Consider the following 288,358-nt stretch of genomic DNA (forward strand, 5'->3'; position numbering starts at 1 on the left):
CAATAAGGTGGTGGAGTACCTCAGCCTTTGCAATGCGGTCAATAATGGTCTCCAGTGTTTCATGGGGGTAACACTTGAGGACTCCCTCCACCCAGCAGAATCTGGACTCAATGACCTCCCTCATCGTCATGTTCAGGTTGTTATAATTTTTCTGTGCAGCAAGGTTCTAATACACACACACACACACACACACACACACACACACACACACACACACACACACACACACACACACACACACACAGATAATAAAACTGAGTTCAGTCTGGCACCAGCTTTTGCTTTTGAATCTGGTTTCAGTAAAACACACATATTAACGACTAAATGCAAGTATGAAATCAAGAATCAGGAGGATTTTACAAGTGAGTAAAGATCAAAGAAATGAACAAGGAATCACAAAATGTACTCACAATGACATCAAACCTGGAGTACAGCGCCACCACTCTGCCTGCAGAAAAAATACAAGGAGACAGAGGATGGGGGACAACAGGCACCACTTCAGTTTTAGACTGAAGACCTTCTAGCATTCACCTTCTCTGAGAGTGAGGACTGGACTGAGTCTGATCATGGAGACAGGTGTTTAGCTTATTTTTGTACTACCTTGCTCATTGACAACAGGCAGGGCTGATACTCTTCTCTCCACAAAAAGGGTAAGAGCATCATAGACAGTAGCAGACTCCTGAATCGTTGCAATCTGGCTAAAGGTACCGATTGGTACTTCACTGATCTGCTTCCGCAGAAACATTGGTTTGGGAATCATGGATCCCTGGAAGAAAAGACAGAACGATCTATTCAGCATGGATATTTTCAGATTAATGTCTTCTCTGCATGTTTGCTTACAAAGATGTGGAGGAACTTGAGTATTCGTTTGTGAGTGAGGATGTGAAGGACGTTTCCTGACACCGGGTCGATCACGGGCAGCCGGTGGATCTTATTCTTTAACAGGGAGTAGATGGCATCAAACAGGCTGAAGAGACAAACATATCTCAGGTCATGCTCTGACACATGATTCTCAGCTTATTAACAACTACTGCAGCATTGTTTTCTCCACTACAGACAGAAGATGAGGAGGTCATCATCCCCTCCTAAAGCCCCATTGATTAATAGCAGCATCCAACTGGTCCCTTTGTATAGATGCAGCTATGGTCACTTTTTGTCCACTCATCATGAACAGAAATGTTATTAATGTGGGTTTTAATGATGTTTTTGAGCAGTTATTCTCCCACTAGAATGATTTAAAAAACACAGAACTTTAAAGATTTCTAAAAACATGAACTGGATCAGGAATTTCTCTCAGTAAATACACACGACTGAATAAACCTCTTGGGACTGGAGCGGCCCAGTCTCTAGTCAGTATGGTTTGGTTCTGATGTTTAATAACCAACAAAAAAAATAAAGGGAAACAGCACCCTGCAAAACTTTTTGAAACTTGTGATAAATTGGGTAAAACGTGTTTTTCTCACCTGGACTCAGGTGTGATGCTGATCAGTCTGTTTACTGAGTACTGGAGATAGATCTCTGCACAGACAGAAGCAGGAGATGAAAACACTCCTGAAGTGAATGCAAAGTTTTATTTCAATAAATGGTAAATGGCCTGTATTTGACATAGAGCCTTCTAGAGTCCTGGAACCCCTCAAGGCGCTTTACAACACAGTCATTCACCCATTCACACACACATTCACACACTGGTGGGGATGAGCTACAATGTAGCCACAGCTGCCCTGGGGGCGCACTGTCAGAGGTGATGCTGCCATAAACAGGCGCCACCAGTCCCTCTGACCACCACCAGCAGGCAAGGTGGGTTAAGTGTCTTGCCCAAGGACACAATGACAGCGACAGACTAAGCGGGGCTCGAACCTGCAACCTTTCGATTACGAGGTGAACACTTAACTCCTGTGCCATCGTCACCCAGGAAATGTGTTGTTGTTATACACCCCCCCCCCCTCTTTTTTTCTATTGTTAATAGCAACGTCAGTCTGCTCTCTAATTAAATTTTTATAATACAAAATATCAAAGCAAGATAAATAAAAGATGTTTAGTTTTAAAATGATTAAATTCTGTGTTTCTGTGAACATTCAAGTGTAACTTTCATTTGCAACCTTAAATGGTCCCTAGTACTGTCTCTGCTTGTGTCCCTGAGATGGACTGAAGACCAGTCCCCGGTGTCCCCTGGCTCTTGCCCAAAAACTGTTGGCGTTAGACACCAGCTCCCCATGACTCTACTGAGGAATAAGTGGTTGAGATTATGAACGAGTGAGAGAACTAAAACCAACTGTGTGTAGATGAATATCAGATGGGACCATTTTACTCTGAGCTAATTAATAGTTTCTTCTTTCTATAAAACAGGATGAGACGCTGAGTTTTGCGTTAAAAGAGCCTTCTGGCACCAAACAATCTGCTACAAAGCAATGGTTTATCCTGACGCATCCCCTTAAAGAAAATCCGATGTTTTATGAATTAACTACTCAGGTGGTTGAGATTGTCAGACCTCTCCATGTCTCTATCTTGTGTTCTTCCAGTTCGTAGATCTGAACCTGCAGACAGAAAACACACAGCTCATGTCCAACAGTGGTGGGTTAGTTAGAGCACACCTCCATCAGGTGTTTACAGCTCAGCTCACCAGAGGAGACCTGTAGTAACGATGAAGAATGTTGATGAAGTCAGTGATGGTCAGCATTCCTGCACACATGAAACCAAACTGGATCATTATCCAGCAAGAAGAACCTATGAGAACAGAGTCAACACCTTGGATAGCACATGGTTGTGGGTCGGATTCAAAATGAACCAAAAACATCTATCAGACCTGAACTCCTGCAGCAGCACGGCCTCAACACTGAACATCAGGCAGGTTGGTTCAGACCTGACCTTCTGATGATGGTGTAAGAGCATAGCTGCTGTCCAGATCTAGATTGTGACTCATCTGTGAGACATCCCATCACTGACGAGTGTTTGTGCAGTATTGTGTTGTTTGTTAAATTATGCCAAAATTTCTTATTACATTATAAAGTATTACTCTATAAATAATCATGTTTATTTACCTTTAAACCTCGTATTCATGTTATGTGTGTGTGGGAATATGTTGCCCTCTGGTGGCCAATTGTAGAAAGCTCCAGAGATTAATACACGCTTCGCCTAGCCTGGCCTGACAGACTTGTCCTCTGTGTAATTCTGCACAGAGAACTAATGCCTCCCCTAAGAAAGCATGGGGCTGGCTGGTCAGGCTACTTTATCTGTGTCGCAGCCTTTAAACTTCCAAAACGACAAATCTCCTACATAAGTAATTTCAGCAATTTAATCAGTAATCCAGTTTAGACTGAGAAACCATCGAAAGGCTCAGGAACCCTTTGCTGTTTTGGATTCATTGGCTGATTAGAGTGTGACACTTTGAGTCTAGAAAATTGAACCTTTTCACAATAATGTCTGAGATTTTGTAGTTTTCATAAGCTGTAAGTCATAATCATCACATCTATAAATAAATACAGGCTTTAAATATTTGTCTTTGCATGGAATGAGTCTATCTCATGTGTTAGTTTCATCTTCAAAGTTGAATTACTGAAATAAGTGAACTGTTACACCACATTCTAATTTTTCAAGTGTCACCTGTAAATGTATTGGTTTAGTGGAGACACTGGGCATATTGGGAAACATTTAATGATGTGAAATAAATTCTCCACAGAAGACACAATTAAAAAGGTATGTGTGAGAAAGAATGAGGCTTGAGAATTAGCGTATTTCTGTAAGAACGAAACATACACTCTGATTTTCTGTCTGGTTCTAATTCCAGTTTTCAGATAAACCTTCTGACCAAACAGAACCACGGTCTGAGAACCTCCACTCCAGTTATGACCTGAGACAGAACCAAAGGCTGACTACAGGCTGTCTGAGACCATTCTAACTACATGAGTTTTATTCTCCCATCAATGCTCCTCCAGCTGATCAGACATGTAACTGCAGAAAACAATCTGCTCACCCACAAAGCTCTGAATCTTGGTGTTCCACAGCGGTGCTGCCCTTACACCGTTAGCCACCAGAGCAAAGAAGGCTTTCTTCACCTGACCAGAATACACTTTCATTAAATCAGACCGGAAAACACAGTAGCAGCTGACAGAAAGTTGACACAATGATTTTCTTCATCTATTATATGTGCTATCTAACATGATGGATGTGATGAATCATACACTCTGTCTTTAGAACATGGAGCTCATGCAGTAGTTTGGATGGAAGCACCCTACCTGCAGCGTCGTGTCAAAGATGACCAGTTTGGAACTGGTGGGAATGGCATCGTAGCAGGTGTGACTCTTCATGAAGTTCATGTAGGTGAAAGTGTTGGGGTCTGTGCTAGCAGGAAGGGCCAAAAGGTTTGCTGCAGATGTACAAACACCTAAGAAACAAAGTGCACTCATGTCAAACACGAGGGTTTCTGATACTTGGTGAGAGCATCTTGTGTGTGTGTGTGTGATTCTAAGCCAGCGGAGATGTTTGACGACTTCATTCTGTTCTTTCTGTCCATCCATTTTTGTCTGCTTATCCGGGATTGAGTCGCGTTGGCAGCAGTCTAAGCAGAGTAGCCCAGACTTTTCTCTGCCTAGCCACTTCAGCCAGCTCCTCCGGGGGAATCCCAAAGTTTTGCCTGGCCAGCTGAAATACATAGTCCCTCAAGCGTGTCCTGGGTCTTCCTTTAGGTCTTCTCCCAGATGGACGTGCCCGGAAAACCTCACCAGGGAGGTGTCCAGGAGGCATCCCAACTAGACGCCACATAGCCTCTGACATAGCTCTGACACTGGTCATATGGGGACGTAACAGCCTGTTTCAGAGGGCCTGGTACCACATACTCCCAAAGTACCCCCTACAGGGCCTCCCAAGGAAAGTGGTTGAACGTCTTCTCCAAATCCACAAAACACATATAGATTGGTTGGGTGACCTTCCACACACCCTCCAGGATCTCCCGAAGAGTATAGAGATGGTCCAGCATTCCACAGCCAGAACAAAAACCACATTACTCCTCCTGAATCCGAGGTTCGACTAGCTGATGGACCCTCCTCTTCAGAATACCCTGAACAGACTTTACCAGGTCGGTAGTGTGACCCCCGGCCTGTAGTTGGAACATTTGAATTGAAGTCCCCCAGGAGAGCAATGGAGTCACCAGAACCCTCCAGCACCCACTCCAGGGACTCCAAAAAGGGTGGGTAGTCTGATCTGCAGTTTGGTGCATAAGCACAGACAACAGTCAGGACCCATCCCCTCACATGCAGACAGAGGGAGGCTACCCTCTCATTCACCGGGGTAAACCCAACATACAGGCACCAAGATGGGGGGTAACAAGTATGCCCACCCCTGCTCGGAGTCTCTCAGTAGGAGCAACTCCAGAGTGATAGAAAGTTCAAACCCTCTCAAGGAAACTTTTTCGGGAGCCAGAGCCGCGTGTCGAGGTGAGACCAGCTATATCCAACTGGAACTTCTCAACCTCACACACCAACTCCTGCTCTATGATTATATTTCAATGTTCTGAATTTTTTTTTTTTTTTGCATGAAATCAATATTTGCCTTGATGGCAAACATCTGGTGGAAAATTTGTATCAATAGCTCACTTGGAAATACCCTTACTGATAAAATGCTGATGTGTGAAATAGTTATTTGTCTGGAGTTCTGGAAAAAGGTGGTGCCTAGGTGAGTAGCTACTAGAGCTGTACACTATCAGAAACATCCGATATTCTTCAATATTGGAATGAGAGTGTGTGTTTTAGACACACAAAACATGACATTTTCTTTTTTGTTTTTTTACCTCTGTTCATAGCGAGGATGTCGTCATCGTCGTCATCATCCATCTCAAATAGGGGAACCTTTAAGAAGAGAAGTCAAACTGTCAAAATAGAACAAGTAAAAAGCTGCCTGGAGATCCAAACAGGAAAACGTTACACTAGATCTGACCTCTGAACTCAAACTGGACCTGTTTCAGTTGGTTTGTGTTTGATTAAATCAATAACACAGATCGTTCTGTCATGGTCAGACTGAAACACATCAGCAGCTTGTGTTCGTGGTAACGACTGGCTTGAACACATTAGACGGTTCTGCTCACCCTTTTCTCTTCTTGGGTGCAATGTCATTTCCAACAGGTCAGAGTTCAGAAATCCCAGAGTTGTTGAACGCAACATCAATGCTTGGTAAAGAAATTATCCTGAAGCTGAGGAGAATGTGTCTGTAGTTTTGTTTCACACTCAGCTGTTTGTATTTGCAGGTATTATTCTGGCTCATCCCTTTAGTTACACGTAATGCCACAGACTTAGATTGCTGGCGGACAGACGGAATATATTTCCTCACTCTGCTAGAGTTATTCTACATGTTTACATTTACTGTTATTGCTGCCATTAATTTTCTTTTCATTTCTCCTCCATAGAAATAAGAACTGGTCAACCCCTCTGGGTCTCTTTCCTGTCCTCTCAGACCCCAGCTGCTCCATCCTGGTTCTTGTTCTGAAGCAGATTGTTGCTCTTTGAGATGTTGCTGAGGTGACGACGCTGCTGCTCTCATCAGCATCAGCAGGAGGAGGATTAAGGAGACTCAAGAAGATGTTCGGTTCTGCTTACACACAATCTGTTACCATGACACTCTCATTTACAGTTCTCCTCCACACGCTCACGATGAGTCTGCCCAGAGTCAGAACCCTGCTCAGATGTGTTGACCAGCCTGTTTCCTGTACAGGCTGAACAGAGCAGGCCTTCGTCTCTGCAGCCTGAGTCTGGGCCTAATTTAGATCTGCCCTTTAGGCTAGCTTCTGCTGCAGACGCGCTCTGAGTTTAAACCTCAGACCATCTAGAGTTTCACACAGAGCTACTTGGTCCGTTTCAGTGCCACACAATCAGCACGCACCCAGCAGCTTTAGATAACACAGGGGCAATTATGTGAAAGCAGGAAAGTTTAATAAATCACAGAGGAAGCTAAATCCATTCTCTTTCAACAGGCATGAACAGTCATCACCAGTTTAAGGGTCTGCGGGTCTTTTGTGTTGGGCTCCTTTGGAAGCTCGAGAGAGCCTCAAGCAGAGGAAGAAGCAGGAGGCAGAGGCAGCAATATTTGGGAGCTGCGGTGTGAAAGTCGTCATTAAGGGGAGAGGGGTGGGTGGAGGATCAAAGCAGCAAGGTCTTACCTCTGCAAAAGGCTCCATGTCTTGGGAAGAGGGACAGAACTTCCCGTTTGACCACAGAGACCTGCTAAACCCTGAACATCAGACCACAACAACCTGTCCAGAGGGAGGAGAGACGTTCTGCCACCATCTCAGAGGAAGGGGTGATGGAGGTGGAGAGAAATGAGGAAGCCCAAAAAATAAGTAACAAGGAAATCTTCCAGCTGGTGTTGGACAACTGGGTCAGAGCCTGGTATCTAAATGTGGACTGAGAGGCCCGTTGCACTGAGGGGAGGGGTGGGAACAGCTGGCAGAGGCTCTGGATGCTCATGTGGTGTCAGATAGTGAGTGGGTCTTCATCAGCCAGCAGCGGCTCAACATGGCAGCGAGCTGCAACACCTCACTCGCGGTGGAAAACGAACTGATGTTTGGCTCTTTATCTGGTTTGATCATCCAGCCTGACGATGAGGTGAAATGACACAAAAATTAAACCAAAAGGAACTCATTCATCATGTACTGTTTAACACTTTGTCTCTTCTTCAAAGAGAAGATTTTTTACTTACCGTGGTAAACCTGTCTCCCTCCCTCTTCCATAGTCAGTGATGCGAGTCACAGTCAGTCCTAAAAGGTAAAGCTCAGAAAAGCAGCCAGTATCAGCAGAAGAATCTGACGGTACCACCGGAGAATGTTGATGCTGCTTCTGCGTTTTATGGAGATGTGATGAGTTCTAAACAAGCTTCACGTCCTGTTTCAGAAGAGAAAACCTTACACCAAATCTATGGAAGCTTGTGTGAGCTCTGAGCATCTGAGAAACCAGTACTCCTACTGCTGTGAAAAACACAAAACAGAGCTCTCATCATTATTACTATTTCAAAGTTCCCACTTTTTTAAATGAGCAAACTTCAGCTGGAAAGCAAAGACCTGAGAGAACGTTGTGCATTAGCCTCCATTTGAACCTGCTAGGGAGACAAACTGTTGATGTGAATGAAGTGGAACGAATGTTTCTTTTCAAAACCTTTGAAGAGTTCAGATGGGTCAAAGGTTACAGTTACATGTCCGCCTGAGCAGAGCTCCAAAGAGGGCGGGCCTTTCTCACCTGTTGTTTGAGGGGATTGTTTACAATTCTCACCTACTTCCCTGCTCTGTTTCGTGTGTGCGACGAGCTGCAGGATGCAAACCTAAGCTGAGACCAGCACAACGACAGGTGACCTGTGATAGGTATTTTAGATTTATCCCATATTACCTTAAAGGACGACACACACACAGAGAGAGAGATTATTTGTAATGTCCATGACTCGTCATGCGAGAGCTGGGCGCAGAAACCCCTCCAAGGAGCTAACCAGCCCCCCTCTGTTCCTGGGGAAAGCCTTCAGGTCACCAGCTCTGCATCCCCGGCATCTCCACCAAAATGTTAAGAAATTACATGTGGGGTAATATTTAATCTCCATAACCCTGGAACCTGAAATAAACACTCTTGACAACAAGGATGACAATTTACCCTGAGTCCCCAAAATAATGGAGAGTTAACACAGGGAAAAACCTCCTCCGAGGCTTTTCCCCCATCACTCCCAAGTCTCCTCAGTTTCCCAGGGGCTTTATTCAGCAAAAGGATGGAGGAGAAGGCGGGCCTTCTCAGGTTACAGAGGTACAGTTTTCAGTTGGAAACCCACAATCAACATCCTTGCTCAACCTTTCATGAACAGCAACAGTTGGCAAAAACAGAGATTCATGAAGTGTTGTTAACACAAAATGGGCATCTTTTAGGCCTCAAAAAGGTACAATTATAAAAATACCCAACAACCTGCTCTTTGGTTTTTAGCACTGGCGCACCTCCAGAATCATACAGGTGAACGTTCCGCATCTGTCTGTTCTGGCTTTAAACACTCTTACATTTGAAGGTGTAAAAAGGAAACATTTGATTTCTAATGAACTGTTTTAATTTCACACCTCAATTATTGTATTGAGGTGTGTATTGAGGTGTGGGGAAATACTTACAAAACCACCTTACAGCTGTTGTGTAATCTTTAAAAAAAGCTATAAGAATAATACATCATGTAGGATTCTACGAGATACCAGTAACCTACTTTTAAAATCTAATCTGCATAAGGTCATTGATATTGTAAAATATAATTCAGTGCTCATAATTTATAAAGTAAAAAATCAACTTCTTCCACAGAACATACAGAAACATTTTAGGGAGAGAGGAGGAGATTATATGCTCAGAAGTCTAAATAACATGAGACAACCACGTGTACGTACCACACTAAAGAGTATGACCATTTCAGTCTGTGGAGTGGTTTGGTGGAGTAGTATAGGAAAACATAAAAGCATGTAAAACTGTTGTACAATTCAAAAAATTATATATAAGAAAACTTACAGAAAACTACTAAATATCAAATGAATCATGATAGACATTAAGGGCTGTAAGAAACGCAATAAAAGATAGAGATCTAATTTAGATTTTATTTAAGATGTAAATGTGCGTTTATATGAATTTTTGTAAAGGTGATAAATCAAATTTTGCTTATTGATTTTGTTCATGGAGTATGTGTAGAGATGTTTATTTGGATTTTGAAAGTGGAGAGATATGTTAAGGGATAGGGGAAGGAAAAGCTTTGAGCTTCTCCCCATTAACCTTTAAGGACCAAAGAGGAATCTCTAAATCAGGGGTGTCAAACTCATTTTAGCTCAGGGGCCACACTGAGGGAAATCTAATCCCAAGTGGGCCGGACCGGTAAATTAAAAACAACTTCAGATTGTTTTCTTTGTTTTAATACAATCAATATAAACCAAAGCTGGAGCCTGAGGACAGTGTATCCAAATTAGTACAAGTACAACACCTGAAGTGTACTTGAAAATTTGAAAAAATAAAATAAATAAATTAAAATAAAATTCCTTAGTGATTCAAAGAGCTTACAGATAACATGGCTAGATCAGTTTCATGCGGCACTTAAAGTATATTTGACTCATTTTACTTTACATCTTTTAGCTTTCACCAGCACATCAATATCAGGAGTCACATCCTGAGTGGCAGCCAACTTCAGGATGTGATTCAAGTTCTTGTGTGAGCCTTGAGTGCAGTTTTGTTTTATTTATACTCATTACAGAGGAAACTTGATCACAAAAAATAGTTTATTTTCACTCTACATTGTAAAGTGTGAAAATAAAGTTTACACAACCATCTCGCGGGCCAGAATTAACCCGTTTGCGGGCCGGATCCGGCCCGCGGGCCGTATATTTGACACCCCTGCTCTAAATCCTCTAAATAATTACTTTAATTTTATATTTGTATTTTAATTTTTATATTTTAATTTGTTTGAATGGTCTGAAGTGAATAAATAAAATAAAATAAAATTCTGTAAGAAGAACCCAGACTGTTTCAGGTTACTAAGACCAGAGTTCAGGACTAAACACTGGTCAGCACACCGACTTCTGTACCATAGATCACCAAATACGATTAATAACACGATTCACAAAAATAAATGCACCAAAGGTTTTCTCGAGTTTCTTTATTAACCCTTAAAAAACATCACCAAATTTGTACAGAAAGTAAATTTTATTTTCAACAGCAACAAAAATCTGTTGAATCAAATGTGCACTTGAGTTAAACTCTGTCAGCGGAGGTCAGAGGTCACCAGATGGAAGCATCAGGAGAAACGGACCAAGAGCAGCTTCACACCAGCTGGTTTGGAGATCAAGCTGTTTTTTCTTCACTGTGCAGGTGGTGGACGAAGTTCATTAAATGATCGGCTCACTACAGGGACACCAGATTACTATCAGTGAGAAAACTGTTCCATCAGATTAATCAATTACTGATCCAAGAATCAGATTAGTTCCTACATCAGATATATGAGCCTCAAACTTCTGTCCGGTCAGTGAAACGCTGCAGATTAAATCTGTAGGGTTTTTTTTTTCAGCACCTGCTCCGTCTGAACACTCTGTAACTGTAAACAATAACAACTCACGTAAACACAGATGACCTGAAGTAACCTCTGCTGAGGTGGCAGATATTATTATGGTCTGATAATATCAGGGACCTTTGGTGGAATATAAACACCACCAGGATTTTGTTTTCTGGTGTCACTGAATCAGAACGTTAGTATAACTCACCAATACACCTGAGTTAGACACCCTTTAGAACAAAATGATGGTGATAAGCTGCTGTTCTTCTGATGCTCTACCTTCAAGTCATGTGGAAAACTAGGTTCTTTTGCTAACTTCATTCGGTGTTTCACTATGGGAATCGCCCTGGTGTGACCTCCAATGACATCAAGTCTGTCCCTGACAGACCGGTTGTGCTGTGCCCAGGCTCCGCCCACTCAGCATATCCACGGCCAACCAACCCCTCCTACTCATACTCGCTTTCTTCCCGTGAGACACTACTTTGCTCTTTCAGTGATTTTCAGGCTATCTTGGCTAGCTGCTCAACTGTTCCCAGGCGTACCGTGAGGATACGTTACCGAACGCAGTCCCATCGCTGTCTGGATTTGCGCTGAGTAAGTGCTTCCAAGTCACTTGGTACACTTTGCTAGGAACAGTCACCACTTTGTGCCTAAAGTAATGGAGTCATCTTATAGCTGCTCCCCTGTGGAGCTGCTGGCTTTTCACCCACCTCCTTTTTCCTCAGCAGGAGAGCAGAAGCTTAATTGTCTCCGCCCGGTTCGAGCTTTAAGGGCTTATATGGACAGGACTGCTGGTTTCAGAAAATTAGAACAGTTCTGGGCCACGCCCCATAAAGGCAAGCCTGTGTCTAGCCAGAGACTGGCACACTGGATTGTAGAAGCAATCAGCCTTTCATATAGGTGTACGGGTGCTGAACCCCCTGTGGGGGTGAGGGCTCATTCTACAAGGAGCACGGCCACATCTTGGGCCCTGTTTCATGGTGTGTCAGTCCAGGATATTTGTGCAGCAGCTAGCTGGGCCACGCCGCTAACTTTTGTGTGGTTTTACAGGCTGGATGTGTCTCAACCTTCACTGACGCATTCAGTACTGGAGGCAGGATGCACAGCTTCTGCCTAGTGGTTAAGCAGAATTTTGCTGCAGCTCGCTTCGGGATGGACATGCAATCCGGGAGTGGGCTGTATCTCCCATAGTGAAACACTGAACAAAGTTATAAAAAGAACGTAGGGTTACGTTATGTAAACCCGGTTTTTTGATAACAGAGTGAGGTGTTTCACCAACAATTCCCTTCTTGCATTAACGGTAAGAAATCTTACGAATGAATAGGAGGGGTTGGTTGGCTGTGGATATACTGGGTGGGCGGAGCCTGGACACGGCACAACCGCTGTCAGGGACAGACGTGATGTGTTTAGAGCTTTCGTAGTTGGTCACGCCAGGGCGATTCCCATAATGAAACACCTCACTCTGTTATCAAAGGACCGGGGTTTACATAACGTAACCCTACGTTCTTTAGAACCATCCGGCTATAAAAACCAGGCGATCTCATCTGAGAAATGGCAGTTCAACACACTTGCACGCGCACACACACACGCACGCACGCACACACACACACTTCATAAGGCTTGTAGGACTGTGATAGCAGCAGCTAAAACAGCATTGCAGCACAGCTGTTAGGAGGAAACCGACCTGTGTGTGATCTGTAAACACTGCAGAGGCCTCAGTGGTAAGACACGAGAACCTAAATCTACAGAAACTAGGTCTATGTCCTGTAGAACCAACAAAAACCTGGTCCCTGGACCTGTAGAAGCTCTAACTGGTCTCACCATGTCTGCAGAAGTCCTGAGCTGGTTCTGGTTCCAGCTGATCCCTGGATGTGACCCGTGTAAACCTGACAATCTAACAGTCTGTCTAGTGAGGGTCCAACAAAGAGATCTTTTAAAGGTCAGAGTACAAAACCCGTTCCAGGTGAGTCCTGCTTCTACACATGGCTGTTGGACTGGGTGAGGTCTCCAGGTTCTCCTGAGAACTTCAGTGTTCACGTAGCCCTTTGATGGTCACAGCTGGGGCTCTGAGCTCTAGTCCAGACTGTCTGTGTTAGGTACCAGATTTCAGAGGGAGAACTGCTGGGACAGCAGGTTCTGGGTGAGGCTGGGTTGAGGGCTGGAACAGGCACTGCTGCTCACACTTGATCCAGGACTTGATCCAGAACTCAGCAAACCAGGCAGACTGGACACTGTCGCTACCTCTGAGTCCAAAAGGTCCTCGTCTGTGGCCCTTTGGTGGCTGACCAGAACCCTGGAGGTGAATAGAGAGAAAACTGATGTCATGCTTCAGTGGGCAGGATTCTTTGCAGAACCAGACTTCACACCTCTGTAGAACCTCTGAAAGAACAACAGAACCAACAGACAGGGGTCTTTCTGCAGGGACTCTGCACCCTTTTCATGTGGTTTGGATTAGAGGTCGACCATTACTGGCTTTGCTATTGCTGATACCGATGCTATGGTCAGCCGATGGCTGACACCATGAGATTTTCCAGGTTATTTTCATGCTAAAATGTCACTAATAACATCAGTAGATGCAAAAAAAATCTGAGGCTGAATCAGTTTTTGTAATTTAGTGCACTGCTCAGTGTTAAAATGAGACATTTTACTGTAGTTAATCAATTAACTGATCAAGTACTAAATATTCAACAATGGTGTGCGTGTGCGTGTGTGTGTGTGTGTGTGTGTGTGTGTGTGTGTGTGTGTGTGTGTGTGTGTGTGTGTGTGTGTGTGTCCCACCAGGACTGGTGCAGGTTCCATTGGTCCAGAGTTTAAACCTCAGGTCAGAACTCCCGTTCATGACCCTGAAGATGATTTAAAGGTTCAGTCACCCCCTGGGTGAAGTCTTATGCACCCACACTTCCTGTTTAACTAAAGTTGGTGCTGTCTGGCAGACCTACAGAGCAGTGCTGAAGCGGTGACTGACAACAACCCCTACCCCCACCCCGCACGCTCTTGGAGTTTTATCTGCCGATGACCCACTCAGAGTCACTGGACCTTCCCACAGTGCAATGGAAAAGTCATTAATGCTGTGTGTGTGTGTGTGTGTGTGTGTGTGTGTGTGTGTACCTGGATGGGCTCATCACGGTTGGTTTCTCTCGTTCTGACCAAAAATTATAGTTACCCCTGGACCACTAGAGACACACAGAAACATCATAGTTATATTAAAAGCACCAATGACCCATTAGAACCATCCCAAAGCATCCTGAAGAAGAAAGTGGGCTAGCTGAGGCATTAGTCCACGGTTCAGAGCTTTTGATGGACCCGAGCTGTAGGACAAATATTTTTTAAAAACATGTTTAACAAATGTTTTTTTCTAGTTTTCAAATATAATTCTGGATAAATTAGTCCATCATAGGCTTCAGGAAACATTACCTTATGTAACACACAGAGATCAAAACAGGTTTATCCTTGGACGACAGGGGTTTCATAATGTTAGAAGAGTTCTTAATATTATTCAGGGTCTGGAGGAAACCTCAGATAAAGTTCTCCTATCTTTGGATGCTGAAAAGGCATTCGATAAGGTGGAATGGCCTTCAATGTTCTGGAACGTTTTGGGTTTGGGAACAATTTCATAAAATGGGTTCAATTACTGTATTTGAATACAGCAGCTAAAATTATAACGAATAAGAACATCTCACAGCCAATTAAAATAAAGAGGGGATGTCGTCAGGGCTGCCTGCTCGCCTCTTCTGTTCACTTTTGCAATTGAACCGCTGGCAATAGCTAAAAGGAATAATGCAGCGATAAGTGGTTTCTAACTGTGAGCACAGGGTAGCACTATACGCTGGCAATATTATCTTGTTTCACACTTGAGGAAGACTATTCCAACTATTTTAGATCTGATTAGTGCATTTGGTAAAATCTCAGGCTATACAATAAACAATACAAAATCCTCTATCCTACTGCTTAGTGAGAAAAACCTCTTTCTAAAAACAGCCTAAACAAAGGAGCTATATCAGAACTATACAATTTATTATTGTCCAATTCGCCTGAAAACTCAGACTCTAAATGGATGGCATGGAATGAAGATCTAACAACAAGTAGTTCAAAAGAGGATTGGGAATCAGCTTGTCATAAAGCACATAAACAATTGGTAAATACTCGATTTAGACTCCTCCATTACAAGTGGCTTATGAGAACCTACAAGACTCCAGAAAAACTGAATAGATATAATCGAAATGTGCCTGATATTTGTACAAAATGCACTGATTCTAAAGGAATGTTGTTCCATTGTATGTGGCAATGTCCTGAGGTGGAACTATTTTGGGAGGAGATCAGAAGAGCATTAGAGACAATTATTTTAAAAGATATTCCAAAAAATCCTATGCCTTTCATTCCAGGCATTTATCCCAAAGAACACAACTTTACAAAAAATGATCAAGTAATGATAAACATGTGCCTACTGCACGCCAAAAGAACAACTGCAATAAAATAGAAGGAAAGGCACAGACCTAAACTAATGCATTGGGTAAAACAAATGCTCATGGTGTTTCCCTGGGAGAGAATTACTTGTCTTAAAAAAGGAAAACTGCCATTATTTGAGAAAATTTGGGGACCATTTAAAAATTTTGTGGGAAATTATCAACTAATGAAAGACAATGGAGACTAATTTCAGATACAACTGGAAACCACCATAACGATTTCCTCTGAGACATGTACCGTAAATCCTCTAATACAGGCCCGGGCCTGTATTTGACTCAAGCTCATCAAGCTCCAGGCCTTTATTGGAAGGAGGACCAGAATTAGAGGCAGACCTCTATTTCTATTTGAGCAAAATGAACTAATGGTTCGCTGGAGTTTTTGACAATTAAAATTGCGCCCACATTTTCAAAGTTAAACACATTTCTTTTAACAACGGTAGTTTCTGCTTCAGCCCTCTCCCCCCTCCCCCGCGCAGCGGCCGCAAACTCACTGATGCGCCTGCAGCCTCTCAGAGTTCCTGCTGCTCTCAACATTAAAATAATTATTTCATTTTCTGTTCCTCACTTCTGATTACCTTCAGTGGTGTCTGTTTGTTGCAAGCATGCGCAAGCTGGTTAAGGTTAGGATGGGGGTGAGGGGAAGGTTTAATTGCAAGAGGGAAAAGGTCGCAATTTGGTTAAATGTCTGTTTTACGGCAGGTGTCAGTACCGACGCTCTGGCACAGCGCGTTGCACCCCCCCCCCACCACCCCCATCCCCCGAAGCGCAGGACCTTGTCACTTGCTGACAGCAGGCTGCTGTCTTTTTCAAGGACTGCATCTTGCCGGTCATTATCATGTGACAGCTACTAGTCGATGACAGGCATAACAAGTCACTATAGTGAAGTCGACTAGTTCATACAACCCTTATTGCTCCCCAGTGTTCTGCAGCATAATCAGCACGATCTCTTTGAACTTGATATCAAATTTTCGCCTCCTCTTCGTCTCCGCACCTGCCAAATCGCGGTCTGTCACTGGCAGGTCAAAAGTGAGACGGATGACCCCCCTCCCCCATGGTACTTGCTTGTTACCACATTCCACCCGGCCACAATAAAATACCGGCCATTATTCACCTCCGCTGACTCCGACACCGGCCAAAATATGATACCCGGCCGTTAACTGAATACAGGCCAATATTAGAGGATTTACGGTATCTTATTATATCTGGCTGTTTAATTTATAACAGGATAGAATGTTATTATTGGCAAGTTCCTTTTCTTTTTTCTTTCTTTGTATGTTGGTATATGCAGCGTTAGTCTTTTAGTTTCATTTTATCATTATTATTTCTCCTATTTTGCTGTAAGACATCGTGTTCAGATGTGCAATGGAGATTTCTTTGCGTATAAAACAATAAAAACATTGTTGGAAAAAATTTAGCCCATCACAAAGATATCACTAAAAGTTTTGCTCCAGAGCTTTTAAACAGAGCTGAATATATAACCAAGGACCACAATGAGGATAAATGAATATTTTCTATTCATAATTTCATTTATATCATCTGAAGGCTTTGAGGTAAAAACACAAACTAGACCGAATAGGATGTTCCCGGTTTCTCACCATGTGAGCGGGGTCACTGGTTCCCAGGTGGACTCCTTTTTCACAGAAGCTCTTCAACAAACTGATACCTGCACACAAGACACAACCCGTCTCACAAACAAGACACAACCCGTCTCACAAACAAGACACAACCTGTGTATACATACATATATATATATATGGGTTTTATATATATATATATATATATATATATATATATATATATATATATATATATATATATATAGGTTCTACTTTAACTACCACCATCTTTACAGGCAACAATACGTCCACAGAGAGAGCCTGTTGGAGCTGGTTTGGTACGTACATTTGGTCCGATTGTTCCAGTACTTCTGCTCCCACTGATCCAGCAGGATGTTCGGGTATCTTAGACACTCAAAGAAACGAAGGTAGCGTGATGACGATTGTGATGGGAAAATACGTTCAAACTCTCCTCGACGACTCAGCTCATCTTCACTCTCTGCCAGCACGTGCACGTCCTCCGGAGTCAAAACATCCAACACCGAGGAAACGAGATCCTGACACAGAGGAAACAAAATAAACCTTAGACTGCAGAACAGCACAGATTCAACCAGACCATGGACTGGTTTGAGATTTTACCTGGTCAGCAGAGGGCTGAGTGAGGAAGAAAGCTCGTTTCACTTTCTCATCAGCAGACAAGTCAGGTTTGGTCCTCTCCCTGTTACACACGCGCACGCGCGCACACACACACACACACACACGGCATATAATAATTTGTTTACCAACTCTTTTTTAACTCCAGGTTCTGGTGTGGCTAAATAAGGAGCAGCACCTCCTCCTTACCTATTAGAGGAGCTGGAGGCACTGGTGCAGGAGGAGATCTCCTTTTCTCTCTGAGGAATCTGGAAGCCAGCCAGGTTAAGAAGGTCTCTGATCATCTGGCCTTTAATGGAAATGTCCAGCTCTGAGTTGGAGTGAAGACTGAAGAGATGCAACAGGCAAAGATGTTATCAGACTGTGTGTGTGTGTGCGCGCACACGTGCGTGCATACGTGCGTGTCACCTGGGGGAGATGTTGACCTCCAGGATCCAGGGTTTCAGGTTCTCATCCAGCATAATGTCGAAGCCGAACAGCTCGTGGCAGCTGTACGTTGTTTTAACGTGCATTTTCAGGAGGTTGTTGACATATGGCTCAGAGCTGAAACACACACACAGAAGACAGGAAGTGAGTGTTGAAAACAGGAACCAGCTCCCCAAAAACAAACATGGATGTATGAACAGATGTATGGATGATCCAAACTACCTGCTAGAGTAGTACTGTACAGACGGGGAGGACAACAGCACTGACAGCCAGAGAGATGTATTTAAAAAGTAACAGAACCTGTGTTCTTGTTCTGATGTTTCACTTCTCCAAGAGCCTTCTTCAGCTCTAACCCAAAAGTGTGACGTAAAAAAAATTTCAATCAGCAGTGAGATCTCCATGATCGTGAGCTAACTCACAGATCAGTCTCCCTCCCGTCATGAGACAGGGTATCAGATTCTGAGCTGCCGTGTAAGCACTGGACAGCTGAAACCGGAGACCACCTTTGTTTAACTTTGATCTTTGTTGTTTTACAAAGATCTGTGGCCTCTGTCCAAACAATGAACATTTCTGTCCTCATGACCGTCTCATCTCTGAGATGTAGGTCAAGGATTGAAGTTCTCCGTTGTGGCGACGGAAATCTGTCAGCTGGACTAATCCGAAAAAAGTTCTGTCGAAATCTCTCTCTCTCTCTCTCTCTGCTAATTGAAATGCTCACCGGTGTTGAAAAGCGTTCCTCCACCGCCCAAGCTGCACAAACGCGCGCGCTCATTGCTGCGGTGCACACAGACAGCACGCGCATCAGGCGCCAATAAAGCTCTGATATCACAATGAGAGTTAACGTGATGAGCGGAGCCAGGACCCAAATTCCTGGTGGGCCGATCTGACGTCTGTGTTTTTTGTCGTCTCTTTTGTTTTTTTTTCGGGCCTGTGTTCAGTCATGACACTCTGCTGACCACCTGCTGATGAGAGGATCTCTTCTGTCAGTGGAACTGGTGAGCTGCTGAACAAGCTTTACTTCCTAGAAACACTTTCTATGCCCAGACTGTAGTGACCTGTTATTTGTAATTTTATAATTAATATTACGTGAATGCACTAAACCCAAAAATAGATTAAATATTATTAATCATATTACTATCAAATGTAAATAAGTATAAAAGATAACTAATCTTAATGAAAAAATTATATTAATAACTTTAATTTTAATATTGATTACATTTCATTTCTAAGGTTTGGATGTCTGTGAACATTACAGAATATTCAGATTGGTGTAAAGAACATATTATTAATAACAGGTTTATGTTTATGTTTATTTATTTGGCAGACGCTTTTATCCAAAGAGACTTACAATTTATAACCTGTAGGGCATGTTGTGATCTGTGGGGGAAACCGGAGTACCCGGAGGGAAACCCACGCATGCATGGGGAGAACACGCAACTCCACGCAGAAAGGCCACAGCCGAGCTTCGAACCTGCAACCTTCGTGCTGCGAGGCAACAGTACTAACAACTGTGCCACCATGCAGCCCACAGGTCATGATCTAAAGCTGGTCTGAGGTATAAAACTGCCCTGGGTCTAAAGCCCTGCAGATGTATTTAGTTTCTATAAACACCAACAACAAATAAACAACAGCAGCTGGATTCTACTTTGTTCCTTAAACTGAGTCACGTAGTTTTGCAAGTTCTGCAGCTCACACGTTCAACGGGGAGCTCTGCCAGCAGACTGGTTCTTTTGGTATCTAGTGCAGTTCTGGTACTGAGCAGCATGGATGCATCAGCGGATTTCACTGTAGTCTGTGTTCATAATGGATTAAGAAAGGACAGGAAAACATTGTTAACTCAAATATATCATTATAATGAACATGCATAGATACTTTATCATACATACCTACCAGCCTGTAACTCTACTTTACCCCCCAAAATGCACCAGACTGATGCGTTTAAATATAAAATGTCCACTCATTATTTCCGGGGGGACATGCTCCCGGACCCCCTTAGAGTACTTTAATACTTATCATCTTTTTTACCTCAGAGAAATCTCAACACCCACAGTTTTAAACACTATGTGAACGGGTTATTCCAAATTTTTCTGAAACAATACTGACCTTAAAACCAATCAAAACCCGAACAGCGGCTGCGTGTAAACAATGTGAGCAGTGAGCACACACCCCAATAAATTTCAGTCAGATGAGAATTTTTTGCTTCAATCCCTGTAGGCAGAATCTGCTCCAAGGTTCAGGTGATATGTTTCTGGAGATGTTTAAAGCTTCCATACCTTTTCTTTGTTTAAGGAACCTTAATCCCACATTGAAAACAACAGACTTCTATTTTATTAATCAAGCATGTTAACAGCTACCAGCCTGGCCAGTGAGATGCAGGAGCCAAGATCACCCAGCCCTGGTGATAAGTCTGACACCGCCCCTCCTCCTCCTCTCTTCCAGGCTGCTGAGGAGCACAGCTGAGCTGAATCCTCCTGATGACCCACACCTGGGATAAAAAGGCTGTGCCTTCAGCAGTGCAGGGGTTCTGCTGTCCTCCAGGCCTCAGTTTGGTTTCCAACCCCCCCCCCCCCCCCCCCTTTTTTTTTTTGATGAGTTAACTTTAAAGTTTTAACTCTGAGTTATGAGCTTTTAAAGGGTGAAGCTCTTAGATGATCCAGAGGGATCTTTTGATGTTGTTGATTAAAAGGTTAACTTGGTTTGATGCCATTTTATTGACTCCGGTTTTAAACACCTTTTGTGTTGGTAAAACTTTAACAATAAGTTTTTACCAGGTGTTTTAATAGTTGGTAATTGGTGTAATGTTAACTTTTTTTTTTTTTTTTTTTTTTTTGCTTTGTGTTATCTTTATAATGCTCGCCATCTATTTGCTCTTGTTTTTAGAACCTTTTACAACAATTAACCATTTTAACTCCACTGTCGTATTTCTTATGTTGCCCCCCCCTTCGCATTTTAACACCTCCTGTCGGGGACGTAACAAAGCAACGGACCGAAACACCAGCAAACTCACGCTATGATTGTTTTGATCACTATGTCTTTGATCTTGCCCCAGATCAGGGTGGTGTTGATGCCTTTTGAGCCCAGATACAGCCACAAGGCCTTCAGAGCCCTGGACAAGCAAACAAAAACAGTTAGTGAAGAAAATCCTCCTAACAGCAGACATCTTTATGATGATAACACTGAACTTTGACACCTTACCACTTGTGTCCCTGGCAGGCCTTGTTGTCGCTGTTGGTCTGATACTCAGAGTTCTTCTTGTTTACGCTGTAGTTGGTCAGGTGCATGAACTTATTACCCAGAGTCTTGGTGGAAGATGAATACCTGCAGAAACACACAGACTCGCCCTCAGTCTGCATTCTCTCTCTGACCTGTTCAGATGTCTAGAGTTCTGGAGACTCACTTGCAGCTGGCAAAGCGGACCAGTCCATCAGAGAACATGTAGATCCTGAGTGGGTCATAGGAGGGCACGTAGACATAGATTCTCAGGTCAAACTTGTTTCCCCCAATCAGGTAGGGCTTCTGGAGGTACCTGAGGACAGAGACCTTTCAGAATCGAAATATTGGCACAGCTTCTGATGAACAGGTTGGTCTATTTAGCTCCAGTTTGCTTACTTCTGGACCAGCAGTGGCCTCTTCTTGGGCATTTGACTCCACTTGTGGATCACTTGGATCCCCATCCCTCTGGCTGATGCAGGCTGGCAAAAAGAGAACAGAAAACATGAAGAAAGGCTGACAACAGCTCTGAGTGGGCAGTGTTTCACCTGCATGACCCAGTCTGACAGATCTAGTGTGCTGCTTCAATCCCTGTGAGGTCTCTGGGTGATCCAACTTGTTCTGAGCCTCATTTCTGTAGTCAGAGTTTCTCCCTTATCCTCCAAACTAAAGCATGTTGGTGTTGCTCTCACAAGTGCTAAGGCCAACCACGTATTAGAAACAATCATTTAAAATGGTCTAAAGCCAAGGATAACATAACCCTCTCTACTCTCTGTTCACACGCAGCAGAATTTACCGGTTTGACGATCCACTTCTGTGTGGAGCCGCCGTCCTCCCAGGCCTTTCGGAGAAGCTTGATGTCCTGAGGAAGGATGAATGTCCGTGGGAGAAAACTGAACTCCTTTTTACCAAAACGAAGCTGCATCTTTGACAGATTCCTCCACAGACGATCTTTCCTGCCGATCTCAAAAGTTCCTGGGAAGTGGTTCAGCTACCAAAACAAAATGTAAGTTTAGCTCTGGGATTAGAACACAAGTAGAGATAAGATGGCAGCGCCTCACCTTCTGGTGTTCGCCAAGTGCTTTGAAGCCTGGAGACTTCATGTGGTGTCCCCAGCAGCCTAACCAGTCATGGCTTCCTGCATCAGTAACACATTCATCGGACTCACTTTGAGTTAGGAATCACGTTTGTAGCTCAGGGGCTACACTTCATACAGGAACAATTAGATATCAATGGAAAAAAGGATTTTTATCTATTTGTTTTTATTAAGAACAATTAGAGTAGAACTTACCTATGATAATATAAGAGTAAGTGAATTTATTTCTATAGCATTTCTCACAGATACAAACCATAGAAACAAAATCAAAATTAAATCAGAAAAAACAAATGAAAGTTTCAATTTAAAAGATTAAGAAAGAGAATCCCATCCAGAGGGTTCTGTTACAAAAGTGGTTCAGAACATCAGGGTCCTCATTTATCAAAGGTTTGTAGGGACAGTCCTGTATTCAATCCTACAAATGACACGGCCAAAATCCTGCTTCATGAAACATGCAGTGGCCACTCATACATACCGCATTCGACTGATGATACAGTGGGATGCGAAAGTTTGGACAGCCTTGGTAATCTTCATGATTTTACTGTATAAATGTTGGTTGTTACGATAAACCGCTTCAGTTAAATAGATCATATAGGAGACACACAGTGATATTTGAGAAGTGAAACAAAGTTTATAGGATTTACAGAAAGTGCAATAATTGTTTAAACAAAATTAAGCAGGTGCATAAATTTGGGCACTTTTGTCGTTTTGATTCTAAAACCTTTAGAGCTAATTATTGGCACCGAAAGTTGGTTTGGTAAGCTCAGTGACCCTTGACCTCCATACAAGAAAGAAAAAAATTCTTTTATATAGCGCCTCTCAAGATAAAAATCACAAGGCACTTAAAAAAATTAAAAAAATATCCATCCATCCATTTTCATCCACTTATCTGGAGTCGGGTCGCAGGGGCAGTAGCCTAAGGCGAGAGGCCCAGACTTCCCTCTCCCCAACCACTTGGGCCAGCTCCTCTGGAGGAATCCCAAGGTGTTCCCTGGCCAGGTGAGAGACATAGTCCCTCCACTGTGTCCTGGGTCTACCTTTAGGTCTCCTCCCGGTTGGACGTGCCCAGAAAACCTCACCAGGGAGGCGTCCAGGAGGCATCCTGACCAGATGCGTGAGCCACCTCAACTGGCTCCTCTCGATGTGGAGGAGCAGCAGGTCTACTCTGAGCCCCTCCCAAATGACTGAGCTTCTCACCCTATCTCTAAGGGAGAGCCCAACCACTCTTCGGAGAAAACTCATTTCAGCCGCTTGTATCCGCGATCTCGTTCTTTCGGTCACTACCCAAAGCCCATGACCATAGGTGAGGGTAAGAACGTAGATTGACCGATAAATCGAGAGCTTCACCTTCTGACTCAGTTCTCTCTTCACCATGTCAGACCGGTATAACGCCTGCATCACTGCAGATGCAGCACCAATCCGCCTATCGATCTCACGTTCCAGTTTTCCCTCACTCGTGAACAAGACCCCGAGATACTTAAACTCCTCCACTTGTGGCAGGACCTCATCCCTGACCCAGAGAAGGCATTCGACCCTCTTCCGAATCAAGACCATGGTCTCAGATTTAGAGGAGCTGATTCTCATCCCAGCTGCTTCACACTCGGCTGCAAATCGCTCCAGCGAAAGTTGAAGATCACGTTCTGATGAAGCCAACAGGACCACATCATCTGCAAAAAGCAGAGACCTGATCCTCAGGCCACCAAAACGGATGCCCTCCACACCTTGGCAGAGTCCAACTCTCACTGGGAACGAGCCTGACTTACTGTCGGCAATGCGGACCAAGCTCTGACACCAATCATATAGGGACCTAACGGCCCGCATCAGAGGGCCTGGTACCCCATACTCTCAGAGTACCCCACACAGGGCCCCCCGAGGGACGCGGTCAAACGCATTCTCCAAATCCACAAAACACATGTAGACTGGTTGGGCAAATTCCCACGCACCCTCCAGGATCCCCCTAAGGGTATAGAGCTGGTCCAGTGTTCCATAGCCAGGACGAAAACCACATTGCTCCTCCTGAATCTGAGGTTCAACAATCTGACGGACCCTCCTCTCCAGAACCCCTGAATAGACCTTACCAGGAAGGCTCAGGAGTGTGATCCCCCTGTAGTTGGAACACACCCTGCGGTCCCCCTTTTTAAATAAGCGGACCACCCCCCCCGGTCTGCTAGTCCAGTGGGACTGCCCCCGATGTCCATGCGATATTGCAGAGCAGCGTCAGCCAACACAGCCCCACAACATCCAGAGCCTTAAGGAACTCCGGGCAGATCTCATCCACCCCTGGAGCCTTGCCACAGAGGAGCTTTTTAACCACCTCAGTGACCTCAGCACCAGAGATTTGAGAGGCCAACCCAAAGTCCCCAGACTCTGCTTCCTCACTGGAAGACGTGTCGGTGGGATTGAGGAGGTCTTCGAAGTATTCTGCCCACCGATCCACAACGTCCTGAGTAGAGGTCAGCAACACACCTTCCCCACTATACATAGTGTTGGTAGCGCACTGCTTTCGCCGCCTGAGGCGCCAGATAGTGGACCAGAATCTCCTCGAAGCCGTACGGAAGTCTTGCTCCATGGTGTCACCAAACTCCTCCCATGCCCGGGTTTTTGCCTTGGCGACCACCCGAGCCGTGTTCCGCTTGGACTGCCGGTACAGTCAGCTGCCTCTGGAGTCCCACAGGCCAAAAAGACCTGATAGGACTCTTTCTTCAGCTTGACAGCATCCCTAACCGCCGGTGTCCACCAGCGGGTTCGGGGGTTGCCACCACGACAGGCACAGACGATCCTGTGACCACAGCTCCGGTCGGCTGCCTCAACAATGGAGGCACGGAACAGGGTCCATTCTGACTCAATGTCCCCTGCCTCCGCCGGAATATTTTGGAAATTCTGTCGGAGGTAGGAATTGAAGCTCCTTCTGACAGGAGACTCTGCCAGACATTCCCAGCAGACCCTCACAATACGTTTGGGCCTGCCTGGTCTGACCGGCATCCTCCCCCACCATCTGAGCCAACTCACCACCAGGTAGTGGTCAGGTGACAGCTCCGCCCCTCTCTTCACCCGACTGTCCAAGACATGCGGCCGCAGGTCAGATGAAACAACAACAAAGTCGATCATCGAACTGCGGCCTAAGGTATCCTGGTGCCAAGAGCACCAGTGGGAGCAACTCCAGAGTGGTAGAAAATCCAACTCCTCTCAAAGAAACTGGTTCCAGAGCCAGAGCCATGCGTTGAGGTGAGTCCGACTATATCTAGTCGGAACCTCTCAACCTCACACACCAAATCAGGCTCCTTCCCCACCAGAGAGGTGACATTCCATGTGCCAAGAGCCAGCTTCTGTAGCCAAGGATCAGACCGCCAAGGTCCCCGCCCTCGACTACCACCCGTCACACACTGCGCCTGACCCCTTTGGCCCCTCCCACGAGTGGTGTGCCCATGGGAAGGGGGACCCATGTTTCCTCTCGCTAACGTGCCCCATCTCCAGGCCTGGCTCCAGAGGGGAGCCCTGGTGATCCACGTCCGGGCGAGGGAACACGGTTTCCATTTACTAAAATATAAAACAGATTTTAAAAAATGATTTAAAATATGTTTTAAATGAGAAAAAAATGTGATTAAAAATGTAAGGAAAGGGAAAGAGAAAATGAATAAGAAAGAGGGAAATCAGTGGCTCCCAGGAAAGGTGGAGTTGGTAGAAAGAGCAGAATAAGGAGAAGGTAGTGATGAAGGTCACACAAAACCAGCTTGAACAGGTGAGTCTTCAGCTGCTTTTTAAAGACCACTGAGGCCACTGATCTCAGGCTCAGGAGGGGAGAGTTCCAGAGTCTGGGAGCCACAACAGCAAATGATCTGTCACCTTTGGTCTTTAGTATGGTGCACTGCATAACCAGTAGGCTTTGGTCACTGGACCTCACTGGACCATATGTATAAATATGGTAGGAGATTCCTTTAAAGGAGTTCAGAATGTGCTGAAGAAGAAGCAGAGAGAGGAGGAAGAGTAGAGGCCCCAGCACAGAACCTTGTGGGACACCATGGGTGAAGGAGGTGGTGAAGGACCGAAAATTGGAGACAGCCTCTAAGAAAGAAAGCTCAGACAGATATGAGGAGAACCACTCCAGAGCAGTTTCTGATAGGCCTACCCAGTCTCTCAGCCTATCCAGTAGCAGGTGATGGTCAACAGTGTCAAAGCCGCAGTCAGGACTAGAGCAGAACAGTCCTCTGCATCATTGTAAAGGTCATTAGAGACTCTAAGAAGAGCTGTTTCAGGAGAATGAGCTCTAGGTTCTCCAGTCAGGTGCTCTATGAGAACCTGACTGGAAACTATCATAGATGTTTTGTTCATCAAGAGCAGCTGTGAGCTGTTTAGCCACAACCTTTTCCAAGATGTTGGAGATGAACGGAAGTTTAGAGATGGGTCTGAAGCTACTATAGAGAGAAGGGTCAAGACTCGGCTTTTAGAAAAGCAGGTGTATTACAGCATTCTTAAAGTAAGCAGGGACCTGACCAGAAACCAGAGAAGCATTAATTATAGAGAGCACACTGGGACCGATGGACTGAAAAGCACTTTTAAACAAAGATGAGGGTAAGATGTCGAGGGGGCATGCGGAGGTCTTCATAGAGTTAACCAGTTTGGTTAACTCAGGCAAAGAAACAGGAGCAAAGCTATCTAGGATGATGGGCCGGATTGGAGTTGGGAGAGGCAGAGATAAGGCTGAGGGAGAAATGCTAGATCTGACCTTATTGACTTTGTCCACAAAGAAAGACAGAAAGTTTTCACAGTCTGCAACAGAGTGGATGGAGGCTGTAGGAGAGACAATACTGCTGATGGTGGTAAACAACACTGTTGCTCTGGGACATCAGGTTGGAGAGTTAGAGGTCAGAAGATCCTTTAGATGCAGCAAATGGACGTGGAGACGGATTTTCTTCTACAAACACTCAATTTTTCTGCATTGGCACTTTAGGCTGTGAATGCTGTTGTTAAACCAGGGAGTAGGGTTCACTGCAGGAACTGATCTGGTTCTGACAGGACAGGTGTTGTCCAAAATGGAGAGGCAGTGCTTATTAAACTGAGAAGTTAATGAATCTGGGTCCGTATCAGAAGAACAAGGTGGATTAAAAGCAGCAGAAAATTTGCTAGCTGTGCTCTTCTTAAGAAAATGAGAACTAACCAGACGGCGAGCAGGAGTTGGGGATGCAGAAACTGACAAGTTAAAGAAAATGCAATGGTGATCTGAAATATAAACGTCCTCAGGACAAACACTGTCAGCATTTAGACCCAGGGTAAAAACAAGGCCTAAAGTGTGTCCCCTGGTGTGTGTGGGGCCAGAAACATGCTGGGTAAAGCTGAAGGAGTCCATGAGGCTGGAGAAGCTCATGGCAAAGTGGTCTGAGGGATCATCAACGTGGATGTTAAAATCACCAACAATCACCAGTCTGGACAGCTTCTCAGCGGAGGATAAGAAGTCACTACACTCCTGAAGGAAAGAACTGTTTGGACCAGGTGGATGATAAACCACACCGCAGTAGAATGGGTCCTTACACTCAACTTTACACAGGTAAATCCAGTTATGAGAAAGAGTATTTGTAAGTTTCCCTCCTCTCAGAATATTCTCTGAAGAGCAGCAACATGGGGTCTCTAAACAGCTCTCACATGACCTGAAAACAAAGATTGTTCACCATCATGGTTTAGGGGAAGGATAAAGAACAAGTAGAACGTTCTGGAATGGCCATCTCAGTCCCCAGACCTGAATATTACTGAACATCTGTGGTGTGAGCTAAAGAGAGCTGTCCGTGCTCAGAAGCCATGAGACCAAAATGAACTAGAGATGTTTTGTAAAGAAGAATGGTCCAAAATTCCTTCAACCAGAATCCAGACTCTCACTGGAAGTGTTTAGGGGCTGTTATTTCTGCAAAAGGAGGATCCACTAAATATTTAGTTAATTTATTTTTTGTGGTGCTCAAATTTATGCACTTGCCTAATTTTGTTTAAACAATCATTGCACTTTCCGTAAATCCTATAAGCTTTGTTTCACATCTCAAATACTTTAACACTTTCTGACAAATCAAGATAGATGAAATCTCACCATTCCAACTCAACCTCTGAAAAACTGAATTACTTGTCATCCCAGCGAAACCATCCATACGGCACAACATCTCAATCCTAAATGATTCCTTATCTCTGGCTTCTTCAAAGGCAGTTCAAAATTTGGGTGTTATGGTTGATGACCTTCTGACCTTTAACCCTCTTATGACCATATTTATAACAGGGCCACCTGGTATTTTTTTAATGTTATGGCTGTAAAATTGTAATAAAAAGTGCAAGGTGTGTGTAACTCTTCTCCTTTTTTCAGAACAACCTCAGCTTTCAGTGTATGGTTTGTATTTAGAATGTATTTCTATTAAAGCCTTTAAAAAATCAGCTTAAAAGTGAAAAAAGCAAAAAACGGATTTGAATTTTTTACATTTATTACTGAACAGGAACTTCAAAATGACTTGGGCGAACAATTTGGAATGAACAACTTAAACTTTGAACTGTAATGCATCTATTCTTAAAAAAGTTTGAACCTTGGTATCTTTGGTAAACAGGTTTTAAGACCATTTATTTTTGTAAACTTTCAGATGTTATTTATTTTAGCAAATAGTTGAGGGTTGTTCAAATAAAAATAAAATAAAGACTGAACAAACATTCATACCCTGGTTCACTGGAGATCTGTCCTTCTACGTGGTCACTGTCTTCAGATATAAGCCTTTTGGGACACTTAATAGATTGTGTTGATTTTCTTTGAGGCATTTCCATAATTTCATGCCGGCTTTTTATGCTAATTAGCTTCCCCGTTCCGTTATCCGCTTTCACCACAGCGCTGTAAAGCAGGATTTCCCCTCGTAGCAATATTTTCCATAACTCTGATTGCTTCAAGCTATAAATCGTTGGAAAGCGGCTTTTATGTACTTTTTGGAACTGTTGGTATTTTTTGAATCTGATCAGCCATTCAAAAGTTATAAAACGGAGCATTTTGGATGACAAACTCAGCACGTCTCTGAATCTGTCTTGTGATTTGTTGAGCTCAAGACAGGGAATCCCGGTGGCTACCGTAATGTATTGTATATGCACGAAAAGCCCTATTTTTAATCTTTTCAGCACTTTTGGAATTTTACAGATATCTTGAAGGGTTCAGGAATTATGGTAATGAGAAGTGCGCATGTCAAATCCTGTTGGCGGCGACAGGTTGGTAATAAGAGGGTTAAGGATCACGTTGCCTCTGTCGCTCGTTCATGCTGTTTTGCGCTGTATAACATACGTACCTAACACAATATGCCACCCAGCTCCCAGTGCAATCTACTGTCATCTCCCGCCTTGACTACTGCAATGCCCTTCTAACTGGTCTTTCAGCCTTCACTGTGAGACCTCTTCAAATGGTCCAGAATGCAGTGGCACGCCTGGTCTTCAATCAGCCTAAAAGAGCACATATCACCTCTCTGTTCATTGAACTCCATTGGCTAACGCTATCTGCACACATCAAATTCAAATCGCTAACAGTAGCATACAAAGTCCTGGATGGTACAGCTCCCATCTACCTGAATCCTCTTGCAAAGGCTTACATCACAGCCCTGCCGCTCCTGTCATCAAAGGATTGCCGGCTAGCAGTGCTTACACCACACTCAGGACAATCCGGATTAGTTTCATGTGTCGTTGACCTACGAAGCACTACCAGAACAGCGGCGTCCTTGTTGATTTTCAAGAAACCCCTGAAGACCCAACTCTTCAGAGAGCATCTTCTAAACTAGAACGCTCCCTGCACCCGTCCCCCACTCTCCTGCACACTCCATGTTCGCTTCCCTCTATGATTCATTATGCTGCCTCATTGCCACCTGGGATTGACTGAATAGTGTTTGTTGTTAGCCTCAATGGCAACCTGCTGGCGTCATTATCACCTTTAAGTCGCTTTGGACAAAAGTGTCTGATAAATACATAAACAAATATCACTGTGTGTGTCTCCTATATGACATATTTAACTGACATTTTTATCATAACAACCAACAATTCATACAGGAAATTCATGAAGATTAACAAGGCTGCCCAAACTTTTGCATTCCACTGTAAGAGTAAAGGGACTCAGATCTGAGAAGTGAGATAGGTTAACAGCTGGACAACTCACTCTTGGTGGCTTTGAAGTGTGACCTGGCGATGGTGTGTTTGACGATGTTGGGAGTTACAGTGCTCATCTTCCATTTCAGCAGTCGTCTCTGCTCTGCAGGTAGCAGCTCCACTGAAAGTCAACACACACACACAGACACGTGTCACAAAGCTGAGAGGATTCAGCCGCTAGACCACCATCTGACTGGGCTTCTGGGGGTCATTGAATTGTTACAAACTAAGATTTTATTTTTTATCTGGCTGTATGTGGAGCAATAGCAAACTAACTGTGACAGGTGTGTAAATTGTATTAAACAGTTTTGTCAGAAAGTATCTTCATTAGTTGTCACTTTACTCCAGATCTGGTCTTAAACTCCTTATAAAGCCAGTCTCACATTTCTCTATTTCCTGATGAGTTCCAGGTGGGTTTCTCCCAGGAGAACAGAGCATGACCCATCTTGGAAAACTAGGAGTGTTTTGAGAGGAACACTGTCCAGCAGATCATTCTATTGTGGTCAGAGTTCCAGCAACACCAATAGACAACTGAGAGAAAGCCAAGAACCCCTGGGAATGTTTAAAAATAATGAAAATGGAAAGTTTTGATAATGCTGTTTGCAACATTAGTTAGACAAGTAAGGTCTGTCTTTAGGAATGGAGTAAAATCAGTCAGAAATGAGAAATCCTTAAAGAAGTCTTGATTTTGAACTTTGTAACTTGTTACAATATACAGTGCTCTGCATAAATGAGTACACCCCATTGTCAGAAAACCTTTAGTTTCCTTTGAAAATCAACATTTCCTATGAAATACCATACAACAAAATACTCCCACAAATGTGGCCCATGGGCTGCAAACAAGATTTTTTCATTTGCACACAAAAAGTGATTTTCCTAACAAATCCATTCAACCCATGATGCAAAAGTGAGTAGACCCCAGTTATAGTCTTAGAAATATAGTCAAAGAAAAGCCCTTCCCATTTCATGCTGTCAGCAACGGCTCCACATGGAAGAGAAATGTCACAAAATCTGATGTAAGGGAATTAAATGACTGTTTTCCACCTAAAAGTCATCCCCCCCCCAACAAGAACTAATCTGCATGAGATTTTGTTCAAGATTTCATGCATTTGCTTCTAAACTGTTTTCCTTTCCAGCCCAAGAGAAGAATGAAGACCAAGGACTCTTTTTTAATAAATCAAAGAACTCTATTTTTAATAAGCTAATCAAACAAAGTGTTAGTCAATAATAAAATGTGAACCAATTTGTGAAATGAAAATATTTATTACTTGATATTATAATCCTACAGAATATAATAAGTAATAAAACTTTAAATGTTTCCACTAGAGACTGATCACACGTAATGTTAAGTCACATGACACATTTCCTTTTCTGATCCAATCAGAATCTGCCAGATCTGACAGAGGCGTGGTTTTGGTGGTGCTTGGTAAATCTGTCATCTTTTCATTCGACCATAAACCAAAACATCCGAAGTATAAACTACGCCCACGTCATCTTTAACGCCAGTTCAAAGTGTTCTAGAGAAGTTGTCGGAGTGGCCAATCCGTAACTTTACTCTTCAGCAGAAAGATCCAATGACAAGCTGGATAAAATCTGTTGCTGCTCCAACTGCTGCAACGGTTCCTTTCAGAATAAAAGCTGAACCATCACAACCTCATTTTGGGTCTTGCTAGTTGCCAATAAACTGTCGTGACCCGGAAGTATCTCAAAGACTGGACTGGTTGGCGGCCGCGGCTGTGCTACGGGCTTCGGCTCCAGAAAGGTCCAAGCTGGACCTCTACACCTCCTGATCTAGACGGGGACTTCCGCCAAGGGTACGTAGACCGACAGAATAGCGTCTCAATGTGAGTTATGAATCTCCAAATCAAAGCTTAGCGCGAAAACATCACCTTCACTCCCATCAGAACTAATCGTTTCTTCTGATTTGCTGGTTCTGAACAACATTCCACACTACACCATTCTCCGTCTCACTTCACCTTAGTAACACCATACATTTAGTGTTTAAAGTTAGTCTAGTTTTAATTTGTTTAGTAATAAATCTTTAAACTTTTAAAACTTGACTCTCTTTTGTCTCTGAGTTATTACGAAGTTGTTACATAATCCCTGCAACAAAAAGTTCCAATCTTCTGGTTACCCAAAGATCCATAAAATTGATTTTATATTTGATATGGAATCTTGTAGCGTCAAGAAGGTCCTCTAATTTGTGACAAAGGTCACATTTTCCCAGCTGGGTCAGCTGGGTCGACTGTAACTTTGCCCCACAGATTAAACAAGCGAGGAGCCATGATGTCTGCTGAATATCATCTATATCTGCTGCTGTTCCGTCTCAGATTGAAGGACATTTCAAGATCACAATAAGAATTTTTAAATAATAATTTTAATAAACTATGACTTTATTACGGTTCATTATAATCATCATAACTAATCTCTTGGTTCAGTATAAATGTATTTTTGATTACTGAAATGACTTCTTATGCTTTGGGAATAATAATTATTATTCATGATAATCAGTAATGTGTGTTCAGTAAACCAGAAGGTCATTTGCACGTAACCAGCCTCATTCAGAAGGGTGTCCAGGGTAAAAGTAATCTGCCATCACATGTCTTTGACTCATGACCAAAGCTTTCTTGTTCTGAGAGTGGGCGTGTTCTGAGGGGTTTGTTAAAACTAACTTTCCAGCAGCAAAACTTCAGTTCGTGAACCAACCACCATCCTGAGGATAAGGGAACGGCCGCCCTGAACCCTCTACCTGCTGTTCTGTCAAGCTGAAAGAATAGCTTTGAATAAACGCACGATAACCAGCTGACGCAAAACTCCTTCAGAGTTATTGATTTTGAGACGCAAATAGTTTCATCAGTCGTGTGACCCACGGAGACATCCCAGGACTGATTTGGTTGCATTGAGGTCCTTCTACCAGCCTCGTGCCTGGAGGAAATCATCTCCACCTGACATCTCGGATCCAGAAGGGGGTCTCCTGAAACTGGGTGAGGTAGACACTTTCGACAGATGACGTCTGATGCCGTTTCTCTAAGTAACAACCGAGTTAGCTGCAAAACCATCATTTCACCCAGAACGAGCTTCTCTCTCTGAAAGAAACCTTCTGAGAACATTCACGCATCCAAACTCGTATTTTAAATTTAGCTTTCTTTCAGTCACAGGTTTGCCTTTAAAACAAGTTTTAATATCAAAGCTGGTAAATTATCCTCCATGAGATGTCATTTTTAATTGTCATTTAAATTGTCATTTCTGAATTGTCGTTCCAAATTGTCAAGTTTAAAATTGTTAGTAATAAATTCTTAACTTTAAAAACTTGACTCTCTTCTTGAAATTAAACACAGAATGATAAATATTTCGGGTTATTGAAAAAGCAAAGATTCCTAACTTCTGATTAAAAAATGAACTTTTGCAATTAAATTTAATTACCTTAAATTAAACATTAATCTTTGGATTAAATACAGACCAAGCAGGTCGGTGTATGAACTTCTATCGATTATATAAGTATCCTGGATATTTATACATGATATAAGCTTCATATGCTAATGTGCTTGATCATTCTCAGAATCTAACAACTGATAGCAAACAGTGTTGATTCTAGTATGTAGAGATACGCTACAATCTCATGTCTTATGGTTCATTAAATAGATGTAAATTAAATTCTTACACCTTAATTTCATGTTATAGAGCAGGGATTCCCTAAGTGTGGTGCGCGCACCCCCAGGGGGTGCGCGAGCTGCCGCTAGGGGGTGCGCGAGGTGAAAAGTGTAATGGCTGCGGAGCTCAGAGAAGTCTGTCACATGTCACCATTAGCGTAGCCAGAATCTCATTTGTGGGTGGGCCTAAGAAAAAGTAAGTGGGTCCAATAAATGTACTTGAAAACAAGTATATTTTTGCGCGTGCGTGTGTGTCCTCCGCATGTGCCCTAACTTCATAATAACAATGCGCCAAGCTTCAGCGCTCTGGCCTGCGCACGCCGATATTTTCCGTATTTGATCATTTTTAACGGTGTTGGAGGAATCTGAAGGTGGCGAGTCATTCTGGCAGATTGTAATTAACACCTGTCTCATGCAGGTGTTCTGACATTGTAAACCTCACACACAGAACATTGTGGATGTAACTAAATAAATCAAGAAATGATTCCCATTCAGGCTATTAACAGCGCGCTGAAGATCTGAAGTTCAGAGTGCGTCTGTCAGAGGTCAGACGCGTTCCGGCTGAACCACGGCTCACGGGTGCACAAGTGAGCACATCTGGGCTGGGCAGAAGTAATTTTACAACAATGGTTTAAATAGCGCCAATAACGAGACGCGGTGACTGGAGCGGCTCATGGAGTTGTGCCGCACACACACACACACACACACACACACACACACACAGATTCAATAAGCGTGCACGCTGCGCAAACTCCGGCGAGCCGTCAGACTGAAGACAGAAATGAGCGCTGCCTCCTCCGTGATAAAAAATTTAAGAGGTTTTATAACATTTTTCATTCCAGGTCAAATTAAGATATTAGCTTCTATTTTGGGATGACGTATTAAAATCGAGTCCGCTCCAGCCAGTGACTCCGAACCTGACTACAACTCATGTTACTGCAGCATTTGTTATTCCAGTCCACATGGCAGCGGATCGCAGATTCAACCACACCATAAAACAGCAATAAGTCGGTCTGAGGCAAAAGTGAACCTCATGGCTACATCTTTTCCATCTTTTCCCCTATAGACATTTGATTACGCACAAGTAGGTGATCAGCTCAGGTTTACGCAGAGCAGAAGGAAGGAGAGCGCTCTGGCCGCACAGGTTAAACGTTCCTGCTTTAAGAAAACGTTAAATTGCATTGTTTATGTGCTACCTGGGCACTCTAAATATTTATTTAAAATTAAATCAAAGGAAATTGTAATGGTATCGAATGTTTATTAATTACTATTTAAAAAGTGAAAGTGATGGGGAAAAAGGTTGATCATATACTTTTAACCCTGTCTGTTTAGCTTGACGTCGGATTATATATATATATATATATATATATATATATATATATATATATATATATATATATATATATATATATATATATATATATATATATATAGCCATGCCCTGATGTGGGGGCTGGGGGGTGCATCGACATGGTCGGGACATAGAAGGGGGTGCGCGGCTAAATAAGTTTGGGAACCGCTGTTATAGAGTTAAACAAATGTTCAATAAAACCGGCCTTGTGAAAATCCTGTAAATTGTTCTTTTGTTCATTGAGTTACTGAATAAATTTGTACTTTTTAAAGGGAGTGAACTCATTTATGCTGAGCAGTGTAAAAACTGAGATGGAGTAAATCTCCAACTGGTTCACTATCTTCACTGAATACAAGTTTAACTGCTGGAACAGTTAAAGGTAGGATGCTTACGAAGGCCCAACCACCAAATATCCTAGACTAGAAGATACAGGATGACGAAACTGGAATGTTGACATTTTATTGAGTGTTTTGATTGCAACAGAGTTACAAAAATAATAAAGCAAATGAATGTTATGTTGTGTGTGTGTGTGTGTGTGCATGCGTGCGCGCGTGTGTGTGTGAGAGAGAGTTCTGACCTTTCTCATTGGCTGTGCTGAAGTAGAGTGTTGGAGGCATGAGTGGGAACAAACTGGGCACAAGTGCTGCTCGCTCCTCTCCATTGTCATCTTCCACTACCATCGGTTCCTCAACGCTGACGGGGAGGAGCAGCAACACGTTGTTAGAACACACTAAAGCAACCTCAGACCAGAAAACACACAGCTGGTGTGTAAAACTACTGATAAAACCTCCCTGAAGTAACACAGCTCCTCCTCTGACTCACTATTTTGTGCTAATTTTACCCTTTTTGTGATCATTTAAAGCCAAATGAATAAATATTACATAACTTAGACACGTCGGCTCTGAATCATACAATTACCACAAGTACTCACATGACAGGCATAGATGGGGGACGGAAAATAAGCTCTCCTGGTTTTTGTAGATTAAAATCTTGCAACGTCAACCGCTTCAGCCAAATCCATCAGAACCCAACCCAACAGAATGTTAGCATCCAGGCAAGGGAAACATGAAGACTAGGTGTGTGTGTGTGCACTACTGAACAGATGAACAAACCTATTTGGGCAGAAGGTGTCAATGACACTCCTGATTTAGAGAATCAGAGGCCATGGAGGCTGGGGAGACAAAGCAGCAGAGCTTTCCACCAGGCTCTGCTGCTTTCAGCACCCTGCAACAATACGCTGACACAGAAAAGGGCCAGGCCAACAGGAGCCCTCAGGTGTTGGGTCAACAGTCAAAGCACTGATGCAGAAGAAGAATCTGCTGCATAAACCCAAGAGTTCAAAAGAACATTCATCACTAAAGTGTGTGAGACACCTGAGGGGAATCAACTGTGCGGTTGGGATCTTTTAACAGAGGCGTTATTTTCACCTCACAACAGATCAGACCATAATAGGGCTGCTGGTGGAGTACTGTTTGTACTGGTTAAACACAGGCTCAAAGATCTGTTGTGAGACAGAAAAGACCAGAACACAAAGATGTCTCCGGCTCAATGGGACAACTACGGTTTGGTCTTCATCAGACCCTTGGAGGAGCTGGACCTTCTGTAAAACCTAAACCCAACTAGAGAACCAGAGTGAGAACACTTTGTGGTACAACAGAACCTTCATCAGCAGCAAAAGCCTTCAGGAACCATCCTCCATCTTCTGTAGAACATCATTTAACAGTCTATGTGGTTCTGCAGGAGAACTGACCTCTGACCTGACATTTTTGTGAAGGTTTCTACTAGTGAATGTCTGTAGGACGGTGAAGGACCAGCAGGTCAATGGTGCTCTGATCCAAAACAACCTTAATCCCTGTTCCTATCTTGGCTCTGAAGTCAGAATAAACTCCCAAAAGAAAACACGAGTGGACTGTTCACTCACGCAGCTAGGAGAAACTCATGTTAAGATTTCTGTATTTACAATTTATCAGATTTAGAATAAAAAATATCAAAAGGTGTGTGTGTGTGTGTAATTTACCTAGCAGGAGGGGTGGATGCTGTGGATGAAGCATCAATAACAGAACAGTCTGAACCATCTGAAGCACATAAGACACCCTGAAGATTAGTTCCAATGTTTACACAGACATGTACATAAGAGATCATTTGTGCGTGTGTGTGTGTGTGTGTGTGTGCACGCGCGAGCGGGACACCAATGTATAAAAAGTGTTTGGTTTTATTAGGGTAATCGGTTTTTATCCCATGTTTCATATTTATTGTGAAGAACCAACCTTATGAACTTTGACCTGATTATAAGAGGCAGTAATGCATCTACAGACTGTTCAACTGATTTAGAGCATAGATGCTAACCAATGTGAAAACAGTATTTCTGGTAAAGCTGATGCTTGCTTGAATATAAAAGACCAACAGTTGGCCTTGACAAGGTGCAAAAACTTCAACAATAGAAATCAACCAACCTCCTGTCTTATAGTGCCACAGAGGGCTTCACAGAAATCTTCATCAGTGTTTTGGTTCAGCAGTAATATATATGGCAAGCAAAGGTGGTAACAAGGTAACTCCAGGTAACTTGGAGGAATGAGATATCAAGTTCAGTTAAAGTATCAACATTTCTTATTTTATTTGAGAAAATCTGGTTTTATTTCAAATGCTTTTATTGTGAAAGAACAGGAAGTGTAGACGTGAGTGTACAAACAAACAGGCATGGCTGTCTGTGACTCTACTGGTGGTTCCTGACACCAGACCCGTTGTCGGTACAAGATCTGCTCGGGTGCAAAATCGGCTCGGGGTCCTTCGACTGCCGATGACGTCAAAGTACGGCAAACCCACTCGGACAAAATATACACATCTATACTGTTGGAAAGAATTTAGCAGTTTCGTTGTTAAAATAGTGTTTCTTAAGACTTAAGTTTGTGTTTATAATGGTATTTGTAAACTAAAACACTATATTGTATTCATAATGTTGAACTCCTCTTTGAGCACATCCCTTGAAGAATCATAGGTATTAGCAACACCTGTGAAATTGTATTTGCAGGAAAGAAGTGTGTCCCGTTTATTGAAGTATTTTGTGTTTAGAGTTTTTGACGTCTTGTCCATGCGTAGTTCAGTTACGCTCATAGCTGCTAAACAAAACTCTGGAGTTAAAAGTTTTCTGGCTTTACTAAAATGCCTGTCTGTACTTATTTGATTGATGGTAGTTTTACTTTCTATTAGACTCCAAATGTAATCATTTGGCACGTTTCTAATTCATAATTTGTAATAATGTAATCGGCGATATTAGCATTAGCATTCCTATGGGTTTTTCCACGTATATTAGCATTGCGCTAACCACTCGCTGCCAAATTGCAGCCTTTGCGATTAGAAAATCTCCTTTTGTCACATCGCAATTTAATTGCACACGCAGTTAATCGTTCAGCCCTAATATACATGCAGCTCTATGCTAAAAGTGTATTTTCAAAGAGGTAATGATGGATTTCTTTGTAAAAGTTGTCCATCTTTCCAACAGAAAGATTTGCCTGGACTAACGTAACGTGATAACAACGTAACGTGATTACGTAATTCTGTAAGGTTCATGTTCAGCCAATCAACTACTTAGACGTCATCGGCAGTAGGCGGACCCCGAGCCGATTTTGCACCCGAGCAGATCTTGTACAGACACCGGTTCTGGTTTACCTGATCTGTGTAGGAACGTGGGTCTGAGATGTTTATCTCACCGTGGTCGCTGAACAGGTTCTCCAGCCAATCAGGAGGCTCCTCCTCCACTCCATCAACCTGCATCTTACATCCAGACCTGAAAACACACACAGAACCAGACCCTAGACTCAGAACTAGAACCCAGAAATGGATACTAGAGGAGGAACAGCTGACTGAAGAGCTTCTCACCTCCACGGCTGAGCTTCTTCAATCACTTGGTCCTCTGTAGTTGAGGGGGAGGAGGAGGGCTGTCCTCTCCTGGTGAGCTGGATAGCTGAGATCTGAGAGGTCACAGAACCTACTAAAGCTCCAGCTGGACTCGGGACCACATCTGCAGAACCTGGACCAGAGTCAGGCTGGACATATGACTACGATCTACACTAAGCTTCATGCATGTTTCACACTGAAGTGACAGAACTTCATCATGACTTTACCTTAACTTGATCAGAACCTCAGCATATCAACAGAACATCAGGACCATCAAAGATTCCAACACGCTTTCTAAGTTTTCTAGTTAAAATCTATGTTTGGGAGGATTTTGTGATGCTTAGGAGAAGGGTACACACAGCCACTAGCCGTTTAGCTAAACTGCTGTAAGACAGAAAAATAAAGTTTTAATGTTTTTAATCAAAGCGACTCAGAAGACTCCGAAATACTGGTTAATAAACTGTAAAAATGCTGTTTAGAAATATCTCCTTTTACACCACCAGCTGGTGTTTAAGGATCCTGCTCTCGGGATGTTTAACAGTTACCGACTAGCAAGACTTGACTGTTGTTTAATAGTGTTTAGAAAACAGATCAGTGACAAACTCCTGTGATCATCTGTGGTGAAAAACTGTCTCCCTGCTCCGTGATCCTCTACAGAAACTCACAAGAAGGTGATTTAATGACTTTAATGTCATGCTGGTTTGTAGTCTGCATGTCTGGACAAAAACCAGTACACATCTAGATTACACATCCCTTAAGTGTGACTCGAGGTCTGCAGGTTGTTCTTTAACTCTGTAGCTAGAGGGTCAAAGCACTAAACGATTACCTTTAACAGCATCTAGCTGAGCAGTTCTGAACACAGATGGCAGGGAATTGCTCCTTCCCAGGGGGTTCGGATTTGGGGGGTCCTGCCTGGTCTTGCAATGTGGAGCCATCCTTTGGGTCTTGCTGGTTGTGGCTCGAGAAGCTCCTTTAATGACCAGCTGGCTGTTTGAACAGCTTCTTGCTGCCTGGTTCTTCAGTATGTTCCTGCATTTTGTTGCCGTTTTGGCTGAAGTGCTCCTTCGTGCAGCGTTTGTTGGTCTCGTTGTGCTTTTTGTCTTTGGTTTCTTGCTGATGTATCTGGAGGTAGAGGAAGCTGTTGCCTGAGTTTTACCGACACTAAGGCACGGGAGAGGCACGGGCGGTGAGGAGAGACGGTCTGCAGCCTCTTGCTGAAAAGAGCAGAAGACTTCATGTCAGCTTCACGCAGGAATCAGGGGGCTTCTGGATTAACCTGACCCAAACCCTCAGATTCAACGTGAACTCACCATTATCGGACTGCTGCACTGCTCTGGGACCTGAAGCCCTGATGCTGTGTCACCAGGAGGACTCCTCCTCTTGGAAGGACTGAGCCCAAGCTGAGAAGATGGGTTCTGAACGGACTCCTGAGCCCCCCCTGTCAGCTGGAACTCCTTGCAGACAGAGGAAGGCCAGGAGAGTCCTGAGGGTTCCAGTACCTGATTTGAACTTTGAATCATGTTACTTTGTTTGAGCTGAATCAGAAATCCATCAGTACCAGAACTTTGAGTGCAGGTGTTTGATCTATTTATGTCTACCTTCTCCCAGGTAACAGAACCAGAACGCACTGATATCTGAATCGAGGGAGGGGCAGAAAAAATGAGAGAGCCCACTGGTTCGGTTTGGGTTTTAGAGCTGGGTGGTTTAAGGGGTTTGTGATGGGAAGCAGTTTCCGTGGCTGCACCTGGAACAGGGGCAGAGGTGGGGGGGACGTTGGCACCAGGACAAACCCGGTGTATCCCTCCGGTCCAGGGGGAGGACTGGTTGGTCGGCATGACACGGCAGTTCTGAGTGGTGTCACAAAACAATCACAGTAGCTTCTTCAATAACGTCAGCACCAACTGGATGGATCCTGAACATCTGAACTCATCACTGGTGCCAGTGTGATCAGACTAGCAGAACTCCCTCTGGTGCTGGTCCCAGATAGTGTCAGGACTGTAGGACCGCACACATGGAGAGGCTGGGGGGGTTATGAGCTGCCATGCGCTGCTTCACAGAAGTCAACGAGTGAGTTTGATTCAGACCTGAAACAATTCCACAAGAAAAGGACAGTTAGGATGACACAATACTGTCTGATCAGATACTCGGTCACAAAACAGTTAGAAAACACGACACACACTTCAGATACAAAACAAAACCACCAACAACAACAAACAGGCAACTGGCCGCCAACGAGGGATGCACCGATGGATTGGCATTTGATCCCAATCGGCCGATAGCGCCCCTATCGGTTTTGATCGGAGTTTTCAAAATAGATCAAAGCAGACCATCAGGTGGGTTGTCACGGTAACCGGTGTAGCTGTAAACCCCGGTAAAAAAAAAATAGTTGACAATAATAATAACCGTCTTGTTTTTAAAAAAACTATATTATCTCGGTGGATTACCGTGGCTGCGGTGTAGGCGCGGTGACCCTTACCAGCCACCGTATCATCTGCTGAAGTTGCCGGCAGCACATGCGCACTTTGTTGTTTACAACCAAAACTTTCTTGAAGCTAAAGCTGAAATAATGGCCAAAGGAGGAGACGGCAGCGCTCAGGACATTTATTATCCCTCAAAGAAGACAAAGTGGGAAGTACAGGCATTTTTTTGATATTTGAAAAATGCCGAGGGACAGTTGATAGAAGACGGCTATCCTGTTTGCAGCACGTGCAGAAAAAGTGTCTGTGAAAGGCAGCAACGCTTCAAATCTCATGACACATCTGAATGACCATCACCCACAACTCTACAGTCAACGCAAGGCAAGCTAACGTTAGCGTTTTAGCTAAAATGCGTGATCCGAGGATTTGGGTTGAGGGAGAATGCAACGAGTAGCTATATAAAGCAGCCGCAGCGCCGCTACCTGCATATAAACCGTGTCGCGGACACCGCCATGTTGAAATGACACTATGCATTACGGGGCTCCCAGGGGCAGATAAGAGTTGGTCTCTCTCCGAGAATAATTATGAATTTAACAACGATTACTGCCTGATGACATTTTCCCACATCTGCAAAGCTCACTGGAAGGACACAAACCGAGGACAATATTTTCCTGATATAGGATTTATTACTCAAGTAAGGGTAAAAAGTATCTGATTAGAAGGCTACTTGAGTACTGAGTATCATCTGAACTAATATTTTTAAAATGGTGACATCAAACAGACATAAAATAAGAAGTTATGGGCAAATATTGGTATTTTAAAGACTAAAGGGAAAAAATGTAAACAAATAAACAACATAATTACAAAATAACACATTTTAGGCAAAATTTAGACACAAACTGAGGACAATATTTCCTGACATACAGGGTTTATTTAATTGTGTGAAAATGTAGCAAGTTTAAAAAAAAAACTGCGATAATACCGAAAACCGTGATAATTTTGGTCACAATAACCGTGAAGTTAAATTTTCACACCATGACAACCCTAATACAGACCATTTTAGATTAGGTTACATTTCCTTTATTCCCAGATTATGTAGTTTGTAGCACTCATTATAATGTTGTAGAAAATTTCTGGCCAATCCACGTGATCGGTATCGGTGATCAGCATTCTTTGATATCGGTATCGGTGATCAGCAGCAAAAAACCTGATCGGTGCATCCCTACCGCCAACAACTAGAAAACCCCACCCAGCAGATAACAGAAACCAGACACCAACAACCAAAACCCAGCAACAGCATCCACTGGTTACGACAAATAAAACAAACAGCGACACTAAACTTTTCATACAAAAAGCAGATCGGTCGCAATGAGATGTATCTGTTACCTAAATCATTTTCTATTTTTCAGGCACAATTGAATACTCCACTATGTGTGTACTTTTTAGCAAAAGCAGAGGTCTCCAAAACCACTGGAGTGATCATCCAGGATGGGGCACTTCTGTAAACTAAACTGTATGATGATAAAATAAGCAGTGTCCTATTTAGTAGAGGGACACGGATCGTAGCGGGGACTCTGCCAGAATATGGGCCATGTCTGGTTTTATTACAGAGAACAGGTCTCCAAAAACCAGCTGATTGTGATCTGAAGGACAAACAACTCAAAACAAATGATGGTGGAAGACTCTCCATCCTAAACTGAGGGGAATATGCGTCAGTTTTACTCAAAGTTGATGTTAAAAGGTTAAAGTTTGATGGAGAGGACATGATAAAGCACAGATTGTGTATTTGGTATGAAGATTTAGGGAGTTTCTAAAAGCACATCAACAGTCATGTTTCCTCAGACTCCCTCCCCACTTATAAATCCAGAATCAAAACCCACCTGGTTAAGACTGTTTATGACTTCAGCTTTTACTGCCCTCATCTGGTTTAGTACTTTTTAAATGGTAATGAAGACTCTATGGTTTCTGTTGTTTTCTTCTTATTGTTGTTATTGCTGCTAAGTGGCCCTGTGCTCCTTGAAATGTGCTTATAAGTAAAATGCATTAATAATAATAATACTTTATTATTGTTATGCTGAATTTTGTTTCATAAATGTGGTTCTCAAGTGTAAAGCAGAGAGCTTTTTATAGTATGTATTGAACTTGTGACTAACACTTAACAGGGACACGTTTTATTTTACGTTTTTGGACAAACTTGATTTTTTTTCCCATGACCATGGTCTAGGCTTCACCTGTTTACATCTTCCTCTCAAACGTCCTCGGTTTGTCAGAAGACAGATACGTCATGCCAACATAAAAGAGCTTGTTTTGTCGTGAGCCTTAAGCTAAGTGACAAATCAATCACACCTAATCAATAAAAACTATTTACATTTCTCTTGGATCGGTGTTCCCCGCTTAGAGCGCGCTCCCGGAAGGGGGGGGGGGGACAAAGTCTGACAAAGATCCCTACCTAGGCGCAACACCTGTGTGAACACCGGTAAAGCAGAACACACACGTGCCTGCTTCACCAATGATTCATTTAAAACAAGTAAAATGATCCAGGACCAACAAGAACGTAGTGTGTAACAAACTTGTCTGTCTATCGCTACAACCAGCTTTCCCTTATCACCGCTAACCGGTGTCCTCGTTCACATAGCGCTAGCTTAGCAACACGCTGGTAACGGCTAATCCACAGACCAGTCTGTACACAAGAGGTCTCGAATCAGCACTTCAAATAAGCTGAATGTTCTTACAAACGTTCCTCCGTGTGGTGTTCCCAACTTCCCGTTCCGTTAATCGAACCAAACAGCAGCTACTCGGTGGACTTTCCCCACTTTAGATCTCTGGATGAAATGAGCGAGTGAAGCATCACGGTCGCAGATCGTTTATTTTTCCACGAGGTCCAAAGTAGAGAAACGCGGCACGCGCCACTACATGAGATACAGCGCCCTCCAGTGGAGGAGAAACATAAAGGCCCAGCCCTGCGGGCACAAAGGGCTCTCTACCCCCCTTCCTTGTCACTCCACAACATGCCTTAAAGCATCAGATACTAAATGGAAAGTAAACGCCATGTAAAAATGTTTTTCTTCTACATAATAAATAATTAAATGTCAATAATGTGAATGCTACTACTACTAATTGTAATAGTAATAGATTGAGATTGCTGTTTATTGTAGAAATAATGTTCTTGGGACTAATACTGGACCTTAAAATCAGCTGGGAATCCAAAATAAAGTTAGATAAATACTGGAAAAGACGATTGCAGTATTTGGTAAAACATATTATGTCCACTTGCGGTCCAAGTCCATTTTACCTTGGTTCCCCAAATTCCTTGAAACGGCCCTGAGTGTTGGACTGAGCTTTGGAGGTAATCTGAATTGTTTCAAATATGTAAATAGATTGTTAAACAGTTAAACATGTGTTAAACATGTGTAGTGGACTTTTAACTTTTCAAGCACTTTGTTTTCTTTTTTTTCATTTGACTACTTTCCTGTCTTTCTCTCATCTTCCTGCATCTCCTCTCAACCCTCTAGAAAAAACAGCTTCCAGGCTGTCGGACTTTCTCACCTCATGAGCTACTTTTAAACTAAGCAGCTCAACGTGATCTTAGCAAAGTGCCTCAGCCACGGCAGAGGTGAAATCACCGGAGTACAGGTTACGAGCTCCGCTGAGGTGGTGCGCGTCAGACACAAATAAAAGACAAAAAGTAGAAAATATGAGCAGAAATGAATAACTGCGTGTCAGTCATTTTGTTTTTTGGCGCCACTTTGAGAATGTTACCCTGGCTGGAGCACAGGTCAGCAAGAAGCATCTGGAGGTCATGAATAATCAGCGCGCTCCATACTTGAGTATATGCTGAAGCGAGCGCGAGAGAGGTGCATATACTGTACTTGGGAAAAAAATCTAAAATTAAGTATTTTAAATGATCATCTCAGTGGTGTGTGCTGTGGCCCGATGGCTTATTCAGTTATGTTTTTCTGTTAGACCTCTTTAAGTCCCCTTCCTTGGGCTGTTCACATGGGCCCTCAGTGGGCATGGGCCCGTACCATTAATGCCCATTAGATGATCTGGCCTTGATCTTGGCTCAGCACAGGTTGCTAGGAGATCAGAGGTGGGCTCTGGGCTAACCAGGACGTAGCTCATGTCATTCATTTCTTTTCAGGTCTGTAAGCCAGATTGATGAAGTCCGTCTCTCTCGGGCCACTACTACCCTCAGGAGTGAGAGCTTTGTGAGATTCTTTATAAACAAACTTGGAAGAATGTTTTTTCTCATGCCACCTTTTATTCTAAGTTTGGGGCCAACATAACCTTTTACTGAGAAATAGTGGAGTTTTGGTGGTTTTTGTTTAATTTTACGCAGAACCTCACATGGTCTAATTCACTGGGATTATGGTACTAGCACACTGATGCATTAGCTCTACATCTGTAAACCTGAGTCATGTTTGTGTTTACTGACGCCATGTTGAATCAGGTTGACTAGTTAATCAGCTGTAGGTGTAGAGTTACACTAAAATCTGACACCTTAAACACACAAATGCAAAAACATGTGACTGCCTCTCACCAGCAGCTGAGAACCAAGGTGCTTCATGAATAATGTGATCAGAGTCAATAACAGTTTAATATTTATTAAGACACTGATGCGAATGGATCGGTTATGACTGGAAATATAGAAGAAATATTTGTGAAAATGAATACTAATGCAAATAAATCAAATCTTAAAACTTTGTATTTCTCGTGGTCATTTTAATTCTATCTGAACACACACAAGTCTTATTGTTTGATTACTGGGCGTCAGTGCTACAAGGAGAAAGATAAAATGTGAGACAATGCTCAGATTATGTGAGTTTTAGGGCCTTTTGTAGTTTGAAAGTAAGCAGAGTTTGATGAAAGGGAAAATTCAGAAAACAATATATCATAAAGTGTAAGATAAATGTCAAATTAATACAAAACTTGGATATTCTCTGATGTTGGAAAATTATGAAACTGAGAAGGAAAAAGTCCAAAATTTGGTAATTAAATCCTTAAATTTACCAAAAAATAAATAAAAATACCTTGGATATTCTGATATTTTTAAATCACATATTAAATTTTAATAAAGGATTCAAACTTGAAGCAGAGGGCAGAAAAGTGTTTGCTTGAGATTGTTTAATCACAAGTTTGTGAGAAACCATTTTAATACTGACCAGAAAATAAATTCATGAAAAACACAATTTGTAAAAACAGGAAGGGGGACTGTGTTGCATTCAATGACCCTTCAGGGGGGTGTTGTCTCTTCTCACAAATATATTAATCCACAATATCAGAAGTCTGAATTTTACCCAAAACGTAGACTTTTTTCTTCTGACATCAGAGGATACCCGAGTTTGTTCAAAGCATACGATACTCTCTCCCTTTACCCTGGCTCTGTCTAGAACTGCCTTAATACCCTTCCCATCAGGTTAAAGTTGGTGTTTTGTAATTCAAAAGGGAATTTTGGAGACAATTGCATTCAGTTTTTTCTGTTCACATCATCCTGAGGGTCTTCTACAAACCTCCTGTTCACAGACAATGATTCATACAGCAGCATCAGAGATGGCTCAGAGGTTACGGCTAGAAAACCTAAAGCTTAAATTCACTGAGCTCATTGCGTTCCTGGAGTCTGTAGACAAACCAAAACGGCACGTGACATTTAAAGCAGACATCCTACAAAGACCACATAATGTGGATTTACAGTAATTCATATGAAATAAAGTACCAAACTACTTGTCTTCATTAATAACTTCAGTTAGAAAACATCACAAACCTTTCACCATCTGAAACCAAAGTCCTTACCTTTCTTCACTGGAAATGTTTAAGGCAGCTTTTACTCAAACATCTCAGCAGCTGTGTGGAAATAAAAGTAACCGTTTTTCCTTAAGTGAACATTAAAGAGAATTGCGTCCATGTTAAAATGTATTTCTGTGTAAAAGCTCCCAATAGTTCCCATTAGCTTCCTGCTCAGAGAAGGTGTTAACATCCTCCAGGACCTAATCAACAAAGGCCCAATCCCAACACTCACACTGCGCCCTACGGTCTTCTGTGAAGTGCACTTGGAGGAAGTGTGCAGTAAGGCTTCGAGTGCGTGGTGCACAAGTGTGCAAATAATTGCCAAATTGGGACAGGGAGCATTACGTTATCGACCGCAACACATGCCGGGATGCTGGTTGATGTGCTACTTCTTAAAAAAGATCGTTATTAACAACTTTCAAACAAACAACCAATTATTTGTAATAAATTTACATTAACTGTTGCTTTGTCTAATGAACTACTTTCATTTGAAAATACTTACTTTCAGAAAAGGAACTTGAGCCTTTCCCCCCGCAGCAATGAATTGTGGGTAATACCCTACACTTAAGTCTGCATCGATGTGGACTTGGGTGAAGTGCAGATCAAGGGTGCAAAAGGGGCATGATCGACTTCCGCACTTGAGAATCGGGACTCCCTATGCACTGACACCCCTGGGATGGCGCAATTGAAGGGTGCAAGTGTGGAAGTGCAAGTATTGGGATTGGGCCTATAAGAGCTAGCTCAAGCGAACACGTAAAGGTGCATCATGTTAGAAAGAAGCAAGACTGACATCCTGTGATAACATTTGGTTGCTACAGCCCATTTTCCTAACCTTTATCACTACTGCTCCATGAGTTTAATGGCTGTAACCAGCTACGGGTCAGTGCCAGAAGATTCTAGATGACAAAAGAAAACTCATACACAGTAAGCTGATAAATACATTTGACTGACAAGCTGTTGCTAAGTGAAGTAGATTGAGATTTTTTTAAACCCCCCATTTTAATTCTAATTCACCGTTAGCATTGTTAGCTCAACGTTAGCCTCTAGCCTTCTTCACCTAATAGAGAAAAACAAAAATATGCCGTGGCTTCTTTGGGGTATAAGAAATAACTTCTGGGTTGCTCCTGTTTACTGGCTTAGGATCTTCACAAAACACTGCGTTTCCCAGCTGGTGTTGAATTATGGACGCTGGTGCTGCAGCGTTAGACCAGCACAGATTCAGTAACCCTGCAGACTCAGATTGTAAAACACAGACTACTAAACACTGACACCCCCCCCCCCCCCCCCAGCTGGCAGAGAAGGAAACTTTCCTTCTAACATGATTAAGAATGTTTTATTATTATTTTACATAAACATTCTTATTCATTGTAGCTTTAAGCAGTGCTCACGGCTAGTAATGACTAGTAGGTTTGCAGCAAAAACCAAAGTGTGATGCACACATCTAAACAGCTTAACTCTCCTACATTTCCCAGAAGTCCACATGACATTATGGTATAAAACTTTACACCATGGCCAGTGTTGCTGACAAATGTTTGAATGTGTGTTAGAGTAAAATAAATAAGAAAATTAATCAAACATTAAAAGAAAACGCTCATATTCGGTTTGAAAAAGAGCAGGAAGAAGCTAAAGCACATTGAATCCTACCCCAGTTGACTCATCCAGTACACACACACCATGCACTTACACAGAACTCTGCGGTTGCTCACAAGGACTCCAGTTATTTTCACAGAATTGTAATGTTGTTTGCTTGGAAAACGATGGAAGTTTACATTATCTAACAACATAAATATCAGGAAGAGCAGCTAAATGCAGCCCTTCATCCAGAAGTTGAGTACAGCTGGCAGATCTGCATATTTCTGCAGAAAAAACAACAACCTTGGAACGTGAAACTGGCAGCAGCAAAGGGGAAGTGAATCGATGGTAAATTTAGTAAATTAAATCTGAATCAGACAATTCTTTAGCTTAGATTAGCCACTGATTCTGGATAGCTGTTAGCTCTTGATGTAAACCCCATTTCTCTGAACAGAGGCCTTGCTAGGGGTTCACATAGGAGCTATTTTACTTTTACTCATAAACACAATTCAACATGGCCGACTTTTCCCTGAAACAGAGATGGCACCTATCTACCGTACTAAAGAATACAAGCTACCCGTACTCCTGCTCACACAGTGCCAAACCAAAGAGGAAAACTGCAGTAAGTTTGTACTTTATTTACTTTAACACATATACGTCCATTACAAAAAAATGGCTGTTATTTTGGTAACTGATGAATTCCGCCCCACCCCCACACCACTGGCCGTGTTTGTCCGGTAACGCTCTTATCCAGCTGAGGTGGCTCATCAGTGATCATCCAATCACTGGAGGCCTTTGTTTTCCGAATGTTCATGTAAAAGTTTAGAAGAGGACTTGAGCGCAGAGGAAGAAACAGAAAAGGTGGTGGGGAAGCGAAGACGCCGCCCGTCTAAGATCTGAAGACCTGGTTTTCAACTACCCATTCTCCTTCCACAAAACTAAATGAATACTATGGTCAGGCATGCTGGTAGCAAACACCAGTCCAGAGTCATTGCCTCCATCCAGCCCATTCAGCCAGGAGGTGACGCCTGCCAGGAAGCTGGATCCCCGTTTGGACTTCCTGTAGGCTGGCAGAGGCCAGCGGCCTGAAATTGCTTCTGTCCTCAGGTCCATCACATACAGGAAGTGGTTATCAAAAAGGAGGGCAAACACCTCACCGAAGCTTAGCAGAGACAGGTTGGCAGGATCTTGCATTTTTATCACTCTGAGAACAGAAGGAGAGACGAGGTTTTAGAGCGCCAACAGAAATACATCGATTGTGTTCTCCAGGACTTTGCTACAGGTAGAGTTGGGTCACTTTAAAGGACTGGTCCCTGATCTGGTCCCATCAAAACATGCAGTAATGCAGCCATCTCAGTCTGGTTCTTGTTTTACCTCCCACCTCTCTGGTGAGCCTGTCAGCTAGAGATCTTTCTGGTGTGCGGATTCTGCAGAGCACCTGAAAGGGCTGAGTGGTTGGAGAGCTCGTCGATTTAAATGAGAATCACTTAAGCAGTTTGTCCACCTTCTTTATCTCTTCATTTAAACATTGTGTCCAAACAAAATGTTCATTTCTATCAGTTTTAATACTCCCTGTGTCTGCACTGCCTTACCTGATAATTTCAAAGCTGGCAAAGTCCCACTGATAGACTCCGAGGTCAGAGCTGCAGACGATGTAGCGACCATCAAACTGCAGGCGCGGCTGAAGGCTGATGCTGCGGTCCTCTGACACCGACAGCGTTTTCAAACACTTACAGTTGATTTCCCTTCCTAAAGGCCAAACCTGCAGAGCGAACGCAGGGTTGGTTCCATCCTACAGACTCTTCAGGTTCGTCAGCTTCTATTTGACAACTTCAGAGTGTAAAAAGCAACTAACAAACACCCTGAAGAAAAGAGATCTTTACCTTGATTTCATACTTATCAGCACTTAGCAGGATGTAGTCACCAGGACTGTGCACCACTGATTCTACCTCACTCTTTTGTAATATCACCTGATGAGAGAGAACACGAGCTGTAGCGACGCCAAAAGCATTAAAGAGACACGCAAGTGTGTTGATTCAGGAAGCTGAGCTGACCTTGGTGACCCACTCGGTGTGTCCAGTGAGGGTGTTGAGGCAGGCGCCAGCAGACAAGGACCAGACCTTGACGGAGAAGTCTGCAGAGCCACTGACCAGAACGTCCAGCTCGTCGTTGTAGTCCACACTGAAGACTGAACACACACACTTTTTATGTCATTGATGACCTGGTAATAAGGGTAAAAGTCCCAAAATGAGGGAACACATGTGCACTGAAGCGTCACTGTGATCCCTAGAACTACTCAGTTCACCACTATAGTGCACCTGAGTGATGATTCAGTCTTCCCTTCAGGCTTAGTTTACATAAACCCTCGACAGCCAAACAAATGTTTTTCTGCTTGATCAAAACATTAAAAACACCTGGGCTTTCAGGTTGGACTGTCTTCAGCTCACCACCATTCAGTGAGTTTTTATTAACATCATCTTGAGTTGAGAAATGCTGACAGTAGCTACGTTTACATGCACCAAATTCCCCTACCCGATTCAAATCTTGGTTGACTGGAAATACCAAATCTGTTTACGTGGACACTAACTGAACTGATCCGACCATGCCGTGAGTTTACATACACCAAGCATTCAGTCAGATTAAATAGGTTGAGCATGCGCAGAGTTGTCTTTCCCGGGAAAAAATAGTAAACAAACGTCATCTTCTCCGCACGTCTTTCCCCTCGCATTTTATTTTCTAGCTTTGTCGGCTGACTGTTTTTTTTTCTCCCGTTATGGACCGTCTTCGCATTTTTACCTGTATGCTTTTGTTTGACTGATCACTTTAACTAAGCTGCAGGCTCAGCGGTTCGTAACGCTACTGCTCCTCCGCCACAGGAGAGGAGAGCAGGACAGTTTCTGTTTACCTCCCACCATGTTTTCCACTTGTCCTGAGCGGATGCAAACACATCACGGCGAAGTTGTACACTTGCACAGAGGGAATTATTTTACTCCAGGAAACTAAATGAGTGGGTACATGGACGTCAGTCAGATTGATGATCGGACAAAACCACCTCTCTGGGCCATATTGGATCAGAATATTCTGACTGACAAGTTTACATGAAGAAATTTAGATCTGACAGGGCGTTCATTCCAATTCCTTGTGCCCGTGTAAACGTAGCTACTGTGATCTGCTATCACCCAAATGTGATGTGAATGACTGAGTCAGAGCGGTTTTAGTGTCGGTTAATAATAACTAGCGGTGGCTGACATCTTGGATCTGGTTGGCTCTAACAGTTAACCAGCTGTAGATGTTCAACCAATGATAATGCAGACAATAACGGTGTTTCCACTGACCTGCGCCGGTGTGCCCACGGAACTGCTGGATCTTAGCACCTGTACTCCACTCCCAGCATGCAACAGTATTGTCAAACGACCCCGTCACAAGCTTCTGTTCATCAAACTTCACTGTGGCGCATGTGTGTGTCTGAATTCCATAAATGCACTGTCCAGTGCGTACATCCCATAATTTGGCAGAAAGGTCATCAGAGCCTGAAAGAGAAGGAGAAACACAGTGAGATGTTCTAGAGAGAAGAACCTGCGTGCTGCAAAACGTTTACAGGTTAAACACCTGTGCAGAGCAGGCCGTCCTTATAGTAGAGGGCATACACTCGGGCGCTATGGCCGATGAGTGATGATGTCACAAAAGCCTCCTGGTCCTTCAGCTGCATCATGCGCAGTTTAGCCTTCAGGTAGACCCCCTTCCAGTGTGCTGCATCCTGGATGGACTCGTCGGTTTTCCAACCCAGCTCCCGGCACACACCCTGCCACACCTCTGTACACGAGTTTATCACCTAGAGAACACACACGCACGCGCACGCAAACGCACACACAGCTTAGTAAAAATCAAACATTCTACCTCTGATGTGCTAGGGTAGCTACTGTAACCATCACTGACTCATTAAGTCACCATGGTAACCACCATGGCTAATCAGTCCCCATGGTAGAAATATAGATATATGATGAGGTAAAGACAGAACAGAAAAAAGAGAAAGTGCTGATTTATTGTGAAGTCTCCATATTCCATAGTACTCCCCAACTCCGGTCCTATGGTTTTTATACTGTGTGTCTCTGTTGCGCATGTGCAATGGAAATGAAGGGTATTACAATTTCATTAATGACCAGAGATATTAATGATCCATACCTGGGGCATGGGTCCCATCTCTGGACACTGGGCTTTCTTAAATCAGAAGAGTTCTTTTTATTACAGGGAAATTTAAATTAAACACTTTGCATGAACTGAGAGACAAGAGAAGAGAGAGAGACCTCGGAACGTTTAAGAAAAATTTATTATCTAAATTATTTTAAACAATTAACAGGACTAACTCTCTAGTGATGGATGTGAATGGAATGGAATGAGGTGGAGTGTGTGTTGGTGCGATGTCAGTTCAGAACCTCCGTCTGGAGAAGCGAGTCTGAGTGGGAGATGATGTTTTGCTCCTAACTGATCGACGTTTGAACTTTAGTCAGGAAAGACATGAGACGCTATCTGGTGCCGTTCTACATTACCCGTCAGGGACTCCCGTGTTAGATCAGGCTGCCAGGTCCTCGGACCCTCCTCTGGTGCTGGAGCCGATGAAACAGCGTCGACAAACCAGTCTATGGATAGTCTCCAGGTAAAAACGTCAGATGTTTCACAGAATCAAAGGGAGCCCCCTTTGGGTCAGCGAGTTCCGCTTTTATTCTGAAGGAACCGTTGTTTTGTTGGTAACAACGACAGGATTTTCCAGCTTGACAGTTCTCAGCTTAAAAGTAAAACGTACAGATGGCCAGTCCGTACTTCACTTAGCGATGATGGACATCAGATGATCGAGAGCTGGCTGAATACTGAACTCAAAATGGCGTTGTTCTGTTTTATTAATCTTGGTTGTTTACGATTCTGGACGAATCGCAGCGGACAGATTAAATAAACACCACAGAGACTCTGCCACGCTTCAGAATGAAGGTTCTGATTGGATGAGTAAACAATGTGTCATGTGTTGACATTACGTGGATCAGGACGTCGAGTGCAGTTAGACCAAAGTCATATTGCTCATTAAACATATTAATCATAACATTGTGATTTCACAGATCGGTCACATGGTTATTATTGACTAACAGTTGTTTTGATTAGCTTTATTAAAATAGTTATTGGATTAATTAAAAGGAAAGCGTTCTTCTTTCTTCTGTCTTCTTGCTGGAATGTAAACATTAGAAGTGAATGCATGACCTTGGCTGTTCATGCATACTGACGCTGTGTCACAAGGACAGCTGTTAGAGGGGAGAAACGGTTCCTTCATCACGTTACACATGGTTGATGTATAATTGGAATTCTTTTTCAATCCTGCTGGTCATAATAGACAAAAATCATGGTAGAACAGCAAACTTGTTGCTAGTGAAGATGCTTTGGTGCCTAGTGTAACATTATTTGATCCCTTTCTTTGTAAGGAGCCCTGGGTTTGTTACTTTTGCTGTCCAATCAAATATAATAAAACTAAATGAGCAGAGTTTTACTAGTTGATATGGGAGGGCGTGGGATTACCTTGTTCCATTGTTTGCAGACCAGGCAGCAGGTGAGCAGGGTTTGAGGATCCAGCCACCGTAGCAGGTAGAAGGCCAGCTCCAGAGGAAGCAGTCGCAGGAAATCCCGTTTCAGCAGCGTCTCCAGCCCATTAGACAGATGACGGAGCTGGGCAGCACCACTTAAAGATATGAGGTGGTCCAGAGACTGGTTGCGTTGCTGATCATTAAGAGAAAGGAAGGTGGCAGAGACCGACTCCAGCCACCTCTCAAAGGCCGTATTGTCCATGGGCACATGACCTGCGATACCTGTCACATTAACACACCATCACTAAGACAGCCCAGAGTACATACAGAACTCTAAGCATGACCCACACATAACCCTTAAATTGACCTAAGCATAAACCGTCTTTATCCAACACTAAACCTCACCTAACCTAACTCTGAACTAGGTATGGCACTAGGACTAGGAGATGGTGAGGGAATGAGAATCAACACGTGTCAGAGACAATGAGAACAGAGCTTTCATTCCTGAACCAGTACTTTGTTGTTAATCTAGCAGAGATATTCTATAAAATTAATTCGTCTGCAGCACAAAAGTGATTAAAATCTGTTCAGAAATGTTTTTTGGCCCAGAGGTTCAGTCTTAGCTTCCTTTTAGGATAGACTTAAAACAGAGAAATGGTTTGGATGCATGGTGTCGCAACTTACAAGATGGGAAAAGGCTACAAACAAGTACAGTGGGATGTGTGTGTGTAAAGTGTAAAAGAATTATAATCACGACTCCAACATAAAAAATTTTTATATGAAAATTTAAATAACCCAAATACCCAAAACAGACACACACACACACACACACAAAGAAGGGTGTCTTTGAGGGTGATGAAAGACACTTAACTCTAGATCACCATGGAAACCGAGACTAGATCACAACGGTAACAGAAACTGAACTTAAAGTAACCACGGTAACAGACTGTTTTCCAGAAACTCTCCAAGTAGAGCTATCATATCCAGACTATCTTCTCATTGATCCTGGAACATTTTAAATAAACTTCAGATTGTCGGACAAAATCCAAACTCTGCCTCCATCATCAGAGCCAACCAGCACAGAGATGCTGATTAGAGTTTTTATCTCGCTACTGTATAAGGTCTATTCAGGGATGGTTTTGCATGTGTTTTGTTTGTTTGTTTAACCAAAAGTTTAAAAAATCATTCTGTTTAATCACAACTCTCTTTATGAACTCACATGATTATCACTATAAACAATCTGTAAGGAAACGCAAATCCCTAGATTACAGCTGGAATATAATGAAAACACACACATTATTTAAACTATAAAAACTCTAAATAAAACTGGAGACCTTTGTTAATTATTTAGACCTGATTTTCTGACTAGTAAACAGTTAATGTCAGATTTAAGGCATTTGGGCCTCTGAACATTTGAGGATATCTCATCAGTGACAATATTCTGATTCTGCAGATGGTTCTGACCCAAACCAAACAGCAATGACACATTCAGCTTTGGTTCCAAATGGTAATGCTGGTTTTCCAGTCAGAATTATGTTTCGTTCACTCTACAATAACAATTCCTGCTGGTCTCTACAGAATCAAGTTTCAGGGTGAGTGAAGGTCTTTTTTTCCTGTAATTTTATTTGTTCCATCAGTGAATTTTGAGCAGAAAAAGCAGGAAAGGCTGCATGGAATAGGACTTCTTGTGTGATCACAGTCTGATTCTAAAGCTGAAAGATTGTTTTAACAACGTTTATTCAGAGCCACCTTTGTAGAACCTGTAATCTCTTCGTGGAGGTTTTGGTTGTGCCAAGCCAGTGTTGCACTGGCTGCACTGGGGCTCATTAGATCTCCCCTAACCTCCATCTGCCTACTGTACAGATGCTTATATCCAGATGTCTGCTGCTTTGGATCAGAATCAATCAGAATATTTTACACACCTCAGTAACAACCGGGTTATAAACTTTACTTCCAGAAATTCGTTTTTTGATTTTATTTTTATCTAGCTAGACTTTATTTTATTTTTAACTTTCCACTCTGGATTTCACAATAACAAAAGACACACACGAATGGTAGACGTCCCTGCACACCGAGGGCTCGGTTCTGGTCCAAGCAGTTTCAGATCATTAAAGACTCGTCTAGAACTGTCCCTGGTTGAGGTCCAGATCAGAAACTGGAGTGATGCTGGTCCTTTGAATGTGCTGATTTATAGAGTCATGCTTCGTTAATGTGGCTGGAACCAGTGCCATCTAAGTATCTCTGTGACCAGTAACACCAAAACACCAGACCGTGTGTCCACTAGCTGATCTAAGAATAGATAAAGAGAACCTCACCGACCTGTTAATGACAGCAGGTCTCTTTCAGCCCTTCCTGGTTCAGTCTGGACACATAGCAGCGGAGTTAGCTTTAAGCTAACCTGGTCCGATCCCCCAGTTAGCCTCTGTTAGCTAAGCGCCGCAGTAAAGTGGGTCGATCAACATCTAAATTACATGATGTAAATCAACAAATGTGGCGGGCATTTCTCCACGTTAACATGTTATGGGCAGAATAATTAGTTCAGCTTCTGACAGCATAAAAACCACACCATAATGGAAACGGGTCTGTCCAAGGGGAATATTTAACCCTCCGTCTTGTCTTAAAGGATCAATCACAGGGGAAAATGGAAAACAGTGCATAATCATGTATGCTCCGTTATTTTATGTGTAAATATGTATTTATTTAATAATTTTATTGGTCTACGTTTCATACCGATTCTATCAATGCTCAGTAACACCACTGGCTGTAGCTTTCTCATTGATCGAGTTGCCTGTAGGACAAAAAACAGGGGTTATTTTCACTTTAGATCCTAGCTGATTTCCGGTGTCTCGCAAATATGGAACGGGATGAAACAAGTGTGAAATAAACGTCCAGGGCTAGTTTCCTTTTGTTTTGAGAGATTAATGGCTCAATTCCTCGACATGTTTGTTTCAAAGTAACTGGAGCTAAAATCTAAACTTTGATCGGAAGTCATTCCAGGGGCACTGGGGGCTGAGCTGAGCCCCACAATTCTTACATTTTAATTTGACTGCTGTTGAGTTTTAAGTCATTTTAGGAATAGACTAAAAATGATGCACCAGTTATTTACCCAGTCTTTTCTAAAAAGGTGTAAAAATTAGGACAATAAAATTTACTTTTTGTCATTTAATTTGAACAAAAGCCCGGAGGCTAAAAATGTTGCAAGCAGTAACAACTTGAATCAGCTCACAGCTGAGTTTTTATTTAATTTAAATTCTTCCTGGTGAACAAAGGCACACTGCTTGGATTGCAGCAGTACAGCTCTCTTTCCAAGAGGTTTGGTTGTAAAAACACTAATAGGCTCCTGGAAAAGACTGTGAATTTGGGCCAAAGTTCTCTATTATTAGATGATTTCATGTATTTATATGAACTTTATTTAATGAGTTCATACCAGAAGAACAAATTAATGTAAAAAATATTTAGATGGAAGGTTGAGGCAGAAGTTAAATAACTTACTGAAAACAAGGAACACCTGTTTAAACTGAAATCTACTGCATCAAATATGAGGACAATAAAACAGGTTAAGTCTGGCTGGACTGCAGCAAACGTCCAATCAAATAATAATTGTCATCGTTTCTACACAAACACATTGAACTATTACGCTGACAGGAAATGATAAATGATCAAATCTATTAATTGTAAAACTATAAAATTCTAAAAAAAAAAAATAGACAACGATTTGGAGAATTTGTTTTGTTTTTTTAGAGTCTTTCCATTTTACAATTTCCACAGCACTTTGTTCAAACACTAATTTAATTTATTTTTATTGTTCTTACTGAAATGAAAACTCAAAAGACAAACTATTCAGAATCAGAAACTTTTATTGAAAGTCAGAAATGTACTGACCTCCAACAGAAGATCATTGGAATCAACAGAAAATCAGAATGAGTGGGTTCAGAGTTAGATTTGTGGTTTGTGCTAAATCTCAATGACACAACAAAAAACAAAAACAACAACAAAATGCCAGAGTACACAGCCCGTGCACTCTGCAGACATTTAACAAGCACAAAGACAGATCTTTGGTCAGAACTCGCTTTGGTCTGAGGAGGGCCCTCTGAAACATTCTGTCTCTATTGTTCCTCGACAAGAAAGAAAACAAACACAAACAGGACGAGTTCATTAGTTTTACATTTAAATAAGTAAAATATAAAACTATTCTGGAGTGCTGATATAAAAACATCTTTAGTGGTGGAGGAGAACATCTGTGTTTCCTCACATTAACCTTCACTGTAAACAGCTGCTCCTCTTCATCGGGGGCAAACATCACACATCATTAAAGGAAGATGGATGCTGCCTCTCTGATACAAGACACAGCCTTCTGGATGTCTTCATCCGTCTGTTTGATGGTCACCACCACTCGGATACTGAGACAAACAGGAGGGGGAATGTATTTTAGATTCACCCTGACACCATCCAGGTCACTGCTTCACCTTTTGACCTCCTCTTTCTCAGGGTTTCTAATCATTTAGACATCATCACATTGCTGGTGAATGACATTTTCAACTTAAATCTAATGAAAATTACTTAGTATGCAACATATTGTGAATGAAAGTGTCAAGACTATTAATAATTAAAGTAATGGGTACAATTCACTGATTGTTCCATACCTGACTTATTGTGTAGAAATCTGGGGAGCAACATTCAAAAACTACACACAACCCTTATTTATTTTACAGAAAAGAGCTCTGAGAATCATCAATTATAGTGGCTGTAGAGATCTATCGAACCCATTGTTTATTAAATATAAATTACTGAAATTTCATGATTTAAAAGACGGAAAAATCTTACAAACCATGTATAAAGCCAATTTAGGTACTCTGCCAACAAACATTCAGGGGATATTTGAAAAGAGAACTAGTAATTACACGCTGAAAGAAACTGATGTGTTTCCAAAACCTAGATTTAGAACTAAAATTAAGGGTGGAATATGTCTGTAAATGGTGTTAAATTATGGAATAACCTTAAAAGGGAAATTTAAAAAACTCTGTCACTTATTTTCAAATATGTACCAAACTGAGTGTACTAACTGATTATGAAAATGTAAATTAAATCAATGATCATGATCGCACTGGAATTTAGAACAGGAAAAAGTTTAAAATGAATCCGTATGTGTGTCTGACAACTGGAAATTGTATATAAATTGATTATTTCTTCTGGAAAAGGAGGCAGAAATTATAAGATTTTTTTCTTCATTCTGCTCCTTTTCGTTCAAATTTGATTTTTTGTTATGTATTTCTTATTGTTTATATGTTTTATTTTGAATGAAATAAAAAATAAAAAAGGCTAATTTTACTTTTAAACAGGAAGTCTACATCCATTACTGTTCCTTTCCCTATAACACTGGGTGAGGGTGTAAGGGACAGTCTGAGTCACGCCTAAAGTCTCCCATGATTAAACTGAGTATTTAGGTCTCTGCCATCTAGTCTATTTTAAAAACAAAACTGCATTTGGACTGTTATTTAACTTATTGATCATTGAACATTTGTTAAAGAAAACATTTCACAATAATGGAAAAATGCTTAGATAGGTCTCCTGTTAAAAATAAACACTTTTATAAAACCAGACTGAAGCAAAAGATGCACACAAATGAGGTCAACTAATAAAAAACACACAGCAGCAACAGTTTTGCAATCCGAATAGAACCCAGCAGTGAGTTGTCAAATGCTATCCGTTTTTTGTTCTTTTCTTAAACAGTTTTAGTAAAATATAGTTTTTCACCTGACATGTTTCAGCTAGTATCTCTAGCAGTCATTAGAGATCTCTGAATAGATCCATTCTCATAAACACACCTGCCAACACTTTTTACTCTGAGACGTTTAGATGTGGACGCATAAAGAAACAAACCAGCTAACAGATATGTTGATCCTGGTTTAATCATAAGGCCTGTGTCACACAGCTGCTCCCCTGATTTACCCGTCTGTGTCCCGAACCTCAAGTCTCACTCAAGCCTGTAGTCTTAGTTTTTGCAACTTAAATGTGACTCGAGTTACTTCTAGTTCAGAGTCTCATCAGTGACCTGCATGCCTCACCAATGTTTTTTAGAGACATGAGGGAAGAGCACTACTGAGCAATGCCAAGTTAGACATCCACGAACTAAAACAGCATAATACTGATGAAATAAAACACCTGATAGGGACAGCCTCTTACCTGGGAGGGGGGAGGAAGCGCTCCTCTTTTTCTAGATACCTGGCGACTGTCAAAGCAACATTTCTGTCTAAACACTGAAAGAGAAAACATAAAACCTGATGAGAAGAGAGTCCGGTCTCAGTCTGCCCCAGTAGTGAGTGAGGTAAATGGTAAAAAATGTTGTTTAAAAAAATACAATAAGTCACTTAACCGCCTACCAGATACTGGATCTGTTTACTCATGTAAAAACAGAATCTAGAACTGTAGTTCTGTGTCCAACAGCCTTCAGATTTAGAACAGTACAGGTCTAATGTCATGGTGGAGTCATTATAAACATGAATCCATTCATGAATATTATATTTGTTACTAGTCGCATCAGCAGCAGCATGTGACTCAGGCATACAGATCCATCTGAAACAGACCGGACTTACATAGTCAACAACAGAGCGGAGCCGTTGCAGGTCAGTGACTCTGGAGCCAGAACCTCTCTCCAACTGTAGATGAAGAGCTGGAGCAAACGACACTCCCACTACCTTCAGACTGGGGATTCTGTTGAACACAGTCAACACGTCACAAGTCTAAACCTGTTCCAGGTCAACACGTCACAAGTCTAAACCTGTTACAGGTCAACGCGTCACAGGTCTAAACCTGTTCCAGGTCAAGGCGTCACAGGTCTAAACCTGTTCCAGGTCAACACGTCACAAGTCTAAACCTGTTCCAGGTCAACACGTCACAGGTCTAAACCTGTTCCAGGTCAACGCGTCACAGGTCTAAACCTGTTCCAGGTCAACACGTCACAAGTCTAAACCTGTTACAGGTCAACACGTCACAAGTCTAAACCTGTTACAGGTCAACACGTCACAGGTCTAAACCCGTGACAGGTCAACACGTCACAGGTCTGAACCTGTGACAGGTCAACACGTCACAGGTCTAAACCCGTGACAGGCGAACATGTCACAGGTCTAAACCTGTTCCAGGTCAACACGTCACAAGTCTAAACCTGTTACAGGTCAACGCGTCACAGGTCTAAACCTGTTCCAGGTCAACACGTCACAGGTCTAAACCTGTTACAGGTCAACGCGTCACAGGTCTAAACCTGTTCCAGGTCAACACGTCACAGGTCTAAACCTGTTACAGGACAACACGTCACAAGTCTAAACCTGTTCCAGGTCAACACGTCACAAGTCTAAACCTGTTACAGGTCAACGCGTCACAGGTCTAAACCTGTTCCAGGTCAACGCGTCACAGGTCTAAACCTGTTCCAGGTCAACACGTCACAAGTCTAAACCTGTTCCAGGTCAACACGTCACAGGTCTAAACCTGTTCCAGGTCAACGCGTCACAGGTCTAAACCTGTTCCAGGTCAACACGTCACAAGTCTAAACCCGTTAGTTCAACACGTCACAAGTCTAAACCTGTTACAGGTCAACACGTCACAGGTCTAAACCCGTGACAGGTCAACACGTCACAGGTCTAAACCTGTGACAGGTCAACACATCACAGGTCTAAACCCGTGACAGGCGAACACGTCACAGGTCTAAACCTGTTACAGGACAACACGTCACAGGTCTAAACCTGTTACAGGTCAACATGTCACAGGTCTAAACCCGTGACAGGCGAACACGTCACAGGTCTAAACCTGTTACAGGTCAACATGTCACAGGTCTAAACCTGTTACAGGTCAACATGTCACAAGTCTAAACCTGTTACAGGACAACACGTCACAGGTCTAAACCTGTTACAGGTCAACATGTCACAGGTCTAAACCCGTGACAGGCGAACACGTCACAGGTCTAAACCTGTTACAGGACAACACGTCACAGGTCTAAACCTGTTACAGGTCAACATGTCACAAGTCTAAACCTGTTCCAGGTCAACACATCACAGGTCTAAACCCGTGACAGGCGAACATGTCACAAGTCTAAACCTGTTCCAGGTCAACATGTCACAAGTCTAAACCTGTTCCAGGTCAACACATCACAGGTCTAAACCCGTGACAGGCGAACACGTCACAGGTCTAAACCCGTTAGTTCAACACGTCACAAGTCTAAACCTGTTACAGGTCAACACGTCACAGGTCTAAACCCGTGACAGGTCAACACGTCACAGGTCTAAACCTATTACAGGACAACACGTCACAGGTCTAAACCTGTTACAGGTCAACATGTCACAGGTCTAAACTGTTACAGGCGAACACGTCACAGGTCTAAACCTGTTACAGGTCAACAAGTCACAGGCATAAACCCGTGACAGGCGAACACGTCACAGGTCTAAACCTATTGCAGGACAACACGTCACAGGTCTAAACCTGTTACAGGTCAACATGGCACAGGTCTAAACTGTTACAGGCGAACACGTCACAGGTCTAAACCTGTTACAGGTCAACAAGTCACAGGCCTAAACCCGTGACAGGCGAACACGTCACAGGTCTAAACCTGTTACAGGACAACACGTCACAGGTCTAAACCTGTTACGGGTCAACATGTCACAGGTCTAAACCCGTGACAGGTCAACACGTCACAGGTCTAAACCTGTGACAGGCGAACACGTCACAGGTCTAAACCCGTGACAGGCGAACACGTCACAGGTCTAAACCTGTTACAGGACAACACGTCACAGGTCTAAACCTGTTACAGGACAACACGTCACAGGTCTAAACCTGTTACAGGACAACACGTCACAGGTCTAAACCTGTTACAGGTCAACATGTCACAGGTCTAAACCTGTTACAGGTCAACACGTCACAGGTCTAAACCTGTGACAGGTCAACACGTCACAGGTCTAAACCCGTGACAGGCGAACACGTCACAGGTCTAAACCTGTTACAGGACAACACGTCACAGGTCTAAACCTGTTAAGGGTCAACATGTCACAGGTCTAAACCCGTGACAGGTCAACACGTCACAGGTCTAAACCTGTGACAGGTCAACGCGTCACAGGTCTAAACCCGTGACAGGCGAACACGTCACAGGTCCAAACCTGTTACAGGACAACACGTCACAGGTCTAAACCTGTTACAGGTCAACATGTCACAGGTCTAAACCTGTTACAGGCGAACACGTCACAGGTCTAAACCTGTTACAGGTCAACACGTCACAGGCCTAAACCCGTGACAGGCGAACACGTCACAGGTATAAACCCGTGACAGGCGAACACGTCACAGGTCTAAACCTGTTACAGGACAACACGTCACAGGTCTAAACCTGTTACAGGTCAACACGTCACAGGTCTAAACCCGTGACAGGCGAACACGTCACAGGTCTAAACCCGTTACAGGCGAACACGTCACAGGTCTAAACCTGTTACAGGACAACACGTCACAGGTCTAAACCTGTTACAGGACAAACACGTCACAGGTCTAAACCTGTTACAGGACAACACGTCACAGGTCTAAACCTGTTACAGGTCAACATGTCACAGGTCTAAACCTGTTACAGGTCAACATGTCACAGGTCTAAACCCGTTACAGGCGAACACGTCACAGGTCTAAACCTGTTACAGGACTACACGTCACAGGTCTAAACCTGTTACAGGTCAACATGTCACAGGTCTAAACCTGTTCCAGGTCAACACGTCACAGGTCTAAACCCGTGACAGGCGAACACGTCACAGGTCTAAACCTGTTACAGGACAACACGTCACAGGTCTAAACCTGTTACAGGACAACACGTCACAGGTCTAAACCTGTTACAGGTCAACATGTCACAAGTCTAAACCTGTTCCAGGTCAACACGTCACAGGTCTAAACCCGTGACAGGCGAACACGTCACAGGTCTAAACCTGTTACAGGACAACACGTCACAGGTCTAAACCTGTTACAGGTCAACGCGTCACAGGTCTAAACCTGTTCCAGGTCAACACGTCACAAGTCTAAACCTGTTACAGGTCAGCGCGTCACAGGTCTAAACCTGTTCCAGGTCAACACGTCACAGGTCTAAACCTGTTACAGGACAACACGTCACAGGTCTAAACCTGTTACAGGCGAACACGTCACAAGTCTAAACCTGTTCCAGGTCAACACGTCACAAGTCTAAACCTGTTACAGGTCAACGCGTCACAGGTCTAAACCTGTTCCAGGTCAACACGTCACAAGTCTAAACCTGTTCCAGGTCAACACGTCACAGGTCTAAACCTGTTCCAGGTCAACGCGTCACAGGTCTAAACCTGTTCCAGGTCAACACGTCACAAGTCTAAACCCGTTAGTTCAACACGTCACAAGTCTAAACCTGTTACAGGTCAACACGTCACAGGTCTAAACCCGTGACAGGTCAACACGTCCCAGGTCTAAACCTGTGACAGGTCAACACGTCACAGGTCTAAACCCGTGACAGGCGAACACGTCACAGGTCTAAACCTGTTACAGGACAACACGTCACAGGTCTAAACCTGTTACAGGACAACACGTCACAGGTCTAAACCTGTTACAGGTCAACATGTCACAGGTCTAAACCCGTGACAGGCGAACACGTCACAGGTCTAAACCTGTTACAGGTCAACATGTCACAGGTCTAAACCTGTTACGGGTCAACATGTCACAAGTCTAAACCTGTTACAGGACAACACGTCACAGGTCTAAACCTGTTACAGGTCAACATGTCACAGGTCTAAACCCGTGACAGGCGAACACGTCACAGGTCTAAACCTGTTACAGGACAACACGTCACAGGTCTAAACCTGTTACAGGTCAACATGTCACAAGTCTAAACCTGTTCCAGGTCAACACATCACAGGTCTAAACCCGTGACAGGCGAACATGTCACAAGCCTAAACCTGTTCCAGGTGAACATGTCACAAGTCTAAACCTGTTCCAGGTCAACACATCACAGGTCTAAACCCGTGACAGGCGAACACGTCACAGGTCTAAACCTGTTACAGGTCAACATGTCACAGGTCTAAACCCGTGACAGGCGAACACGTCACAGGTCTAAACCCGTGACAGGCGAACACGTCACAGGTCTAAATCTATTACAGGACAACACGTCACAGGTCTAAACCTGTTACAGGTCAACATGTCACAGGTCTAAACTGTTACAGGCGAACACGTCACAGGTCTAAACCTGCTACAGGTCAACAAGTCACAGGCCTAAACCCGTGACAGGCGAACACGTCACAGGTCTAAACCTGTTACAGGACAACACGTCACAGGTCTAAACCTGTTACGGGTCAACATGTCACAGGTCTAAACCCGTGACAGGTCAACACGTCACAGGTCTAAACCTGTGACAGGCGAACACGTCACAGGTCTAAACCCGTGACAGGCGAACACGTCACAGGTCTAAACCTGTTACAGGACAACACGTCACAGGTCTAAACCTGTTACAGGACAACACGTCACAGGTCTAAACCTGTTACAGGTCAACATGTCACAGGTCTAAACCTGTTACAGGTCAACACGTCACAGGTCTAAACCTGTGACAGGTCAACACGTCACAGGTCTAAACCCGTGACAGGCGAACACGTCACAGGTCTAAACCTGTTACAGGACAACACGTCACAGGTCTAAACCTGTTACGGGTCAACATGTCACAGGTCTAAACCCGTGACAGGTCAACACGTCACAGGTCTAAACCTGTGACAGGTCAACACGTCACAGGTCTAAACCCGTGACAGGCGAACACGTCACAGGTCCAAACCTGTTACAGGACAACACGTCACAGGTCTAAACCTGTTACAGGCGAACACGTCACAGGTCTAAACCTGTTACAGGTCAACACGTCACAGGCCTAAACCCGTGACAGGCGAACACGTCACAGGTCTAAACCCGTGACAGGCGAACACGTCACAGGTCTAAACCTGTTACAGGACAACACGTCACAGGTCTAAACCTGTTACAGGTCAATAGGGCTGCAACAAACGATTATTTGGATAATCGATTAATCGGATGGGGTCTCGACACGATTAATCGATTAATCGGATTACATGGGGAAATTTTTAAAAACTGCTAGGGAAACGTTATTTCTCTCCTTCCTTCACTTTATTTAACACAACATTATTAGAAAACAGTTCAATAGCAGAAAAACAACATGCCATCACCTAAATTGTCGTATAAGGTGTATAGACAGAGACCCTAAGCTACATCTATCTGTGACCTAAAATGCTTGGTCCAAGTTAAACAGCTTAAGGGCAATTCTCATCTGTTTTGTTTGATCTCATCTGTTGACATTTATTTTAAATGTAATTAAACATAGGCCGTGAATTAATCAAAATTGATCACTATTTCCAAAAATGACTGAAAAAATACCAAATAAAACAAAAGTAAATGAATGCCATCCTCCTTGCGATGATGCCCTGGGCAACTGCCATAAAGTCACATCAAGAAATGCTGCTGATCATTCCAATGATCCCAAATAGACTCACATTAGGCCACATGAAAGCAACTGAACCCAAAAATATATTAACCAGTATATAACTGCACTCTCACACAACACGCCTGCAGCAACAGTTAGGACTCCTCCCTCCCTTTTAAAAGCGTTTTTGCTTCTGAGGACATTGTGGTTGTAAAACCACATGCTAGTCTGGCCCCGGTGTGATCAACCAGTTTCTGCGGGAATGTGACGGCGGAACCAGGGCCAGATTAACACTTTGTTGTACCCTGGGCAACAATATTCAAGGGCTCCATCATCACGACCCAAAGATCACCATAATGTGGTCACATACAGAATATTTTACTGTAATATGCAGTAAATATACTCAATACTTGAATGCCTGACAACACGTAACCCGCCCAAAGTAACCTTTGACCCACCTCGTGTGGACTGACCAATGAGGAGAGGGTCTTAACTTGAGGCCCTCTCTTCATTGGTCAGTCTGCATGAGACTGACTCTCAACTGACGTTCAGTCGTAGGCAGCGAAGCGTCTCTGTGCAGCGCAAAAGCCCGGGTGGACAGTTTGTTTAATGTAGGGTGATCATATTTCCATTTCCAAACAAGAGGACAGGGGATCTGTGCCTATGACGTCACACTATGGCAACGCCACACAAACCATGTTGGGACCCATTTTTTGTAAGAACTAAATTAATATCAGATTCTGCCAATTAAAGGGCTCTAAAACAATTCATATGTAAATATTTTGCATATTTAATGCAAAATCTAATTTTTCTGCTTTAGTGCTGCAACAAGGTTTTATTAATAATAAATTATAATACCTTTTGTTTTACTACAGCATCGGTAAGCTTCCTGTGCACAGATTATTAAGGATGCTTGTTTCAGCTGTGAGATTAGACGATAGGATCAATGAAAAAATAAGTTGTCACACACTCCATGGAAACTTTCAGAGAATCCACAAATAGTGGCTTTCAAATGGTTTTGTTACTTTTTGCAAGTTTATAAAAGAAGCAGATGAGACAGCATGTCTGATAATTTAGTTTTTCATTTGATAATATTAGAACATGTCAGTAATGTCTGAGGGGCTTTTATAAACACCATATAACTAACACTACTGGAGAGGGCATGAATTACACAGAGGCTTCTGGGGAGCCCAGTTATTGGGGGGGTGGGGGGGGGGCATTTTGCCTTGGCCCCCAAAATGTCTTGAAACGGCCCTGGGTGTGTGACTGAGTTTTGAAGGTGATCTGAATTGTATCAGATGTATAAATATGACATGTGTATAACTTATTGTTTTTTACTGGTAAAAACGTGTAGTGGAGATAAATCTACCTACATTTTACTTTTCAACACTTTGTTTTGTTTTCTTGTTTTTATTGAACTATTTTCCTGTCCTGTCTGTCTCTCATCTTCCTGCATCTCCTCTTAATTCTCCAGAAAAACTGCTGCCTGGATTCTTACTTTTTCACCTCATCAGTTACTTTTAAACAGATCAAAGGGATCTTCTGACCATAAAGCGGAGAGCGCGTTTTCGATGCTGCGTGAGGTGAAATCACCGCAGCACAGGTGATGAGCTCCGCAGTAGCGCGCTTCAGGCACAAATAAGACAGAAAATAGAGAACATGTGCGGACATGAACGATCGTGTGCTAATTATAGTTTTTTGGTTGCGCCACTTTGAGAATGGACCGTGCGCTGGAAGCAGCTGCCTGGATCGCTGTGCAACAATGCGGAACCGGTTCGCAGCAGCGCAAGTATGCCGGCTCTCCCTCGCGCTGATCTGCCGCTACCGGCTCTCCCTCACGCTGATCTGCGGCTCTCCCTTGCGCTGATCTGCCGGCTCTCCCTCGCGCTGATCTGCGGCTCTCCCTCCCACTGATCTGCGGCTCTCCCTCGCGCTGATCTGACTTGCTCTGGTCTGCGCGCAACGGCGGGCGGGAAGGGGGGGGGGGCGCTTTTGGAAGAGTTGTGCGACACAACGAATCGATGACGCAATTCGTTGCCAACGCTTTTAGTAATCGATTTTCATCGAATTTATCGATTCGTTGTTGCAGCCCTACAGGTCAACACGTCACAGGTCTAAACCCGTGACAGGCGAACACGTCACAGGGCTAAACCTGTTACAGGACAACACGTCACAGGTCTAAACCTGTTACAGGTCAACATGTCACAGGTCTAAACCTGTTACAGGTCAACATGTCACAGGTCTAAACCTGTTACAGGTCAACATGTCACAGGTCTAAACCCGTTACAGGCGAACACGTCACAGGTCTAAACCTGTTACAGGACAACACGTCACAGGTCTAAACCTGTTACAGGTCAACATGTCACAGGTCTAAACCTGTTACAGGTCAACATGTCACAAGTCTAAACCTGTTCCAGGTCAACACGTCACAGGTCTAAACCTGTTACAGGACAACACGTCACAGGTCTAAACCTGTTACAGGTCAACATGTCACAAGTCTAAACCTGTTCCAGGTCAACACATCACAGGTCTAAACCCGTTACAGGCGAACACGTCACAGGTCTAAACCTGTTACAGGACAACAAGTCACAGGTCTAAACCTGTTCCAGGTCAACACATCACAGGTCTAAACCCGTGACAGGCGAACATGTCACAAGTCTAAACCTGTTCCAGGTCAACATGTCACAAGTCTAAACCTGTTCCAGGTCAACACATCACAGGTCTAAACCCGTGACAGGCGAACATGTCACAGGTCTACAGGGAGTGCAAAATTATTAGGCAAGTTGTATTTTTGAGGAATAATTGTATTATTGAACAACAACCATGTTCTCAATGAACCCAAAAAACTCATTAATATCAAAGCTGAATGGTTTTGGAAGTAGTTTTTAGTTTTAGCTATTTTAGGGGGATATCTGTGTGTGCAGGTGACTATTACTGTGCATAATAATTAGGCAACTTAAAAACAAATATATGCCCATTTCATTTATTTATTTTTACTAGTGAAACCAATATAACATCTCCACATTCACAAATATACATTTCTGACATTCAAAAACAATACAAAAACAAATAAGCGACCAATATAGCCACCTTTCTTTGCAAGGACACTCAAAAGCCTACCATCCATGGATTCTGTCAGTGTTTTGATCTGTTCACCATCAACATTGCGTGCAGCAGCAACCACAGCCTCCCAGACACTGTTCAGAGAGGTGTACTGTTTTCCCTCCTTGTAAATCTCACATTTGATGATGGACCACAGGTTCTCAATGGGGTTCAGATCAGGTGAACAAGGAGGCCATGTCATCAGTTTTTCTTCTTTTATACCCTTTCTTGCCAGCCACGCTGTGGAGTACTTGGACGCGTGTGATGGAGCATTGTCCTGCATGAAAATCATGTTTTTCTTGAAGGATGCAGACTTCTTCCTGTACCACTGCTTGAAGAAGGTGTCTTCCAGAAACTGGCAGTAGGACTGGGAGTTGAGCTTGACTCCATCATCAACCCGAAAAGGTCCCACAAGCTCATCTTTGATGATACCAGCCCAAACCAGTACTCCACCTCCACCTTGCTGGCGTCTGAGTCGGACTGGAGCTCTCTGCCCTTTACCAATCCTTCCACGCGCCCATCCATCTGGCCCATCAAGACTCACTCTCATTTCATCAGTCCATAAAACCTTAGAAAAATCAGTCTTGAGATATTTCTTGGCCCAGTCTTGACGTTTCAGCTTGTGTGTCTTGTTCAGTGGTGGTCGTCTTTCAGCCTTTCTTACCTTGGCCATGTCTCTGAGTATTGAACACCTTGTGCTTTTGGGCACTCCAGTGATGTTGCAGCTCTGAAATGTGGCCAAACTGGTGGCAAGTGGCATCTTGGCAGCTGCACGCTTGACTTTTCTCAGTTCGTGGGCAGTTATTTTGCGCCTTGGTTTGTCCACACGCTTCTTGCGACCCTGTTGACTATTTTGAATGAAACGTTTGATTGTTCGATGATCACGCTTCAGAAGCTTTGCAGTTTTAAGACTGCTGCATCCCTCTGCAAGATATCTCACTATTTTTGACCTTTCTGAGCCTGTCAAGTCCTTCTTTTGCCAAAGGAAAGGAAGTTGCCTAATAATTATGCACACCTGATATAGGGTGTTGATGTCATTAGACCACACCCCTTCTCATTACAGAGATGCACATCACCTAATATGCTTAATTGGTAGTAGGCTTTCGAGCCTACACAGCTTGGAGTAAGACAACATGCATGAAGAGGATGATGTGGACAAAATACTCATTTGCCTAATAATTCTGCACTCCCTGTAAACCTGTTACAGGTCAGCATGTCACAGGTCTAAACACAATATACAGTACAGGCCAAAATTTTGAACACACCTTCTCATTCTATGTGTTGTCTTTATTTTCATGACCATTCTCACTGAAGGCATCAAAACTATGAATGAACACATGTGGAGTTTTGTACTTAACCAAATAAGGTGAGATATCTGAAAACATGTTTTATATTCTATCTTCTTCAAAACAGCCACCCCTTGCTCTGATTACTGATTTGCATACTTTTGGCATTCTCTTGATGAGCTTCAAGAGGTACACCTTCAAGTCTGTTGGAAAACCATTCCAGGTGACTACCTCTTGAAGCTCATCGAAAGAATGCCAAGCATGTGCAAAGCAGTAATCAGAGTGATCACAGCAAAGGGTGGCTAACTGGTTTGAGTCATTTTTTAAATTTTATTTCCTTTTACCTTGAGTTTTTAGAAAGGTGCTTCAAATAAAATGTATTGTTATGTTATTATTATCATTATTATTATTACGTGTTGGTTTAGTTGTATATAGTACAGCCACAAACAGTTCTAACACATTTCAAATATGATCTCATGGCCAGATTAAATAGCTAAATAATCCACATCAGGCCCACAGGCCACAACTCACACCCTGTCTCTTTTAAATCAAATATTTAAAAATCTGTTTGTGTTTTACTGATACCACAATGCCAGTTTGGCACTGATAAACTTACCCTTGTAGAGCACTGTAAACATGCTCACACTTTTTTCTCAAGACAGTGAAAATATCTGCAGAACAAGAGACAGAAAAACCCATCTTCATCAGAAAATAACCCTCAGATCAACTTGAACATTATGCAGTATTCAAAGGACACAGCATTGAGGTACCTGGATCCTCCTCCATGATGTTCAGAGCCTCAATGGCTGCAGCAGCCAGCATCGGTGGCAAAGAGGCAGAGAAGCAGTATCCCTGTCCCGACAGACGCTGAAACAGACAAAAAAGCAGATTTCTATTTCTGTTGAAACTCGGAAACAAATAACTGGTTTATAAAACGGAAGTCATCCATCTACAGAATGTCCTGAAACAGCTGCTGAACACAATATGATTCAGTTCTCACCAGAATCACTTTGAGTAAGCCAAGAAATCTGTTGTAAAACCAGCTAATGGTACCAATTAACATGTCCACACGTGAAGACAGACATATTATACATGTTACACTGGATTATGGCTGACCCCCTAAGAAGAAGATTCTGGTTCCACAGAAGTTTTTTTAGACCTAATCAAGAGGTAAAATATGAAGTGACAACAATTGCAATTCCTCCCTCGTCCGCTAGGGGCTGGCTCCGGAAAGGAGCAGGTTCCCATGTTAAAATGCTAACTTCACAGAAGAAATAAACATGTTTACAGAATGGTTACGAAAACATTTTTGGTTTAATAAATCTAGTTTACTGTTGTGACAACTCTGGGGTGGTTGTAACTCACCTGTTTACATGTAATTAAAGCTTGAAATTACAAATACTTAGGTCAGGGGCGGATTTATCAATTTGGGGGCCCAAGGCGAACACAGACATGGGGCCCCTTACACTAAATTTTCGACAATCTTGCCTTTAACTGGATTTGCGAAACTCTCCCCTCTTCTGACATGAGTTATTTTCCCTTTTTATTAGTCCTCCTCTTTTTTTCCTGTACTTCCCTCCCTTTGAGTGCCTTCAATATTTGCTGTGCTTTCTTCTTCCTGTCAGTGCTCCTGTGCTTTAGCCTTAGTTTTTTTTCTATTTTCCATTTTAGTCTATGGTTTCCTCCCTTTAAACGTTTTCCATTGTCTTTCCTTTTCTGCTTCCTTTTGATGTTTACATCGAAAAACGACGTCACTTTCAGAAGTGAAGATAAAAGCTTTTATGAAGCATGATGCTTCTTTCTCTTATTGGAGCCACTAGGATAACTCAATTTCATGCTTAATGTTTTGACTATCACTTTGCGTTTGTTACGAACACTCCCGCCTCTCTTCTTCTTATTATTTGTGGTCTTATGGGACTTGGCAAACAACAATTTGGTGCATTACCGCCACCAACTGGATTGGAGTGGAATGACTACCAATCACTTCCTGTTTGTGCATCACCGTCTTAATAACCCTCTTATGACCATAATTATAACAGGGCCGCCTGGTATTTTTTAATCTTATGGCTGTAAAATTGTAATAAAAAGTGCAAAGTGTGTGTAACTCTTCTCCTTTTTTCAGAACAACCTCAGCTTTCAGTGTATGGTTTGTATTTCCAAACCACTTCAACAATTCATGAAAAGAAATGTGAAGCCACTTCTCCTCCAGCTTCATTGGCTGCCAGTCAACTTCAGGGTTCATTTCAAGATCCTGGTTCTGGTATACAGGGCCTTACATGGACAAGCACCATCTTACATTGGTGATCTTCTTAGTCCCTACACCCCCAGCAGGTCCCTGAGGTCCAGTGATCAAAGCCTACTGGTTGTGCAGCACACCAGGCTAAAGACCAAAGGTGACAGGTCATTTGCTGCTGTGGCCCCCAGACTCTGGACCTCTCTCTCCCTGAGCCTGAGATCAGTGGACTCAGTGGTCTCCTTCAAAAAGCAGCTGAAGACTCACTTGTTCAAGCTGGCTTTTGTATGACCTTCTTCACCCCTCTCTCTTTTTTCTGCTCTCCCCACCTATTCCACCTTCCTCAGGGTCCACTGATTTCCCTCTTTCCTATTCACTCTCTCTCTTTTTTAACATTTTTTCTTTTAAATCACAATTGCCTATTTTTTGCTCATTTTAAATATATTTTTAAACATTTTCTAAATGCTTTTTTATATATTTTTTTTGTTTATGTGAAGCGCCTCGTGATTTTTATCTTGAGGCGCTATAGAAATGATATTTTCTTCTTCTATTTAGAATTTATTTCTATTAAAGCCTTTAAAAATCAGCTTAAAAGTGAAAAAAAAAACGGATTTGAATTTTTTACAGTTATTACTGTAAAGGAACTTCAAAATGACTGGGCAAACAATTTAAACTTTGAACTGTAATGCATCTATTCTTAAAAAAGTGTGAACCTTGGTATCTTTTTTAGCAGTTTTTAAGACTTTATTTTTGTAAACTTTCAGACGTTTTTATTTGATGTGGTAGACCTTGAAGCAGTTTCTCTCCAGCTGCAGGCAGAGTCCTGCACACCTCACACCGCCATGGGGTGCTTCTCTGGCACACCGTGCACTGCTATACCAAAAGCTTTTGTTTTAGCAAAAATAATTATTTATTGTAAAAAGATAAATAATGCTGGAATGATGCTGAATCTTACAATTAGCAAATAGTTGAGGGTTGTTCAAATAAAAAAAAAAAATAAATAAAGACTGAACAAACGTTCATATCCTGGTTCACCGGAGATCTGTCCTTCTTCGTGGTCACTGTCTTCAGATATAAGCCTTCTGGGACACCTAACAGATCGTGTTGATTTTCTTTGAGGCATTTCCATAATTTCATGCTGGTTTTTATGCTGATTAGCTTCCCCGTTCCGTTATCCGCTTTCACCGCGGTGCTGCGCTCCGTTTCAATCAGGCTGTACAGCAGGATTTCCCCTCGTAGCAATATTTTCCCTATCTCTGATTGCTTCATGCTATAGATCGTTGGAAAGCTGCTTTTATGTACTTTTAGGAACCGTTGGAATTTCTTGGATCAGATCAGCCATTCAAAAGTTATAAACGTGAACATTTTGGATGACTCAGCACGTCTCTCAATCTGTGTTGTGATTCGTTGCGCTCAAAACAGGGAATCCCGGTGGCTACCGTAATGTATTGTATATGCACGAAAAGCCCCACTTTTAATCTTTTCAGCACTTTTGGAATTTTAATGATATCTTCAACGGTTCAGGAATTATGGTAATGAGAAATGTGCATGTCCAATCCCGTCTGCGGCCACAGGTTGGTAATAATGTTGTGGCGTTAACAGAGGGGTGCCGGTGGTCAGGGCTAGGGGGCCCCCCAACACATGGGGGCCCCAGGAGGCCGCCTACCTATGCCTAATGGTAAAACCGCCTCTGACTTAGGTGCATGTCTGTTAGGTAGCAGATGAGCTGTTAGCAGTAGCACCAGCAGCTTGCTCCACTGCTTACTAGTGATGGAAATTGCGGCTCTTTTTAGAGAGTCGGTTCTTTTGGCTCAGCTCACCAAAAAGAGCCGGCTCTTTCGGCTCCCAAGTGGCTCCTCAGATTTTCTGTTGCGTAGAGTACATTTATAACCAAAATAATGCTAAAATATATGTCAAATAATGTTTAAAAAAAGCAATATATCAAATATTTATCATTTCTATGGATTTAATAACTGAACACTTTAAGAAATCTCCACTTTCTGACTGCTGGCGCTCATTTTCTCACCGTCTTTGTCGCGCTCTCCTCCCTCTCGCTCGCCTTTTTCCTCCTCCTCATTCCCTCTCGTCTCCCTCCTCCCACATGTGCTCTGCTGTGTGTCTTTCTGAGTATGATCCTCCCTCTTCCCCGCCCCTACTGCTCTGTGTGTAGACAGTCTGGACACACAGTTACACATGTTGACCAATCGCCTGTAGCTTTCACCAAGGCAGGGGGGAAGGGGGGAGGGGACGGCTCCCGTCGTTCACTACTGCTTACTCCAGGGATTCCTCAGCTTCGGCCTCATGTTAAGTGATGGAGGCTGTAACCTGCCCTGTAATTTTGTCTTCTCCTTTACCTCTAAACTGTAATTCTATCTGTGTGTATTTTAATTGTGTTGTTATGTTGTTTTCATAACATGTCCTGATAATTGTAAAGCCCATTGAATTGCCTCTGTGTTGAAATGTGCTCTATAAATAACGCTGTCTTGCCTAGAAGGCAGAAGGTAGCAGAGTCGCTCATCTGCATTTTTCTGGCTAAATGCACCCTGATACATCTTCTGTTAGCTTAGTTAGCTCGTAGCTACATCATCTCGGAGTTTTTTGGGTGTCGATCATCTGCCCCCAGCCTCACAGCCCACTCTGAGCTCAATTTTTGTATTTTCCAGGAGTGACGAGTCGTGTGACATGGGCCAAGATGGCAGTGGTGGAAATCGACCACTGAGCTTCACTTCAGCTCTTCAGAAACCCACGGGTGATAGCGCAGAGGGTTCATCCATCTTATATGTACAGTCAATGGTCACAGTGAGTGAATGTTGGAATAATGGCCAGGTCTACACTAGTCAGCCCAGAACAGCTAATCATCACCTGATGGTCGATGACAAAGGAGCGTCCGCAGCAGAAGCCTCCAATAGAGGCCACAGCATTCTCCATGTTGGCACTGATCAGGTCAATGTCATCCATCTGCAGGAAGCACCAAAGTCTTGGTTGTTATCTCACACTCTCCCAGATCAAGACTAGATGAACCCAGCTCATGTCGGACAACAGAGTACTCACATTGACCCCAAAGTGCTCTGTGACTCCTTTACCATGTTCTCCCAGCACACCAAACGACAAGCTCTCCTCCAGAAAGATCCGCACTTTATACTTATACTTGAGCTTCACCTGCAGGTAAGCAGCAGTCAGAAAACCATGTACTTTAGATGGTGTTTTCACTAATGAGGAGCAACTAGTGTGATATGTGCATCCCAGACTCTCCACAGAGAAAAGACTCAAAGAGCAGAACTTACCAGGTCAGGTAATGGACACACGTCTGAGGTGTTCATGTAGAGTCCCTCAACCACTATAAACTTCCTCGTCACACGAGCTTTACGAGGATTCTGAAACAAACACAAAACAAGCTGTGAGGGTCAGAGAGTTTACAGATAAAGTACTCATAAAGGGTCCAGACTGTCACACAGAACCAACCTTCTGGTCCTCCAGCTCCTGCTCCTTTAGCAGCCGCTCCAGATCCTCCATATCATTGTGTTTGAAGTACTTGATGAAGCTACGAGATGCCTGGAGACCTTTCTGGATGGAGAAACAGGCTGCTTCATCTCTGGACACAAACACAATGAGACAAATCTTGTGAAACATGACAGTCACGTTCAGTGCAGGCAGCAGAGAGCTGATGAGCCCAGAAGCACACCTGGGGATGTCTCCCAACACAGCTGGTTTTTAAACTGCAGCTTTATCACGCCATTTTCAAAAAATTCAGAAGGAAGGAGCACCACAATTTAGTGAAAGACAAAAATAGAAAATACGGACATTAAACACAAGAGGAACAGGATAAGCTAATAAGGTGCCTTATGAGATAGGAATAGGACAGAATATACTTTATTAATCCCACAGTGGGGAAAGTCTCTTGCTACAGCAGCACACACACTTAGAGAAAAGGAAGAACAAATAATAACAAGATTACAGATAAACACACTATGGCAATAACAAGTAGAAGGGAAGATCTTTCATTTTCTGTGTCATTGAAAAGGTGGATTAAGTCTGTGTTGCTTAGTTGTTATTTCACTGCTGGCCCACCATCTAAGGCGGGGCTATTCGTTTCCAGGCCTGGAGGGCCGGTATCCAGCTTGTTTTAGGCCCTGTCCACACGTAGCCGGGGATCTGCCAAAATGTAGATATTTTTCTACGTTTTGGCCTGTCATCCACACGAAAACTGAGTTTTTTCACACAAAAACGGATCTTTTTAAAAACTCCGGCCAAAGTGAAGATCTGCGTTTTCTCCGTTTTGGGTGTCTGCGTGTGGCCAGACAAAACCGGAGTTTTAAGGTCCGCAACGTCACTTTCCGCGACAAAAAAATGCTGACATCACGTGTGCGACCTGTGTTTACACTAGCCGACAGCATGGATGCCCTCAGAGCTGCGCTCGCTTTATCAGTTGTCCAAGCGCTTTCTGCTTGTTTGTTTTTGCAAGCGGCATTACTGCTCCTTGCGGAAGACCACAGGCGAAGGACGAGGTTAAGAACGGGGGAAGTACTGCCGCCTACAGGTCTGGCATGTCCTTAACAACGTATTTATCCGGGTACGTGTGGACAGAGTTTTTGTTTAAAACGAGGTGGTGTGGATGCAAGTTTTTGGAAGGGCGGACATTCGTTTTTTTTTTAAACCCAGCTACGTGTGGACTAGGCCTTAGTGGTTTCTCTGCCCCAGCACACTTGATTGATTCAGTGGCTGAATCACCTGTGCAGCAGCTCATCAGGCTCTGCAGAAACCTGTTAATTACCTGCTGATTGAAGTCAGGTGTGTTGAAGCAGAGTTAAAACTAAAACCTGCCGGAGTCCGGCCCTCCAGGCCCAGAACCGAAGGCCCCTGATCTAAGGCAGTGCTTCTCAACCCTGATCCTCAGGGCCCCACTGTCCTGTTTTCCACGTTACCCTTTCAAACACCAGTGTTTCCCTGCTGCCACGCACCTGACTCAAATGAATGATTAACAGGCATCTGCAACACTTGATGTCCAGAGGAGGCGATGCAAATATGCAAATCAGGTGTGCTGAAGCAGAGACATGCAGGACAGTGGGACCTGAGGAGCAGGGTTGGGGAACACTGATCTAAGGTGTCTGAAGAAGTCCTGGTCAGTCTCTTAGAACAGAGCTTTTTCTGCATCCAGCCTGAAATAAACCGACTTCGTATTATAACTGATTTATCTGCCAGGTTCACATTTTCCTATAATTGTGTTGCATTTGTCTGGTTTTTAAAACCCAGTTTAATCGTTTATTATGTCTGGATTTATGCCTTCATGAGTTAATCATCTAAATTTTATATAGAAGCTCATCAGCTCCGCTTCTGTTGTTTCCGCCTCTGATTCTGCATGCCGTGGGTCAAAAGAGTACCACATGACAAAGCTGGGCAGCGTGAACCGCATTTATATTTACCCATTTTTGGAATTGCTGAAATTTTTTATCCTCCCAAGGATGTCGGTATTTCTCCTTCAACAAGTAGAAAATTACAACAGTTTAACCGCCCAACACTCACACAAAGATGATGTCGCCCCTCTTGGAGTAGGCAGGGATTGCACTGGCTATGGTGGCAAAGCCATATGAGTAGATGATGGCCTCTTCTGTCTTCATGAATGCAGCCAGACGGCTCTCCAGCTCCAGGTGAACATCTAGGAAGCAGAAACCACACAAAACACTTTAAAATCCAACATGAGGATGACTAGATCCACTGCAACAGAGCACCAACATCATCGAGCTGATCAGAGGGGCAAACATTGCACAGGGCTTGCCAGAAGGCCTCTCGGACCGGAGCTTTAAAATCTATTCTAGTTGATGAAGCACCAGATGCAGCCGAGTCTACTCACCAAAGGTCCCGTAGAATCCCCGTGGACCACAGGTACCAACACCATACTTTTTTAGCGAGGCCAGAGCTTTCTCCTGTAACACAGAAACAAAGCTTATGAACTTGTTCAGTGGTGAGGAAAAGCGTTGGAGGGGAGTTGAGACCTTAACGCGCTCGTTGTCCAGCAGACCCAGGAAGTTGAAAGAAGCAAAGTTCACACACTCCTTTCCATTGATGATGATTTTATGGCTGGGAGGTCTGAAATGAAAACTCAACTTAGCATTTATGTAGCTGAAGAATCACAGCTGTGGTGTTTTTTTAACAGGAAAACATTCACAACATGCATCTAGCTCTTTCTAGAGAACTAGCAATAAGTTAACACGCTAACTGACCTGTTAGCACCACGTTTGTAAATAAAATAAACAGTCAAAGTCATTTTAGGTCAGATGAACTAGGGACTTTCTGTCTTAACAATTTCCTGTCTAGACCAGAACCAGCAGTGTCTGTTCTTAGCTACGGCACATGAACACTTATCTTCTGTACAAAACCTTTTTAATTAGCAGCAAACTGAAACCAAAGTTCTCTGAGAACTTAAACACAATTAAAATGAATCCAGTTGCATTGTTAAAACTCAACCGGTTAAAACATCAACCAGGGACACTCTGAGGAACAAACCATCATACAACCTCCAGTTGAATGAGGAAATCCCGTTTTCCTATGATAGGAATCACTGGCTAAACTGCTTGTACTCCTGTCTGCTCCTATCTCTGAGTCTTATGTGGAGATGAAGACCTGGCTTGTTTTTGTATCCACCAGATCTACTGTAGCATGTGCTTGGTGACATGTCATTTCTGCTGCAACCACTGTGAGATTGCCTGTCCCTAGATTATATTCTGGATTACCTAAACATTTATAGCAGGGGGCACCAGCCTGGGGGCACCATGTTGCCCCCAGACACCAGGCTTGTGACCCACAGGCTTTTGTTCAAATAGCATAAGTGTAAAATTACATAAAAAATGTCTGCTACCATCTTTTATAATCACAAAGGCATTAATATAAATTAAAAAACTACACATTTCTTTAAAAAAACATTAAAATATGTTTATTATACATGAAGTTTAGCTTAAGTCTGATCTATTCCAGTTCAAAGGTCACCATTATATCAACCTCGTAGCCCTTGCATGGCTCAATAATTGTGAAGTAGCTCTCAGCTTCACTAAGTTTGGTTACCCCTGATCTATAGCAATGTGTATTAACTATGATTCATGCGACCAGAAGCTTCTCCACATCAATAAAGCCTGCAGAACTGGGAAAGCTACTCTGTTTATCTGTTCATCTCCACGGCCGAGGTACCAGTGCACGTGCTTTACGTAACACGGTAGTTGGAACTTCCAGAAATAGATTTACGTTGTGAGTCGTGCCATGTCTCCACCTCAACTTTTCTCCAGAGCACGTCCATATAAGGGAGCGTGCCGTCATTGATTAGCACAACCATTTTCAAAAGATACTTTGCAACCTTTTCATATTTTCTTGAGTCAGTATGTGCTAAAACAGTGGTCCTCAATAGGCGGCCTCTTTGAGGCCCCCGAACCCCATGCCCCCCCACCCCCACCCAGGACGACGGGTGAACGGGAGGTGTGCTGTCATTTAGAGGGCTGGTGTGATGAACAGCCAGCAGCAACGTGAGAGCAGCAAAGCAATTTTACAACACAAAGTAGGACACAATTATACTCAACTGTTAGCCTGACCAGCCAGCCCCATGCTTCCTTAGCGGACGGACGAGTCTGGCAGGCCAGGTTACTCAGCTGTAGCACTTTTATTTCAAAGTAGTGCATGTAACTGCTACTTCTGCTCAATATCAAATTAAAAACTTTCCATTAAATAAATTTGAGCAGTTGAAAGTTTTTCTTGACTTGGGTCACGGCTTGTCATTAAATGGGTCTCAAACCCAGACCAGTTGAGATCTGATCTCATCTCGAGGAGCTGATGGGACCCTGGTGTCAGAAGGTATGTAGTCTAAATAACAACATCTGGACCAAGGATGATAAACTTCTCCATCATGATCATAAATACTTCAACTGCATGTGAGGTGGATTGGTTACTCTACATAAGGGTATTTTACCCTGTGACAACATCATAGGTGATGGCAGGGTGCTCTTTGGAGACTGGAGGAACCAGAGGCTCTGGCTGCCATTCCTCAATCAGGTCCTCCTTTTCCTGAAAGAGAAAAACACGTCAGCTGATTGGTGGACCAAAAGCCTGAAGACCAGAGAAATCTGTGCTAAGTTTACCTTCTCTGTTAGTTTGTAGGTCTCAGGAAGTTTGTAGGTCTTAGAGAACAGAAGCCGAATGATCCACAGTATTAGAATTCCCTCCAGAATCAGATGGTATGCAGGAGCCTGGAGCAGAAAGGTCAGCAGGAGAGTGGTGGTTTAGGTAGGCTGAAAGATCGGCAGAACGGACCTCTGCATGCCCCCTCAACACCTTACCCTCATCTTTGTTTAAAAGTGCTTTTCTGTCCATCGGTCCCAGCGTGCTCTCTATAATTAATGCTTCTCTGGTTTCTGGTCAGGCCCCTACTTACTTTAAGAACGCTGTAATCCACCCGCTTCTTAAAAAACAAGTTTTGACCCCTCTCTCCATAGCAGCTTCAGACCCATCTCTAAACTTCCGTTCATCTCCAAGTTTTGGAAAAGGTTGTGGCTAAACAGCTCACAGCTGCTCTTGATGAACATAACATCTATGATAGTTTCCGGTCAGGTTACCGTAGAACTCACTCTACTGAAACAGCTCTTCTTAGGGTCTCTAATGACCTTCTGACCCACAGTGATGCAGGGGTCCTGCTGGACCTGACTGCAGCCTTTGACACCGTTGACCATCACTGTCTACTGGAGAGGCTGAGAGACTGGGTAGGCCGATCAGGATCTGCTCTGGAGTGGTTCTCCTTTTATCTGTCTGAATGTTCCCTCTCTGTGGCGGTCTCCAAGTTTAGGTCCTCCTCTACCTCACATAACCATGGTGTCCCACAAGGTTCTGTGCTGGGGCCTCTGCTCTTCCTCCTCTATCTGCTTCCTCTTCAGCACATCCTGAGCTCCTTCAAAGGAATCTCCTACCATCTTTATGCAGATGACATCCAACTGTACATCTCCTTTAAGCCCCATGAGATGTCTAAGCTGCAGCTGTTACACACCTGCTTAGATTCTATCAAAACCTGGATGGCTGGGAGCTTTCTTCAGCTGAATGAAGATAAGACTGAGATCCTCATCTGTGCCCCAGACAAGCTGGTTCCCAAAGTCAGAGACTCTCTTGGTCAGCTTGCTTCTCACACCAAACCTTCTGTCAGGAATCTTGGCGTGACCTTTGACCCAGCTCTCACCCTGGATTCTCATGTCAGTTCTCTAGTTCGCTCTTCCTTCTTCCATTTCAGGAACATTGCTAAGCTGAGTCCCATTCTGTCCTGCTCCGAACTTGAGACAGTTATCCACACCTTCATCTCCTCACGCTTAGACTACTGTAACTCTCTTTTCACGTGTCTGAGCAAAACCTCCCTAACGGTCTACAGGTGGTTCAGAATGCCTGTGCTCGGCTTCTGACCAAGTCCTCCAAACACACCCACATCACCCCGCTTCTCCTCCAGCTTCACTGGCTGCCAGTCAACTTCAGGGTTCATTTCAAGATCCTGGTTCTGGGGTCATTTATCAAACATTGCGTAGAATCCTTACTAAACCCGTAGTTAAGCTCAGCAAAAAAAATGTACTTACGCCAAGGAGGTTTGTGATCGATCAAGCATGGAGTACGCACAGCTGAACGCAATCTCCGCTTCATAAATCGGAAACTATCTAGAAAGGTTCTCAGCTGCATTTTAGTCACATCCCGCCCTCACCACGCCCACTTACTGCCATAAATAGTCAATGCAAAGTGCCTTGTGGACCTCATGCATATACATAAGCAGGCTGTTGCAGCGCTCCGCCGATGACATGACAACCGTAGATCAAGGCAGATCAAGGAAGCACAATTTCACAGAATCAGAAATTGAGGTACTTGTGGATGAGGTGGAGAAATGAAAGGAAGTGCTTTTGCAAAAACAAATAAGAGGAAATCCATGGAGTGGCACAGCGTTGCTGAAGCCGTCAATGTTGTGAATTCGTCAGAGAGATCTGTGGTAGATATAAAAAAATTGTCCAATCGGGATTCGATCCCCAGACTCCCAGGTGAAAGTCATGCGCGCTACCCAGTCATCCAAACAGAGATCTCCCTTGTACAGGTAGCCAGGGCGCATGATCAATCGAATCACAGTGACACGACACACACACTGTCACAGACGCATGACATTCTGTCTTAATCTGTCCCCCTGCTGATATTCTGCATTCCGTATTCTGCGCTTCAGGCTGTGTGTATGTGTGTGCGTGCATGTGTGTGTGTATGTGCGTGTGTGCGTGTGGGGGGTCTTGTTCTGTGTGAAAACGAAGCAGTACAAGTGATAATGCTGCAGGATTTCATAATTTTATCATTCTCAGCAGCAGTACTGCAGGTGCTCTCCATGTCCAAAATGTGCATAAGCCAGGTCCTTAGTCAACTTAAAGTTGCGCACATTTTTCCGCTAAATTGTCTTTCATAAATCCCAAAGTTTGCGTGGAAAGTTGCTTACGCAGTTTTCCAACCCCGTTTTGTGCGTAAGCAAGCTTGACAAAAAGGGCCCCAGGTCTATAGGGCCTTACATGGACAAGCACCATCATACATTGGTGATCTAAGACTCTACACCCCCAGCAGGTCCCTGAGGTCCAGTGATTAAAGCCTACTGGTTGTGCAACACCAGGCTAAAGACCAAAGGTGACAGATCATTTGCTGCTGTGGCCCCCAGACTCTGGAACTCTCTCCCCCTGAGCCTGACATCAGTGGACTCGGTGGTCTCCTTTAAAAAGCAGCTGAAAACTCACCTGTTCAAGCTGGTTTTTGCATGACCTTCATCACCACCCTCTCCTTATTTTGCATTTATTCCGCTTTTCACAGGATCCCCTGATCCACTAATTTCCCTCTTTCCTGTTTCTATTTCTGTCTCTTAATTTTTTATTCACAGTTTAATTTTTTTCTCATTTTAAATACATTTTTAAATCTTTTTTATGTATATTTTAAATTTTTTTGTATTTGTGAAATGTCTCATGATTTCTATCTTGAGAGGCGCTTTATAAAAGATCCTATTCTTTCTTTCTTACACAATCACTCACACCTAGGGATGATTTAGAGCCCCGCACCAACCTAAACATGCATGTTTTTGGTCTGTAAGGGGAAACTAGAGCACCTGGAGAGCATGGAGAGACCTTGCTAACTTTGTGCAGGAAGCTTGTAGCCTGGAATTGAACTTGCAACTTTCTAACGGTTAGGCAGCAGCTATAAAGTGCACCACCATGTAGCCAAATTTCAAATCAATATTACATAAAAAGAGATGGGCAGATAGATGAGTTAGTGATACAATCCGACGGGCTTTCCTGACTGTTAGCAGGTCTGGGTCCACTGGAGACAAGAAATAAAACCATGTTCTATAAAATCCAAACATCTGAAGGCAGAAACAATTGTGCTTCAAGTCAAGCGCCATAAGCTGGTGGAAACAACAGGGACGGGGTGGAATACCTTGACTAGACCTTCTAGCAGCAGGTGTTTCAGAATCAGAATGAATGAAGTTTGCTGCCAAGTCAGTTTTTACACTCACAAGGACTTTGTTTTGTTGCAGGGGACGAGCAGTCAACATACAACATAAAACACACACACACACACACACACACACACACACACACACACACACACACACACACACACACACACACACACACGTGTATGGACGTACTTAGAGCGCTACTGAAGGGCCCTCACTCCTGTGCTGTTCCTAAAGTCCTTGAGTTTAAGCTGTTCTCTTTATCAGCTGATAATTTAGAAGCCACCTCCTCCTTCCTCTTCTGTCATCCAGGTGTCCAGGCTCCTCAGATTTAAAGAGACAGTACTCCTCAACATTCATGATGCCAGCCTGAAGTAAAATCAAACGCGAACACATATTTCAGTGGTACGTGAGGCTGAAACGAGCTACGGACGGATCAGATGACAGCTTCAAAGCAGACCGCTAAGTATTCATTTGTCTCATTTCTCCTCTCATTTTCTCACATGAAAGCACCAGATGTACTGAAGCCTTCCTCCTCCCACCCCAGTTCGGACCTGTTTGCATCCAGAGATCATACTCCGGGGTTAGGACCATCGGACAAGTTGGACATGTCAGATGAGTTATAACAGTCTCACAAGCACCTTCCGGTGATAAACTCCACCTCTGAACGGCTCGGTTTAGTAGGTGTACCGCTTTGTTGAAGTTCTAATGGAACCATGACTCGCTGGGAGGCGAAACACAGAAATATTACCTCATAAAAGGCTTGAACCATCTCCACCAAGACCCACTGTTGTCCGGATGCCATGTTGTTTCACTCACTTCCTGAAACGTCTTCTTTCTCTTCTTCTCTGCCAGTGTTTCTGACGTGGAAAACGCCGCCATATTGGTAAGGTACATTTGTCAGAGCCGTGACTGTGTCTTTTGGTGTCTTTCAATATGGCTTATTAAAGCATAATAATAGCAATAATATTCTACAAACAAGACTGAAAGGCTGATTAGTTTCAGGCACATAAATGTTTCTATAGACCAGCTGACCAGAGGAGATGTTTCCCGAAGGTTGGAGAGGAGGTTTTGAGGAGCAACATTAAGCTGGAGGTGGCGCTGTCAGGTTTACAAACAAGATAACCCATCAGTTTATTGAAATATCTCTAGGATTTAGTGTGTAAATTATGACAAACCAAGTAAACCATTTAAATCATTTTAGATTGTAGAAACTACATTTCCACTAGATACAACTAGTTTGTTTGGGATTACTCAGATAAACATGGATTATCACTGTTTTTATAGTTATGCTATTATATTCAACACTGTGAGTTTGTAAGAGATGACTTTATTCTGTGCTGATTTTGTTCATGTCTCATAAGTCCTCAACACTTCTACATGTTAGTTTGCACATGAAGTGTCTTGCCATGTAAGAGCAAAATGAGAGTCTGTCAGCCACAGTAATTTAAATTAGGTAATTTTCACTGATGCCTGACCAAACTATCAACATTAGATTGTGATCCTGACTCTCTGTAAGACTATTGCACTCAGATAAAAAAAAACATTCTCCACTCTGGAGCCGTCCTTCACCTTCCCTCCCTCTGATGAAAGCTCTTAGTGTCATTGAGTGCACTTAATGATCTAGTTTTTTCAATTATATAATTGTTTTATTCTTTTATTATGTTATACATTTTGAAATAATTAATGCTTGTTTAGGAGTTCCAATGTTATATTCCATGTTGATGAGTTAATGTATTACATTTGCCGCCTTGGACAGAAAAGGTTTATTTTCATATCAGAACATTCCAAGTCTGTGGTTCACTGCAATGTAAAAGCAGAATTAATATCTGTCTCTTCATCATTAGATGTGTGTCAAGTCCTTGCAACAAAAACGTTGTATCCTAACATAACAACATTCTTAATACGGCTTAGATTAATTTGGGCTATATAATTTGTTTTTTTTATTATGTTTATACATTTTGCACTCATTTAAAGGAATAAAGAAGAACTTGACCAAATTTGGTTTTATTGAGTTGATGATACACACAAATAACACAGATAGTTATTTAAGAGCCCTCAGGACAAACTGAAACATTTTAAACAATATTTATAGTGATGTAGGCAGAGAGTTGGAGCGGCACACTGAGGGGTTCACTTGAAGCATGATAAGGCGTGACATCCACAGACACACTTGATTCTTGTTAAGGCCTCATTCTTACGAGCTCTTCTTCTCCTCAAAGATGATGTTTGCTGTGGCTTTCTTAGCTGTGGGAACATTAAGATACAAAGAACAGCAACTGTTGAAACTCATGACTTCTCAACAAAGTTTGACCTCATAAAAGCAGGATAAAAGAGGGCCTGTTGGACCAGAATTATGAAAACAACTCTTTCATTTGGAAAAAGGCTGGAAGAACTCAATGTATACCTTCTTCTTTGAATTTGTCAGCCGCCTCTGATGCTTTATCCTTGATGTTCTTCACAGCATCATCAATTTTGGCTTCATTCTTTAGGAACAGTGGACGAATGATGCGGTTATAAATCTGGACTGACCCATTGGGATGAGTTGGAGCCATGCACCACACCAGAAAGGCACACTGGGAATGAACACAAGTACCATTCCTTTAATCAGTGAAATACATGACTGTTACTCCTACAGCATCACATTAAAGCTAACCATCATTAGCATGTGTCTAAGTTGTCACATTAAGTGATGCCATTAACCTCATTTAAAGCTGCAACGGCAAATCTGTAAAACAAGCTAGCTTATAAAAACACAAACACGGTCATGGAATTCTCACCCCTCCTGTCGACATCGTCCCTAGGCCACATCCCCCTGATATGGGAATGCGCAATGCCACAGTAAAAGAGAGAGAACGCTAAACACCGGTCCCTGTTTTCTACGTCCAAACGTCTTTTGTTTTCCACAATGTCAAATTGCATTTTTCTTTTTGGGACTCTGGTAGTTTGTCCTGAAGTTGAAGTGGTAGCAGCCGACTGTTTCTCTGATATTATGTAGCAGAGAACCTCTCACACCAGTGGTGTTCTTTTGCCTAATATGTGAATGCATAATGAATGGAGTACCCAGAGAAGTGTGAAAGTGCAGTGGTTCGGTGAGACTGACAACTGGATGGTCCATTAGCTGCTTTTCCTCCAAGCCATTGTATTGGCTGAGATTTTCAGAAAAATGTGTGAGAACCATTTTAACTGATATTCAACTGGGACCTCATTTCTAAAGTTTGCTTATGCTCAAAACAGGTTCGGAAAACTGTGTAAGCAACTTTCCACGCAAATTTTGGGATTTATGAAAGAAAACTTAGCGGAAAAATGTGTACAACTTTAAGTTGACTAAGGACCTTGCTTACACACATTTTGGACATGGAGAGCACCTGCAGTGCTGCTGCTGAGAAGGCTAAAATTATGAATTCCAGCAGCATTATCACTTCCTTGATCTGCCTTGATCTACAGTTGCCATCATCATTGGCGGAGCGGTGCAACAGCCGGCTTATGTATATGCATGAGATCCACAAGGTACTTTGCATTGACCAATTATGTCAGTAAGTGGGCGTGGTGAGGGCGGGATGTGACTAAAAAGCAGTTTAGAACCTTTCTCGTTAGTCTCTGATTTATGAAGCGGAGATTGCGTGCAGCTGTGCGTACTCCATGTTTGATAGATCACAAACCTACTTGGCGTAAGTTCATTTTTTTTGTTGAGCTTAAGTACGGTTTTAGTAAGGATTCCACGCAATGTTTGATGAATGAGACCCCTGATGTTTTGTGTGTTTGATCTATATCCAACACAAAAGTAGCCTGAGGCAATCTGTATGCGCCACAAAAGCATAATACAACAATGGCTGGCGGACATAGTAACAATGTACACATTCTGCTCAGTTGCTGACTTTTTGGTAAAAAGACTTTGAACACAAAAAAGGCAACGGGCAATGAGGCAGCAGGCAGCCTATTAGTGACTAGCAGTCTCCGATATCGTGTTTTTGGCCTGGCTTAGTACGCTTGGTACCACATTGAAGCAGGTACTTACAAATAGAATGGGGTGGAGGCAACCTGGTACCCATTGCAGTTGGAAATAGCTTGAAACCACTTTGAGACAAGCTGTGCTGAGTAGGTACAAATGGAATTGCAACTTAAATAACAAAATGTCTGTCTATCCATCCTTCCATCAATGCATCTATCTTTTGTATCCGTTTCATGCTGCTTGATTTCAGGAAAAGGGATGGGATGGGGATTGAATGGGGTGAAGCAATACTTGTCAGTAGATGAAAGGTGAGACACACCCTGAGTAGGTCACCAACTCCCTACTATGAGGACCTTTTTACTGCCTACGTCATCAAAAGAACTCTTGAACCCACTAGAGATGGAAGTGAAGTGCTACCCCTTTCACTCACTCTAAGAATGATAAGTCAATAACATTTTAAACTTTCTTTTTTAAGTTCTAAGAGCATAAAATTTGGGTTGTTGCATGTTTGGATGCCAGAATTACTCTTCCACAAACACTGGACGGAAAAGTTACCAGATACCAAAGGGAGCGTGTCAAAATAAAACTTGGAAACAGCAAGCTACCAAACATGTTGATGAAAGACTGGGGACATTATCCCAAATACTTGTGTTTGTTGCACTCATTTTATATAAGGTATGTACTATGGTTACACTGGCATGGTTGATTTATGTGAGTACTAATATCTACAGTATACTGTGTTAGCTGGTTTGCTGTTAGCGGATTAGTCATATCTAAGTTCTGCCTTTTCTATTTTTCCCATTGTAACAAAGAGCTAAACTTTGAATGAAATCGCTGTGTGGCTGCAGCATGACCCAAGTCTGAAATATCAAAAATGACAAGATTACAACATTTATATGCTTTCATTCATGGTTCAAATGAATGATTTGTTAAAATTTTACAATGTTTTTTCCCCGCTGCATATCAGTAATCTACTGAATAAGGTTAGATTGTCAGAATAGATATAGGGATCACATTAATATTGATGGTTTTTGATTCATTTTAACCTTGATTTGTTTTCAGTTAAGATCATTGAGATGAGTGTGTAATCCTAGCTAAGTTGCTTTAATTATTGCACCTAAAAAGAAGTCTGAACTAACATTCGTCATTTTTAACTCTTTGTAATAAGTGGTGAACTTATCCGACCATCCGAAAGCTGTTCCAGTCAGTAACAAACAAGAGCGCTGACTGTTGCTGAATGGGTGTGGTGAGCAGTTACGGCTGACTCATAGAGCCAGTCAGCCTGGTGGCGTGCCACCGAAAGCAAGTTAGACGTTCAGATGGAGGAAATTAGAAAATAGGTGTGTCTCCTTTTCACCTATGACTTATATTGGTCATCAAGGTGAGGCTGACCTACACAGGTACCACCGGCCCCTCTGACCGCCACCAGCAGGCATGGAGGGTGAAATGTCCCAGCCAAGGACACAACAACTGACGTGGATGGAATCTGGGTTTGAACCTCCAAACTACTGATTATAGGTCAAACTCTGAACCCTTGAGCCAATATGGCAACGTTTATCCTGTTAGCACATTGCTAAAACTAGCAAGTACATGTCGTAACCCTGGATCAGACAGGTTGATATAAAGCAGTGGTTCTCAATTATTTTCCATCACACTCTCCTAAGGGAAATAAAACACGACTCAGAAAAAAAAAAATAATAATAATATTGGACCATCCAGTTGTCAGACCGGCCAAACCACGGCACTTCCCTGGGTCCTCCACTTATTACACACTCGTATTTAGCAACAGAACACCACTGGTGTGAGATGTTCACAGCTCAAAAATATCAGAGAAGGAGAAACAGCCGGCTGCTACCACGTCAGTATTTTGACAAACAACCAAAGTCCCAAAAACAACATTTGAAGTCACAGACAACAAAAGATGTTTGGAACTACGACATGGCAACTGGTATTTAGCCCTATCTTGTTCCCTCCAACATCGCGGGTTTTCGGTTCCAGCAGAAGCATCTCAGGGAAGATACCCGAGGGGACGGGTGAATGTTCTGTGACCAATGCGTTCAAAACCCAGCCTTGTTCTGTAGATTCGCCATAACAGCTTTAAAAAGCACATCAGGGTTTAGCATTCAGTTAGCATACTAAGCTAACTGCTCGGTAGCCACACTTTTAATGGTAATGGAAGTGTTTCCCCTGCATTGGCTCGCAGCATCTCACTGATAGGGAAGCACTGATATAAAGTAATGCTGAATGTTTTCAGCTTATTACATTATGAAGGTGTGCAGTGGGATTACCTTCCCAAAGTAGTAGAACGGGAACCAGGACAGGAAGATGTCAGCAAAGAACTCTGCTACGCTGAATAGTCCATAGACCACCCAGTAGGTCAGCCATTTGGTGTCGTCCTCCTTCGTGGCACTCTCAATGGCCTTAATGCTGACAAACAGAAGAACAAAGAACCACTAATGGGGTCTACTGTTTTTTTCTCATGTAATAATTCTAGTGGGTGCTACTTCTTCTTCATCTTATATACTGCATCATTACAAATGTGGTGCTTTTATGGACTAATCACAGCTTTACTATAGTTTATTATGTGTCATACATGAGCTGGCTGTTTTCCTTGCTTTTGCTCAGATATTCCATTTATACTGTTGGGGCAATCCAAATGGGATTACCTATGTTTTTATTCATTTATGTTCTTTTATTGTTATGTACTGTTTTCCCTAGAATACCATCATATAACTGGCCAACAGGAAAACAGATGAAAATTACCTTTGGCTAATTTTGGGATGTTACAGATATACTCCTGTTAAAAACATCCGCTGTCCTGATAATAAACCTACCACTACTACTACTACTACTACTACTACTACTACTCTAAAAAGAAACACGGAGGAATCTGTTAGATGTTTTTCTAAACTTCAGAACCCTTAAGAACATGGAAGAGATCACATCAGATTAATGTTGCAAAACTACATTTCTCACTGCAGGAGAGTGATCAGTGAACAGGAAATGTTGTTGATATGGCAACAGCTTCCACTCTGAACACATAGCCAGTGATGTCATCTCATTATTCATCACATGATGTGGCTTAAAGATTCTGTCAGCCATGTTAAAGTTTCCTTGATGACTCAATAACTTCCTGAGCAGTATTTGTTCAGAGAAATGGGGACTGATGCTCGGACTAGATGATAACCCAGAAACATATTTCGACAGGATTTATTTATTCTTTTAATGTTAAGGGCCAACAAGGACAAAGATAGACACTCACTTCTAATATTGGAGGTCAAAAGTCACCAATCAGTTAATCTAATCCAAGTAAATCATTCTCAACGTGTTTAGGTTATTTTATTTGTTTTTGGACTGTGCGTGCGTGCGTGCGTGCGTGCGTGTGTGTGTGTGTGTGTGTGTGTGTGTGTGTGTGTGTGTGTGTGTGTGTGTGTGTGTGTGTGTGTGTGTGTGTGTGTGTGTGTGTGTGTGTGTGTGTGTGTGTGTGTGTGTGTGTGTGTGTGTGTCCCCTCTTACGATGTGTAGGCAGGATAAAGGAAGCCGATGAGGTTGCACAGCAGGGAGGCTCCGTAGCCGATGACCAGGTAGACAGCGATGACCACGAGCACACCTGGAACAAACCGACTGTTACTCCCCTCGCAGTAAAAGTAAACACGGCTGACGTCATACACATAACAAGGATTTACTTAAAGTCCCCCCAAAGGAGAGAAAGACCGTTCTGATATGTAGCTGTAGCTACTAGTTCGTTAGCACGCCTGTTTACCAGACTAGATGGCGCTGTTTTCTTTCCTCCCTCCCGATGGTTCCCTGACTCACCAAGAGCGATGTACGTCCTGTTTACTCCGGTCTTAGCTTCGACTTTACCCAGAACATCAGTCAGAAGATTCTTTTCGTGGAGAAACTTCTCAAACCTTTCTTTGAGCTTCTGCGCCATGATTGAGTGAGCTAAGATTCCTTCTTCCAGCGATGCGGATGAAGCGGACACGCCCCTGTAACCACACCAAACCGCTGCGATGGTGGTGCCAAGTTACACTTCATCAGCTACATCACATCCGGTCAGGACCTTCAGAATAAAGTTCATGCTTCTCCAACTGAAGCGCTGCACACAAAGCAGCTTTACCAATAAGGCCACACGTCACGTGACAATAAAATGGTTTCATAGAAGCAGTAAAGCTTGATCACACATGCAGTCAACCATAGATTACCATAAAATCAACAACAAAAACATTTGAAATTGCTGACGTTGTCAACTCATACTGACCCTAGTGCAACATCTGTAAAAGAATATGGAGGAATCAGACAATGCTGACAAAGTTGAGGACGCTGCGGGACACTGGAATGCTGTGGGACAGTGGGAATCTGGGTGGTGATGATGCTGGGGAACTCTGGGACGCTGGGTGATGAGCATGCTGGGGGACACTACTCCCAGTAAGATTCAGACTAAGTTAGCTCAATGAATATTCAAACTCACACTTAAACTGAAGAAGTCACACATGATCTAGCCAGGCTCGTCCTCTGTTTAACTCTACAGAGGACAATGGGGCTGGCTGGCCAGCTACATTATCAGGCTCTGGAACTGATGAGCAGCGATCTGCTGGATGAGATGAAAGCAGCAGTAAAGGAGGCAAGGAAAAGTTCATCACACATAATCATGTGACCATGGATGTGACCATGGACCAGGTGTAGAATTAGATACAGACTACATTGGCGTGCAAGCAGCAAAAGCAATATGTATGGTCCCAAGTAGGACAGGTGAAAATAAAATAAAAAAATTAGAAAATGGTCGAAGAGTGAAAATGCTGGGTTATTTTTCTAACCCAACTGCTGGGTTAAGGCTGAATTGTTAGAGGTTGGGTCAGTTTAACACATCATTGGGTTAAAAATTCTGACCCAGCGTATTGGGTTAAAAAATGCGGGAAATAGTAAGATCCTCCCCTTTGTCTGTGAGCCCGCTTCACCATTTTAAACCAGAGGATGACATGGACATTAATGGAGCTTCACACCAGCAAGGATTTAAAATAAGGTAAGACGTTACTAATAAAGAGTTTAAAGATTAATTTCATTAAAACTGGACATGTAGTTGATAAAGTAACTGATTTTTAACCTGTCTGTTCCAAAACAATCAACTCAGTTTTGATTAGGTAGCTGGCTACTTAGCTTCCTAGCATCGATATATATATATATATATATTTAGATAGAATGTAACACAGAATCCACAGCACAAGTGCTCTGGAAAATGTTGTGATCTTCTGTCCACACTCCCTGACATAGTGAGGCTCTACTGGGGGACGTTAGGCCTTCTGGCTATTTTATACCAGTGGTTGCATCCCTGCTAACAGCAGAGGGCCTTTATGCTACAGTCATGTGAATAATGTTGCACATTTTAATTTTACAGACAAATGGGTGGATGTGGCTTTGTTGTTGCTGCCAGTGCTTCTCCAAACTGCACCATACAAGTTGAAGGAGAGCGTTCCGACCAAGCAGAGGTTCAGCAGGCCTTCACTGACTTCCAACCTGTAAGTTCTGTTATTTTTTACTTCAGTTATCATTCACAGCCCACTCCAAATATGTTTCAACATCTGTTTGTGAAATCATAACCTTTATGCCTAAATCTGTTCTTTTTTTCCTCTATCCCCCTCAACTTAGACTGGAACCAGTCTGGTGAAGAACCTGAATGGGACCACAGCGGAGCACCACATGTCCTTATGGCTGCAGAAGACCATCGATGTTCCCAAGAATTTGTGATCATCAATGGAATTGGAATACCCATCTGTTCTTAAACATTTTTTGTGTTGATGTCAATTATCCAAAACCACGTGCACAGATTTGGGGGTTTATTCAGACATTTATCTTTACATCATGAATCTAATGAAGCATGTTGCTATGATGTAACGTTGATATTCTGCTGGCCAAAGCAGAATTAAGGTGAGTGTTGGGTGTTGATGGACATTTACTTCTCTACAGTTCTTCCATTGAAGTTGTTTAACATGTTTAAGACATTACAAGTTACGAAATGTTTAATATTTGTCATTTAAAAAAATGCAATTAGTAGTCATTTACAAAACAAGTTTGAATATGAACGCATGTTTAGAGAAAGTAGAAAATGCAACTTTATTTGTTATCTTTGTATTTTGAAAATTAACATAATTTTTGTGATAAAGATTTGACTGAGACATGTTCATTTTGTTTTATTGAATTATTCAATTTGTATGTTATTGTATTGTATTTACTATAAAATTGGGTCATTTTAACCCAAGTTTTAGTAATATAATAACCCAGAAGTTGGGTTTTATTTTTAACCCAGTTTTGGGTAGTCCTAACTATACAGTTGGGTCATTTTAACCCATTGATTGGGTAGAAAGCATAACCCAATAAGCTGGGTCAAACTCATAACCCAACCCTGCTTGGTTAAAATAACCCAGCACTGGGTCGGTCCCTTTTTGACCCAGCACCTGGGTTACAAAACAACCCAAATTGGGTTATTTTTAACCCAGCAGTTTTAAATGTATACATTTATGTCAGTAATTTCAAGGTGAATATGAGATATACTCTTTACAGAGATATTTCAAGCCTTTTTCAATTGTGATGATGATTATGGCTTACAGTTTATTCAAAAGCTCAGACAATAAGAATATTTGTATGTTTGTTTACAGTCTCCGTGTGTTTGTTTGGTTTATTTATTTATCTTTTTTGCTCCTGAACGTTACAGTGCAGTTTTCTCTCTCTGACAGAAAAGACTTTTGGAGTTGGAGACAAATCCCTCACGATGTCATAGGAACGACTTCGGGATGCTTCTTTGTCTCTGAAGCCGCTTCTACAGCTCGAGCATGTGATTGGTGCATGGATGTGTGACGTCACACATGCAGCCGGACCAGTGTTTTGAGGGTGAGTGAGAACCAAATCAGTTGATGGGACGGTTCGGAGCGCTCCGGTAGACCTTTGGACTCCAGCTTTGTGATTTGGACCTGCAGGTGGAACCGCTGGTGGACCGGAAGCCGCCCTAACCAGGTACACTTTAGAAGTTCTCTGATGTAAAGGACAGATGTGGTTTTGGAGAACCAGTTTCTGATCAGAATAAGGTTCGTCTCAGACTGGCTCGTCTACTCTGAAGGTTTAGGGACCAGAACAAACTGTCTATGTCCAGGTGTTTGTCCTCTAGGGACCCAAGCTGAATTTGGGTGAGTTTGAGCGGATCTGGACAATAAATAGGATAAGAGTCCTCCCTGTCCGGTAGGCGGCGCTAGAACCCCATACCTGCACAGGTGCGTTACTGTGGCTTTGACCATCATCAGGCCGCGGAGGCTTTGGGTCAAACAGCAAGTCCAGTGTTCACATCTGTTTTCCTACCTGAGAAAAGAAAAACATTATTAATATTAATAAAAGCAGATGCGATTATGTTCAGACAAAAATAAGGAACATTATGCCAGTAGACCAGTGATCAGACTCAGTGGAATTCCTCTGGTGATGGATGACAGATGAGATTTATTTATTTTAATGGAGGGATAATTTCTCCAGGCTGGCCAGGGAGTGGATCATGGGTTTTGTTGGGGCTGCTGCACCCAGATCCAATAAGTGGACAAAAACAGATGGATGAACAAACAGATGATCTACATTTTTACACAATCACCTGACTTCGAAGCACTGTCCTCTATCTCGTTTGTCCATTTTAGGTGACAGAACCTGTCATAGTTCATGTTACTCTCAGTGTTACCTCACAATCTTTGGGTTTTTATTCTTTTGTGTTCCTGTATGTGCAGCACGAACATCTCCCCATGAGCACAGTCAGATCTTATGCTGGTGGAGTCAGATTGGATTGTGTGGGCCTCTTCTCCAGCTCAACCATGATCAAATTATTGAAATTTTGATCTATTAATCAGCAACCCTGGACCTCATCATTTGGACTTACATGTTCATGCAGCTTTTGTTCTTTTTTCAATAATAACAACATAGTGAGTCTGTTGGGTGTTTTTCAGACTTAAGGTTATTAGAACCTTGTAGAAGACCAGATCAAGCTATCTGGTCCTGAAACCTTGGACTGAAGGAAGATGCTCCTGGATTTGAATAAGGCTGCTGAGTCAGAGATTTATCTTCAACCAACTCATGTCCCCCCCACACACACACTTTTTCCAAAGTCAAGTTTTGACCCCTGCACTTTTTACCATTCAAAAACAATATTACGCTATATTAAATTGACAATGGTTGAGCTCTAGGACCACGCGGAAACAATCGTTTGTGTTGAAGCCGGTTTCCCATTAGAGCATACTGTAAAGATACCCCCCCCCCCCCCCTTCTAAAGTGAAAATTATGTCCATGGTCTCACTGCTAAGAGAAGACACACATTCTCTATTTGATCCTGCAGGGACCTCGGACCCAGACCCCATTGGGTGGACTGAGGTCAGTAATGTGCTGCATCTTGGATCTGGATGGCTCAGAAGAACTGTTTGTTCAGAAGGACAGGTGTGCTCACCACTGGTGGCTGCAAGTGAAATCAGATAGGACCATAAACTCCTGCTCTGACATGCTGTCTGGAGACCCAGACCCACTGGAGACAGAACCAGCCATCCTCTATCATGAATCCGGTTTTAAAGAGGCCTTGCTGAAGATGTGGTTTTCTAAAGAGATTATAGCTCATTTTAGCCAGAAGATCTGTGCAACAGCTGGAGCGATGAAGACCACCAACCAGCTGTTCTGCTACCATTAGAAAGAGAACCAGACGTACTGAGGACACAAATCAAAAGCCTGTTTTGAAGATCAGATGATTTCTCCACCTACTGGATCAGGACTTAGAACCTGTTAGCGAATGAGTCCATATATACTATTTTGACTTTAGGCAACATCAAAAAATAAAAATCTAAATGTAAACAAATATGATGCCAATTTGGCAGCAGGGCCAGTTGGGATTAGCAGCAGGGGCTCACAGTAAGAGGGTTGCTGCAAATCTCAGCTGGGGAATTCCTGTGTCTTCTCCGGGAGTGTGTTATGGTTTTCTCTGGTTGCTCTGGTGTTAGCTTACCGACAGATTCTAAATGATCAGACTGTGGCTCAGTGATGGCCCAGTTAACCCCCACCCACTGACCACTAGGCTAGACACACTGGGTCCCTGCTGGTTAATCTAGGATTGATCCGTTATAGTGAAGCCTATGAATACAAGGTACACCTCTACTGATGTGAAACAATATATTTCTTCGTGTCCTGTCTGGCTGTGAAGCAAACAGAATTAATGTCTGAACGATGGTGACAAGCCTTACAGATTTACTCTCAGGTGGAGCATCAAAGCTTCTGCTTTAATGTCACGCCTGATACTTAAAACTTTATTGTTATTGTTTTTTGGATGCTTTATAATTCAGACCAGACACAGAGACAGAGCTGAAAGAGAAAGGAAGAGACAAAATGAAGGGGGGGGGGGGGGGGTCCACAAAAATAAACAATCAATGATGAACAAGAGTCCACTTCTAGACCTGCAGAAAGAGAAAAACAACACACAATTAAAGCTGCAAGCAGCAACGTTCGGCCCTTGCAGCTCCGCACTGCTCCGGCCTGGCCGGCAGCCCGGGGCACCAGGGCACGTCCGCGGAACAGAAACTTCGACCACCCCGACACCAGAAACCGCTAACGGTCACCTCGTCTGCACCTTACCCTGACTCATTATACCCTCTGAGCCCACCATTATATTACACGTCTCACTACTAGGGCATACTCTATCTTTACCACACTGGTGGTGTAATGACACAGACCAACTTTAGTGTTTTTCTAATCACGTTTTTTGAAGTTACTGTAGGTTAAATTTATCTAGGGGGTGCTGTAACCAACCACAGAAAAATCCCATTGAGGTCAGCTTTGGTTGACAAAGATGGTTTTCTGTTATTTTGGCATCAATCAGACGTTGTGTGTTCTTTCTAGAGCCAGTGAGCTGAAAGGGGCGGAACTACAGGGATTTGAACCAACAACCACATCAATGTGTTTGGTGCAGTCACGTGATGTCACAAGCCAAGTATAATGCCATTCTGACTTTGTCTTTAGAAGTTAATAAAGTTTGAACCCATCTAGGGGGCGCTGTGACCATTTACAACTAAATCCCATAGAGGTCATCTTTGATCATCAAAGATGGTTTTCTGTTAATTTGGCATCAATCAAACGTTGCATGGGTCATCTAGAGACAAAAAGCTGTAAGTGGGCGGAGTTAAAGTGATTTGAACAAGTGAGCACATACATGTGTTGATTGCAGTTGAGTGGTGACGCCCACCAAGTTTGATAGAGTTTGGAGCTTTTTTGCAGAAGTTACAAAGGTTTTATTGTATCTAGGGGGCGCTGTCCCAAATTTAGGAAATATTCCATGAAGAAGTTTGTAGGTTGATAACAGTCATTTGTGTGCAGTTTGGTGTGAATTTCATCATGCATGTGTTATTCAGGGCCTAATATCTGTCAGGGGCTGAGCTAAAGCGATATCAACCAGTTACAACAGGATTGTGTTGGGTGCCTTAGTGTGATGACACATAGCAAGTTTGGTGCAGTTACGACCTCGTCTGTAGGAGTTATTACAATTTTAAAGGTATGTAGGGGGCGCTGTGGTGATAGTATATAATGTTCACCACCCTTTTGTGTCTCGTTGGCTAAAGGGCATGATTGTTCATTGCCATGTTCAGTCTCGGGCAGATCGGAGGCTGTTTGTGGAAGTTACAGTCAAACGTAAGGTCACGGCGTCACGCCAGAATTCGCCATGGTATCAAAGCCCCTCCCTATCTGGAAAGCTATCGGATCTGAATGGTCATTACAGCATCTTGAAGACAGTGCATGACCTTAGTGTCATGTTGACTAAATTAGAGGGGACAAATATGGGCATTTCATCATAAAACAATAGACTTCCTGTAGTCAGGGGGTGGGACTTAGGTGATGTCAGCTGTCCACATTGTTATTGTCTTCAGATGTGGTCAGTGATCACACAGACAAAGTTTGATATAGATCTGATCATGCACATGGGAGTTATTAAGTCAAGTAATGTAATGGCGACAGGTCAAAGTTTGAGGCTTAGCCACGCCCACACCTTTCAACTTTTGAAAAATCCGACGGTTGAAAATTTTCCCCTATGTCTTAAGAGTTTATAGCAGAAGTTTGAAGGCAAGTGGTGAAAAAGAAGACGAGGCATCATTCTCCAAACAACATGTGGGAAAACCACTAAATCGAGTACTTGGACCAAAATGGCCGACCTCCTGTGCGACTTTGGGCTTGGCTCCAGGAGAATTTTTTGCAGGTCCTGAGACACTTCATTAGTGTACCCAATTTCGTAATCCTCAGTCAAAGCATGGCTTGGGGCTGACAGTTTTAATGGCTCCAGGGGGCGTTATTTCAGAAAATAGGCCACGCCCACAAACTTCAGCTGTTTATTTCTATTGGGGGTCAGAGTAGGATCATTCACCAGAATTTTTGTGGCGATATCACGATAACTGAAGAAATGAGAGGCAAACGTATTTCCATGTCGTGATGGCGATTTTGGCCATGCTCCCAAAGCCCCGCCTTTTTTCAAAACCTGCCAGTACTGGAGACCCAGTGACCTCAAGTTGTCTACTGCTATTTGCCAGAGATTCCTGGTGATTGGGTAAAAGGAGTCCAATAGGGAGCTGTGAAAAAAAGAGTGGTGTGGCAACAGGTCAAAGTTTGAGGCTTAGCCACGCCCACACCTTTCAACTTTTGAAAAATCCGATGGTTGATTTTTTTCCCCTATGTCTTAGAAGAATATAGCAGAAGTTTGAAGGCAATCGGTGAAAAAGGCGACGGGGCATCATTCTCCAAACAATGTGTGCGAAAACCACTAAATCGAGTACTTGGACCAAAATGGCCGACTTTTTTGTAGGTCCTGAGACACCAAATTAGTGTACCAAATTTCATAATCCTCAGTCAAAGCATGGCTTGGGGCTGACAGTTTTAATGGTCCTAGGGGGTGCTATTTCAGAAAACAGGCCACGCCCACCGGATTTTCACATCAGATTTTTTGCGGGGCTGGACTAGGATCACTCATCACAAGTTTGGTGGCGATATCTTTAGAAATGACGAAATGGGAGGCAAACGTAAGACCACGGCGGTATGCCTGACTTCACCGCGCCGCCACAGCCCCGTCCTCTGTAGAAAACTCCCATAAAGTGACGCCAAGCAACCGCCACTTGTCTTGAAATACCAGCTACAAATTTGTGGTGATTAAGCGAAATGGGGCGATTTGGGACCTATCACAGTAAAACTTGAGCTTCTTGGTCCTGAGGGGGCGGGGCTTGTGTGATGTCATCAGCCGACCATTCAATTTAGTTTGTGGGTGCATGACGAATGACCACAACAATTTTTATAACTCTGTTCCGTTCCGTTATGAAGTTATAGCAATTAAAAAAATTTTGGCGAGTAGTCAAACTTCGAGGCCTGGCCCCGCCCCTTCAGCATATACGAAAACTCAGAATCCTTGTCTCATTTTGTTTGCCCATCCCTTCTGAGCAATTTTACACAATTTTTGAGATGATCATGCGAAAAATGGTTGAGCAATCCAGTCAGAGACGGACCCTGAAATCGGCCAAAACGGCTAAAAATCGCCATTTCAACACAAAATGGCCGACTTCCTGTTTGATATTGACCAGGGTTGCAAGAGACTTTTCTGTGCAGACTGTTGAGTACTACAAATGTACAAAATTTCATAACTGTACGATAAACTAAGCTTTATGGAGAGGGGTATTTTTCACTTTCTCAATTCAATTCAAAGATACTTTATTAATCCCAGAGGGTAATTAGTTTCAGTGCACACAATTCAGAGCATCTGTCTGCATTCCTTCGTGGGGGTTTGTTATTAGCATCTCGAGGCTGCTCTGGCATCAGATTTGGATAACAAGACTTTGTTTGGGTCAGGCTGAGGTAATTTTCCTCTCTGCCTTCAGTCTTTACTGATCATTCCAGTCCTTCAGTGAAGCCAATTTTGGGTTTTAAGCTTGTCCATACTGTCCGGTGACCCTCTCCGAGATGACATCCATTTTGCGCACTAATACCGGTATCGCAGCTAGAACATTGTCCAGCTTACAATTCACATTGAGTAGCGTCCCAGTCTGAGGTCTCCACACGGACGGTGCTTTCCGTGGGTGCGGGTCGCCCTCCAATCGCTCCCGTCTTCCCAAATTTCCAGAAAACCAGATATCCTCCCACTCCAATCAGAAGAAATCCAGTGATCATCAGGCCAAATATCCACACATCTTCGACGCCCTCAATGGACAGCTGGGAGAGGCATACGATCTTCCACTCCTTCCAGGAATCCAGCATATATCCCACCGGGTGTGTCCACTGCGGGCATGTGGGAGCCCCCTGCTCCGTTCTCATTGTTGAAAAAATCTTATCAATCGCGTTGAATGACCAATTTATCAGATCCATAGTTAAAATTAGGGTTTTTCAGAAGAAATGCAGAGAAGCACTCTGTGGGCAGACAAGACAAAGAGCCTTGGGAAAAAAGATAAGGGAGCAAAAAGAGAAGCGTCTGTACTCTAAGAGTGCCAGGAAGAAGCTGTTCAGGGGGCCCTGTTCAGCCAATTTCTTTGCGTTTTTTTGGAACCTTTAAAATATCAAATTTTTCACCAGGCCTGACAAGTTTGCGAAATATTGTGAGTTTTGGGGTATGATAAGGTCCCCAAAAAGCCATTCAAAAGGGCACCGGAATAATAAATAATAATAAACAGAGCAAAAACAAGAGGCCTTCGCAGCACTTTCGCTGCTTGGGCCTAACAATACAACAGGAGCAAGCTATCACTGCGTCAACCTGATGAGAAAATTTGAAATCAACATTGTTTTACTGAACAATCACACGATAATAAATCACAGTGCATTAAGTGCCAACCATAGCCTTAAGACATGTGTTGAAAATGCCCAAGTCCATACTTATGAGAGCACCATGTCAGCACCTGTGTGTGTACACACGCTTGTATATGTAAGGTTTCTCTATAGGAGCGTCCAATAGAGAGTGTGAGGGGCCAAAGATCTGCCCCTCAAAGATGTGTAGGAGATGAAGGTAGCTCCAAGTCCCAGGGATCCAGGAGCTGACCCAGAGCGCTGGGACCCCAGGGAGCCTGTAACCAGAACAGCCCCAGCCAACAATATACAGTATTTCTAAATAATGATAATATAAAAAAATTGTCCTAAATTTACCGGTTGATCTTTGTTCCTACCCTCACCTATGGTCACGAGCTTTGGGTAGTGACCAAAAGAAGGAGATCATGGATACAAGCGGCTGAAATTATGTTTTCCCCACAGGGTGTCTGGGCTCTCCCTTTGAGATAGGGTGAGAAGCTCTGTTGTCTGGGAGGGATTTGGAGTAGATCTGTTGCTCCTACACAGAGAGGAACCAGTTTAAGTGGTTCGGGCATTTGGTTAGGATACCTCCTGGTGAGGTTTTATGGGCATGGAAGGAGACCTAATGGGCCATTCCCATCTGTACCGGGTCGGCCCGGGCCGGGTAGCCCCAGTCGGCCCCAGCCTGGCCCGGTTGATTCCACACATCCTTGTCTTAAGCCCATGTGGGCTGATTCTACCCACCAATCAGAGGCTTGCTCTAATGGAAGGTGTGAATTTGCTGTCAGCAGTGGGTGTGTTGGCCCTGGTCGGCCTGAAGCAGACCCCCTCGAGAAGAGGGCTGAGAATGAGCCTTGGTTGGCCCGGAAAAATACCAGGCCACCCAGATATGTAAACAACCTACTCTACCCGGCCCGGGCCGACCCGGTACAGATGGGAATGGCCCTTAAAGGTAGACCCAGGACAAACTGGAGGGAATATGTCTCTCGGCTGGCCAGGGAACGTCTTGGATTCCCCCGGAGGAGCTGGCCCAGTTGGCTGGAGAAAGGGAAGTCTGGGCCTCCCTGCTTAGGCTGCTGTCCCGAAACCCGATCCTGGATAACTGGAGGAGGATGGATGGAAGGATGGATGGATAGATGGATGGATAGTACAAATGAGATAATTTGTTACAGAATAATGAACCCAAACATTTAAATTTTTGTTTTTCTCAATTATTTTCTGAAAGCGTCAACTCTTTCATTAATGCTCTTGGAATAATGTTCAAATCTTGATGTTTTTGTTCAGCAATTTACAAATCATACATACAGGTGCAACTCAAAAAATTACAATCTGGTGCAAAAGTTCAATTATGTCATTAATTTAGTTTAAAAGGTGAAACTAATCTATGAGACAGACTCATTACATGCAAATCCAGATCATTCAAGTCTTTATTTGTTATAACTGATGATTATGGCTTACAGCTGATGAAATACCCTCATTCAGAATCAGAGTGTCAAAGTGTCACACTCTAATCAGCTAATTAATCTAGAACACCTGCAAAGGGTTCCTGAGCCTTTAGATGGTCTCTCAGTCAAAGTTGAATTATTGATTATTATTGATCCATCGTATTCTAATTATTCCTGTTTTAACTGTACATGAAAGGGCCCTGAGATTGTGTTTGACCTTTCTGCTTTAATCATAAATCCAGATTTTTTTTCTGCATGTGAATTTGAGCTCGAATCCTTTGCTAAAGAACAGCTGAGTTTAGGGCTGGTTTTTACTCTGTGATCAGATAGTCCCCATCACTGAGCCAAACTTTTACTGATTATATAAGAAACGATTATTGTTGACCTGTGTAGTTAGAATGCTGACTAAAATCTCCCTTGCTCTGTTGATTTAATGCAGCTTATTTGTTTATGTATTTATATTTATTAGCACCAGTTCACACCAACAGTCATCTTAAAGCACAAAACAAAAAGCAACAAACCCAACTGATACCATATCGAGTTGATTTATTTTAGTACAATTAACCCAGTTGTAATTAAGGCAAGGCAGCTTTATTTATGTAGCACATTGTGTACACAGAGGCAATGTGCTGATCTCATGTATAGATCCTAAAATGTCCTTAAGGGAAATTGTTTCTTTCTAAGGAAATCTGCAAATGGAATCATCCATCCTGAACAGCACAGTTAGAAGAGCTACAGCAGAAAGTTCAGTTCAGTTCAGTTCAGTTCACTTTATTTCAAACATATACATTCACCAACATTTCATAAAATCATTCCACGCAATTGTTTGAAAAGGAGTAGGGAGACGTGTATACTTATTTAGCCCTACCCCCTCAGGTTTACATCCTCATCATCAAAATTTAAACAACAAAACAGTTACAATGCCTTGAAAAAAAAACACAAAAAAAAACAATAATAATAAATAAATAAAATTCTCATGTTCAACTAGAACTATATTTAGATTTTCTAATTTGTAGAATAGATTAAACATCAGTTTGCATGCCGTCCTGGGTTAATTGCATTTTCTTCATTCTTATACTTATTTAACATTTCTTTTTTGAGTTTTATTAAAATATAAAGCTAATAATAATATTTAGAATAAATGCTTGTCTGAATTATCATAAAAAAAAAACAAATTTGAGAATGTGATACAAGAAATTTGATAACTTATAAGATGAAATATCACACATTGGGCCTTTAAACTGGTTTACATTACTACTATCCTTTATTTCTTCTGTTAACTCATTCCAGAATTTAACGCCCGCTATTGAAATAGACATCCTTTTCAATGTTGTTCTTACTCTTTGTACTTTTAGATTCCACTTCCCTCTAACATTATACCTCCCTTCTCTTTCTAAGCACCATTTACTTATTTCAGGAGGGAGCATCCCTTTCCTTACCTTATATATTATTTGCACTGTTTTAAACTTCACCAGGTCCTGGAATTTTAAAGCTTGCATCTTAATAAAGAGTGCGTTTGTGTGAGCCCTATACCCCTCCTGATTTATTAGTCTAATAGCCCTTTTCTGCATTATGATTATAGTCTGAATATTACTTTTATTTGTGTTTCCCCAAACCTCTACACAATAACTCATGTATGGTAATAATAAAGCACAATATAACATATATAATGTTTTCCAATCCAGAAAATGTTTTACTTTCCCCAAGACAGCAATGACCCGTGCTAACTTTCCCCTCACATAAGTGATGTGTGATTTCCAACAGGCCTTATGATCAATGATCACACCAAGAAATTTTATGGTATTAACCCTTTCTAGATATACATTATCAACACAAATTTCAATGTTAATATCTTTCTTATGATTTCCGAATAACATAAATTTTGTTTTATTTAAATTTAAGGACAATTTGTTTCTATCAGACCACGTCTTTAATATCTTTAACTCCTGTGTGATCACCTCCACAACCTGTTGAAATTCCCCACTTGAACAAAGTATATTGGTATCATCTGCAAAAATTACAAACTTTAGGATCTTCGATACTTTACAAATATCATTTATATACATTATAAACAATTTTGGTCCCAATACTGATCCTTGAGGTACTCCACATTCAATATCCATCAATTTAGATTTAAACTCATTTATTTGTACATATTGCTGTCGATTCATCACATAGCTTTTTATCCAATCCAATACCACACCCCTAAACCCATATTTCTCCAGTTTGATTATTAAAATTTTGTGGTCAACAGTATCAAATGCTTTTTTAAGATCTAGAAAAACTCCAAGTGCATACTTCTTGTTATCCATACATTCAGTTATTTCTTCCATTAAATCCTTCAATGCCAAAACTGTTGATCTGTTATTTCTAAACCCATACTGGCAATTTGCCAACAGATCATGTTTTTCCACAAAGTTATCAAGTCTTTTTAGCAATAGTTTTTCCAGTATCTTAGAAAACTGGCAGAGTACCGACACTGGTCTATAATTTGTAAAACAATGCTTTTCACCTGATTTATAAATGGGAATATTTTTTGCTACTTTCATTTTTTGTGGAAAAACCCCTTCCTGGAAAGACAAATTAAAAATATATTGTAGCGGTTTTACAATACCATCAATTACTCTCTTTACTGTTACCATATCAATATCATGAAAGTCAGTACTTGTTTTGTTCTTAAGTCCACTGACAATAACATATATCTCCTTCTCTTCTACTGCTCTTAAAAACATTGAACTTGCATTCCTTTCAATGTTTCCTCCAGTCTCCCTTTCTATCATATAAACCTTTATTTCTGCGGCTAGTTTTGGCCCTATATGTACAAAAAAATCATTAAATCCATCTACTACTTCGTTCATTTTACTAATAGTATTTGTCCCTTCCATAAAATACCCAGGGTAGTCATTATTCCTTGGTGCATTTTTTATTATACTATTTAATACATTTCATATCCCTTTCATGCTATCTTTATTATCTTCTAACTTTTTGATGAAGTATTCTTTTTTACTAGTTCTCATTATGTTAGTTAATATATTTTTATACTTTTTATATTTCTTTTCAGATTCTGTAGTTCTCTTTTTAATGAATTCTCTATATAAGGTGTTCTTTTTTTTACAGGCATTTTGCAGTCCCTTCGTCATCCATGGTCTTCCTGTATATTTGTCTTTCCTGTTGACTTCAATAAGTAGGCTATTTTTCTCTAATAAGGCCATGAATATACTTAAGAATGCCTCATAGGCTTTATTGACATCCTTATGTTTATATACAATAGTCCAATCTTGTTTTATTAACTCATTTTTGAGACACTGCATTGCCTTTTCTGTTCTAATTGTTTTATATATCATCTTGCATACATTTCTATGAACTTTATAGCAACAGTCATAAGTTACAAAGACTGGTAAGTGGTCACTTATATCATTTATCAATATCCTGGCTTTTATATTTTCTTCCATTACATTTGTAAAAATATTATCTAATAGAGTTGCACCATGAGTGGTTATTCTCGTCGGTCTTGTTATCAGGGGAAATAATCCCATACAATACATTGACTCAATAAATTCTTCAGTACTCTTATTATGATTTGGGTTCAATAAATCAATATTAAAGTCTCCACAAATAAACAATCTTTTCTGATTCAGATTTGTGTACAAGTCCTCCATAATGTCCTTAAAAGTCTCAATCTTTGATCCTGGTGTTCTATATATGCAACTAACAATGATATTTTTCTGTTTGTTCATATTTATTTCCACTGTTATACATTCCATCACTCCATCTACCACCCTCGTCATTCTACTCATTTTTTCAAACCTTAAATTTTTATCAACATAGAGTGCCACCCCACCTCCTTTTTTATTTGTCCTATCTAGATGGAGGAGCTCATATCCCTTCATCTCAAAATCCTCTTCTTTTCCAGTATTTATCCAAGTCTCTGATATTGCTATCACATCAAATGGTTGATTAAACTGTGCTATATATGCTTTAATAAATTGAAAGTTTGCATATAGACTTCTACTATTGAAATGAACCATAGTTATATATTCTTACTCCCCTCTATGTTCCTATTAAATTGTTCCATTGTATAATAATTACAGTCCAAAGGAAATCTCTCTTTGAACAGGAAGAACCCTCCAGCAGAACCAAAACCAGGATGGGTGGTCTTCTGCCTGGACTGACTTGGGTCTGAGACGAGAGGACAGACAAGAGACAGAGACAAGCTCAAAAGGGTTGGACTGATTTATATGACCTGATAGTTTCTCTCGGGGTTTCCTGAGGAATTCTGATCTACTCTTCATTACTTCTCTGAAGGTCCACACCCTCAGCCAGGTTCTGGTCTGGACTCTGATTGCAGCAGCGTAACACCTTGATTCTCTTTGAGATCAGCTGAACTTTTTGGGATTATGGTTTAGTTATTTTACCTAGTTTGGTCCAAGCTTCAGCTGTCAGACAGATGGTTTTGCGTTAGGCTCTAGAATCCAGATGAGTTCATGATGGACCGAGTGAGTCCTGTAGCTGCAGAACCAGCCCACACCATCAGCCCTCCACCAACGCCGTGCTGATAGCTGGGATCAGCTGTTTGTGCTGCATTATGGGTAAACATCTCTACTTTGGTCTCACTGTTGCAGAAGTCTTGTGGTTCAGATGAAACAACTCCAACCTGAGCTTCAGAGAGGAGAGTCTTTCTCCTGTAACCCCTCAAACAAGCAAGGCTGGTTCAGTCCAACCGTCCTGTCATGACCTTTGGCCTTTAACATGCTAACTGAGGTCCTTAGTGCCTGAGATTGTCAGCTGGTTGAAATGTTTTCTAGTTGTGAATAATCTCTTCCTCTGTGGGATGATGGGCTCCAAATGACCCTGGACCCTTCTCAGATTGACAGGCAGCAACAGCTGCTTCTCTACGATGTTTTGGTGTCTTTTTGTGGCTTGGTGTAGTCTTCTCTCTAAGGATACATCAGTGGGAATTTCCAAACTCTGATTCTGCCTTTGTTTATTTAGTCAAGTGAAATTCAACATCTAGTATAGTTGTCGTGATAATCTCACATTTATTTCTCATTTTAACACCTTAGGACCACCTGAGTTCCTGCTACTTCCTGATATGTATAACCTGAGATCTGAAAGAGGATACACGTAAACTGAAATAATGACCATAGTCTTCTTTCTTACTCTCCTTTTTTTAAAATCAGTTGAAATTATTCATTAAAATATTCTACTTTATGTTGTTTCTTTGCCAAATATTGTATTGGAAGACTCTTCAAGCCCTTCAAATGCTGTGCTCTGAAAGCTGTTTCAGCATCCTTCCACAAAGAAACGTCTTTCAGACTTCAGACGGGTCACAAGGCATCAGAATGCAATCAAGTTATTAAAAGCTTTATTAGCCATGACTTTTTTTCTAATCACAAATTAAGTTCAGTTTCTGATTTTAATTCTCTCTCTCTCTCTCTCTCTCTCTCTCTCCTCTCTCCTCTCTCTCTCTCTCTCTCTCTCGCTCTCTCTCACTCTCTCTCTCTCGCTCTCTCTCACTCTCTCTCTCTCTCTCTCTCTGTCTAACACACACACACACACACACACACACACACACACACACACACACACACACACACACACACACACACACACACACACACACACACACACACACATTTTCATCTCTAGCTCTTAGCATAATAGCCACACTGCCTGGCAAAAAGTCACCACCAGAAGAAGGTCACACTCTGATGTTTATTTACGCTCGTTAGCTTTGATTTCGGCTCATGCTTCAGTTAGCTTCTCCGGTGTCACATGGTTTGTTTCCATCCATTGTTCCATTAATTTTTCACTAAGATCTTGTATTGATGGTCAGGCTTTTTAAAGGTCATTTTCACCCCTTCAGGGACTCTAAAGGGGTCAACCAGCTTTTCGCCCCAAGCATGACTCCACCTCCTCCTTGCTAACATTGCAGCCTTGTTGGGACACGGTGGCTGTCCATCACTCCATCCATCTGGACCATCCAGGGCTGCACCGCACGCATTAGTGAACAAGACCATTTGAACATTTAGTCTTTGTGCATTCCTGGGCCCATTTCAGCAGTTTCTCTTGGTTCATGCATACCTGAAGCCTCTGGAGGATTCCACACTTTGATGTTTGTGGGACTCCAGAGGCACCAGGAGCTTTTGGGTACCCGTTTGCTGCTTTATAATGTTATTTTAGCAGCTGCTCTCGCAATCTGGTGTATTTATTCGGCACAAACCTTCCTCATTGGACCTTTATCTGATCAAACCCAAGTGTCCTCTGAAAAAGCCACAAATCTCTTAACAGTACGATGATCATGCCTTATTCAAAGCTTTCAGCTATTTCATGGTTTTCAGCAGCAGACGCATCCATTTTTCTTTCCCAAATTACTTGAAAATGGTCTGGTTACTAATGTGGAATGTCCTTTTTTAGTTGTTTTCCTTTAAATGGGTTCACTTGGTAAACAGTTACATATCTATTACGAAAGTGCAGAACTTCAACTTAATTACTTGTTTAGCAGATTTTACATATTTTGTCCCATAATTAGCATTCCAGTTGTATTTCCATTGATTTTGCTGTGTATTCTAGTCATTCCTGAGTTTTCATAAAGATGTTAATACATTACTTTTAAATACTTTAGCTTTGCAGATGTTTACCTGGTGCTCTGTCCTTGTTCTGTTAGCTACCGCTGAGATGGGTATGTGGCTACGCTGGTGTGGAGCAGCCCTTTTGGCTGTGACCTTCTGCTGCCTGCCTCTCTGCTCTTCCCTTAACTTAGAGGATCCAAACGTTTGCAGTCACTGGGAAAGGTGAGTTCCGATAATGCAAGCCTTCCTCTAAAATCCCACGACTCCTTCTAATCACACCTGCAAAAAGTAACGCAACAAGTCAGAGAGCAACCTTTTCCACCAATCTGAAGGTTAATATAATAAAAAACAAAGAAATGCATCTATAAAGTTTTACTGCATAAATAAATAAATTGTTTTTAATTAATGAAACAAGACAATGGTTAATAGACCAGCTTGATACAGCTGTTTTCATCAGTTTTATTACAGGCTAGTTAGTACCTTGGGCTCTTCTTTAAGCATCTCTGTGGCACATATGACTTTTCTGCAGGTACATGTTTGGGGTCATGAATATTTAACTGCTACAGTCAGAAAAGCTTCTGTATTTGCTTTCGTGTCTGGATGTGTGTGTAAAGAATTTGCACGACACCACGGTGCTAATAACACAGTGGTTTGTGTAAAGATGATGTTTGACCCAGTGGGCTTTCCCTACATCCTGCAACTTCCTGGAAACTCACTACTGATGCTAGCCTTTTTTTTTTTCTTGGATGGTTGATTGGTTCTTTTTTTTTTTTTTTTTGCATATACAGTACTGTAGTTTAAACTCTCATAAATCAACAGCCTAATGCTTAAACATTTTTTGATTCAAGTCAAATGGAGGTCACACAGTCACACTTCTAATACCAGAAGGCAGAGCTTTGCACAGCTGTCAGCAAATCTGAGGGTTCCCACAGAAACAAACGTACAGTCAACCAAGAGTTGAACCCTCTGCTGCTGTTTTGTTACAGGCTGTTTTCCCTTAATAAAGTTAGAGCACAGCAACAACACCAACAGCTCCGACAGGCTGCCTTTTAATGACTAATCCAACGGAACAGCTGCACACCCAAAGCAAACTCTCTCTCTTTCTTTCTCTCTCTCTCTCTCACTCTCTCTCTCTCTCTCTCTCTCTCTCACTCTCTCTCTCTCACTCACACGCACACACACATGTGCACACAGCTGTTGTTGTTACAAAGTAAAGAACAGACGCAAAGAAAAACAGTGTTTATTGGGATTAATAAGAAAGTTTTTAGTTAAATTTTGTGACATAAATGAATTTAACTGTTTGTTGTTATCCTGATGTAGGCGTGAACATCAGCATGACCCCGGTCTGAGCGTGTGTGTGTGTGTGTGTGTGTGTGTGTGTGTGCGCATGTGTGTGTGTGTGCGTGTGTGTGTGTGCGCGCACGTGTGTGTGTTATCCTGATGTAGGCGTGAACATCAGCATGACCCCAGTCTGAGCGTGTGTGTGTGTGTGTGTGTGTGTGTGTGTGTGTGTGTGTGTGTGTGTGTGTGTGTTATCCTCTAGCCCCTGCCTTCTGCTGTGTTTGGTCTAGTGAGGGAATCTGACACCTGAATGAATCTTCTTCTGTTTGCAGAGACAACCAAATTCACCTCCTGACTGTCTCATGAATTAACCTCATCAGATTCTCAGTTCAGTCACTAGCGGGTGTTAAACAGAGCTTTGCTGTTTCAGGGATTAAACTGTGTTGTTGTACACACAACGTGTAGCTAATAACAGCAGCTGGTTGGATTAAAGGTTAATGGTTGATGTGCATGAAGGAGCAGGTAGGAAATCGTTTAAATGATAGAAGTAATTAAAATGGCTAGGTAGCTGCAGGTTGGATGTTTGACCCACTCAGAGCTCAGCTGTCAAATGAACTTCCTGTTTTTACACTGTTCTGATTGTCTGGAATATTTGTCTTGATTAATTCTTAATGTTGCATAGTTACACGGTGACGGTGAAGGAGTCGTACGCTCACCAGTATGACCAGGTTTACTACACCAGCTGTACGGACATTCTCAACTGGTTCAAGTGCACCAGACAGAGGTGAGTGAGTGAGTGAGTGAGTGAGTGAGTGAGTGAGTGAGTGAGTGAGTGATCAGGTCATGAAACCTCAAGATTTAACATTTAGAAACCATACATGATTTTATAAATATCTGTTGTCATGGTAACTCCGTCTACCTGTAAGTGAGCTTTGACTTATGTTTGAGGTGATGTATGATTGTAGGTCTAGCCTTACATGTGACCTTTGACCCTGTGTATTTACAGGGTGAGCTACCGGATTGCGTATCGTAGCGGACAGAAGGTCATGTACAGGAGAAAGTCCCAGTGTTGTCCAGGCTTCCATGAGAACGGGGATATTTGTGCTCGTATGTCTTTACACACACTCACGTGCGCACGCACACACACACACACACACACACACACACACACACACACACACACATCTCTCTTTGTCAGCAGTCCATAGGATGTGACAGGTGTGACGCCATGGTGGTCAGCAGCAACAGTAACCAGTGAAAGTTGCTGAAGCCAACTGGTAGAGTTTGTGTGTGTGTGTGTGTGTGTGTGTGTGTGTGTGTGTGTGTGTGTGTGTGTGTGTGTGTGTGTGTTTTAACCCTCTCAGGCTAAAAATAAGTTTTGATAAAAGGACGAACAACTACGGGCTGCGCAGTGGCGCAGTGGTTAGAGCTGTTGCCTTGCAGCGAGAAGGTCCTGGGTTTGATTCCCGGCCTGGGATCTTTCTGCATGGAGTTTGCATGTTCTCCCTGTGCATGCATGGGTTCTCTCCGGGTACAGTCCAAAAAATAGAAGACAGTGTTAGAGCGCCTCAGGAGCTCAGAGAGGAGTTTATCTCTGAGTCAAAAGGCTCTGTTGTGTGAAACTCTGTCACATGCTGCTGCTCAATGGGACAAATCCTGCAGGCTACTGAGGGTTGTTCCGATTAGGAGACAAGTGAATCAGCATAAAGAGCACATGGACTCCTTCCTGTTTTTATTCTTCAGCCTGTTAGAGGTCAAATGCAGCAAGCTGAGTTATTGAAATGTTTATTATAATATAGACAGATTTAATTGTAGATGTTCTGCCCTGTTGCTCTGCTTTTGAGAGGAAGTAATATGTTAGCTGTCTTAATATTAATTATTCTTTATGTTGGTGTCCTCCCGTTTTGTTTCTAGAACATGGTTGTTGCTCTTATGAAAATAAATGTTGAATAACAAACCACATTTACATTCCATATTCAGCTCTGTAATTTGCTAAAGCAAAGTTAATTCCTGTGTCTTATTGCACAACTAGTTTTCTATTAGATATTTAAAACCAGGGGCTCCCAAACGTTTCAGCTTCTGACTCACAAACTACCAGAGGTGTGGACTCGAGTCACATGACTTGGACTCAAATCAGACTTGAGTCATTATTTTAATGACTTCTGACTTGACTTGATAAAATCTATAAAGACTTACGACTTGACTTGGACTTGAACGCCAATGACTTGCGACTTGAATCGACTTGCATCTATTGACTTGATGATAACTTGAGCATATTTGATATTTTAGCACAAAAGTGGCTCCACATGGACAAAAGTCATAAATAATTCTTCGTTCTGGGTGTGATCTTGTACGGCTAAATGCAGCAGCACTTTGTTTAGAATCAGTTTCAGTTGCACTTTCTGCTTGTTTGAGCAAATAAATGAAGCTTTAAGAAGCTTTATTTCTGGAATTTATTTATTATCATTGTCATTAAATCGAAGTTGGACAGATGACTTGATTATGACTTGAAAATTCTAAGTAAAAGACTTGGACTTGACTTGGACTTCCACATCATTGACTTTGGACTCAACTTGGACTTGGTTGTCTTTGACTTGAACTTGACTGGAAAGACTTGTGACTTGCAAAGCAGTGACTTGGTCACACCTCTGCAAACTACAAACAGCAAAGATGTTCAACCCCCCAAATGTCAATCAATCAATCAATCAATCAATCAATCAATCAATCAAAGCTTTATTTATAAAGCGCCTTCCGCAACCCTGTCAGGAAGCCCAAAGCGCTGTCTCTGGGAAGCTGAAGGAGCACAGCCAGGTGACCCAAAGCCATCCTATACTCGTGAACACGACCTGCCGTTTGACGGTCTGTCTGGGCTAGAATAAACAAGAAAATACAAACGCCTTCCAACAGGATTGTTATGCCAACTCATTACCATCATTTTAACCTGGAACTCAACTGCAGACCTCCAGCTTCACAACCAACTTTGGGAACCGCTGCTCTAAACTCAAAAAACTAAGGGCATGACTTTGAGCATCTGTGGTTTTAATGGACAAGTTTAATAACTACAATCTTATTTTTCCTCATGTATTTCTGGTCTCTCTTCCTGTCTCCATGTTCAGCCTATTGTGTAGAGAGCTGTGTTCATGGCCGCTGCTTGGCACCAAACACCTGTCAGTGTGAGCCGGGCTGGGGGGGCTCCAACTGCTCCAGTGGTAAGTGCTCCAGCTGCTGTGACCCATCATGCCTCGTGAGACTGTTTTTCTGTAAAAACCACAGGAGGGAAACCAGACTTGTATCATGTTACTGGTGTCTGATAGGTTTGTTAACGCTCTCTTACATTAGTCTGTAAAACCAAGCAGACCAGGGTTAGGGTAACGGCTCATGATAGTACAGAAAGTCAGATTATTGTAGAGATAGTAGCAGATATTATGCTGCTGCAGAGCCAATGTTAGCTTATCACAGAGATATTAGGTAATGACAACATCTGAGCTAGAGCTGTAATCAGTAACAAATCATAACTGAGATATTGACTAATTAGTGGATAAATATTAGTATGATTAGGGATTTAATTATATTTTGTTTAAAGAATAAGTCACATTTTAATTAAAACATTCAACATAAGAGGATTGATTTTTCTATGATTAAAGAGTAAGTTCAACGAGATCGGTCACTCTGAGTTTAACATACAGGCTGAATTTGAAAATAGTCTTCTTCTCCTGTTTCCTGCATTAGCTGTCAATAGAAAATAGTCGAGTAAACGCTCAGATTAGAAAAGCCACACAGATCTACATCACTCTGAAAATTTTGCATTCATGGACTCACCCATCTTGGCTCGTGACGGGGAAGGCTGTCGTTGGTTTAATATCCAGGGGCCTCTTTTATCAAACGTTCGTAGAGACGTTCCTATATTCTATCCTCCATATGAACAACCCAAAGTGTGATTTATGAAACATGCGGCGGCCTATCGTACGTACATTCCTCCGCAATCAGCTGTTGATAAATCCCACCTGTGCATACTCAGGTGCTGTGCCCGTTGACAGCCATTTGCATAGAGAAACACCCTCAATTAACCATATTTGGTCATGCTACATCCTCAGCTTGTGAGGGGATTCCCTGTTTTTTTTTTTTTTTGTTTCAGGAAAAACAAGAAGAACTTTATTGACAATGAGATGGAAACACTGGCAGCTCAAGCGCAAAAGAGTCAAACAAGTTACAAAAACATGGTCGGGACAGAGGAGAGGTTTCTGTCAGAAATAAATAAAAAAATGGATTTGATCAATTGTAGAGTAACGGGTTGTCGTTTGCATTTGAGGAGTCTTTCTGTTTGGAGTTAGATTTATTTGGAAATGTTGTCTGAGAGTGCAGCCTCTGAGCTGTCATTCAGTCTGGTTACCTTGGCAACGTGGTGTGTATGATTGGGGCTCTGAGTCTGCAGAGGAGGCTCTGGGAGGTTCTCATAGCTGTAAAATAAAATATGGACTGGGATCGGATTCGTGAGGTTTATCTGTTGCACCACAAAGGGTCCCACATCACAGCGTAGCAGAAGGATTTCCTTTTAGATCAGAGCGCTCATGGAGAACACATTCCCTCCAGTGTGCACGTTCTGTTAAATCCTCTAATAACACAGAACAGCCATGATATAATGCCAGATTCCTGTCGGTCACAGGTGGCTTTTATTGGTTTTAGCACCAATTATGCGAAAAAGCGTAATTTTTCCACTGACAACATTACATACTGGATAAATTAAATTTGTGGATGAGAAACACATTTGGATGACTGAGACATTCGGTATTGCACTTCCCCGTTCTGCCACTAGATGCTGTTCCTACGCACGGTCAGAGATATTCTTACATTTAGGAACGTTTCTACGCACAAGTACAAAATGATAAATTCCACACAATGCATAGAATTGTTCCTACGCACGAAATACGCCCAGATCTGTGTGCAAGTATGTTTGATAAAGGAGGCCCCAGGAGAGAGCAGAGCGTGTCTCTGCTAGTAGAAACTAACCGTTAACCTTAGCAACTCCACAACATGGCAGAACTCCTTCAGGCTTGTGTTATTTGTGGCGATAAAACATGGGAGTGGAAGAGTTGTGTTGATGTTAGCCAATCAGAAGCAAAATGTCTGAATATCAGGAAATGAGACTCTAAATGCTGCTGTCACCTGCTCACCTCTGCTCTGGCTCACTTCTAGTTGCTGAAACAGGAGCACCACCGCTTATATCCCACAGAGAAAGACTGGCAAGGCATTCATTTGTACCAGAGGCCACTGCTAATGTATTCAAAAACAAGTGAACTTGGTCTTTAAGGGGATTCTTCTTATCATGATTAAAAGAAAAATGATCACATATTAAAGTCATTCCAGCTTCTCTTATATTCTTTATAAATTTGATCGTTTGGTGACCAGAGACACACAAACCCAGTTACACATAAGTAAGTCTTGAAGTGCATTCTACTCCTCTTTAATCACTGATTGCATAAGTGCTGCTGGGAGCTGAGAACGTGATCTTGGCGCAGTGGTGGTGTGCTTTTCTGTGTACTTGTGAATTAGTGGGATGTTTTAGTTAGTATCTGATCATAAAGCTCCAGGGACAACACATCAGCATGGAAATCTGCTGGAATGCTGTGATGTGTTTTTTTTTTTTGTTTTTACTGACTCTTTCTCAGTTCCCATAAGTGCACCATTCTTGGTTGGCTTGGTAATCACTACACAGAAAAACATTCCGTCCTCCATCTCTTCACAGTGTGGAGAATAATGAGCCAAATCTCAACAACTGGCAGCTCAGGTTACTGGATCATCGTTGCTGACTGTTTTCTCCCTATCACGTCTCCGTGGTCCATGTGAAGAGCCGTGCCGAGTCGTCGTAAACAAATAAAGTTACAGTAGAGGAGAAATCGTTGATTCCTCATCAGCAATTTGTGATAAATTCTAGATAACACTGAAATGTCATAATTCCTCCAAGGAACAAGTTTTTAAATTTAAAAAAGTGAAATCTTTCATGAGACTGATTCGCCACCCTTGTGACTGAACTGTGACACAATGCTGTCTTTTTTATTGACCACAGACCAATGAAAGAGATTAGCCTGTTTTCCAGGAAGTAGACAAGGAGCTTGGTCTTTCTTCAATCTAGGTCAGGTTTCACAAAGGTACCGGGATGGCAGACTTGAATGCAGGAGAGGTTTACATGTGCACTTTAGTGTCTCAAATCTCTTCCTCCTCTTTGTCCCCTATATGTCTCTCTCCTCGGACACCACAGCAGCTAAAACTGGGCCAGACTGCCTGAGGACAGAGAAACATGCACTTTTATCTCCTCAGAGCAGAGCCCTCTAATGCAGGAATAAAAAGGGTCTGTTAATGACATGGACTTCTTCAGAATACTAAAATAGTGTTGTGATCTGTGGTCTGCACATACATAACAAATGTAGCATCATTATGAGTCGGTTTACATGAATAGATGTGGACATGTGGAACTTTTTTATTTGAACTAAAAGTCTTTTTTAATTTTTGAGGTAGAGAAGAGAAAAGTTTGTTCATTGCAGCTCTAATTTCTACTCTTTTATATCGACTATTCAGTCTGAACAAGAGGTTAACGCTGCATTGGCAAATCTGCAAAACAAGCTAGAATTAAACGTTATTTTTCATGCCTCTTAACAACGTTCTAACATAGAATAGCTATAACTGTTTTATGGAGGTTAAAAAACGAAAACAAATTAATAAAGTGGTTCTCTCGCATTAGTCTAAAAACTTCCACCAATAACACATTTCAGATCAAAAGAAAACTATCCGAATGTCGGTCTTGTCAAACTGCCGCTCTACCCTGGGTCCTCCACTCATCACACACTCACGTATTCAGTAGCAGAACACCACTGTTGTGAGAAGTTCTCCGCTCAATAATATCAGAGAAGGCGATACAGCCGGCTGCTACCACTTCAGCTTTAGGACAAACTACCAGAGTCCCAAAAAGGAAAACACCATTTGAAGTTATAGGAAACAAGACATTTGGACCTAGAAACGGCAGCTGGTGTTTAGCGTTTTCTCGTTTCCTCTGGCAATGTGGGTTTCGGTGTCAGACGGACGCGGTTCGAGGAAGATAGTTGACGAGAGTGGTGAGAGTTCTGTGACTGTGTTTGTATTCAAAAGCCACCTCTGTTTTGCAGATTTGGGTTAGGCTGGGTTGGGTTTAGTCTATAAATTGCAGTTTTAAGGTGACTGAAGTCTGGTCATTGGCTTAAGGCTTCAAACATGGGGTAGAACACTTACTTGTTATAACCTAAGTGCATCTGAGTTCTCCCTCTTTGTTCTGTGCTTCTCTGTTCTGTCGTGTCAGAGCTCCTCAATACCACCTAGTCAAAACTGGTATGAACCAGGTTTTCGGTGGGCCAACCAGGCAAACTTGATTATTTTAAGTAGTTTGAGCTCAAACATATAGTTACAACAAACTAGGTTTTGTTGGTGTCCTCCCGTTTTGGACACCGCAGTGTCCATTTGGTTTGTCATTCTTGAGAACAGGATCTTCTGGTCATTTCTCCCACTTTGAACAAAGAAAATTTGATCTGTATTCAACACAGAACTTCCTGTGCACTCTTCCAGCCTCATGGTCATGGCGCTCCATGTGCACTTTGATTGCCTGCATCATACTTCTGCTGGACTGTTTCCGTGGCACCTTTGCAGAACCTTTAGAGTTTGCGCCTCATTGGGTTTCTGCTGACTGAGGCATTAACATCATGGCAGCATGACGTACTCATCATGAATCTCAGTTGTTTTGTCTTGTATAGTGGTTTTGACATGCAACATAGCTCAGCGCACCTCCTTTTTGCTTAGTGAACAGTACTTTATGAATGGATTGCAATATACCTGTTGGATTGGACTGAATTAAGTCTCTGGGTGCTGAAACCCTCTGTGCATCAGAAGGACATTTTCTGACTTGACACACATAAAACCCCTAAATCTAAATCTGGTTTTAGCCCTCTGAAACACTTCACTGTGATTAAATTTTTACCCAGACATCTGTGAACAATTTGGATGTTGTTTATAAACATCTTTTGACCTCTAAAATGCTCAGAGGAGTTTTTATTTTGAATGTCAGAAAGAAAAGAGCTAATTGTTTTCACAAGCCTGCACCAAAATCAGTACAAGGATATACACGACTCATGATAGTTTACTTCAGTCGGACATTTCTTAATGAAAAGTTACAATTCCTCCCAATCTTGATGCAAACCTCTATGATGCACCATAATGAAAGGTTTGGCTCTCTTCACTCCCTGCACGCTTCCCAGTAATTTTCATGTTCTGAGAGTGCCATGGCTTCTCCATGTGATCTTCCATAAATCAGGCTGTAGGTGTGGTCTCATTCAGACTCCAATCATCAGGCCAAGGTTAACGAGGTGGGTTCAGGTCAGAATCTGCCCAGCCACAGCAACCAGGTCTCTGATTACTTCAGACTCAGATGGTTTTCACGTTATGGTTTCAAAGGGTTTTCTCATCAGCTACATCCTGGTTTACATTAAGAGAACATGTGATTATTACAGGATTTAGTCCTGTTCCTTCACAAAGGAGCTGGAGCCGTAACTATGGGTCTGTTTAATCAGCAAGAAGAGGTTTGGTTTAATACATTTGTGTGTGTGTGTGTGTGTGTGTGTGTGTGTGTGTGTGTGTGTGTGTGTGTGTGTGTGTGTGTGTGTGTGTGTGTGTGTGTGTGTGTGTGTGTGTGTGTGTGTGTGTGTGTGTGGAGGGGTATTTTGATTATCTCTTTGTGGTTAAGATTCGGTTAGGTTATTAAAGGCACCTATGTCGAGCTGCATCTATCGCATCAGCTTTGAAAAATCCACCACATGCAGCTTGCTCAATGTGTTTCTTCTCTACTTCTCAGCCTGTGACAGTAACCACTGGGGTCCCCACTGCAGTAGCAGATGTCAGTGCCAGAACGAAGCTCTATGCAACCCCATTACTGGAGCCTGTGTCTGCTCCCCTGGATACAGAGGCTGGCGCTGCGAGAGCCACTGTGATGAAGGAACCTACGGTAATGGATGTCAACAGAAATGTCAGTGCCAGAATGGAGCTACCTGTCACCATGTGACTGGGGAATGCAAGTGCTCACCAGGATACACCGGAGCTTTGTAAGTTACAGTAGATGGAGCAACGTGCTTTAATTTATGTTTCTAATGTAAATGTTGACAGGAAGGTAAATGTCCAGGGTGTGGACTGAACATGGACAAACAGGTTTAGGCTTGTTCTTACTCTTTATTTGCCAATTCAGAGATAAGTTTCTCTGGTGCATTCCATGTTTTGGACCTGATTGGGGGAGGTTGGAGGGGCTGTTTGCACCAGTGTGCGGCTTCCTCACCTCTGTCAGTGTGCCCTAGAGCAGCTGTGGCTACAGTGTAGCTCATCACCACCAGCATGTGAATGTATGTTTGCATGTGTGTAGCATTTACCAGATACACCGGGGTTCACACACACACAGAGAGCACACAGTTTTTGCTTCTCACAGCTTTATTTATTCCTATGGAATTGTGTAGCTGCAACGCTGCTCTGCAGACTCAGAGCCACAAGCCTTCTCACGTTTTCTTCATCTCTTCTCCTTCTGCGGCACTGGCCCTTGTAATCAGCCTCAAGCTGATTGGTAATTGGCACCTAGTGCGCAGCGACGAGCTCCCAGCGGCCCCTCCCCTCCTGCGCACCGCCACAGTGGGTAGTCTGGTTGTGTTGTAAAGTGCCTTGAGGTTGAAAATCCCAGTATGTGCTATATGAATACAGGCCATTTATAATATTTTTATTTGCTCCATAGTAAAGATGTAAACTGACAGAACCATGGAGATGTTATAAATCAAGGTGTGTCCTGCAGTCAGCATCACAGTTGTCTTTAGGCTAGTTCTCAGTCAGTCTGCATGTTTAAAGGGTGAAAAGTAGTCACAGTGCTGTTTGGTGTCAGGGTGTGTACCACACTGAACTTGAACCACAGAAAGACAAGAACAGGGTTGTCTCTGGTGATTAGAAGACTATTAATGACCATCTAAAGGCTAGAAGAATGTATCCACACAGCTTGATTTTCCTGTCTACAGTTAGACATAATATTACTATGGGTAGAGGTTACTAGAGGTGTGCCCCAGGGCTCTGTCCTGGGGCCCCTTCTCTTCATTATCTAACTTCTACCGCTAGGTCACATATTCCGGGAAATGTGAAATTCATTTCCACTGCTGCAGATGACACTGTAGCATTAAGGATTGGCTACATATATTAAATGATCAATAAGATGTGATACTCCACAAAAATATGAAATATTAATCTGATTGGTCTTTGAATGTTTAATCAGAAGACTTTGGTTTCTTTGAGTTCAGGGCGCACACACACTTCACATTAATTCAGACAGAGTCATGAATATAGTTTATACAAATGACTTTTATTCTTTATTCCTAAACTAAATGATTTTACACGGTAAATGGCCTGTATTTGATATAGCACCTTCTAGAGTCCTGGAACCCCCCAAGGCGCTTTACAACACAATCAGTCATTCACCCATTCACACACACACATTCACACGCTGGTGGGGATGAGCTACGATGTAGCCACAGCTGCCCTGGGGTGCACTGACAGAGGCGAGGCAGCCGAGCACTGGTGCCACCGGTCCCTCTGACCACTACCAGCAGGCAACGTGGGTTAAGTGTCTTGCCCAAGGACACAACGACAGCGACAGACTGAGCGAGGCTCGAACCTGCAACCTTCCGATTACGGGGAGAGAACTTAACTCCTGTGCCACCATTGCCCACATGACAATGTATGAATGGAGTGATGGTTGTACAGATAACAGTTGATGAATGAAATGATGGAACATGAGCTAGATGTTTTAGCAAAACCTTTCTTAAGTATCTGAGAGGATAGAGATAGTCAAGTCTGGGTTTAAAATCAATTAGGCTATATGGTTTGAGAAGCTAAACTTTATTTGTAAAACCATCCAATGCTAATGTGCAGAGTCTACGATATCCTTGTGTGACTGTCGCTCCCGGCTGTCCAAAAGAAAGGCGTCCCAAGTGGTGACTTCACCAGACATCAAGACCACGAGAATCCAAAGAGTTGTAGCTCCCTTTGAATTCAGCTTTCACTGGCCATGAGATGCATCAGGGTCTGCAGGTTAGATGTCTGTCTGAGGTGTTGGGTGGCTCTTAAAAGAGCTGTTGTGTCTGAAATCACTCACAAGTGTTGCAGAGAGGCTTTGACCTTTGGGTCAAAAGATAGGATGGTTCCAAATGCATGCTCACAAAGAAGAACGGAAGAACCGACTAGATCAGGAAGTGATTCCTGGTTTTATCAACTTTTGTTGATAAATTTGGCAAATCAGAATTTTAAAAAGGCATTAAAGGCATTACCAAAATACCTCAGAAGTCACACCTTCAGTCAGACACTGAGAGAGGTTAACTCTTAGTGTGAAGTACAAATGTTAAAACAGTTATGTGCAGCAAAAATGTTAAACATTGATAATAATCTTATAATGTGTATGAGTATACTGATAGATTAACTTGTTGAATCAACAAATACTGATCTGCTGTAGTTTAAGATCTGAAAAGAATCACTGCAGGAAAAGTATTCATTTTAACACATTAAGGCACACATTATTCAAACACTTTGGGATTGAACAAGAAATGATTATGTGACACTTATGCAATTATCAAATTTTAAAAAGTCATTTATGGTTCAAGGAAGATGAACTTTATTCAGAGAGTGGAGGTCTCATCTTCTGCATGAGACCTTGAGCAAAGATATTATGGCTCCCTTGTTCGGGAACAAGGTCTTGAGCAGTGCTTTCTTGTTTGGAGACCAGACAGATGGGGTGTTTGTGTCTGCAAATTAAAAAGTTAATTTCTGGTCATTTTGATGAAAACTTGACCTTTGAGTACGCTACAACACCCAGCTCTATTTGCCTTCCAAACCTAAAGCCTCCCTCCCTCCTCTGTCCCCCTGTTTAACTGAAATTAAGTCATGGTTCTCCACTGACTTCCTCAAATTAAACTGTGACAAAACAGAAATCTTCGTTGTTGGAACAAAATTCACCTTATCCTAAGCTGACTGTTTTTGTCTCAGTGTTGACTCCTCTACTACCTCTCCCTCCCCTCAGGTTAAGAGCCTGGGTGTCGTCCTTGACAGCAATCTCTCATTTAAATCTCATATCGGTAACGTCACTCGGTCAGCGTATTTTCATCTTCGTAATATTAATCGCCTGCGCCCCTCTCTTTCCCCATTCTGCTTCTATTCTCATCAGCTTAGTCTCTTCCTGAATTGATTACTGTAACTCACTTCTGGTTGGTCTAACTCAAAGAACCCTCCACAAGCTCCAGTTAGTTCAAAACTCTGCTGTGGGTCATCACTGGCACTCCCCTGTCTCACCATATCAGTCTGGTCCTTCTGCATCTCCATAGGCTCCCAGTTAAACAATGGATCAAGTTCAAAGTCCTACTTCTCACTTTCAGAGCTGTGCACAGTCTTTCTCCCCCATATCTATCTGATCTCATTCAAGTTGTTTCTCCAGTCCACTCCCCATATTTGTCATCTTCTGTCCACCTTGTTGTTCCTTCCTTCCGTCTTACCTCAATGGGCCTCAGATCCTTCAGTTACTCTGCTCCCCGTCTCTGCCACAAGCCATCTGGGACTCTGACTCCCTCCCATCAAATCTAAACTAAAAACTCACCTTTTCAAGACTGCATACTGTTTATGACATAGTTCAATATTTTGTTATTTGATTTTTGTTCTGTTTTACCTCAGGTTTTTATGAGTGATTTGTTTTTAGCTAATTTCACTTTTAACTGGATTTTTATTATTTTATTGTACATTGGGTTCCCTGAAAGGTGCTTTAAAGAAAATGTATTATTATTATTATTATTAACATTATTTATTCAGAGGTTTAAGGTCCATACAACAGAACAACATCCACAGAGATTAGATGTCAACTCAATGGTTAATGGCCGTCTGTGTCAGATACAAAGAAAGATATGGATGGATAAAGCCCGCCTCTTTCGGCTGGACAACCTGAAGCCTAAGGGAGGCGGCTCCTTTCACTCCTGTCTTGGTTGTGTAATTAGCATAATTCATGTCGTCACTACTGAAAAATCAGATCACAGAATCCTTCTCTGTTAGAAACAAACTTGACTTAGTGGAAGATGTCTGAGGAGGTCACCGCTGTTGGAGCAACTCCTAAATAATGAATTTCTGGTTCCATCATTTTGATTTTTTATTATTCTCTTAATCCAGAAATCAATAACAAAGTCTGCTCCCCAAGAAACTGGATGCTGATATGATCTCAGTGGGTGAATCAGAATGAGGACCACAGGAAACATATGTTGGTTTTCTGGTTTTATTGAATTAGTTAGGCCTGTTGTCCGTAGTATTATTTTGCTCCTGTCTCATTATGATAATCGCTTGCCTGTGTGTGCGTGTGCGTGCGTGCGTGCGTGTGTGTGTGTGTGTGTGTGTGTGTGTGTGTGTGTGTGTGTGTGTGTATGTGTGTGTGTGTGTGTGTGTGTGTGTGTGTGTTACATCTTGCTTTCCTTCTCCATGAGTAGTCTTGTCTTCTGTGTTTGTAGGATGAGCCCAGTTGTGCTGGAAGAGCTAACCTGGCAAAAACATGATTTTGTTTTTGTTTCGATCTAATTTTTATTCACAGAATGTTACATTTTGTCATTCTTTACTTTTTGTTCTTTTTCCAAAGCACCATCATCATATGGGACAAAGGACGCAAGCAACCCTTAATTTATTTTTATTTATCTATTCCTTTATTTTTATGAAAAAACCCACCGAGATGTCAAATCTCATTTCCATGAGCGATAGGCCACAGTTACCCGACTCTGTTCTGCTTCCTTTGCAGCTGTGAACGCCTATGTCCTCCAGGGAAACACGGGCAGCAGTGTGAGGAGAGGTGTCCGTGTCAGAATGGAGGAGTGTGTCATCATGTGACTGGAGACTGTTCCTGTCCTGCAGGATGGACGGTAATTCAACCTTATAAATCTGACTTGATACATAGCTTTTTGGGTTCCAGGTGCCTGATGATCAGTCTGCACATTTACCAACAGTAGTACACAGCTGGTTTCAGAATAAAACAGAAAAATATCATCTTCTATCTCATAGCCTTTACCTTTAACATGCGTGTCTATCATTTTCTCTCTAATCTCCTGAGACAACTCTTTCCTTCACTTCCTCTGGTCCATGTTGAGTGTGGTACACACCACGTCACCAAACAACACAGTGACTACCTGGATCCCTATATACAGGTCCACTGACTGAATACACGGTTATAGACACCTGTGATGCTAATTGGTGGGCACACCTAGAATTAACACGTCCCTGTGGTCACATTATTTTCAGGCTTTTCTAGGGGTGCCATCCTTTTTGTCCATGCCTGTTCCATGAGTTTATTTATTTTTTTGTAATTCTGTTTAAGCATACATTGAAAAGCAATGTCCGAATTTCATTGGTAATTTTTCATAGAATTTGTGTTTATTATTACTTGTGTCAGATTCAAGTTTTTTTTGTGACCTTTGTGGGTCTTTCTTTCTTGGAACGAAGGGTACCAACAGTTTTGTTCACGTCTTTACCTCCTCCTCTTTATCTGCCATGTGTTTATACCATGTTTTATGTGTTTATATCATGTTTTATGTGTTTATATCATGTTTTATGTGTTTATACCATGTTTTATGTGTTTATATCATGTTTTTATACTGATTTTCTACCTCATTATATTACTGTGCTTTTGCATGTTTTTAAATGTGTTTTTATCATGTTTTTCTACCTGTTTATATGTTAGTCCTATGTAGGTGAGAGCACCCTGAATTTCTTTGTCTTTGGGTGTAATGACAGTATTCTATTCTATTCTATTCTATTCTATTCTATTCCACATCACTTTCCACTGTCATGTTGATGACACCCAGCTATATCCATATTCTTCCCCAAATGACTCTCTGCCCATTGCTTCACTGACCAACTGTCTGGATGAGATAAAAACCTGGTTTGCTCACAGTCTTTTAAAACTAAACGGCAATAAGACCGAAATTCTTCTTGTCGGAACTAAGTCTATGATTACTAAATCAGTTTTTCCCTTTTTCCTATTCGACAATAAGATCCTATCTCTTTCATCACAGGTTAAAAGTCTGGGTGTCAACTTGGATACAAATTTGTCTTTCTCTGCTCACGTCAATAATGTGGTTTGTTTAGTTACTTTCAACTGCACATTATCAATCGGCTACGACCATCTCTTACTCGGAACGATGCCAAAATTTTAGTTAATGCATTAGTCACACCCCGTCTTCATCGTCGTCTTCCTCTGCTTATCCGGGTCCGGGTCGCGGGGGCAGCATCCCAACTAGGAAGCTCCAGACCGCCCTCTCCCCGGCCACCTCCACCAGCTCCTCCGGCAGGACCCCAAGGCGTTCCCGGACCAGATTGGAGATGTAACCTCTCCAACGTGTCCTGGGTCGATCCGGGGGCCTCCTGCCAGCAGGACATGCCCGAAACACCTCCCCAGGGAGGCGTCCAGGAAGCATACTGACCAGATGCCCAAACCACCTCAACTGGCTCCTTTCGATCCGAAGGAGCAGCGGTTCTACTCCGAGTCCCTCCCGAATGTCCGAGCTCCTCACCCTATCTCTAAGGCTGAGCCCGGCCACCCTACGGAGGAAACTCATTTCGGCCGCTTGTATCCGCGATCTCGTTCTTTCGGTCATTACCCAAAGCTCTCATCTTTCTGGGATCTCACAGAAACTCCTGCAGAAACTACAGCTGGTACAAAACTCTGCAGCTCGCGTTATCACCAAGACTCAGCTTAAACAACATATTACACCGGTTCTCTCTGAGTTGCACTGGCTGCCAGTTGCTTATCTTATTCAATTTAAAATGCTCTTACTGACATTTAAAGCTCTAAATAATCTTGCACCCCTTTACCTAACAAACATTCTTCTACCTTATACCCCATCGCACACTCTGTTCATCTAGCAACTCACTGACTATACCACAAGATTGTTTGTCATCTATGGGTCTTTGGTCCTTCGGCTCACAATCCCTTCGGCTTTGGAATAAACTCCCTTCCTCAATTCGCTTGACCACCTCTGTACAACACTTTAAATCTCCTCTCAAAACCCACTTATTTAGGCAGGTGTATGGTGTACTCTAGGTGATTTTATCTATTTATGTGATTGTCAGTGCTAAATTTTATTATTTCAGCATTGTTCTATTGATGCTATTTTCATGTTAGTTTTCATTGACTGTTGATTTTGCACTGCTTGCACAATTTGTTTACTGCTTTTACTTTTGTTGTTCAGCGACCTTGAGGGTCTGAAAAGCACTTGCAAATAAAACGTATTATTATTATTTTTATTAGTATATCTTTAAATGACTCTTAAGATACTGTTCTTCTGTTGCTGATATTTCCAGGGATCTGTGTGTGGACAGCCCTGTCCAGAAGGACGATTTGGACTGAATTGTTCCCAGGAATGTCAGTGCCACAATAACGGCCTCTGCTTGTCAACCACTGGACAATGTCTCTGCAGTCCAGGATACATGGGAGACCGGTGAGGGGCAGCTCTCCTAACCTTTGTAGTGATGTCATCCTCTTTCCCTTCATCATCTTGAAGCTGTTTCAACTTAATTCCAGTTTTATGTGCAACACATGAAAGGATAAAAAATATCTGTCTGTCTGTCTGTCTCTCGATGTATTCATTAAGTTTATTGTCCATCTATCACAAAACAGATCCAGACCTAAAAATACATTTAGAGTCAATAACATCACGTTTTACCTCGTAGTCACACACACACACACACACACACACACACACACACACACACACACACACACACACACACACACACACACACACACTGTAAGAATGTATTTTTTTACATAATAAATACGGTTCTGACACACCACTGAGAGGACAGAATTCAATCAGGATTACCAACTGGTTTTGTCACAGAACGGTCTCAGCTGAGCCCTGCTCCAGGCGTTCAGTCCCATAATTACCAGCATCACATCATGTGTGCTGTGTAATTAGATATCTTATAGCAGGGAGACACAAATAACCCCACTCTGGCTCATATAGAAATAAATACCGGTTTGAAGCGAGCCAAACATCACAGAATGGTGCTGATGCAGACGTGACACGCCTAGATCTAGATCTCTTCTGGGATTAGGTGAGAGATTAATTCAATTCAATTCAATTCAAGTTTATTTATATAGCGCCAAATCACGACAAGAGTCGTCTCAAGGCACTTCACATAATAAAAATTCCAATTCAGGTCAGTTCATTAAGCCAATCAGAAATAATGTTTCCTATATAAGGAACCCAGCAAATTGCATCAAGTCACTGAGTAGTAACAAAATAAAATTATCCCATTTTCATTCTCAGGTATTTGTTTCAGCTGTAATGTAGAGAGAAATTTCAGAGCATCAATCCAGTCTTCTCCCTGCAGACACAGTAATCACAGGAAATAATTAAGGACTGGATAAAAATGTTCTCAGGATATTTCAGCCCTGTTAAAGGATTAATGTTCCTCCCTGATGACTAAAGGGTCCAGCAGTTGTTCTAAGTGTAGTCCCCAAAGGGCCAACGCCAGACAGCAATCATCAGTTTGGGTTTTAATAAAGAGCTTCAGGACTATTTATTTATTTATTTGTTTGTTTGTTTGTTTGTTTGTTTGTTTGTTTGTTTGTTTGTTTGTTTATTTATTCATTCACTTCAGACCATTTAAACTAATTAAAATCAAATACAAAATAAACATTTCTTATTTAGAAGATTTAGAGATTCCTCTTTGGTCCTTAAAGGGCAATAGGGAGAAGCTCAAGGCTTTTCATTGTCCTATCCCTCAACATCTTTCCATTTCCAAAATCCAAATAAACATCTCTACACATACATCATAAACAAAATCAATAAGCAAAATTAGAATTTTCACATTAGCAAGAAATCTTATAAACACTTAAACTTTTACATCTTAAATAAAATCCAAATTCTAAATTAGATCTTATTGACTTTGATTGCTTTACCAAGTCCTTAATGTCTATCATAATTCATTAGCAAATTAGTAGTTTTCCAAAAGTTTTCTTCTATTTAATGTTTTGAATTGTACAACAGTTTTGCATTTTTTTTATGTTTACCTCTACGCTGTTCCACCAAACCACTCCTCGGACTGAAATGGTCATACTTTTTTGTGTGGTACGTACACATGATTGTCTCATGTTATTTTGGCTTCTGAGCATACTAATTATAACATATTAAATCTGCAGACGTAAAATAACCCACCACACCCTTCTTCATAAACGTGCTAATGTGGTCGTCAGCGTCTGATAAGTGGCTACAGAAAAGACTCAACCAGTTGTTATGTGTGTGTTGACCGTGCATTGGTGTGTGAGCTCACATACCTCAAACTCACACACATACAGAAGGCTGTGTTTGCTGTCAGTGATGTTTCTGGATGTTTGTGGTTCTGAACAGGTGTCAGGAGGAGTGTCCAGTTGGTAGCTACGGGTCTGGCTGTTCCCAGACGTGTCGCTGTGAGAATAACAGCAAGTGTTCCCATACCAGTGGGCGGTGCCTGTGTGAGCAAGGATTTATTGGGGAACGGTGTGACATCCGCCTGTGTCCTGAAGGCCGTTACGGCCTCCAGTGTGACAGGAAGTGTCCCTGCCACAGTCCAAACACTCGCAGGTATGCAGTGTATCACACAGGACACAACAAATACCTTCTCTTTACCTAAACGTTTAAATGGGATTGTGATAGCTCATATGTACCAGAGCAGAGGTTTAACGTTCCTGAGGAAAGGCTGGTCTGCTAGAGGTGGAAAAGGCATGCAAACCCATGTATGTTGCATAGCAGCAGTGCAGAGGTGCACTGCACTGAGCTGACCTATGTGCAGAGGGCAGGACGGTATGCTGGGGGCACACAGTGTCCATACCTCCAGTCACTGGCAATCTTCTGGCATATCAACAGTGACCAGGTGGAAGAGAGTCTGATCCTGGGGGTGTTCCAGTAGCCAGCTTGATCCAAATTTTAAAAGTTATCGAGAGCTAAATGGAAAAGCAAATTTGTGTCGGTTCAAAATTGAAGCTAATGTTGATTTAATTTACAGTCGGTTCACTCAGGTATCAGGTCACAGAGCAACTGCATTGGGTCTGAGCGTGCTGCTCTTCTCTCCAGCATCTGGCCAAACTGTCACAGCAAGAGGTGGCACACTGGCTTCTGTGTGAACGCTCCATTAGACTGCAGCAGCTGCTGGCTGCATGTGTTCTCAGAGAACAGATGCTGTGCTTCTGCTTAATGGTGCTGCTTCTCTTTCTCTCTCTCTCTCTCTCTATCTCTCTCTCTCTCTCTCTCTCTCTCTCTCTCTCTCTCTCTCTCTCTCTCTCTCTCTCTCTCTCTCTCTCTCACTCACACACACACACCTTTGCATAGACTCACAAACTCACTGGTTCTTCCTCACATCTGGTGACATGGACACCATGTGTTGTGCATGTGTGTGAACTCTGAGACAGTAATCGAAGGATCGATATCTTGATTCCAGATGGTCACCAGAGCTAATCACCATTAGCAAACCCCTAATTTTACTGCTACTGAGCTAAATGTTGCTATCTGAGATCACACATCCTCTTTCCTGAGTTGGTGATTGTTCCATGATCACTGAGCAAAACAACCACATTTCAGATGAAACATGATTCAGTGAGCGGTAAAGAGGAACAGGGGTTTGTGAACAGGAACTAATTTTAAGGTTTCAGCCTGAATCTGTGTTGGATTTGTGTTAGTTACACAGCTCCGAAAGAGGATCCTGTTGGGATTCTGGACACATGGCTCTAATACAGAAGTCTGACCCCCCCCCCCCCCCCCCCCCCCCCCCCCCCCCCCCCAGCCTGACCAGAGTGTTGATCTGCTTGATGAAACCTGGTCTTCGATGTGTCCTGACTCTCACTGGCACTTGTGCTTTTTTATGTTTTAGATGTACTTAAAGAACATGGGTGTAAAAGTTCCACATGAGAACATCACGTGTCTCTAGCGGCGCCTCCCATTGGACAGGTCATCTACCTGCGCTGCAGCTTTGTGATGAGTAATTTTTATGTGTTTTTCTTTCTTCACCCAGTTGCCACCCAATGTCAGGGGAGTGCACGTGCCAGCCGGGCTGGGCAGGACTCTACTGCAATGAGACGTGCACACCGGGGTTTTATGGCAAATCCTGCAGTGAAGTGTGCCAGTGCCAGAATGGTGCCGACTGCCACAGCGTGAGCGGGGAGTGCATCTGTGCTCCAGGCTTCATGGTAAACTCGGCTGTCATTCCCCAATGCACCTGCAGAAGGTTTCGTCTGGTTTTCACTCAAATAGGTTCGACTTTTCACAGAAACTAAGAAGATGAAGGACATTTCAGCTCACACGTTCATTTAGAACTCACTAAGTAGCAGAAATCTATGGGTCTGTATGAACATCTAGTGGCAGCAGGTAGAAACTACAGCAGTGTGCTGCAGGGATGCTTGTTGGTTTGTTTTCTGGTTCAGAGGTTGAGAATATAATATATATTTTGTTTGTTGATGATACCAACCTGGTTGAATTCTTCTCAAGGCTGTCACCAAGCTGCTTTATATTCAACATCGATCAGTCTCTCATCACCAACAGGAAGTTTACTAATAGGTCAGATAAGTCACCACATCCCCAGAATGCCCCTCACTAGAATGACATCCGGTTTTACCTTTAGTTTTAGTGATAACCATAATAATCTATTTAATAAAAACGTTAAAGCTTTTCTAAACATTGTCTTTAGCTGATCAGCTTTGACTGGTTCTTTTTAAGGTAGTCGTGGACTTGAAGGTAAGTTTTAGAGGTGAGGAGCAATCTGATGCTTCTGAAGGATCCAAAGCGGTCCAGAGTAGACCTAAGAGCCTGTAGCTTTGTGTCTGAGTTGTAAACAGACCGAACAACCTTGACCTGTTGGTGTGTTTTTGTCTCAGGGTCCCAGATGTTCAGTCTCGTGCCCTGCTGGGAAGTTTGGAGCAAACTGCTCATCCAGCTGTAAATGTCAGAACAAAGCCGAGTGCTCGCCTGCCGACGGATCCTGTTTCTGTAAACCAGGTGAGAGCAGGATGAGATTTGAGTGGAAGTGAAGAAAAGAATGAGAGAAAAAGGAAAATGTGGGACGGAGACTGGGCTGGAGTGTTCTGAAGTGCTTTTCCATTGAATCTTAAAACATATTTAGTATGTTTCCCGCCCAGACTTGCAGATTACAAACCATCAGAACTTTAACATTATTAAATTCACTTAATGAGAGTTTCGGTAGAGGATCACAGAGCAGGGAGACAGTTTACTGTATCACCACAGGTCAGGGTTTGTCTTCCTGGTAACAGATGCGTTAATCTCACCTGTCTGATTTATAAACACTGTTTTAAATATTGTGAACGCTGTCTTTTCTAATTCAACGTCACTGTGAATGGTTACACATGACCAAGCTCTGTAGCACCTGCTGACAATAAAGCATGGATCAGTGTTTCAGTATTTATTTATTCAGCTGAAAACTCAACTGATGGCAGCTTGACGTGTTGTTGTGACTTGCAGTAGGGGTATGTGGTTTCTAATTTGGGCTATTGGATCACTGTCCAGCTGAACTTATTTTAGTAGAGCAACAAAGTTATACTGATGACTGAAGTTAACGTCTGACTTTTTCCTGCTCAGGTTGGCACGGGGTGGACTGTGGTATACGCTGTCCCAGTGGCACTTGGGGTCTGGGCTGTAACCTGACCTGTAACTGTGCTAATGGAGGAGCTTGCAGTGCACTGGATGGTCGCTGTAGCTGTGCTCCAGGGTGGAGAGGAGACAGGTGCCAGCTTCGCTGCCAGGTAGGGCCACCAGGATGCAACATACATGACTTTTAATTAATTCAAGATAATTATAGTTCATCTCTCGGACTCTGGTGACTTCTATATTCATAATCAGTAAAGTTTCAGCTTAAGTTAGAAAAGTAGAAATTACGTTGCTCAGTTCTGATTCTTGGGCTCAGGTTGTGATGTATATGACCCTTCTTTTCCCATAATGTGTGTTGTTTTTTTATTTTGCTCTTTACTGTCCACTTCACCTGACTCACTCAGGATCTAGGGTGTCTCCACAGCTCATTCTTATACTTCCTGTAATTTAGATCTTTGTACTGATGTCAAAAAGCCATGACTGAATGTACCCGTAAAAAGGGTCAGAGATTGTACAGTTCTGGGGTCTCATTTATCAAACGTTGCGTAGAATCCTTACTAAAACCGTACTTAAGCTCAGCAAAAAAAAAGGTAGGTTTGTGATCTATCAAACATGGAGTACGCACAACTGCACGCAATCTCCGCTTCATAAATCAGAAACTATCTAGAATGTTTCTCAGCTGCTTTTTAATCACATCCCGCCCTCACCACGCCCACTTACTGCCATATATAGTCAATGCAAAGTGCCTTGTGGATCTCATGCATATACATAAGCCGGCTGTTGCAGCGCTCCGCCAATGACATGGCGACCGCAGATCAAGGCAGATCAAGGAAGCACAATTTCACAGAAGCAGAAATTGAGGTACTTGTGGGTGAGGTGGAGAAATGAAAGGAAGTGCTTTTGCAAAACAAAAAAGAGAAAATCCACGGAGTTGCAAAGCGTTGCTGAAGCCATCAATGTTGAGTTCTTCAGAAAGATCTGTGGCAGATATAAAAAAATGATCCAATCAGGATTCAATCCCCAGACTCCCAGGTGAAAGTCATGCGCACTAACCAGTCAGCCAAACAGATATCTCCCTTGTCCAGGTAGCCAGGGCGCATGATCAATTGGGTCACAGTGACAGGACACACACACTGTCACAGACGCATGACATTCTGTCCCCTGCTGATATTCAGCATTCTGTATTCTGCACTTCAGTGTCATGTTCTGCATCCTCCTTGTGTTCCCCAGCCCACTCCAGGTTCTCTCAAGGTTTCCCTCACGCTTCCCTTAGTCACCCCACTTATCATTAGGTTTCCGTCATGTTTGGATCATTTAGACAATATCTCCCTTTGGTTAATTTTTGCTTCCTTCCCCAGTTAGGTCTGGTTTCCTCCCCTGCTCCGTTCTGCTCCTCCTCTCTGTTATTAGTCTCACCTGTGTCCAACTCCCTTAATCACCCAGCCCCTGTCTGCGTCCAGTGTGTTGTCGGTCCATTGTTTGTGTCAGCGTTGTCTCGTTTCCCTCTCCTGGTCTCTTGGTCTCTAGGTTTGCGCTTTAGGATTTTTGGATATCGGTTTTTGGCTTCCTGCCCTTTTGGATTTTACTTTTGGACAATTATTCCTAATAAAGCATTTTACGTTCTCACTACTCCTGCCTTGTGTCATCCTGGGTCTGCATCTTGGGTCCTAACCTCCTCCTGGCTTACATTGTGACAGAATGGACTGACCAACCCAGGACCCAGCAGAATCTCCAGGATCTCCGACACCACGGCAAATGTACAGGTACAATGGTGACCCGGAAACCTGCTGGACTTTTATACAGGTCTGTGCTGGCTGCTTGGACATGAATTCCTCTGAGTTCAATAAATTATCATTCATGGTGCTTTGTTCGGGAGGTAGAGCCCTGCGGTGGGCCGCCCTCTACTTGGACCTTCACCCCATAGAAGAGGTCTCTTTTTGGCCTGTCGCGAAGGAGCTTCTGGTGGCTTTCGGCCTCAACCTGCGACCTCCTACCATACGCATCTCCACACCTTTGATTGGCCGAGCCACCACACCTCTGCTTGGTCCCGGCAGCGCTACCTCATCATCTCCAGTGGGCTGTCACCCTCCTCATCTGCGGCAACCGGCGCCATCTCAGCACCTCCGATGGGCCGAGCCACCACACCTTCACCTGGTCCAGACAGCGCTACCTCATAGTCTCCGGTGGGCTGTCACTCCTCCTCCTCTGTGGCATCTGGCGCCATCTCTGCACCTCTGATGGGCCGAACCTCCTTAGGTCGAAGACGTCGCAACCGTCACCAGAAGTCTCCTGAGGTCAGAGCAGCACCGGCTGTCCAGGTGTTTCCTGCTCTGACACCCCTGCCTGAGTTCCACCCGCCATCGCCGCCAGCTCAGCCTAATTTCCTCCTCTTCCCAGAGATCTGAGCTGGTCAGCCTGTCCAAGAGGCTCCGCCTGCAGCGGCTCCGCCTGTCCAAGAGGCTCCACCTGTCCAAGAGGCCCCGCCTGCAGCGGCTCCGCCGGTCCAAGAGGCTCCGCCTCTGGCCCAGCCAGTCCGAGAGTCCTCGTCTTCGTCTGCAGAGCCCACTCCTGCAGAGCCCACGCATGCAGAGTCCCGGTCTATGCCTGCAGAGTCCCCGTCTCTTCCTTCAGAGTCCCCACTTCATCCTCATCCTCCAAAGTCCCCACTTCATCCTCATCTTTCAGCATCCCTCAGTCCTCCTCCAGCATCATTCATTCCTTCTCCAGCGCCCCTCAGTCCTCCTCCAGAGTCTTCATCCCTTCCTCCTCTTCCAGAGTCTTCGTCCCTTCCTCCTCTTCCAGAGTCTTCGTCCCTTCCTCCTCTTCCAGAGTCTTCGTCCCCTCATCCTCCAGAGTCTCCTGCGCCCTGGCTCCTGGTTACCCGTCGCCGACCTCCCAGAGCCTCCAGGTCCTGGCTCCTGGTTCGCCGTCGCCGGCCTCCCAGAGCCCCCTGGTCCTAGCTGCTGGTTCCCCGTCACCGACCTCCCGGAGTCTCCATGCCCCGGACTCACTGGGTCTCTCTTTGCCCCTGTGGTCCCCAGTTATTCGTCCTGTACTGTGTTGTACTTGTCTTGGGTGCGTCTGGTATCCGCCCATTGAGAGGGGGTACTGTCATGTTCTGCGTCCCCCTCACGTGTTCCCTTGTGTTCCCCATCCCTCTCTAGGCTCCCCTTATGTGTCTCCTTGTGTTCCCCAGCCCACTCCAGGTTCTCTCAAGGTTTCCCTCACGCTTCCCTTAGTCACCCCACTTATCATTAGGTTTCTGTCATGTTTGGATCATTTAGACAATATCTCCCTTTGGTTCATTTTTGCTTCCTTCCCCAGTTAGGTCTGGTTTCCTCCCCTGCTCCATTCTGCTCCTCCTCTCTGTTATTAGTCTCACCTGTGTCCAATTCCCTTAATCACCCAGCCCCTGTGTATATAACCCTGTCTGCGTCATAATGTGTTGTCGGTCCATTGTTTGTGTCAGCGTTGTCTCGTTTCCCTCTCCTGGTCACTTGGTCTCTAGGTTTGCGCTTTAGGATTTTTGGATTTCGGTTTTTGGCTTCCTGCCCTTTTGATTTTACTTTTGGACAATTATTCCTAATAAAGGATTTTACATTCTCACTACTTCTGCCATCCTGGGTCTGCATCTTGGGTCCTAACCTCCTCCTGGCTTACATTGTGACATTCAGGCTGTGTATGTGTGTCTGAGTGTGCGCGCATCTGTGTGCACGCGCGTGTGTGGGGGGGGTCTTGTTCTGTGAGAAAACAAAGAAGTACAAGTGATGATAATGCTGCTGGAATTCATAATTTTATCCTTCTCAGCAGCAGCACTGCAGGTGCTCTCCATGTCCAAAATGTGCGTAAGCCAGGTCCTTAGTCAACTTAAAGTTGCACACATTTTTCCGCTAAGTTTTCTTTCATAAATCCCAAAGTTTGCGTGGAAAGTTGCTTACGCAGTTTTCCGAACCCGTTTTGTGCGTAAGCAAGCTTGATAAATGAGGCCCATGGGCTCTTTGATTGAAATGCAGCTAAAGCTTTTTAAAAACCAAGTCAACATTCATGTGAGAGGGTGTGTTTACCTTTGTGATCTTCTTCAGGAGGGGACCTACGGTTTAAACTGTAAGGAACGCTGTGACTGCAGTCATGCTGCTGGATGTCACCACTCCACTGGACACTGTCGCTGTCTAGCTGGATGGACTGGTAAGAACAAACGCATAATTCATCACAACTGATTCCATGTCCTCTTAAGGACCTTTGGGAACATCCATCCATCCATTTACTTTACCTGCTTATTCACGCAGGGTCGCGGGGGGCTGGTGCCTATCTCCAGCAGTCTTCGGGCAAACAGGTGGGGTACACCCACTGGTTGCCAGTCTATCGCAGGGCAACACAGAGACACACAGGACAAACAACCAAGCATGCACACACACCTAAAGACAATTGAGATTGACCAATCAACCTGACAGTCATATTTTTGGACTGTGGGAGGAAGCCGGAGTACCTGGAGAAAACCCACAAATTAAAAATACAGTGATCCCTCGCTACTTCGCGGTTCATTTATCGCGGATTCACGACTTTGCGGATTTTTTCTTTGGAGCCTTATTCAAGGGAAATTCGCCGGTATTTTTCACCGATTCGCGGTATTTTCCTATGCGAAAAATCAAGAAATTCCTGTTTTTTTTCATCAATTTCATCATAAAATGCACTTTTTGTAATAAAACTATTAAAAAAAAACAAGTAAAAATGTTTTTCTATGTAAAGGGAGGGTTTAAAAGTCTGAATACTGAATACGTACCTGTTAAATGAGTACTGTAAATATGGTGTCCCTACTTCACGGATTTTCACCTATCGCGGCCAGGTCTGGAACGCATCTACCGGGATAAATGAGGGATCACTGTAAAATTATGTTAAAGGAGACTGACCTATTGTATCCATTAGTGCTGCCATGTGGGTGTCTACTGCCTCTATAGATACTCCAAATGTGAATAAAGCCCGTCCACCCGTTGGGTTTAGGAATTGCGTGCCTAAAACTAGACGTTCCAAACAGTCCCCATTTGTGATGTCACAATAAGGAAGATTGGGGGGATTGATGGGTGTGTTCATTTATTTTGTTTATTAAAGTGACACAGCCCTGAAATGACTCATTCTAGAAGGTACTAAAACTGTCTAGAATAAAACTGCTGAGATCACTTTAAGTGAGAAGGATTTAGTGCAAAAAATGTAATCAACATGTTTGGTATTGACCATAGAGCTATTATAACATTAGGTCTTAAAGTGACCATGTGTATTTTTCCTGGCTGAGCCCGGGCACCCTATGGAGGAAACTCATTTCGGCCGCTTGTATCCACGATCTTGTTCTTTCTGTCATTACCCAAAGCTCATGACCATAGGTGAGGATTGGGACGTAGATCGACCGGTAAATCGAGAGCCTGGCTTTCTGGCTCAGCTCCCTCTTCACCACGACAGATCAGTTCAGCGTCCGCATCACTGCAGATGCCGAACCAATCCGCCTGTTGATCTCCCGATCCCTCCCACCCTCACTCGTGAACAAGACCCCGAGATACTTAAACTCCTCCACTTGAGGTAGGACCTCTCTCCCGACCCGGAGTTAGCAAGCCACCCTTTTCCGGTCGAGAATCATGGTCTCAGATTTTGAGGTGCTGATCCTCATCCCAGCCTCTTCACTTTCAGTCGTGAACCTACCCAGCAAGAGCTGGAGATCAGAGCTGGATGAAGCTAGGAGGACCACATCATCCGCAAAAAGCAGAGACGAGATTCTCCTGCCACCAAACTCGACACACTCCACACCACGGCTGTGCCTAGAAATTATGTCCATAAAGGTTATGAACAGAACCGGTGACAAAGGGCAGCCCTGGCGGAGTCCAACCCTCACCGGGAACAGGTCCAACTTACTACGGGCAATGCGGACCAAACTCACGCTCCTCTGGTAAAGGGACTGAATGGCCCTTAACAGAAAGCCACCCACCCCATACTCCTGGAGCGTCCCCCACAGGGTGCCCCTGGGGACACGGTCATAAGCCTTCTCCAAATCCACAAAACACATGTGGATTGGTTGGGCAAACTCCCATGCCCCCTCCATCACCCTTGCAAGGGTATAGAGCTGGTCCACAGTTCCACGGCCAGGACGAAAACCACATTGCTCCTCCTCAATCTGAGATTCAACTATCGATCGGACCCTCCTCTCCAGTACCTTGGAGTAGACCTTTCCAGGGAGGCTGAGGAGTGTGATCCCCCTATAGTTGGAACACACCCTCAGGTCACCCTTCTTAAAGATGGGGACCACCACCCCGGTCTGCCACTCCACAGGAACTGCCCTCGATGACCACGCAATGTTGCAGAGACGTGTCAACCACAACAGCCCTACAACATCCATAGCCTTGAGATTCCCAGGGTGAATCTCATCCGCCCCCGGTGCTCCGCCGCTGTGTAGTTGTTTGACTACCTCAGCAACTTCTGCCCCCGAGATTGGACTGTCCACCCCCAGATCCCCCGGCTCTGGTTCCTCCACAGAATGCGCGTTGGTGGGATTGAGGAGCTCCTCAAATTATTCCTTCCACCGTCCGACTATAGCCCCAGTTGACGTCAGCAGCTCCCCATCCCCACTGTAAACGGTGTGAGTGAGTTGCTGCCTCCCTCTCCTGAGGCGCCGGACAGTTTGCCAGAACCTCTTTGGAGCCGATCGACAGTCTTTCTCCATGGCCTCACCAAACTCCTCCCACGCCCGAGATTTTGCCTCGGCAACTGCCACTGCTGCACCCCGCTTGGCTATCCGGTACCGGTCTGCTGCCTCCGGAGACCCACACACCAGCCACGCCCTGAAGGCCTCCTTCTTCAGCCTGACAGCTCCCCGAACCTCTGGTGTCCACCAGCGGGTACGGCGCCGGCCACCTTGCGACCACAGCTAGCAACAGCCACCTCAACAATCGCAGACTGGAACAAGGCCCACTCAGAGTCAATGTCCCCCACTGCTCTCGGGAAGCGGTCAAAGCTCTGCCGGAGGTAGGAGTTGAAGACCGTCTTGACAGGTTCTTCTGCCAGGCGTTCCCAGCAGACCCTCACTATGCGTTTGGGTCTGCCAGGTCTACGTGGCATCTTCCCCTGCCATCTGATCCAATTCACCACCAGGTGGTGATCATTTGACAGCTCCGCTCCTCTCTTCACTCGGGTGTCCAAAACATACGGCCGCAGGTCAGATGATACAACTACAAAGTCTATCATCGACCTGCGACCTAGGCTGCCCTGGTACCAAGTGTACCGATGGGCATCCTTATGTTCAAACATGGTGTTCGTCATGGCCAAACTGCGGCTTGCACAGAAGTCCAATAACGAAACACCACTCGAGTTCAGGACACGCAGGCCGTTCCTCCCAATCACACCCCATCCAGCTCATGCTGTCATTGCCCACGTGAGCATTGAAGTCCCCCAGCAGGACAATGGAGTCCCCTGATGGAGCACTATCTAGCACTCGTCCCAGGGACTCCAAAATGGGTGGGTACTCTGAACTGATATTTGGCCCATAAGCACAAACAACAGTCAGGACCCGTTCCCCGACCCAAAGGCGCAGGGAAGCTGCCCTCTCGTCCCCCGGGGTAAACCCCAACACACAGGCAGAGAGTCTTGGGGCTAACAAAAAGCCAACCCCAGCCCTCCGCCTCTCACCTGGAGCAACTCCAGCAAAGAAGAGTGTCCAACCCCTCTCAAGGACTTGGGTTCCAGAGCCAATGCTATGTGTCGAGGTGAGTCCGACTATATCTAGCCGGTACCGCTCAACCTCTGCCACAAGCTCCTGCTCCTTCCCCGCAAGCGAGGTGACGTTCCATGTCCCAAAAACCAGTTTCCTTGTCAGGGGATCGGACCGCCAATGCTCCCGCCTCGGTCTGCCACCCAATCCACATTGCACCGCACCCTTCATATTCCTCCTACGGGTTGTGGGTCCACAGTTGGATGAGCCCACGTATCCAGTTCGGGCTGGGCCCAGCCGGGCCCCATGGGCGAAAGCCCAGCCACCAGGCGCTCGCTCACGGGCCCCAACCCCAGGCCTGGCTCCAGGGTGGGACTCCGGTAACCCTCCGGGCCGGGTACTCCGACTCTTTGATAGTTCATGAAAGATCCTCTGAACTGTTTGTCTCACCCTTCACCTAAGACCAATTTGTCATGGGAGATCCTACCAGGGGCACAAAGTGCCCCAGACAACATAGCTCCTAGGATCATTAGGGCACTCAAACTCCCCCACCACGATAAGGTTCAAGGAGGAGAGTTTAACTGCTTGTTACAAATCAGTAAATGTGTTTTGTCCTCATGGGCTGTAAATTGAAACATGGCGTCTAACATTGCATCGCTAAAAATCAGACTTGCTCCAATGTATTTTAGACCTGATTTTTATAGTTATATGTTGAGAAGCCACCAGTATTTTTCAACAACTGGGCATCATTTAATTCATTTAACAATTTGATGGATATTTCCAGAGATTTATGGTAAAAACTACACATTGTCTGTAAAGGGTTTTCTGGAGACCAGGAATTCAGCCACACAGGAGTTTATAAAATATATAAAAAGATACTTTATTAAAGGAGTAAGGGTTTGGCCATGAGCTGGGTCTCTGCAGCCAAGTACTGTTGGAGGGGTCAGTGTAGAGGGAAAATGTGGCAGAGACAGGGGGAAACGTTGGTTTGGATTGGAGAGTTCCCCAGGATGTTCCTTAGACAGAAAACTCTCCCTCCTCTTTCTGTCTGTGAATATGTCTCCTCTTCTGTGACAGACAAATGTTATCCACAAATACTCAGTCCATAGGCAGGGTTCAGAAACAGGCAAAGGACATCAACAGAGAGGCAGAAGCAGGCATACTTAGCAGGAGGAGCAGACTAGGATCAGAAGCCGTGGTTCAAAACAGGGTCGGAGTCCAGAGGTCAGAAAAGCAGTCAAATCCTTTAAGGGCTAGGCAGAGACAATCCAGGAACGTGAACGTGGTACTGGGCTTGGTAGATCAGAACGATGAATTTCTGGAATGCTGAGACAAAAGGCTACAGACAATCTTGCAGAGAAGCAGAGATCACTGAAGGTTTAGAGGAAAGAACAGGTGTGCTCCATGATGTAATCAGGCAGAACTCAGGTGAACTATGATGCTGATTAGTGCAGGACGGGCAACCAACACGACAGGCAGAATATGAGGAACATGAATCATTACAATTGTCACATTAAAAAAAGTAGTAGTTCACCCTAAAAACTATAAAAGATGAGATGATAAAACACTACCTCATTCAGTATTAGACTAGGTGTTAGAACGAATGTGAAAGTGTCATTGTGTGTGTATGTGTGTGTATGTGTTTTTGCGTGTGTGCATGCGTGTGTACAGGTATCCACTGTGACAGTGTGTGTACAGAGGGCCGCTGGGGCCCTAACTGTTCCCTCCCATGTTCCTGTATGAACGGAGCGTCCTGCTCTCCAGATGAGGGAACCTGTGAGTGTGCTCCTGGATTCAGAGGAACCAACTGCCAGAGAAGTAAGAACCAAACCTGCACCACATGGGTCAGAGAATGACAACACTCTGCTACATCTAAAACAAAAAAACATGAATACTGAAGAAAGAACCAACCATCCAGACCTCTGAGCAATTATTTCCATTCAATAATTCCACTTCACTTCACCGGATCCAGTGGTGTCCCGTTCTGGTGCTGGAGGACCACTGTCCTGCAGGTTATAGGCGTTTCTCTCTTTAAGAACACCTGATTTCAATAAATGGTTGATTCCCAGGCTTCTGCAGAACATCCAACGCCTGAATCAGATGGAGAAGGAAAGCAAACAGAACATAGATCAGTGGTTCTGAGGACCACCAGTGGAGTCCGCTGTAACATCTCTCCCTGACTAGAGGCTGATTAACAGTTCACAGGTGAACTGCTGACCAATGTCCCCTCTGAAGTCCCGATGCTTAGTTTTATTTGCAGGGACACCAGAGTTTAGAGAGATTTCTTAGCTGAAAGATGTTTTTCATTAATCCAGGACAGAGCAGAGTCAGAGATAGCACCACGGTTATAAACCGGTTATAAACTACTGTCTGATACTGGTTAAACATTTAGTCAAGTTGCATAATTTAACAATATTAGCCTTGAAAGGAAGGCAGAGCTGAGTATTGTCAGCAGAAATAAAACCCACCAGGAAACTGTTTGTTGTGTTTTCTGTGTGTAGTCTGCTCTCCGGGGTATTTTGGTCACCGCTGCAGTCAGACCTGTCCTCAGTGTGTCCACAGTAATGGGCCCTGCCATCACATCATGGGTCAGTGTGACTGTCTGCCTGGATTCAGGGGGACGCTGTGTAATGAAGGTGAGTCCCCCACACAACACTCAGTGTGTTTACATGCAGTGTCAGTCAAACTGTTGTCTTAGGCTTTTTAACTGCATGTACACACCTTGGTCCGGCTGAAGTTGAAACTAACTAGACCACTCCTAATCGAGCTTAGGCACCCAGAAAATTGAACTTCTCAGCATATAAACAACGTCCCAGCTCAGCCGAGCTATGGCCAGCCCAAGCACTCCCCTTTCAAGAAGTGATAAGGCAATGGTGATATCATCTCCACGAGACTATGGGTGAATCTGATGGGTAACATCATCAAACGGTACACTACATAACAAATGTACTGTGCTGTTGTGTTGTTGTCACCACCAACTGTCATGGAGTCGAACACACTTCATTCAATAATTTGATTTTCTAACTGACATCTTAAACCAGGATAAAGGCTCCCACTCAGGTGTGTGTGATTATTTCCATACCTGGACTTAGATGTGCATGTAACCACACTTACTGACCCTACAGAGTAGACAGATTCCAAAGTCCCACACCCAGGGCCGTGTCAAGGCATTTTGAGGGCAAGGGTAATGGACCCCCCACCCCATCTAACAGGGCTTCCTCAGAAGCCAGAAAGGACCAATAATCCAGCCCAGTACTGAACCAAGATCACAAACATGCTTGCTGTGACCTTTCAAGCCTCATAGAGTAAAAGAAGCATAATTCTAACAATGTGAATAAAACAAAGCATCAAAGCTCTTATTGTATTTTTAGAATGCTGCTCAGAAGTTAAGTTAAAAGAGTAAATGTACATGTTCCAGATTTCTGAAAGATTTTTGGTTTGAAAACAAATCCTTTCATTGATGGTTACCATGTTAGCTCCTGTTGAGACCCTACACCTTCAGTGAGGTAACCGGGATGAAGAACATGAATGTGAACTGTGTGCAGTGTGTCCTGGTGGTCGGTTTGGGAAGCACTGTGCGTGGAGCTGCAGCTGCACCAACAACGGTACCTGTAACCCCATTGATGGGTCCTGTCAGTGTTATCCAGGATGGATCGGCAGTGACTGCTCCCAGCGTGAGTTTTCCCTCTAAAACCAGAAGAATATTTTCAGTGTTTCTCTCTGAGCTGACACTGGCTCTAGCATTTAGTTATCTTATTTGTGTTGCAGCATGTCCACCGGGTCACTGGGGGCCCAACTGTATCCACACGTGTAACTGTCACAATGGAGCGCACTGCAGTGCCTATGACGGAGAATGTAAATGCAGCGCTGGATGGACGGGCCTGTTCTGCACACAGCGTTAGTCACACACTGGTCTCCAACAGCCGATGTCTCTAAAACTAAACACAAGTAGTAGACATCTCCCTAACGGAAGCAGAGGTTACAGAAGATGAATGAATAACTGAATCAGTGTTTACTGGGCCGTGGAAGGACTGACTGATAGAATTTTGTTAGGATGTTTGATAGTTTTCTCCTCTGAAGCCAAACTGTCCGTAACAGAATATTTCAGAGTAAAGCTTGAGATTTTTCCAGTCTGTGATAACAGGGACCTTTTTGCAGGCTGCCCTCTGGGCTTTCATGGGAAGGACTGTTCTCAGACCTGCTGGTGCCAGAATGGAGCCGATTGTGACCACATCTCTGGAAAGTGCTCGTGTCGCTCCGGCTTCATGGGACAAAACTGTGAGCAAAGTACGTTTGGACCTTTTTAGTATCCACAGATGTACAGTTATTAATAAGAAACTCAACAAAGTTGACCCAGGTGTCAAAAGTGTTGTTTATTTTCAGAATGTCCTCACCGTTCATACGGGTATGGCTGCCGCCAGCTCTGCGACTGTCTGAATAACTCCACGTGTGATCACATGACGGGAACATGTTACTGTAGCCCCGGATGGAAGGGAGTGCGCTGTGATCAAGGTCAGGATGTTGTTGTCTTTTTTCACATTAAAACCATAAATCTTTTGTTTTTTTTAGCATGTCCTGTCCAGCTATGAATCAATCAAAATTGATGTTTGAATGCCAAAAACAAGCCTTACAGTTTTTCTCTCACAGGTGGAGCGATATAGATTCTGCTATATTGCCTCGCCTGATACCAAAACTTCATTAGAAATATTTTCGGTTGTTTAAAATATCAATGGAGATGAAAGTGAAAGAGAAAGGGGGAGAGAAAAGGAAGAGATGTGTGTGTGTGGAGGGGGTGGGTCCACAATAAATGATGAACAAGAATCTGCTCCTAGACCTGCAGAAAGAGAGAAAAGGGGACACACAAAAATACAACAAAATCAAAATATCACTGCGCCATAATTCATAGTGTATTTAGTGCCAACCACAGCCTTAGCGTGGAGACCCCAGGGAGACTGCAACCAGAGAAGACCCAACCCCCCTCCCGAAAGGCGCAAAGGATTACCCCGGGGGGTGCAACTTGCAGCCGCGTCAGAGCCCCGGGACATAACATTATAGACAAGTCCCCAGGCCCACCTGCAGTCGCCCACCCCAGAGCAGGCCGGGCTCAGAACCCAAGGATGTTGTTGTCATTTGGGGTTCTTGCATTTATTTTAGAGCTTGATTTTATTCGTTAATTTAGACATGTCTTGTTTTGTTATGTATTAGATAACTTCCTGTGTTCAGTTTTGGATGCATTTTACTTCCTGAGTAGGTCAGACAGCCAGCTGCACAGAAGAGCCTCTCTTCTCCTGGCTTATTGGAGAGGGAGGATTTTTATCTTATCTTTATCTTTCTTCAAAAAAATAGAAAAGATTTTAAAAAGGAATAATGTTAAGAATTCCCTATTATTTCTGCTCAACTGGAATTAAATGGCATGTTAAAAAGATGGGTCTTAAAATAGACTTAAAATCATTCCAAGTTGTACTCATCCGTACAATAAAGCAAAGATTGTTCTAGAGTTTGGGAGCAACATCAGAAAAAGCTGTCACCTCGGGTCACAAGACGACTTCTAGACTTGTTTAGAAGCAGCTGGAATTCTGACCTCAAACTTCTTCTGGGAACGTTTATATAAAATCTCTACTAGATAAGGCGGATAAGGAGGTGCCTTAGGGTGTTTCTCAATGGCAAGGCGCCTGGCCTCTCAAGGCAATGTCTTGCTTGGCCAGGCGCCTTCCTTCTGAGGACACCAAGGGCGTCAGTTTGTTTTCAGAATTGCTGGGGACAATAACCATACACTTGAGTGGGGTTTAAAAATTGCTGGGGACAATAAAGTAGGCTAGCACAGGGGTCGGCAACCCGCGGCTCTGGAGCCGCATGTGGCTCTTCCATTCATCTGATGCGGCTCTCTGTGCTTATAAAATAATGAATGGATATTTAAATAAAAAGCTTTATATTTTACTGCATTAATTTTACACCTGTATGCCAATTCCAAATGTAAAGATTATCTGCGTAAACCTGAACAGGTCCAACCCGGTCTGCGGTGGTTGACCGGTCACGCTTGTGCGTAATCATATCGGCACTTTATGAGCTGAAGAGGAGGTGAGATTCTGGGATTCTCCTCAGACGGCTCCTGGATGTGTCGCCACATTGGAGACAGGAACAAGCACTATTCAACCAAAGTTTCATAATCAGGGAACATTTTCTAAGTGACAAGTCTCTCTGAGAGACAGGGTTTGGAAAACACTCGCTTCAGTGGGAGGAACCTTCCCACATGCGCTCTGGTTCTCTGGGTGGCTCTGGGGTTAATCAAGTTTAATTGTTTCTCTTTGCAACAATCTTCACAGGAAGGCAAAACAGTTAAACGGCAGGTTACATATATTTCCATTTGACTGTTTATTTTGACAGATGAACTCAAGGATGTTGCTTGGTTTGAAAGAATTACCCAGACGCACACGGATGCTCATGGATGAGCTGACATTTTAATTGTTAATGCACATCGCGGAGGTAAAATATTCCCATCAGAACATCAGAGCTTTATACTGGACACTGTGTTCAGCGTGGCTCGGAGCGCCCACGGTGGACAGTGAGCTGAAGATCTGATGGGTTTGCAGCTCAGTGCAGAACCACGGCGCATGCGATAAGATTTCCTCCCACTGAAGCGGTCTGGAAACCCGGTCTCTCTGAGGGATGTCACTTGGAGAAATGTTCTTTTTATGAAATTATGAAACTTTGGCTGAACAGCGCTTGTTCCCGTCTCTAATATGGAGACGCATGACGCGTAGAGACATTTGATCACGCACAAAGTTTATGTGGAGCAGAAGCGGTCGGGCCACGGCAGGTGAAATGTTCCTAGCCTACATGAAGTGAAAATGTTTAATTGTAACATTAATGTGTTACTGGGCACGCTGGTCTGGTTGGTTAGACCAGTGTTTGAAGTGGAAAACACACACACACACACTCACACACACACACACCAATTAAAATAATGCTGATAGCGTGGACTAGAAGACAGGTGATGGTTTACGTATTTAAATGATGATCAGGCTGCTGTAAAATGTAATCTCCATCCACATCCAGACACAATTATCCTCTATTCTTTCTCTATTTGCTCTGCTCTTGTCTGGGCTGATCAGCTGACGGAGCGCGCGGCGTGCCTAACTAGCGGCTGATGCACATTTTACGCATTTGGAGAGGTGGACTGGATGCTTTGCTTTTACTGGAAGATGATCCACTTAACGCACGGGTGTAGACTAAATATTAATGACAAATGAATGAAAATTAAATTGTGAGTTTTTACTTCATATTTTATAAATAAAAAGGACGGGGGAACACGTTTATGACGTCTTTTTAAACTAAATTTTCTAGCGCGACCTGCCTGCTTCACTTAAGTCGCTGCTTATTAAGGTCCGTCCAGAATTACCGTGGGAAACGGGTAATAATGGCTCTTTGATGGGAACAGGTTGCCGACCCCTGGATAAGATCTGAGCTGGTAAAACAAAAATCCTCATCAGCAGGCGTTTTTGAAAGTGGGGGGGGACACAGCTGCCAATCACAAATTTTGCCGGGGACATGTCCCCGGCGTCCCCGGTTAAAATGACGCCTATGGAGGACACTGTCCTTCCTTGGTCAAAGCAAACTGCTAAATGGAACAGACTTGCATTACGTCACGTGACACAGGAGATAACGTTACATTTTATACATATAAGTTTCAATATAAATATATAACATGACTTGTACTTTTTAAATTATGTATATATTTGTTAAATTAAATATGCTAGCCTTCTGCAGTGGACCTCTAAGTGTAGAGAAGATGCAGAGAATGCTGCTGATCGCTAGCCTGGCAAGCCAGACTAAATAAATGTATTATTTATGTATTATTTGCAAACTTTGCAAAGCAAGAATTTGGTCTAGTTCACTAGGCTAGTTGATCGCTGCACCAATAGGTTAACAGCTGGGTTTGTCTAAAAGCATGGTAAATCTTCTGGAGGAGTGCTGCATCCTGCTTTAGAGGATCAACTTTGTCACCATCCGTTAGCAGAGAGCTCTATAAAAACTAAAGTACTTTGCTTCTTCTGTGTGCAGTAGGTGTGGTGGTTGTTGGAAATCTAAACAGTCTGACCAGTACAGCTATGCATGTGGACACCTACCAAATAGGAGCCATCACAGGGATCATTATCCTGGTGCTACTGGTGCTTCTTCTCCTGGTCCTTCTCATCATTTACAAGAAGAAGCAGAAGGGTAAAGCCTCCACCATGCCAGCTGTGTACGCTCCAGCTGTGAGGGTCACGGCGGATTACACCACAGCAGGTAGATTACACTGATGTGTAAAAAGGACCATTCATAAAAGATGGACTTAAGAGTGTTCTCTGAAGCTAGTCTCAGAACGTCTTACCTGCATCACCTCTAATTATCTAATCTGTGATTCATTCCTTTCATCTGCAGAGGCCAAACTAGAAACTTAAAATGTTGATATGGGATCTTCTTCTGAAAGAAGGCGCATTCACACTACAGTCAGCTCAGTTTGGCCCTGGTAGGGTCAGTGCATTTATATTTGCATTGTGCGTGCGGAGCCGACTGTTTTTTTTTTCAGTCCTGCTTCCTTGTGGTTGAGGCAGGGACAGCAGTAGCTCAGGAGGTACAGCGGGTTGTCCATTAATCGGAAGGTTGCAGGTTTGATTCCTGCTCCGACCGGAGAAAGCTGCTGTTGTGTCTTTGGACAAAACACTTAACCCACCTAGCCTGCTAGTGGTGGTCAGAGGGACAGGTGGTGCCAGCATTCGTTAAGCTTCGCCTCTGTCAGCGTGCCCCAGGGCAGCTGTGACTACATTGTAGCTCATCATCAGCAGTGTGTGAATGGGTGAATGACTGATTGTGTTGTGAAGCGCCTTGGGGGGTTGTAGAACCCTAAGAAGGAGTTATTCAAATACAGGCCATTTAACATTGGTTCTTTTTGAGCTGAGCTGACCATAACACCCACCTTTAGACTGACTGGCCGGCTGAAGTGGTCACTCTCACGCCTACCTAGGTTGTGAGAGCACCCGATTGGCCTGGCAATGTGTGTGTGAATTAAATAACAAGCACTTACCCTAATGTTCCTTCATGCTTCCAAATGGTTTCTTGGATGGCTTCCTATACCTCTTCTGGGCCTAAAGCCTTGCCTTGTGAAGCCTTTTGTTTGTTGAGATTGTTCTTCAAAAAGATCCACAGTCGGAGTACCGAAAATAAAAGTACCTCAACGTACTCCGTTGTTTTTAACCGTCTCATCCCATTTGTCTAAACTGACCCGCTTTTGTTTACTAACCTACAAATTACATCACAAACACAGTGGCGTGTCCAGATCTTTTAAAATGGAGTGGCCCAGGTGAGGCACTACTTTGTGCATATGTGGCACCAGTGGTTATGCTTTTTTGTTTTACCTCAAGCCTTTTGTGGACAATGAAAAGCCTATTTAAAGGGAATTCTGTGTGGTGACACCTGGGGTGGCCAATCAGATTCCAAGGGTGGCATGTGCTGCCCCAGGCCACTCCCTGGACACGCCCCTGCACAAACATATCCGCACCACTTCAGTGGAACCCGCCTATGTCCTCAACCACATCCATGTTCCCGAGGCCATGTAAGCATAACCGGGCCAAGCGGGGGTGGGCTGTGTACACGTGGGTCAGGCCGATCCAACCATAATGTAAATGCGCCAATAGTGTGCTCTGCTGATACTTCTTGCCCTTCTTTAGATGCTCACTCTCCAACCAGTGAGGCCCATCCAAGCAACTACTTTTCTAACCCCAGTTACCACACCCTACCCCAGTGCATCAGCCCCTCCCACATCAGCGGTGGCCTGTATGGACAGGTGGGAACACTGCAGTTCAGAAGAGTGAAGTGATGGAAAAGAAACATCTGATACTCATCCATGTGCCGTTACACTGTTTTTAGGCCAATCATAGTCATCTGTTTGCAAATATGAAGCCTGTGGATCATCTTGGTGGTCACACTAGCACTCTACCTGCAGATTGGAACCAAGGTGACTGCTTCTCTGAACTCGGTGAGTCATCAAGTCTCTTGGGGTATAATTGTTGTTTGTTGCAGTGTGATAACAGCCAGTAGAGGGGCACCTGTCTTCTTGTGGTCCCTGTAATTTTGAGAAGACATTCATTGGTGCACTGCTGATGTGTGTTGCTGAAGTTAGCTGCAGCCATGAACGATGTCAACAGAACAAAGAGCTGCTATTGCTGAGATCGTGGTGCATATGAAAGGAATTTATACAGATGGGATATTATGGGGAAACATACTTGGCTCGTTAAAGTAATCACACGCAAATGTCTCGCTTTGTGTCGTCACCCACAACTGGACAATAAACAACACTCATCTTGCTTTTTTTTCACTTTCTCATGTAAAACATAACTACAAAAATGTGAATTTCAGATACTTTGTTCCTTATTTGATGATTTGTTGGTACTGGCAGAATGAATCTTGCTTGTAATAATGTGTCACACCGGTTTTCATCCTTCCTGTTGTCTCCTAAATAATGTGGTTTCTCCATCCCAGGAGCCTGTGGAGTAAGCAGGCCTTACATGGGGGGCCCTTTGAGAGGTAGGTCCTCCCCACTAACATCTTTATTTATAAATGTATTTGTTTTATATATTTTATAAGGTTATCTGTTCATAATGGTTGTTTTACTTCTTGTCATCCAGATGCGCTGCAGGCTACAGCCTATCATGGAAGCTCCATTTCACTTAGCAGCTCTGAAAACCCATATGCCACAATAAAAGACCCTCCGCTGCCAAACTCCAAAAACTCTGAGTGTGGCTACATGGAAATGAAATCACCCAGAAGAGATTCAGCATATGCAGAAATAAGCAACAGCAGCCCAACCGGAATGTCTATGAAGTTGGTAAAGAGCCTTTTTCTGTTTTGTCTCGTCAGCTTTTGACTCAGAATGCTGATCTACAGCTAGTTAGTGTCAGGGGTCTGCAGTATTTCCGGTGAAAATACCTTCAGGAATTAATCTTTGTACAAAGAAAACTGAGGGATGTTTTGTGGTTTTATTAAGACATAATAAAAAAAATATCTGGTTTATTGGTTCTTCCTGAGAAAACCATGAGGTAACTTTTATTGCTTGGTGGGCCCTCAAGGTCTGTAATTGGAGTGTTTTTCTGTTATGCTTTAACCCTCTGGAGGCAGGCGTTGCAGATTTGCAACGTTAAAACCTACCTACCTGGTTACTCCACGTACGTATTTCATGAGCATTTTTAACTCAGAAGTACCCCTGAAGGACTTAGTTGCTCGTCCTTTTATCAAAACTTATTTTGAGCCTGAGAGGGTTAAACAGTTTTAATAAACATTAAATAAAATAGGCACATTTGTTTATTATTATTATTATTATTATTATTATTATTATTATTATTATTATTAGGGTTAGGGTTCCAGCAGAACTTTAGTAACCAAACTTGCCAAGTTCAAAGGGAATATTTCTTCAGCTTGCATGTGCACATAGGTGAACACACTTTTCTCTGAAGCATTAGATTGCGTTATTTTGTTGAACTTTAAAAGACATGTTTTGATTCCAGAACCGACTGTGAACACCATCCTGCCATCTGCAGCAAACAGCAGCCATCTGCTCTACGATTGACCAACAAACAGCCTAGTGTCCCGTCAGCACCACCTCCTGCCACCCACAGGAAGTCCTCCATCACAGCTCAGAGAAGAACCGGACTGTAAATAACAGCTTAGATCCAAAAAGAAGTCTAGTGCCAGCACTAGATGGTGTATATACTTTATCTCTACAACATATCTTCTGTTTTATTTTGTAATCGTTGACATATATTTGTAATGTAAATTGACATTTGGTTGGTATTTTAATGATGTGTTTGGCCTGGTTCAGACCCAGCACCAACGTGTGTCCTGAGTGACTACATTCTGCCCTATTTCTCATCAAGATAATGATAAATGACCTGCAGTTGCAAATCGCCTTTCTAAGCCAAAAGACTCCAAAGCACTGTACACTCACCCTTGATGGTGGTGAGCTACAATGTAGCCACAGCTGCCCTGGGGCACACTGACAGAGGCAAGGCTCCAGAGCACAGGTGCCACAAGTCTCTTCGACCTCCACCATCAAGCAAGGAGGATGAAATGTCTTGCCCAAGATTATAACAGCAGAATTCCTTGTAGGGAGCTGGGATTGATCCGGCAACCCTCCGATAACTGAGCAACAAACTCCTGAGAGACTGCTGCCCCAATGTGTATGTTAGCAGAAATAAATTGACCCATATGGGTCTGCTGGTGGTTTTGAAAAACTGATTGCCTGGTGTCCTCACAGGTGGTTTTTGTGTTTTGCTAGGTAAATGAGCAGCCTACAGCTCACCCAGGTAACAGAACATCAGGGGTCTCATTTATCAAACATTGCGTAGAATCCTTACTAAAACCGTACTTAAGCTCAGCAAAAATAAATGTACATACGCCAAGTAGGTTTGTGATCTATCAAACATGGAGTACGCACAGCTGCACGCAATCTCAGCTTCATAAATCAGACACTATCTAGAAAGGTTCTCAGCTGCATTTTAGTCACATCCCGCCTTCACCACGCCCACTTACTGCCATAAATAGTCAATGCAAAGTGCCTTGTGGATCTTATGCATATATATAAGCCGGCTGTTGCAGCGCTCCGCCAATGACATGGCGACCGTAGATCAAGGCAGTTCAAGGAAGTGCAATTTCACAGAAGCAGGAATTGAGGTACCTGTGGATGAGGTGGAGAAATGAAAGGAAGTGCTTTTGCAAAACAAATAAGAGAAAATCCACGGAGTGGCACAGGGTTGCTGAAGCCGTCAATGTTGTGAATTCTTCAGAGAGATCTGTGGCGGATATAAAAAAAAAGAAGGTCCAATCGGGATTCAATCCCCAGACTCCAGGGTGAAAGTCACACGAGCTAACCAGTCACCCAAATGGAGATCTCCCTTGTACACGTGGCCAGGGCGCATCATCAATCAGGTCACAGTGACAGGACACACACACACTGTCACAGATGCATGACATTATGTCTCAATCTGTCCCCCTGCTGATATTCTACATTCCGTATTCTGTGCTTCAGGCTGTGTGTGTGTGTGTGTGTGTGTGTGTGTGTGTGTGTGTGTGTGTGTGTGTGTGTGTGTGTGTGTGTGTGCGCATGTGTTTACGCATGCGCATGTGTGTGCATGTGGGGGGTCTTGTTCTGTGTGAAAACGAAGCAGTACAAGTGATAATGCTGCAGGATTTCATAATTTTATCCTTCTCAGTAGCAGCACTGCAGGTGCTCTCCATGTCCAAAATGTGCGTAAGCAAGGTCCTTAGTCAACATAAAGTTGTACACATTTTTCCGCTAAGTTAATCCCAAAGTTTGCGTGGAAAGTTGCTTATGCAGTTTTCCGACCCCGTTTTGTGCGTAAGCAAGCTTGATAAATGAGGCCCCAGATTAGTAGGTAGTTCTTCAGTCTGGTTCAGAACAAACACTCGGACAAGTGGGTGCAGTGTGTTCTGATTCACCTCTGAATGTGGCACGGGTCTTCAACCCAACCTACATGTTTCCACTAGCAGAGTTCACTTGTGATCCCATTATCAGTGATGGAATGTAAAAAAGTACAAGTACTTGTAAAAAAAAAAAGTACAAAAGTGCAAGTATTTTTTTGCCGTGCTGAACATTTTTTCTGTATCTGTACTTTACTTGAGTAATTTTCTTGAGGCCTTTTTCCTTTAACTCCACTACATGTTAAAGCAGTTATCTGTACTTCTGACTCCACTACATTTTCTAAAATGTTTTTTAAAGTACTTTATCATGTGTTTTTCAACCCCCACCCCACCCCTGGTTCAATAGAGACTGGCAGCACACTCCCTTGTCCACACTGGACTGTATTTCCAAATATAATAGTACTTTAATTTTCTTTTTTTCCACTTCAGTAGCTCACTTGTACACACACAGTGCATATTTAAATGTTAGTTGAATACTTTTAATGTAGTATATTTGAAAAGACCTACTTTAATACTTTTACTTAAGTTAAAATTTCTTGGATACTTCCACTTTTACTTTAGTAATTTTGTACCCCTTTGTACTTTTACTTAAATATGCAAAGTAAATAAATTACTTGTTCCACCACTGCCATTACACAGGATGCAAGTTAATAATAGGTCTGAACCAGATCTGAGGTCCAGTCAGTAAGACCTCTTCCATGTAGTGTTTCTGTGTCAAGCCTAGATCACACTGTGTTTTTCAGCTATCGCAAATGACTACTTCATGTCACACAGCTTTACAGAGGTGGAACAACTGACATGGCCCAAGATTTCAGTAAGTTCAACTCATTCACACAGTAATCCAACTGCACGATGTCTCACTTTAACCCTCCCACTGTCTTTATGGGAGACCCTGTGAGGAAAGTTGATCATTGAGCAGGATTTAAGTTTTATCCCTTTAGGTCCACATGGCAGGGGTGAGGGGTGCTCACTCCTCCTCACCCTGCTCAATGGTCAGCTTTCCTCGTGGGGTCACACCCATTAGGACAGTGAGAGGGCTAACAGGACATGCTAGGGGTTGTCAATTGCAGGCAGGGGTTTTAGGTTTTCTGAAAATGCTTGAAGAGCATTGGAGGCTTGATTTAGTCATGAGAGTACTCAATCGCTGTCGGTGTGCCGGTCACACTGGATGGCCATAGATTTACAAATCACTCTCATGGACATTATTTTTTAGTCATAATACAATTTACATGGAAAGATTTGTCTATGATAGCTGCAAAACGCACAATGTGAACTGGGCTTTAGTCAGAGACTCCAGACCAACTGAAGCGCTAAAAGAGCTCCTCTGTACAGTTTCTCTCAGGACACGATCACATAAAGTTTTAATGTGAACTGAAATGTTCAATCACCAGGTTATATGTTGAGTCATAAAATGACCTCCTGGGTCATTGGGTGAGATCATCTGACCTTGTTGCTCCACACAGGTAACCTTTATGACATATTCCTGTAAAACCAACAACAGAGTAATTATACACAGAAACATGGATTAAATCTGTTTTGTATATCGAAGAGTGTTTTTTTTTCCCCCATTGTACCGGTTTGTTCTGTCCTTAAGCAACTTTAAAAAACCAGAAATATCCTGTTTTCTCTGGAACCCTAAAGTCTCTCGAAACCTAGACTGAGTAAGAAAACCTGTTAAATTTATTTATTTGAAACTCATTCTCCAAAACTAAACGTGTTGTATTTAATACACTTGCTAGTCCAAACCAAATATCCATAGAGGGACAGTTTATATTTTACAGTAGAAGCCGATCATGTCAAATAGAAATCTACACCTCCATTTAATCAGATGTTACATAAAATACCATAAATAATCTTTGTTATTGATCAAACGTTTGATTGAATTATCCTTGCAGATTACATGAACAAATTAGTGAGGCTGATTCAGTAGGTGGGCTGATTAATTTACCTGGCCAACATGGCACCGTCTTCGTCGTGTGAAGGAGTCGCAGGTCAGACTCCTCCCACTGGCGGGTCAGTAGGAGGAGTCTGGAGAGCAGACGTGGCAAAGCAGAACGTCACCATCACGCGCCGGTGGTTGACTCTACATGGTGGAACAAAGATAGCTGGTAAGTTCTGGTTCTGGGTTCTGATGTTGAAGAGAGGAACACGTTAGTGTGTCAGCTCTCCGCCATGCTGACAGTTAGACGAGCTGGTGGGGTAAAGCCACAGTGTAGCCTCTGCTGTGGACAGGGTGCTAGTGGTCCTGATGGTGCTGGTTCGGACCGATGCGTTCCTGATGGTGGTTCTAGAACTCGTCTCCATATTAAAAACCCAGATCAGACATTTACACGATCTGTGTAGTCTGTAGAAAGCTTTAGATTAAAACATGGAGTCTATAGAGGAATTCGTTTATGCCCCTAGGAAACAAAAGCAAAGTGATCTGAGCTGTCATGCGTATTTAAAGGTATTAAGAGTGGCTGTCTGTAGTGGTCCTGATGGCCCTGTTCTTGGTGGTGATCCTCATGGAGATAGATGTGATGGTGGAGGATTTAAGTCAGTTAAGCAGAAGGTTCTGGTGTGTGTGAATTGTGGTTTTCACAGAGTTAGCTGCTTCAGTGTTTTTCATCTTTTAGTCAGTTGTTTCTGTCATGTATTGAAGTATAATCACTAACACTTTGAAAGGCTTTGATTACATCTAGTTTAAGAGTTCAAGAGTCGGTGTTTGCAGTGTTGGCTCTTCCTCTGTAGTTGGCCCTGACACGCTTTCAATCAGCTTCTGGACCAGATCCTTTCCTTCCATAATCAGGGCCTGGAGTTAGTCACAGTTAGTGTGTTTTTGTTTGTCCACCTGCCTCTGGAGGGTTGATCACAAGTTCTCAACTGGATTAAGGTCTGAGGATTTTCCTGGTCATGGACCCAAAATTTCTGTTTTTATTTGAACATTGTAGGTGTGTTCTTGCTGTGTCGTATCTCTAATTCCATGCTGTATTTCTTTTTTAAAACACAGAGCAGTTTTGTTTACCTGTTTTCCCGCTACGTTTCGTTTGCGGCTGCAAACTTCCTCAGGCTGACGCTGATGATGGCGTCACTTACTTCTCCGTTTATCCGCGGGCAGCAGAGGACGTTGTCATACGTTGTGACATACTCATCTAACGTGACGTCACATCCCTGTTCACAAAAACACCAACCAAAAAAACCTTTGACATAGTAGTTAACAGAGTCAGACAGGACAAGACTTTACACTAAAGAACAAACCTCACAGCAGATGACATAGCACAACTGATAGGACTGGTAGCTAACTCCACTTACTTCACATATGACAACACAATATACAAACAACAGGAAGGCTTTGCCATGGGTAACCCGTTATCAGCCACCCTGTGTGAGTTTTTCATGGAAGACCTAGAACAAAAAGCCATAGCCACTGCTCCCCCAAACTGCTAAATAAAACTATGGAAACACCACGTAGACGACATACTGGAAATTATACCAAAAGGACAAACCGAAACACTAACACAACACTTGAGTAACATTGACGACACAGGCAGCATAATGTTCACTTATGAGACAGAAAAAGAAGGCAGCATAGCATTTATGGACATGAAAATCACCAGGCAGACCGACGGGACCCCAAATATAAACACATATAGGAAACCAACACACACAGACCAATATCTATTATGGACATCAGAACACCCCACCATACACAAAATGTCAGTAATCAGAACATTATATCACTGAGCAAACATAATAACAGAAGAAAGAGACTGTAAACAAGAGGACAAACACATACAACACACTTTAAAGACCTGCGGATACCCGACATGGGTGATAAACAAAGGAAAACAGCAAACAACAACAGAAAGAAAAGAACAAGCTAAGCAAAGAACCAGAAACCCAGAAAAACAACAACCAAAACCAGTGGTAACCCTACCATACATCAAAGACATAACAGAAAAAGTAAGACCAACAATGAAAAAACACAACATAAACACACCAACAAAACCATACACAACAGTTAGAAACAGACAGGTACACCCAAAAGACAAAATATCAGCTGGACTTAAATGTGGAGTCGTTTATGAAATCCCATGCAAACTCTGCAATAACACATACATAGGAGAAACCGGACGCCAACTCAACACAAGAACAATAGAACATAGAAAGGAGTGCGAGAAAGAGGCAAGTCGAAGATACACAAGAGCAGCAAGACAAGAAGCAGAAAGCACAATAAAGAAGTCAGCCGTAACAGATCACTGCACAAGAGAAAACCATATAATGGACTGGGACAACACACGGATCATTAACACCGAACAACAAAAATACAAAAGATGGATAAAAGAAGTAATCGAGATAAGGAGACGTGGATGTGGGACCAAGAACAGAGACGATGGGGTTTACACGTTGGACCGCACATGGGACTGCATCGTCGGAGAGGGGAGAGCGGGCAGCAGAGGGCGACAACATCCTCTGCTGCCCGTGGATAAATGGAGAAGGAAGTGACGCCACCATCAGCGTCAGCCTGAGGAAGTCTGCAGCCGCAGACGAAACGTAGCGGGAAAACAGGTAAACAAAAACTGTTCTGTGTTTTTAAAAAAGAACGTAAGCATGGAATTTCTGTTTTTAGCTTCATCGCTTTAGTTTTATGGCACGGTGCTCCATCATGCTTCACCAGGTTGTTCTTGGATGGTTGGAAGAAGTTCCAGTTGGATGTTTTGGTACATTTCTTTATTGATGACTGATGGGAGTGCTCACCTTATCTTCTGCAGACCATCCTTTCTCCAGATGCCTTAAACAACCAGAAAAGAGCTTCATGTTACCCCAGTCCTCTGCAGCCCACTCACTGTTGTTTCTGTAGTGGCTTCTTTCTGCCCTTCTTGACACCAGGACATCCTCCAGAAGTCTCCTCTCTGTGCTGCAGATGCACTCCCACCTGCTGCTGCTGTTCCTGAGCAGCTCTGCACTGGTGGCACCTCGATCCTGCCGCTGAATCCTCTTTAGGAGACGTCTCGGCTCTTGCTGGACTTTCTTGGAGCCCTGAAGCTTTCCACACAATCATAAAACCCAGTGATGAATGTTGACCTGTTTCAGCTGGACTTGTGCTGCTGGAACAGGCAGCACAATGTCTCAAACGGTTTGGTCTTTATCCTGCATGTGAACTTCCATCTGGATCTAGAAGATGGTTTCCCTAGAGTAAAAGCTCCTCCTTAGACCTGGTGTTTGTTGTGTTTCTGTGAAGAACCTGAATAATGATTCGAACTTGATCCCTTTTATCGCAGCAGGATAGAGAACTGAACGCTGGTCCTCCGCCGAGAAGATGATGGAAGAAAGTGGAGTAGAGACGACTCCTCCCGTCAGCCCCTCAGCAGCAGCAGCAGCAGCAGCTTCAGCCAGCAGCCCACCAAACAGCGCTGCAGGCAAGGGCATCAGTTTGTTTTTAGTATTGCTGGAGACAAGTATTATTAATTATTCATATATAAGTACTCGTTATTTGACATTGGGTGTTTATTTAGTAAATAAAAGTTAAAAGCATGTGCTCAAACCAGCAGCCCACCAATTACAGGCCAAACCCCTAACCTCTATTGTCTTTCACAGAAAAATACCATAAATAATAAGTAGCTTACCCATGTCAGGCTTCGGTCAGCACCACGCTCCCTCACCTTACTGTCCGCCGGAGTAGTAAAAGATATAGTTGCGGTTTCACAGTTGAACTGTGACAACTGAATAAGGTAGTGGAATAGAGTCATTTAAATAACCATCATTTGCTTTTATACGCAAATTCTACAGAGAGCACGAGTCGATGATGTAGCTAAGCTGGTAAGAGTTGATGCATCTGGTTTTTAAAAGTGGTGGGGACAAAACTGTCAAGCACAAATATCAGTGGGGACAAGTACCCGGCATCCCCAGCTGAAACGATGCCTACAGCTGCAGGACCCAGTCAGGTACACTGTGTGGATGTATTTACTTCCTGTTTAGCTGGTTACAGGTGTAAATGTTAAAGACAAAGGATATGTAACCAGAAGCTGACAGCAGATGGACTCAGAGCACCAAAAACATAGCAACACTAGAGAGCTGCATTTGGACTTGGGTCCTGCAGGACCTAATGCAAGTCTCATGGGAGCGGGAGATAGAAAGGTGGATGTAAGGCTGCTGCACATGCGAGCGGGTGGCTAGAAATGGACTGTGGGAGCTAAGATCACCAGTAGAATGGAGAGAATAGCTGAGGTTGGTAAACCAGAAGTGGATTATAAACTAGTCCAGCATAGGGCTGTAGTCCACACCAGGACCTGCTTTCTAGTCCACCAGTCAGCTGCTGCCTGCTGAAGCAGGTACGTTCACAGATCAGTGCGCCTGAGCAGGTAAGACCTGAACAGGGACCTCTTGTACAAAGACCGTTGTGGACTTCCTACTAAAAGACAGGGTGCGCTCAAACCTGGAAGACTATGTGCACGCAAACAGAGCCAGATGTATCAAACCACAGTTTGAAACGTCTGAATCTGCACATTTCTAGACTCTGATAAATGTTGCTCTCCCCAATTTAAACATGCTAATAGATGCTGACATGTCCTGCAGGAGTGAGTCTTCTCTCTGTGTGATCAGACGTTAACACATGTGGGGATAAAGAAAACCTCCACAGAACTTCTAAATGAGGTAGAGGCACTGTAAACATTGTTTTTGCTGCTCTGTCATCAGCTGTAGCTCAGTAGACAGTGGTTCCACAGTTCACAGCAGGTTATATTAGACTCAACATTTAGTTATATCCCATCTAATCCTCCTTCCTTAGTCAGGGGTGGACCGTTAAAGCGCCCGAGCGCCATTGGCGCTAAATTTTCTCGTCGGGCGGTAAATACTTGACGACTTACCGCCCGGGTGGCGCCCAAGCTTTATTTGTCATTTACACACCGGCTTTCGCCTACATCATGGCCCCGCCCTGTAGGAAGCTGCCGTTTTCGTTTCGCGCGCGTGAACCTGCGCGCCTCTAGCCACCTACTGCACTTGTACGATTCGTGCACGTACTGCACGATTATTTATAGTCACGTGAACTATAAGTCACTATTAAAGACGAAGTGGAACCACGCTAGAAACACACAAGCACGCAGGAAGATCGCGCCACCACTGGGATTGGATTTCTTGATGAAATCTCCGGCAAAACGCTTTAAAACTGGTGAGGAGAAGCGAGACAGTTCGAAACGGTATGAAGCAGAGAAGCGTGTGCGTAGGTGGAATGATTCTTGGCGGTTTAAAGAAGACGGGAGGCACAGAGAATGGCCGTGTTCGAGTTGAGCAGCGCCTCGCCTGGAAAACAGACGGAAGCAGCAGGGGGAGTGGCTGAAAGCCGGCGTTTACGCCGGGGACACACCGGCCGCGGAAGCGCCCGAAGCGAATCGCTCACGAAGTCCGGCCGCTGCTCGCTGCTCGCCGCTCCTCAGTTCAGATCAGACGCGCCCCATTCGAGGCGCGCCTCGGCTTCGCTGTGGTTTTTCTTTTAACTACCTGGTGTCCTCAATTTCCTCAGCTCTTTTCCTCTACGTGTGTGTGTGTGTGTGTGTGTGTGTGTGTGTGTGTGTGTGTGTGTGTGTGTGTGTGTGTGTGTGTGTGTGTGTGTGTGTGTGTGTGTGTGTGTGTGTGAGTGAGTGAGTGAGTGAGTGAGTGAGTGAGTGAGTGAGTGAGTGGAGAGAGAGAGAGAGGAGAGAGAGAGAGACTATGGTGTGAACCAGTTGTTTCTGCCAGTTGAATCTCTTGGATTTCCCTACATGTGTAGCTCGGGGGTGACGATGGATGAAGATATCGCGTTAGCATACTTGTTCAATTTTCAATTTTAATTCTGGTGCCTGTTAACAGCTGAAACACATCCTCACGTGCTTGTGGATGTCATATATTGTATATGGAGACATGACTGTAATAATAAGTAAAGGTTAGCAGCTGTAGCTTCAGTGTGCTCATAGGAAACGTGACAAAAGAACACAAAACACATTCCTCTTTATGGCCTATATTGTTGTCATCATCAACGTAACATGATTTACAGAATACATGTGGCCAACTAACATTTCATGTTCTACCACCGGATGTTTGGATCAAAATATGAACCAATCAGATCTTTGATCAGGTGAGAGCCAGGTGTTTCCCATCATCCTCTAGGTTTTGCAGCCAAGGGAGAGCAACTGCAGCGCCTTGCTCCAAAATCTGCGGCCGCCTTGATCTCACAAGGTTATTGTTGCCTACGTATGCATGACGTCAGAGCAAGTCGGCGTCAATTCGGACACAAATCTAACCGGCATGCACTGCTCGCCGATCACTGCTGGTCTAATCTGCTTAGAACTGGCTCATCTCGAACACAGCCAAAGGCTCGAGTACAGCAAAGTGGAGTTGGTGATGTACTGCGTTGTATGCTGGAAGTATGCAACGACAAAATTGTGTTTTGTTGAGGGAACAAAAAAATTCAAACTTGAATACGTTATTATGTTTGTGAATGTGTACAAAATAAAGGTTTATTACATTTAAAATGGTTCAGTTGTTATTTTGACTCGTTTTGGCAGCTGACCAGCGGGGCCGGTAGATTCTTGGCGGGGCCGGTAAATATTCAGAGTTACCGGCCCGGCTGGCCGGTTGGTTTTGAAGTTAATGTCCACCCCTGTTAGTGTTACAGCTCTTAGTCTGATTACTTAGATTATAATGGATTACTCACACAATCATTAAATGTCTGAGAAACAGTGTGGCTGGAGTGTTTTGCATGGGTTTGTGTTAGTGAATTAAATTCAGTTAAATTTTATTTATATTGCGCCAAATCACAACAAGAGTCGTCTCAAGGTACTTCACATAATAAACATTCCAATTCAGGTCAGTTCATTAAGCCAAACAGAAATAATGTTTCCTATATAAGGAACTAGTCAAGTCACTGACTAGTGTCAGTGATTTTACAGCAATCCTCATACTAAGCAAGCATAAAGCAACAGTGGAGAGGAAAACTCCCTTTTAACAGGAAGAAACCTCCAGAGAATCCTGGCTCAGTATAAGCAGCCATCCTCCACGACTCACTGGGGATCGAGAAGACAGAGCATGCACGCACAGTAATGTGATTTCTTAGTAAATATTCTATTTGGTGTGAGATAAACTTTATTGTATTTATCCTAGTGGATCTATAATTAAACGGATAAACTAGCAGTAGCACATCCAACGTCAAGGAAAGCGAAAAGTTATTATCAGGAGAGGGAGAATGTTTAAGTGGTTAGCAGCAGTGTGCTGGATGACGGCCTCCTCCATGAGGCCACCACAGCTCAGCAGAACATTGTAGCTTCTTCTGGGGAGAAAAACACTTTGAGAAAAAATAAAGTTAACAGCTGAAATTGCAGAAAATAATACAGTTAGAGAGCAGATTGTAGAAGAAAGCAGTAGAGTGTGAAAAGTGGTCAGTGTATCCTCCAGCAGTCTAAGCCTATAGCAGCATAACTAAAGAGATAACTCTGGATAATCTATTTTATTTAGATGGAGGCATGTTGGAGGCAGGGCAAGAGAGAGCCATCTTTACCAACTGTACACTCCACCTCCCTCTACTCCCCCACTTGTCCAGATCTAGGCTAACATCAGATTTTAACCATAGGCCCTATCAAATAAAAATGTTTTAAGCCTATTCTTAAAAGTAGACAAGGTGTCTGCCTCACGGACTAAAGCTGGGAGCTGGTTCCACAGGAGAGGAGCCTGATAACTAAAAGATCTGCCTCCCATCCTAATTTTAGATATTCTGGGAACCACCAGTAGACCTGCAGTCTGAGAGCGAAGTGCTCGGTTAGGAACGTATGGAACAATCAGATCACTGAAGTATGATGGAGCTTGATTATTAAGAGCTTTATATGTGAGAAGAAGGATCTTAAAAGCTATTCTGAATTTAACAGGTAGCCAATGTAGGGAAGCTAAGACGGGAGAGATAAGATCTCTCTTTTTAATTCTCATCAGAACTCTAGCTGCAGCATTTTGGACAAGCTGAAGACTTTTAACTACATTCTGTGGACTTCCTGAGAGCAATGAATTACAGTAATCCAGTCTTGATGTAATAAATGCATGAAGTAGTTTCTCAGCATCACTCCTGGAAAGGATGCTTCTAATCTTAGCAATATTCCGAAGGTGGAAAAAGGAAATCCTACAAACCTGTTTAACCTGGGATTTGAATGACATGTCCTGGTCAAAGATAACACCAAAGTTCCTCACTTTGTTCTCGGAGATTAATGTAATGCCATTCAGGTCAGGTGATTGACTAAGCAATTTTTTTTCTGGATTTCTGGTCCAAAGATGAGAACTTCTGTCTTGTCTTGATTTAAAAGCAAAAAGTTTAGAGTCATCCAATTTTTTATGTCCTCAAGACAAGCCTGTAACCTACCCAACCGATTAGGTTCATCAGGGTTAATGGATAAATATAACTGAGTATTGTCAGCATAACAGTGGACTTTTATCCCATGCTGTCTAATGATTTTACCAATTGGGAGCATATACATAGTAAAAAGAATTGGTCCAAGCACTGAACCCTGTGTTACTCCACAAGTAACCCTGGAGTATGAAGATGATTTGTCATGTACATTTACAAAATGAAATCTGTCAGACAGGTAGGATTTAAACCAGCCTAACGCTGTTCCTTTGATCCCTACAACATGTTCAAGTCTTTCTAAAAGAACATTGTGATCAACTGTGTCAAAGACAGCACTGAGATCTAACAAGACTAGAACAGACACAAGATTCTTATCTGAGGCCATAAGAATATCATTTGTAACTCTCACTAATGCAGTTTCAGTGCTGTGATACTCTCTAAAACCAGACTGAAATTCCTCAAACAGAGCATTAGAGTTTAAATGCTCACTTACTTGGATGGCCACTATTTTCTCCAGGACTTTGGATAAAAATGGAAGGTTAGATATTGGTCTATAATTCATTGGGTCATCTGGCTCCAGAGAAGGCTTCTTAAGTGAAGGTTTGATTACAGCAACCTTAAAATCCTGTGGTACATATCCATTTACTAAGGATAGATTGATTATATCTAGAATGGGGGCAGTAACCAAAGGAAATGCTTCTTTAAATAATTTGGTTGGGATTGGATCCAAAATGCAAGTTGAAGGTTTAGATGAAGCTAATATTTTTGATAACTCTGAAAGCTCAACTGGATCAAAACGGTTCAAGCACAGATGAGGTTCTACAGTCACCTCTGATGCTGCCTCACTTACTGAGGAAGAAGAAATCGCATTAGGGAGGATGCTAAAGATTTTGTTTCTAATAGAATTAATTTTACTTGCAAAAAATCCCATGAAGTCATTGCTGCTGAGGGCTAAGGGAATAGATGGTTCAGAGCTATGATTCTGTGTAAGTTTAGCAACTGTACTGAAAAGAAATTTAGGATTATGCTTATTCTCCTCAATTAGTGCTGAGAAATAAGCAGTTCTAGTTTGTCGAAGCTTATTTTTATAAAGCACAAGACTATTTTTCCAGGATAGGTAGGCCTCCTCATGGTGCGTAGAGCGCCATGTTCTCCAATTTCCTAGAGTTTTGTTTTAAGGCTCGTAAATGAGAATTAAACCAGGGAGCCAACTTCCTGTCCCTAATTACCTTCTTTTTTAAAGGGGCAACATCATCTAATGCCACACGTAAAGAGGAATTAACATGATGAACTAAGGCATCAATTTGTGAGGGGCTAGAACTGAAAATATTGCCCTCTGCTACATGCCTCTGAGATGCTGAGGACAGTTAAGATGGAACAGTTGATTTAAAAGATGCAACTGCGTTGTCACATAGAGACCGACTATAGTGAAATTTACTTTCATGTCTCGAGAACTCAGTTATAAAAAACTCAAAGGTTATCAGAAAGTGGTCCGAGAGGACCGGATTATGTGGAAAGATCGTTATTTCCTCACACTCTATGCCATAAGTCAGCACAAGGTCTAATGTATGATGGCAGGAGTGGGTGGAGCTATGTATTCTTTGGGTAAAACCAGTTGAGTCTAAGATATTACTAAAGGCTACATTGAGGCAATCATTTTCGATGTCCACATGAATGTTAAAATCCCCCACTACAATGACCTTATCAGTATTTAGCACCAAATCAGATAAAAAATCAGAGATCTGATCCAAAAACTCAGAGTAAGGGCCTGGTGGACGATATAAAACTACAAACAAGAGTGGCTTTACAGTTTTGCAATCTGGATTAGGAAAACTAAGAATAAGATGTTCGAACGAACTGTAGCTGTTAATTGGTAAGGGACTGATTAATAAGTCCGAATGAAAAATGGTTGCTACTCCTCCTCCTCGCCCTGTACTTCGAGCAATATGATGATTTAAATAATTTGAAGGAGTCGACTCGTTTAAGCTAACATAGTCCTCTTGCTGCAGCCAGGATTCTGTGAGAGAGAGCAAAGTGATCTGATTATCACAAAGCAAGTCGTTAACAAAGTCTTAGAAAAAAATGGATCTAATGTTCAACAACCCACATTGAATTTTTCTAGGTTTCTGCTCAGTTGAATTTGTTCTAATATTTATGAGATTTCCATGATTTGCTTTATTAAGCCTGATATTTAATCTGTGTGATTTTGGCCGTGGGCAGGACACTGTCTCTATGGGGTAGTGGGTGGGTAACAGTACAGAAGCTGCAGAGGGGTGGGTTAAACTACGACTCTGTTTCCTGGTCTGGACCCTGGGTTGTCATGGAGGACTAATAAAACTGGCCATGTTCCCAGAAAGAAGAGCTGCCCCATCCAAAGAGGGATGGATGCCGTCTCTCTGCATCAGACCAGGTTTTCCCCAAAAAGTTTTCCAATTATCAATGTAGCCCATGTTGTTTTCAGGACACCACCTAGACAACCAGCGGTTGAAGGACAGCATGCGGCTAAACATGTCGTCACTGGTCCGATCAGGCAGGGGGCCAGAGAAAATTACGAAACACATCAGGATTACCAGGCTGCACGGTGGAGCAGCAGTTAGCACTGTTTGTTTGTAGCACATTGTGTGTGTGTGTGTCCATCCGTGTCCAAACATGTGGGTGTCTCTAACTTTTGTTTTTTCTTCTCCAGGTTTCTCCAGTCCCATGTCTCTCCCAGACAACAACACCGTCACCATTGGGCCATCATCAGGCTTCGCCCCTCCCCCCTCTGTTCCAGCCCTTCCTCCCTTCAGCAGTCCTCTGACCACAACCTCTTCTTTTTCCTCCCTCCCTGCTTCTTCGTTCGCCCCACCTTTCACCAGCAGCCCTCCCTTCCCATACTCTGCCCCGCCATCGTTGCCACCACTGGCCTCCTCCGCTGGACCACCTCCAGCACGTGGTCTAGCAGGCCCCCCTGTAAGCCCGCCCATGTCTAGCTTCTCTATGAGTGCTGGCTATGACATCACACGGGGACATGCAGGTCGGACCCCACAGACGCCATTGATGCCTACATTCTCTAGTCCTTCTGTGATCCCAGGTGTGTTTTTATTGCATATCTCCTAAACTTCAGGACAGATTTTACTGAAACTGTCAAGCAAACCTCAAAGTACAAGTGACAAACTAGACATCTACAACTGACAAACTGGAGACAGCCAGATTCAAGGTGGCTGCCACAGCAAACATTTAAACATCCCTAACTCAACCTTACAGATGTGTTAGTGGCTGAGAGTGACATCACAGATAACAGATGAGAACATTAGAACTCAGTCGTTCAACAACGAGAGGATTTCACGTCAAACTCCCTGAAAAGTAACATTAGGTTTCCGTCATCAGAAGAAAAACAAAATCATTATTTATCTTCATTAATAATGATCCTATAGTCAACCGGCCTTAACCTCTTCCACTTAGCTGGGGTCGGGTCGCGGGGGCAGCAACCTAAGCAGAGAGGCCCAGACTACCCTCTCCCCAGCCAGCCACTTGGGCCAGCTCCAAAGCGTTCCCTGGCCAGCCGAGAGACATGGTCCCTCCAGCTTGTCTTGGGTCTTCCTTTAGGTCTTCTCCTGGTTGGACATGCCCAGAAAACCTCACCAGGGAGGCGTCCAGGAGGCATCCTGACCAGATGCCTGAGCCACCTCAACTGTCTCCTCTCAATGTGGAGGAGCACCTGGTCTACTCCGAGCCCCTCCCTGGTGACCAAACTTCTCACCCTATCTCTAAGGGAGAGCCCAGCCACCCAGCAGAGAAAACTCATTTAGGCCGCTTGTATTCATGATCTCAGTCTTTCGGTCACTACCCAAAGCTCGTGACCATAGGTGAGGGTAGGAACGTAGATCGACCGGTAAATTGAGAGCTTTGCCTTCCAGTTTTCTCTTCACCACGACAGATCGATACAACGCCCACGTCACTGCAGACGCAGCACCATTCTGCCTGTCGATCCCCTGATCCATCATTCCATCACTCATGAACAATACCCAGAGGTACTTAAACTCCCTCACTTGGGGCAGGACCTCGTCCTTGACATGGGGGACTCAGTAGTTAAACATCAAAGTGAGTATTTACTTGCATTAGGGACGGCAAGTCCAGCAGAATGGTTTCCCTCAGATGAGCAGGAATAGAGATTAATTAACACTATTTACAATGTTTTCTTTTACTCCTACCCATACTCACTCCATACTCTGAGTGTGTCCCACGGGGTACTTCTCGAGACACAGCCATAAGCCTTCTCTAGATCCAAAAACAAACAGAACATGTGGACTGGTTGGACATATTCCCACATCTCCCCAGCACCCTAACAAGAGTAAAGAGCTGGTCCACGGTTCCACAGCCAGGACTAAACACAACACTCCTCCTCAGTCTGACCTTCAACCAGCCGCCTCCGTGGACTCTCCCATACCTTTAAGTAAACCTTTTCCTGGAGGCTAAGGAATTTTCTGCAGCTGAAACACCTTTTGGTCTACTTTCTCAAAAATGTGGACCACTACCTCCTTGACAGGCACTGCCACTAATGACCATGCTATATAGCAGGCACGTTAGCTAAGACACAACTACAACATCTATAGTCCAGATACCCAGGATGTAGCTTGTCAATGCGTGGGGCTCCACCCACACATAGAGGTTTGACTACATCGCTGATCTCTGCCCAGAGATTGCTCAGTCCAGGAGCCGTACACCTCCTCTTTTGTCTTCTCGAGTTGATTATTTCTATTGTCATATTTTATTTAGTCTCAGTGTAGCTAAGGAACCTCTCATTTGCCTAGGTGTGATGTCCAACACCATGGTTCAGCAACCCATCATGAAAGGAGGAATAGATGCAGAATCTCCCATCACTTTTCCAGAGGACCAGGAGGATCCGAGAGCGTCTGAAGACACCAGTACTGGAGGAGGTCTCTGGGGCTTTTTTAAGGTGACTTCTCTCTCAAACTTCACTTCAGATAACCTCAATCTCCTATTTAAGCAATAAACAGGGTTGTTCCTTCAGAGGGCTGGTGCTAGAGCTGGTTCTTTAGATTAAAAGTCAAAAACAGAAATGTTTTTCCACGGTCAGGAAGTCAACTCGGAGCCTCATCATTATGTCACAATGGACAACTGTTTCTGCAGAGGATCACGGAGTAGGGAGACAGTTCATCTCCACAGGGTTGATGGCGCGTTGCTGATGTAACCCAGCCGACACTAGTCTATTGCTGTTACAGACTTGTTGCTTGTGAAAGCTCTTCTTTGATCTCCAACCATTATTATTTAAACACTGCTGTGGACACCAGCCACTGATGTTTAGAGACAACTAAAATAAACATAACTATAAACAGCGTTTCGAGTTTATGAATTCAGTTGAAAACAGCAACTTTGATGTTCTGTCCCTCTTTAACGACTTCACTGGGGATTTACAACACACAAGCTGCAGGAAGCTAGCTCCGAGGACGGTTTAAACCAGTTTGATGAAAACCACCAGAGAGAACCGGCTCTTGTGTTCTTTCTGAGTCTTCAGACATGACCAGATGATGGCTCGCATTGACGCAAAGCTCCACTGATGCTGAACGATACCCAGGACTGGTGGTCTAATCACACCTCTGTGTCCCATGTGTCCCAGGGAGTAGCAGGAAACCCAGTGGTGAAGACAGTCCTGGATAAAACCAAACACTCGGTGGAGTCCATGATCACCACTCTGGACCCAGGCATGGCTCCATACATGAGTAAGCTAACACAAAGCCCTGATCACTGTCTTAAGTGTACTGATGTCTTAAGTAATTGTCCCTGTGTTTCTGCTCTGTAGGGTCTGGTGGGGACATTGATATTGTGGTGGCTTCAGATTTGGAGACAAACGTGGAAGCAATCAGAGATGCCTTCCAGGAAGTGTTTGGGATGGCTCTGGTCACTGGAGAGCCGGGCCAGTCTAACATCGCCCCTCAACCGGTGGGCTACGCTGCTGGAGTCAAGGTCAGCTTGTTGAGGCCTTTCCTGATTCTTTTTGATGTCTCGGAAGCATCATTGTGAGTAGCAATAACTAATGTCTGTCGTGGTGTGTGCTGCTGTGTGACTGTAGCAGAGAAGATCCATCCATCTTAATACAGGGTATCCGGGGGTCCTTAAAAAGTCTTAAATTTGCTTTTCCAAAGGTCTTAAATTACCAAAGACCCAATAAACAAAATTATTTTATTTCTATAAAATTTTCATGAATTTCTAGTTAGTGTTCAGCATTTTTTGGGTATGATATTGGCATAAGCGGAACCGTACACATTCAGTTGGTTGTGAAAAGGGGCTATTTTTAGATGAGCACATTAGCTGGTTAAACTAGTCAAATAAAAACAAGTTAATTTTTGTACCTGGTGGTTGCAACAAACAGACACCATTGAAGGTAATCAGAAGTGAGGAACAGAAAATGAAATAATTATGTTAATGTTTAGAGCAGCAGGAACTCCGAGAGGCTGCAGGCGCATCAGTGAGTTTGCGGCAGCTGCGCAGGGGGAGGGGGAAGAGGGCTGAAGCAAGATGCAGAAACTACCGTTGTTAAAAGAGATGTGTTTAACTTAGAAAATGTGGGCGCAATTTTAATTGTCAAAAACTCCAGTGACCCCCTTCCCCCCGTATGACGTCATCAACGACTAGTCGACTTGATTTTTCATTACTTGATGGTCGACTTTTAAAAAAATTAAGTCATGCAGCCCCTAGTTGGCTCCAGTTCCAGGCAATAGCTGGAAATTATAGCATAAATTGTATTTCAAAAATACCTTAAAGAGCAAGTCACCCCCAAATCAACTTTTTTTGTTGATAAACCATATAAATGAGTATCTAATCGCTTTGTAGATACGTGCAGTCAATAATTTGACTTAGTTCAAATTCAAATAACCTGCCTAAAACTGTCAGTATTGTCAGGTAAAAACTCTACACTGCATTTTAATTCAAATCTGCCATTGCAATTGGCTAAGAGGTACACTATGACATTCGCTGGTACATTATGATGTCACAATGTCTTTTTGAGCCGGTGTGTGCCTATGTTAGCGGCTCCACCCTCTCGGTCTGCCAGGCAACAGTATTTGTTGCATTTTTCAAACATGAAGTGGGAGTGGAATAAGACTCTGGTAGGGGGTGACTTGCTCTTTAAATTTGGTCAAAGTGGCCTTAAATGTATTAAAAAGTCTTAAAATTGGCTCCCTTAAACCCGATACCCTGTTTATACCACTTGTTTCTGCTCAGGGTCACATAGAGCTGGTGCTCATCTTCAGCGGTGCCTGGGTATTCCTCAGGGACACACACCCAGAGACAGTTTAACATGCATGTATTTAGACTGCAGTACAAAACCAACACACACATGGAGAGAACGTTCTATCTCCATGCAGAATGGTTCTGGTGGGGAGCTGAAGGCAGGACACGGTGCTACCCAAGAAGGACCTGTTCTATAAAACTCAACCAGAACTCAAACTGGAAAGATCCAAAAGCTGCCGAGTCATGTGAGATAGGTCCAGCCTGAACGGAAGAGAAGCACACTTGCAAGACATTACAGAGTGGTTCTTTGCTCTGCAGTACGGTGGGACTGAAGTCCACCGCTCAACAGAGACAGAATCCACCTCAACACACAGCTGGTCCTGCAGGTGATCCCAACAGGTTTTCTGTCCACCTGAGCAGAGACAAGCTGCCAAATCCCAGGAAGGCTGCTGGACCTGATGCTGTTCCTGGATCAGGTCAACTGTCCTCTGTCTCACCTGGGCCGATGGAGACCTGGGTAGACCAGTGCTTTAGGTTCTGGGTTTCATGTATCAGGACCAGGTTCTAGAGATCTAATCTCAAGTCTAGAAAAGCACCCAGCAGATCCACCGTGTTAATCATTAAACAGATAACTGAGGTCTATAGGGTCTGACCTTTAACCTGGTAATCAAAGCCTGTGTGGGTGGTGATACTCAGATCTGAGACATTTTTTTTATTATCACATTCTCTTCTGGTTTCAAGTCCTCCGTGTGACTCCTTCATTTCCACACAGGGACACGCACAAGTCATTTCTGATTTTGGACTTAATGCATGTTGTTCACTTGAAGTTAGATCTTTACCCAAAGTGATCTAGACAGAAAATAAATATATTTCCACCTGATTTACCTGAGGTATGATGGTTCCTGTCTGCAGGGGGCTCAGGAACGCATTGCCAGCCTGCGTCGGGCCGGGGTCATCCACCAGAAACAGCCAGTGGTCTCTGTGGAGTTCTTCATTGCTGAGCTGTTTCCTGACAAGTAAGGAGGCCTCAGAGTACACACCGTATACATGGAAGCCATTTTTACTCATAGCTTGTTTAAGGTGATCTACAGAATTAGAAAGATCGAGGCTACTATGGAGTCTGAGAAGAATCCATCACTAAATGCGTGTCTTTTACAATCAATGGCTTGTTCTTACGATGAGACGTGTTGTAACAAATGTCCTATTTAAGAGACGTCTTGCTGTCTCCAGGTGGTTTGACATTGGCTGTCTGATTCTGGAGGACCCTGGTCACAGCATTCACATCGAGGTCTTCACCCAGGCCACTCCTCTGGCTCTGGACCACATCCAGCAGGTAGAAATAAAAAAACCATGAACCTGGAACCATTCTGCTCTCCGTGTTAATGAATCAGAGTAGCTGTTGGTCGTCACCGCCGCTTAAAAACCTACAGCAGTAACAGCTGCTTTGAGATCAGCAGCGGAACCTGTTCTCCTCAGAATCACATGGATGTCACTGATCTGCCCCCTGCAGGCTCAGGCCCTGACCCCTCCTGACTACAGTCTGCGCTGGTCCGGTCTGATTGTTACCGTGGGTGAGGTTCTGGAGCGCAGTCTGCCCAACATCAACAGAGCAGACTGGCACTGGTCCATGACAGGAATGAGCCAACGCCAGATGATCCAGAGTGCAGCCAAAGTTCTGGCAGGACTCTACAGACAGAGGCTGCCCCCCAGGACTCTGTGAGTCCAGATGGATCCGGTTTTGTCACATGGTGGGAGAAGTGGGGACACACAGGACAAAGAGACAGTGGGACTGCCCCATCCATGTAGTTCCTCCCCTTATTTCAGGGTGTTTTTTTTTATTATGTTTCAACAGATTTTATTTTGAGCTGAATCTCTGTTTCCTGAGTTCTGTTATTGTTGCAGACCCTGCCAGGTATCCAGCCAGCCTGGATCAGTCATCATGTGTTTGAAGATGTTGGTTCTGTTTCTGTAACGGTTCTGATTATTGAGTAAAGGAACACCATGCATCTGATGGTCTTCACTGGACTGATGTTACTGGGCACACAGCTGACCCACGTTACACTGAAAGCTCACGATACCAGTAGCACCAGTGACATGGAACAGGTAACGCATCACCAGTACCGTACCACCAGAGAAACCAGTAACATGCTGCTGCCAGTTCCAAATTTCTACCTTTCCAAATATTTTCTAGTGACTGTCATCATGTTACTTTGTTCTTATCTGTAAATAAAAATTAGAAAGTATCACACTTTTGTCATAGTGATGAACTTCAAAGATGTGTGTGTGTGTGTGTGCATGCGTGCGTGTGTGTGTGTGTGGGGGAGATATGGATGATCGGTTTTCTCAGGAAGACCTGATCAATCAAAGCTCTCCTCAGGATTCCAGGGATATCTTTGTCCCTGAGTGGTTTCTATCGGATCCTGAAGAACAGGTTTAACGGGCTGGTGTTTTGGAAAATAACAAACAGATGAGTTCAAATGGTTCATGCAATGTCGCTGCTCCTAAAAACATTTTAGCTTCTTCCATTAATTTATCGTTATTTCCTGCTGCACGATGATGCATTTGACTTAGATTTTCATCTGATCTGCTGGTACTGCTTACAAAACAAGAGGTCACCTTTACGCCCCTCATGTTTCCCAAGCTTGTTAACATTTGAGTCAAGGAATGATGAATTTATGGGTCTACGTTTTGAGGTGTGATAACCTGCTGCTTCATCTCTAATCCACTTCCATTCTGAATTCTTACAAAGAAAAAGAAAAACTTCAGAAAACAAAACCCCACTGGTGTGGATGTTTTTTAGGTCATAACACATCCTATCTTCCTGGCAGTTGAAGCAGACAGAACAGTTGATCCGGGGTTGGGGTTAGGGTTTAAATGTTTAAATACAATTCTGAAAGTCATAAAACACATTGGAACTATTTTACATCCATCCATTTTCCCCTGCTTATCCAGAGTCGGGTCGAGAGGGCAGTAGCCTAAGCAGAGAGGCCCAGACTTCCCTCTCCCCAGCCACTTGGGCCAGCTCCTCCAGGGGAATCCCATGGTGATCCCTGGCCAGCTGAGAAACAGTCCCTCCAGCGTGCCCTGGGTCTGCCTTTGGGTCTCCTTCCAGTTATTTAGACATGCCCAGAAAATCCATCCTAACCAGATACCCGAGCCACCTTGATATTACTTCACCATTGAATTCACATAGCAAATAAATCCTGAATAGGTTCTCCGTATTGTGCTGTCATGATGTCCTGGAGGATATAATTCTGTAATTTAAATTTCCTTTATGAGCCTAACCCAGACATATTCATGCACTTTCAGCTTTTCTTTTGATGAACAATTATTATTTTAACCCTTATATAACCCTTTAATTTTCTAATGTTTTTGTCCTTTCAGCACAAAAAAAATGCACTAAAGGCTTATAAGGGTTAAGCCACAGAACATTGAAAATGGTTTTTAAACCACAAATATTTTTTATGCTAGATTTAAAATTCTAATTCTAAACCAAGTTCAAAGACATAGAAGCAGCTTCGGTCTGATCACCGGTTTTGGCTCAAACTGAACTAAAGCTAGTACGTAGAGGTTTTAATATTATTTACAGATTTTATACTTCACGTTGCAGCATGAAGATTATGTTAATGAAAAGTTAATAAATTTATAAAATATTAAATTGTAAAAAGAAACTTAACCAATTTTCACTATGTTTGATGTGGATTCTCAGGACATCTATTATTTACCCTTTCTCCCACTGGGACGAAAAAACCCTTTTTCAAGGAAGATATGCAATGTGTTAACCAGAAAAATCCAGTTGTTATCAGTTAAAATGCTCAACAGTTGTTTGATTCTTTAAAATGCTCACTGAGTTTTAAAACAATTAAAATCAGGTCTAAGAATCTCACTGAGGACATTGTCTATTAAAAATACACAACTTAATTTTTATTACAGTTTTTCTCGATTGGTTTGGCTCATTTCCTGAAACCGAGATGACATTCACAAAATAACATGGACAAATCTCCAAACCACCTTGCAATTGTTCACAACAGAATGTCAGTTTTCATTGGTTTAATCAAATTGCAAATGCTTTAGTACATGTCTCAAGTGACTCTGTGCTTCTTTTCAAATGATTATGTACAAGTAGCTACAGTTAGCACAATGAGCCCACATTTAGCACATTTCCCAAATAAATAGATCTTGCCAATCTAAACTGATTAGCTGATTTGTCAGTGAAATGGTCACTCACTCCACAACATATCAGCATGGTTTCATTGTGTAAGTCATCATATGCACAATTGTCTGTTCAACTGTCAAAATTAATCAAAGATATAATACCATGAAAGAATATCTTGGAACATTTGATAAAGTTATGACAGTACTTGACAATCAATCAGGTGAAATTAGAACTAACGAAGGAGCAGCCTCCCACATCACAGATGACCAATCAAACAGGTTGTTCAGTTACCTGACAGGTGTTGTCTATGATCATGACTGCTGCCAAAAGTATATAGACAGAGCTTGGCCCGGTGCCAGTTTCATTTGCAGTGTGAACATGGAAGCACCTCGCCAAGTACAACAGCAACTTCCTGCTCGAGGAGGAAGAAGAAGAGGAAGAGGAGGAGTGAGAATGCGTGGAGGAATAGGGGGAAGAGGCCGAGGAGCACGGAGGCACCATGATGTCCCAGAAGAAATCCGGGCCACCCTTACTGACCATGTTATAAACCATAGCCTCACAATGGCAGAGGCAGGTCGCCGAGTGCAGCCTAATGTGGCTCGGTCTACAGTCTCCTCCATCATCCAAACCTTTCGCAGGGAAAACTGGTACAGAACTATGCTATTGAACTATTCAGTGTTGGTGTGTGTGTAGGCCTAGTGTACTGTAATATCGTCATGTGATGTTATATGATACTATAAAAATGACAAAGACAGAAAAATGGAGAAAATACTGTGAATAGTATTCCAGTCACTGTACAGTGCATCACACTTCTGGTACCATAGGACAGCAGTACAGTTACAGTGGTAACTCATTTTGTAACACATTTACAGTGTTGACCTTTGACTTGTATGTCTAGGATTGGACGACAGCCTCAAGTGGGTGGCAGAAGAAAACTTCTAAATGAACAACAAGAACGAGAAATATGCAACATGGTCATTGCAAATAATGCCATCACACTGAGACAGATTCGTAATGCAATCCTGCTAGACAATGTAATGTTCCAAAATACGAACTCTATCAGCATCTCCACAATAGACCGGGTATTGAAGAAACATCAGATGACCATGAAACAGATTTACAGGGTACCATTTGAGAGAAACTCTGACAGAGTGAAAGGGCTGCGGTACCAGTATGTGCATGTAAGTCAACTACTGGTTGTCTATCATTGTAACACTATTACAATAAGACATGGTTACCACTGTTTTCTTGTTTTGCGGTATCCTTTTCACCTTCAGAATGCAGCTTTGTGTGACTAGAGCATTTTGCCTAGAAATTGTCGTCAGTGTCCCACTCCCTGTTTGTACAGTAATTCAGATCCTCCCTGCAGTATCTGTCTCTACTTGACTGATTAGATTTATTTCTATTCTATTGTAGAGAATAATGGCATTAGAAGGCAACGACACCCCTCACATCCTAGTGTTCGTTGATGAAGCTGGCTTCAACCTGGCCAAAGGTCGAAGGCGTGGCCGTAACATCATTGGCCACCGAGCCACTGTGGATGTCCCAGGCCAGCGAGGGGCAAATATAACAATGTGTGCCGCTATATCAGAAAGAGGTGTGGCCACACACATTCCCAGTTTAGGGCCCTACAATACACAAAAGCTCCTCAATTTTTTGGACCACCTTTATACTGATCTGATCCCAGAAAATGAAAGAGGTGTAGAAGGACCTCAGCTACCACATTATGTCATTGTGTGGGATAACGTGAACTTCCACCGCGGCCCATGCATCAGAACCTGGTTCACCACCCATCCCCGGATGCTAATGGAGTTTCTTCCACCTTACTCTCCTTTCCTAAATCCAATTGAGGAGTTTTTTTTCAGCTTGGAGGTGGAGGGTGTATAAGCATCAGGCTCAAGACCAGAGGGCCCTGCTGCATGCAATGGATGTTGCATGTGAGGACATCACAGGGGATCAATGTAGGGGATGGTTGAGACATTCACGCCGTTTCTTCCCTCGCTGCATCGCACGAGAAAATCTCTGTTGCGATGTGGATGAGAATTTATGGCCTGACAGAGAGCAGCACGTCGATGGCCAGGAGGATGAGGATGGTGGCCAGGAAAGAGAGGGTGACAATGGCGACCACTGAAAATATTACTGTACTATAGTTCTGAAACCTTATTTACAGTATGGTAGGCTAGAGTTGTTTTTGTTTTTTGTTTTGTTTGTGTTTATAACTGTTCACATTTACAGAATCCTGTATGTTTTCTTTTCACAGTATGTTCTCTAATGTTAACATTTCTTTGTACGAATGAAAATGTTTACAGTTTCCTTGAATATGAGTGGTTAATTGGAGGCCGATTTTACTGTGAAATCTATTGGTTTTATTCATAGTGGTATTCTGTTGCTAGACATGTGCCTCAGTGACACAACGTCTGAGCATTTTGACTTGTAGCGCTTAAACAATGCCAAAGGTATAATGCATTTTGGGGGCATTGACTATTTATATGGGAAGGATATTTAGTTTTGACACATGGATAAACTCTTTTGGGAGAGAAATGAGCTTTTGCAGGGGATCCATGGTGTTGTGCTAAGCCATCCAGGTTATTTTGACAAAAGCACTAAATGAATGCACATGTGCCAAGGCAATTGAGAAGGATCTGTGCTATTTTGACTGTACTGACCTTTTCTATGGGAAAGGAATCTGCTTTTGAAGCATGGACGAAGAGTTTGGGGAAAGATATTTGATTTTGCTAGTGAGCTATAATGTTGGGCAGCACTGTCAGACTGCTTGGCCAAATGACCTTATGGTTTTGAGAATGTCATCTTGGTTTCAGGAATAGAGCCAAACCAATCGAGAAAAACTGTAATTATTGTCTTATTCATACATTTTTATATTATTGTATTATTTTTAAAGAACATGAGATGGTAACACTTTAAAATAACGGTTCCTTAAGTAACGTTACTTAGTGCATTATTGAGCATTAACAAACTGTTAAAAAGAGTATTAACAACTGCTTACTATTATGTAAAGCTAAGCAGACACACGCCAGCCTTTCCTGGGATCCAGATTACCTCTTTCTTATTTATTTTTCTCATTACCTTTCCTCACATTTTTATCACAATATTAAAATTTCTCATTCTTACATTTTTTAAATCTTATTTTTAATAGTATTTTTGTTCTTGTGATTTTTGTCTTGAGATGTGCTTCATAAAAGATTCTTTCTTTCTTTCGAAAAAGAAGAAAGAGAGAGAGAGAGAGAGAGAGAGAGAGAGAGAGAGAAAGAAAGAAAGAGAAAGAAAGAAAACGATCTTTTATACAGCGCCTCAAGATAAAAATCACGTGGCGCTTCACATAAACAAAATAATAATAATTAATGCGTAATAATGCATTTAAAAGGGCATATGTACAAAGGAAGCACATTATTTTTGAACAAAAAAACTACAAATTGCGCAAAAGAGCATGGATGATTAAGCACAGGAAATACTTCAGAATTGGAAAAATAAAAAGGACACAACACATGCTAAAAGTGAAAAATTCTACATATAAATGTACGAGGACAGACAGTGATTCGTGTAGATTAAAAAGAAATGTTTAAATTGCTTGTTGACTCATTCTTAACCAACTTCAGGGACTTTGCAATTAAATTAATTTCTCCAATTTGTACGATTTGGTTTAGTTTAAAAATGAAACCAATGAATCATAGAATCTACTTGTTTCAAAATAAAAGCACCAAACATATCATCAAGGCAGATTCTACCTGCCAGAATTGGCCCCCTGTCTACTATACAGGGAGGAAGCATTGGCATGGCTGTTCCCAAAAGTCGAACCGACTCACAGTTTAGAAAAACAAATCGTCCTAAAAATCTCTGGTTTTCACAAAATATGCGTCCTTGTAACTTCTTGATTTTCAAATAGACTTTTTCGAACCTTGAAATGTAAAACTTTAACCTTGAGGGATAGGGCGAGGCCTTTTTCTTATCTTAATAAGGTTATAAAATTAATGACGTCTTCTAGAATTCATTCATGGATTTATTCTAACAGTCCAACGGGACACAATGGAGAATTCATGTTCAGCCGATTTTGAACATTTAAGATGTTGCTTGTTATTGTAACCTTAATGTCCCGTTAAAACAAAAGGACACGTACTTGAACCGCACTGTCTGATTCGAAATGTTTTTGGTGTGCCCCGGTGTAATTTTCCAACGTACCATAAAGTTGAAGTTGAAAGCGCATTGCGTTGCGCTCTCCTATTGGCTACGTACAAACAACGTAACGTTTTCAATAAGCCGCCATATTAGGAAGCCAACCCCTTCTTTCATTCGGTTAAAACGGACGAGATTCACTTCTAGGCCTCTGTTTTCAAACGACGGACTCAAAACAGAGTCAGGCCGCCTTGACAAACATCCCGTTTACTTGCTTACCCGGTGTGTTTACAGCTCTGAGACAATGGCGACTACGACTGCTACTCCGACTAGCCACAAAGGGGGCACGTGCCGCGGCGGCACACCGCTGAGCCCGACTCGGATAACTAGACTACAGGAAAAACAACAGCTCCGGGACCTGAACGACCGCCTGGCAGTTTACATTGATAAAGTCCGCAGTTTGGAGTCCGAAAACGAGGTTCTCCACCTCCAGATCAGTGAGAAGGAGGAGGTGAGGAGCCGGGAGCTGAGCGGAGTGAGGAGCCTCTATGAGACGGAGCTAGCCGACGCTAGGAGGTCTCTGGATGATTCCTCCAAGGAGCGGGCCTGGCTCCAGATTGAGCTCGGAAAGATCCGGTCCGAGCATGAGCTGCTCCAGCAGAAGTAAGTTTCAGTACTGCGGTTCGGCGTGCAGCCGAACCACAGTTACCATCATCTGCTGTCCTAACTGAACTTCAAAATACTTGTGTTTTTGTGTGTTGCTTTGTTTAAAGCTGTAACCATCAAATGTCTCAGATGTCTGTGATGAAACCAATCACAGATAAAATGGTATTATTATCAGCAGCGAGGTAAATGTGGGCACTCTTCAGAAGAGCATCAGGACTAAAGTCCTGAACATAAGGGGACATATGTCTCCATGGCAGCTGTTGACTACAGGACACCTGTTTTAAAGAAGTTCAAGTCTGTTCTGTTTTCCACAAGTTCTACTGATATTTAAACAGTTACTGTTAAATTTTCTACTGTGTGTGTGTGTGTGTTGGGGGTACCAGATTTTGCAATTGTTTAAAGTCATGTGACAGCTGAAGGCATGCACCGTCACAGTAGTGGGATAATTGTTACTACCTGCAGATGAGATTAGTCCCCCCGCACACACCTCCAGCGGCTTGTTGATAAACTCACTTCAACACAAAGTAATCTCACAAATACAATTGCATGTCCAGCTGCCACGCTACACAAAACGCAAAGAGATGAGAGAAAAGTTCAGAGACTATTAGGTTTCTTTAAAAGCTGCAATAGAAAATTTGGAAAGCAAATTAGCTATGATCTAACATATATATATATATATATATATATATATATATATATATATATATATATATATATATATATATATAATTATAATAAAGCGATTTTCTTGCATTTGTCCCAAACCCTCTGCCAATAAGATTGAAAGCAACTGTTGGACCATGTTGTCGGTCTTGCTGAGCCTTCGCGCTTCCTTGGGTTCTCAATTCATTGCACACTTGTGTATTTAGCAACAGAACTCCACTGGTGTGAGAGGTTCTCCGCTCGGTAATATCAGGAGAAACAGCTGGCTGCTACCACTTCAATTTTAGGACAAACTACCTAAAAGTCCCAACAAGGCAAACACCATTTGAAGTACTAACAAAAGACGTTTGGACCTACAAAATGGCGACTAGAGTTTAGCAGTATCAGCTTTTTTGCATCGTGGGTTTCCGGTTCCGACAGAAGTGTCTCAGGGGAAGATACGGTTCGGTGACCACCATGTTTGCATTCAAAACCTAGCTTGTTCTATAGATTTGCTATAACGGCTTTAATATGCATTTGAAATAGCTTTATAATTGGTTGGAGTTTGACACAAGTGCAGTTTTAATGTTTTATCTTTAGCAACACAAAGTAAAGTTGTGGATTAAACAAAAATTATTACTTTAAATAGAATAAATTAATCAGGATAAAATTGGTAACGTAATGTAAATATCATAAACGTATTTATTCACAATAAGAAATTTGAACCATTCTGGATGCTTTTTTTTTTCCCAGATCAGAATTTGTTCTATGTCAACAAGCAATACGTCAAATTTAATAATCGACGCCGTCCTAAATAAGCTTTGTTTTTCTCTTCAAAATGCTGCTGTCGCCTGCCTTTCTCCCCTTGATGTACATGTGCAGTAGTGGCACTTGGGGTCCGCTGTAGCGTCACTGGAAAAGCTCGAACAATAACAGCAAGCCAGCAGCAGAGCTGGAAAGGTGGAGGTATTTTATTGAAGGTTCAGGAGAAGAATGTATAAAATCTGCTAGGTAGAAGGTTCCTTCCAATGCAGATTGACGGTGATTCACAAACATCAGTTCCATTTGTTTTTGTTTTTTATTTATGCTTTTGCAGGACATGTTTGGGAGAGCTTCTCAAACATAGTCGTCTCAAAGATTTTTGGGATGCAAAGGTGATAGCAAAGGACTCATTTAAGGGATTTTAAGCTCCTGAGATATTTGCTTTTTTTAATCTTTCTAGAAGTTTTAAGAAATGTATTTGTCTGGTGTTGTCATTGATGCTCCGCATTTATTACTAAAAGTATGTAACACTGTCATCAACTGCTGCAGAATCTTTTAAAAGGTAAAGCTGTCTGGTATTTCTGTGGCAGGATCAGAATTTCTTAGATGGGTAAATGGCTTTCAAGGTGCTCAGAGGGACATCTAGGGCTTAAGCTTTCAGACTGATTTCCTCCTTGGTTGATTAAAAAATAAATCCATGAGTGCAATCAGATGTTCCGTTCTAATTGAATATTTAGACTGATTGGAACATGCTGAAAATTAGACTAAGTCTTTCTCTGTTGCCTTAGTTGCTGCTCTAGCTGTAACCATTTGCAGGGCAGGAGTTTGGTCTAAACCTGGTTTCTGCATTTGGGACCTGTAGTTTATTTAGACACACACACCCTGGTCCACACAATTGACTCAGACAGGAAGCTGCCGTGCTAAAACAAACAGTGATGATGACCACAATAGACGTTCAGAACCAACACTGATACAGATCTACTCCCATTCATGCTCCCAGTACAGCATGGTGCTTTTCTTGATCCTGCTGTGTTAACTGGGGTTACAGCTGTGTGCAGAGTCTGTACTGCAGGTCCTCTTTATGAACTGCTGCCTTCAGCTTTGTACGGAATTATCCAGAACGCCATGCAGCGTTCTCCTGTTGGGCTCAGATGTTTTGCTGCAGCCCTACAGGGAACAGCTGAAGGACAAATCCTAAAAGCTGTCCTGTTAAAAGCCACCTGTTGTTTCGGTCACCTGCAGTCTGCATCGTTATCCAGTAGAGGGGGCTCTAAAGCATGATTTCATGTTTACTGTTCTCAGATTTTTAAAAAATATTCTGTTTGCTAAATCAGAGCTAGCTTTCTAAAACAGCATTTCAGATTATAACTTGTGAAGAAGAGGCGGCGCTAACACAAGGGTCTTCCTCCTCTTGCCAGCTATGCCAGGAAGGACTCTGAGGCGGCAGGAGCCCAGGCCAGGCTCAGAGACCTGGAGGCTCAGCTGAACTCTAAAGATGCCCTGCTGGCTACAGCGTTGTCTGAGAAGAGGGCCCTGGAGGCCTCACTGGCTGAGCTCCAAGAGCAGCTCCAAGAGGTACAGCCCTAAAGAAATCTTGTTTTTGAAATTACTGTTATTGAAATTCATTCACATTCACAACTGTGCCTTGTCTTTGTCAGCTGGATATAGGTCTTGCTCAGGCCAAGAAACAGCTCGCAGATGAGATGCTTATGCGTGTCGACCTGGAAAACCGTTGTCAGAGTATGACTGAAGAAATGGAATTCCAAAAAAATATACATGCTGAGGTGAGGTTAAGAATCACGAACTGGTTGGCCTAGCAACTTGTGTAAATGTACTACATGTACTTGGTTCCAACGTTTAAACTAAGCTGCCAGGATGCCTAGATAAAATACCCACACTTGTATAGCGCCTTTCAGTCAGGACTCCAAAATGCTTTACACGACAGTGTATCACTCACACAATGATGGCGATGAGCTACATCTGTCAGAGGTGAGGCTGCGTTACACATTCACTGGTCCTCCTGACAATGGCCGAACGATTTTAGGAAAAGATTGAATTGCGATTTTTCTATCAGAAATTGCGATTTAAGTTCAATTCACGATTTTCCGCAAATTATGGTACAACACTAGCCTGTCAAGCCATCCTGTAGATTAAGTGAAAAGATGGTCTAGATTCTAATATATTACAACAAATCATTCACAGTAATATTTACTATTTAATCATACAATAGAAACAGGTAAAGCTATTCATATTTTCTCCCATTATTATATATTTTTAAAATTTTTATGTGCTTGTGAAGCAACTTGTGATTTTTATTTAGAGAGGTGCTTTATAAGAAAACATGTTCTTCTTTTAATCTGAAAATGCAAGGAGGAAATCTGAAGGTAGAAACAGCTTTCAAATGTATCAAATAACAAATAATGCTCACAGTTTTCCCTGCATCACCAAGGCAGGCTGGCTGCACGTTTTTCCTCACTAAACTCTGTTATAAAACCTAGCTTATGCTGCGGTCAGCTCCGTCAGAGAGACGCACTGGCATTGAAAGAGACACTCTGACACGTTAGCCTGTTTGAATTAACGTGCTCCATCAGAAACATTCAAACCATTTTTAAAAGAAGTTGAGCTTTCAAGTACCTAAAGTGCGCGACTCCGCACTCGCGCTGATGAAGCATAAACCAAGCTGTAGAAATCAGCCTGAACCTGCTCCGATGTGGGAGGAGTCTCTCTCTTCCCCACTCAACTACATCCCCCACTCACCTACGTTTTATCTCACTCTCCCACACTCACCTACGGTGCCATTATTGTCGGCTCTTGCAGCGCTGTGTGTGGAAAAATAAAACAGAAATTAACCTGCAACTCTGTCAGCTGTGGAATTGGGCTCGGCTCTGGACAGTAAACCCCACCCCCTCCACTGCGCTGGCTGTTGCCACCACACACGGGGAAACCCCGGATGTTACACAACAGATCCTTGATCAGTCAAAATCGCTAAAACCGCAGCTTTGACGGTCACGTGATTGTGCTGTTTGAAATCACGAGTTCGGTCCAAAAACGATAATCGTTCAGCCCTACTCCTGACCACCACCAGGAGGGTGAAGTGTCTTACCCAAAGACATGTCTGATGTGACTGGGAGCCTGAGTTTAAACCTGACATTTACCAATGACCACTGTCGCCATCACAGCATGAAAGCTGATTTTTACTTCTCTGTCAGCTTGTGTGGAGTCGCGCACACATCTTGACAGAGATGATTGCTCTTTGGACTTCTCTGTCACATGGGGAGTTTTGCAAAGCAATTCCTTGCCAGGACAACAGAGGGTGTAGCAGTTCTGTCATGTCTATTTACTGTTGTGTTTATGTATTTCAGAGACTTTCAGAGTATAAACCAGCTCAGTGGCCTAGTGTATTAGTTTCTGTCCTGAGACTGTGGGTTTAAATTCACAGTTGGGTCATACCAAAGACTTTTAAAAATGGGACTCCTCACTTGACACTCAGCATTAAGGGGTTTGATTAGGGGGTTAAACCACCAAATGGTTCCCAAGCATGGACATGTCTGCAGCTCAACGCTTCCCCAGCTATGTTAATGTTTTGTCTTAAACTTATTGTAACTACAGAGACTGGATACTCCAAAGTACTTCTCAAAAGATTAGCATCTATCGGCATTAGTCACACATCCCTAGCCTGGTTCACCTCATACATATCGTACTCAGTTCATTCAACTTCAATCTCACTCTTCTAGCTCTTCCCCGGTTACTGCAGGAGTTCCCCAATGTTCAGTTCTAGGCCCTCTTTTATTTATCATCTATTTGCTCCCCCTTGGTTACATTTTCCGCAAATACAACATTGATTTTCACTGTTATGCTGATGACACCCAGCTGTACATTTCCTCCATTCCAAATGCATCCCTTCCACCAATCTCCCTCTCTGTCTATCTGAAATTGGATCTTGGCTCTCTCAGAACCTACTTAAACTAAACAGCAATAAAACGGAACTCCTACTCATTGGCGCCGCTTCTGTTTTAAAAAATTCTCCCAACTTCTCTATCAATATTGACGACTCCACAGTTCACCCATCCTTACAGATAAAAAGTCTTGGTGTCATACTAGATGGTACACTTTCATTCCAATCTCACATTAACCATGTTACTCGAGTCGCATATTACCATCTTCTCAATATCAACAGACCCCGTCCTTTTCTCACGCCTCATGCTGCTGCAGTCCTCGTTCATAGTCTCATCACCTCTCGCGTTGACGTCGTGTAATTCCCTTCTGTTTGGTCTCCCAACTAAATCCCTTCATAAACTCCAACTTCTCCAGAACTCTGCAGCACGCATCATTACTGGGACCCCCTCAAGAAATCACATCACTCCTGTTCTTAAAAACCTACACTGGTTGCCAATAGAAACCAGGATCATATACAAGATCCTACTACTTGCATTTAAATCTGTACATAGCATGGCTCCACTTTATCTATGTAATTTACTAACTATTGCTACCACTTCCCGATCTCTTAGATCCTCATCTGCACTTCATCTGGTTCAACCTCAAGCTCGCCTTACCACCATGGGGAGCAGAGCTTTCAGTTGCTCTGCTCCACGGCTCTGGAGCTCACTTCCCTCTGCCATTAGAAATACGGACTCTTTTCCATTATTCAAGGCACACCTCAAAACCCACTTATTCAAACAAGTTTATTCCCTTTAGACCTAGACTTAAGAATTGTTTCAAATTTTTATGTATCTTGTTTGTTCTTATTTCCCTATCTAACCTCTGTTGTTTTTATCTTTGTAAGGTGACCTTGGGTTTGATAAAGGTGCCCTCAAATAAAATGTATTATTATATTATTATTATAAAGTGTAATCAGGAAACCTCCCTGGGCCTTTCTGGGGAAAAACTAAGCACATCACATGGAAAAATCCAAACCACCATCCTTATATCCACCAGTCAGTTGTTACAAACCCTCTTAATTTACTTCGTAACATTGTGATGATTTCACTCTTCTTCAGGAGGTCAAAGAGTCCCGGCAGCGGTACGAGACCCGACTGGTGGAGGTGGATTCTGGACGGAAGGAGGAGTATGAATATAAACTGACTCAGGCTCTGGCTGACATGAGGGCCCAGAACGAGGAGCAAATCCTGATCTACAAGGACAGCTTGGAGAGCACCTATAAAGCTAAGGTACCACCATCGACATCTATACTGGAATTTTGGGGGCTTGGGTATAACACACACACACACACACACACACGCACACGCAGATGATTAGAAGGCGTTAACACAGTAATCTGTGAGATCTAAGATAAACACCAACATTAGTACAGAATAAGATCCAAGAAATTCTTGGGCCACGCCCACACTTTCATTCTGAGTAGTAAACATGTTTAAACACAACTATTGTTACAGCAAAATAAGAACAACGCAAACTCACTTAATTCAGCAGATCTTTCACCAAAGGACACACGCACGTACGTACGTACGTCTATGAGGCCAGGGCTGATTCTAGAAATTCAGTAGTACTTTAGTGATTCTGAGAAATAGATAATTGAAATTGTTGGTTACCCAGATCTGTGCTTCATCAGCTGTTGTCATCAGATCCATTATTCTTATGTTGAGCTCCACTATTTCAGTTATCGCTCAGCTATTGAAAACCTTTTTCATAACTTCAATATTTATGTGAATAAGTTCTCAATGATCAGATGCCAGATAATTCCAACAATGGGATGTCAGGGAGTTTGACTTATTGGCCTCTCTTTTTTTTTTTTTTTTTTTTTTTTTTTTTGATTAATGAAAGAAATTACCTGAAGGTCCTTGATTGACAGCTTGAGAACAACAAGTTGTTTTAAATCCAAAACTTTGTTCTTTAGTGACAATCGTTGTGATTCTGGATCAGTCTGAAAGCAGGTTCTGCCCAATCTTTCAGAAACTTTCTGACAACACGTTCTAAGTCAGTCAGCTCCTGGTTGTTCTGCTGTGTTTGGATTTAAATGTGATGGAGTCTGGAACTAGGGCTGGGGATGAACGATTATTTTTAAAACTATTATTCTGACAATTATTTTATCGAATAGTCGACTATTCTAATGGCTATTTAGACGATTAATCTAACGATTATTTTTCTATTGCACAATTAATAAAAACCAGAAAATCTCAAATAAATTCCTCAACAAATTTGATAAATTGGTACTGTAAGAAAATAAACACTACAGGCCTTCCATTTTGTATAACACTGCTTTTATTGTGTTGCGGTTGGTTATGTTCTGGCGACGTGTAGAACTTGGAAGTGCATGCTGCTGCCTGAGAGGTGGTTGGAGACGGAGCGTCTCTATTGGGCCGTTCCCATCTGTACCTGGTCGGCCGTGCCCGGATAGCTCCAGTCGGCCCCAGCCTGGCCCGGTTGATTCCACACATCCTTGCTTAGGTATGCAAGGAATGCAGTCAGAGACATTTTCAGCTTCTAGGTAATCACCATGATAATGAACTGAGCATGCCTTAAGCCCATATGAGCTGATTCTACCCACCAATCAGAGGCTTGCTCTAATGGAAGGTGTGAACTTATCAGCAAGCAGTGGGTGTGTTGGCCCTGGTCAGCCTGAAGCAGACCACCTCAGAAAGAGTGCTGAAAAACAGTCTCATTCCACCCTGAAAAAAGGCAGGCCACCAAGATTTGTAAGCAAGATGTGCTATCCGGGCCGGGCCGACCAAGTACAGATGGGAATGGCCCATATGCTGCATTGTTTTGGTCACTTATGTGCGTGAGGCGAGTGGTGGTACGACCCTTCCTGGGGAGTTTGGCTTGTGTGAAAAAAGGAAGGAACAATAACATGGGATTTAAAAGTTAAAATGATTATAAGGTTTATTTACAATAACAACAAAAAAACATAAATCTTTCCATCCTCAGGTTGGGAATAATAAAACTAATTCTGCCTGTGGGGAATTAAAACAAACTGGGCAAAGATTACAGGGTTCTGGACCAAAATAAGGATCTCCAAAGGTCCAAACTCTAAACTGGGCGGTTAAACCAAACTCAAGGTGATATTTTACACTAAACCGAAAACCCACGACACTCTAATTGTAATAAAAGAGAGATCTACACCACAAAAAGGATGAACTCGAAACCAAAACATAACGGCTTGTCCAAATGCAAGAAGCTGTTAGCGAAAATGCTAACAAGCTTTACCAATATTAAGTTCAAGTTACCAAGTTTAAATAAATCAAAAATACCCAGCAGCAAACGGACCAGCACGGAGGAGAGACTGCTACCACAAAAAACAGCTCTCCTAATGTCTGAAAGAAGCTCCTTTTATGAAGGGAGAAACGCTCCGGGTGATTTTCTGCATCTGTGATGGAGGCAAAGCAGCGCATCTGACCCCGGAAGTTGTTGTCCGTTGTCGGGAGACAAAGGTGGGCAAAACAGGAACGGAATCTAGTAGCGGACGGACGTTGTTCCGGGTCTTCAGTATCTGACGGAGATGTTAGTGAAGGTGGAGAAGAGGGCGAACTAGAGGTAAAACAGGCAGATTCCTCCTCTAATTACAAACTCCTGGGGATGCAACAAGTGGGTGTGGTCCATCGACTACCGGATCTGATGTTGACGAATTTTTAGAATCGAGCCGTCAACGTCATCGACGCTTCGCTACAGCTCTATCTGGAACATCAGCCCCCACATCTTTATCATAACAGTCTATTAAGACTTTAAGGGTCCTGGTTGTTCTGCTGCTGATGGAGGCTGTAATAAATTGATTAGCTCATCAGTTACTTGAGCAGCGTTCGGTGGAGTCGTCGTCGTCTTCCTCGGCTTATCCGGGTCCGGGTCGCGGGGGCAGCATCCCAACTAGGGAGCTCCAGACCGTCCTCTCCCTGGCATTCTCCACCAGCTCCTCCGGCAGGACCCCAAGGCGTTCCCGGACCAGATTGGAGATGTAACCTCTCCAACGTGTCCTGGGTCGACCCGGGGGCCTCCTGCCGGCAAGACATGCCCGAAACACCTCCCCAGGGAGGCGTCCAGGAGGCATCCTGACCAGATGCCCAAACCACCTCAACTGGCTCCTTTCGATCCGCTCGGTGGAGTGTGACATGTAAACCCACTGCTAGCAGCTGTTATGTCTGACCTTCTAAACCTTTGGATGGTTAAATAAACATTGATCAGGGACCTGAGCAGGATCATCCAGCTGTGGGAAGAGCTGGAATTTTGACAGATGGTTAAATCAACCTCCGGTCATCAGAAATAAAACTGCAGCAGTTGTCTGTGGCAGCAACTCTTAACCACCTTCCTGCGCATCAGGAAGTGGTTTTCGCTTCAACTTTAGTTCCTCTTTTGCATGAAGAAGATGCTGAGTTGCTACATCTGACTTTGTGACTTTGTTGTTGACAGCTGGAAGATCTGCATCGTTTATCTGAGATGAACGGATCTTCAGCCAACATGGCTCGAGAGGAGCTGAGAGAATCTGCCCTGAGGATTGAGAGCCTGTCTGCCCAGCTGGCAGGACTGCAGAAAGAGGTTGGATCTGCTGTTTCTGTTTGTTTCCAAAGGCGAAGGGGAAACAGAAGCAATGCCTCAGGCCTGGTTCCACAGGTCTCATGACTCGGTCCTGAGACCTGTGGAACCAGGCCTGAGATATAGCTTTAAGTGTCCTGTCTTTATGTACAAAACCCAGATTGTTTTCTCTCAGCTAGCTTCTCTAAACACCTGACCCTCCTGTGCACCCGCAGACTCGTGGCTGGAGGGATCGTATCCTAGAGCTGGAGGTGGCTCTGACTCAGGAGAAAGACAGGAGCCGCAAGCTGCTGTCAGACAAGGACCGGGAAGTGTCAGAGATCCGTGCCAAGATGCAGCAGCAGCTGAATGAGTACGAGCAGCTGCTGGACGTGAAGTTGGCCCTGGACATGGAGATCAACGCCTATCGTAAACTCCTGGAAGGAGAAGAAGAAAGGTGCCAACAGGAGCTTCATTTTCATCAGCAGGTTCCTCTAAGATGATGTGATTAACTGATGTCCTCCCCCAGACTCAAGCTGTCTCCCAGTCCTTCGTCCCGTGTGACGGTGTCTCGAGCCTCGTCCAGCAGCCGCAGTGTTCGGACCGCTCGTGGAAAGAGAAAGCGCATCGATGTGGAGGAACAGGAAGCCAGTAGCTCTGTGTCCATCGCTCATTCTGCCTCAGCCACTGGACCAATCGTTGTTGACGAGATCGACACAGACGGCAAGTTCATCTGCCTCCACAACACCGGGGACGAGGTGAGCTCCTGGTTTCTGACTATGTTTGTCTGAAGAACAACTTGATCCTCTAAATATTGTCGATGACTTTGTCCTCTAGGACCAGGCCTTGGTGGGCTACGAGATGGTCAAAACTATTGGAAACACGTCAGCCACCTACAAGTTCACGCCCAAATATGTTCTGAAGGCAGGCCAGAAAGTCATGGTATGGTTCTGGGTTGGAGATGTTTGGATCAAGTTCTTGTCCCTGCTGCTGTGTTCACTGTAGTGGTGCTGTTGTGTGTAGATATGGGCCTCTGATGCCGGTGTAAGCTCCAAACCACCCATGGACCTAGTGTGGAAAAGTCAGAACTCCTGGGGTTCAGGGGAAGATGTCAGTGTGGTTCTGATGAACCCACAGGGGGAGGTGAGATGTTCTACTATGGTTACCTCTGAATATAATCAGTCCTTGGTTCAGAATAAAGTCTGGATTACCAAAATGTCTTAATTTGTTTGTAGTTTTAATTTAAAATATAAATGTTTTTGTTTACAGGAAGTGGCAAAGAGAACGACCACATACAAGACGTCAATAGACCAGGTGGAGGAGTATGATGAGGTGGAGGTCATCGAGGAGGAGCTGTTCCAACAACAGGTGAGTTTTACTTCAGATGAATGTTTCCACTGGGACCAGTTTAAATGTGACACACTGAGCCTGGTCCCACCAGCGTGTTCATGACAGGAGTGAGAATCAAGGCAATCACTGTGTTGATGTGGAATGTCTAAATTTGCTGCTGTTCTGATGCCACCATGTTGGTTTTGCAGGGGGGTTCAGGTTCTCCTAAGAGAGGCTGCGCCATCATGTGATCCAGATCCGCCAATCACATCTCTCCTCTGAGCCCAGCCACTCCGCTGCCAATCACAATACTACTATTTTTCTATCTTTTCTAGTGTGTTTCAGCTGATTTTGTTTGATTTGTGTCAGAGAAAATCCCCAAAACTTTGTTTTTGTAAATGTTTTTGTTTGAAAACCAAATGTATGTACTTGTGTGTATTTCAGAACCATTTCTTCAGATCAAGCAGCTTAATTTATGAGCAGAACTGTAAGCTGTGCCATTTTAATCTGGTTTTTAGAGTCTGAGGTTTTATTTAGTTCTCCTTAAAGTGTTTGTAAGTCTAATTTCTATGATCAGTTTGACAACATGCAGCCAAGCTAACGGTGAAAGGCCAGAGTCTGTTCAGTCACCATTAGCACACTAGCTTGTTTGAAGACAGCCATGATTGTGTTTGAGGAAGTTGGAGGACAGGTGAAGTTAGGGGCGGAGCCTGCAGGTCTCAGAGATCTGAACTGACACTGCAGCACAGGCCCACGCAGGAAGTTTTTCTGCTCGTTGGATTGGTGGATTTGACTTTGACGTGTAACTTAGAGTTCCTCCTCCTTTTAAAAGCAGCAGCAGTCAGTGGAGTTTTACTTTTTGAAGTGTTTGCATGCTGTAGTGTGTATCATAGCCGAGTGATTTAAAGTGTCGTGTTTTATTTGATCATGCTAATGGTGCTTTGTAGACAACCGGACTAAACCATGAAGGAGAAGCCAGCTGGGTCGTTCCTGTCGGGTATCAGATCTGCGGCGAACTTGTCTGTGTCAAGTCCAGGTCTTCACCAATTTATTTAAGTCATGTTTTTGTATTCTATTTAACTCCCTATTTAGTATCCATAAGAAAATTGTCCACTCTTGTTTTGTTTTAAGATAAAACTTGCCAGAATACTTTAAAACCCTTTACAGGCTGTTCCAGTCTGGAGGTTTTGGACAGCATACCAAACTTTTGGTTCTTTAGGTCTGAATCCTTTTGTGTGTTGTACTTTATTTTTTGCTGACTAACTGTGTTAATTAACTTGTGTACAGAAGCTTGAATTAGCTCCGTCTTTCATAAAAACAACAAAATAAACTTTTAAATGAAACCACTGCTGTGTCGTTCACAGAACTTTCTGTGAGGTGTGTGGTTACAGCATCCTTCCAGAGGGGAGGCAGCAGTCTGGCCTTGAAAGTTTTCTGCTTTTATTTTTCAATTCTATTGTTTTTGTATGGATTTTTCATTATTTGTTATTCTTGACTAAATCCATATTGGCACAGGAGCCAGAAAATACCAGAGAAGATCAGACATGGCAGTCTGATAGAAAATCTCTACCGCTACTCGGATTCAAAAATCCGTACCCAGAAAACGTTAGGTGGTGCTATTGCAAAATTCTGTCTGTTTTAGCAAATATCTCCCAGACCATAGGTCCCACAGTCACGCATATTTTTTGTATTGGCCACACCCATTTCCGCCTAACTAGATTTTTTGCTAAATCGCAAAACACAATCTAGTTATCACTAATCCATTGAATCAACCTGAAACTTTGTACATATGGTCTATTGATGATGAAAAGTCGTGATGAAGAAGATTGCGGAAATATTGAAAATTGGGCTAGTGACGATGTCAAATTCAGTGCACTAGCTAGTACATATCCTAATTGATAATATCACCACCATTTTTCAAGATAAGATGATGAGACTCTAGAGCAGGGGTGTCAAACTCATTTTAGCCCAGGGGCCACATTGAGGGAAATCTAGTCCCAAGTGGGCCAGACCGGTAAATTAAAAACAACTTCAGATTGTTTTCTTTGTTTTAATACAATCAATATAAAACAAGGCTGGAGCCCGAGGACAGTGTATCAAAAATAGTACAAGTACAACACCTGAAGTTTACTTGAAATTTGGGAAAAAAATAAAAACATTCCTTGGTGATTCAAAGAGCTTACAGATCACATGGCTAGATCAGTTTCATGCAGCACTTAAAGTATATTTGACTCATTTTACTTTACATCTTTTAGCTTTCACCAGCACATCAATATCAGAAGTCACATCCCGAGTGGCAGCCAACTTCAGGATGGGATTCAAGTTCTTGTGTGAGCCTTGAGTGCAGCTTTGTTTTATTTATACTGATTACAGAGAAAACTTGCTCACAAAGATACATTTATTTTCACTTTACATTGTAAAGTATGAAAATAAAGTTTATACAACCATCTCGTGGGCCGGATTTAACCCGCTTGCGGGCCACATCCGGCCTGCGGGCCTCATTATTTGACACCCCTGCTCTAGAGTCTTACAAAGTTTGAGCTGTAAACCATATCTAATTTTGTTTTGATTCACCAGTAGGGGGCGCTAAAGAGTCTCCAAAAGTTTGTTTAAGCAAAACGGCTTGACGGATTTCCACAGAGCTTGGCACAGATGTTTATCATCAGACCCTTAAGCTATATTTTGAAAATGATTTTAAAGTGGGAATGGCTTATAGGCTTTAAAAACTTTCGCCCTTTTACTCATGAAAAATATATATTCTATACAGAAAGTTACAGTTCATATTCGTAATAGTGTCATCTACGATCACAATTTTTTTTATTTTGTCCAATAGGTGGTGCTGTTGTACCCAATAAATGTTTAGGCCATTTTCTCCCCATTTTTTCAGTAAAAGAAACAAATGATCATATCCTGTATGTTGAGTCTGTCAAATTTAGATGAGTTTTAGACTTGTAGCAATTAATACATAATAATTATGACCAATAAGATGTGATGGTTCCATATAAATATGAAATATCAATCTGATTTATCTTTGAATGTTTAATCAGAAGATTATAGGGTTCTTTGCTTCTTTAGGGACCAAAAACACACTTCTGGACAATGAATGTGTCATACTTTAGTTTCGCTCTGTTGCATCATCCCACCCACCAGGCATATAGAGTGCCCTGATTGGCCCACAAAGCGGATAAAGCTCTGTGAGTTGTTCACTAAGCAGATAGAGCACTATGATTGGCCCACCATTATGGACCAATCACAGCTCTTTGTATTTGAAACCCCTCTAGAGAGCTGTGATTGGCTAGCCAGAGTCCTGGTAGGAGCTGCTGAGGTTCCAATGGCGCATGCCTAGACCATTCTTTGCAAAGCAAGAATTTGGTCTAGTTCACTAGGCTAGGAAACCCCTGCTTTCCACCGGAGCCGTCAGCAGCACGTCGTAGCGGCTGATAGGAACCGCTGTGGTCAACAGAACCTTTTCCACTGGAGCCGTCAGCAGCGCGAGTCGGCCGCGTCTCAGGAGCAGGAACATGCCGTGGCCTTTACGCGCCGGTTCTATTTTCTACACGTGACGCCTCTGAAACGGGTAAAGTTTTAATTTTGGTCATGACCCCGGGTTTCCATGGGAGCCGTCAGCAGCACGTTACTGCAGTATGGCATATAGCAAGCCAGAACCGTCACAATACGCCACTTTCCCAACCCGTCTAGTTAAGAAATGGCGAAAAAAACGCCGTTTGATGTGCCAAGACGTCATAAAATACGGCGAAAACTCTGCCAGAACGCCGTAATTGACGCCGTTCTGAACGGTCCCGTAGAACGCCCGTAAAATACGACGTTTTTTCCGGACATTGAACGCCGTTTTTTACGTCACCCTAATCCCAGACGCGTTCTCTGTGTGGGTGGCGTAAAATACGGCGTTTGGTACGGACATTGAACGCCGCTTATTTCGCCGTTCTGTGACATAAAACGCCGCTTTTAACGCCACTTTGTGACAGTTTTAACGCGTTTAAAAGTCAACTTTACTCTCATTTATGCAGAGCCCTCCCCATGGGTTTCTCATCCACTTAATTTAAACTCCAGTGACCCAATGAAAGACGAGGAGGTTGAGGCAGCACTAATTCATCCCAGATTCGCCGGGCTGTCGGGCTGTGCGGATTGCTGTTTTCTAATACAACTCGGCTCTGTTTCAACTAATTTCACTGTATTGAAAAAGCCTTGAAATGTAGAAATATTATCAACAATGTGTCAACATTATTATTTTTTCTGTCTACCTGTAAAAGGCAGAAACGCTGTTTCAGTCAGACCTGATGATTACTTAAAATGTGGCTGCCCCGTACCAGTCTGTCCTCGTTTCGTGGCTGGTGAGTCCAGCTGGAACATCAGTGCTCTTTCTGTCCAAAACTCCCTTCTTCTTAAGTTCATCCACTTTCAGTATTTACTATTGTTTTTTTTTTTGTTTGTTTGTTTTTTTAACGACTGTTATACTTGTCTTACAGGAGCTTCTGAAGATGTTCTGTCTTGCTTCTCCATCATCACTCTCCAGATCCTCAGACCAGCCACTCCAGAACCTTCCCAGATCCAGGATCCGAGCACTTTAATAAAAGTTTGAAACATGTCTGCTTGTTGTTCTCCTATAGAAGCCTTAAACTAGAATTAGCTAATGAGCTTTCTTGGCTAAAATATGCTCTTGAATGTTTTTATTTACATAATCAAGAAACACGTTTTTCATTGCTGCTTCACCAAGACATGACTCTGAGAATGTCCTCAGCATCTGTCTGCATTCCCTCCTTTGTGGGGGATGATTATTTGCAGCTTCAAGGCTGCATTGGCATCTGATTTGGATAACAAGACTGTGTTTGGGTCAGGCAGAGATAATTTCCCCTCTGCCTTCAGTCTGTAACTGGTTATTCCAGTCCTTCAGTGAAGTCTATTCGGGTTATTAAACATCTCCACACCGTCCGGTGACCCTCTCCGAGATGACATCCATTTTGCGCACTAACACCGGTAACGCAGCTAAGATATTGTCCAGCTTACGATTCACCTCGAGTAACGTCCCAGTCTGTGAGGTCTCCGCCGGACAGTGCCATCCATGGGTGCGGGTCGCCCTCCAATCGCTCCCGTCTTCCCAATTTTTCGGAAAATCAGATATCCTCCCACTACAATCAGAAGAAATCCAGTGATCATCAGGCCAAATATCCACATATCTTCAACGTCCTCAATGGACAACTGAGAGAGACAGATGACCTTCCACTCCTTCCAGGAATCGAGCATATATCCCGCTGCATGTGTCCCATGAGGGCAAGGGGGAGCCCCCTCCTCCATTCTCATCGTAGAAAAAATCTTATCAATCGCGTTGAATGACCAATTAATTAAATCCATTTCTGAAAAATAGTGGTTTCCAGAGGAAATGCAGAGAAGCGCTCTGTAGGCAGACAGGACAAAAAGAGCCTTGGGAAAAAAAGATGAGGAAGCAAAGCAGAAGCGACTGTGCTCTGTGTGTGCCAGGAGAAATTTTGGTAATTTTATGATGATTCATGGATTTTTTTAGGATTTTTAAAAATCATTTGATCAGAGTAAGTCACGAAATGAAACTCACAGTTTTTGTTGAAATTGCATTAAATCTAGAGACATTATCAAGTACTAATATTATTCCCAATATACTATTGATGTTTAGATTATTGTTTGGTAATCTTTAGATCAAATATGGATGTTATAATAAAGTTTTATTTCAGTCAGTTTATAAATTTCATTATATTTTTTATTGGAAAAAAAATTAATTTAGAAACAATAAAATTACAAAACCTGATTTCTCATGACCCCATGATGATACAATAATATTTTTGAAATTTCTTTTAAAAGAATACATTTTTAATTAATTTAATAAACATTGTCAGTTATATTGAAAAGGTAAATAGTAAACAGCCTGTATTTATATAGTGCTTTTTAGGGTTCTGGATGGGGTTTCCTCAGAACATCCAGGATGTACCACAACAGTTCTTTTCTGGTTCACTGGGGACTCCTTACCTGTTGTCCATCACCAGGGCGCACACACACTTTGGGATTTGGGGTCACCAACCTAGCCTGCACGGCTGCACCAGGGGAGGATCTACATATAAAGGACCCCATCCCGGACCTGCAACTGTCACTGCTGTCCCACCATGCTGCTCAGCGCATCCCACTGATACAAAAACCCAGGACTTTTCCTCTCACCGACTCCTGCACTGGGTCACGCAGACCCAAATGGTCTCCACTGGACAGCCTTGACCCTGACAGGGTGACCCATCCCGTTCCCAGCTCTGGCCCTGACTGATCCCAGTCCCTCTCCGGTCTTCTGGCTGATCAGGGACCAGCAGTTCACTGATGGGCTGTTAGTTTACAACTGGGTGTGTCTAGAAGCTGCTGCTGGAGATTAACTTCAAACTATCACATGATTCATTCACATATTCATCCTGTCAAAATCCACTTTAGAAGAGGCCACGGTGCGCGCTGCTTTTCAAAATAAAACTAGCCGGAACCAGTCGATCAGGCTGAGTTTTATTTTGAAGGGACGCAGTGAGGAGTTTCCGTTAGATTCTACCTGACTTGACTGACAACCATGGAGTTACATCACCCCCTTCCTGTGTGTTTTTATAACATGGACAGAGCGGCGGCGTGTAGTAAGCGTGCCGCTCCGCCTGATCCACCTGTTACACCTGCCCTGCCTGGTCCCTCGCTCCCCCAGCCGCCAACATGAGCTGGTTTCTGTCGTGGCTGCCAGCTGTGGCCGTGGGAGTTTTCTCCGCTCTGGTCCTGCAGAAACTCTGCTTCCCTTACTTTTGGACGGACCTGTTGTTTCTGTGGAAGGTGGTCCGGTACGGGGTGAAGCTGGAGCTGTTCGGACTAATGTCCAGCGTGAGGACGGTTCTGGACCGGTTCATGGAGCAGGCGCAGCGCATCCCCGACAAGCCCTTCGTTATTTACGACGGGAGCGTCCACACGTACCGGGAAGTGGACAGGCGCAGCAACCGGCTGGCCCACGTCTTCCTCCGCCAGCTTAAGCTGAAGAAAGGAGACTGTGTTGCCTTGCTCATGAGCAACGAGCCGGATTTTCTGAACGTGTGGTTCGGCTTGGCGAAGGTGGGATGTTCGGTGGCGTTCCTCAACACCAACATCAGGTCCAGGTCTCTGCTGCACTGCTTCAGCTGCTGTGGAGCTAGAACTCTGATAGTGGGCTCAGGTAAGACTCACCTGTCCCCATGATCTCCATGGTGACCAGCTGTATAAACTAGTGGTTATTCTGGGAGTCTGACCTGATTTATACTCGCTGGTTCCGACTTTTAACGAGCTCAAAGAGCTGGTTATTCCACCTTGTCCAGTTTGGGTTGTTTTTCTTTGTCATTTCAAAAATGAGCTCAGAGCTAAAGAATAAAAATAGAAGAACAACCTCTCTTTCTGTTTATTGATCAAATAAAGAAATTGTAGAAAATTATTTAGAATTTATGTTTTAAAAGTGTTCAAGTTTCTGTTTTCACCAAATTTTCGAAACGTTGTTTAGCCAGTCAGCCGAGTTTACCTGTATGGCTTATGTTGTAACAGGTGTGGGTTGTTGTGGGTATTTTATGGTTATTGTTGGATCTAAACCAGAGAGATAGGTCTGGGGTCAACTGATGGGTTTCACTGTAAGTTCATACTACCACAATAAAATCAGCACAAGGTTTTTGCAGTTAGGTCAGATCACCCAGTAACTACCCAACTGTTCAATTAGTTACCATACTGGTAAACTAGTAACTACCCAACTAGTTAACATGTAATCACTTTACTGCACAGCAAATTTGTTCATTTCAGTAACTGTACACTACAACCAATATTCAAAGAAAATTTTACACACGAGTTATAAATCAACTCCATTTTCAGTGTGCAATGCTGGTGCCATGCCAGGAAGCTACCAGTTACACTAGAAAACCCTGCCTAGCTCATGCATTGTACACCTCATGACTACAACCAATCAGTCAGTGGGAGAGGTTCACAAGGTGTAGAGTCCTGAGCATGTAGTATGAACCATGCACCACATTTTTATTATGATAGTGGAACACATAGCTGTCCCATTCTTTTAACCAAAACCACATTTGCAACAGTGAACAAAACTAACTAAGAACAACACAACTCTGCAAAATAAACATGCATGAACACCCCAAAATAGAACAAACTAACTAAAAACATGACTACTCACAATGCAGGTCGCCCACTGCAGCTCTCTGCAGCCAATCGGCCACTTCCAGTCCAACTTTTAGAATAAAAGGGTCAGGGTGGAGTCTACAAATGAACTCTGCAGGTGTTATAGCCGCTGTGGGGGTTCAGAGTTAGAGTTTCAGGAGTTATTTTGTCTAAAATGACACCTACAGAGTTGATTAGGAAACATTCATTTTTAACACTGGGTTTTAACTCATTTCAGTGTTACATATCAACTATATAACTCTTTTTAGCGTTAAATGAACTATTATTGGTGTTAAACTGGACCAACTCCAGAAAATTAACACTTTTAAATTTGTTGTGTGGTCAAGTAGTAACTACCCCTTTGGTAAATATGTAATCACTTTACTGATCAATTAGCAACTACCCAACTGGTCAATATTTAATTACTTTACCGGGGAACTAGTAAGCACTCAACTGTTCAATGGTTTCCTTACTGGCCCACTAGTGATTACCCAATGGAATATTTAGTTATTTTACTGGTCAACTCTTAACTACCCAACTGGTTAATAGTCAGGTACTTCACTGGTCAACCAGTTTATTACCTTAATGGTAAGTTAATAATCACCCAACTGATCAATGGTTAATTTATTGGTTAACTATTAACCACCCAACTGGTAAATATTGAATTATCCTACTGGAGCTACAAGCCACCCTAATTATGGACTACTAACCAGCTAGTCTAAAACAGTTGAACTTGTTTAGCTCCTTAGTGATCTGGATCATCAGCAGCACTTTGACTTGACCATGGATCTGTGCACACCCCTAGTGTGAAATCACCTCTTAACGGAAGAATTAAACTGGTCTTCCTGTAGATCGAGACTACTTGACAGTGTGTGTGGTTCATTCATGTATCCAACATGATCAGGAAAATTGAACAATCAACAATAAGTAAACCTTTATGAATTAAATGAATGTGTTATTCATTAAAAGATGACTTTACTGAACTGCTGAGTTTACATCAAAGTGAAGTGAAACAACTTCAGTCACTGAAACAGGCAAATGTTAGAGTGGACTCTAAATACTAATGAATCAGTTAGTCCGGAGCAGTTTAGCAAGGCCCACCGGTCCTGAACGAGGGGATCCTGACATCACCTCAGATGTGTTTAGCATTAGGTTTGAACGACCTTCAATAATTATACACCTGATCATCAGTTACATATTTATGTTTAGGTCAGTCAGGAGATTCAGATGGAGTTTAACCAGATTTACCACAACTTCTACTGCCGGTGGAGTCGCTCACCATGTTGCAGCTTTGGTACTGTGGGATGGGTTTCTGCTGGAACAGGAATGATCATGGTCAGGGCCTGTCCTCCTTGTAGCACAAGACACCCACACTAAATAACCTTGTTAACTGCAGCTGTAGACCTTTTGACTTATAGATAATATTAATTAAATAACCTGAATTTAGTTTGTGGCCCATCTTTGGGTCTTGTCTGTAGTTTATTTGTGATCCTTGAGTCATACTAAAAGTTCAGTGTTATTCTGCTCTGTCACATGATGAGGCTTATCATTTGTGGCTTCTGAAGAGTAAAACAAGTTGGGCCCATGTCAGTAGAACCTGAATATTCCCTGCATGTGTCCCTGCTCCAGATTTAGTGGATTCTCTGGATGACATCTTGCTGGAGGACAACATTCAGGTGTGGACCATGAGGAGACACAGTGAACACTCAAAAGTACACACTCTGTTGGACAGACTGGATTCTGCACCTGATCAGCCGGTTCCTGCTGAGCTGAGGGCCACCAAATCCCTCAGAACCCCCACTCTCTACATATTCACCTCTGGAACAACTGGTGAGTCTGAACTAGTTCTGGTTTCTGGTTGGAGATGCCAAGAAGTTTCACATGGATACAACTAGTTATTGTCCCATAGATCCCGAAACACCAACATCACTAAAAAAAAAAGAAACTAGCAGTCTCCCCTCATACCTGCCGTGGGTTTCTACAGCAAATGGAATCATTGCATCACCACCCCCTCACAGCTCAGTCATGCTAACATATGCAGCATCATCTCCAGGAGGTCATTTCAGATGATCAGTCATATTGCATGAACGCATCAACGCCGTGACAATGCTTATTGACCCAACCATCTCTGCTCGTCCTGGATCAAAGTCAGTTAAACAAGAAATGGTTCGATCTTAAGGTGCAACATTATTTAAATGTTAGGTTTTTCTTCCTACCAGAACACCAGAATCTTCAGGCCCGTGTAGACCGTATGTGTGACGTTGTGTGTTTTGTTTCTGCCAGGTCTTCCTAAAGCTGCTGTGATCACTCACCTGCAGAGCCTGAAGGCTGCAGCAGGTTTCTGGGCTTTTGGAGGAACAGAAGATGATGTTGTCTACATTCCTCTGCCTCTGTACCACAGTGCAGCATCCCTGATCGGTATTGGAGGAACCATAGAACTTGGTAGGTTCATCACACACACACACACACACACACACACACACACACACACACACACACACACACACACACACACACACACACACACACACACACACACACACACACACACACACACACACACACACACACACACACACACACACCCCTTTAGGTGAACCTCCTTGGTCAGTGATGTAATCTCTGGTCCAGGTTCTGGTCCAAATGAGACCAAAGTTGAGAGTTCAGTGTCCTCCAGTTGGAGACATAATGCAACAGTGTAAACAGACTTCTGTCGGTCTGGAGTCCTTGTGGGTGTAGATGATGAATCGTGTTAAACCCTGACTCAGCAGTTCAGTGGTCCAGGTAGACAGAAGTGCTGGAACCATCCTCTGTTCTCAGAGGAGCTGTCTTTTGTCAGAGACAAGTCCATGTGAGTTTGTCGTTCATCACCTTGTCTGTATCGTTAAGAGGCTAGCTGCATGATTCAACAACCTGGATCTGGTTCCTAAACAGCAGGTGAATCTGGTTCACTCCAAACGTCTCTGTGCTTCGGACTCAAACTGAAAAATAAACATTAAAACTTTGCATTTGCTGCGTGAAACATTGAAAGTCTTTGTCACAACTTTACCAGTTTACTGATTTAAGTCGATAAGTCATCACCTGAACTGATCTAAATAAAGTTCTGAGGAGGTCTGAATGTTTTCATTGTGAGATCCCTTCATGGAGAACTCTGGTGAAACCTTCAGGCCTGTGGTCTCAGGTCTTGGTCGTGTTGATAAAAGGATCGGAGTTTCTACTACTTTTTAGCTCAGAACCAGGATGAAGCTGATCAGTGTTTCTGTGTTCTTCTCAGTAAAGACTCAATTACACAGGTATTTGGCCTCTGTTAGAGTTTGAACAGACTGAGAATATCAGGCTTAGTTTTTCATTCTATAGTTTTCTGACTAAGTTGTCCACGACCAGCTGGTAGACTAAAATCATCCAGAAGATTAAAACCAAGACTGAAGTGAAAAAGTCCTTTATGGTCTCTTCAGAAAACAGATCAGTTCCATCCAAGGGCGTCAGTTTGTTTTCAGAATTGCTGGGGACAATAACCATACACTTGAGTGGGGTTTAAAAATTGCTGGGGACAATAAAGTAGGCTAGCACAGGGGTCGGCGGCTCTGGAACCGCATGCGGCTCTTCCATCCATCTGATGCGGCTCTCTGTGCTTGTGAAATAATGAATGGATATTTAAATAAAAAGCTTTATATTTTACTGCATTAATTTTACATCTGTATGCTAATTCTAAATGTAAAGATTGTCTGCGTAAACCTGAACAGTTCCAACCCGGTCTTACTGTGAGACCGGGTTGACGCGTCACGCTTGTGCGTAATCATATCGGCGCTTCTGAGCTGCTTTCTGACCTTCCCCACCTACAAAGTTTAATTACAACAATCAAACGTGACAGAGCCTGGATTTGTATTCTGAACAGTCTAAACATGTTTTAAAAAGAAACATAGGACAAAAGTGGCACCTGCTCAGTAAAACCACCAACAGGGTGAAAAATACCAAAAATTGAAGGCAGAGACGGGCTACAACTTCTGGATCCACTTTATATAAATCGTTTTATTGATTATCGTCTAATGAAAGATAATTAAGACGTACACGAGCGATCAGGCGCGTTGCAAGCTTTTCAAAAGTGTGGGGGATGTTGTCTGTGCCTAAAATAAGTTCATGTTATTCATCTTGTTAGTTTAATTTCCGTAATAGCGGAGCAGGTGCGAATTTTAGACGCGTCACGCATGTCTCCGTTTTAAACATGTTTAAACTGTTCAGAATACAAATCCAGGCTCTGTCTCGTTAGATTGCTGTAACTAAAGTTTGTACTGAATGACACTTTACATTAAACCATGTTGAAAATAAAAGGATCCAATTAAATCGTTTCCCCCTCATTTACAGTCAGTACAGTGCAGTGCACACGGCTCTGGGGTTAATCAAGTTTAATTGTAACATTAATGTGTTACTGGACACGCTGGTCTGGTTGGTTAGACCAGTGTTTGAAGTGGAAACACACACACACACACACACACACACACACACACACACACACACACACACACACACACACACACACACACACACACACACACACACACACACACACACACACACACACCAATTAAAATATATGCTGATAGCATGGACTAGAAGACAGGTGATGATTTACGTATTTAAATGATGATCAGGCTGCTGTAAAATGTAATCTCCATCCACATCCAGACAGAATTATCCTCTATTCTTTCTCTATTTGCTCTGCTCTTGTCTGGGCTGACGTAGCTGATGGTGCGCGGCGCGCCTAACCAGCGGCTGTGATGCACATTTTACGCATTTGGAGAGGTGGGCTGGATGCTTTGCTTTTACTGGAAGATGGTCCACTTAACGCACGGGTGTAGACTAAATATTAATGACAAATGAATGAAAATTAAATTGTGAGTTTTTACTTCATATTTTATAAATAAAAATGATGGGGGAAAACATTTATGACGTATTTTTAAACGAAATTTTCTAGCGCGTCCTGCCTGCTTCACTTAAGCCACTGCTTATTAAGGTCCGTCCAGAATTACCGTGGCCCATCCAAAAATGAAAACCTGGCGCCGCGCCAGTTATAAACCTCTGCAAATTGTTGTTCTTCACTTTATCAAACTCCGACTTTGTACAGCTAATGTCAAGATGTAAAATTATGAATTCAGTCGAGCTCTTCCGTCCCTCCCTCTCCTGCTCTCCTGGAAACCCGACATCGGCTGGGAGGTGAAGAGGGAGATGAGGCAAACAGAGTGAGTGCGACGTAAAGAAACCAGACTGGTATGGAGGTGAGCAAAACAGCTGGAAAAGTGTGGGTGTTGAATCCCCCACGGGTGCGATGCCCCCGGCTGCTGTCACCTGTTGTAAGCAGCGCTCTGCTGTCTGAGGGTAGGCCCCGCCCGCAACGCTGCGGCTGCTGCGGTGTTTTCTTTACTGTGGGAAACGGGTAATAATGGCTCTTTGATGGGAACAGGTTGCCGACCCCTGGATAAGATCTGAGCTGGTAAAACAAAAATCCTCATCAGCAGGCTTTTTTGAAAGTGGGGGGGGACACAGCTGCCAATCACGAATTTTGCCGGGGACATGTCCCCGGCGTCCCCGGTTAAAATGACGCCTATGGTTCCATCAGACAATGCCTAGCTTTGAGGTTCTGCTCTTTAGTCTGGACCTGGACCTGGACCAGGCTTGCCTTTAAGCTGACTCTGTGATCACTTGTTACCTCTGGCTTGTTGAGATTTTATTCTGCGTTCTGATCCCACCTGAGTGGATCTGTTCCCAGTGCTGTTAAAGTTGAGGGTTCAACACCCATCAGAGGAAAACACCATGGAAAGAGTACAAACAGAACTCCCCAAGGCCAGAGTCCTGCAGATGGAGGTACTGAACTGCATTAAACCCTGAACTGGTTTGTTTTACACCCAGAACACAGAATCACATGGTCTACGTGGATCAGGCTGTTGGCAAAGATGGTGGTTGTTACAGGTCAGGTAGGGTGTTGTCCTGATAGCTATGGAGAGATGGACTGGAGAAGTTTCACCTCCAACACGACCAGTAGTTACAGTCCTTTTCATCCAATGGTATTACAAGTGAGTGTTGTTTCTAGTCTGGTTTAAACATCTCTTAAGGGGGTTTTAATGACATCTTTTCAACAAAAGACTAGAATACCATGCTAAAGTAGTCTCATTGTCTGGTGACAGTAGCTACCAACATTATTAAAAAGAAGAAGGTCCATGAGACTTTAGCAGAATCAAACACTGGTTGATCAGACATAAATATGGTAGAAAAAGAGCCAAAGAGATAATCTAAAACCATTTAATGTCCAAGGTCAAGTTACATCACTTTCTACTCTCACCGTCCATTAGATTCTGAAGCTTAATAGGCTCTATGGGAGATGATCCAGGAAGTCCTCGTGAGTGAATACACCACCTTTCAGCCCCCGGGGCGGCTGGAATAGTTTGCTCAGGAAGAGTGGACCAATCTCTCTGCTGATAAATGCAGACGTCTTATTGTAAAGTCCAGAGATGGCTTGTTGTCTGTGATCACTGATAAAGCTGCTGCTAATAAGTAATAAATACACGCTCCATCCTTTTTGTCAATCCAGGTCAAAGTTTATTCATTAAGTACGTTCAAAACTATTGAGCTGTCCAGAAAAATGTAGGTAAAAACGATAAAAATGCTCCTATAAATGAAAATCCAGGGTTAAAAGTAGGACTTTAAAAATGTTTTAGTAAAGCTATAGAGGGAGCATGTCTAATATGGAGAGTAAATTGGTTCCACACTTTTATGACCGCATCAATTAATTTTAATGTAGTTTGATTTTAGATTTTTGGTTGGATTCTTGGAGCTCTTCTGCTTACTCGTTAAAGCTCCCGCTCAGGTCCACCAGACAACACAATGTGTGTTATCACTACGCTGATGATACACAGGTGTACATGTCTGATTCTGCCAACCAGCAGCAATATTATTACGTTTTTCACTGACATCAGAGGTTAACTAAGGTCAAATCAGGACAAAACAGAAATTCTCAGATCAATGATTGAGGTGTGGCTGTGGATTCAGATCAAAATGATCAATAACATCCTGAATTTGTCAAGGACGGCATTCTTAGAAATAGAACCAAAGTTGGATCTCTCAGAACACAAACTGACTTTAAAAAACTAATTTGTTTCTATTTTTAGTTGATTAAACTTTTAGCAAACATCAATAAAACACCAAATAGACTTCAGCCAGACATGGATCTGTTCTAAAATCACTCCTGTGCTCCCAATCTAACAGAACTGACCATGAAATACTCCACAGCCTGACTCCCTCCTTGTGACAAGATAACTTTATTTTGTGTTTTATAATATAACAGAAATTCATCTTAGACATGAATTCTTAATATAAAATAAAGTAAGAAAAACAACACATTAAAGCAAATTAAAAAAGGCACATTAAAAAACCACTGCAGTCCATTTTATGTCTTTGGCGATGTTTCCCCAGATACTTACTGTACCTGCTCCACCAGCTGAGTGTGGATGCTGAGCAGCTGGAAAAGGATCCTTTGTTTTTTCTTTTCAGTTTACAGCACAGCTCCTTAGTTTTAGACATGTTCAGCGCCAGTGAATTACCAGCGTGTGGACTTCCTCTTGTGTCAAGATGGAGGGTCAGTAAGGTGGGCCACCAGGACCGTATCATATCTGAACAACAACATTTCTACTGCAGGTTATACATGAGAACCATTTAAAAACACATTGCTGAGATGGTCACTGAATAAACAGCTAGAAGCTGAAGGTCAAAGGTTGTCTCACATCAGACCAGTCAGTGAAGTTAAGACATGATGTTTTTAGTCGTTAAGATCTAGTTCTGAGTACCTCTCTGGACCAGAACTCGACACAGAAACTAGAGATTTGATTTTAGGTGTGGTTAATAGTGTTGTCAAAAAAATCGATACCTAGATATAAATTGATGCTAAAAGTGGTATCTAAATTAGATATTCCATCCCTGTGGCATCGATATTATGGATTATTATACACAGCCTTCTTCAAGTACACCGACACGCACGACAGCCAGATGCCGTAAAGCAGCCTCCGCCTCCCAGACAAACAGAAGAAGAAGACGCCGCATGGCTACATTGCAATTTCCCACGCGAGTTGTCTCCGATCCAAGTTTTGTCTAAATGAACAAAAACATAAACAGCGAATTTGGGAGGCGCTTCACAGCCCAACGTAATTAGCATACCAAGTCCGACACGTAGTTGTATATTCACGCTTATGTGCTTAAAGGAAACTCGGGTTTATTGCAACCCGGACTTAATATCTAGCATGCAGTACGTTTGTTTACTCACGCTGACAACTTTGGTGCTACTTGGATTCCCCGCGGTATTTAGATCCATCGGCGAATCGCCATCAGTGTATATCCATATAACGGGTGCGGACGGGCACCCATGGTGCAGCCTCGAAATAAGACATTATCTGCACCAAAACATCTTCATGTCGAAAGGTTTTGTTAGGAATCATTAACGCGATTCCCCTGTTCGTTTGGAGCGAGTCTGGGATTTCTAGGCGTGAACAGACTAGCCACGGCTAATCTAACCGGCGCTTTTGATGACGTCACTGCCGTGCGCCAGTCTGTTTTTATTAAGATTACCGGTAGATGTACCTTTGTCCTACTGTGGAGAAAATCGTTTTCTCCCTTTATTGACCAACAGAGTTGTTCAAAAGTACAGAACAAAACATATGGCATTACATCTTATGACAAAAATGCACCTTAAACAGAGTTTAAGCAGCAAAACATCACTCTGCAAATAATGTATATATAGTGAGACAATTCATGATTAAAGTGTTAACTTTCGCCAGTTTTTGTATGCACGTTTTAAAAAATGCTGATACTTGAAAGGTTTAAGCACTTTACACACTTAATTCTTAACATTTAATTTTTGCAATATAAATTGAGGAATGTTATTTTTTGAATAAACTTGTTCAATAAATTGGTGTTTTTAAATAGTATCGAAGTCGAGTATCGAGTTTTTTCCCCCAGTATCGAATCAAGTTTGAAATTTTAGTATCGTGACAACCCTAGTGGTTAACTGAAAAACCTTTTAGGTTTTTTCTCACTAATCAGCCACTCTGAGTTTTTAATTTAAGCTGAACGTTAAATAGTCTCCTACACTTATCTCCTGCATTAGCTTCTGGTAGAAAATAGATGGTGAAACTCTAGGATTTAAAATTCCTGACAGATCTATATCACTCTGTCACTTAACATGCATGGACTCACCTATCTTGACTCACAACGGGAAAGGCTGTTGTTTGTTTAACATCCGGGAGTCAGCAACGGAAATCTCGGCTAGTTTCAGCTAACTGTTAGCATTAACAACTTCACCACATGGCAGACGCTCCTCCAGGCTTGTGTTATTTGTGGAGATAAAATATCAACGTTGCAAGTCATTGGTAGAGTGATGTTGCTGCTATCCAATCCGAGATGAGATGTCCAAATATCAGAAAAAAAAACTCCAAAACCTGCCGTCTGAAGCACAGCTGTGATGTGGGAAACTTTTGGCCTGTGAAATTATGCGCTGGTATATTTTCTCACCCCAAGAACAACTCAGGTACAAGGTATTTATTCCCACTAGAGACCACTGCCACTATATTTATTAAACAAGAAAACAACTCTTAAAATATTCCTTATACCTTTACCCTTATTTGATTCATTCAGTTAAATGTTTTATAATTGATGTTTGTACGTTTTATATTTTTCTGTAGTTTTACTTGTTTTTTAACTTCTACTTACTTGATTTTGCATGAATTTTAAGGGTTCTGCAGTGACTCAGTTACTTAATGAAATAAGCTTTACAAACTTGACTTGATTTGACTTGCTTCCTCCAGCAGAGGCATCATTTTCATGTATGAAACTGAAATGAAGATGAGACTTTGTTCAACACCCAGGGCAAGTTCCAGTGTGCCGCTGCTCATGTCTGAGTTGAAGGAGAAGGTGGCTCGTCTCGGTCATCATCTCCTGTATCCATCTGTCATCCTTTCTTCACATGAAGAAATGAGAATCTGTTTCTTTCATCTTGGATCTGAACATGAATCTTTATTTATTTATTTCCAGGAACCTCCAGACAGATCTAATATGCAGACGTTGTTGCGACTAGAGTTAATCCAGCTCGGCTTGTTTCATCCTTGTAGCTGATGAGTCCCGCCTAAACAGGATCCATGTTTCTGTTTAAATAAAGAAGGAGGTGCTAAATACGGGCTTTGATTTGCTGCAGGAGCTACCTGTGTGTTGAAGAAGAAGTTCTCAGCCTCTCAGTTCTGGAATGACTGCAGACAACATGATGTGACCATATTCCAGTACATCGGGGAACTCTGTAGATACCTTTGCAACCAGCCCAAGGTAATCTTCTGCTGTCTTTAACGAAGCTGTTACAATATTAGATTCATGCATTCCTAAAAGATCAAGGGTTTCTGTGAAATATCCAGATTTTCAGACCTAACCGTTGGAGAGCTAGAGAAAGAAACTTCCTTTTTTCAGTTACAGAGTAATATAGGGCTTAGAAAGTGTACAGCAATTCATCAGTGGTTTCATTTTAGTAACACGAATTACAAGCACATTTAGAATGGTTTGCATTGACGTAGGCATGAAATAAAATGGGGGATTAAATCAAGTTGAATACCACAGAAGATGAAGCCCATCCTGTAGCTCTCATTTAACCCTGTTTTGAGGAAATGGACAGTTATGGATTGTTTTACATGAATCTCTTCAGTGAAAAACATGTTCATCAAGTAAATGCAAAGCTACTGGTGGGGAAGTTTAATAAATAATGAGAAAATAAGTGGTCTCAGCCCATTTATAAAGCGCCTTCCGCAACCCTGTCAGGAAGCCCAAAGCGCTGAACATGGTTCAGTTGAAGGTAAATATATTGAATAAATCAAAAATAAAAGCAATTCAAATTACAAAATACAAATTACAAAACAGGTGAAACATTCTGGTACAGGACAAATGTGTAAAACAATGGATAGAGTGAACCAATGAAAACTGTGAAATAAATTCAACATAAAAGAGGGCCGAATCAAACATGTTCAGGAAACGCCAAGCGGAGGAGGTGTGTTTTTAGGCAGCTCTTAAAGACTGGCAGAGATGGGGACAGCCTAACTGAGGGTGGCAACTGGTTCCAGAGTGACGGTGCTAGGACTGAGAAAGCCCGGTCCCCGCGAGTACGACACCTAGAACGAGGCACAGCGAGCAGGCCTTGGTCAGAGGAGCGCAGAGCGTGTGATGGGGAGTGTCTGTTCAGGAATGTCATCACATACTCCAGTTGGCTTTTGCCAAAAGTAGCTCAGAATAGTGTATGACAGTAATATGTAATCTCACGTTTCGAGCTGTAACTAGTAGTATAGGCAAGGAAGCTTCATTTATATAGCACATTTCATACACAGAAGCAATTCAATGTGCTTTACATTAGCAAGAATGGCATGAACATTAAAATCAATGTGACAGCAAATGTAAGAATAGCAAAAACGACAAAGTTAAAGGTGAGCAGTTACAGTGCAGAAGGTGCAGTATAAGACATTCAAAGGCTGATGAAAACATGAAGGTTTTCAATTTTGATTTAAATGTTTTTAGACTTGGGGCACATTTGAGGTCATGAGGAAGCTGATTCTGTCTGTGTGCAGCATAGTAGCTAAAAGTAGCTTCACCCTCTTTGGTTCTGACCAGAGGCTCTACCAGCTGACCGCTTACTAAAGAACTCAGAGCCCTGCTGGGCGTATAGACCTGAAGGAGATCTGACATGTATTCTGGCCCCATGCCACTGAGTGATTTATAAACAGTAGAAGTACTTTGAATTTGATGTTTTTACAGTTTTAAAGATACATGCCCAACATAGTTCATGAGCCTCCAAAGAATCAAACGCTGAAATTCAAATAGTCAAAAAGTACTAAGTGTTCTTGTCAAAGGTTCCTCGTAATCCTGATGTTATGTGACTGTGTACATAATGTGTATTCAGAGTAAACGCTGTGTTGTAATAAGACTTCCAGGAGCTCGGGGGGGGGGGGGGGGGGGGGGGGGGGGGGGCTTCCAGAGAAGATGCTCAACAAACTATCCTTGAACTCTGAGTTACCAACAGAAGGGCTCATGTGAGTGAAATTAAGCTCTGTTTGTCACCATGGCAACAACAGTAGAAAACATGATTTTGCAGCCCAATATGAGCTGCTAACCTTAAAAAATAGTATGGTCTCAGGGGAAAAGTTAATGTAACAGCAGCAGCCACATGGAGGGATCAGTTTGAATGTTTAACTGGACCTGCTTCTCTCATTATTATTTTTCTACTATAAAATCACCATCACTGACAGGTATTATCATAAGTTAGTGTTTGTATTTGTGTGTTTCCAATAACAGAAAATGGTTGTTATGAAAAAAAAACAGTGCAGGGGTTCACCAAATGTTTCTCCAAATAGCACAAGACAAAAAGTCTGCTGCCATCTTTTAATTGCAAATGCTTTAAAGCTGCAATGGCAAAGTTGGAAAACGAATGAGTTTAAAAAATTGTTTTCATGCCTCCTAACAAAGTTCTAACATAGTACAGCTATGAATATATTGTGGAGATAAAAACAATCATTAAAGTGGTTTTCTAACATTAGTCTAAAAACCTCCACCAATAATACGTTTTGGACCTAAAGCAACTATTGGACCATCCAGTTGACTATTTTGCCAAACCGCAGCCCTTCCCTGGGTCCTCCACTCATTACACACTCATGTATTTAGCAACAGAACACCACTAGTGTGAGAGGTTCTCTGCTCAATAATATCAGAGAAGGAGAAACAGCCGGCTGCCAACACTTCAACTTTAGGACACACTACCTGAGTCCCAAAAAGAAAAACACCATTTGAAGTCACGGACAACAAAATATTTTTGAACCTAAAAAACGACGACTATCTCGTTTCCTCTGGCATTGTGGGTTTCTGGTTTCGGCTGGAGCGCCTCGGGGAAGATACCTGAGGGGAGGGGTGGGTGCTCTTTGACCGTGTTAGCATTTAAAACCTAGCTTCTTCTGTAGATTTTTCCTATAACAACTGTAGATTTAAAGACTACAATTTTCTTTAAAAAATGTTTGTTATACATGACGTTGGTTTAACTCTAATCTATTATAGCTCAGAGGTCAGTATTGTATCCGTCTGGTAGCCCTTCATGTTACTCAACAGCCACAAAGTAGCTCTCAGCTTTACAAAGGTTGGTGACCCCAGTTCTAGAGGTTTATCATGTACTCGTTGTTTCAGGTTAAAATGAGTTCCCAACAAAACACCTGAACAGTGATGCTAGATTTTATGAATCTTCTACTCAATTATCAGATAAAAAAGCTGTTAAACCGACTAAAGGAATCCCATTTAAACAGGATACTGTGGCACTAAAGGAGGATGTTCACATTATCTGTACAACATCCCATTGTTCCTGTTCTACTCCTCGCTGTTACATCATATTGTGACATCAACGGGCTCAGAACCAGCTCAGCAGACGCTTTCCTACTCAGAGTCAGGAATCTCTCACGTAGCACAGCTCATAGCATGGCAGGCAGACAGGAAGGCCTTTGTGTTGACGTTTGAGACACACTGATTACCACATTGTGAGACCCAGGCTGATCTGCTCTTCTGGCTGGACTCAAAGTCCTCTTTGTCCAGACCTTCTTTGTTATTTGTCTGTGTGGGTGAAGGTCTAGCCGCAGATGTCCTCATCTCTAATTGGAAAATTAAACATGGAAGCATGTGCACCACATAACCAGCATTTCACAGGGCTAGTGAGTGCTCACAAACACGAGTGCTGCAGCCTGTATCAAGCTGTTATGTGTTTGGAGTAGCTTAGTCTGAAGCGTTCTTCATTAGGTCACAGAAATCTTTACATTTTGAATAAAAAGAGAAATTCTCTCAGGTTGTCTAATATTGGTCATGAGTCAGGGCCTCAGAAAACCAGAATGTTAGCTGGATATCTGTCTTGGTTTTTGTTGTTTGGTGTTGGTTGACAAAAGTCAGAATATGGACCAGGTGGACGATTTGTTTCTGGTTTACGATTTGGGTGAGAGGAACTGAAGTTCTAATACTCAAATGAATTATAATTATTACTGCTCTTGAGATAATCAATAGACCTGATTGGAATGTGAAAGTTTAAATAAAGTGGGTACAGAAAGTATTCAGACCCCCTTCAATTTTTCACTCTTTTTTCATATTGCAGCCATTTGTTAAAATCAATTAAATTCATTTTTTTTCCTCATTATTGTACACACATCACCCCATAATGACAGAAAAACACAGAATTTTATAAATTTCTGCAGATTTATTAAAAAAGACAAACTGAAAGATCACATGGTCCTAAGTATTCAGACCCTTTGCTGACACTCATATTTAACTCAGGTGCTTTCCATTTCTTCTGATGATTCTTGAGATGGTCCTACACCTTCATTGAAGTCCTACTGTGTTTGATTATACTGATTGTACTTCATTAAGAAACCCACACACCTGTCTATGTAAAACCTTACAGCTCGCGATGCGTGCCAGAGCAAATGAGAATCATGAGATCGAAGGAACTGCCTGAAGAGCTCAGAGAAAGAATTGTGACAAGGCACAGATCTGGCCAAGGTTACAAAACATCTCTGCTGCACTTAATGTTCCTAAGAGCACAGTGGCCTCCATAATCCTTAAGTAGAAGTTTGATATGACCAGAACCCTTCCTAGAGCAGGCCGTGCGGAGCCTTGGTGAGAGAGGTAAAGAAGAACCCAAAGATCACTGTGGCTGAGCTCCAGAGATGCAGTCAGGAGATGGGAGAAAGTTGTAGAAAGTCAACTATCACTGCAGCCCTCCACCTGTCAGGGCTTTATGGCAGAGTGGCTCGTTGGAAGCCTCTCCTCAGTGCATGACACATGAAAGCCAGCATGGAGTTTGCTAAAATACACCTGTAGGACCCCGAGATGGTGAGAAATAAGATTCTCTGGTCTGGTGAGACCAAGATAGAACTTCTAATTCTAAGCGATACAATCCAATACAGTCACCACAGTGAAGCATGGCGGTGGCAGCATCATGCTGTGGGGGTGTTTTTCAGCTGCAGGGACAGGACGACTGGTTGCAGTCGAGGGAACAATGAATGTGGCCATGTATCGAGATATCCTGGATTAGAACATTCTCCAGAGTGCTCAGGACTTCAGACTGGGCCAAAGGTTTACCTTCCAGCATGACAATGACCCTAAGCACACAGCTAAAATAACAAAGGAGCAGCTTCACTGCAACTCTGTGACTGTTCTTGAATGTATGACAGGGTGAGTCTCACTGTATCCCAATTGATCATGCTCCCTGGCTACTCGGCCAAAGGGATGTCCCTTTGGCTGACTGGTTAGCACACGTGATTCTCACCTGGGAGTTTGGGGTTCGAATCCCACCCGGGCCCTCATTTCTCCACCTTGTTACAAATGGACCAGCCAGAGCCCTGACTTAAACCCAATTGAGCATCTCTGGAGAGATCTAAACATGGCTGTCCACCAACGTTCACCATCCAACCTGACCGAACTGGAGAGGATCTGCAAGGAGGAATGGCAGAGGATCCCCAAATCCAGGTGTAAGAAACTTGTTGCATCTTTGCCAAGAAGACTCGTGGCTGTATTCGCTCAAAAGGGTGCTTCTACTAAATACTACTTAAGGCCATGTGATATTTCAGTTTTTCTATTTTAATAAATCTACAGAAATCTGTACAATTCGGTGTTTTTATGCCAATATGGGGTGCTGTGTGTACATTAATGAGCAAAAATGAATTTAATCGATTTAGCAAATGGATGAATGGACTGCAATATAACACAATGAAAAATTGATGGGGGTCTGAATTCTGTCTGCACCCACTGTAGTTAGGAGGTTAATACATTAACACCAACATGATCCCCCGGATGCAACCGTGTTTCTGACAGACAAAATAAATCGTTAACTAACAGAGACTTAAAAGAGAAAGATCTAGCCATAGCCACATCTAATAAGTTGATCTTTGTTTAATTGTAGTAGCAGTGTTCTGATTTGAACCATTGCAGATCAGACATTGTCTTACTGGGAGCATAGGAGGGTATTAAAATGTTTGTGTGACATTATTATTTGTCAGCTTAAAGTTTTGAGAAGTTTTCTAAAATGTCATCAAACTGTGATTGTATAAAAACAAACAAAGATATTAAAACACCAGTTCAGTCATGTAAAATCCAACTTACTACATTTACTCTGTAAAGTCTACCTGCGCAATAGAGCTCCTAAAGGGCACAGGACTTTCTCACCAGGTTTTTCTGGTATTATTTTACTAGGCCTATAAGAATGTATAAATTGCATTTTTTAAGTTACAGGGCATGAAAACAATCATATTGTGAAAGAATCACAAATGAGATGCTAGTGATCAGCAAACGTACGGTATATCAGCCTAACTAGCAGCAGATAGACTTGAGAAGAAAAGCTTTTTTTTTTCAGAGATATGCTTTATGTAATCCTGTGTGACTTTTGCCAAATGTATACTTTGTGTTTTCTGTTGAAGTAATGACAGCTCTCTCCCTCTACCAGACAGAGATGGACCAGGATCATAAGGTGAGGATGGGAGTTGGGAACGGACTCCGACAGGATGTCTGGCGGGAGTTCCTGAGTCGATTTGGGAACATTAAAATGTGTGAGGTGTACGGTTCTACCGAGGGAAACCTGTGCTTCATGAACCACATCGGCAAGATTGGAACTGTGGGCCGCTCCAATTTATTCTACAGAGTGAGTATCTGCAGGACGTAGTGATGGAAATTACAGTCACAGCCTAGCCAGTTTTCCCACATTTGTCAGTTTCTATTGCATGTGGGAGTTTGGAGCAGCTCAGTTTAGAGTTTAGCTCTAGTATTGTGTTTGAATAGAATATAAATTAGAATGATTTGTCCTACTTATATTGGTTGTTTTCCCTTCCTAATAACAGAATAGACCGCTACCTAGTGATCCTGTGAGACGTTTGTTGCCTTGTGCTTCTGGGGGAGATGTACATCTGTTTCAGGGTGGGGAGGGGACAGCTGGTGTTTCATTCTGCTGCCCCTGATGATGAAGTCTCTGACTTCATCATCACACTCTGGCCCTGCCCTCACCTGCTACCAGGCTTCCTCCATCTTGGGTAGCTTGATCTCATTTCACGGCAGGGTCATCTGTCCTATGTGGACGTCTTCCCTTGAGATCCATGAAGCACTCTTTTCCAATGGCACTATAGTCTTGATTGGCTGTACCGTCTTTTCATTTGACATGCGACCAGTTTTTTTCCCCAGCTCTTCCGTATCTGCCTTTTTATAGTTCCTAGCATATCGTAAACACAATGTCAGCGACAGTTCACCATTGATTGTCTAGGGGGAGGAGCCACTGGTTGCTCCAGAGCTTTCTGCCTGCTGCCTCACTGCCTGCCGATGTTTGTGGGCTTAGAGTCTGATAAAAGGCCAGAAACTGAACAGTGTTGTGTTTTTGTGTCACATGAAGATCACCTCAAGCTGTTTGCAGATCATCTTGCGCTACCTTTGTGTCAGGTAAAGGCATCCCCCCCATCTGCCTGCCTGCACTGTGACGAGCGCAGCCATTAGGGCTCACCTCAGTTTAACGTGGAAAAGACACCCACACTGAGCTGAGTTGAGTCAAGTTTAGCTGAACTGAGCCATGTTTAGCAAGGTAACGGGGCATTTGTCTGACCACTTCTCTGAGTGAGCTTGGCCGCGAGAGAGCCTGACACCACACACACCCACGATCAATGGGACACCTCCACCATGAAAGGCTGATGGTTCAGGGGAGAAGTCCAACTTTTATTTTAAACACGATTTTGACACAATAACCAACTTTACAGAAGCATGGTCCCCAGATGACTAAAAGGCAAGACCTCACCCACCCTTGAAGGCATGTTTAATTTGAAAACCCTTTTAAAGTTCTTGTGTTGATGAAGTTGATGTTTAAGTCTGTTAAGGCAGTTAAGAGGGATGATTGGTGGATGGGCTTTGATGTAGTTGTTTCTGGTATTAGCTTCACTAATGCCAACCTGCAGAGCTGCTGAGTCAGCAGCATTACAGCAGACTGACTCTTTAATCTCTTGACCCCGGCTATTTTAAGGAGGAGTCTGTTTCTGTCTCAGAATATGTTACAAAAGAGCTCAGGTGACTTCCAGTGTTTGCCAACACCATCCTTCTGCAGTCTCTGATTGAATAAACTACTTTCACACACAGAGAGCACCTTCCTTCATTCATAGGATTTACCTAAAAATAACCAGAGCTTCTTACAGAACGAGGCAGTTGCTGTCAGGTTGTATCTCACCTGCTCGCTCCACATAGCTTTCTTCCTTAATATTAATCTTTAAAAATGGAAACCTTGCAGTGAAAAACACTATATTATCTATTTAAAAACATTTGTAGTATTTATTTATGTAAATTATTATATCAGACAGACCAATGGTATTCTAGATTTGATTCAAACCTACCTTAACCCTTTCTCTGTAGCACTAGTCACGGGTTCCCCCTTGGCTTTATGATTTGGAATTAAAGTAAAATAAATATTACTTCTCACTGGAAATAATGATATAAGGAAGGTTACAGTCTCATCATTCCTTGGAAGAAATTCACATAACTGTAGAATTGTTTATTTATTCATTTTTCTTTCCCAATGGGCAGGGAGGCGAGAGAGAGAGAGTGAGAGAAAGCTCTCTCTCTCACACACACACACACACACACACACACACACACACACACACACACACACACACACCAGAACCAAAATATCACTGCACCAACAACATGAGGATATATAACAGTAAAAATTTTTGCTGAAAAGCAAACAGTAATAATTCATAGTGCATTTAGTGCCAACCACAGCCTTAGGTTATGTGTAAAACGGCCAGGTCCATACCTGTGTGCACACACACATTTATGTCTGTAAGGTTTCTCTATAGAAGTGTTCAATAGTGAGTATGAGGTACCACAGACTTGCCCCCAAAGACCCGTGGAAGATGGAGGAGATCAAAGCCACAGAGATCTCCCCCGGAGCGCGGAGACCGCCGCCGAAGTGAAACTGGGTACAAGGCTTGAGTCAAACCCAGCACGAGTTAGATACTGATGTGAGTAATCAACCAGCACTGAATGAGTGTCCTGCTGCCGTTTATATTCCCCAGCCAGCCTGATGAGAGATCAGCAACAGCTGAGGGCTACTAGACATGCCCACCTGCAATCTAGAGCACAAAGAGACAAACAAGCATGCAGGGAGGCCAAACACAGACCGTGACAGTCAAGGTGATCGCTCTTTCCAGACAGTTGAACCTCCACTTTGGACTTTCTTTATTTTTATGCTGTACTGACAGTCTGGACATCTTTAAACAGCAGCTGAAGACCCTTTATTTTCCTTTATTTTAAAATGGCAATTGATTAAATGTTAAGTGTTTTTTTTCTTTTATTTATTCAATTACCTTTTCACCTGTTTTATCTACTTTTGTTTTTAATGACCTTTATTCATTTGTTTTTGCATTGTCTTTAATCGTGTTTTATTTTTGATGTGATATATAGATAAACTTTACTAACTTATGTCGTCACCACCTTTTATGTCTGCGTTTCAGTCAAAGACCCGAACAAAGGGTCTCTCGTGACTCTTCGACCAACTCACCAGCGTTCAGCTCAACATCTGGGAATCTGAGTTAGCTGTGTTTTAGTGCTGGCTAATGTTGATTAGCAGTGGCAGCCATCTTTAATCTCACTGAGTCCAACAGTTAATCTAATGTAGATGTTCATCCTGTGAGTTCTGTCTGGGAGTAAATAAGAAGCAGCAGGTGATAAATTGGAAATAAACACACCCACTTCACTGTAACTAGTCCTCCTTTATCGTTTGTGCAGCTCCTGTTCAAGTATGACCTGGTCAAGTATGACATGATAAAAGATGAAGTGGTGAAAGATCATCAGGGCTTCTGTCAGCGAGTCAACAGGGGTAAGGCCTTCTTTAACAAACCTCACCTGTAACTAGTTGGGATTTATTTGTTTTATTGAGTTCATTTGTGTTTTTATGTCCGTTATTTCAGGAGAGACGGGGCTTTTGCTGTCCAAGGTGAGCTCCATCAGCCCATTCTTCGGCTACGCAGGGAGCAAGCAGCTGACTGAGAAGAAGCTGATGAGGAACGTTTTTGTAAAGGGCGACGCCTACTTTAACACAGGTGACCTGATGGCTGAAGACCAGGAGGGCTTCATCTGCTTTAGAGACCGAGTGGGAGACACATTCAGGTATACTTTGAGAAGGAGAGGGACACCTTGTTTTTGCATTTGTCTCAAATTGCACCAAGTAGCAAAATATTTGTTGTTTTGAAAATGATCAGATAAAGGTATTTTTTCCTCTGTTGCCTCCTTTATCTAGCCTTTAGACTAAATAAATGTATTATTTAGTCTGGCAATGGCCCTCGGTTGTGGGGTGGGTTCTACCGTTGTCTTTCAAATGATCTCCGCATGCTATTGGACAATGAATGTGACATACTCACCGCAACAGCTATCGGTAAATGAGGTGGTCTGCAGTTGAAGAAGGAGAAAACGCCAAATTTTTTCTAAAAAAAAAAAAAAAAAAAAAAAGCACTTAAATGCATCTATCTGCTCCTGATTCTGATGAAGCCCAAGTTCTGATAGTCCAAGATTGATGTGAAAGCTGTTTCAAACGAGCTGTCGCCATCTTGTTTCACTCTGATGCATCATCCCACCCACCAGGCATATAGAGTGCCCTGATTGGCCCACAAAGCGGACAAAGCTCTGTGATTTGTTCACTAAGCAGATAGAGGACTATGATTGGCCCACCATTATGGACCAATCACAGCTCTTTATGTGTTTGAAACCCCTCTAGAGAGCTGTGATTGGCCAGCCAGAATGCTGATAGGGACTGCAGAGGCTCCAGTGGAGCGTTCCTAGACCAAACTTTGCAAAGCAAGAATTTGGTCCAGTTCACTAGGCTATCCTTTATCTGCAGTCTGAGAGAAACCATGAACTGAAACCAGAGCTGTTGCTTGTGAGATCAGGGCACCCAACACCAGGTCCCTCCCTGCTGGTCTTTCAAATGTGGTCCTAGATCCCATTCATGTCTTATCTCTTTCAAAGCAACCTCAGTCAGAAGCATCATGTCTCATTGCATCTGACCTGTACGTCATTGAAGTATGACAGAAGGAGCTATTCTGCTCCAGGGGAGGTGGTAAGATCACATGCTGCTGTGGAGACCAAGCAGAAAGATGGACCGCCTGGTTTGACGTCATTTAACCCTCTGGAGGCAGGCGTTGCAGATTTGCAACAGTTAAAACCTACCTACCTGGTTACTCCACATACGTATTTCATGAGCATGTTTTAACTCAGAAGCACCCCTGAAGGACTTAGTTGTTTGTCCTTTTATCAAAACTTATTTTGAGCCTGAGAGGGTTAATCTAACAGAATCCAATTTTCTTCAGTTTGCCTTAGCAGCATAAACTCTACAGAGTACGGGTCCATTAAATCACTTCCCACGAGTGGCTGGTCTACAGCAGAGTGGTCCCATGCTTTTCCAGACTTACTCCAAACTGACCTCACACCTACAGGCATGTTTCTGCTCCAGGGTGACGTCCCACTCTCTGTTTTCTGGACAGGATACTCTGATCCCTTGTGCTTGCCGTCCTCACAAAGGCTTCTGAAAAATGTTTTGTCTGGTTGCTCATCCAGAACCAATTAGCCACGGGAGAACCAACCAGTGAGGGAGGGAAAGTGTAAGGAGGGTTTATAAGCTTTGTGTTGTGGATGCAGGGTGGACCTGCTCTGACTTGGTGTACAGGGGCCTGGGTATTAGTCTCTCTCACTGTTCTTGTTCTGTCTAATTGCAGGTGGAAGGGTGAAAATGTTGCAACCACAGAGGTGACGGAGACTCTCGGGCTGGTGGATTTTATTCAAGAGGTCAACGTGTTTGGCGTGGAGGTACCAGGTAGGGTGTGATTTTGTCTTTACTGATGCAGGAGCAGCCATCCAGATCTTTATAGATGCTGTCATGGTGGTTATGTTTGACAGGACATGAGGGTAGAGCAGGAATGGCAGCCTTGATAGTGAGACCTGGACTAACGTTTGATGGGAAGAAGCTGTTTGAACACTCAGTGAGGGATCTCCCAGCGTACGCTCGCCCAATCTTCATCAGGCTCCAGGTAACCACTTTCTCTAACACCTGGGTGCTGATATGTCACCAGGTGCAGGATATAAGGATGGATAGATAGATAGATCCTTTATTCATTTCATAAAGAGAAATTCACAGTGATGGCAGCAAATACATTAAAAAATGAAGCGTCTTCCTTAATCCTTAGGATAATAAGAGTTAAAAGGGTACAAGAATTAAAAAGAGTTCTGTGATGAGGGTTTATTTTAGTCTACACACTATCATTCACTTCAGTTCAAAGATACTTTATTAATCCCAGAGGGAAATTAGAGTTTCAGTACACACAATTCTGAGATCAGACATACATAGGCAAAGACACATGACAAGAATTGGTGACTGTGGTCATTCGCAACCCGAGTCGCGCTACCTTAATAGAGATCAGAGGGGTTTACATGAGGATTGGGTCAGGTGGAAGGAAAAAAAGGCACTTGAGAGTTATCCTCCACAGGGAGGGCAGCTTTGCTATGCAAAAAACACCTCAGACAGAAATGCAGTAGACTTCAGACATAACACAACATAAGTGTCCACTAGGTGGGGTGGTAGGGTCTGGGACTCTCCACATGTCAGTGAATGCAGCCACGATAAGCAGTGCTCGTCACCTCAGTCTGGACAGGGGTGGGAGATCGTTGGGTTTAGAGGGCACAGTGACTCCTGGAACGATTCGGCGGCCTTCACAGCTCGCAGTCCCGCCCAGGCTGGGATTGGGAGACAGAGTTGCCATGGCATGGCAGCATTCCACATTTCTTGGGGGGGGGGGGGGGGGGGGGGGTAATTCATTTCAGCCTCACAGGCTCAAGGGCACCAGATTCAGATAAGAAATTGTTTTGGGGCTTGACAGAGATAATTTCTTCTCTGTCTTAAAGTTCTGTTGGTCCTCAACCTCTCTGAATCCAATAATGGCGTAAATTAATCTATCCCCAACTGCACTGATTCGTCCAATCACTCCTTGATCGCATCCATCTTCTGTGCCAATGCATGAATCTCAGCCAAAGTTCCAAGCTTACGACTCATCTCGACAATTATATGAGTGTGTGCATTCACAGCTCAGTGTAATCCATCCCTGCGCTCCGGGAAAGAGCCAATATTCCTCAACAGCTCATTAATTTTCCGGTAAGCCAGGTAGCCTTCCAGGCCAAAAAGCAGGAAACCTGACACCAACACCACGAATATCCAGACGTCTTCAGAATCCTCTACAGCAGGGGTCGGCAACCTGTTCCCATCAAAGAGCCATTATTACCCGTTTCCCACAGTAAAGAACACTGGGAGCCACAGCAGCCGCAGCGTTGTGGGCGGGGCCTACCCTCAGACATCTGAGAGCTGCTTTAACCAATCACAACAGGTGACAGCAGCCAGTACCGGTCGCTCGTGTACGTCAAAGTTATCTTTCATAAGACGATAATCAATAAAACGATTTATATAAAATGGATCCAGAAGTTGTAGCCCGTCTCTGCCTACAATATTTTGATATTTTTCACCCTGTTGGTGGTTTTACTGAGCAGGTGCCACTTTTGTCATATGTTTTAAACTGTTCAGAATACAAATCCAGGCTCTGTCACGTTTGATTGTTGTAATTAAACTTTGTAGGTGGGGAAGGTCAGAAAAGGATCCGATCAATTTGTTTTTCCCTCATTTATGGAGACAACGGCGCAGTGCGCCTGGCTCTGGTGTTAATCAAGTTAAATTATATCTCTTTGCAACAATTTTGACAAGAAAACAGAACAATTAAAAGCAGGGCTTGTGTTGTGTTGACCGGACATTTCCCGTATTTGGCCGTTTATTTTGACGGAGAAAGAATAGAAAGAATTACCCCGACGCATGCAGACGAACTGACATTTTATTTGTTATGCACATCGCAGATGAAGCTAAATCACTCAAGAAATTATTCCCATCTGAACATCTGAGCTGGACAATGCTCAGCGCAGCTCACTGTCAGCGCTTACGTACGGTGCACAGCGAGCTGAAGATGTGGAGAGGGGCTTGGAGCGCGTCGCAGAACCAGAGCGCATGCAGGAAGATTCCTCCGACTGAAGCGAGCGTTTTCCAAACCCTGTCTCTCAGAGAGACTTGTCACTTAGAAAATGTTCCCTGATGATGAAACTTTGGCTGAATAGTGCTTGTTCCTGTCTCCAATGTGGCGACGTATCCAGGAGCCGTCTGAGGAGAAGCCCAGAATCTCACATCCTCTTCAGCTCAGAAAGCGCCGATATGATTACGCACAGTCTTCAGGTTTACGCAGACAATCTTTACATTTAGAATTGGCTTACAGATGTAAAAGTAATGCAGTAAAATATAAAGCATTTTATTTAAATATCCATTCATTATTTTACAAGCACAGAGAGCCGCATCAGATGGATGGAAGAGCCGCGGGTTGCCGACCTCTGCTTTACAGACAGTTGAGATAAGAAAATCAGGTTCCACTGTTTCCAGGAGTCCATGATATGCCCAGCTGGATCTGTCCCAGAGGGGCACCCGGGAGCCCCTTCTCCTGTTCTCATCGTTGAAAAATTTTGTCAGTCGCGTTGAGAGACCAACTGACCAGGTCCATTTTAGTAATTTCAGTTTCCAGTTTTCCAGAAAAAATGCAGAAGCGCCGTACACCCAGAGACAGACAAAGAGCCTTGGTTTAAGATGGGGAGGAGAGGAGGAAAAAAGCGTCTGCATTCTCCAAGAGCTGGAAGAAGAATGGTACACTGGTCAGTGGAGAGGCTCCTTTGATATAAACTGACTCCAGCTGTGGTTTTGATCTCCTAAAATCCACCGCCATCTCTTTTGTTTTGGAGATATTAAGGAGCAGGCGATTGGAATCACACCATGGCACAAAGTCCTGAGTCAGATCACTGTACTCATCCTCCTGTCCAGAATCTTCTGTCTTTTCTGTTGTTCCAAAGTTCATTATCCTGGTAGAAGCAGGACTGAGCCCCACTAGACTTATGTTGGTTTGTAATCGTTGCTATGGACACAGTGGTGGAGGTTTCTGAACTCAGTCACTGCTGAGTGATTTTAGAACAGCTCTGTATTTGAAGGATGCTCTTTATTTGTAACCTGAACCATCAGGGCTTGGTCCCGCCCACTTGTATTTGGATCTTCATGCATCCATTCCATCACTGATTAAGTTATTTATAACTACAATAACATAGAAAAGCCCCTCAAGGTTTTCCATCCTGGAACAAAAACAGTTCAGTGTTATTTTAGGAAACATGTGGGTGGAGGGAGCATCTCAGGTCTAGGTGGACCACCTTAGGCTCGCGAGTCCCTGGTGATTCAGGGCTTGTTGTTGGGGAGCACCTTATTATTCTGGTGGGGATGATGTTGTCCACACAGGCTTAAATAATCAGTCGCACACCCACTCGTGGCATTGATGTCATCTCCATGTGGCTCAAACAGTCCATCCCAGTCTGTAGTCCCTGCAGAGTCACTCCAGCTTCCTAAGAATAACTCTTCATAATTCAGTCACAGGCTGCATCTGAACAAGGGGTTTGTACACAAGTGTTCTTCAGAGTGTTCTTATTACACCACGCATGGTAAGATTATCTGATAAGATTATCGTTAGGTCCTTACAGCCACCTGGTGCTTCCATTAGATTGTTGTAAAGGGAGAAACGGGTCAAAAATAGACTTTCCACCGTGTCTGGTCTGCTCGTAAGCACATCGGGACCGCTCCGATCAATCACAATCGGGGCTGTGAAACATGTTGAATTGTCTTGGTCATGGAGGACAAACAAGCTTGCTGCCTGTCCAATGTGTCCAATGTTCAAGTGACAGAAGCACATATTATGCTCTTCTACACCATGTTTGGTTATCTCGTGAGATTTCCCATCTGACCGGGAAATGTTCCAGAGTAAGATCAGTAGCATTTGCCATGCTGCTGCTCACCACACTGTCAGGTTCAGAGCAGGAGGAGTAGGACCCAATGTGCAGAGCACCAGACGACATGAGGCAGGAGTAATTGAAAAAAGGTAGAATCCTTTATTTTGGGAGTTTATCCAAAAACGACGGACAGAAAGTCAAGCCAGGCATCCAGAAAACACGAACAAGTTCAGGAGTCATTAAACGAGCAGGAGTCTCGGGTTTTACACGGGGGAACAAAACGCGCTGACAACAACAATGGACCGACAAACACTGAGGGACAAGACAGGGTTTTTAAACACAGAGGAAGGTAATCGGGGGAACAGGTGTGAGGAGTGAGATTCTGGAGGGAAGGCAGGTGCATTCAGTAAACTAAATGGGGAAAAGAACGAAGCAGGAGGTAAGATGAACATTAACCTATAAAACACGGAGTAACTAAACCTAAAGACTAAGGGCAAATATAAACAACTAATAACTAGAGGGATGAGGAGGACTAATATAAAAATAGGAATTACCAGGGAGAGTCTAGAAGGAAACCTGAGGGAAGCCTAGAGAATCCTGGAGATGATAATGAGACACAAAAGGAGAACCTGGAGTGAGAACAGGAGGGGGCTGGGGACCAGAGGGACATGGCGCACACACTGTAGGACGAAAACTGGTACATCTGTGTTTTTTTTATCATCACGTGTGTGGTCTCCCATGCTATGAAAATTGATCGACAATTTAAAAATCTCGCTTTGTGATCCGGGCCTTAGATAAAAAGTTCTTCCAGCTCAGCCCTTCTGCAAAGTATAACTGACTTGTGTGTTTAACCCCACAGGAGGTGATGGAAATGACGAGCACCTTCAAGCAGCAGAAGTTTCAACTAGTGCAGAGCGGCTTCAACCCCTCCACCATCTCCGATCCACTCTACGTGCTGGACTATCGACAGAAGAGTTATGTTCCTCTAACGGAGCAGCTCTACCAGAGCATTGTCAGTGGAGAACACAAGCTCTAGAACCCAGTGTGAGCGAGCGAGCGAAAGAGAGAGATTACATCCTAAAACTGTGAACGAGATTCTGGACCTTCAGCAGAGATCCTGCTGTCCTCCTCAATACGGTTTGAGGAGAACTCTGTGACCTTTGATGTATTTTAAACAGACTTTAATTTTGTTGTTGTTCACACAACTCATTTAGGTGAATGAGCTCCTTGAAGCACAGCAGCATCACTTGGTGTCCATCCAGCTGATTAAAGTGATGAAACATAAGTCCACATCAACATTTCTTCAGTCATTGATGATAATTGTTCTGTTTGGGATTTGGAAATTAAATGTGCTGAACGTGTGTAGCCTTTCCAGACCTATCGTCCGCTCAATCAGAACTATTCCAGAGCTTTCAGGTTCTCAAACTGGTGTCATGTGACACTTTGAACTTCACTGATCTGATCATATGACTTCTGCTGATTACATCTAATTAGCTGCATCACATCAGAGCAAAAAGCTTTAGCCAGACTGAGGATGAACCCACAAGTCTGCTTTTTTTCTTCTAATCCTCTGGTTTCTACTCTCCGCCCAAAGCAGCAGGAAACGTGTTTGGTTGATTATGTTTGTGCTGCAACGACGCTGCTTGGTAATAAATCTGATTTCATTAAGGAGCCTGATCAGTCACTATTCCTATGAGGTAGGATCCTGTTTGTATTCTGCTGGATGATTGAACGTCCCCACACTAATCAGCCAAACATGTTTCCTTTCTTCTAATCCTGAGTTTATTTTGTAGACACGTTGAGACCAGACAGAAAGCAAGAGTCCAGTGAGTCCTTTAATCTGCTGCTTAAATGCGACAAGGAAGAGTTCACGTAAACGGGAGATTCTGATGATTAAAAGGTCTTTAATGGTTCAGTCCGCATTTTTCCAAACAGCTCAGTCGTCACTAACGCAGTAAAATCATTTCTTCACATGTTTTAAGCTTTTAAAGGGTAAAAATCCACCTGAATCTTCCAATCAGCTGATTCTATGATTGATTATTTTCATTTTCCACTTATTTATGTTGTAATGTGGTTTTCATCACGCTGTCTCAGGGTCAAACTAAAATCTTTAGAGGAAGGACTGGTACACTTGTTTTCATTAGTCTGCATTGATTAAAGTCACCCTCAGGTGCCTTCATGCCATGGTACAGGAATGATTTCCCCCAAAGCCCGGTCAGACTGAACATTTTTACGTGTTTGAGTTGCCACAGCAGACGATTGGCCAAAGCATTAAAACCATTTCCTGCACAGGTGAATGGAACCTGTTCAAAGGTGGGACTTAGTGAACTGTTTGTTGTGATGTGTTGGGGGGAGGAGTGTGGGCCAGTGTGAGGATATAAATCATTTAAGTGGGTCTACATAGGAGGACTCACTGCACCAGAGTGTCTGAGCAGAGAGGAGGACTGGGTTCTGTGGTGGATGCAGGGTTCTGAATTTATTGGACCTTTTGTATCTTTGTCCGAGATCACATGAGTATGTTCACTGCAGCAGGCTGGATGGAACCATCAGGCAGGATCTACCATCCATCTGTTGATCTTCTGTGTAGGTCTGACCCAAGAACTGCGTGGTAGTGCAGCGGGGGTTTGTTGTTCTGCCAGGGCTTGATCGTTTACAATCGCAAGCCAGGTAAAACCTGTTTTTCCACTTTTTTGCTGCCACCACTGTAAGATCTTCACTGTAGGGATGGTATTGGCCTGGTGATGAGCCGTGCCTTATTTTCTCCAAATATAAAGCTTTGCATTCACTCCAAAGAGTTCAATTTTTGTCTCATCAGACCATAGGATTTTGTTTCTTATGGTCTGAGAGCCCATAAGGTACCTTTTAGCAAACTCCAGGCAGGCTGTCATGTGCCTTTCACATAAGAGTGGCTTCCGCCTGGGCACTCTACCATACAGGCCTGATTGGTGGATTGCTAGAGATGGATGTCCTTCTGAAAGGTTCTCCTGTCTCCACAGAGCGATGCTGGAGCTCTGACAAAGTGACCATCGGGGTCTTGGTCACCTTCCTGACCAAGGCCCTTCTCCCCCGTTCACTCAGCTTAGAACGCCGGACTCAGAAACTCACTTCACCCAAAACAATCATCCCCCAAGTGGCAAAAACATCTATTCACCTGGCAAAGACATCTAGTCACCTAAAAAAACATCTATTCATTACACTGATTGGCATATTGACCTACCAGGTCAACATGTTGAGCGGGTTGTCCAGTAATCGGAAGGTTGCAGGTTCGATCCCGGCTCCGGACAGAGAACTCTGCTGTTGTGTCCTTGGGCAAGACACTTAACCCACCTTGCCTGCTGGTGGTGGTCGGAGGGTCCGGTGGCGCATGTGCTCGGCTGCCTCGCCTCTGTCAGTGCGCCCCAGGGCAGCTGTGGCTACACTGTAGCTCATCCCCACCAGTGTGTGAATGTGTGTGTGTGAATGGATGAATGATACACTGTAGCGTAAAGTGCTTTGGAGTCCTTACTTTGAGAGGCGCTATACAAGTGCGGGTCATTTATCATATTGAAACTCAGAAACTGTCCTCCCCCAACTGGCAAATGCAAATGTGGCAATGTGTAATGGTACGTTTCAGTTAATGAGCCATCAGCGCAACAAAAGATGAGCTCTGCAGGAGCTCAGGCTTGCAGGAGGAATACATTTTCCAGTAAATCCAGTGTTAAAGGGTTAGCCACAGTTTGAGGGTCAGTAGGTCAGTCCTGACTGATGGAGCCCATTCTTTGTGAATTGTCTAGTTTTTTTATTCCACTCACCTCCTGAGGATCATCACAAGTTCTCTATGGGATTAAATCACCCAACCACACCCCACCTGCTTACCCCCTATTGCATCTAGGCTCACAACATTCTGAAGGACTCCCCACCCTGCTACCCCCAGGAGGCGCCAAAGGTCCAGTCAAACTCAACAAACCATTTCAGGGCCGGAACCAGGCAGAACTCAACCCATCTCAGATCCTTCACCACCTGCAGGATTTCAAAATAAATGCATTAGTTGTTTTAATGATGACAAAAATATTCTATTGGCTTGTTGCAGTGCGGCTGTTGGACAGCAGGGGGCAATGACACCTTGTGAACAGATCTACACCGGGAGACCAGTCTGACCAGTAAAGACTGTAGGTCTGCCAGAACAATGCCTTTGGTCACATGGGCTGTTTTAAACAACAAAGGACACTGAACTGTTTACTTTCATCATCATCACCAGATAATTCAATATTTATTTTTGACAAAGATGCCTAAATAATGACCTTAGCGTGTGAGGGTGTGTAACTGTGTGTGTGTCTCCTTCTACCAGACAGACAGCAGGTCTGTAAACCCTGTTGGGGTGACTGAATCATCCAGCCTGTCTGTACCAAAAGATGTACAATGTGAAAAAAGAACAGATCTCCTTCTATAAAAGATTAGAGCTGAGATAAACAATCCTGAAACTGATGGTTTGATGTCAGATTTCTTGATTTGGGGTGAGAGATGTATTTGCGGGATTTGGAGCAAGCTTTTAGTTAAAAACGCTCAGATTCAGAGAGATGACATTTAACCCAATTTGCACGTTGCAGCTCATTCTAATATTACAGCAGATGTATCAGTTCTGCACAGCCATGATAATCCAGGGTCCATATTAGGAAGCAGAGTAGCTTCTCTGACTTCACCCTCCCAGATCCCCACTGCCATGGTCCACATTAACCAAAGATAGGAAAACCATAATTATCTCACGGTGATAAATACTGAAAGTAGTGTAGGACAAGAAGATCAAACAGATGTGGTTCATCTAAACGTAAGATCTCTCTAATGATTCATACAAATTTTGTCCACCAGAAACCTGATTGCAGAAGAAGAATCGTGTTAGTGTTAATGGATCAACTCCTAATGGTTTAAAATGTCATCTTCGTGCAACAGGCCACGGAGGAGGAGGATCTGTTATTTTTTGATCAGGTACTTTCCCAAACTCACTTTCTTCCCACCTCTTGATCTTGTTTTGACATTTGACTTAATCCTGTTTCGTCACAACCCCGTCTTGTCTGATTAAGGTTAGATTATTAAAACACTTCAGTCAGATCATGCTGGCTTCCTGGTTTAATTGAGACTTGCACATTTTAAAAGTGGCTTTAGGAAAATAAAACAAACAAAATGCAAAGTTAACACGTTGATTAACATGTCAGAAAGCCTCCTGCTCAGCTACAACTCAGTGTCATTCATAAATGGTTAGAAGAACAGCCTAAGGTTTCCGGACGGATGAAGAGTTAGTGGGTAAAACTTTGTTTATAGCTCCTCTTATGACAGAAATCAAAGATACAGAAAAGAAACAAAAACACAAGATACACCAAAAATCAGCTGATGAAAAATATGTTTTTCGGCTGACTTTGAAAGGAAACAGTCTCTGTTGAGCCACATATCCCTATAGCCCTCAGGAGGGATGATTTAATAAAATCCTTCATAATTAATAACCTCACTTAGAAAGTAAATTCCCACCATCCTCATCACTGTTGATCATTAACAAGTCAGACAGATTCAGTAGCAGCAGAAGAACCTGGTTTATGTTTCTGTCCTGTTCTGCTCAGAAGCACCTGGATCTGCAAGGACAAGTCTGCTGCAGCAGACAACAGGATTTAGAGTCTTATTTCCTGATATTTGGACATCTTCCCTCTGACTGGATAACAGCAACGCAACTCTACGACTGACTGTTTGCTCTGCGACGTTGATGTTTTATCTCCACAAATAACACAAGTCTGAAGGAGCTCTGCTGTGTGGTTGAGCTGCTAACGCTAACGGTTGGTTTCTGCTAGCAGAGACATTTAATTCTGTTTGCTAGACACATTGTGTTTTCTGACACAATGTAAGTATGCGTAAAGATTAATGGACCAAGCACAGAACCCTGAGGAACCCCATGACTAGCTGTTGGAAAGAGGAAGACTCATTATTAACATTAACAAACTATAATCTATAAGATAAAGACTTTAACCAATTAAGTGTTTTCTCTGAATCCCAGTAAAATGTTTAAACCTCTGTAATGGAATGGTGTTGTCAACTGAATCAAACCAGTCCACTGTCTGAAGTCATGAGTACATCAAGGTGTTGAACACTGACATTTTTTTTAAATATTTATTTCTGACAATCATCAGTCTCTCTGAGTTTTTTATGCAGGCTGAACATGAAAATAGTCTCCTACTCCTATCTCCTCTGTTAGCTTCTGATAAAAATTAGACGGTGACACGTTAGGATTAGAAATGTCTAACCGCTCTACATCAATTCAAGAGGTCACTTGGACACACCAATCTTGACTCACGATGAGGAAGGCTGTTGTTGGGTTATGGGCCATTCCCATCTGTACCGGGTCGGCCCGGGCCGGGTAGCCCCTGTCGGCCCCTGTCAGCCCCAGCCTGGCCCGGTTGATTCCACACATCCTTGCCTTAAGCCCATGTGGGCTGATTCTACCCACCAATAAGAGGCTTGCTCTAATGGAAGGTGTGAATTTGCTGTCAGCAGTGGGTGTGTTGGCCCTGGTCGGCCTGAAGCAGACCCCCTCGAGAAGAGGGCTGAGAATGAGCTTTGGTTGGCCCGGGAAAATACCAGGCCACCCAGATATGAAAACAACCTACGCTACCTGGCCCGGGTCGACCCGGTACAGATGGGAATGGCCCATAAACAACCTACGCTACCCGGCCCGGGCCGACCCGGTACAGATGGGAATGGCCCATAACCCAACAACAGCCTTCCTCATCGTGAGTCAAGATTGGTGTGTCCAAGTGACCTCTTGAATTGATGTAGAGCGGTCAGACATTTCTAATCCTAACGTGTCACCGTCTAATTTTCATCAGAAGCTAACAGAGGAGATAGGAGTAGGAGACTATTTTCATGTTCAGCCTGCATAAAAAACTCAGAGAGACTGATGATTGTCAGAAATAAATATTTTAAAAAAATGTCAGTGTTCAACACCTTGATGTACTCATGACTTCAGACAGTGGACTGGTTTGATCCAGTTGACAACACCATTCCATTACAGAGGTTTAAACATTTTACTGGGATTCAGAGAAAACACTTAATTGGTTAAAGTCTTTATCTTATAGATTATAGTTTGTTAATGTTAATAATGAGTCTTCCTCTTTCCAACAGCTAGTCATGGGGTTCCTCAGGGTTCTGTGCTTGGTCCATTATTCTTTATGCATACTTCCATTGTGTCAGCTTAATAGACATCTCAGGATAAACACCAATAGTTATGCTGATGATACACACTTCAATTTATATATGAAGTCTGAAGAATCCAATCAGCTTTTGAGACTATAAACATGTCTTTGAGACATAAAGACCTGGATGATTCCTTTGGTCATCAGTACTAATGTAATAAACCTTGGTGTCATTCTGGAACATTATTCTGTTTCCAATGCTGCTGCCAGAGTTTTGATGGGTATAGGGAAGATATAGTCCTCTGATTTCAGCATCACTTCATGGGCTCCCTGCAGATCCAGAACTGAATTAGTTTACCTCCAAATTTTTAAGAGAGCCTTTGAAGCTCTCGAGAATCCAGCTTAAAAATATGATCTTCTTGTTCCTGGTGTCTCCATCTGAGCTCCTGTCTCAGAGACTGCAGGTATACAGAAAACAGAGTTCTCTGGTTCCCCTCTGGTGGAACCAGCTTGTAGTTTCCATCCATGAAGCAGACAGCCTATAAGCTTCAGACTTTCCTTTGTGATAAATCGTATAGTTAGTGTCAGCTTTGGTTACCCTGCCTCATCCCTTTAGTTATGCTGCTAGACCATTGGCAGACAGAGTGATTATATTTGCCCCCTCTGTGGGCTTTACTCTGCACATTTGTGTTGCTTTCATTAATTTTGTTTCCTCTGTTTTCTAAATAATGCCTGCTCCAACCCTTGTCCCTTTGTCTCTGTCTCTTTCCTGTCCTCTCAGACCCCAGAGGGAGGCCATTCTCAGACTGGTTCGACTGGAGGTCTATGCTTGTTTTCTACACCTATTGCTGGATCACTGTGAAACTGTTCCTGCTACGAAACCAACAGTCAGGTCTTTAAACTTGAGTTTAAACTGTCTATTCTGACCTTGCTTTGGTGAGAAGCTTCAGGTTGCTCCTTGACTTCTGTGAGAGTTGAAATAAATTAGAACCTCATGTTACTCTAGAGAGGGGATGAGGTTCTTGTTTTCCAGCTCATGGCCCTGACATCTGCCCCAGGATGGTGTGATTACAGTTTTTTTACAGACGTTAGGACCCATTTCTCAATACTAATGTCACTTTTGCCAGACACTTCACACAGTTCTCCTAACTGAGTTTCAGCTTGGCAAAACAGTTAATTTCACATTCAAAATGCACTACAACCACCAAAACACTTCATTCGGGTCTCACGTAAACACATTCCTCCAGAACACTAGCAAAGGTTGACAGCCGACAAACACACTGTCACCCACAAAACAAAGACCTAAAAAACACTAACAACGTGTAGCATTACATTTTCTTGTGTAAAACAAGGACACATCTCTGTTCGTACTTCCAATAGATGTTACTGGGTTGAATCAGACATGATGCAGAATTAGACAATATTTCATGTTGTTCATTTATTTTTAATGGTATTTGTTTTTGCACTAAGTACTTCCAAAACACAAGACTTTGTAAACACAACATCCACTGATCCAGATTCAATATGCTAATCTACTCAGTCTTCTCCATTTGGCCACAGGTTCTCATCCACATCACATCTTATGTCATCTAGGGCCATACACCTAGGAAAGAATCTTCTGGCATGCCTGATCCACCCCTGGCAATCTACTGCTGATGTGTCCAGGCATCCAGCATACATCGCATCCAGAAGGGACATTTGATCATGTGGATGATGGTCGTACACCTTCCACCGCCATGAGGCAAATAATTCCTCTATGGGGTTGAGGAATGGAGAGTAAGGTGGGAGGAAACGTGACTCCATTCTGGGATGGGCCACAAACCACTCTGTGACTGCATGGGAGTGGTGAAATGCCACATAGTCCCATACAATTATAATGACATTGAAAGTGTAACACCTGTGCAGCTGTTCATCTACAATTAGAGTCAGCTGTGGCTGGTTAAACTGCATTAATGTTTCAATAACATGTTGCTGTTGGATTTTGCTGTCATATTCAGTTTTGCAGTACGTTATTGTTTTGAACATAAGTTTTACAGTTTTGTGAACAGTATGTAAGCAAGTGCTGTTAGTACAATGAGTTTTGGCAGTTGTGTCTGAGTGAGAAGGGACTTCATGACATTTGAGAGATGTAGTCACTTAATGCAATTTGTGCCAAAGCAATGATAATTGATCCTCAGTTTGGCCCACATAGGCTTCTGTTGTGCACACTGTATGTAGAGTTTTGCAAATGTGACCTAGGTATTGAGAAATGGGTCCTAACGTCTGTAAAAAAAAACTGTAAACTGGGTACAAACAGCAGAACGTGTTATGTACTGAAAGTAAAATAAAGTATTTAAACAGATGAGAAATGTTTATATTGATTCAGAGTTTGGCTGCTGATTTAACACTGTGTCCCAGTTAGTAGGATAAATGCTGTTTTTTTGTGAGTGCATGAGCTTGCATGTGCTTCTGTATGTGTGTATGCGAGTGTGTGTGCATGTGTGTGTGTGTGCTTGTGTGTGTGTCTGTGTGGGTATACACGTGTTTGTGTCTGTGTGTGTGTGTGTGTGGTTTTCTCTCCACCACGGTTGTAACAGCAGGATGACCCAGTGACCTTGAGCTGATTTGAGGTCGGTGATCCAGTTTGTCAATGAGGCATCGAACGGTAACAGCTGAGAGTCTTTCTGTTCCACGTTAGCTAACTGTGATAAAGCTTCTGTGTGTTTTACGCCACAGCCTAAAAATAATATTTGTTATAGAACAGTTACATTAACATCAGGCAGTTTAAAAGAAAAGACAACATGAGTGAGGAGATAAAAGCATGATAAGAATTAAAAGCACCTAGTAGAAAGAGACCAGCCGTAGGTTCTCTCTTCAGGCTGTTCTGCATTTATTTGCTGTGTGATTTTGACTTTTCAGGCAGAGATTGGGACAGAACTGTTTTACATAAATAGACTTGTAGATCTGAAGTTTGGACTCCTGACTGAATGAATGAATGAATCGTTTCCCTACTCTGATCAGTAATCTCAGCTGAAATGGTAACAGTGATCAGGAACAGTTCATCTTCACTTCAGTCTGAAGCAGACCAGCAAGTCCCTGAAGTGTCCAGCCTGGTGCTAGTGGTGGTGGTGGTTGGGGGGGGGGGGGGGGGGGGGGGGGAATGTGAGCCATCTCCCTGTAGGTCTGGCTACGTGCTAATAGCCTTACACAGTTCTGAAAGGATGGGCGACACCTGAGTCCCATGGTTCTGTCCTGAAACCCCAAACCACTGGATCCTCTGTTGTTTTAGAGTTCTTTTATTAACATCATAATAAAACTCCTGTTTATTCACATCTGAAACTAAGATCAAGGCTCGAAACACGGTGTGAAAATTTAAATCCATGTTTTCATTCTCTTTTCATGTATTTTTAGACTTAGCTCATACTTTGACTTGTACAGGTTCTGAGGAGCATCTTAGTGCCCTCAGACATGTTTTCACATGGATGGTGTAGTGGGTGCATGGCTCCTGCACACTCAGTATGCATTCCAAACATTTCCACCTGCATGAAGGTTATGACGGTAACACACTTGTTTAGGGTTTGAAAATGTGACAGCCTACGAGGAGTCAGACAACCAGCTCCACGTTGGTCGGATGAATTAATACTTTATGTGGTTTCAGAGAATGAACAATAACGTCTCATAGCTGCTGAATAATGAATCTGATTCACCACGCTGATGTGTACAGACAACACCACTGACGATCCTTATTAGCACACCAAACTGTGGGTAAACTGTAGCGAGTTTTCGTCTGAAACAGGACATTTGGTCAGACATGTTAATCTAACCAAAGTTTTACCTCCTATCTTCAGTTTTATGGACTGGTTTGGTCATTCTAAACCCAATAGGGACAGAGTCTGTGTGAGTGACCAACACCAGACTGAAGGCGTGTGTGTTTTGCTAGAACCAGGTTCAGAATAGACCACCTGTGTAGAAATATACCCAGAACGTTAGCTTGGTAGACAGGTAGGGCTTTAGAAACTATGTAGAACCTCTGAGGTGGTAGAGGATCACTCAACACTTCTGACTGGTTGAAGGTCCCAGCTTTCCCAGCAACTATCCATTAGGAATGTGCAGAATGAAGAATCAATCAATCAATCAATCAATCAATCAATCAATACTTTATTAATCCCAGAGGAAAATTAGAGTTTCAGTACACACAATTCAGAGGTCAGACATACATGGGCAAGACACATGACAAGAATGTGTGGTCATTCGCAACCCGAGTCGCGCTACCTTAATAGAGATAAGAGGGTTACATGAAGATTGGATCAGGCGGAGGGAAAAAAGGCACTTCACAGTTACCCTCCCACCAGGAGGGCAGCTTTGCTCTGCGAAAAACACCTCAACAAATATGCAACAGACTTCAGACAACACAACATAACATGAGACTCCAGTAGGAAGGCGGGTCGGTGGGGGGGGGGGGGGGGGGGTCTGGGATCCTGTTTCCCCCAGCGAGAGCAGCCATCTATGGCGCTCAGCTACTGTACAGTCACAGGTGGGAGGGAGATCTTGGGAGAAGTGAAGAGCACATTGACTCCAGCAGATTGATGGCCTCGCCAGGCTGAAGCCCACCAATCCAAAGGCGCGGGAGGGTGGGTGGGGGGTTGGGGGGCTAGGTCCAGTTTTCACAGCATCTGTCTGCATTCCTTCGTGGGGGTTTTAGTTGCTTGCCGCTCAAAGCTACCAGGGCGTCAGATTCAGATAACAAGAATTTGTTTGGTTCAGGCTGAGATAATTTTCCTCTCTGCCTGCAGTCTTTAAACTGATCACTCCAGTCCTTCAGTGAAGCCAATTTTGGGTTTTAAGCTTGTCCGTACCGTCCGGTGACTCTCTCCAAGATGACATCCATTTTGCGCACTAATACCGGTATCGCAGCTAGAACATTGACCAGCTTATGATTCACCTCGAGTAACGTCCCAGTCTGTGAGGTCTCCACATGGACGGTGCTTTCCGTGGGTGCGGGTCGCCCTGCAATCGCTCCCATCTTCGCAAATTTCCAGAAAACCAGATATCCTCCCCCTCCAATCAGGAGAAATCCAGTGATCATCAGGCCGAATGTCCACACGTCTTCAATGTCCTCAATGGACAGCTGGCTGAGGCATATGATCTTCCACTCCTTCCAGGAATCCAGCATATGTCCCACCGGGTGTGTCCCCTGTGGACACGTGGGAGCCCCCTGCTCCGTTCTCATTGTTGAAAAATTCTTATCAATCGCATTGAATGACCAATTCATCAAATCCATGGTTAGTAAAAATAGAGTTTTTCAGAAGAAATGCAGAGAAGCGTTCTGTGGGCAGACAGGACAGAGAGCCTTGGGAAAGAAAGATAAGGGAGCGAAAGAGAGAAGCGTCTGTATTCCGTGAGTGCCTTGAAGAAGCAGAATTGAGATGACGACCTACTGACAAATACTCAGCTGCAGAGGAGACACTGATAGTGACTTCAATTACCTAGTTTAGCTCCTAGAGTCAGCAGAGACAGACCAGAGAAGGCAAGGAGGCTCTGCCCCCTTCTGATGGTGAAAGATGAAGGCATCAGATTCTATACAGGGTAGCCAGCAATGTGGAGATTTTGAAATCACAGATCAGAATGTGGGGCTGACTGTCCTGCCTGCTCACCTGCACCAGTCAGGTGTTTTAAACCCTTAAATAACTCCAGTTAAACATGTCAGAAATTAGAATCAGAAGGGTTTATTGCCAAATGTGTGAACGGGTTCACAACATTGGGAAATTGCTGCGGTACATCGTGCAAGAATAAGAAATAAGCACAATAAAATATCTTATTGAGCAACTAAAGTTAGAGAAATGACTAATATGTACACGACAGTGTAGGTACTGATCAGGAACATGTGCAGCTGCAGCAGCAAGGTGAACCTGAAGAGGATATGAGGTGTGCTTTGATGTTTCATTAAGAAAAATATGCCATTGGTTTCACAAGAAGGGGGTGGGGCTTTAAACAACAGGAAGGGAGGCAGCTTTAACTCATGTTTTTTATGCAATGTCTAATTTCAACAATTCAACAATTAAAATGAAACAACCCAAAGCTAAAAGATCTGTTAATGATTCAGGTGGAAAAAAGAACCAAAGAGGTCTTTCAAGTAAAACATGGAACTTCAACACCAGGAGAACGAGCAGAGCTCTCCTGAGGTTCTGAGGATTTCTGCAAAAAGGGGCTGTCTAAGACAGAAAAACAATATTTGGTCTCGTAGTGGTGTGTGGGTTCTTTCTCCATCCTGAAACCAGAGCTCTGGGCAGCTTTGTTTGACAGCATGGCAGAACCAGCTGAGGATCTGGAGCAGAAGACTCCTGACTCCAGCAGCTCAAAAGATCCTTGGCGTCTGATCCTCATCACCACATCCCATAATAATCTAATTACCTTCAGTCTGTATTTCAGGGTCCAGAGGACTAAAACACAGAAGTCAGAGTTGATTTTATCTCTGCCCAACCTCAGAAAGTACCTCTGAACTCTGTTCTTTAAAAACTGTTGTCTCTTTCAGTTCTGCTGCAGATTTATTTATTTTAATAACAACTAAGTTTCAGGTGCAGAAGAAGCCGACTCTAACGTCTGGTTGCAGAACAAACATCATCTTTAGCGTTGCTCTACCTTCTCTCCCCGTACGTCCTGCAGACAGTCCAACGTCTGCTGGAGGGAGCAGCCCGAGCTCTGATGTCAGTAGCAGCTAGGCTGAAATTGTCCTCAGTGAATCTCACCGTGCCCTCATAAGTGAAAGGCCACAGATATGATCAAAACAAACATGGTGCTGATGGCCCACAAATGGCCCCACACTTACATGAAAGCTAACGCTCGGCTGGAGAATCGTGGCAACATTTCTTCATCCAGATGCAGAAATGACGAGAGGACACTCAAACTTCTGATTTGTCATCTTCTCATCTCACTTCTACAGAACACATCAGCACAGACGGTCAGATTAAAGGACTCCGACCTAGAACGAGCTTGAATGTTGAGGATCATTGAGTCTTTCTGACAGGTCTGATCACTCTACGGGGGTCCATCTCCAGTCTCAACAGAGAGACCAAGCAGGACATGTCTCAAATGGTGAATCAAAAGCTTTGATTCCAGTCTCATCTCTCTCTCTCTCCACCCTTACAGATCAGTATCAGTGAGGATGAGAAGAAGCCCCCATCCATCCATCCATCCATCCATCCATCCATCCATCCATCCACCCATCTACTGTTCCACTCTATGCTCACTTGTGCCACTCCTAAACAAGACCCTGATGTATTTGAAAACCTCTGGCTGAGGCAGAAGCTCATTTACAACCTGGGGTTGGTGATCCAACCTTTTCTGATGGAGAACCATGCTCTCAGACTTGGAGGTGCTGATCATTATCTCAGTTACTTCACCATTTCAGAGCCTGCTGGAGGTCCTGGCTCCAAGAGGACATCCTCTTCAAACAGCAGTGATGCCATCTGAAGCTCCTAAAACTAGACACCTTCCACCTCTTGGCTATGTTGTAAACAGAAGCTGTGACACATGGCAGCCCTGGTGGAGGATAACATGTCTCAGATCGAGTCTGAGACATGAAAGACTGCAGTACAGAAGGGATGTTTCTGTGGGAAATCCACGCAAAGACACAGGTAGTCAAATTAATTTATTTTTAGTGTTCTAATGTTTTATTTATGCCACCCAGCTCCTGGTGCAATCTACTGTCATCTCCCGCCTCGACTACTGTAATGCTCTTCTAACTGGTCTTCCAGGCTGTACTGTGAAACCTTTTCAAATGGTCCAGAACGCAGCGGCGCGTCTGGTCTTCAATCAGCCTAAAAGAGCACACGTCACCCCTCTGTTCATTGAGCTCCACTGGCTACCGCTAGCAGCACGCATCAAATTCAAATTGCTAACACTAGCATACAAAGTCCGAGACGGTACGGCTCCCATCTACCTGAATCCTCTTGCAAAGGCTTACGTCTCGGCCCGGCCGCTCCGGTCATCACAGGATCGTCGGCTAGCAGTGCCTACACCACGCTCAGGACAATCCAGACTCTTCTCATGCATCGTTCCACAAATGTGGAATGACCTTCCTAACACTACCAGAACTGCGGCTTCCTTTTCTATTTTCAAGAAACTCCTGAAGACCCTGCTCTTCAGAGAGCATCTTCTTAACTAGCACCTTGTCTGCACCCGTCCCCCCTCTCTACTGTCCACTCCTTGTTCCCTCCTCTCCATGACTGATGTCAATTTGTTGTTGTTACTATTGTTGTTAGCCTCAAGGGCAAAATGCCGATTATCACTTGTAAGTCGCTTTGGACAAAAGCGTCTGCTAAATACATAAACATAAACATAAACATATTTCCTCTGGGTTTCTTCTGTGAGGTCGAAGTGTTTGGATCACATCGCTCCCTCCCGCTCACGAGCTGTTGATTCTGACTGTGTGGCTCCAGTCTGACAGGGAGAAAACCAGTGAACAAGCTGTGGCCTGAAAGTCCCAGGAGCAGCTTTTCCTAAAAGCTGCCTCTTACCTGAGCCCCAGAGGAGTTTGGAGCATTACCCCACCCACCCCCACCACAAAGAAGCACCAGAAACAAAAACAAATGAGTCTTTGTGAAACATCTGGTGCTGTGAGGTTAATCTCAACCACCTACAGACTAACTCTTTATATCGTGTTTATATCCGACTGAAACGTCTGTAAACAACAACAGACTGAATGTTTAGGAGCAAATGAAGCCAAAGGTCAGTTTGAAACCCACAAACTACAGAATTAGCTCATATTCTCTCACACACACACACTTTATGTTTTATCCAGCTTCAGTTCCCCTCCAATACGCGTGTGTGTGTGTGTGTGTGTGTGTGTGTGTGTGTGTGTGTGTGTGTGTGTGTGTGTGTGTGTGTGTGTGTGTGTGTGTGTGTGTGTGTGTGCTGCTGTTTGCGTCTCTGAGTCATTTACCTATCCAGGTGTAATTCAGTCAGACCCTCCTCCATGACCTCGAGCAATAAAAGAGAGAGAGAGAGAGAGAGAGAGAGAGAGAGAGAGAGAGAGAGAGAGAGAGAGAGAGAGAGAGAGAGAGAGAACACTACTCAATAAACACACCCATAAATATTTTTTACAGTAACAGGTTTGTTGGAGGAAACATGTGAATGAACATCTGAGGAGCCTGCTATGATGTAACACTTCCTGTTTACATCCCTTGCTAGTATGTAAACAGGAAGTTCAGTTAGCCTTTAACATGCTCTGACGCAGTCTGTACTGTTAGGGTTAGTTGAGGAGCGAATCTGAGCCATAACAGCTTCACTTGCAAACTTGATCTGTCCTTGTGTTAAAGCAGCCATTAAATGTTCTTTACATCACAATAAAATAGATGTTTTAGATGTTAATTCAATAGTTACTGAGAGTTTCATCAAAAACTGTTCAGTGGTTCAGCAGTCATGTGGCGGAATCTACGGCTGTCTTTCAAACTGTCTCTGCACGCTATTGGACCAATCAGAGCAACGGTGTGCGTGCTGGGGTGTAGCAGCTTCACATCTGTAAAGCTAAAGAGTCAATCAGATGCCTCAGAGGCGGCAGGTAGAGGATGACTCTTTCTAGGTGTGGGTGGAGCTGCCATGACAGTTGTGCACATGAATCATGTGTTTTAGTCACTGGAGCTCTACATGAGATAAAAACCTGATTAGCAGAACTGTTCGTGATAAGCCTGGGCTGAACACCTGCTGCTGGGGGAAGTTACCTGGATGATGCAGCCTAATTAGGGAGGGATGGGGGTGCTGCACCACAGAGAGGAAACTGAAGCGTCTTCACAGTGTGATTATCAGCATGACGCTCTGCTGCAGCGGAGGCACTCAGCCAGGATCAGGCAGGAAACCTACACCTGATGCAGGAAGTCACAGAGCAGCAGGACTATTTCTGTGCTCTTCTCTTTGCCCTTGGTGCAATCTGAGAAATGAAAAATGTTGTCTCTGCGGTTCTATTTCCCATTATTCTCCTTGTTTTTTTCTCTCCTGATGTCTGATAGCTGAACTCATCCTGACTGAGCCATCTGGAACAAACCACTGGTCACCGTTTCCTCCAACCAGGATCCAGTATGGCTCCAGACCCTGGATGACCTGGAAATCTCCAACAACTGTACATTTCCTCACACAACAGATGTTTAGAGCTAAGATCAGAAATCAACTCATAACAAGGTAGGTGAGATCAATCTAAACTTATATAAATAAAATCTTATGTACTGTATCATCAGATCAGTTTTTAATATGTTGAACAGTTCTTAACCTAATTTTAGTTGTTTCTGCAATCTCCTTAGATGTTTTCTCTGCTTGATGTATGCCAATGACCTGACCCATCTCAACCAGACTAACATCTTTTCCACCAGATGTGTCTTTCCACATGGTTGTTTAAGAAATGAGAAGCAACTAAGGCCTAGTCCACACGTAGCCGGGTTTTTTTAAACGAATAACTTGCATCCACACCACCTCGTTTTAAATAAAAACTGTCCACACGTACCTGGATAAATATGTTGTTAAGGACATGCCAGACCTGTAGGCGGCAGTACTTCCCCCGTTCTTAACCTCGTCCTTCGTCTGTGGTCTTCCGCAAGGAGCAGTAATTCCGCTTGCAAAAACAAACAAGCAAAAAGCGCTTGGACAATTGATAAAGCGAGCGCAGCTCTGAGGGCATCCATGCTGTCGGCTACTGTAAACACAGGTCGCACACGTGATGTCAGCATTTTTTTGTCGCGGAAAGTGACGTTGCGGACCTTAAAACTCCGGTTTTGTCTGTCCACACGCAGACACCCAAAACGGAGAAAACGCAGATCTTCACTTTGGCCGGAGATTTTAAAAAGATCCATTTTCGTGTGAAAAAACTCAGTTTTCGTGTGGATGACAGGCCAAAACGTAGAAAAATATCTACATTTTGGCAGATCCCCGGCTACGTGTGGACAGGGCCTAATTGCACCAATTGCAGTAATTATCCAATTGGAGGCTCATACCTATTTGCTTAGTTAAAAGTATGGCGGAGGATGTTTCAGAATTTCAGGAAAGAACCGCCCTCTCAACGTTAAGAAATAAACGTGCATGAGAGAGAACGCCCAGTTATCCTCGCGCACGATCTGTTTACAAGTAGCTGCCGACCTTGCAGCCTTTCTTCTAGCAGTAATCTGAAATTGGTTCCTCCAAATAGCACGCCGAACTTTAGCTTACCTGTCGAGCAGCAAGACGGCGACACAGGCATCTGTGGGGAGCCCAACCTTGGTTTTGTGCATGCGGAGGAAGTGAAAACTACCTAGTAAACAACAATAGCCTCGCATGAAAGGTTGTCGGTTCAATCCCGGCTCCCAGCAGAGAGTGCTGCAGCTGTGTCCTTGGTCAAGACACTTGGCCCTTGTTAGGTAAAAGTTGATAATCAAACAGAGCTTTTCACCTTGATTTACATTTTAAACTATTGTAGAAATGCTTCCTGCCTGAATGCAAATTGTTCAGCCAAACCAAGGCTAGACTTGGTGACTCTTTGGTCTGTCTGTAGCATCCTGCTGTGAAGACCCCTTTGAAGAATTCCTGTTATCTTCTGTGTAGGTGTGGTTATCTCTGACTTGGTCCTAATAAAAGCGCTCCGCAGCTTTGCTTCTGTGTGAGAACAAACCGCCTCTGACCCTGGTGTGTAATGGTTTTCACCCTTTGCAAAGTTCGTTTATTGATTGTTGTTTGATGGTTACAGTTTCCAAAAATCTAATCCCTCTGTGTATGCTCTGACTTTTTTGAGGTAATTTGGAAGTAATATAGAAATTACCCAACAGCCCTCATTGCCTGCTGGTGTTGGTCAGAGAGACCAGTGGCGCTAGTGCTCGGCAGCCTCCCTTCCGTCAGTGTAAACAAGGGCAGCCGTGGCTACATTGTAGCTCATCATCACCAGTGTGTGAATGGGTGAATGACTGATTGTGTTGTGAAGTGCCTTGGGGGGTTGTATAACCCTACAAATACAACCATTTACCAGTCCATTGTAGCTTATTGCCATCACTGTGAATGTATGAATGGTTCACTTTACGCTTTGGAGTCCTCTGAAAGGTGCTAGTGTGGGTCATTGATCATTAATCATTTATTTGAGTAGGAAATGCAGTTGAAAGTAGAGAAAATAACGCTCACGTTTTGTGGGGAGGTGTATCAGATGTGTGTGTTACAGCCTTCAGGACACTGAGGAGGTAAACTGATCCGGTGAGGAAACTGAGGACTATTTATGCTGGGAGAGTTAATTATTGGATGTCAGACAGCTGGGGTAACTGACAGGTGCAGGGCAGCAGTGAGTCATGGATTCAAGGAAACAAGTCAAATGAAAAACAGCAAAATACAGAGAAAAAGCTCAAATTCTTATTGGCCCGTTTCCACCATCTGAACTTCCGGGTAATTTTAATTAAACTCTGCAGCACTTCCCTCCATTTCACCAGGCCAGCTGAAAGGATGACTTTCCTGGCCATTTCATGTTCCGAATAACCAGCATTTGTAAAATATGAACTTTGGAAGAGTGTGTTTTTGAATAAACAGAGTGGAATGAAGAGTGGAAAATGAAATAAAAAAGGATTTATAAACTCCCAACACCAAAAAATATGGTGGAAATCCTCCCCAAGGTCCTAATTTACCCTGTTTTCTTGTCTCACAGGGTGTCGTAAAAAGTGACGCCACTTTATATCATAGAGCTGCTCTCCCAGTCTGCTGAATGGATTAGATTACAGTGCACATTAGCAGAGTAAAACCTTTGATGTTACTAATGTTCACGAATGCTTCTTGGCTATGATCAGTGACATTACTCATTGTCAGAGCAGTCATGATAATCTCATGTCTTAGCAAAGTCCTGAAAGGGACGATTACAGTGGCTGAGAGGACCCAGACGTTGTATCTCCTGGTCACTTTTCCCACTCCCAGAAATTTGCAAGAACTCCTGGTGGAAACACGGCTTATGACGGACCAGAGTGATACAAGACTTTTGAAGGACTCGACTAAATGTCTTCTGGCTGCTGTTTACCCCACATGAATCACACGTTGCATCAAATGAGTCCTCTGAGGAAAATTCCAAAATGAGTTGTCTCTCTGTTGATGTGGAAAGGCGTAGGGGCCTCAAACTGATAGTAACGGATCTTTGTTGTTACAGCTGCTCTGTGTAAATAGAAAACATGTCAATGTGATTCCTGAAGAAGCCACTCTTTAGCATACTGTTGGCTTTAAACAGCACTGAGCTATTTAACAAACACAGCCGACCAAAACCCACACAATAGGTGCTACATGAAGAAGAAGAAGAAGAAAATATCATTTTCTATAGCGCCTCTCTAGATAAAAATCACGAGGCGCTTCACAAAAACAAAAACAAAAAATATAAAAATTGTAAAAATAGAAAAAAAGCATTTTGAAAATGTTTAAAATATATTTAAAATGAGCAAGAATAAGCAATTGCGATTTAAAAGAAAAAATGTTAAGAAAGAGAGAGAGTGAATAGGAAAGAGGGAAATCAGTGGATCCTGAGGAAGGTGGGATAGGTGGGGAGAGCAGAATAAAGAGAGAGTTGTTGAAGAAGGTCATACAAAAGCCAGCTTGAACAAGTGAGCCTTCAGCTGCTTTTTGAAGGAGACCACTGAGTCCACTCATCTCAGGCTCAGGGGGAGAGAGAGATCCAGAGTCTGGGGGCCACAGCAGCAAATGATCTGTCTCCTTTGGTCTTTAGCCTGGTGCTGCACAACCAATAGGCTTTGATCACTGGACCTCAGGGACCTGCTGGGGGTGTAGGGACTGAGAAGATCACCAATGTAAGATGGTGCTTGTCCATGTAAGGCCCTATAGACCAGAACCAGGATCTTGAAATGAACCCTGAAGTTGACTGGCAGCCAGTGAAGCTGGAGGAGAAGCGGGGTGATGTGGGTGTGTTTGGAGGACTTGGTCAGAAGCCGAGCACAGGCATTCTGAACCACCTGTAGACGGTTCAGGGAGGTTCTGCTCAGACACATGAAAAGAGAGTTACAGTAGTCTAAGCGTGAGGAGATGAAGGTGTGGATAACTGTCTCAAGTTCAGAGCGAGACAGAATGGGACTGCAGGTGTGTGTTACCCTGGTGATTTATCACATCACTCTGTGAAAATCACCACAGACAGGATCCCAAGTTTATAACCACTAAATGAAAAGTAAATAACCACAGAATTACATGTAAACTACCACAGGATTTTGTGGAAATGAGGACAGGAGTCCAATGGGTTTGACATAAGAGATGCTCCAGCAAAAGGTCAAAGGTCAGCATGTTGTCTGTAGAGCCCTCTCTGTGTTTGGAACGTGACGTACCAGTAACATTAAGCTCAACAGTTCAGCAGCTTTGGGTGACAGCTAATAAGAAAATCGCCCTTTCAACAAAAAGACATAAAGGAGAACCAAACCCAAGATGGCAGGAGTCTCCGCCCTGGGCTTTTTTTTTGGTGGTGGTGGTGGTGGTGGTGGTGGGGGTGGGGGTGGGGGGGGTGGGGGTGGGGGGTTGAATGGGTGAGAATGGATGATACCAGAAAAAAAATCAACATTAACCTGTAAATAAACAATCAGACACCATGAAGACTCACATTTATGGAGAGGAAAGCACCAAATGAGGGAATTTAAAATATAATTTTGGATTTTTCAGGGTAGCAGTGAGGGGTTAAATCTGAAGACAGGAGCTCCTCCTGCAGCACCTGTCTGAACTAAGCTCAGCTGGAGGCTGTTCATAACAAGCAGGTTTATCTTTCAGGAGCTCACAGGAAATTACAGCTGCCTGAGAAGCTCTTGGAGCACATACAGGACGAGATGATAACACATGCTGTTAAAAGAGGGAGAGAAATCTAGCCCGTAACGTTTTCACCTAGAACACCAGAGCCGTTTCTCTTCTTCTGAGCTAAAACACATAAGGTTTAAACTCTGGTCCACCGTTACCTCCACACCTAGATTTGTCTTGTATTTATTATATTTTGAAGCTAATCAAATGCTTCATGTACAGGAACTAAATTCAGTTATATATATATTTCCCTCTTGGTTAAGGATTTGATTATCTCTGTGGGAGTTAAGGATAGGCTAATTATAAGCTACTAGGCTTCAACCTATTCCTTTTTTCGGTTGCTTGATTACTTTTATGTAAAATTGATAAATTGTTGTTGACCGAAAAACAAAAAAAATCTACATAGCACCAGGTCACAGTGACTGCATGATGACAGATGGTGGAGTTAGCATGTTCTCCTCATGCACGTGTGGGTTTTCTCCATGTACTCCAGTTTCCTCTCAGGTCAAACAAAAAGGTTCAAATGTAAGTTGTTCCAGCTAAATGCATTTGTGAGGAAAATAAACATAAGTGTCACAATAAAAGTTGTCTCAAAGCAACAAGCCCAGATCAGATCATACAGGTCCAAATTCAAGCCTGTTGTTTTGAAATCTGACTCGGTCGATAATAAAAGGCATGACTTTTATTTGTACAGAACATTTCATACACAGAAGCAATTCAGTGTGCTTTCCTGGAGCAAGAAACATTAAAACAGCAGATTTTAAAATCAAATTTAAAATACACAAATAAATTAGATGAAAAATGAAAAGGCAAAGTTAAAGGCTGAGCAATTACAGTGCAGAAGGTGCAGCATAAGAAACATGCATTCAAAGGCTGATGAATTTAAAATTTTCTATTGGGCACATTTGAGGTCACGAGGAAGCGGACTCCATCTGTGTGCAGCGTGGAAGCTAAAAGCAGCCAAATACAAGTTAGTCAAAGTCAGAATGACTACACTGAGACCTTTTGAAACCATGGACCAGCTGTGGGGTGTCAGAGGAAAAATGAGTAGTGGACAATGATGATGACTTGGCCCAATATGGAGGCTACAGAGTGCGAGGGCAGTGGTGTCCAATCCTGGTCTTTGAGGGCCCCCATTCACAATGTTTTAGTTGTTTTCCTTATCAACCCACATTATTCAATTGTTGAATTACCTTTTCAGCATTTCATCAAATTCTGCAGAAGTCTGTTATTCATCTACTGATTAAAATCAGATGTGTTGATGCTGACAAGCCTCTACATGATGCAGGATGGTGCCCCTGGAGGACCAGGGTCGGACATGCCCGCTGTTGATCTTCAGTCAGCTTCTCACTGGTTGTCAGAGCTCAGTGTCTTTTGTTTGAACACTGATAACATTTTAATAACACACACTCCTTTGCTACAGGGTAAATAATGGCAGCAACCATTATTCTGTGCGATATAACAGCTGATGTGTTGACACAACAGAGCTGAGCTGCAATTGCTCCTAAAGCTAAAGCAGGTGCGTAAATCTAAAGTCCTCAATGTTTGAAGAGCAACAACTTCTGTCCTTATTGAAAAGATCACCAATGTTATTCTGTTTTGTTTTCACATACACAAATCTCGTCTTCAGTAAAAGACGTCTTTGGCTCTGTGCCCATAAAACTACTGAGGTTACAATTTAGCTCAATGTGCTGTAGCATGTTACGTCCCCGACAGGAGGTGTTAAAATGTGAAGGAGGGGGCAACATAAGAAATGCGACAGTGGAGTTAAAATGGGTTTAATTGTTGTAAAAGGTTGTAAAAACAAGTGCAAACAGATGGAGAGCGTTTTTAAAATGATGCTAAACAGACAATATTGGGACTAAAAGGTTAACATATAAAGGGCGAATTATCAACATTAAAACACCTGGTTAAAAGTTAAGTGTTGAAAGTTTTACCAAAACAGAAGGTGCTTTAAATACACAAGTTGATAATGAAACCGACGCACTATGAAAACACTGAGTGTTTTAAAATCCCAAAGTCGGTAAACTACGATGTTAACCTTAAAACAGAATCAACCAAGTCAACATCAACAAAAGATCCATTTGGATCACTCAGAGTTAAAACTATTAAAGTTAAAACTCATCAAAACGAAGGTGTTCAAACCAAACCAAACCAAACCAAACCAAACCAAACCAAACCAAACCAAACCAAACCAAACCAAGGAGGATAGCAGAACCCATGAACTGCTGCCTCCCAGACCACTGAAGGTACAGCCTTTTTATCCCAGGTGTGGATTATCAACAGGATTCAGCTCAGCTGTGCTCCTCAGCCAGCAGCCTGGAAGAGAGGAGGAGGAGGGGAGGTGTCAGGCTTGATCACCAGGGCTGGACAATCTTAGCTCATGCATCCCACTGGCCAGGCTGGCAGCCGTAACAATGGTCCAGGTCATTTTAAAGTCCAGTTTATTTCAGAATGATTCCAAATTCAAAGCCAATTCAAATCCATTGGAATGTATTCATTCTCTTCTCTACATATTTATTCATATTTAGGGTCTCATGGACACTGGGAAAGAGGCGGAGCTACACCTAAACATGTCACTAGCTCCCTTACATGTGCACGTGCGTCCAGAAAAATTAGAAATGAAAAAATTGAATTATCGAATAATTAACTACAAAAATAACATCGTAACTTTTAAGTTCTGACAATGTGAAATCTAAAAAAGCGAAATGTTAATATTTTGCGGTAAAATCACACGGTGCTGTTTAACAGAGTGAGGTAAGGTGAATTTACATGATAAGGTCAAAGGTCAAATAAGTGGAGTAAATAAAATGACCTTCCTTCCATGTCACACTATTTAAAATGAACTATTTGTGTCTTTAAACACAAGAAATTAAAATGCAAAGACATTTGTGAGCTTAGTTTAAATTTACAATATATACAAACAAGAGTAAAAAGGTGTATGACATCAGGAAAAACACCAACCTACACTAAAGAAAACCTTACCAGCATACAAGAAGATTAAGATCTAGGACCAGAGGTTTTATCTTTGTTTGTTTTGTATGTCTTATGTTATTTGAGGCAAGGTGCAACATAAGTGTAAAATTCAAGCCATGTATTTGGACATTCGCAATAACACTCGTGGGGCAGCTGCTACCTAATAAACAGAAAGGCTAGGGAACACTAATATGCATAATGCAATTTTCAAAGGCCTCTCCAGTCTGCAAACTTAAATCTAACTTTGTCAGCGCAGTTAGAACTGTGGGAATTTCTTTGGCAAGAAGGAAATCAGAGTTATTTGTGTTCTGTACAGATTGATCCCAAGGCCATCCGGTGCTAACTTTGTTTGGTAGCAGTTGTTCCAGGGTGTGTCTGTGTGAGGGGGAGCTCTGCTAACAGAGCTGTCACCGCAAGTTTAGAACCCAACTCCAGTTCACCTTAATGCTTCAAACACTATGTGGAATAAAGTCTCAGATTTCTTCTGGTTAAGCATTTGACAAACCGTCCGATTTTAAAACAATACATTGTTAGATTAAATATGTATTCTCTCTCTTCTGCCCCATCCCTAAAGTCGCCACCATCTTCCTTTCGCAGGGAGCCAAACTACGTCACGCATCTGTTTGAGTTTAGTGATGTCTTCTCGCGACATTTCTGTTCCACAGTCGCGCCACAGCAAACAGAGGTGTGTCACGTCTCGCGAGATCTCGGTGTGCTCAGCCCGCCCTCCTGCGGTGCCGTCCGCGGTGTGTGTATATATTAGCAGCCAGAGGAGAGCTGTGAGTCTAGGAGGAGCCGCGGCAAGGTCGACGGCAGCATCACGTCCTGAGCGACACACCTCAGAGCCCGTTCTGGCTGCGAGCAGGCGAAGGTTAGCGGGGAAATTTGGATTTACCGCCGCGAAGGGATAAGCGGAAGGGTGGTGGGAACCTCTCAAATCTGAGCAGCTGTTCGGCTGCTCCTCTTCAGGCAGAGCAGCGTGTTCTTTCCTGCTACTAGCAAAGCGCCTCCACACTTTCTTCCGAGTTTTGTCGGCCCGTAACGTGGTCGGTCAACACATTTAGAGTTATGTCGGACCCATCCTCCGCGCTCTCCGCCCCGGCGGAGAATGATTTTCTCTCCCCAGATGCCGGGAAGAAGCTTCCCGGTCCAACGCCCAGCCAGAGCCGCTTTCAGGTGGATCTAGTGTCTGAAGCTGCTGGCGCTTCTGAGGAGAAATCTCCGATCTCCGACAGCTCCGTTGCCGAGCCAGAAGGCCCGGGGACAGGCGCGGTGGCCGGAGGAGAGGAAGCCAAAGGCCGGTTCCGAGTTGTGAACTTCGCGGATCCGAGTGGAGCTGGAGGCGCGGCCTCTCCCGAGGCTGCACCGCCGGATGGATTACAGAACGGGGACACAGTAATGAGCGAGACTAGCCTGCACTCATCCACCGGGGGCCAGCATCACTATCACTATGACACTCACACCAACACCTACTACCTGAGGACATTTGGGCACAACACCATTGATGCAGTGCCCAAGATCGATTTCTACCGGCAGACGGCGGCGCCGCTGGGGGAGAAACTGGTCAGACCCACCCTGTCGGAGCTCCATGACGAGCTGGACAAGGTAAGTCCACATAATGGTCCAGAGAGCGGGCACAGGTGGGCAGCCTTCCGGGGTTTTAGAAGGGAGATGAGTGTTGAGCTGCTCTGGGTTGTTCTGATGCATTAATCCAGGGATTATAATTATGAGTTTTTATTCAGACTGCTGTACATCTGCAGGTAGGAGACTATGTTCACAGTGGTCAACTGATTGGACCCAACTGAACCCCAAACATGTTGTCTTCAGACCTCTAAAGAGGTTGTTAAAAAAAATTCTGTTTAGCACCAAGTAAACACTCTGGACTCTTTAAGCTGCTTTACCAACAACACGTTAAAAACAAACCCAACAGAACCAAATGTTTTGTAAAGGCTGGTGGGGAACATGCTCAAACATCTCCGACTGTCAACTCCCAAGAAGGTCAAGTGGAAAGTTACAAATCATGAGTTTAATCATCAATAAAATCAGTAATCAAAGCAAATCATCTGGACTTATGAATGTACATGTACCAGAGCTGAAACCAAGTCATTATTAAAAGTGACTGTTTTGTTCATGACCACTAATTAAAACCCAGCTCCAAAAGGATCTGAGCTTCTGTGGCCTGACGCTGAACTGGAAAAGTTTTCTGAAGTCTGAGGAAATGAAGCTTTGTGAGAGTCCCGAGCAGAGCGTTGTCCCCCTTCTCTCAGCAGGATGATACCAAACCACATTCTGCACACATTCCAGCTGCAGCTCTGAGCCGGACCTGGAAAAGTTGAATAAGGAACTGACACTCAAGTTTGACACACTCTGGTCATAAAGTGGGTCAAACTGTGCACTGAAAGGAGTTTTTCTGACTTAAATGTAAACAGCAACACTTTTTGATGAGGACATTTGTGTCCCCCAAAGTCATCTTCCAATCAGAACTGGTGAACGTTTAAAAAAAAACGATCTTTGCTTTTTTTTGTCAGTTTGACTTGCTCCAAAAAAAACTGATGGAAGCTTACATGAATCAGTGTTACATGTTACATATTGAGTTTTGAGAAAATGCACCTTTCATTTCTACGGGAGTAACTAATATTGCACACTAACAGGATGCATGTTTTCCCGTCACACCAGCATATTCCAATGAAAGTGCACGAGCTAAGTAAAGAAAAAGGACTTCAAGTGCAAACTGTATGAAGAATAAGAGTTTATGAAACATGCATGGATGAAAGGCCTTTTAGTTTATCGGTATGCCGCTGCAATCATAAATAAGTAATTTGAATAAAGCTGCTGCACAGAGTTCCTGATCTCAGGTTCTAATGAAACGGTGGTTCTGGCTGAAGCAAGTCACCTTTAACTGTCACGATGAACTGAGATGAAGCAGCAGCCTGTTTAAGACGCCAGAGGCCTGATGAAGCGCTCGGTGTAATGGAGAACTTTGATCTTGATGTTCGTGACCACGAGGGAACTTTTTAGATTTCTACACGTAAATCACGACTAATTAACACGCGTTCTTCCTCCACAGATGACCTTTACCAATATGTGGAGATTAAGGCTGGGCCAGGGCTCATTTAATGGTGTTCAGTCTCCTTAACAGGATACCAGGGGATACAGCCTTACTGTCATATGAGGAGGGGTCTCTTACATCATGTGATTTATTGCCTTTTAAGGCTTTCTCATGAATTTCTAATCTTATTTCTTTAGAATAAAGATGCATAAAATAAGAACAAGGTGCTTAAAGGGATGAAATATTTACTAGTTTTAAAATCCAAATTGGATTTTGGTTCTGTGAAAACCTCTATGCCTTAGATTTTCCGCCCAACTCTGCTTCTCAGAGGGAAGCAAAGAAACCACCAGAGAGATCCGGGGCCATGGCTTTTAGGTTTTATTAAAACGTTTAAAGCTTTTAATAAAACGTCTCCATCTGCACAACAGAGGGTGAGTTACTGAGACATCTGCTGCCACACATAAACCTGGTGGGCCGACACTGTTGTCATGAGGGAGTTTCCGAAATGTCTCGGAATGTTCTCTGGGGCTCTCGGTTTTGTCGCTCAAGTCTCGGGGCTTCGCTGCTGCGCCGCTGGAAGCATTAGCATTAGCAGCTCTTCTTGAACCCGCCTGGAGCCACCGGAAACATTTGTCAGTTTAGCTTCTGTGAGTCAGAACACATTGAAATGTGAGCTGACTTTAGGATGGTCTGTATCCATATCAGGTTACTGTCACGGGACTCTGGTGGCTCTAGTTTCACATCATTATTTTCCTCATGCACAGCAGCTAGGGCTAGTTAGTTCCATCTGTTTAATTTCATGATTTGCGGTTTTAATGCATAACACTCGTGGGGCAGCTGCCAACTAATATAGAAAGGCTAGGGAACACTAATATACAAATGGAAACTTAATTGTCTTGGTCACCTTTTACAAAACAACAGAACTGAGAGGTTCCGTCCACTCGGTGTGAGCTATGCTAGATAACGAGAGGAATCATAACAAAAACAATTATTAGTTTATATAGAGCTCCGGGAGTTGACGTCACTTCTCCCAGCATGCAACAGTTCAAATCGAAACTGCGCCATCTTGGCAGGCAGAAGCCCGCAGCTGGGCTATTGTCAGAAAACTCAAACTGGAAATGTGGTAGATTCCTGTTGTGCCCCAGGATGCAGAACAGATGCGGACTACATAAGGAATGAGCCATCTACAGGATTCCCCAAGATGCGGGATGCCGCAAACGTTGGATCATTGCAATAAAACGTGCTAGGGACTGGGCTAAAATGAAGCTGTGGGATCCCGAGAGTACAGGTTTTCACTTATGCAGCGACCACTTCATATCAGGTACTTAAACCAACGTTTCCTCAACTGTGTATGGTATTTATTTAATTACTTTTATTATGATTCTTAGTGGGCTTCCTAAACTTATTTTGGCGTGGCTTTTTCTGTCTTATAACTCATAGCAGCAAGTAAACATCACGTAAAACGTTGCCTCGTGAGTTCTGCGTGCTGCCGTTTACGTGTTTTATGATCACAGCAATTAACCGGCTAAGCTGCATTTCATTTTAAAGCAATGGTTGATCAATTGTCAGATCACACATAAAAAGCACTTTGGATTGTAATTATCTGTCTCACCGAGACAGATCTCAGACAGATCCTGAGATGCTCCCGCCTGACATTTTTATTTTATTCACGGAAAAAAATCAGACTAGTGATTTCTCTTGCCGTTCAGTTTATACATTCAAACAGCACAGCACTCTATTTAAACTTCTTGCATGTAAATCTGTTATTTGTCAATCCATCCATCCATTTTCATCCGCTTATCCAGAGTCGGGTCGCGGGGGCAGTAGCCTCGTCGAGAGGCCCAGACTTCCCTCTCCCCAGCCACTTGGGCCAGCTCCTCCGGGGGAATCCCAAGGCGTTCCCTGGACAGGTCCGCTCCGACAGCTTCTGGCGTTTTAAAAAGTATCACAGGGGCATGGTTAGGGTTGGAGTTGTTTAGTCTATTTAATTTCTGACTATATAAAACGATTTATTCGGTCTTAAAAAGTGTGAAGTAAGCTCCGACGGAGTAAAATCCAAGCCAATCCCGTTCATTTTGTTTACCTTTATTGCCTGCCAACATGGCGTCTACTCTCTTAAGAGTCACGTGACGTCCGGAGCTCTATACAATAGGTTACATATTTAAGTATGTACAGTAAAATGCATATTTGAATATAACGCTCTATAAAAAATTTACTTACAATGTTGTCTCCCTATAGAAAATAATAAAAAAGGAAGTTGCCTTCAAACACAAAAAAAAAAAAAAAAAAAAAACTCAGGTGCAACGTTTTAAAAGTTAGCACATTAATGAGGGCACCCCATAATACTTCAGCTCTCATAAGAGCTCATGTACAATTAAACAAATCCAAAGAAAATTTCACTTGTTTGATTATCCGCTCAGGTTGAATCTTACTGCTGTGCTTCTGCTCTAAACGGTCATTTCAGTAATCAGAGTTTAATCTTTCAGCTGGCCACACCGCCCAGAGTTTTTTCCGTCCAAGTTTTTTAAGGTCTGTTTATCCTCATTTCTCAGTGGTTTCTCCTCCTGTTCCCTCCATAAGTGGTTTTTATAAACACCGTGGATCTAACCCTGCTAATTTACGTCCACTAACTCCAGCTGTTTCTGTAGTTTCTGATTCCTCCACCTCACTCAGCATGGCTTTATTAAATACCCGCTCTGTTAACAATAAGTCCTTCCTGCTCAATGATCTAATTCTCTCTAAAAACCTGAATTTTCTGTTTCTGACTGAAGTTTGGCAGCAAACATCTGATTATTCTGGTCTGACTGAACTTTGCCCGAGTGGTTATTCTTTTCTTAGCCAGCCCCGGGGTTCTGGTCATGGTGGAGGCCTAGCTGTTGTTTTCAGAGACCATCTTCCATGTAGCTCTACAACCTCTGGTCACTGCTTCCTTTGAACTGCAGCTGATTAAAGTCGGACGTAAGGACCCGTTCTACTGTGCTGTGGTCTATCGTCCACCTGGTCCAAACAGTTCTTTCCTTCAGGAGTTTAGTGACTTTCTATCCTCCACTGTGAAGCTGTCCAGACTGGTGATTGTTGGTGACTTTAACATCCACGTTGATGATCCCTCCGATCTCTTTGCCATGAATTTCTCCAGCCTTATGGACACCTTCGGCTGGGGCATGTTTCTGGCCCCGCACACACCAGGGGGCACACTCTAGACCTTGTTTTTACCCCGAGTCTAAATGCTGACAGTGTTTGTCCTGAGGACGTTTATATTTCAGATCACCATTGCATTTTCTTTAACTTGTCAGTTTCTGCGTCCCCACCTCCTGCTCGCCGTCTGGTTAGTTCTTGTTTTCTTAATGAGAGCACAGCTAGCAATTTTTCTGTTGCTTTTGATCCACCCTGTTCTTCTGACAACAACCCAGATTCCTTAACTTCTCAGTTTAACGAGCACTGCCTCTCCATTCTGGACAACATCTGTCCTGTCAGAACCAGATCAGTCCCTGCAGTGAACCCTACTCCCTGGTTTAATGACAGCCTTCGCAGCCTGAAGCGTCAATGCAGAAAAATTGAGTGTTTGTGGAAGAAAACCCATCTCCACGTCCATCTGCTGCACCTAAAGGATCTTCTGACATCCTTTAACTCTGTAGTCAGAGACGCCAGGGTTTCCTATTTTTCCAACCTGGTGTCCCAGAGCAAAGGGGGCTTAGACTCTATCAAAACCTGGATGGCTGGGAGCTTTCTTCAGCTGAATGAAGATAAGACTGAGATCCTCATCTGTGCCCCAAACAAGCTGGTTCCCAAAGTCAGAGACTCTCTTGGTCAGCTTGCTTCTCACACCAAACCCTCCGTCAGGAATCTTGGCATGACCTTTGACCCAGCTCTCACCCTGGATTCTCATGTCAGTTCTCTTGTTCGCTCTTCCTTCTTCCATCTCAGAGACCAAAGGTGACAGATCATTTGCTGCTGTGGCCCCCAAGACTCTGGAACTCTCTCTCCCTGAGCCTGAGATCAGTGGACTCAGTGGACTCCTTTAAAAAGCAGCTGAAGACTCACTTGTTTAAAGTGGTTTTTGTATGACCTTCTTCAACCACCCTCTCTTTATTCTGCTCTCTCCACCTATTCCACCTTCCTCAGGATCCACTGATTTCCCTCTTTCCTATTCACTCTCTCTCTTTCTTAACATTTTTTAATCATAATTGTCTATTTTTGCTCATTTTAAATATTTTTTAACCATTTTCTAAATTATTTTTATATTTTTACATTTTTTGTTTTTGTTAAGCGCCTCGTGATTTTTATCTTGAGAGGCGCTATAGAAATGATATTTTCTTCTTCTTTCAGAGGAGCAATGGTGGGCTGATGGATTCTCTGGTTCCACATTTCTGCCGGCTTTAAACAGAATCTGTGTAACTGCTGCTGACGTCTCTTTTGTACCATGAGTTTAATTACTGTATGTGTAGCGTCTCAGGAGGAGGACGGCTCCCTGAGCTATTTCTGTCAGGCTTTATGTGGAGGAGACACTAAATCTGGGACTAAAGAGGAAGAACAAGTGGTTGACAAAAAAACAAAACACACTTTCAAAAGCACCATGGTTTACAAGTGTGTGTGTGTGTGTGTGTGTGTGTGTGTGTGTGTGTGTGTGTGTGTGTGTGTGTGTGTGTGTGTGTGTGTGTGTGTGTGTGTGTGTGTGTGTGTGTGTGTGTGTGTGTGTGTGTGTGTGTGTGTGTGTGTGTGTGTGTGTGTGTGTGTGTGTGTGTGTGTGTGTTAAAGCCATTGCATGATGTTGAGACAAACAACTCCACTTGTTAAGAGGCTCTCATCAGCGGCCCGTTTCCTTCCTGTTTCTGACTGAAAGACAAAGATAGGTGGTGGGCTACAAATCCAGGAAGGTCAAGACATTTATTTGAGGAAAGATGCTGTTCTTGACTGCAGGCCAGAGTTATACAAACTTCTACCATCTGAGTGAAACGCTTGGACTACTGCGACTTGCTTTTCACTTGTCTGAGCAAAACCTCCCTGAACTGTCTGCAAGTGGTTCAGAGTGCCTGTGCTCCACTTCTGACCAAATCGTCTAAGTACACTCACATCACCCTGCTTCTCCTCCAGCTTCACTTCCCTTCACTTCATGCTGCTGTTTCTACAAATTCTGCCTTTCCCGGGATTTTGTATTTGTAAAGCACCTTCTTAGGATTGTACAACCCCCCAAGGTGCTTTACAACACAATCAGTAATCCACACATCACATGCTGGTGGTGATGAGCTAGAATGTAGCTACAGCTGCCCTGGGGCGCACTGACAGAAGCGAGGCTGTCGAACACTGGCACCACGGGTCCCTCTGACCACCACCAGTAGGCAAGGAGAGTTAAGTGTTTTGCCCAAGGACAAAACGGCAACATTTTCTGGTGAGAGTTTGGATCAAACCTAAAACCTGATTACTGGTCAATGCGCTTTACCTCCTGAGCTATTTGGATAACAGGCACACAGATATTTATTTATACACAAACACTAAAAGTGGTTGAAGCAAAACTGAATACACCTGCAGCAAAAACTACTACATCTAGTATTTTGCTTGACCACCATGATTTTCAAGGACAGCACCAAGTCTTCTAGGCTTGGAATTAACAAGTTGGCAACAAATTGCAACATCTATCTTTTTCCATTCTTTAGGAATAACTTCTTTTAGAGCCTGGGTGCTGGATGGAGAGTGATGCTCAACCTGCTGCTTCAGAATTCCCCACAGATTCAGATCAGGAGAAATACTGGTCATTCAATCACCTTCAATCACCATTCAATCACCTATGGGGCGACGGTGGCACAGGAGTTAAGTGCTCGCCCTGTAACCGAAGGTTGCAGGTTTGAGCCCCGCTCAGTCTGTCGCTGTCGTTGTGTTCTTGGGCAAGACACTTAACCCACGTTGCCTGCTGGTGGTGGTCGGAGGGACCGGTGGCGCCAGTGCTCTGCAGCCTCGCCTCTGTCAGTGCGCCCCAGGGCAGCTGTGGCTACATTGTAGCTCATCCCCACCAGTGTGTGAATGTGTGTGTGAATGGGTGAATGACTGATTATGTTGTAAAGCGCCTTGGGGGGTTTCCAGTACTCTAGAAGGTGCTATATCAAATACAGGCCATTTACCTTCACCCTGTTCTTTATGAATGCAACAGTAGCTTTAGATGTGCGTTTGGATCATTGGATGACCAAGTGAAATGCAGCTCGCCAACACCATAAGCATTCATGCAGCCCACATAAGAACACCACCACCATGTTTCACTGTAGGCACCATGCATTTCTCTGAGGTCCTCACCTTTACAACACCATACAGTTTTGAAACCATTAGTTTTAAAAAGGCGTGCTTTTTTGTGCATGGGCTATAGGAGAGGCTTCCTCCATGGACGATACCCATGCATGCCATTCCTCTGCAGTGTGCACCGTATGATGTTATGGGAAATGGTGGCTCCAGTTTGGCTTTCTACTACTTAAGCTAACTACAGTGAACTAAGCTAACCAGCTCAGTGGCCTAGTGGTAGAGTGTCCGCCCTGGGACTGGGAGATCAGGGATCGATTCCTGGTCGGGTCATACCAAAGACTTTGAAAAAATGGGACCCAATGCCTCCCTGCTTGACACTCCGCGTTTAGGGGTTGGATTGGGGGGGGTTAAACCACCAAATGGTTCTCGAGCGCGGCTGTGTCTGCAGCTCACCGCTCCCCCAGGGGATGGGTCAAATGCGGAGAACAAATTTCGCACACACATTAGTGTGTGTGACAACTAATGGGACTTTAACTTTAACTTGCAGGGTGATTTTCTTCAACCTTTCTCATTAGAAGATGCTCCTGTCAAGATGTAACTTCCATGGATGACCTGGACGTCTCTTTAAGATGGTTGCACTTCCATCTTTCTTAAATGTTTGGTTCACTTTTGCTACAGTTTTGTGACTGACATGTAAAGCTTTCCTGGTTCTGGTCTTTAGGGCCTTACATTGACCAGCACCATCATACATTGGTGATCTTCCCATCCGATATTGATATCGAAAATAATTCGATATTGGCCCAAAAACAGTGTATCGGACGGCATCAAAATTATCCAATATAAGCAGCTCGTTAAGGTTCACATTTTTGCAACGAATGGTTAAGAAAACATTTTCATTTTTTCATACTTGTTGTTATTGGCTCTTGTTCATTGAGTAATATCACTTGATCAAGCCTTTCATACATTCCACACTAAGAAATGGGTTAAAATATGTAAGATTTGTTCTGAGATCGGTATTGGTCAACACTGAAGGCTGCAATATCAGTATCGTATCAGAAGTGAAAAAGTTGTATCGGGACATCCCTACTTCACAGTCCCTACACCCCCAGCAGGTCCCTGAGGTCCAGTGACCAAAGCCTATTGGTTGTGCAGTGCACCAGTCTAAATACCAAAGGTGACAGATCGTTTGCAAATGAACAAATCTTGTTTGCAATCAATGGCCCACATTTATGGGAGTATTTCTTCTGTGTTCTGTGTTTCATGCTACGTCAGCATGCTGATGAGGAGGGAACTGTTCCGATGTAACGATGAGAAATCCACAGGGAGTCAGAGGAAGCTAGAGGTGACCCATTTCCCCTCCGAATGACCGAGCATCAGGAAAACTAGGAGGCCAAAACCATATTTCATAATTTTCTCTTATTTTAATTAAAACAATAATAATGTCAGAATAAAGTACTGTCAATATTTTAAATGAGATTTAAACAACAAAAAAGTAGAGATGCAACAATTTACAATACCCACAATGTGTTAAGAAACTAGTAGTGACTTTAAGAGCAGGTTTTAATAAAGACGTTCTTTTCACTCATACACCCAGAGCACTAGATTTATAGGTTCCCCATCTTCATCTAGTTGTAGTCCTAAGAGAAAACAGTGCAGTGGTCAGAAATGGAGACGGCTCTGGCTGCTGGACAGAGGATTGAACTCTAAACCATCTGAGTGGTAGATGACTACTGGACTAAAGCCCGCCATGGTATTGACACGCCTAAAACACAATACTCAGAAAGTACTGTAAAAACTTGCCAGACTGTTTAAATGAAAAGTCAACAACTCCACTCATTCAGTGTTACCGTCCTGCTGGTTTTCCATGTTTCCTGCTCCAGGCTCCAACTTTCCTCAACTAAATGATTTAATCACCTTCCTACCATCTTGTGTTCAACAGAAGACTCTTATCCATGCTGATGTAAATCTGGTCTTTTGGAGCAGAGAAACCAGTAACATTTACAGGATGGAGGCTTTCTGGAGTGGAGTTGGTGACTCCTGGTTGCTATCACAGTGGCTTCTATAGTGTTTATGCCTCGGTGCTTTGAACTGATTAAATCTGTTGTGGCGTTGGTTCTCTTCCGGTTAGTCAATATGAATGAACAGCACACTGCTGCTGTTAGAGCAAACCTTAAATGGGACATGCCAACAGACTTCCTACCTAGGAGCATTTAACCCAACTACACGACATTTAACCCAACTTAAGACAAGTGGCTAAGTGCTGCTCACGTCTCAGTCCAGATCAGTTACAGAACTTGTAGTCTTCAGCCTTGACCCGGCCTCTGGGCCTTGACAACATAGAACCACTCATTGATTACCGAGGAACCTAAATGACGAGCAGCAATCAATCAGTCCAATGGAATTTCCAGAGCAGCATTCAATGTGAGATAAAATCACTGTACAGTAAGACATGATACTCTGCTAGCTCCAAAGTCGGTGTGCCCTTCAACCATCACAACCCACGTGCCTTTTTAGCCTTATCCCTGCTACAACATAATGAGTATATGCTAACCACAGCACTCAATTAAAACCTGCTGGCTAATTTCGAGGTGTTGAAAAGCATTCGCCTCCCATTGTTGGACTAGATATTTGTAATTAGGACCCAAAATATTCTGACAGAGGAGAACAATGAGCCCTTTCTGTTACACAACCTTAACCCCTCTCAAGGTTGTGTTTCATTACAAACCAATTCATGGCTGGACGTGGAAAAGCTTATCAGTAGCTTCGTAGATTAGGCCACAGCATGAGGATGCTGCCTTTCATCACATTTCATTTACTACACAGAGGAGACTGGATCCTAGACTGACAAATACAATTTCTAATAGGGAATTCCAGTTCTACCAAAAAAAGTTCAAACTTGACCTTTTTAAACTAACACTATATAGGTGCTTGGCATCCTCTGTAGTGACAGTGTTTATGTTGAGTTAACCACTCACATCATCTCTCTTGTGATTGGTTTAATAAATCACAAGGTATACTTTCCTAACTCCGATAACTACCATAAGCCAGTACCTCACTGGGCTTTCCCAGCTGGAGTTTAATTGATGACATGAAAATACACAACTGATACTGAATTGTTTCAACCAACACTTTTACAAGACGTTTTATATCTGTCCAGATATGGTAGTGGCAGATGAGTTAGTTGCAAATAGATCAGGACAGTTGTGTAAAAGTTCTTGTTGGAAATTAATTACTGAATATTAGGTCTTTATCAATGCAATGATCCAATGGTTGTCGATACAAACTGCAAGAAATGGACAGAATACTATTTACCAGAGGTGTGACCAGGTCACTGCTTTGCAAGTCACAAGTAAGTCACAAGTCTTTCCAGTCAAGTCCAAGTCAAAGAAACCAAGTCCAAGTCAAGTCCAAAGTTAATGATGTGGAAGTCCAATTCAAGTTCAAGTCCTCAACTTTGAATTTTCAAGTCATAATCAAGGCATCTGTCCAACTTCAATTTAATAACAATGATAAGAAATAAATTCCAGAAATAAAGCTTCTTAAAGCTTAATTTATTTGCTCAAACAAGCAGGAAGTGAAACAGAAACAGATTATAAACAAAGTGATGCTGCATTCAGCAGTACTTTTGTGCTATTAAAATATCAAATATGCTCAAGTCATCATCAATTCAACTGATGCAAGTCGATTCAAGTCGCAAGTCATTGGTGTTCAAGTCCGAGTCAAGTCGTAAGTCTTTATAGATTTTATCAATTCAAGTCAGAAGTCAGTACAATAATGACTTGAGTCTGGCTTGATTCCAAGTCATGTGACTCGAGGTCACCTGCTATTTACCAATGCACTTTTTTTGAAAATGGCTTTGTTTTTGAAGTTGTGCTGACACACTGTTTGTTTCCTGTACATCACAGAACGTGTTAAACGAAAAAGCTTGTGGAGTCGTGATGAGCAGGAGCAGGGAGAAAACAGTCAGGAGAAATTGTCTCTCCCCTGGGAAATGATTATGTTCAATCACTTGTAATATCATTTTCATATCAATCAATGGGTCCTAAAGCTAGGCGAATCAAAATGGTTTTATGATTTAATTTAAAATGTCACCAGACATTGAATCACAATCCACTGTGTTGATAGGATGCTGTATTATGATCAAACTAATGATTTACACCCCTGCTAATTGGGATACCCTGATATCAGGATTAGGTAGGTATTTGCCAATTGTCCCGGTGTTCTGGTGTCCGAGAACCAGAACAGTTTTACTTGCCATGATCAGTTTCAGTTGAGCAGCAGCGGCAACGTTTAACTATGGAAGAGATGAAGTAAGTCTTTGTGGTGTAGCAGTACTTGTTTTTGTACCGTAATCTGCCAGTGTTTGGCTCAAGTACATCTGACAAATGCATTTGTCACAAGCAGTAGTTTGTTTCAATTAGTTGTAACATTTTCTAACTGCGTGATTAAACAAAGAGCAATCTTGAGAGCTACTGAAAACTCTGCCAATGGCAGGAACAGCGGCTTCAGAATAACATACTGAATCTTAAAAATCACAGTGGTTTGGCTCCAAATCCTTGAAAATTTGAAAACCTAAACTTTTGGCTTTATTTTCTTGTGTGCTAAACCGCTCCTAAACTGCTAGAGCTTCATGGCTTTTATTAGTATTTATTAGTCCTTTTAAAAAGCAGCTGAAAACTCACCTGTTCAAGCTGGCTTTTGTATGACCATCGGTGATTATTTTTCTACTTATTCTGCCTTTCCTGGGATCCACTGATTTCCCCTTTCCTCTTCATTGTCTCTTTGACTTTCCTCACTTTTTAAATCCCTAATTTTCCTTCATTAAAAAAATCTTTATTTATTTATTTTTTAATTCTTGTGAAACACCTCGTAGTTTTTCTATTCAGTATTGGTACTCTGTAACATGTACTCAGCTGTAAATATTAGTACTGTTTGGAAAGTGTTATTTGTGTTTGTATAATATATCCTAGAATTATCTTTTTTTTTTTTTTTTTTTTTTTTTTTTGTCTTTTCACAGTCCGTCCTCAAACTCCTCCCCAAGTTGTCTTGGTTTTTTGACTCCGACCATCTTAAAGTGAGGGGGTGATACAGATGCTCAAGACATTTCAACCATTTAGGAAACTCCCGCACAAATCTAGTTCACACAAGGGTTTTGTGTTTTGGTCTTAATGAAGCTATTAAAAAAATAAATGGGCACCCACCAGTGCAATTAATTTACCAACCCATAGAGCCAACATGGATTGAAATGCTTTTCACGTCCTGGAGTCCCCGTCCTCACCAGCAGGCGTCGTCGTGGAGAAAATACAGCTGCACGAATGGCAGCAGAAGTAGAGTTTACAGAAATTAAACTTACAATACACAACCATAACTCAATTTTCATTTTATTTTCTCTATGAGATTAAATTCATAAGAGTTTTAGACGACGGTGGTCTAAGTAACACTGTGGAGGGAACTCCTATAAATCTTACCATCCCATTACTGCTCAGGCCCCAGCCTATCACCAGCAGTCACATTTTCATTATTTTATCCACAATATTCAACTCAAACATCCACAGTCTTGGTTGTTGATTCAGTGGCTGAATCAGCTGTTGAACAGCTCTCTGTAAAAGCCTTTTAATCACCTGTTTATCAGGTGTGTTGAAGTAGGGAAACCACTAAAACATCCTGGATACTGACCCTCCAGCACCGACTGGGCACGCCTGCTTTATCCCAATTGAGGACTAACCCTCACAACTGTGTATTTTTTAAAAGTCAAAAAACAACATGTGAAGTTCACTTAAAGTATTTAAAACTATTATAATTTTATTGGGTTAGCTGTTCTGTCTTTGCCTCATTCTTCCTGATTTTATTTCTGTTAACTGAATAGAACAGCAGTGACCTTCATGATCACACTTCCTGTTACCTGCTCTGTTCGCTCCTGCTGCTCACAGCAGATCGATTTTCCACTCCTGGCTCTGCTAAGCTCAGCGCTTTACAGAGCACGTGCACTGTTCCTACTTATGGTGTGAGCGCTGAATGTTAGCATCACTTTCTCACATGATCCCCCACCCCTCCCCTCTACGCGGCCCCTGCAGAGCCACAATAAACTCACTCTCGCTGTTATGACAGAAAAACAAGGAGAAAGGGCCAAGGCTAACGGAGCTAACTGGGATCTGAAGGCAGGAACGTCTCAGCTCTGGCTAAGAAAACGGGCATTGTGGTCACATTTTTCCAAGAGAATGTTTAGTTGAAAATAATTTATCATAATTAATATGAAAACTTTATTAATTTTTTTTCCAAATATTTTGTTGTACAAAGTATTTGACTAATGAAGTGATTTAAATTGGTATTCTGGAGGAACATCTCTACACGACTCATTATTTTACATAACCTAAGCCAAACAATGAAGCATGGTGGGGAACATCTAGTTCCATTCTGTCATTATAAACCAATTTGAATTGAATTCAGATATTTTCCCCATTTTGTTCAAATTCCATTATCCACATGTTTGTTTTTTCCCTAAAACTTTAAACATGTGGTGCATGAACAGTAGAAAGAATTTCAGTAGGAAAGTATTCCAGATGAGTTTTTCATGCATGTGCCAAAATCACAGAAAAATATTTTGGTTTTAAAAGAAAATTCCATTCTTTAAGTAAGTATTGGAAATAAATACCATTTAAAAAAGCATTTAATTCTCCATATGAAATTACGTTGAGAGTATTTCATATTGGCAACGGTGGCTCAGGGGTTAGGACTTTCCCCTGTAATCTGTGGTTTTCAGACTAAAATAACCCAGGCTTTGCCACTCAAGGTGTCCTTGGGCAAGACATTTCAATATCCTTGCTTGCCAGTGGTGGTCAGAAGGTACAATGGTGTCTGTGTACAGCAGCTTCGCCTCTGTCTGTGTCCCCCAGGGCAGCTGTGGCAACACTATAGTTCATCACCACCCGTTTGTAAATGGATGAATGATCCACTTTTGTTAGGAAAACCTGATATGTGTGATAACCGTGATTAATATTACGATGACAATATGACTTACAGTGCAGTGTTGGTCATTTGTCTCTGACGTACCACTCCAACCTCTTTCATTAGTATTAATACAGTAACAAAATTAAATCATGCAAGTTAATGTTACAAAATTAGCATAATCTGTTTCATATATTGTTATATAGTAGTTGTGTTTGAAGCATGTTGCCAGTAAGTGTTGGTTTATCAAAACTACAGTCTCACTGTGTATATATAAGAATCCATGTTCTTAAAATGAAGATATTGGTTCAAATGGAGCTTTTGTTTGTGTGCTGCTGTTTAAAAAACAAGTCCACATAGCTGCCATGTGTATGGTTCATAAGGAAAAGTTTTGATGCTTGGACTTTTTAATCACATCCCTGATCTCCTCTGCATTTCCAAGAAAGCTTGTTCCACATAAATGAAACCAAAGCCATTCATCTTAGATGGTGGTTCCTCTCATGGAAACTTGACAAACATTCTTTTATCTACTTGTTTACAAGCTGCCACATGTCCTTGTTGTGGCCATATGTCCTTGTGTTCACACATGAAAGCCACATAGCAGGAGGCACAAACACTTTTCATTTGCATTCAGTTGTAAAATGAGTGTGTTCATGGTGGCCAAGTCCTATAAACACATGTGCACAAAGCCCATATGGTGGAATGCTAGAAGGTCACCACTTTTAGGAGCAGATTACAACAGATATTTTCAATGGTCAATGGGAGAGAATGCGGTAAATGCATAATTATCGGGTATATAATCAGAAATATGTGCTGTTCATTGTGGCCAATTGGTTTGGAAAGCAGTCAGGTACTGTAAATTTAAAAATACTGTAAATTCATTAATGCAGATTTCCTTTTCACCTGGAACATAAATCCAAAATGGATTCAATAAACGGAAAAATAAACTTTTTCCCCCCCAATTTTATTAGCATGTGAGAAAACCAACTAGAGAAACACACTTTCCACAAAGTTTACATTACCAATAAAACTTAGTTCTATTTGGGAGGAGGCAGGCTCAAGCCTCTTTCACACAGAACTGTTTTCTGGTTTCCATGCAGCTTCCACAAAGAAAAAAATCGAGTCCAATCTGTGCATCCACACCTGCTATAGTGCTGACTAAATTAGGGCTGGACATTCAACAACAATATATAATAACGATATATATCGATCGATAGACATGTGGTGCAATAAAAAAATTGTTATAGATGAATGAAGAACGTTCACAGGCATTAACCAACCTTCTCAGTGGCCTAGTGGTAGAGTGTCTGCCCTGGGACTAGGAGATCAGGGTTGAAATCCTGGTCGAGTCATACCAAAGACCCTAAAATTGGAACCCAATGCCTCCCTGCTTGAAACTCTGCTTTAAAATTTTAGCTTTGAAAGAACATACGATTTTTGAAAGGGTCTTTATTGATTTTAGTGTCAAAAGTATAGAGTTGACCATTGTAGGTCCGATACAAGCTGCTAGCTTTGTGTGGGACTCCAGAAATGAGCCAAGGTTTTTTGCATCCCTGGTCACTGTCAACAGGTAATAAATCCAGCACTTTTCATCCAATTCAATCTCTCAGGACCATGTTTGCTATGATGTAGAGGTGGTCTGCTCTGGGCAGTCCTCAGCCTTGCATGAATTCCTGTCCTTGTGCCCTTCCTTCTGTTGTGTTGGTTGGCATGGTGAGGCTGGTGCTCAAGTGATGAAAGGCTCTTGGTGCCTCATTACTAAAGATTGTACCCAACATACATCACCTCAGTAACACACACACTTTCAGAAAGCACATAACTGCAGCTACATGTAATGCCATCTTTATTACTTATTGTGCTATTAGATGTTTGTAGGCTCTGTCCCCCACTGGAAGTGTTGAGCAAACCCATTACAGATTGTGTTACCTTGCTGAGCAACATCACTCCTTATTGTTTGGAGGTACTTCACTGATCATATTCTTGCTCATACAAAACCAAAATGTAATTTGATACCTGTCCAAAACAAGTGACCATTTTAGCTCCATCAACGGGGCTCGGTAGGCAGGCTTTTGGAGGGTTTCAACACACTAAATGAGCAAAGAACGAAGTGCTAGAAGGCCTTTCCAAACAAAGGTCAGGTGTCTGATATGTAGACATCTGATCGGTCCTCTTTGTCCCTGACGAAGCTGTGGTGGGGGGCAGTGGTGTCAGCCTAAGAGCTTATCAGCTGATCTTAAAACACAGCAATGTAAACTAATCTGTATATAAACTCCTTTGTGCAGATGCAGCAATAGAAATATTATCACAGAAAGTCTGACCTATACAGACAGAATACCAGATTGAGTCTCGATATACTGCAACTAATCCTCATTGGTCAGATCCTTAAAAAGACCACGAACACAAATAAGGATTAGATGAGAACAGACACACTATTTTAAACCAGTTCATTCCAACTCATCAGCTGCTGTTGACTCAATTTATTGTTTTAAAGACTGGTGTCCAAAATGATTATTGAACAATAAAGGATTGCCCTAACAAACTGAAATAAATATTTTATGGTGGGACAGGTGGTGAAATAACCTATGTACCTCAATCTGAGGTGACCTGGCACAGTCCTGACTCGGTAAAACCGAGTCCTCCTTTCTGTGAAGCAGGAGAGGAAACCTCACCCACTCAAGATCTTGTATTTGATTAGGTGCATCTGTGATCCTTCAGAAATATGAATTATTAATTGATCTATAGCATTGGGGTTGAATGACATAATTTTGTGAGATTGGAGACCTGTCGATTCTAGCTGCTCGGCTACCTTCAGTGGGTCGTTAGAGAAATTGAAAAGGTCACATATTTGTGAAGTTGAATAACAGAAGTTATGTATTTTCCTCAAATGAAGGGCATCATGTTGAATCAGGAGGACCTCAGTTTTCAGTACAGTGTTAAGCTCTTGGCGCTTTGACATTGTTGTGTAAAGCCAGCTTTGTTTGGCTTCATCCATGTAGACAAAGTTCACTAACTCACCATTCTCTGCTTTCACCAGTCAGAACTCAGCTGCTCTTAGTAATTATAAACATCCACACAACTGTTACTGTTGTTTCAGCTCTTTGCTTATCTTTATACTTAGAACTGAGAAAATGTGATTTTCCCCTTGTTTAACCATAAATTAACATATTAACCACAAGATTTGGAAATCTGAGATTCTTCGGAGTTCATAGACCACATTTGTTGCTGAACAAAGAACAGACATCTTGATGATCTAAGAGACTCTTTGTAAAATATTTTGTAGCTGCTGACTCAAGTGAAACCTTCTAGAAGTTGCATGTCTTGATGCATTTGGAGTTTAAGTAACACAATTTCAGGAAATAAAGTCCCAACAGTTAACGTGGTGGTGGAAATATGATGGTCTGGGACAGCTTTACTGTTTCAGGACCAGGATGATTTCCTGTTACTGTTGGAACCTTGATGGAGCCAAGACTGATGTTCTTTAGCAGAACATCCTGAAGGGACAAGTCTTAGCTTTGACCTGAGACATTCCGGAAAATACTCCAACATGGCTGAATTAAAAGAATTTCGTATAGACGAGTGGGACTAAACTATTCCGCGGTGATATGAGAGATTTGTCAATAGTTCTCTTTAACACTAGATCCAGTTTTTGCCTCAATGGGTGATCCAACCAGGAATATTAGGTTCTGGATTTTTTCAGATTTTCACACAAGAACAGTTTCATTTGGATGGCTTTGTTACTTTATTAAATGAAATAAATTTAAATCAGTGCCTGAGTGGAGAACCAGAGAACTGTTGATACAGCATGAATAGCATATCACTTGAATGACAACATATCCCTTTCACATCTACACATAGTGACACTGACACAGTCATTATTGAAGCTCTTGAGCTGCTGGAACCAGTCCAAGATCAAGCCCACTTCCCTACGCCAGTTGTATTTTTCTTTAAAGAACAGTATGTGAGAAGTGTTTAGAGGGCCATCCAACTGGCTCTTCTTGTTTAACAATCAGTCTGCTGCCGGTTTAAAAGTTCAAAAATTCCTATAAAGACTATTTTTCTTTTTACAAGCATTTTGTAATCCTTTAGTTTGCCATGGGAGATTTTTATACTTATGACTTCTATTAATGACCTTGACTGGACAATGCTTATTGTAAAGTGTCTTAAATATGTCAATAAATTTACTATATGCAGTGTTTCCCTTAGGAATTTTTCCAGCTGTGGCGGTGGGGCCGGTGGGGGTGGGGGGTGGGGGCTTGGGGAGAAATTATGACACGTCTCTAAAGTAAAATTTTCTAGTGCAGAGTGGAGCCAACCCATAGAAGCACTGATTTGATCTCATTTCAGAGAAAAATGGAACAGGTTAGATGCACCTAATAAAAAAAATCACTGACAAACTCAGTAAACTGTTTCTTTGCTTCACTGTTCTGGTGCTGAAAATATCACTAATGTGGATCAAAGGAGATACACAGATAAATGCACCTCTTATTTATTATTTGGAAACTACATTTACTGCAGCTGGCAGAGGCAGAGATTTTTTCTATTGAAACACGGAATTTACAGAATCATTTAAAATTTTAATAGGAGGGAGACTGCAGGAGGGAGCGGTAAAATACAGGGGGTCCCCAGCAAAAACAAACTTTACGAGTCTGATGAAACCTGCTGGTTTTCCATCAGGCAGTCACGGGGCAGCTCCAACGACCCAGTGACTGTGCTGGGTCAATGTTATAGAGCCCAGTCCGGCTCGGCCGTGAACGAGCCGAGGAGACGTCGTGCTCTGCTTAAGAAGTGTTATTTTCCCGCTTCAGAAGAAGCGTCCAACGTGTTTTTACGCTTCCTCCGAGACATGTCCCGTCGCTAAGTTGTTAGCGCCGCGCGCTAACACGTCAATAGTGCAGCGTAGCCTGCTGGAGGTTTTAAGGGTTCCGATGAAAACACCCGACCTCTCAGGATGCTCACACATCGATCTTAAGTTGTCGCTGTTGCGCTCACGCCGTAATACAGTATTAGATGCGGTTAAAGTCAGACATGAAAAAATAAATAAATTTTACATGAATAAGTGATGCTTAGCCTGGTGGGGGGGGGGGGGGGGGAGAACCTGGCCTAATAAGCACTGGAGGAAACCCGTCAAGATCGTCAACACTCGTTTATCTTAACGCTATTGAAACATGTAAACCAAAAAGCATCATATCCACTGCTACCTTTCTAATTTTAAACTCCGTAACTTATGCTGTAACTTCACCCTGCCCTGCCTGCTTCTCCTTGCTGCCTGCCGGCTGTGATCACAAGCAACAACATAGTAGTTCCCGCTGCTTCTTCGGGAAACAGCGCCAACAAAAACAAAAAAAAAACTTGTGATCTTGTAGGTGCGGCGGTTGGATTTCAGCCGTGACGGGCCGCCACGGCTACACCTATGTAAGGGAAACCCTGATATGCCATGTCAACGTCATCTTCCCTATAGACTACATCCCAGTCTTGGGACATCAATTCCTCTTTAAATGCAGCAATTAAATCGTTTGTTCGTAATCTCTTATAGATCTCTTTCCCTGAGTTCCTTTGACACCTACTTTCTTTAATTCCATTGCTGATGTGAAAATATACAAATATAGGTAAGTGGTCACTAATATCATTTATTAGTATGCCACCTGCCATATTTTTTTTCAACACAGTTTGTAAAAATATTGTCAATCAAGGTTGCACATTGTGTTGTAATTCTCGTTGGTCTTGTGATCTTTGGGAACAGGGAAAAGCTATACATCAAGTCTAAGAAATCTTCAGTATGTTTATGTAGTTTTGACTTCATGAGATCAATGTTTAAAGTCCCCACAGATGAAAATGTCCTTTTGGCCAATTTTTGTGTACATTTTCTCTATACAGGTTTTAAACTTATCCATATCCGATCTCGGGGCTCTGTATATACAGCTGACTAGTATATTCACTCGATTTTCCATTATTATCTCAATTGTTAAACTTTCCATTAATTTGTCTAGTGCCATTGTCATTTTTGGTAACATTTTACTTCTTAAATTTCTGTCAACATACAGAGCTACCCCTCCTCCTTTTTTACACTTTCTATTCAGAATGTACATCTCATATCCATCTAAATCAGAGTCTTTTTCATCATTGATCCATGTCTCTGATATGGCTATAATCCTAAAAGTAGTTTTAAACTTATTTAGAAAAGCCTTTATGCTCAAGTTTGCATAGAGACCTCTACTATTAATGTGGATTATTGATAAAGATTGATCTGTCTTCATTTGTTCATTTAGCTGTAGTTCCCTATAATAAAAACACTGTTTACATGACTAAAGTAATTAATGGCAGGGTCTATGTCATCTAAATTATTTTGTTGTTGATGCTCAGTGATTACAAATGTTTCCAGTTCTGTTTGATTCAGCGTATTCATAATCCAGTCTTCGTCTTTAGATGAAAGATATATATCAAATATTCATGCGATGTACAGTCGATATACATCCAAGAATAAATGACAAAATAACAAAAAAGAAGTAACCAGGATGTAATGAGTCACTATTTGGTTTGAGAATTTTATCATTTAAACTTCCCTAGTGCCTCAATATCTCCTTTCAGTTGCACTTTAGCGTCTTCTGGCTAAACGAGCACTTTTATCCACACTTTGCAATTCCTTGTCCATGTGGACTGTATTTTCCCCTGTTTCCTGAGAGCCCTTGCTTGCCTTGCTATTTCAGAATTTTTCTTTGTCAAGTGTTCATTTATGTACACGGCTGATCCTTTAAGTTTTTTTGTTTGTAATAAGTCAATTTTTGACTTTCTGTTCATGAACCTGATGACGATGGCCTGTTTTGCATTTTTATCTTTCTTAGGCAGCACATGACAGGCAGAGATATCCTTACCATCGACATTAATATTTTTGGAGTGAAAAAAATTTAACACTTGGTTTTGAGGAGTATTTGATTCTTCAAGCGTCTCACCAGTCTGGTTCTCAGCATTTGCTGTCACTCGAGCGTATGATCGGTGCCTAGTAATAAGCAAGCCCACTCACAATAACATCCTCCATTCTTGTATATTGTTCTAAATCATCCACCCGCCTTTCCAGGATATTTTATTCTGTCTTAATGATGTTGGCTTTCAGTTCCTTCACTTCTTTTACCAAGTCCATCAGTACCGTTTGCTGTTTAACTATCTTGGATGTCTCTTTAGTTAGGAAGTTCAGTGAGGAAGTTCAGTGAGAGCTTAATCTCCTCCAGCTCCTCACCAGCAGATTGATGCTTTTGGGAGGCGTGATGGCTAAAGTGGCTAATTTCAGAAAAAACAGAATCCCACCTGATAGAAAATGAAGTCCTTGGCTCAAGAGCTGTTAAATTCTTTATGGAGCACGCCCTTTAGTTGTTATCCTGATGCTTTACCAAGATGTACCAGCGGTAGACTCCCAAAGGTCGATGCACAGCCCGGAGCCCGGGTCTGGCCTGGTGGTTGGAGCAGGGCCTAGTCTTGTAGTAGGAGCAGAGCCTGGTGTGGTAGCAGAATCATGGGTACAAAAGGGGCAGGGCCAAGTTTCATACCTAAGAACCACCTTTGTTCTGCTATTAGATTAATATTTAGATGACTTTGTGATTGTTTGGTTGCCAAAATTAAAAATATAAAACTAACTGGATTAATTGCACAGCCCTAGTCCTAAAATGGATAAAAGATACAAGATAGATTGTGGACCTGGTTTACTGAAGAAATGTAGGAAAAATTTGTAAATATTGTTTAGAACAAAATAGTTCTTCTTTCCACTGCGCTGCATCATGTAGTTAGACCGGTGGAGTTTACCAGTCAGGCTAGTGGAGTCATGCACTAAATGGCTTTGAGCCGACAGTGAGATTCTGTGGCCTAACTTAAGAATAAATATTGTTGCCCTTTTTCAGGAAAAAGTCAGAAAGTGACAGTCAGGCATGCAGCGGCTGTTTATTTTTTTTTAAATCTCAACTTTACAGTTAACAACCAAGTCTGGTATCATAAACACTTTAGAGGAGAGAGACTCTTTCATCAGGTGGCCATGAAGGACCTGGCTCAGGGAAAAAAAGCTAAATTTGATAATGATCCAGTTCCCTGTTCCTACCTCGATGGATTTTAGAGGAACGTTGCGCTCTGGGCTAACTGCCAAACACAAGTACTATAACAACATGAAGAAATGAGCACAATAAAAAAAAATCAAAACCGTCAGATGGCAGATTTTCTGGTTTTCAGAATCTGGGATGGCCCACCAGTGCTCTGCTAACCTAAATGAAACAGCACATACATAAATGGTTATTTCAATGCACCTAAATGTTATTTCTAGCCTTTTAGATCAGGAGGTAGAGTGGGTTGTCCAGTAATTGGAAGGTTGCGGGTTGGATCCTGGCTCAGACCAGAGAATGCTGCTGTGTCCTTGGGAAAGACACTTAACCCACCTTGCCTGATAGTGGTCAGAGTGCAGTATGGTGCAAGTGTGTGTGTGTGTGTGTGTGTGTGTGTGTGTGTGTGTGTGGGTGAATTACTGATTGTGTTGAAAAGCACCTTGGGGGGTTATAGAGCCCTAAGAAAACTAAAGAACAATCATTAATATTTTTATTTACCCGTTTGACTTTTTAATCATTTTAAAGCAAAGTGTGTTAAAACCAGATTAAATACTTCCATATATATATATAAAAAAATTAAAAACCACTTATTCAGTAATAGAAGATGAATTGTCCAAGTCATCTTCCCATGACAATATGACTGGTATAAAAAAACACAAAACATAAAAAAAAGCAATAAAGGGCGACGGTGGCACAGGAGTTAAGTGCTCGCCCCGTAATCGGAAGGTCGCAGGTTCGAGCCCCGCTCAGTCTGTCGCTGTCGTTGTGTCCTTGGGCAAGACACTTAACCCACGTTGCCTGCTGGTGGTGGTCGGAGGGACCGGTGGCGCCAGTGCTCGGCAGCCTCGCCTCTTGTCAGTGCACTCCAGGGCAGCTGTGGCTCCATTGTAGCTCATCCCCACCAGTGTGTGAATGTTTGTGTTGTAAAGCGCCTTGGGGGGTTTCAAGAACTCTAGAAGGCGCTATATCAAATACAGGCCATTTACCATATAATAAAAACTTCAGCACCAAAGTGAAGTAATTAAAAGCAGAAATGGACTTTTGGTCTAAAAGAAGACTCTTTAACTTATTTAATTTACCTTTAATGATTACATGAATCAGAGTGGAGTTGGGGTCAAATATAACCAAAGCAGATTTCTCCAGTTGGTAGGATCCTAAACGGGAACAACACCGACTCTCGTACAGAGAAATAGACGAGTTCTTAAAAAGTCTGTGCATTAATGTCATCTTCCTAGAGTGTAGTCTTACCTGTGGGTGGGTTTCACTGTTGACTTTTGTTAAAGGCAAACAAGCTTTAAAACCCATTTCCCCAGACAGACTTGTTGGCTATCCTCAAGAGCAAAGTGCCCACTCCTCCTTCTAGTTGTGTTGCTGCTCGTATCCATTTACATCTTATTCTGGTGTCTTTCAGGCACAAGTAGAAACGCATATGAGGACATTTTTGTTCTGGACATGGACACCTGAGACCGTACAGGAGGCCTTGGGTTTTCATTGGGATATTTTAGCAAGTGAAATACCAACCAGCCCCATGCTTTAGTGTTTGGCTAAAATAGTGAATTAAAATGTCTAGGATGTCTCTGCACACTTGCTTTACCACTGGAGACGGCAGAGAAAGTCGAAGCTTCATAAATACGTTGAGAGGATGGGCTTACACCAGCCAGATAGCATGAAGGACGGCATGCCCTCAAACCCACCAGGACATCCACCAAGCTGTCTCTGCTCAAGACCAGGCTGTTCTGGAGTCAGATTTAATCCAATCATCAGTGTGGACAAGAGATTGATTTTTTTTTCAACTCACGATGTATAAAGCAAACTCTTTGAAAGCACATTTTGTTATGTTTTGGAAGTTCAGTATTTTTTTTCCACCTGAATTCTTTAGGCTGCCCTTTGCACTTCTGCTAAATGTTGAAAATCATGCAGCAGACTCTTGTAGCTTCTCCCGGGTCTGTTCCAGGTATAATTGTGACTTTTTTTTGTTTCCTTAGGAGCCGTTTGAGGATGGCTTCGCTAACGGGGATGAGCTGACACCGGCTGAGGAGGCTGCAGCCAAAGAGGCAGCTGAGCCCAAAGGAGTGGTCAAGTTCGGCTGGATTAAAGGGGTTCTGGTGAGTCTTTTCTTCTTGCATCTTTTTTTGACTCAAGTGATCATCAAGATGGACTCTTTAACTTCCATCGTTCATCTGTGTTCTATTCATTAATTTCTCATCAATTATATGGCCAAGCGTCTGTTTTGTATTCATCCATCAGTGGGAAATAACTATTTATACACACCCAAAGACCCATCCACACACACATTCACCTACTGGTAGTGATGTAGCTACAGCTGCTGCCCTTTGGCTAACCGACAAAATCCAGTCTGCTACACAGTGCGCCCCAGGGCAGCTGTGGCTACATCACAGCTCATCATCATCAGTGTGTGAATGAGTGTGTGAATGGATGATTGATGCACTGTAGTGTAAAGCGCTTTGGAGTCCTTACTTTGAGAGGCGCTATACAAGTGCGGGTCATTTATCATTTACACGCGGCCTCGACGTGTCTGTGATGGAAGATTGATGATGGATATCATCAGTCATACGTTACTCAACAATTATCTATTTACTGCGCATCAGTCTGTCACTCAACCACTCATCATCCTTCCATCCGTTATCCTTCAATCATCCATCCATCCCTCCCTTTTCTTCTCCTTTCTTCCTCCTATCCAAGGTTGGGCATTAAAGGTCACTGGTCCTCTTCCCCACTGTGATACCAAGACCTTTCCATACCACAGAGGACATAGGATCCCTTCATGGAGTTCTGGATCTGTCCCAGTGGGACTTTCTATTTAAACAAGTCTTTCACAATAACAGACTTTTGGCTTTTACAGGTCCGCTGCATGTTGAACATTTGGGGTGTGATGCTCTTCATCCGCATGACGTGGATTGTTGGACAGGCTGGAATTGGTAAGTGTTGATCTCATTTTCAGATAATTTTACAATCAATTTAGAAGACACTGGTGCAAGGATCTGACTGGTGGTTCGACGTCCAGCAGAGTGTGGTCCTGAACTTCACACCGTTTGAGTTTGTTGCCTCTTTACTACTAGAACAGACAGATTCACATACCTGACAAAAGGAACAGTCGGAGGGGCACACTTTTCTGTTTACCCTCAGCTTCACCTTTGGCTCTCTTTAACCACCCCACCCCACCACCATCACCCAACACCCTAGGGGAAATATCTTCACTCAGTGGCAGGTTTCAATGTGGCCACGCTGGTATTTGTCATAGGCCATCTGTGATTCTCACACTGGTTTCAGTTCTGGACCAACACCAGTGTTTTGGCCCAGGATCATTCTAACCATCCAACCATGGCTCCAGCTGCGACCTTTGCTCTGACCCTTGTTTCACCGTTAATTTGTTTGTTTTCTTACAGCTTATGCCTGTTTGATTGTCTGCATGGCCACTGTGGTGACAACCATCACTGGCCTCTCCACCTCGGCCATCGCCACCAATGGGTTTGTACGAGGAGGTATGGATCAGCTTTTTCTCCTGAACATAAGACTAGAGCAACAAACCACTCACCTGTGGTGGATGCTTCAGGCAGAAAACAAATCACTCATAAGCCGTTCCTTTTAATATCCACCTTTTTTCTACTGATCACCACTTGAGTACTTCCAGACATGATCAGTTTTCTGGTTTCATTGCCGTCCGGTCCCAGCAGCACCGCCACTCCTCACGGCTTCATTCAGACCCGACTGTGAAAATCACACATAGCTATGATTCACGGGTCTGTTTTCTCTCAACAGCGTGTTGCGCCTCCACTACAGTTCACACTCTCATTCAAAGTGTGTGGTGGTTGTGTGGAACACCACAGCACTGGTCTGAGGCAGCTCTTGATCACAGTTTTACATCTTATTAGACAGTACGTGTAAATAAAAAACCTTTCGTCTAATGTGGGAGGATAACAGCAGCAGAAATAAACCACTTTCCCACTTTTTGATCCTGCTGTTAGAGGCGATGTCATTCAGAACCCAGTGTGGTTCCAGTTCACTACAGTTGATGCTGGCGGGGCCTGTAGCCGTAGGCTGTTGACGCTTTAATCACATTACAACATCTAACAGCAGGAAGTTGCATTAAAAACACAAAGTTCTGTTTTCATCTGCTTGTGTTGTTCACTTCCCAGAATAATCTGTATGCAAAAACCCCAAAAGCCTTGAAGTCATAGAGGACGCGGGCCATTTATTAGCAGTTTAAAAAACTAATTAATGCCAGTTTTTCTAGCTCTTTAGTTTTACACTCATGTCTTAAGTATTTATTGGTAACTTGTTGAGAGCTGCCTGTGAAAAAAAGATTTATGTTGTGAAAAAAGAGCTACTGTTGGGTAAGACTAGACAGATGTTCTGTGTAAGATCTGAGCTAAAAATAAAAGAATAATAAAAGTGTGTGATTTAGGAAGGAAGTGAGTTGTTAATGAACGACTGTCTTCTGTGTTCTCGCCAGGGTGTTGGAACAAATGCGTCCCTAGGGGTCTGAACACCATTGGAAGGTTCCTGGGGGAGAGCCCATGATGAGAGTTTAGGGAGATTTTAGTATGAGTTTTAGGTGTTGTGGTTTAGATTTTAGATGAACTTGATCTAGATTTAATAGTTTAGGTTTTGTGGGCCTGGGGCACGCCAGAGATGTACGCGCAGCGCCTGGGCCCGCGCCAGGCACGCCTGGGGTCCGCGCCTGTGCCGTCATTTTAAATAGAAGCCATAGTTAATGAGTGGGCACACGGGGATCGCGGAGGCACTGAAGATAGGCGCCAGTCCCATCTCAAGCGCAGTAGCTGTTTACAACATTGTGGAGTACTTTACAACAGACATCTTAAAATATTCAAATAAATGGCGTACTTACCCATTTTTAATGAATTTGAGTCTCACAAAACACGATGACGACAAGTCTGATCACTTATAAACAATACAGTCACTTCCGGCTTCTTCTCCTCAAGTCCTGCGTGATGTGACTATTGCGCGACTTTTCGAGAAGCGCTCAGCGGTGCGGTGCATCCGGTGTTACCACTTGACTTCTCAAAATCTCGGGCGTGGCGCATCCGCCTCCAATGTGCCCCAGGCTTATAGTATGTATAAATATGTAGCACATTAAACTGTAATTTGAATGGTTTGTATTAATATTTGGTGATGTCTGAACAGAGAAGTTTCACCAAGAGTCTAGTTTATGACAGAGGCTGTAAAAGGCATCCATTCTCTCTGAATCGGCCTTCAGGTGGCTTTGTGACACTGCCTCATTAACAGTGTAGCCGGAGATGAGCAGTGGTGTTAACGTATAAAATAACTTTTATATAAACTGCTGTGATCCTGGAAGTCACCCATTTAGTGATGCTGCTCAAACTAGCCGTTAGCTCATCTATCCAAAGTGGATGAAACATTCCTGGTTTAATGGTGTTCCTCTGAACTTCTTAGTGGTATACATGGAAGTAATTTAATTGTTTATTTATAAATGTATGTACCTACCTGTGGGTATGTTTAGCATGATGAAGTCCTTTGGATTTGTGACCAACTCCACTTTCATTTAGTGAAGAAGCTTCTGTTTAAAATGTTTGTTCATTCTCTTCCGGGATAAAAGGCTTGAATAGTTTTTTTAGACAAACATAACCGTGATCAGAACTAGTCGATGAGTTCTGTTAATAAAGGCGTGGATGTTCTACTTGAGAACATCATCACTGAGGGACCATACAAGTTGGGCTGGAAAAGTCATTAATGTGTTTTTTGCTACAGCCGGTGTTTCGTTGTAGTTCTGACTTTTAAAACACAAGACGAACGTGTGTTTAGCTTTCAGAAGGAGAGAAAGTACGAAATGACTAAATCAAAGCAAAGAAACTCTTCATTATAGTAATCATAAACGTTTGTGTGGATTATGTTGTGGTTGATTTAATTTTAAGGTTTAGTTTAAAGAACAGCAAGATCAGCTGGTCAACATCTGGTTATGAGTGTGTAGTCACCATCTCTGTGTCAGACTGTGGAGGAGCTTCAGCGTGAGGTCACTGAGGTCTCTGAACAAAGCACCTGACTCCCTTAGATAAAGGCCTATAGGGACACCTGTTCTCACAGTGGTGTGGCACAAACAGAAGCATCTACTGCACAAAGGAACCTCTATAACGGCGAGCTGAAGGCAGAATGGAGCTCTCCCAGACCTGCTAAAGTACAATGTGATATCCGATGCTCATAGCTCGGATACAGAGCAGTTTCTGAGACATGTTGTACTTTGTTGATGGAGTGTGTGATTGGCTGTTTTTGTTGTTGTTGCTAGCTTTTGATGCTTCATTTGGCCCAGCGTCGGGATGGCTCGGGCTCCAGCTGTGGTCACTAGGACTACACTCCGTTTTCAGCTGATATCTAGGCCAGTGGACCGGTTGGATTATCAAACAATAATTTAGAGAACAGAGATCATCCTAACTCCGAGTGGGTAACCTAGCCCACCCCAGCATGTGACAAGTCATCACTAACATGATTTCCTGTCTTCCAGGAGGAGCGTATTACTTGATTTCGAGAAGTTTGGGTCCAGAGTTTGGAGGGTCCATCGGACTGATCTTTGCCTTTGCCAATGCGGTGGCTGTAGCCATGTATGTGGTTGGGTTTGCTGAAACCGTTGTTGAACTTCTCAATGTGAGTGCCTGCTTTCATTATGAACTGCTGATAACAGGTCAGCTGACTGATTCTGATGCTAATTGATCTGATTCGTCAGGGAGCGGGTGCCATCATGACGGATGAAATCAACGATGTCCGAATCATTGGCACCATCACGGTGATCCTTCTCCTGGGAATCTCCGTGGCAGGAATGGAATGGGAGGCAAAGGTGCGAACGCCATCCTCTCTAGACTGAGCGGGGCTTAATCCAGCATCCTACTGGGCTGCTGTTGTTAGACACTAGTAGGGGATGCATGCTGCTGAGAGTATTTGCTCATTTAAAGCCTAAATTGTATGAGAGGCTGTCAATAATTCCTGGTTTTGTAAAATTTTTAAACATGTTTAAAATTCCAGTAACAGTTGAACCCAGAGGCTCATGAAGGAAAATGGAACCCTCCAGAACTTTAGGAAGCATGTTGATTTATCACCAATAGTTGATTGAAATGCTGGTTTTACTCCTGATGAACTTTTCTCATTAAAGAAAGAAAATATTTCACACATTTTGACCCTGAGTTGGATCCAGTCTAGGACAGAAACGGACTCGTTTGTGTTTTTCAGGCCCAGATCTTCCTGCTCGTTGTCTTGGTCACAGCCATCATAAACTACTTCATTGGATCCTTCATTTCTATGAAATCAAAGGAATCGATGGGCTTTTTTGGCTATGATGGTATGATCACACACTGATACACACGCTGTTATGGATGCGTTAGCTTTAGCAATACTGTTAGCTACTTTTTTCTCTCTTGTTTTTGTCTCAGGAAGGATCATGTGGGAAAATATGGGTCCGGACTTTCGAGGAGAGACGTTCTTCTCTGTGTTTTCCATCTTCTTTCCTGCAGCCACCGGTATTTTAGCTGGTGCCAACATTTCAGGGGACCTTGCTGTGAGTCAGTCCTCCCCATCCTGACCAATCAGAAGTTTAAATACAACAACTTATTTAAATACACACTTTTACCTTAACAGGGACCAAGGGGCTCGTGTATGAAACTTTTGTTCTCACCACATCCTAGCATCACTCTTTCCCTCCAAAACTTTAGGAACTGATAATGGAAATGCTGTCTGCTTCACACCAACTTCATGTCTGGTGTACGCTTGTTTCTACACTCATTGGTCTGTTGGAGACACTTGGTGGGCATGCTGGTAAATTATGGTTGTGAAAGTAATTCTTGATCGCACAGAGACGCATCATGTCTCACATGAGTAGATATTAAAGCATAAGCAAAGAGGAGCAGATAATAACTTTAGTCTTACAAGAGGGCAATACAGGTACAGCAGTGAGAAGAGAGACTGGTTTTAGAGAGCCAGAGGATGTTGAGACCAACTTGGCTTTTTTTAAGGCTCCAAGGACAGTCCTGATGGAATCGTGCTTGCTGCTGACCTCACTGCGGTTGCTAACATTAGGAGCATTTCAGAGTGAGCTCAAGGACCAACATTGAGTTCAGATGTTCTGGTTCAGAACATCTGAACTCAATGTTGGTCTGATACTGTTGCACAGGATGACATGTCAAACAGAACACGTCACCTACCTCACCCAAATGTGTCTCCAACTCTGTTTCTGTAAAGTTTGACCCATTTCTTACGTATAGAGGTGTTGATAAAATCGAAAAATCAATTCAGACTTATAAAAATTTCAAATATACTTTTGAATTGATTCATAAGTCCAAAATTGATTTAGTTGTTTAATGTAGTTTGCCCTTTTTACAGCTAAAATAGGAAGGAAGGAAAAGTCCCGATGGCCACTTATAGATTTTGGTCCGGAAGGGTTAATAGTTATCAAATTGGACTGGATCGTGATTGTCGATTCAAACTCTTGAGAATCGGAATAAATTCCTGAAATATGAATTAATACGCAACTCTATATAGAGACATGATGTTTGATCGTAGAGAGGCGAATCACACCTGCAGGACACACTGGCGTCTTTTAGCATTAGTAAACTGAGGCGTTTCCAAGGATAGAGCTCCGGACGTCACGTGACTCTCAGAGTAGACGCCATGTTGGCAGACAACAAATGTAAACAAATTGAACGGGATCGGCTTGGATTTTACTTCGTCGGAGTTTACTTCACACTTTAAAACCGAAGAAATCGTTTTATTTAGTCAGAAATTAAATAGACTAAACATCTCCGACCCTTACCGTGCCCCTGGGATACTTTTTAAAAACGCCAGAAGCTGTCGGAGCGGACTTCTTACCGGACCTGGCCGGGGAACCCCTTGGGATTCCCCCGGAGGAGCTGGCCCAAGTGGCTGGGGAGAGGGAAGTCTGGGCCTCTCGACGCTACTGCCCCCGTAACCCGACTCCGGATAAGCAGATGAAAATGGATGAATGGGTGGATGGATGGACTGACAAATAACATAGATTTACATGTAAGTAGTTTAAATAGAGTGCTGTGTTGTTTGAATGTATAAACTGAACGCCAAGAGAAATCACTAGTTTGATTTTTTTTCCGTGAATAAAATAAATATGTCAGGCAGGAGCGTCTCAGGATCTGTCTGAGATCTGTCTCGGTGAGACAGATAATTACAATCCAAAGTGCTTTTTATGTGTGATCTGACAATTGATCAACCATTGCTTAAAAATTAAATACAGCTTAGCCGGTTAATTGCTGTGATCATAAAACACGTAAACGACAGCACGCAGAAATCACGAGGCAACGTTTTACGTGATGTTTACTTGTTGCTATGAGTAATAAGACAGAAAAAGCCACGCCAAAATAAGTTTAGGAAGCCCGCTAAGAATAATAATAAAAGCATTTAAAATAAATAACATACACAGTTGAGGAAACGTTGGTTTAAGTACCTGATATGAAGCGGTCGCTGCATAAGCGAAAACCTTTACTCTCGGGATCCCACAGTTTCATTTTAGCCCGGTCACTAGCGTGTTTTATTACAATGATCCAACGTTTGCGGCGCTCCGGATCTTGGGGAATCCTGTAGATGGCTCATTCCTTATGTCGTCCGTGTCTGTTCTGCATCCTGGGGCACAACAGGAATCTACCATATTTCCTGTCTGAGTTTTCTGACAATAACAAACAGCCCAGCTGCCGGCTTCTGCCTGCCAAGATGGTGCCGTTTCGATTTGAACTGTTGCATGCCGGGAGAAGTGACGTCAACTCCCGGAGCTCTATAGGCTCTGGTATGAATAGTTGGATCTGTTTGTGTGGACTCTCTTAGTAGGACATCTAAACAGGTCTTTGTACACGAAGCCCCTGGAGTTGGCCCTGTGACCCATCAGTAATCAGACCATGACAGCCTGATTCCCGAAGTCGGTGTTGTTAAAATACTTCCTGTCTTACATTTTTGTGACGATGATCTGCTGCAGGACCCCCAGAAGGCCATTCCCAAAGGAACCCTTCTAGCCATATTGATAACGGGGATTGTCTACCTGGGAGTGGCCGTCTCTACAGGTGAGCTTCAATTAAATTAAATTCAAAGATACTTTATTAATCCCAGAGGGAAATTGTCTCCAGCTCTTCAGGTTAGCTCAGTCATTCTGAGGAAGTTGTTGATGTTCTTCTGACTCCAGGCTCCTGCATCGTGAGAGATGCCAGTGGAAACGTTAATGACACATTCAGTGCCCACTCCCCAGCAAACTGCACCGGCGCTGCCTGCGAATTACTTTACGACTTCTCTACCTGCAAGAATGACAAAGATGGCTGCCGCTACGGGCTCCACAATGACTTTCAGGTGTGGGCGGGCTCCATTAAAATGAGAATATCCGGAATGTTGAAGGAGAAGAAGCGTGTTGTTGAATCAAACGTTTCTTTCCGTCTTTAGGTGATGAGCTTGGTTTCTGGGTTTTCACCCATCATCTCAGCTGGAATCTTCTCTGCTACTCTGTCCTCGGCTCTAGCCTCTTTAGTGAGTGCACCCAAAGTTTTCCAGGTAGGACCAGGCGTAAGCCTCAACTAACAATCTTAAAAACCTCAGCTGCACTCTCATTATTCACTTAAAATGTTGTAATGAGGTGGTGCTTCCTTTTCTACAGGCTTTATGTAAAGACAACATCTACCCCGGCATTGGAATATTCGCCAAAGGCTACGGGAAAAACAACGAGCCAATCCGAGGATACATTCTGACCTTTGGAATTGCTCTGGCCTTCATCCTCATCGGTACGGCTGCACACGGCTCTGTTCCACACCCAAACACAGATTTCACCTTGTGTTCAAATCCACCTCCAGCGATTGGAGCACTGATGCTATGGTGACCATGACGCAGGGACTCAGAAACCTTGGCCCTCTGATCCTCATTCCCTCACGGGGATTAAAATCCCTCCACCTCTCACGTAATCCAACAGCAGAGGTGACTTTTAACAAGTCAAGCTCAGGACAAAACCCAAGCTGCAGCCTGGCAGTGCAGTTTCAACCCGCAGAGGGCTAGAGAGTGTGAAGAGAATTAGTAAAACAATTTAAGCTCCTCAGAACTTGGTATGACATGAAGTCTCCTAATGAAACCCACCTCATGTAAAAGGGCTGGCTGTGTGTGTGTGTGTGTGTGTGTGTGTGTGTGTGTGTGTGTGTGTGTGTGTGTGTGTGTGTGTGTGTGTGTGTGTGTGTGTGTGTGTGTGTGTGTGTGTGTGTGTGTGTGTGTGTGTGTGTGTGTGTGTGTGTGTGTGTGTGTGTGTGTGTGTGTGTGTGTGTGTGTGTGTGTGTGTGTGTGTGTGTGTGTGTGTGTGTGTGTGTGTGTGTGTGTGTGTGTGTGTGTGTGTGTGTGTGTGTGTGTGTGTGTGTGTGTGTGTGTGTGTGTGTGTGTGTGTGTGTGTGTGTGTGTGTGTGTGTGTGTGTGTGTGTGTGTTCGCTTGCATGGAAAGATTTTCTCCTCTGACCAAGGCGTGCTGATCCACATCAAACCATACCTCACTGATGTCTGGCTGCAGGTGGAAATCGCTACCTTTTTAAATAAAAATCTCTCTTCCTTGCAGCTGAGTTGAACACAATTGCACCAATCATCTCCAACTTTTTCTTGGCATCCTACGCCCTCATCAACTTCTCCGTGTTCCACGCGTCACTGGCCAACTCTCCAGGTAAGATCAGGATGCAAAAACGGGAGAAAAGAAGCCATGAAGGAGATGGATATAAAACCATAATAGACATTTTGAGATGGTGATGAGACGGCTCTGATGTTTAAAGCTAACAGACACTGCTGCTCTCACGTGATGTGTTAAACTGTGATCATGATGGAACCCTTCAGACTATCAGTGGATCCTCAACTAGAGTTCACTTCAAAGGTTTCATCAGTTAAAGGTCTTGAACACACCGTAGTTCAGTGTTCCTTTAAGACGGGACTGAGAAATGATTATGCTCACTGTGTGAAGTCTGAGAGGGGACTGAGAAAGAGAGAAAACGCACGCACACGCACGCACGCACACACACACACACACACACACACACACACACACACACACACACACACACACACACACACACACACACACGACTGTTTTTTACAAC

General features: G+C 43.0%; 10 protein-coding genes across 15 annotated transcripts in view; 5 read left to right on the forward strand and 5 right to left on the reverse strand.

Moving 5' to 3' along the window:
• Window positions 1–7,373, reverse strand: part of prkag3b (protein kinase, AMP-activated, gamma 3b non-catalytic subunit) — a 13,428-nt gene extending 6,055 nt beyond the window's left edge. For both annotated transcript variants that reach the window (XM_015966895.3, XM_070552145.1), the window contains exons 1-11: window positions 7,145–7,373; window positions 5,783–5,840; window positions 4,233–4,381; window positions 3,971–4,052; window positions 2,621–2,679; window positions 2,489–2,534; window positions 1,464–1,518; window positions 841–967; window positions 601–766; window positions 411–448; window positions 20–166 (exon numbers count right to left, since the gene is read on the reverse strand). In XM_015966895.3, the coding sequence (XP_015822381.1) occupies window positions 20–166; window positions 411–448; window positions 601–766; window positions 841–967; window positions 1,464–1,518; window positions 2,489–2,534; window positions 2,621–2,679; window positions 3,971–4,052; window positions 4,233–4,381; window positions 5,783–5,840; window positions 7,145–7,162 (945 nt within the window). In that variant the 5' untranslated portion in view covers window positions 7,163–7,373. The remainder of the gene's footprint in view (window positions 1–19; window positions 167–410; window positions 449–600; window positions 767–840; window positions 968–1,463; window positions 1,519–2,488; window positions 2,535–2,620; window positions 2,680–3,970; window positions 4,053–4,232; window positions 4,382–5,782; window positions 5,841–7,144) is intronic.
• Window positions 7,374–12,939: 5,566 nt separating this feature from the next.
• On the reverse strand, window positions 12,940–41,456 carry ttll4 (tubulin tyrosine ligase-like family, member 4). Of its 2 annotated transcripts, XM_054747168.2 has the most exons (20): window positions 40,766–41,456; window positions 40,282–40,669; window positions 39,438–39,588; window positions 39,269–39,345; window positions 37,579–37,636; window positions 36,139–36,254; window positions 30,571–30,681; window positions 22,393–22,469; window positions 22,128–22,322; window positions 21,731–21,813; window positions 21,519–21,647; window positions 21,317–21,439; window positions 21,129–21,227; window positions 18,104–18,238; window positions 17,885–18,022; window positions 17,681–17,759; window positions 17,388–17,598; window positions 17,081–17,148; window positions 14,131–14,195; window positions 12,940–13,315 (listed from the first exon to the last, which is right to left on the reverse strand). In XM_054747168.2, the coding sequence occupies exons 1-20, from the start codon at window positions 41,288–41,290 to the stop codon at window positions 13,129–13,131; spliced, it is 3,015 nt and encodes a 1,004-aa protein (XP_054603143.2). In that variant the 5' UTR covers window positions 41,291–41,456; the 3' UTR covers window positions 12,940–13,128. The 2 variants fall into 2 exon arrangements, with proteins under 2 accessions (XP_054603143.2, XP_054603144.2); XM_054747169.2 differs by lacking the exons at window positions 37,579–37,636; window positions 39,269–39,345; window positions 39,438–39,588; window positions 40,282–40,669; window positions 40,766–41,456 and adding an exon at window positions 36,493–36,632.
• An 8,390-nt stretch (window positions 41,457–49,846) lies between these two features.
• fbxw2 (F-box and WD repeat domain containing 2) lies at window positions 49,847–57,323 on the reverse strand. The gene is made up of 8 exons (XM_015966893.3): window positions 57,112–57,323; window positions 54,788–55,074; window positions 52,838–53,060; window positions 52,564–52,758; window positions 51,283–51,416; window positions 51,112–51,198; window positions 50,821–50,990; window positions 49,847–50,432 (listed from the first exon to the last, which is right to left on the reverse strand). Exons 2-8 carry the CDS (start codon window positions 55,052–55,054, stop codon window positions 50,144–50,146), a joined length of 1,365 nt encoding a protein of 454 aa, XP_015822379.1. The 5' UTR covers window positions 55,055–55,074; window positions 57,112–57,323; the 3' UTR covers window positions 49,847–50,143.
• Window positions 57,324–58,631: 1,308 nt separating this feature from the next.
• sptlc1 (serine palmitoyltransferase, long chain base subunit 1) lies at window positions 58,632–86,244 on the reverse strand. Of its 2 annotated transcripts, XR_001573514.3 has the most exons (16): window positions 86,089–86,244; window positions 81,979–82,086; window positions 81,810–81,904; window positions 79,852–79,945; window positions 79,710–79,782; window positions 79,382–79,514; window positions 77,324–77,453; window positions 77,146–77,235; window positions 76,913–77,020; window positions 76,724–76,819; window positions 72,399–72,495; window positions 72,245–72,299; window positions 61,386–61,503; window positions 60,976–61,049; window positions 59,045–59,192; window positions 58,763–58,898 (listed from the first exon to the last, which is right to left on the reverse strand). XR_001573514.3 is itself a non-coding variant. In XM_015966891.3 (15 exons), exons 1-15 carry the CDS (start codon window positions 86,140–86,142, stop codon window positions 59,102–59,104), a joined length of 1,416 nt encoding a protein of 471 aa, XP_015822377.1. In that variant the 5' UTR covers window positions 86,143–86,244; the 3' UTR covers window positions 58,632–59,101. The 2 variants fall into 2 exon arrangements, 1 of the variants encoding a protein (XP_015822377.1); XM_015966891.3 differs by having other exon boundaries at window positions 58,632–59,192.
• Window positions 86,245–87,328: 1,084 nt separating this feature from the next.
• On the reverse strand, window positions 87,329–93,348 carry reep5 (receptor accessory protein 5). The gene is made up of 5 exons (XM_015966892.3): window positions 93,106–93,348; window positions 92,806–92,899; window positions 91,578–91,716; window positions 87,745–87,913; window positions 87,329–87,584 (listed from the first exon to the last, which is right to left on the reverse strand). Exons 1-5 carry the CDS (start codon window positions 93,221–93,223, stop codon window positions 87,535–87,537), a joined length of 570 nt encoding a protein of 189 aa, XP_015822378.1. The 5' UTR covers window positions 93,224–93,348; the 3' UTR covers window positions 87,329–87,534.
• Window positions 93,349–96,158: 2,810 nt separating this feature from the next.
• On the forward strand, window positions 96,159–153,575 carry LOC107390272 (multiple EGF-like-domains 10). Its single transcript, XM_015966889.3, is given in 26 exon segments — window positions 96,159–96,297; window positions 111,205–111,331; window positions 113,073–113,174; window positions 113,397–113,497; window positions 115,507–115,599; window positions 121,260–121,506; window positions 126,243–126,363; window positions 128,801–128,937; window positions 130,855–131,067; window positions 132,491–132,665; window positions 133,350–133,470; window positions 134,068–134,231; window positions 138,159–138,261; window positions 143,435–143,581; window positions 144,265–144,399; window positions 145,309–145,437; window positions 145,532–145,660; window positions 145,922–146,050; window positions 146,147–146,275; window positions 149,825–150,049; window positions 151,471–151,586; window positions 151,670–151,778; window positions 152,282–152,326; window positions 152,428–152,604; window positions 152,607–152,627; window positions 153,304–153,575. Coding segments are annotated over 25 exon segments (3,246 nt in total). The 5' UTR covers window positions 96,159–96,297; window positions 111,205–111,215; the 3' UTR covers window positions 153,366–153,575.
• Window positions 153,576–157,241: 3,666 nt separating this feature from the next.
• prrc1 (proline-rich coiled-coil 1) lies at window positions 157,242–175,051 on the forward strand. Of its 2 annotated transcripts, none has more exons than XM_015966888.3 (9): window positions 157,242–157,344; window positions 160,498–160,635; window positions 168,262–168,648; window positions 170,369–170,514; window positions 171,196–171,298; window positions 171,379–171,542; window positions 173,721–173,824; window positions 174,039–174,141; window positions 174,319–175,051. In XM_015966888.3, exons 2-9 carry the CDS (start codon window positions 160,536–160,538, stop codon window positions 174,526–174,528), a joined length of 1,317 nt encoding a protein of 438 aa, XP_015822374.3. In that variant the 5' UTR covers window positions 157,242–157,344; window positions 160,498–160,535; the 3' UTR covers window positions 174,529–175,051. The 2 variants fall into 2 exon arrangements, with proteins under 2 accessions (XP_015822374.3, XP_054603142.2); XM_054747167.2 differs by having other exon boundaries at window positions 157,278–157,344; window positions 160,501–160,635.
• A 6,174-nt stretch (window positions 175,052–181,225) lies between these two features.
• Window positions 181,226–194,007, forward strand: lmnb1 (lamin B1). Its single transcript, XM_015966887.3, has 11 exons — window positions 181,226–181,755; window positions 184,581–184,737; window positions 184,821–184,946; window positions 188,160–188,330; window positions 191,521–191,646; window positions 191,859–192,079; window positions 192,152–192,380; window positions 192,460–192,564; window positions 192,646–192,765; window positions 192,892–192,990; window positions 193,161–194,007. Exons 1-11 carry the CDS (start codon window positions 181,397–181,399, stop codon window positions 193,200–193,202), a joined length of 1,755 nt encoding a protein of 584 aa, XP_015822373.3. The 5' UTR covers window positions 181,226–181,396; the 3' UTR covers window positions 193,203–194,007.
• Window positions 194,008–199,557: 5,550 nt separating this feature from the next.
• Window positions 199,558–228,464, forward strand: slc27a6 (solute carrier family 27 member 6). Its single transcript, XM_015966885.3, has 10 exons — window positions 199,558–200,158; window positions 202,765–202,965; window positions 203,419–203,577; window positions 211,367–211,491; window positions 217,667–217,861; window positions 220,981–221,071; window positions 221,163–221,361; window positions 222,963–223,060; window positions 223,144–223,274; window positions 227,948–228,464. The coding sequence occupies exons 1-10, from the start codon at window positions 199,672–199,674 to the stop codon at window positions 228,122–228,124; spliced, it is 1,863 nt and encodes a 620-aa protein (XP_015822371.1). The 5' UTR covers window positions 199,558–199,671; the 3' UTR covers window positions 228,125–228,464.
• Window positions 228,465–252,798: 24,334 nt separating this feature from the next.
• Window positions 252,799–288,358, forward strand: part of slc12a2 (solute carrier family 12 member 2) — a 57,686-nt gene continuing 22,126 nt past the window's right edge. For both annotated transcript variants that reach the window (XM_070552147.1, XM_070552148.1), the window contains exons 1-13: window positions 252,799–253,559; window positions 278,237–278,356; window positions 279,115–279,190; window positions 279,659–279,754; window positions 282,751–282,890; window positions 282,970–283,080; window positions 283,470–283,578; window positions 283,670–283,794; window positions 286,231–286,315; window positions 286,435–286,595; window positions 286,686–286,793; window positions 286,897–287,020; window positions 287,830–287,931. In XM_070552147.1, coding sequence (XP_070408248.1) covers window positions 253,023–253,559; window positions 278,237–278,356; window positions 279,115–279,190; window positions 279,659–279,754; window positions 282,751–282,890; window positions 282,970–283,080; window positions 283,470–283,578; window positions 283,670–283,794; window positions 286,231–286,315; window positions 286,435–286,595; window positions 286,686–286,793; window positions 286,897–287,020; window positions 287,830–287,931 — 1,894 coding nt within the window. In that variant the 5' untranslated portion in view covers window positions 252,799–253,022. The remainder of the gene's footprint in view (window positions 253,560–278,236; window positions 278,357–279,114; window positions 279,191–279,658; window positions 279,755–282,750; window positions 282,891–282,969; window positions 283,081–283,469; window positions 283,579–283,669; window positions 283,795–286,230; window positions 286,316–286,434; window positions 286,596–286,685; window positions 286,794–286,896; window positions 287,021–287,829; window positions 287,932–288,358) is intronic.

This window comes from Nothobranchius furzeri, chromosome 6, assembly GCF_043380555.1.
Source record: "Nothobranchius furzeri strain GRZ-AD chromosome 6, NfurGRZ-RIMD1, whole genome shotgun sequence".
Taxonomy (NCBI): domain Eukaryota; kingdom Metazoa; phylum Chordata; class Actinopteri; order Cyprinodontiformes; family Nothobranchiidae; genus Nothobranchius; species Nothobranchius furzeri.

Excerpts from the sequence above, each read along its gene's own strand:
- ttll4 (XM_054747168.2), bottom strand. The coding sequence starts at position 41,290 with ATGCCGACCAACCAGTCCTCCCCCTGGACCGGAGGGATACACCGGGTT. Across the intron at positions 18,023-18,103 it reads GAGGTCAACATCTCCCCCAG|TCTTCACTCCAACTCAGAGC; the intron begins GTGACACGCACG and ends GCATCTCTTCAG. Across the intron at positions 17,149-17,387 it reads CTGGAACAATCGGACCAAAT|GTATCAGTTTGTTGAAGAGC; the intron begins GTACGTACCAAA and ends TCTTGTGTGCAG.
- fbxw2 (XM_015966893.3), bottom strand. The coding sequence starts at position 55,054 with ATGGACAATACGGCCTTTGAGAGGTGGCTGGAGTCGGTCTCTGCCACC. Across the intron at positions 51,417-52,563 it reads CCGTGGGCACACCGGCGCAG|TCTTCAGTGTGGACTACAAC; the intron begins GTCAGTGGAAAC and ends GTGTGTGTTCAG. Across the intron at positions 51,199-51,282 it reads ACACCGAGTGGGTCACCAAG|GTGATATTACAAAAGAGTGA; the intron begins GTCAGCTCAGCT and ends CTCTCTCATCAG.
- lmnb1 (XM_015966887.3), top strand. The coding sequence starts at position 181,397 with ATGGCGACTACGACTGCTACTCCGACTAGCCACAAAGGGGGCACGTGC. Across the intron at positions 192,080-192,151 it reads CTGGAAGGAGAAGAAGAAAG|ACTCAAGCTGTCTCCCAGTC; the intron begins GTGCCAACAGGA and ends GTCCTCCCCCAG. Across the intron at positions 192,381-192,459 it reads TCCACAACACCGGGGACGAG|GACCAGGCCTTGGTGGGCTA; the intron begins GTGAGCTCCTGG and ends TTTGTCCTCTAG.
- sptlc1 (XM_015966891.3), bottom strand. The coding sequence starts at position 86,142 with ATGGCATCCGGACAACAGTGGGTCTTGGTGGAGATGGTTCAAGCCTTT. Across the intron at positions 82,087-86,088 it reads TGGTTCAAGCCTTTTATGAG|GCTCCTGCATACCATCTGAT; the intron begins GTAATATTTCTG and ends TTTCTGCTCCAG. Across the intron at positions 76,820-76,912 it reads CAGAGCACTTTGGGGTCAAT|ATGGATGACATTGACCTGAT; the intron begins GTGAGTACTCTG and ends TGCTTCCTGCAG.
- slc27a6 (XM_015966885.3), top strand. The coding sequence starts at position 199,672 with ATGAGCTGGTTTCTGTCGTGGCTGCCAGCTGTGGCCGTGGGAGTTTTC. Across the intron at positions 211,492-217,666 it reads ACCTTTGCAACCAGCCCAAG|ACAGAGATGGACCAGGATCA; the intron begins GTAATCTTCTGC and ends TCCCTCTACCAG. Across the intron at positions 217,862-220,980 it reads GCTCCAATTTATTCTACAGA|CTCCTGTTCAAGTATGACCT; the intron begins GTGAGTATCTGC and ends TCGTTTGTGCAG.
- reep5 (XM_015966892.3), bottom strand. The coding sequence starts at position 93,223 with ATGGCGCAGAAGCTCAAAGAAAGGTTTGAGAAGTTTCTCCACGAAAAG. Across the intron at positions 92,900-93,105 it reads CAGGACGTACATCGCTCTTG|GTGTGCTCGTGGTCATCGCT; the intron begins GTGAGTCAGGGA and ends GGTTTGTTCCAG. Across the intron at positions 91,717-92,805 it reads CTTTATCCTGCCTACACATC|CATTAAGGCCATTGAGAGTG; the intron begins GTAAGAGGGGAC and ends TCTGTTTGTCAG.
- prrc1 (XM_015966888.3), top strand. The coding sequence starts at position 160,536 with ATGATGGAAGAAAGTGGAGTAGAGACGACTCCTCCCGTCAGCCCCTCA. Across the intron at positions 170,515-171,195 it reads GTCTCTGGGGCTTTTTTAAG|GGAGTAGCAGGAAACCCAGT; the intron begins GTGACTTCTCTC and ends CATGTGTCCCAG. Across the intron at positions 171,299-171,378 it reads AGGCATGGCTCCATACATGA|GGTCTGGTGGGGACATTGAT; the intron begins GTAAGCTAACAC and ends TCTGCTCTGTAG.